Raw genomic sequence first — 284,763 nt, 5'->3', positions numbered from 1 at the left:
GTAAACTGTCATTTTATAGTGAAAAACAAACTCTTCTTTTGTGTGGCTGTACTATCTGATAAGGAAACCCTTAAAAATCTTATAATCTGTTTGAATCTTAACCACTCTTAACCAGGTAAAATGACATACGTTTTCTGAATTCCTTCTACAGCTTTGTAGTTCCATCCACATGGTCCTAAATATTTCTGCTTTTCATTCTGCAAAACCAGTTATTTTACTTTAAGACAAAATGCTGTCTTTTCTCTTAACAAAACACATGTTGCATACCTTATGTAAAGCTATCTGAAATATCTTTGACATTGAATTTTAATTGTATTGTTACTGAAATGGTTTAAGGTTTTCAGACATTGTTATGGAATGAACGTATTTTGTGTTTGGAATGAACATACTTTTGAGGTGATCAAAGTTAACATCCTTCAAAGCATAATTACTACTTCAGTACAAATATACATTGTTCATTATCTTAAATATCTAGTAGTTATAATGCTAGTTTACTTGATCATACTCCTGTATAAAAATACCAAAGTAGAATAAAATTATATGGTTTTTGCTTACATTCAAAAAAAAAAGAAATCACAAGGTGTATAAGCCAAGATTCTCTAGAGAAAGAACCAACAGGAGATATCTGTAAATAGAGGATTTATAAAAGGGTTTTTCACACAACTGTGGGAATGGAAGAGTCCCAGATCTGTAGGGCAAACGGCAAAGCTGGTGGGTCTCAACAAAAGCCACAAGAGGCTCACTGGCTGGAGAAGCAGTGAGCTACTCCAGTCTCCCTTAAAAGTCTTCAACTGATTGAACAAAAACCCCATAGACTGGATTATCTCTTTGCAAGAGGCATGCCTTTCATTGACTGTAGATGCGATCAGCCACAGCTGCAATCAACTGACGAATGATTTAGTAAACCAGCCTTCTGGCTTATCAACAAGCCACAAAATATCCTTGCACTAATGGTTAGACCAGTGCTTGCCTGACCAAACAACTGGGCACCATCACCTGGCCAAGTTGACACCAGAACCCAACCATCACACAAGGGAAACTAGTAAATATCTTCAGGCTAATGAAAATGAAAACCGAACATTCCAAAACTGACAGAATGCAGTGAAGGCAATGCTGGAGGGAAATCGATACCTCTAAATACTCACATTAAAAGTGAAGAAGAGAGACCTCAAATCAGAGACGTAACCTCAAAACTCAAAGAACTAGAAGAAGAACTAAATCTAAAGCAAACAGAAGGAAAGAAATAAAAATTAGGCCAGAGATAAATGAAATAGAGAAGTAAAAAGCAACTGAGAGGAGGGACAGGGGAAAAATTATGGAACTATTAAACCTTACCACCAGGGAAACCCCTGATACTGTGTCAAACATTAGGGACACCCAAATCAATAGGCCAAGCCCTTGATCTCGAGGCTTACTCTTGTGATGCTTATGTAGGTAGGGGAGAAGCTTAGCCTACCTATAGGCATGCCTAAGAGTTACTTCTGGAGGACCTCTTTTGTTGCTCGGATGTGGCCCATCTCTCACTAAGCCCAACTCTGCAAGTGAAACCATTGCCCTCCCCCTATGTGGGACATGACATCCAGGGGTGAGGGTCTCCCTGGCGGTGTGGGAGATGACTCCCAGGGATGAGCCTGGCCCTGGCACCATGGATCAATAATGCCATCCCAACAAAAAGGGGGGAAAGAAGTGCAACAAATAAGGTATCAGCAGGTGAGAGAGTTCAAATAGATTTGAGAGGCTATGCTGGAGGTCACTCTTATGCAAATTTCAGCTAGACATTGCTACCCATCATAGTTTGCCAAATCCCAACAAAAACCATTCCAACCAATCCTTTTAAAGAATACCTAGGGCATTATATAAGATTCTGCAAAGGTTCCATGCACCAGGGTAACTCTCCAAAACCTACAACCTCCAGATGGGTCCCTGGACCAGATCAGTTCTGAAAATGCAGAGGGACCAGCCTCTCCAGAACAACAGCTAGTTCCATGCCCCCATCCCATATTATCGAAAGCTTCTTCCAACATGAAAAAATTAGAATGGGCATAGCCCAAATATCTATAAAGAATGGGAGAAAGATCAAAACTAATAGTGAAGTTATATAAGAAAAGGTTAGGATAACAAATGAGTATGAATGCCAAATCATTATACTGACATTTCTTTCAGCCATCAGTACCTCAGAGCAGGTAGAAATAAAAACCCAAAATTGTGGAATTTTTTTGTAACCTGTATCAAACTCTGAAATCTGTTCTACAACTAATTGTTGTGGTGTACTTTGAAATTAATTGAGTTTATGTATATTTGTTATTTAAAGAGAAGGAGGAATACAACAGAGAAGACAGGATTTAATAAATGAGTATGACTGCTGAATCATTACACTGATATTTCTGTTGGTCTCCAGTGTCCTGGAGCAGCTAGAAGAAAAAACTAAAACTCATGTAACTGTAACCCATAACAAACTAAAACCTGTTCTATAACTACATGTTAAAAAGCCCATGGAAATTTATTGCCTTTTTGTATATATGTTATGTTTTACAATTTAAAAAATGCTAAAAAAAACTGAGAGAATCAACAAAACTGAAAGGTGGTTCTTTGAAAAGATCAATCAAATCAACAAAACTTTAGTTAGAGAGAAAAAAGAAAAAAGAGAGAAGGCACAAATAACTAAAATCAGAAACGAAAGGGGGGACACTGCTACTGAGCTCCCAGAAATAAAAAGGATTATAACAACTGTATACCAACAAATTAGGTAACACAGATCAAACGGACAAATTCCTAGAAACACACAAAAACCTACACTGACAAGAAGAAATAGAAGATTTCAACAAACCAATAACTAGTAGAGATTAAACCTGTTGTCGAAAACCCCCCAACAAAGAAAAGCACACGACCAAGTGGCTTCACTGGTGAATTCTAACCAACATTCCAAGAATTAAGACCAATTCTACTCAAACTCCTCAAAAAAATGAAGAGGAGAGAACACTCCTTAATTCATTCTATGAGGCCACATCACCCTAAAATCAGAGCCAGATAAAAACAGACCAAGAAAAGAAAAGAAAAAAACCCACAAAAAACAGTCTAATATCCCTCATGAATACAGATGCAAAAATACTCAACCAAATACTAGTGACCAAATCCAACAGCATCCGAAAAGGATTATACACTGTGATCAAGTGGGTTTCACCCCAGGTATACATGCGTGGCTCAACATAAAACAATCAACTAATGTAATACACCACAATAACAGGATGAAGGAGAAAAAAAACACATTAGTATCTCTGATGCAGAAATGCACTTGACAAAAAGCAGCACTGCTACTTGATAAAGACTCCTAGAAAGCAAGGAAACTCCCTCAACACGCCAAAAGGCAGATATGAAAACCCACCACTAACACACTCAGCGGGAGACACTGAGCTAAGATCAAGAACAAGATAAGGGCACCCACTGTCACCACTGTCACTTAAATTGTGCTGGAAGCTCCAGCCAGAGCAATTAAGCAAGTGAAAGAAATAAAAGGCATCCAAACTGGAAAGGAAGAAGTAAAACCTTCCCTATTTGTAAATAATATGATTCTTGTTTTGGTTTCCTAAAGCTGATGAAATGCAATATATCATAAAAGAGTTGGCTTTTACAATGGGGATTTATCAACTTAAAATGTACAGTTCTTAGGCTGTGAAAATGCCCCACCTGAAGGCATCCACAGTACAACACCTCAACTCTGAAGACAGGCGGCCTGAGCTGGGACCTGTCACATGGAAAGGTACATGGCTGGCACCTGCTGATCCTCCCGGGTTTCATTACTTTTGGCTTCTCTATTTTCCATGGGTCCTCTCCTAGCTTTTCCTGTGAATTCTTCTCAATTTCTTCTCTTTCAGCTTCTGCTTGTGTTTTATCCTCTCGGAAAGGACTCCAGTAAGTAGATTAAGACACACCTTGAAGGAGGTGGGTCACATCTCAATTGAAATAACCTAACCCAAAGGTCCTAACCACAAAAGGTCTACACCCACAAGAGTGGATTAAAAGAACACGGCCTTATCTGGGTCACGTAACAGCTTCAAACTACCACAATCCTACACAGGGTGAATCCTGAAAAATGTGCAACAAACTTATTAGAACTAATAAACAATGTAGCAAGGTGGCGGGGTTCAAGACCAACATACAGAAAACAATAGTGCTTTTATACACCAGTAATGAACAATTTGAAAAGGAATTTAAGGGAAATAACACACCTACAACAGCAATTAAATGAATCAAACATGTAGGAATAAATCTAAGCACGGATGTATAGGATGTATACACAGAAAACTGCAAAACATTGCTAAAAGAAATCAAAGAAGACTTAAATAAATGGAAGACAGTCTGTGTTCATGGACTAGAAGACTAAATATTGTTAAGATGTCAATTCTACCCTAAGCGATTTACAAATTCAACACAATCCAAATAAAATTCCAATAGCCTTCTCTGCAGAAATGGAAGCCAATCACCAAATTTATATGGAAGGATAAGAGCCCCTGAATAGCCAAAGCCATCTCGGTAAAGAAGAACAAAGTTGGAGGACTCACACTTCCCAATCTTAAAACTTATTACAAAGCCACAGTAATCAAAACAGCATGGTACTGGCACAAGGACAGATACATAAACCAAGGTAACCAAATGAAGAGTTCAGAAATCCACCCTCACGTTTATGACCAGCTGATCGCTGACAAGAATACAAAGTGTGCTCAGTGGGGACAGAACAGTCTCTTCAAAAAACGGTGCTGGGAGAACTGGAATTCCACACGCAGAGTGAAGGAGGACCCTTACCTCATACCATATCAGAAAATCAACTAAAATGGATCAAAGACCTAAATGTAAGAACAGAAGTATAAAACTCCTGGAAAACAACATAGGGAAGCATCTTCAGGACTCTGTAAGAGGCAATGGCTTCCTAGACTTTACACCCAAAGCACAAGAAACAAAAGGAAAAACAGATCAATGGGATCACATCAAAACAAAAACCTGTGACCATGAAAAGACGTTACCATGAAAGTAAAAAGGTAACTTACACAACAGTAGAAAATATTTGGAAAGTACGTATTTTATAAAGGTTTAATATCTAGAATACATAAAGAATTCTATAAATCAGTAACAAAAAGGCAAACAATCCAAATTTTAAAATGGGCAAAATCTCCAGTGTTCTGGAGCAGCTAGAAGGAAAAATCTGATATGATATTCGATAAAATCTGATGGCCACGCGAACTCTGGAATCTGCTCTGTAACTACTTGCTGAAATGTGCTCTGAAAATTGTCGCTTTTTTCTTTCTTTGTTTTGTATACGTTATATAACAAAAAACAATGTTTTTAAAAATTGGGCAAAAGAGCTGAATATCTTCTTCTAAGAATTATACAAATGACCACAAAACACATGAAAAGATGTACAACAACTTTAGCCATCAGGGGAATGGAAATTGAAACCACAATGAGCTACCATTTCACACCCATCAGACCAGCTAGTATTAAAAAACACAAACTGACCAGTGTTGGAGAGGACGTGGAGAAACTGAGCAGTCCCTCTCTGCTGGTGGGACTCAGACGCTGCAGCGGCCGTGGGGGCCAGTGTGGGCTCCCCAGGAAGTTAAGGGCAGCACTGCCACCGGCTCTCGAGCCCACGGCTCGGCTCATGCCCCAGTGAACTGGAAGCAGGGTGCGAGCAGAATCCTGCGTCCTGAGGTGCGTGGCGGTATTATTCACAACTGCCAAAAGATGGAAGCAACCCGTGTCCACCAACAATGGAAAAAGCATGGCAAACGCAAGCAACGGAGTATTATTTGGTATTAAAAAGGAACAAAGTTCTGAGTCATGTGACAACGTGAGACGAGCCTGACACAAAAGGACAGCTATTGTATGCGCTCACCCCTAGGAAATCATTAGAATAAGCGAACTCCGGGGTCAGCATCTGGAGCACAGGCCCCAGGGCTGCGCTGAGCCAGGGGAGTGGAGGTACTGCCACCTCTGGGTTTCTGTTGGGAGCGGCCCAGAGGTTTTGGTGCTGGTGGGTTGTGAGGGCGGCTCAACACGGGGATAGTAATTAACAGCACGGAATCACATATCTGAACGCAGTCAGGAGGGGACATTTTGAGGTTGTATATATGTTACTAGATACAAAGATTAAAAAGAAAGCCAGATGTCCTTACCTCCCCACTAGCTGACGGCGGCGTCCCGGCCCAGGCTGTCCCCCCCCCACCGGCTGTCACTGCTCTTTAAATGACTCACCGAAGAGCCCGCTGCAAAACGCCGTGCTACCCCAGGCTGCCGGGTCCGCCGACCTTGTGGGTGGCATCTCCAGCACCGAGTAAATCAGCGGGAATCACCAGGCAGGACCCACAGCCTCCACGACCCCCTCAGCGCTTGGCGACCAGCCTCAAGTCCCGCCTGCCCAACGCGGAAGTGCTCCGGGGCCAGCGGGAGAGCAGCTTGCGGGGGGCTCCAGCCAGGTCAGCCTGAGAGTCTCAGAGGCACAGATGAAAGGAAACCAGAATGCCCCGGACCCCCACGCTGTAATGACAGGCCCGGCTATGAATTCGGGATGCGCCCAAAAAGAAACCCCCATCCCGAAACGCACCGGGGTCTCGCTGCTCCGTCTCCCGAAGGGGCTCACCAGCGAAGCCGGGCTGTGTGGATGGGCCGCGTCGGCCAGAACTTCTCTATCCCTTCAAGGAGGCAGTGGGCACGCACGGAGGGCCTACTGGGTGGCCCGTGGGCAGAGGGTGTGGCCCTGGTACCATGGGGACACAGACAGCAGCGTGGCCTTACATGCGGCCACACGCTGCCAGGACTGGGGGGGGGGACAGCAATAGGGAGGAGCACAGGTGGGGCGCTCGGAGGAGCCAGATAAGGCCACCTCTAGCCACCTACCCTCTCCCCTCATTCTCTTTGTTCATCAGAGGAGACACCAAGGGAATCCCAACCCCCTAAGGAAAGCAGCGCGACCCGGCGCACCCACTGCCCACCTCTGGACTGTCAACGTCCACTGCCGCCCCACACCTGCAGCTCCGCAGCATGGGCTGAGCTGACTCTGGGGCACCGGCACCCCCAGAGCTGTGAGAAGGACCCAGGCCAAGGGGGGTCTCGATAGGCTCCGTGTTCCCCGGGATGGAGCACTCAGCAGACGGGACACAGGCGCCCCCCCCCCCCCATGAACACTGAGAGCAGGAAGCAGCTCGAGGAGAGCTGTGGCCACAGGGAGTGGACGGCAGGGTCCGCAGCCACCCCACCAGACTGAGAGTGCCCCCCGCTGCAGGTGTGACCGGAAATCAAACACCCAAGGCAGCCTCCACCAGGAGGGCCAGTCTGGGCTGACCAGGCCTCGGATGCCCCATGGACACGGGACCCTGCCATCCCCCACAGCAGAATGGATCCTGGGGTGAGAACCGCGCCGGGCCTGGCACACAGCACCCACAGTTTCTTACATAACTGGGAGACGCGGGAGAAGGGCCGCGGGGGCTGCTGACTTGGCCCAGGCAGGGACTACTCGGGCTTGACCAAGAGCAGACCCCCGCGAGAGGCGCTGGCTTGGGAGCCGTGCAGCACAGCTGCATGGGAGGCTTGTCTGCCCCTCCACGGACGGCGGACCGACGCCGCAGGCAGTGCGCCGCATCCTGGACCCAGCCAGGCCTCCGCGACCAGCGCCCGAGCAGTAGGAGTCCGATGACAGGACAGGCCAGGCGCCTGGAGAGAGTGTGACACAGTGGATTCCCCCACGGCCGCAGCGGGTGGGCCGGCGCCCCTGCCCCTCCTCCCTGGCCAGAAACGCTGATTTTCATCCTCCAGGCACCTGGAGGGGACACGCTCCTGGGCGGCCCAGGCGCAGGGCTCCGCGGTGGGGGAGGGGCCGGCACGCCGCGAGCCCCCCGCCCCGCACCCGTCCGCAGGCCGCAGCCCCCGGCCGGGAATGCTGTTTCTGTTTCTGCAAAACGGACCTCAGAAGGACGCCCGCATTCCAGGCCGCGGGCACACACCGCGTGTCCCCACCCAGCCCTCGCGGATCGGAAGTGCGGCCGCGGCTGGGCGGTGCGGAGAGGGCCGTGCGCGGGAACCCGGCCCTCCCGGCCGTTGCCAGGCGCGCTCCAGCATGGCGCTGCCGCCGCCGCAGACGCGTGACGGGCGGGGGCCAGGCCGGCGGCACAGCTGGGCAGCACAAGCAGGTGCCGTGCTTACCGTGGACGCGGCGGTCCGCGCACCCCCCACTCCCGCCCGCCGCCGGGCCCGGCAGAGGAACCTCCCCCCGCGGGGCCCCGAAGGCCAGGGGAGAAGAGGGGACGCCCGCGCGCGCCGGCCCCCGCCCGCGGCCACGCACCGTCTGCCCTGGGAGGATACATGTCCCGGCCTCCGCAGCCACATGCTCGGCCCGCGCCTCCGCCAGGGCTTATTTTTCTGAATACCCGTCACCCGTCACCCGCCAGAACGCCGTCCTCCGTCCGGGGCTGCAGCGCCCCGCGCGCCCCCGGCCCCCGCGGCCCCCGGCCCCGCAGCGCCTGCGTGGCCCCCCCGAGTGGCACGGCGGCCGGGGACGGGCGCAGCAGCCCCGAGGCACTGCCACGCTCCCCCCACCCGGTGCGACGGTGGCCACCACGGTCCGGATCCCGGGCGAGCCGCGCCACTCACCAGCAGTGCTCGCCGGCTCCCGAGCCCAAATCCTCTATGGGGGGGGAGGGGGGGCGCCGAGGGAGGCATCTTCCTCCCGGCCGCTGGCCCGCAGACCCCCGACAAAACGGCTAATGGCAGGCTGCGAGCCCCGCCGCTCACATCCCGGCCGCCTCGTGTCTCCAGGCAGGGGTGGTACCCGGCTCCCCGCGAGGCTGAAGCCAGCAGCTGAGGCACAAACTAAAACACGGCATGGACATCAAGGAGCTGACGTCACGGCTGACAACAGCGCTGCACCGCGCGGGACCAGCCGGGTAGGGCGGCTCGGCCTCCGGCAGCCGCGGGGTGCAAGACGGGATAGTAAAGGGGGCCCAGGCGCCTCCACATCGAGACCCCTCCCCAGGGTGGGGAGGCAGGGACCTGGGGACCCCAGACCCACATGGGCCAGAGGCTCAAAACGAAGGCTTGAGGGTGCCAAGTAGGACGTGCCATGGCCCAGGGTGGAAAAGTCCAGAAAAGAGAGGCCAGGTCAAAGAACCGGGTCGCCAGAGGACCAGGCGGCCTCCAGCGTCTGAGCTCTGTCCATCACTGGAGAACAGACCCCTCGGCCCTCGGCAGAAACGGGAATGCCAAGCATCCCAGGAGGAGATTCCCACACGCACAATGGAGAGCGGGCAGTGCCCAAGCCACCTGAACCCCAAGGCCCATGCCCATTCCCCACTCGCTGCCCCTTGCTGAGCAGGGCTGCGGTCAGGCAGGGTCCCCTGCTGACCAGAGCCACTGGACGGTTGGGCCCTCCGCCCCCACCCAGCACCCCAGCATCACCAGGTGAGTGCAGTCACACAGCTCCCTCAAGCTCTGAAACTGACCACAGGCCTCACTCGGATGGGCCGGTGGCTCTGCTCGGCTCCTGCACTGTCCCTGTACGGCCAGCCATGTGCTGGGGTGGATGGTCATTGGGCGTTGTGGCAGGAAGCGCCCTCCACCCAGGAGGTTGTTACTACCCTGAGAAGTAAACCTGCTGTGATCGCCACACTGTTGGGGGCAGGGGCAGGGGCAGGGGCAAAGGCCCCCTGCACGGACCCCATCCCAATCATCAGCTCCCGGACCAAGATCCATGGAGTTCACGACGCCAACTATGAGCAGAAACCCTGGGTTCAAATGCCAGTGCCTTTCCTCGTTCGCTGGGCATCATGAGGTCACTTTTCCAAGGGCGAGGCTTTCCCCAGGGCTCCTGACCAGCCACGTGAAGGGCAGTCCTAGACGGCAAACTCCAAGCAGTAGCCCCCGGAGGGTTTCCAAAGTCTTCTCTGCGAACCAGGGTGCTCGGGCCAAATCAGCCGGCCACCTGCATCTGCACGGCCACTCTCAGCTGGGTCTGGCTCTCCCTTTTGAGTGTCTCAGTAGGACCCAAAGAGTAACATCCATGACACGGGAGTCTCGTGAAGTCCCAGTTTCAACACTTGGACGTTCAGGGAACCTCATACCACCTGGGGCCGCGTCACGGCTGCCACGGCAGAGTGGCTGAGACAGACCGTGCGGTCTACAAAGCCTGAATTATTTACCACCTGGACCTTCTAAGAGAGTCTGTGGACCCCTGATGAAGCCAAAACCATCTGAAAACAGTTGCACTGCTGTACCTGCCGGGGCCTCGCTGGGCAAGCTTATCTGTGTCTGATTTACAAATCCACATGTAGGACTGGCAGATAGCAAAACCTTTGTCCTCTGGCAATTTCCCTGTCAATCCATCCCAAACATCCAGTTCTGCAGAATTCTAGAAAATCCGAGCTGACCTGGCAGACTGCTAATTTTATTGGAAATCTATTTCAGGCAAAAAAAAAAAAAAAAAAAAAAAAAACCCTAGTTTTTCCAGTTTGCTGCAAATAATTTGAGGCAAAGCCGAATGAAACCAGATTTTTAATAAAACAATAGAGCTATCTATGAATGCCAAAGAAATAGCACACATTCAGTCTTTTGAGAAGAGCCCATGGTAGCCGCCACCACACCGAGGGGACGCAAGCCTACTCTCAGCCTTCTTGACCTTATGCGGCCCGGACTCCAGGCTCTGGGCCGGGGGAGCTGGTGGGCTGGCAGGTGGACAGACTGGGGAACAGGTGGGCCAGGAGATCAGGCAGGCCAGTGTCAGGGATGCCAGGGGTCGGGGAGGCAGGGGAGGCTGGGGGTCTGGCAGGCCAGGAATTGGGGAGGCTGGGGGTTGGGGAAGCCAGGGGTCAGGGAGGCCAGGGGTCTGGCAGGCTGGGGGTCAGGCCGGCCGGGGTCAGGCCTGGCCATCTTGCTATTGCCCAGAGTGAGGACCTCTAGCCAGATGGCCCAGTGGTCCCTGAGCCCCTTTCCTCCCCAGCCCCTGCCCAGGACTTCCCCTCCCCTTGGCCCCATTTGGTCCCTGCAGGTGAAACCATACCCACCAGGCCCAGCCCAGTTCCTTTGCACTTCAGAGGTCAGAGAGGGGAAGAGGCAGGGGCGCCCCCACTGCCCCTGGCCTGCAGCCCATCCCTGCGTTGAGGCCGCCCAGCCCCCTCCACCTAAACCCCCTTCCCGGTTCCACACACAGAGCAGCTGCGTGGTCTAGGCTATGGCTAGCATCGAGGTGGGGTACAGCCACAGGCGAGGCAGACCCCCTACCCACAACATCCATCCATGGTGGGGAGGCTCTGGACAGGCAAGCCAGGAGGGGTCAGTGGAGACCCCCAGCCTATAGGGTGCGGAGGCCGAGGAGGGGTCCCACCACCCCCTTGTCACTCTGGCCAACCCGGGGCCCAGCTGCTCGGGGGCCTCAGCCGACCGCAATCCTGTCCCCAGCACCAGCCTGACCAACAAGGACGTCCAGCCCAGCTCCCTGGGTAGAACAAGTGGTGTTGTGCAGCACGGCACAGGCTGGGGGCCTCCGGTTCCAGAGCCTGGCCTGTCCACCCCCAGGGCAGGGACGCCACTGGTCACTGGAGTCAGTGCCAGGCCTGGACCAGTGATGCAAAGATGCCATGTGGCGAGTGCAGTGTTCCCAAGTGCTCAGGATGCCTCTGTCCACCCAACCCGGTTCTTTGTCCAGGAGTCTCAGGACTGGGCCTCTGTCAGAGCTGGTTCCAGCCGCCCAGCCAGGCCCGGTAGCTAGCGCTCCTTTGGGGCTGCTTGTGGGGTGCCCCGAGTCTCCACTGTAGACTTCAGGCCAGGAGGCCAAGGGGACCAAGAAGGCCGGAGCCCACCACTAGCTGCTGGAGACCACCCGTCTGGCTGCCCAGGTCCACTGAGGCCACTGAGGTTCTGGGGCATCCCGAGCCTGGAGAGAGAGCAAGTCAATCCGCCCCCAAAGCAAGAACCGGGGCTCCAGGGCTGCCGCGTCCACTGTACCCTCCGTGAGATAGGCCCTCCAGCAGCCACCTGGGCGGGGCGGGGGACCTGGGAGTCAGGACTCTCACCTCGGCTCTCACCCCACGATGCAGGGAGCTGGAACTCAGTCTTTCACCGCCTGCTGGGGGGCTGGCCCTGTGGGGCAGTCTTGAGCAGAAGAGATTTGCTCACAGATTGAGGTCTCCCTTCCTAAAAGTTGCACCCGCTTTTCTCTAAGAACTCTCTTATACACTTTCACAAAGTATTTTCATTAGCATCGTGTAACTCTCATTTCACAGAGAAGGAAAAGAAGTCTCAAGATGGGCAGGGCACTGGCTCGAGGCCACGGTGCTGGGGGCACAGGGCCCCCGATAGCTGGGCCCAGGGGCCGAGGTCTGGGTGCTCGGGAGAGGCGTGGCATGGAGCTCTGCTCACACCCACAGGAGGGTTCCAGGGCCGCCACAGGAGCTTGTCACATCGGGTCAGAATGTGGCTGGAACATTCCAGAGGACCAGGGGAGGGCAGCTGAGCGCCGACGGGGCCTGGCAAAGCTGGGCAGCACGTCCAGCATCCTCAGCGGGAGGGACCCTGACCTGCACCAGGGACCATGAGTGTCTGTCTTTGCCTCATCCCCACCTCTAAGGGGATGTCGAATGAACTGCACAGCCAAGGAACTCAGGCCACGTGGCCCAAAGCCCCCCGCTCCCCAGATGAGGGGGCAGAGCAGGAGACCTCGGGTGGCCACATTTGGGCAGGGAGAGATGACCTGCATGAACAAGCAGGGCTGGGTGAGGTCAGCCGGGAGCCCGGTCCAACAGATGGAGCAAGACCAAAACAGGAGAAGAAAATATCGTTATCCTCGCGGGCAGCCACGGAATACGCGTTAGCAGCCGTGAGCACATGACGAGCAGCCGTGACCACATGACGAGCAGCTTTGAGCGTTCCAGCAAAGCCTCCGCAGGACCCGCTGAAATCCAGTGGTTTGGGGGGCGTGGCCGCAGGCACAGCCGTGTGGGCAACAGGAGCCCAAGAGTGGACAGCCACGAAAGGACAAAACTGGAAGGCAAAGCCCAAGTGGCTGGCAGGACCTGAAGACCCAGTGGGCTCCACGAGCGCCATGCCCTGGCCCAGAGTCCCCAGTGCCACACCCCAGCCCCGCTGTCTGCCCCACCCTCGACCCTTTGGGCCCCCGGCTGAGGCCGCGGGCCAGGACTTCCCAAACTCCACCTGCACAAGAGCTGCTTCCCCAGGACCAAGGGCCTCACACGGCCTCTGGTGACCGTCCACTCCGATGAGGCCACAGCGTAGACACAACTAACGCCAATGCCGCAGGCGCTCAGGTGAGCAGCCAAAGCCACATCACCCCTTCAATACCTGGACAGCCTGGGACTGTCCATGACTAGTCACAAAACATAGAAACACACACGTCCACCAACGGACACGTGGACAAAGAAAACGCAGTGTGTCCTCACAGCAAAAGGCTGTCCCATCATGAAGAGGAGCAGGCTGTGACACCACACTACGATGAGCCCTCAAGAACCAGGCTAAGGGTCGGAGGCCAGGCACAGCTGGCACGAGTGACCATCCATTTACATGGAACCTCCGAAAGAGGCGGATCCAGGGAGACAGAGCAGGGCCGGGGCTGGGGGGCAGAGTGGACACTGTAGGGGGGTCTCCTTTAGGGGTCCTGAGACGGTTCCGGAACTGGACAGTGGTGATGGCGGCAGGACACCACGAGTGAACTCAATGCCACTGCACAGTACGCTTCAAGAAGCGGAGACGCTGAGGCGGGGCCAAGATGGCGGCTTAGTAAGGTATGTGCGTCTTAGTTCCTCCTCCAAAGCAACTACTAGGTGAACTGAAACAGTGAAGAATAGCTCCCGAGCCCACGGCAGGGAATGGACACACAGCGTACCCCAGTCTGGACTGGCTAGACTGACTGCGAGACTCGGCTGCGGTGAGATCCCCGAGCGGCGCGCAATTTCACGAGCAGCGGCAGCTGTGGTGGCTGGAGCTCCTCCCTCCCTCCTTCCCGGGCCGGCTGAGAGTCTCGGAGAGGCAAGTTTCCCAAGCCGAGGCGGCCGGCGCCCCTCTTTTACGGGCGGCTTCCTGGTCCGGCTACAAGTCTCGGATCAGAGGGCTACCCAAGCCGCGGTGGCCCTCCCCCGCAGGCGGCTTCCTGGTCCAGTGGCGAATTCCCCGGGCCCGCTGCGGCCGGCGACCAGCCACAGGGTCCCCTCAAGCCACGGCGGCTGACGCCCCCACCACGCGCGGCCCCCCGAACCAACAGAGAGAATTGGATCAGAAATCCCCAGGCTGCGGAGATCGGTGACCGGGGGGATCCCTTCCAAACACGTGAGACGAACGTGTGCCACGAGTGCCATCTACTGGGCAGGACAAGAAAAACAGAACCCAGAGATTTCACAGAAAAATCTTACAACCTTGTTGGGTCCGACACCCAGGGAAATCTGACTAAATGCCCAGACGCCAGCCGCAGAAGATAACGGTCCACGCTCAGAAGATTGAGAATATGGCCCAGTCAAAGGAACAAACCAATAGTTCAAATGAGATACAAGAGCTGAGACAACTAATGCTGAATATACGAACAGAAATGGAAAACCTCTTCAAAAATGAAATCGATAAATTGAGGGAGGACATGAAGAAGACATGGGCTGAACATAAAGAAGAAATAGAAAAACTGAAAAAACAAATCACAGAACTTATGGAAGTGAAGGATAAAGTCGAAAAGATGGAAAAAACAATGGATACCTACAATGATAGATTTAAAGAGACAGAAGATAGAATTAGTGATTTGGAGGATGGAACATCTGAATTCCAAAAAGAAACAGAAACTATCGGGAAAAGAATGGAAAAATTTGAACAGGGTATCAGGGAACTCAAGGACAATATGAACCGCACAAATATACATGTTGTGGGTGTCCCAGAAGGAGAAGAGAAGGGAAAAGGAGGAGAAAAACTAATGGAAGAAATTATCACTGAAAATTTACCAACTCTTATGAAAGACCTAAAATTACAGATCCAAGAAGTGCAGCGCACCCAAAAGAGATTAGACCCAAATAGGTGTTCTCCAAGACACTTACTAGTTAGAATGTCAGAGGTCAAAGAGAAAGAAAGGATCTTGAAAGCAGCAAGAGAAAAACAATCCATCACATACAAGGGAAACCCAATAAGACTATGCGTAGATTTCTCAGCAGAAACCATGGAAGCTAGAAGACAGTGGGATGATATATTTAAATTACTAAAAGAGAAAAACTGCCAACCAAGACTCCTATATCCACCAAAATTATCCTTCAAAAATGAGGGAGAAATTAAAACATTCTCAGACAAAAAGTCACTGAGAGAATTTGTGACCAAGAGACCAGCTCTGCAAGAAACACTAAAGGGAGCACTAGAGTCAGATACGAAAAGACAGAAGAGAGAGGTATGGAGAAGAGTGTAGAAAGAAGGAAAATCAGATATGATATATACAATACAAAAGGCAAAATGTTAGAAGAAAATATTATCCAAAAAGTAATAACACTAAATGTTAATGGACCGAATTCCCCAATCAAAAGACATAGATTGGCAGAATGGATTAAAAAACAGGATCCTTCCATATGCTGTCTACAGGAAACACATCTTAGACCCAAAGATAAACATAGGTTGAAAGTGAAAGGTTGGGAAAAGATATTTCATGCAAATAACAACCAGAAAAGAGCAGGAGTGGCTATACTAATATCCAACAAATTAGACTTCAAATGTAAAACAGTTAAAAGAGACAAAGAAGGACACTATATACTAATAAAAGGAACAATTAAACAAGAAGACATAACAATCATAAATATTTACGCACCAAACCAGAATGCCCCAAAATACGTGAGGAATACACTGCAAACACTGAAAAGGGAAATAGACTCATATACCATAATAGTTGGAGACTTCAATTCACCACTCTCATCAATGGACAGAACATCTAGACAGAGGATCAATAAAGAAATAGAGAATCTGAATATTACTATAAAGGAGCTAGACTTAACAGACATTTATAGGACATTACATCCCACAACAGCAGGATACACCTTTTTCTCAAGTGCTCATGGATCATTCTCAAAGATAGACCATATGCTGGGTCACAAAGCAAGTCTTAACAAATTTAAAAAGATTGAAATCATACACAACACTTTCTCGGATCATAAAGGAATGAAGTTGGAAATCAATAATAGGCGGAATGCCAGAAAATTCACAAATACCTGGAGGCTCAACAACACACTCCTAAACAACGAGTGGGTCAAAGAAGAAATTGCTAGAGAAATTAGCAAATACCTCGAGGCGAATGAAAATGAAAACACAACATTTCAAAACTTATGGGACGCAGCAAAGGCAGTGCCAAGAGGGAAATTTATTGCCCTAAATGCCTATATCAGAAAAGAAGAAAAGGCAAAAATGCAGGAATTAACCGTCCACTTGGAAGAATTGGAGAAAGAACAGCAAACTAATCCCAAAGCAAGCAAAAGGAAAGAAATAACAAAGATTAGAGCAGAAATAAATGAAATTGAAAACATGAAAACAATAGAGAAAATCAATAAGGCCAGAAGTTGGTTCTATGAGAAAATCAATAAGATTGATGGGCCCTTAGCAAGACTGACAAAAAGAAGAAGAGAAAGGATGCAAATAAATAAGATCAGAAATGGAAGAGGAGACATAACTACTGACCTCACAGAAATAAAGGAGGTAATAATAGGATACTATGAACAACTTTACGCTAATAAATACAACAATTTAGAGGAAATGGACGGGTTCCTGGAAAGACATGACCAACCAACTTTGACTCAAGAAGACATAGATGACCTCAACAAACCAATCACAACTAAAGAAATTGAATTAGTCATTCAAAAGCTTCCTAAAAAGAAAAGTCCAGGACCAGACGGCTTCACATGTGAATTCTATCAAACATTCCAGAAAGAATTAGTACCAACTCTCCTCAAACTCTTCAAAAAAATTGAAGCGGAGGGAAAACTACCTAATTCATTCTATGAAGCCAACATCACCCTCATACCAAAACCAGGCAAAGATATTACAAAAAAAGAAAACTACAGGCCAATCTCTCTAATGAATATAGATGCAAAAATCCTCAATAAAATTCTAGTAAATCGTATCCAACAACACATTAAAAGAATTATTCATCGTGACCAAGTAGGAGTCATCCCAGGTATGCAAGGATGGTTCAACATAAGAAAAGCAATTAATGTAATACACCATATCAACAAATCAAAGCAGAAAAATCACATGATCATCTCAATTGATGCAGAGAAGGCATTTGACAAGATTCAACATCCTTTCCTGTTGAAAACACTTCAAAGGATAGGAATACAAGGGAACTTCCTTAAAATGATAGAGGGAATATACGAAACACCCACAGCTAATATCATCCTCAATGGGGAAAAATTGAAAACTTTCCCCCTAAGATCAGGAACAAGACAAGGATGTCCACTATCACCACTATTATTCAACATTGTGTTGGAGGTTCTAGCCAGAGCAATTAGACAAGAAAAAAAAATACAAGGCATCAAAATTGGAAAGGAAGAAGTAAAACTATCACTGTTTGCAGACGATATGATACTATACGTCGAAAACCCGGAAAAATCCACAACAAAACTACTAGAGCTAATAAATGAGTACAGCAAAGTAGCAGGTTACAAGATCAACATTCAAAAATCTGTAGCATTTCTATACACTAGCAATGAACAAGCAGAGGGGGAAATCAAGAAACGAATCCCATTTACAATTGCAACTAAAAGAATAAAATACCTAGGAATAAATTTAACTAAAGAGACAAAAAACCTATATAAAGAAAACTACAAAAAAACTGCTAAAAGAAATCAAAGAAGACCTAAATAGATGGAAGGGCATACCGTGTTCATGGATTGGAAGACTAAATATAGTTAAGATGTCAATCCTACCTAAATTGATTTACAGATTCAATGCAATACCAATCAAAATCCCAACAACTTATTTTTCAGAAATAGAAAAACCAATAAGCAAATTTATCTGGAAGGGCAGGGTGCCCCGAATTGCTAAAAACATCTTGAGGAAAAAAAACGAAGCTGGAGGTCTTGCACTGCCTGACTTTAAGGCATATTATGAAGCCACAGTGGTCAAAACAGCATGGTATTGGCATAAAGATAGATATATCGACCAATGGAATCGAATAGAGTGCTCAGATATAGACCCTCTCATCTATGGACATTTGATCTTTGATAAGGCAGTCAAGCCAACTCACCTGGGACAGAACAGTCTCTTCAATAAATGGTGCCTAGAGAACTGGATATCCATATGCAAAAGAATGAAAGAAGACCCATATCTCACACCCTACACAAAAGTTAACTCAAAATGGATCAAAGATCTAAACATTAGGTTAAGACTATAAAACAGTTAGAGGAAAATGTAGGGAGATATCTTATGAATCTTACAATTGAAGGCAGTTTTATGGACCTTAAACCTAAAGCAAGAGCACTGAAGAAGGAAATAAATAAATGGGAACTCCTCAAAATTAAACACTTTTGTGCATCAAAGAACTTCATCAAGAAAGTAGAAAGACAGCCTACACAATGGGAAACAATATTTGGAAACGACATATCAGATAAAGGTCTAGTATCCAGAATTTATAAAGAGATTGTTCAGCTCAACAACAAAAAGACAGCCAACCCAATTACAAAATGGGAAAAAGACTTGAATAGACACCTCTCAGAGGAGGAAATACAAATGGCCAAAAGACACATGAAGAGATGCTCAATGTCCCTGGCCATTAGAGAAATGCAAATCAAAACCACAATGAGATATCATCTCACACCCACCAGAATGGCCATTATCAACAAAACAGAAAATGACAAGTGCTGGAGAGGATGCGGTGAAAGAGGCACACTTATCCACTGTTGGTGAGAATGTCAAATGGTGCAACCACTGTGGAAGGCAGTTTGGCGGTTCCTCAAAAAGCTGAATATAGAATTGCCATACGACCCAGCAATACCATTGCTGGGAATCTACTCAAAGGAATTAAGGGCAAAAACTCAAACGGACATTTGCACACCAATGTTCATAGCAGCGTTATTTACAATTGCAAAGAGATGGAAACAGCCAAAATGTCCATCAACAGACGAGTGGCTAAACAAACTGTGGTATATACATACGATGGAATATTATGCAGCTTTAAGGCAGGATAAACTTATGAAGCATGTAATAACATGGATGGACCTAGAGAACATTATGCTGAGTGAGTCTAGCCAAAAACTAAAAGACAAATACTGTATGGTCCCAATGATGTGAATCGACATTCGAGAATAAACTTGAATATGTCATTGGTAACAGAGTTCAGCAGGAGTTAGAAACAGGGTAAGATAATGGGTAATTGGAGCTGATGGGATACAGACTGTGCAACAGGACTAGATACAAAATCTCAAAAATGGACAGCACAATAATACCTAATTGTAAAGTAATCATGTTAAAACACTGAATGAAGCTGCATCCGAGCTATAGGTTTTTGTTTTGTTTTGTTTTGTTTTGTTCTTACTATTATTACTTTTATTTTTTTTCTCTATATTAACATTCTATATCTTTTTCGGTTGTGTTGCTAGTTCTTCTAAACCGATGCAAATGTACTAAGAAACGATGATCATGCATCTATGTGATGATGTTAAGAATTACTGATTGCATATGTAGAATGGTATGATTTCTAAATGTTGGGTTAATTTTTTTTCCGTTAATTAATAAAAAAAAAAAAAAAAGAAGCGGAGATGCTGAGGTCTATTTTATGTGAATTTCACCCCTATTTAAAAAAAAAGCACCATAAAACGATGACACGTTCAGGTTGGCCATGAGTAGTACGGTGCTGGAAGGGGTTTTGCTGAAAGTGAACAAAGCTTTGCCTGGCTGGGCTCCCCCTGCAGGAGGCCCGGCTGTCCACCCCGTCCAGCGGTTCTCACACATGGGTGAGAAGGCTTGAAGGCCCCATCGCGGCCATTTGTCTCCCACCAGGCTCCACCCCTCACTAGCCCTTGGCTCTGGACAGCACATGGTGGCCATGAAGAGGGCAAACCCAGTTGCCCGCGTCACACAGCAGCCCCCAGGACTGTCCTCATTGTCCAGGACTGGTGTGAAGGGCCGGCCAGATCGAGCCAGGAGACTCAGAGGGGTGAGCCCTGGGTGACCCCTGACTCAGCCAGAGGCGCCACATGGGTGCATGGGTGGAGATGCCCCCCCCAGTCCCTGCTCAGCCCGAATGTGACCTCTGACCTTCCTGGCCAAGGTGCCTGCAAGGCGCCGGTGGAACGTTCTCCAGTGGACTGAAGTGGCCCTGAGCCTCAGGGCCAGCCGGTGACCATCTCGAGTGCTTGCTCAGGTGCCCGGTCAGGCCTCCTGTGAGCCCACCCACATTCTCCACATTCCTGCCCAGAGACGGCTGTCACCGCGGGGCACCCCACCCCTACCCACTGCAGAGACCCGTCCCTGGTCTCCTGTGGCCTCGCTGAAGACGCTGAGCCAGTGGGGGAGAGTGACCGAGCCAGGGGCCGGTGTGGCCAGCAGCCACAGGAGGCTCAAGGGGTGCCGAGGGCCGGGGGGAGGGCCAGGGAGTGAGTTCAGGCAGAAAGGGGGCACACCCCAGTCCCTGGGGCCCCTCTGCTGGCCTGTGCTGAGCTCCAGGCCGAGGGGGTGGCCGCCCCGGGCTGCCCTGGCTGCTGGCAACTCCGTGCAGGATGAACGGGATGCCTGTGCCCCAGGGATCACAAAGCCGTCTGGGCTGACCAGCACAGCTCGAGGTGCCTCTCCCACCAGGACAATGTCGGGGTGGGGGGGCCGCAGAGGGAGGAGCCCCCATAGCAGCGTGTCTGCTGCCTCTGCTCCACAACCTGGGCAGCTCCCCCATGGGAATGTGCGTGGGGATGGAGGCAATGGGGGTGAAGGGCGCTGGACCCCACCGTGCCATCCCTGGCCTCCCAGGCCTCCTATGACCCAGCTTCTCCCTGGACGCTGGGGGGCTCCTGCTGGCTGGATACACACATCACAACGGGACCCCCACCCACCCCCACTTGCACATCCCACTCTGTGAACACGGCAGCTTCACCCGCCTGGCTGCACCCCTACCCTCCTCTCTGTCCCTCTGGGCAATTCTGGCCCCAGTGGACCACCTCCTCCGCCCCTGCCCAGATCCACTTTCCAGATGTCTCTGTGCCCTCACTGGCCGCCCCTTCACAGGGGGCCAGACCCATACACAGCCTGTCCCAGTGGGTGTGCAAAGACCGATGGCATCCATGGACCCCCCAGACTGAAGTGCCCACATCCCTCTCTGCAGCCCTACTGCACCCCTAAATCCAAGCCATATACCCACTCCCACTCCACACCTTCACCCATGGCCAAAGAGAGCTGGCCCGCCCCACCTGCTCCTGCCCAGGCGGCCCTCTCCGCCAGGCCGGGCTGACCCAGGCAGGATCCCCGGCAGCTGGAGTTAGGGTCCCCTGCAGGGAGTGGCCTGAGCCAATCCCCTGAACCGAGAAGCAGCCCCTTGGTCCAAGAGCTCTGCAGCAACCACAAAGGTGGCCAGCCGGGTCTGGATGTCCGTCTGGACTTCCACCAAACCCTGCACATGCGAGGCCTGGTGCTGCCCCCCTGGGCGCCTCCTCCAAGCCCCCCAGCACCTCTCAAGGACCCCCTGTGGACATGGAGGGAGCCGCCCCACCCACCCCCTGTGGCCCCTGGGGGACCGTCCACACCAAGTGTGGCGGCCGGGCCTGGGCATTGCGTGGACGTTACACTCTGCCCCTGGTGAAACAAACCAGTCCCTGGTAACTGCACAGGAAAAGAGAAGGCACGGCCCCAGCAGAGGCCCCTCACGGCAGCGCGTGGCGGAACGAATACTCACTGTGCTCTCCTGGGCAGGGCAGGCCTGGCTGCTCGGGGACACTGGGGAAGACTGGACACAAAGGGCAAGGGTCAGAGTCGGCCAGGTGCCACGCAGCCCCGAATCCCCACCCAGGCTCCGACCTCGGCTCAGACGGCCGGGCCAGGCGCACGGGAGTGGCGCACGCACAGGAGCCCATTTTCAGGATGTGCTCCTGAAGGCAGAATCTCAGAGCCCCAAAGGCGCCTGTGAGGGCCCAAGTCCCCGTTATCAGACTTCAAAATACGTCAGAGAACAGGGGAAAGCACTGGGGGATCTAGAAAACAATGCTGTCAAAAGAAAACTACTGACTTTTGTTAAAAATAAACTGGCATGAAAATCAGGTAAGAGTTGCAATCATTTTGAAAAATGATTTCTGAAAGAAAATTAGATTCAATTTCTTTATACTCAAGTTGGAGTTCAAACTTAAATACTTTAAAATATACCCTGGGCTTCCATAATAATTTATTAAAACAGAAGCTAAAAAAGTATTAAAAACAAGTTTTTCCTTAATCTAGGCAGTAAAGGGAATTTTTTAAACACCATGGCTAAAACAAATGTGCCTACCGCTGCTATAAAACGGACTCTGTTAGACTGTGAATTAAAAAGCACTTTTTAAAGTGCTGTGAGAATGAGCGTGTCTTAGTTAACCAGGCCTGGGTCAGCGGAATGGCTGGTTCAACAGAAAATGGTGTGTGCTGTCCACACACGGGCTGGGGTGCTCGCTCCTGCCTCCAACGGGGGCCCCCATGACCTGTCGCTGACTCCACTGGCAGGACAATTTTTATGTAGACAAATAAAGCATAAAAGAAAGAGTAAACCCAAGTGGTATCGTATTCAATGTGCTCAGATTTTCTGGCATGGCTAGGGCTATAACCGTGACACTCCGTGCTGCCCCCATCCCCTGGTGGTCTGGCAAAGACGACCAAGGAGGGACCTCTCAGAGCGCCTGATCTCCAGAGCTGCAGTGGCAGATGTGGAAGCCCCGCCCCCAGCCAGGCCCCGCCCCCGGACCCCGCCCCTGCCTGGCCGGACCCCGCCCCTGACCCCACCCCTACCCCGACTGGGCCCCACCCCACCCCTACCCTGACTGGACCCCAACCCCTGACCCCGCCCCTACCCTGACTGGGCCCCAACCCCTGACCCCGCCCCTACCTTGACTGGGCCCCGCCCCTCCACCTACCGTGAATGACGAACCCCTCCACCCTGCGCTGGCAGCACAGGCGCAAGGCCTCCTCCAGCTCCATCTGGGAGTACATGGTGCAGGGGTCTCCTAGGGGAAGCACAGCCACTGTGAGGACACGGCGAGGGGCGGCTGCATGCTCTGCTCATCGGACCTGCAGCCCGGAGCAGAGCTGGGTGGATCCGCTGCGGCCAGACCCCAATGCGGACGAGCTCACCCGCAGCCCCAGTACACGGCCAGCGACAGGACATGGCGTCCCCTTGGCAGCACCGGAACCCGGAGGCTTGCGGGGGGGGGGGGGGGGGGCTGGGGACAGCAAGCGCACAGCACAGGGCAGCGTGGCATGGGGAAGCCAGGAGAGTGTCAACGGTGACCTCTACAGCCATGTAAGCACGAACGTGTGTCTGTATTTATGCACACTCACGCTTATGGGAAAACAGAACACGTTACACATGGCTGGTCCCCAGATATGCAGAGAGGCTCTCAGGGCCCAGCAGTGAGGGTGCTGACCTCACCAACGCCATCCTTCCTCCTGGAAGGCAGTGACTGCTCCCCACGTGGGGACAGTCATGGCCACGTGGCCCTGTTGGCCCCACCATGTCCTCAGCAGCCAGCAGCCAGTTGCAGCCAGGCAGAGAAAAGGGTCCTTCCTGGACTGTCTCCCATGCCCAGTGTTCCAGGATTCACAGGCTGCCCACCCCACCCCCCACCCCTACCACAAGGGCCACCCCAGGACCCCAGGAATTCCAGGAAGACCTGGCAGAACACAGAGGTGGGCTGAGAGGACAGCAGATTCACCCACCCACCTGGGGAAGCTTCCCTTCTTTGAAGACGGGCGGGCCAGTTTTTATTCAATTAAAACCACATATCAAGATAGGTTTCAGAACGGAAAAAGGAAGTAAAGGAGAGGCTAGGATTTATGGGTCAAGGTGGAGGCGCCACACCTGAGCCTGGCTGGCTGGGGGCCAGTGACCAGTCCTGCCCACAAACATCTCGTCCAGCGTGGGGCAGGCGCTCACCAAGAGTGGGAGAGGGACAGAGAGCAAGACAGTGAGTGAGAGCGAGAGAGAGAGAGCAGGGGTGAGCGAGTGACACTGAGAGAGCAAGAGAGACAGTGAGAGGGAGGGTGCAAGTGAGAAAGAGAGCGAGTGAGAGACAACAAGTGAAAGAGACAGAGAGACAGAGAGAGAGAGAGAGAGCATGAGAGAGAGAGCATGAGAGAGAGAGAGAGAGAGAGCATGAGAGAGAGAGAGAGAGAGAGAGAGAGAGCACGCGCGAGCACAAGAGAAGGTCAGAAAGAATGGGAGTAAGACAGGAGCACACGAGCTTGGCTGGCTGGACTCACCCTCGTGACCCTCTCTTCTTCTAGACTCCCTCCCCGGGAGAGGCCCAGAGTGCAGGAAGGACCCGCCTGAGGGGGCCAGGAGAACCCGCAGCTGCACCCCAGGTCTCAGGGCACCCAGCAGTCAGCAGACAGGCTCGCCACATGGTACATCCTGCTCGCCACCCCACTGCCACCTTCCACCCCCAATGCTTGGCTTCAACATAAGCGCTCGCGACCAATCTATTCCCAGGAAACAATTTCTGGGGTTTGGCTGCGGGCAGCCACCCTTGGTCCCATGCTCCCCCCAGGACAGGCCGGGCCAGCGGTGCATGCAGGAGGCAGCCCCGGCCAGCCCGGCCTGGCCAGTGCGGAGCGCGGGTCACTTGCCTTCGTCATCCACCCACTTGAGGGTGAGCGGCTGCCCCGCGTGCAGGCTGCACATCTCTCTCACTTCCTCGCAGAGGGCATCGAAGGTGGCCGCTGAGTCCAAGCTGCTGATGAGAATGTCCCTGGGGAAAGAGGACATGCACGGATTTCACCCTGGGGCCAACTTAAAGCAACTGAATGTGGAGCGTTCATTCCTCGGATTACGGATTAAATAAACGAAGTGAAATCTTTCCCAGAAGCAGAGATTACAGACAGGGCACGCCACTGACCGAGGTGTCTAAGTGCCCACCCCCAGCTCCTCTGCACAGATCAATCTCCACCCGAGAAGGAAACCTCTAGTGGACACCCAGGCAGTGGTGCCTGCTCCAGGCAGAGGGTTCCGCTTCGCAGGGCAGGGGCTGGGGGCCATTCTGTGCTCCCCAAGCCTACCTGCCCTGAGGGGCTGGCGAGACTCGCCCTAAGCCTCCTGCACGCGGTGGCCGCCACGGTGGAAGCTCGGCCGTCCAAGAGGAGGAGACAGGAACTGGGGGAGAGATAGGGAAGTGCATAATTTCATAATTTCACAATCAAAGGGACTTTTTGAAGCTCAGTCCTTCAGTCCAGCTAGAACCTAATTCCAGGTACAGTCTTTTTGAAAACCTAAAGTTATAGGACGTCCCACCTTTTATCTTTTCATCCAAAACATGGAGTCCTGAGGCTGGAAAGCAGGAGCAAAGCAGAGATTCCCAGGCCCTGGCAGTTGTTGAGGACGTTAGACACCTGAGATCCCCCCATCGGCAGAGGGGAAAGGAGGGGGCAGACCCCCCAAAACCTAGCAGGTTGTCCCCCACCCTGGAGAGAAGTGACGGCGCTGACGCGAGGCTGACACGCTCACTGCAGCTCTGACCGGGAAACATCCCCACGACACACCTGCCTCACCTGGTGCTGACGGAGGAGTGTGCGGGGGTGACTCACTGATATGTGACACCCCCAGGTTTCGGGGCCTATGAAAAGCTCTGAAATACTCCAAACTGAAACACAAGCTCCGTGTGTTGCCCCATCGAGATTCTCTGGATTCCATCACATGAGTTTTTGTCCAGGAGACCAAGAATCCAGGAGAGCTGGGTGCAGCCTGCCGGGCCCCACCACAGCCCCTCAGCACCTGTCCACAGACGCCCCAGGCCCCTGGAAGTGGCTGCTGCCCACCAGTGGTGCTCCCTGCACTTGAACCCTCCCACCCCCAAGGGAAGCTGCCGTTTGCCCCCCAGGTCCAGGGCCTGGGGCAGGGCAGGCAGGCTGGACCAGACCCTGCTCCTCAGGCCCCTTCGCCAGGTCATCAGCCCCAGGACCTCCACACCCACCCTGTGCATGGCCACACAGGACACCAACCCTCCCCCTCTCCAAACCTCCTCCCCCACTGCCCTCACCTCTCAGCACATCCTTTCAGAACACACCAGGCTTCCTCCACTGTGCACCCAGCGAAGCTCACTCCCAAACCATTTAGCCCCCAACCAACGACCCCCCACAAAGCTCACCAATAAGCCAACGAACCCCTGTATAGATCACCCCAATTCATCTACCCCATGCCAGTTTTCAACTGTCGTGCACTCCAGAAAAGCCATGTTCTCTAATCCTCATTCAACATTGCTGGGTGGGATCTTTTCTATGGTTTCCACAGAGATGTGGGCGGTAACTTTTAATTATGCCATTTCCATGGAGATGTGTCTCCACCCATTCAAGGTGGGGTTGCTTACAGGAGCCCTAACCACTTTGGAAAAAGTCTGAGCCTACACGGCCTTGCAGCCAGAGACCTTTAGAGAAGCATAAAGAAAACGCCCCTGGGGAAGCCTTAGGAAATGAGGAGAGAAAGCTAGCAGATGTCACCACGTGCCCTCCCAGCTGAGAAAGAAACGCCAAACTTCATCGGCCCTTTCTTTGGAGTTAAGGTATCTTTCTATGGATGACTTAGTTCTGACATTCTTATGGCCTTAGAACTGTAAACTTTCAACTTAATAAATCCCCTGTTTCAAAGCCATTCCGTTTCTGTTACATTGCATTCCAGCAGCTTTAGCAAACCAAGACAACCCCCAGAAAGCTCACCTCTAAACCATCTACTCCCTGCAAAGCTCACCCCTAGGCCATCCACCCCTGGCAAAACTCACCCTTAAACCTCTACCCCTGCAAAGCTCACCCCTAGGTCACTCCCCCATGGTGCCTGGGCTATGCCACCCAGCTCTGAAGGGGACATGAGGTGCAACCCCCAACAGCACGGCTCCCACTCCAGGGACAGCAGCGAGACAGAAACTTCACTCTCCCAACCCACCTGCCTCGCCAACGGCCCTCAGGGCACGTGTGCACACAGCCGGAGAATCCGAAGCATTGAGGGGGTGGGCTCCCCAATATGGGGTGGGAAGGGGCCCCATATCCTCAGAGCAGGTGACCCCCCCCAAACAGCCCCCTGGGATGGCAAGAAGGGGGTGCACTTAGTGGGCTATGCAGGAGATGGATGCACGACACCGTCCAACACGTGGGCGAGGCTGGCCGCCCCCACAGGCCCATGCAGACATGGCCCCACCAACGGACCACCAGCCCCTCCTCACACACCTCCCCCCTGCAACCTGCTCCTCCCACCACCACCCCAAGGTCCAGGTCAAAGGGCACTTCCCTGCTCTTACCTGCAGCCTCTTCTCTGAGTGACCACCTGGACACCTCCGGAGGGCCAGCAATGGTCACCTCGGTCTCAGCCAACCCTGGGAAACGGCTCTGCCAGCACCTCTGATGGCGTGACCATGACTTCCAGCCCAGACAAGTCGGGGTGCCTCCAGCTCCACGGCCCCACAGCCTAACACTTCCACTCTGCAGGCCAATGGCCCCACCCCCTGGGGCATTCTGCCACTCTTACCCCTGCGGTCAGCAGTCAGAAGGCTCCCCACTCAGACCCCACACGGCACAGCAAACACCACCCCACGGGGCCCTTGTGCCTGCTGCCCCTTCCCTTTCTGCTCTACCGGTCCCTGGCCCCTGGGTGGCGGCACTGGGGTAGCTGCAGCTCTGCTGAGGCCTGCTGAGCAGACAGGGCCTCCGTCGAGGCCCGGGCGCCTGTAGGCCCCCTACTGCCACAGGTCACAGCACCCACCCTGGCTGCGGTGAGGTCTTCACGCAGAGGGGCCCTTGGGGAAAGTTCCAGAACAGAACTTTTCTGCACAGGGTGAGAGCCAGCCAGCGGCCATTCCTGGGATGCGGGGACGCTGAGGAGCTGGCCCCAAGGTGCTGGACAAAGCAGGCCCTCCCCTGGGCAGGTGGTGGACACCCTGCACCCCTTCCCACCCCCGTCAGCCTCTGTGGGAGCGGGTGCAAAGCCCATGAAACACAGCAGGGGCCCTCGCTCGTGGGGTGCTACAGAAACCTCATCTTTGCTTTTGTGTCTGAAAGGTCCAGTGACCATGCCTCCGGGCAGCAAGTGTCCTCTCAGGGGTGGGCTCTAAGCGCTGGGATTTCACCAGCCCCACCCCCACCCTGATTTCACCAAGCCCAAGTCTTGGGGGGCCCTTCAGGAATGGCAATGGTGGACTGGGTCTCCTGGGGGCCCAGTCCCAAGCTTCCAGGCACTCCCAGGGAGGGGCTGGGCTTAGAGAGGGTCCCTCGGTGGGCCAGAGGGGCTGGAGTGGCAGAAGGGAGGGAGTCGGAGGGGAAGGGAAGGGCGGGGTGGAGGCAGGAGGGGAGGGGAAGAGGAGTGGGGGCTGAGCAATGGCGGGAAGAGGGAGGAAGAGGAAAGGTGGAGGGAAGGAACGGGGGAGAGGCCTTATCAGGCATGAAACTGGAGGCAGCAGGTTGTGTTACATCGGTACTGCCAGTAACCAAAACGCTCCCTCGGGGACCAAGAGGTGGGGACTCCCCATCCCCCCCAGCACCCTCGAATCTGCCCCTCAGCCCCCCCTTCTGACCTCCAACTTCCGCCCGATCCCCACTGCTTGGCACTGGAGGCACCTGCTAGATTCCTCTTGGGGGTCAGCTGGAGGGTCCCCACACCCCAGGCAGGGGGTTTCAAATGCCACTTGTACAATTTGGAGGTGGCCCCTCCCAGCTGGGGCGCCAGCAACTAGCAGCAGTGGGGGCGCAGAAAGCCAAGATGTTCTGCACCCCTGAACCCCAGCCCACACCCCACACACCCCTCCTCCCTCGGGGTCCACCACCGACTCCCCCAACCACGGGTCTGCAGGGGACCCAGGAGCAGGCACCCAAGGCTGCAGATGCCGTGCTCATGGGGTGGAGACCGAACCCGCCTCCGGGAGGGAAGGGGTGGGGGGCGCTGCCCTGGAGGAGCCGCGGCCTCGCGAGGCGGCCGCCCCCCACACCACACCCCCACAGGTGCTGAACCAACGGGAAGCGCCAGGTCCCAGCCGGGGTTCCAGCCGTCCTAGGCGCTGTCTGCACCCGCGGGCGGCGAGGGCGGGAGTCCCGCGCTCTACCCGGGAGCCCCGTCATCTGGACACGAGCCCCCCTCCACCCACCCCGGGCTCGCGGCCCTGAGACCAGCGGCGGCAAGAGTCCAGGCTCCCGACCACTGCACCCCGGGAGGTGCCCACTCGCCCCATTCACAGACAGGGAGATGGACGCCCGGGCGCGCTTCTCCCTCAAGACTCCGGGACCGGCCCAGATCCCCGGGGCCCTCCCCCCCGACCCCCGCCGCAGCGGCCTGGCGCGGCTTCTCCCTCCCAGCAGCGCGCCCTGGCCGGGTGAGAGGGCGAAAGTTGAGAAACTCGCTTCTCCAGCTGCCAAAGTTTGCCCAGCTCCATGGAGCTGCGTCCCCCCGGTCCCGCGACCTCCCTCCCGGCCGCGCTGCCAGGACCTGCGTCACCGGCGACCCCGGCCCGCCCGCCCCGCCCCCGGTCCTGGCCCCGGCGCGGCCCGGCCCGGCCGCCTGCAGGCTCGCGCGGCCCCTCCCGGCGAGGGCGCGTCGGGCTCCCGGGGACGCGGAGGGCCGGCCGGGCGCGCTCACCCGCTGTAGTGCGCCTTCAGGCGGACGCGCCCGCCGCTCCCGTCCATCTTGGGGCCCGGCCTGCTTGGCGTGGCGCGCTCGGCCAGGCCGTCCTTCAGGGCGGCGTCCGGACGCGCGGGGCCACGGCGCGGACACCTGCCGGACACCTGCCGGACATCTGCCGGACACTTGGCGGGACACCTGACGGGGCCGGGGGGGGACGCGGCGGGGGGCGCGCCGGCGACCCGCACCGGCCAGGCCAACTCCGCGCGAACTTGGGTGGCGGGGCGGGGCCTGGGGAGCGTGCGGCCAATAGGCGGGGCGCGGCGCAGCCGGGCGGGAGGGGGCAAAACCTGCGGCCAATGAGGGCGCCGGCGGGGCAGCCACCTGGGCCAATCCCCGAGGGGACCCCGCCGGCGCGGCCCAATCGCCGCGGCGCGGGGCGGACTACCTGTCGGGCCGCCGCCGCCTCACCTGCGGCCAATGGGAGCGCGAGGCGCCGGGCTCTGCCTAGCAACGCGGGGGCGCGGGCGGGGTGTCGGGGTTCCCCGCACTCGCCCAGTGCGGGAAACGGGCTGGCGCGGCAGCGGCCCTCAAGGTGGAATGCGAGTTCCCGGGCTCCCCTGTCCGCTAGCCAGTCCCGAAGGCCCAGGGAACCGACCCCGACGGGGCTGGACCCCGGCGTCGAGCCGTTCATCGTCCACGGGCGGGACTCGGGCGCGCCGCGAAGCCCCAGGGCCCGACGACGGCCTGAGGCGGCGGGGACTGGATGGCTCGGCCAGATTCGGGCTGGGCGGGTCTCCCGGGCGCGGCCCCCCACGTCGACCCCCAGAATCACGGAGCCCGTTGCAGGGAAGGCTTATCTGCGCCCGCCGGGCAAGGTTGATCCCGAAACGCGGACTCCCAAAAGCCTTGGGGTCACCCTTAACTCCGCCACCCCTTACACCCCGTCCTCGGCGTCAGCCCCGCCGGCCCAGCTTGAAGAGATCCCGGGATCCAGCCCCTGCCGCCACCCGCTGACCCGCGCTTGAGCCAACCTGCAGCAGCCCCCAAGTGTGCTGCCCTCAGTGTGGGTCAGGGGGCCTCCAGGATGCCCGCGTCTCCAGAGGTGACGCCCCTGGCCCTACAGGCGCCCCGGCTCTTGTCTCTCCTCCGCAGCTTGCCCACCTTCTTGCTGCCCCCACCCCTGCTCCCTTGCCTCTGCTGTTCCCTCTGCCAGGAGCGTCTCCCCATCGGCTCCAGGAGGCTGCTGCCCACACTTCTGGGGGGTCTCTACCCCACCTTCCTGCCAGAGCATGGTGGCTGTCCTCTCAGGGCACCCACAGTTAGTGGGGTGGAGGGGAGCAGAGAGTTACCGAGTGAGGGGCAGTGTGCCAAGGGCACAGCAATGAACAGCGAGCAGCTGCGTGTGCTGGCCAGGGGTGCTGCCACTGCCAGGCAGGCCACCCAGCTTGCCCCTGACTGGGGTGGGGAGGAGCAGTGCCGCACTCGCTGGGGTGGGAGGTGGGCCGTGGGTTCCCGGTCACTGGCTTCAGCCTGCACTTCCCCACCTGCCAGGGGGGACCTCTGGCCTTGAAGCTGGTCCCCGGGCACCACCAGCCCCCATCACAGCAGGGGAGGGCTGGAGCAGGCCCCCCCATCCCCACTGCTAGCTGCTTTAGGGGGCTGCCCCCGGGCTGAGTTTAAAGGGGAGTCCACACCTGAGCACCACAGCAGAAGGTTGAGGGATCCCGAAGCCTCTCTTCCGTGCGGGGGTCAGGGCAGGGCAAGGCGACGAGACTCCTTCCTGGGCGGGAGGCTTCCCTTCCCTTCCCCATCCTGATACCTTCTGGCTTGAGGCCCCCTGTGGCCCCTGTGCCTCCCCTGGCCATGTCCGGCCCAGAGCCTGGGTGGGGTGGGACGCTGCGCCCCCCAGCTCTGGCAGGGGGGCTGGGTGGGTTGCGGGGGGTGGGGTGCACCTGGATGAGCTCCCTGCGGGCTGGGGGTGCCTCCCCACCCCACCCTCTGGCCCCCTCCTCCTGCTGCAACCGACAGGGCTTGGTAATGAAGCCCCCACCGCCTCCTCCAGAGGGTCCCAGGGTGAAGCCCAGGATGGATGGACCACAAGCTGGCTGCTGGGGGGCAGGCCGCTGTCATTGCCTCCCCTCCTCGGTGCCCACACCCCAAAATCGAGCCTCCTGCCCCGTTGGAGGGGGGTGCGAACCCTCCCACCTTGACTGTTGCCTGTCCCCTCCCTCCCCCTCGCCTCCCACCCTGCCCCAGAGCCTGTGAGATGGCCCACGCCCAGGCTGTGAGGTAATGGCCGGCCTCCCGGCCCTGGCCCAGGGTGACCCTTGGACCCGGGGAGGCGGGACAGGGGTGCGAGGGTGGGGCGCCAGGGGCGGGGGCTCTCTGCTCTCACGCCCTCAAGCCCTGTGCTCCTGTGTTTTCCAGGCTGTCCTTAAAGACCTCGTGCTTTCCAAGCCACAAACGCCCATTATTTTAAAACAGAAAAAAGGCATCCTTCTTTTTTAAGGGTTGTAAAAGTGGCATAAGCTGATCGTGCAGCTTCACCACCCGGGAGGCTTAGACAGGAAGCCCCCTGCCGCCCTCCCCTCCTGGCATGCCCGGCCACCGGGGGTCCTTTCCTGTCCCGCCCGGCCTGGCCCGGCTTCCTGGAGGTGCAGGGCTGGAGCGGAGGGGTGGGGGAAGGTGTGCCCTCACAGGGCTCACCTTCAGCTCTTCTCTGGCGGGACCCTCCAGGGACCCCGCGATCCTTCAGGTGAGAGGGTCACTGGGCTTCCCTGGGGGCTTCCAGTGTCCCTCCCTGTACGGGGTCCGCCCCCCGCCCCCTGGCCCGGTGCTTCGGGGTGCGGCTCTGCCAGAGGGCCCAGCGAGGACCCCGTGGGCCGCAGGCCCGGGCCAAGGCACAGGAAGAGTCCAGAACCGCCGCTGAGCAGTCTCTGGCCCGGGCGCAGGTGGGAGCAGATGTTTCCTCTCTGTCATGATCACGGGCTGGCGCGGGCAGCCCAAGTGACCGCTCACACTCGTCCCCTCGTCATCTCCGTGGGGGGACTGGTGGAAGAGTCACCCATCTTGGGGCCGGCCGAGAGCCAGCGCGTCCCAGGGAGACATAGAGCCACGGCTGGGCCACGTGTGGGGAGCCCCGGAGGGCACTGCGGCGGGGCTGGAGCCGGGCAGGCAGGGCAGAGAGGCTGTGCAGGCCCCGTGTCCCTCCTGGGGGTGGCCAAGGGACAGAGGAAGGCCCCACCCTCCTCGTGGCAGGGGTCCTACTTGGTGGGAGGCGGGAGAGGAAGGTCGGGGCCTCAGGGCGCTGGGGGTGTGTGTGTGTGCACATTTGTGTGTGTCTGTGTGTGCATCAGTGTGTGTCTGTGTGTATCCATATGTGTGCATGTTGGTGTGTGTGTGCATTTGTGTATCCCTGTGTGCACATCAGTGTGTCTGTGTGTTTCTGTGTGTGTGTAGATGTGTACCTACTGCACATCAGTGTGTACTGTGTGCTTGTCTGTGTGTACTTGTGTGTGCATCAGTGTGTGTGTGTCTGTGTGCATGTCTGTGTGTATGTATGTGTGTATCTGTGTGTATCTATATTTGTGTGTGTCAGTGCATACCTGTGTGCATGTCTGTGTCTGTATGTGTGTTGGTGTGTGTCTGTGCGCGTCTGTGTGTGTCTGCACGTCTGTGTGCATGTTTGTGTGTGTGCGCGTTGGTGTGTACCTGTGTGTGTGTGGCCAGAAGTGCCCAGGAGAAGATGCTTGAAGGACACTGCGGGACGAAGGACTCCCTTTGCCTTTCAGGGAGCAGCGGTGAGCTGGGGTGTGGGGTGTGGGGGTGTAGGCTTGGGGTGCAGGCACAGGGCATCTGGGGGCATTGTGCCTCAGCCATGCACCCAGGACGTGGCCCCCCCGGTGCCCCCTGGTGATGCCCTTGCTGCAGCCCTCCGTGCCTCTGGGCAGCCCACACCCAGCCGCGGTGCCTGGGTCCTGGGGTGCTCCTGCTTGCCCGGGGCCCCAGCACCAGCTCCACCCAGTCCCCAGCAGGCTCCCCATGGTCCCGTGCACTGGCCACTCCCCATCCATCCCTCCACGGCCCCCCCCAGCCTGATGCACCCTGAGGTCTTCCAGCCGGGCTCAGCTGGAGCTGGCAGCTTGGCGGATCCCAGTGGAAACGCCCCATTTCATCAGCCACAGGGTTTGGGGGTGTCCTGGCTGTGTGTCTGTCTCTTCTGCTGTGTCTGTGTGCTCGTGGGTCCGAGTGTGCGCCTGTTTGTGTGATGTGTCTGTATATCTGTGTCTTGGTTGGGCCTGTATCTGTCTCTGTATATCTGTCAGCTTATTATGTGTGTATCTGTGTGCATGTCTGTGTGTCTGTTGTGTATACTCTATGTGCTTCTCTGTTGTGTGCACACATGCGTGTTCTCTGTGTGTCTGTCATGTGTGTTCCATGTGCATGTTCTGTGTGTGTGCATGTTCTATGTGTGTGTCTGTAGCATTTATGTATTCTGTGTGTGTCTATGTGTGTGTTGTGTGCATGTTCTATGTGTGTGTGTGTGCCCGGAAGGAGGTGCTGGCAGAAGCCACATCCAGCAGAAGCAGGAGAGCAAGGAGGGTGTGGTTGCAGTGTCTGAAACTGGAGAGGGTGGGAGTCTGGCTGCTGCTGCCCCACGCTGTGCTCCGGAGCTGCTTTCATACTTGCTGGCTTAGTCTCACCAAAGACTGCTATAATTATCCATTTTCAAGGCAAGGAAAGTGAGGCCAGGCCACCTAGCTGGCACAAGGAAGAGTTAAGATCTGAGCCCAGGAGTTCTGACTCAAGTCCACACTCTTTCCTAAGGCACAAAGTGCCTTCCCTTAGCACACACCTGTGTCATGATGCCACTGAATGGATGAAGACGCTGAGGGTCAGGAGGGACCCCTGGCTTGTTCAGGGTCACACAGCTGGTAAAACAGGGCAGGACTAGACGTTACTAGGCTCCAGCTCAGGCCAAGGGTGGACAGCTGCTGTCTCTCTCTGGGCTGGGCCGTGGCCACAGAACAAAGCACCCCTCTGGGCCTATGTTTGGAGGGGACCTGAGGCTGAGAAGCTTCTCTGCACGGTGGACAAGGGGCACTTTGCAGCCTCCAGCGCTGCAGGGAGGACGGGCTGTCCCATTTTAGAATCCCTCGGGGGCTAGTATTACCCCAGCAGCCCCACGTGAGCTGACACACCCCAAGCCCATGTCACCATGGCAACGCGGGCTGCTCGGTGTTGGTGGATGGAGCACAGACTTTGGCACAGGGGCAAGCCCGGGCTCTGCTGCTGCAGGACACTCAGCGGGCATAGCCGGGGGTCTCCGCACCCGGGGCCTCTGTCAGGGAAGCTGAGCTCCCGCAGCCCGTCCACCTGCAGGTCTGGGCCACCATGCCCGGCCTCGGATGGGGCCTCCTGGCGGCCATCAAGAGAGCCCAAAGCGTCACCTGACAGCATGGGGGAGAGAAGCCACGGGGCCGCCTGCAAGAACAAGTCCACGCAGGCGTTCCGAGCCTGAAAGATGTCGTCTATTCCTTCTGCTGCTGGGGACCCGCCTCAAGGGAAGAGCCAGGAAAGCCAGCGCGTATACCCCCATGCTGCCTGCGTGTCGCCTGCAGCCTCAGAAGTGGGGCCCGACCACGGCCGGCAGCGGAGAGGCAGGTCCTGGGGGCCCGGCGTGAAGGCAGGGTCGGAGCACGCGGGGCGCTGGTCCCTGCCCGGGGCCCACCATCTCAGACACTCTACTCAGCCTGTGTAGGCTGCACCCTGCCCTCCCGCCCTCCTGCTGTCCCGCATTCAGTCTTGGGACAGCCTGCAGGCCTCGGCCCCCCCCAGCCAGCCTCAGGAGCCCCTTGGCCCACTCCTCTTTGGGCCTGGGGAGTTGATGGGGCCAGAGGGGCAGTTCAGCCCCAGTGAGCAGAGTCCCAATCCACTGCGGTGTGCACACATGCTCACACACACACACATGTGCGAGGCACATATACAGGCATGGACACATGCATGCATATTCACATGGGTATGCATGTGTGCACACACACGTACACACATGCTCACGTTCATGCACATTCACAGGCACTCGCACTTCCCCAGGCCAGAAGCAGGTGGCCCCTGTCCAGCTGGCACTGGCCTCTGCCACTAGAAGATGGACGAGCAGGGCCCTGCTTGGCAGGATGCCTGTGGGCTGCACAGCTCGCCGCTTGACCGCGTCCAGGCGCCTCCTTGGGAAGTCTCCCAGCTTCCCGCTGTGGGGAAGGCCCCCCTGCAGCCTTGTCACTGAGGGTCAGGAGCCACCCCATGAGGGACAGCAGCTGTACCCCAAGTGCCCTCAGCCTTTGCTGACCACCCCGCACACTTTCCTTGGTTCAGCAACCAGAGGTGACCAGCTGCTTCCAAAATGGGTCTTGACCTCCACGGCCACCAAGTGGGGTCATTTTTCCCCTCGTGTCATGGGAGGGCTCTGAGAGGGACTGTGGCCCTCCTGGGTCCTCACGGTCACCCAGGGCCATGCCTCGTGCCTGCTGTGCACCTGCGCAGAGCCTGAGAGCCTGCGGGAACCTGCCCACTCTCTCGCCTGCAGCTGCCCCACGCACCCACACATCCCAGGACGGCCCACAGTCCACAGCACCCAGAGAGCAGAGTCTCCAGGCAGTGGGGTCCAGCGCACCTGAATGCCTCTGGGGAGGGGCTGCCCTTGGGGGAGGGGAGGACAGTGGGGTGGCAAGCACAGGGTTAGATGACACTTTTTGGTCGTGGGGGACACGTGGGGACGCTCTGTAGGACAGTGGGTGCAGACCAGGCCAGCTGGATGTGGCCAAGAGCCAGTCCTTCCCCTCTCTGAACTGGGGTTCTTTTGGGACCAGGGCCCCTGCCGAGGTTCTGGTGGGTTACAGGGGCCAGGCGTGCTCACCAGGGTGCTCACACACTTTAAGCGCTAAACACTGGGGCGGGCCAGCTTGGTGGTCCTTCTCCCTGAGCATCGCTCGCCCACGGGCAGAGCCGATGGCTCTGGGTCCTGAGTCTGGCCCAGGGGCCCAGGCAGGCCTGGAGCTGTGGACTTTGCTCTAGCAGCCTGGAGAGGGGTCCCTGGAGGCCAGGCCAAGCACAGTGACTCCTGGCTGGGCAGTGCTCAGGCCTCTCCCATGAAGGTGTCTCGGGAGGCTAGGTCACCCAAAGACACACGGCTGCCGGGAGGGAAGGGAGCGTTAGCCTGGCCTTCTACGCAAGTCCCTGGCCACCAGCAGCAGGAAAAAAAGAACCGAAGTTTTCTTCTGGCCCAATAAACCAAGCAGGCTCCTCAAGTCATCTGCTGGCTCTTGAGAGGGCCACCAGCCCTTATTTCTGGACGCCCCCCAAGAGTGGTATCTGGGGGTGGCTGGGAGGGGGCTCACATGAACGCGAGGCAGAGGAGGGGAGGGGGCCTCAGTGCCCCGAATGTCCTCCAGACCTCACTGGGCCTGGCTGTGGAGCAGCCAGCCTGGGGCTTACAGGGTGAGTGAGGGCAGGCAGTTCCCAGGTGGACGTCCTCTTGTGCCTACAGCTGGCATGATGGCTAAGGAATTATCAAGGGCTGGGAGGGTCTGAGGACTTAAGCCCTGGCAGGCTAGGAGGTGAGCCTGCTTCGGGGTCACAGGCGCTGTCAGAAAACAGGCTCCTAAATCAGACAGTGCTCCATTACTCACAGCCCAGCTTGCACGTGCACACCTGTGCCAGTGTGTATATCAATGTGTGTGCATCGGTGTGCATGCATCAGCATGTGCATCAGTGCATGCATGGGTGTGTGCATCAGGGCATTGCATCACGTGCGGTGGTGTGTGCATTGGCATGTGCATTGGTGCACGTGCATTAGCATGTGTGCACTGGTGTGTGTGCATAGGTGTGTGTTTCCATGTGTGTGTTGGTATATGCACTGGCACATGTGCATTGATGTGTGTGCCCCAGTGCATGTGTTTCGATGTGTGTGCACCAGTGTGCACACAGGCGTGTGCATTCGTGTGTCATTGGTGCATGTGCATTGCTGTGTTGCATTAGCACCTGTGCATCTGAGCCCCACAGGAGTGAGGCAAGAGGCCCAGGGGCTGCTGCACGCCAAGGGGGCCCCACTGCAGGAGAAGACTATCAGTCTACTGCAATGGGCAGGAGTAATCGTTCCTTTGCTCTGGAGGGAGGTTATTGAAAGCTCCTCAACACACAAACAACCTTGAGAATAGTCTGGAATAAAAGGCAGCTAACGTCTTGCTCACAAGGTGTGCAGAAGCACGAGAGAACCATAGAGACCCATCTCCCACAGGAAGCCGTGGGCTCTTCTCTGGTGGACCAGCTCTCTGACAAGGGAGCGCTGGCCAGCAGGGTCTGCTGGATTCCAGGGCACATGATCACGGGAGCCCCCCCTCCTTCCTTGCCCCTCCCCGCCCCACTTTCTCCCGTTTCTGGACGAGGTGGGCTTCCCCCGTAGCCCACTCGGCTCTGTGCCACGGAGGAGCCGTGGCTCCTCTTATCTGCATCTCCTGGAATTGCCTTTGGTATTGTGAAATGGAGCTCAACGAATTTAGATGATTCCTGAGACACAGGCCTGTGGCAAGGGGCCGCTGTCTTGCTGCAAACCCTACTTTGCAAGGGCTAGGGCTGAACACTGATGTTTTCCTTCTTTGGCCTTTCTCCCCTGCCAAGCCCCAGCCCAGGTGTCTAAGGTCCCAGCAGCTCTGGGGACAGTCCCTGGGCACGGCAGAGTCCCATCTCAAATGCTGTTCCGCCTCCCGGGAACCTGCTCAGCCTAGGTCCAGGGCAGCCTCTGAGGAGGGTGACCTCCCGGTCCTCAACCGAGGCAAAGAGAACCCTGGGTCCTACAGGACACGTCTGAGGTGCATTCTCTGGGGATGGAGACACAGCTGTCCCCACAAAGTGCCAGCTCGGTGACACCATCTTCAGTGGCCTCTCCTCCATCCTGCCACTCCCCAGGTGCCCACTCCTGCCTCCTGGGATGGCTCCCCAAGTGACCCCTGGGCACGGAGGCCTGGCCCCAGGCCCCCTTGGGTCTCAGCTGAGGGTAAGGCACAGGGCGGTCGAGTGCAGTGAACGCTGGGGGATGAGGCTCAAGTATGGGGACGTCCTTTCGAGAACTATGACAAATATCTGGCACTGTCATGGCGGGGACAGGTACACCCGACGCCAACAGCAGACTACAGGTAACAGTGCCAGGCACTTCAGGGGTCTTTCCACCCACACGAACCTATTGAAGCAGAATTCTAGGGGTGCCTGTGGGGCTGCGGGGAGGACAGCATTGGCAGGGGGCTGCTGAGGGGTGTGCACTTTTCTCTTCCAGTAATGAAAATGTCCCAAAGTTGATTGCGGTGACGAATGCACAGCTCTGTGATTATTCTAAAACACCCAGATTGTGTACCTGGGATTGGACGGTATTGGAAGGCTTTATGAGCCGAAAGAAAGGCGGCTCCCGGCCAAGCTGTCCCGGCGCCCAGGGCGGGTGGCCTGCTAGGACGTGCCTGGCCGATTCCCCAGGCCCGCTGGGGCATGTGTCGTTCACTAAAGCCCAGCATGAGGGGTGGTCCGTGGTGGCCGGCCTGGCGGGGCAGGTGAGGGGAGGCCGAGCTCCCGGGTCCCGGGATCCGAGACGAGCGCAGGGTCAGGGGCCCACGGTGATGGGAAGCGGGTCGGCGGTGGCGGTGGCGGGGTGCTGTGCGAGCAGGGGGCAGTGTGCACCCGTGAGGGGAGGGCAGGGGTCTGAGTCTCGTCTCCCGGAAGCGGCCTGCATCCCCACATCTGCACCTACCCTAAATGCTCCCCCCAAGCCCCTCTCTCGCTGGCCAGGGTGGGCGCGTCCTGGGAAAAGGAGAGCACCCCCGCCAGTAGCTGCCTGGAACCCGGAGCGTTCACTTGGGGGCCTTCCTGCCCTGCGGGACCGGAATGGGCTGGGGTGGGGGGCCGGGTCCCGCCAACCCCTGTGGCCTTTCCTTAGGACTCTTCCTGTTGCCATGACAACTTCCGGTTGTCAGGGACCGACAGTGTGTGGTGCTGCCTCAGCCACCGCGGCTTCTCCAGGCCCAGGAAGGGCAGCCCCGGGGCCACCTCCACCCTTGGGCGCGAGAATGGTGGGAAAACGCCCTGGCTCCCCATTCCACCAGATGACGGTTGGGGGGTTCCCCAGCAGGGCGGGTCACTGAGCACGTTGGGGGCTTTTCCCCTCCCTCCTCCTGCTTCTGGGGATCTCTCCTTTCCCCCAAATAAACTCCTTGTGCCCAAGTCCATCTCAGGCTCTGCTTTCATGAGAATCCAAGTGGAGATGCCCCGGTGTGCCCCTCAGAGTGCGGCCCTGCCCACGTGTCCTTGCGGGGAGGACAGGGGCTGGGCATCAGGCATGTGGTCGCCCCAGCCTCAGGGAGGGGTCCATGTCCACTCCCACCCCACTCGGCCTCCACGGAGGCCACCCCTGCCAACCCTGGAGTAGCTGGAGGGAGCCCCCGGGGCCCCGTCTCCTCCGGGCCCTGCCTCCACCCGAAGTCTCCGCGCAGGACAGCCGACACCGACACCCTCTGGGCCCACCCGCGCACCCCCGTGGAGCCGCCTTGGGCCTGGGGTCCGCTCCCCTCTGCATCAGCCACCAGCAGCCTGCAGGCTGGAGGAGTGACTGGGGTAGGGGGACTGAGCCTGCGTGGGCACCCCAGGCAGCCACAAAGGCCAGCTTTAAATAGCACGCGTGGGCACGCGCCGCAGCCAGAGGGCAACTGCAAGCAGTGAGCAGAGGGGGCAGCGGGCGCCTGGCAGGGGCAGAGTTCTGGCACAGGGTGGGGGTTCTGCAGGCCTCTGCACCCAGGTGCGCCCAGGAGCACCATGACCACTGAACTCACTTACAGGTCCCGGAGGCTCCGGGAGCTGGAGCCAAGTCTGCCCCACCTTCCTCTGAGGGGGACCAGCCCTGGGGGAAGGGCCTGAGGAGGCCTGGGAGGGAGGGAGCTACAGTGGGACTCGGACCCCACCCCGGCACTCTCTGGGTTCCGGGGAGGAGAGTGATGAGCACACCTAGCTGCAGACAGCCCAGAGGGGGCCTGGGGGAGGGCACCTGGGGGAGGGGGCCCAGAGGGGGCCTGGGGGAGATGGCCTGGGGGAGGGGTGTAGGGGAGGGGACCTGCAGCCCTGAGGCTCTGGTCCAGGCCACCACCCTCCAGGCTGCCCCCAGGTGGCTGTGGGCCCAGCTGACCCGGTAGGCTGTGCCCTGCCCTTGCTGCCCAGGGGTCCCCTCCTGCCTCACTCCAGTCTGCCAGGGGCCAGGGGCAGCCTAGGTGCGAAGGGCGGAGGTGGGAGGCCCAGGCACCATCAGCTGGGGGCCTTGGTCCAGCCCTGAGCAGGGAGCCTAGCTTGGCCTCAGTCATCAATCTGCCACCGGAGTCTGGCCCATGACCCTCTAATATCCTGCCACCACGGCCGGGGCCACTGGGACCCGTGGGCAGGCTGGTCCCGGCCAAGGGGCAGACGGCCCAGCCCAGGGTACCTTCCCTGATTCACAATCATGACCAGACTCGCCTGGTGGGTGTCTGGGCAGGGGTCCTGCAGGAGAGGCCAGTGGGGCTCAGCCCAGGACGCAGATGGCAGGTGCATAGCTGTCCTCTAATTGCCCACTCCCGCCCCTTCTGAAGGCAGTGGCCCAGCGTGGAAAGCTCGGACCCCTTACTCAAGAGCAGTCTGTCAGATGCTCTGGCAGCTGCGGGCGGGGGGCTCTGGGGCTGCCTCAGCTTCCCCACACTGTTGTAAACTCCCAGCTCTGAGGACAGAATCTGAAATTGGGAGTTTTGGGGGTTTCCCGGCCAGCCCTGGTGTCTGATCTCCCCGTTCTCATGTGGTCTTCTCCCCTAGCAGTCTGTCTGTCTTGTTATAAAGTTGTCAGCCGTGTTTCTCAGGGCCCACCTGCCCCAGCACAGCCTCCTCCTAATTCCATGGGCAAGTGGGGCTTCGCTTGACCATGTCTTTTGAGGACACAGCCCAGCCCATCACAGAGCATCTGTGGGGACCTCGGGGTGACTGCAGGGTTTCAGGGAGGCCTCTCTTTGGGATGAGCCTGCCTCAGAGTCAAGTGCTAGCCCAACCCCCACGGTGTGTTTGGGGTGTCTGATCCCTGAGACGTAGGCCCCCCTGGGCAGGACACACGGATGACAAGGTGACGTGGGAGAGCTGGCCCCACTGGTTCCTCTCTATCCTGCCATCCTCCCCTCCCCCAGTTCTACGCGCCCTCTTGGGACATCGACTCCCTGCCCTCCCCTGGCAGCGTCTGTTCAACCCTAAGGCTTCTACGGGGCTGCCACACATGCCCACACGCGTGCTGCCAATGGGCTCGCAGGGAGCGGGCGGGCAGCCGTCCATGCGGCCAGGACCAGGTGGGGGGCCAGCAGCTGTCCATGTGGTCAGGACTGGGTGGGGGGGCCGGCAACTGTCCATGCGGCCGGGACCGGGTGGGGGGAAGGGCGGGCAGCAGTTCACACAGCTGGGACCAGACCGCGCCGCAGCTGCAGTGACCGGAGCCGGAGCCTCCCGCCGGCCAGAAGCTTTATTCCACGCAGGGACCACAGAGCCCTGCAAAAAGCTCTTCCCCGCCATTCCGCCAGAGAGAACAAGCACAATTAAAAGAAACAAAGGCCCTCCTGGCCTCCTTCTGCTCTCAGATCCTGACTCCAGAGAAGCCAAGTCCCGGAAACCAGAATCAGACTCTGAGTCTAAAACTTCCGCGTCCCTCATGGCCCTGCCCCACCACACTCAGCAGGGGCCTGGCAGGCTGGGCCACAGGGAGTGGGGTATGGGGAGTGGAGCGTGGGGTGCAGGCCATGGGGAACGGGAGGCGGGGCACGGGGCCAGGGGCGCATGCTGTCACGGGCTTTTCCGTCTGCACAGGAGCCCGTGGGAAAGGCCTGAGGTCTGCCACCGGGGCCGGGGTCGGGGCGGGGTGGGGTTGGGGGGCAGAATCTGGCGGCTCTTGGCCCATGGAGGCTGTATCCCCCCCCCGCTTTGCCATCCGCGGACCCTGCACATCCTTCCCAGGTCCTCTCCCGAGTAGCTCCCACCCCCTTGGAAGCGCCCTCGGGGGCGTGCCCTGCTTCGGCTCACAGGGTGTAGGCCGCCCAGTAGACGATGTTGACCGCCGCGAAGGCCACGGGGAACACGGCCCGGGCATACATGTCGATGGTGTCGGCGTCAATGGGCTTGAAGAACGCACGGAGGCCCCCTCGGCCCCCCAGGCGGGTCCCCGCTGGCGTCCGGGTCTCCACCTCCACTGACCTGTAGGAGCCCATGAGGTTGCCGGGGACGCGGCCGGGCCGCCTGGAGACGGCCAGTTGCTGGTGGACGCCGGCCGCGGAGAGCGAGAACAGCACGATGGCATTCTTCACGTCCACCTGCGGGTGGCGGGGCCTGAGTGTCCCGCCCGGGCTGCACCCTACCCGGGGCCCTGCCCCCCTCGGCGCCCCCGGCAAGGCCACCGGGAGCTCCCCGGGAAGGGCCCCGGGAAAGCCGGGCCTCACCTCGGCCGGGCGCTCGGCGCCCTTGACCTTGGCCTTGCGCTTCTTCCTGTAATCGGCGTTGAAGTGGGCGAAGGCGTACTCCACCAGCGCCGCGAACACGAAGACGTAGCAGATCCAGAAGTACACGTCCAGGGCCTTGATGGCCGACGCCCGCGGGAGGGACGAGCGGGCACTGACCATCAGCGTCGTCATGGTGAGCACCGTGGTGATCCCTGCGGGGTGGAGGGCGCCGTCGGGTGCGGCCCCCACGCCCCAGCCCCGGCGGCCGGCAGGCCCCTCCCCGCAGCCCTGGCGAGGCCCCAGGGGGGCAGGGCCTCAGAGGGGCGGGGCCTCAGGGGGCGGGGCCGGAGGTGGGTGGGGCTGCAGCTCCAGGGCCTCCCCCCTCCCGCCCAGCCCCCTGCCCTGCCGCGTACCCAGAGACACCCTGGCGGGCACTGCGGCCTGGCTGATCCAGAAGGAGAGCCAGGACATGGCCACCAGGAGCACGGACGGCATGTAGGACTGGATGATGTAGACGCCGCGGTTCCTCCGGAGGCGGAAGTGCAGGCTGAGCCGCGGGAACTGGCCGGCTGTGGGGGCGGAGGTGAGGCCCGGCCCTGCCCCCGCGCCCCCCCCCAGACCCCCGCATGCGGACCCACCCTCCCGCCATGGGGGGGCTCAAGGAGGGGGCACGCGGCCTCACGGGCAGGGGTCCCCTGGAAGGTTCCGGCACGGCTGCGGCCTCCAGTTCACTGAGCTGGCCCAGGGCGACTGACTCAGCCTCCTCCCTCCAGACCCCTCCTCCGTGCCCAGGAAGGAGCCAGGGCCAAGGGGTGGGCAGGAGAGGCTGGGGACGGGAACGGGGGTGGGGGGGCTGGACAACCAGCCCTGCCATTCTGGAGCTGAGGGGCTCCCCCCTTCAGAAGACCTGCAACCCCCGCGAGTTCCACACGCCCAGAGCATTGCCAGCCCCTAGGGAAAGGCCCGGGACCATGGGAAAAGCCGGGGAAACGGGTCACACCTCACCTCGGGGCCCTCCTCCAGCCTGAGCTGATGGGCAAGTCCCCGAGGGTGGCCCTGGAACCCACCCCCCACGAGCTCGGGAAGAGGCTGCGCTACCTGACTTGAAGTTCATCAGCTCGGTGCCGAAGTGGAAGCTGGTGAGGGTGAACTGAGCCAGCTGCAGCTTGTCCAGCCCATGGATCTGCTCCTGGTTTTCCGACCAGTAATAGACAACGTCCTCGGAGGAGTAGCCGTCTGCAGGAGAGCCCCCGTTGGGCCAGAGGGCTAAGCAGTAGCGCTGTGTGCCCCCCAGAGTCCCTCTCAGCCCCCAGCAGGGGCATCCTCTGGCTGGGAGCCCAAGGGCAAGGCTGACCCACTAGGGAGAGGCTGGAGCCCCTGCAGGACCAAGGCACCCCGTCTCGGGGACCACATCTGGAGGTCTGAAGTGCAGGTCACTGCTGCCAGCTGACCTCCACGGATTGCCACGACTGGAACAACTGACCGAGGCAGCTCCTGCCATGCCTGGGCCCGACCGCCCGCTGCCCCAGGCCTCCCAGCCACTTCCCTTCCTGCCCAAGAGGAAACCCTGTCCCAGCTTCCCACACTCCTGGAGCTGGGGCAGGCCAGGGGCAGACAGCGCAGGCTGAGTCCGCTGCCCTCCCTCACCAAGGTCACTGGGGAAGCTGGCGCTCCCCTCCCGGAGGGAGCTGCCCCCCCCCAGACCCCCCAGCCCCAGGGACTCACAGCTCTCCAGGTCCAGCATGCACTCCTGCTCATCCATGGGGTACTTGGCCAGGTCCATGTCACAGGCCACCGTGGAGGTGATTCTGCCCAGACAAGATGTTGCTCAGCTCCACAGAGATGCCCCTGCCCCAGGCCATAGGGGCTACCCACGGGCCGGAAAGGCCAGCACCTGGTGACCACTCAGGCCTTGTTCGCAGGTGTCGGGCATCTGCATAAGACCTGAGCACCGCGGCCAACCCTTTCTTCAGGACTGTCAAGAACTGGATTCCATTCATTTTTTTTCATCCCTGAAAATGCCTGACTATATGACTAAGTCAGTGGCCAATGAAGGGAGGTAGTGGCCCAAGACTCCCAGCACCTGACCCCAAGGAAGAAGGCCAGGTCACCCACTGATGGGGTCACCAGGAGTGAGGCTCAGTTTCTAGGTCTCCCGCTGACGGAGGTGATAAAAATATCTTGGAACTAGATGGAGATGGTGGTTGCACCGTGTCATTAAAGTACTAAATGCCACTAAGTCGTATGCTTTAAAATGGTTAATCTTATATTACTGAATTTCGCTGTTATTTTTTTAAGGCACATTGTAGACCGGAAAACCAGGCTATCGGCTTCCAGTTGGCAACCCCTGGCACTGATGCGTCACAAGCAGCTGCTGGCTGCCAGGAGGGTATAAATAGCCTCCTGCCTCCAGTGTGCCACCCAGCTCCTGCAGAAGCATGCTCGGTGGGCTCTCTCCTTGGAGAGCCTATGCCCGGCGGGGGCCTGGGCAGCTCTGCCCGCAACCCCAGCTCACCTGATGCTGTACAGAATCACGCCGTCAGGCTGCAGGCGGATGAGCTTGTTCTCCACTGTGACGTCATGGAACCAGGCCGACTTGGCGTTGACAATGAAGGTGTCCGGCAGCCAGAGCTTGTCCACAAAGCGGCTGTCCAGACCCAGGGTCTCGTTGGTGTGGTTGTAGGCCAACCTGCTGTCCCTCCAGCTCTGGTGCAGGAACACGGTCATGGTGTACTCCTGTGGGGGGCGAGGGGCGCGAGGCCGTCAGTGTCCGCACTGTCCCCGGGGAGGGGGCTGGGCAGGGGGCGCAGCACCTACCATGTTCACCTCCGAGATGTGGTCGATACTGGCCACCTCGATGGCAAGAGCCACATTCACAGGGGGGCCTGCGGGAGGGAGGGGCCGGAGGGGCTGGGCAGCGGCCGGGCCCCGGCACCCCACACCCCAGCCCGCGGTGGGAGCCGGGGGGACTGGCAGGGGCGCGACCCCTCCCTCGCTGGCAATCACTGCTGTCCCAGCAGTCACCCCTGGCCGACTCAGGCTGAGCCCTCGGAGGACTAGCAGGCCTGGTGGCCAGTGCCTCCCGCCTCACCTCCGATGCCTGGCCGGAAGTTCCGGGCGTAGCCCTCAACCAGGCCGTCCAGGTTTGGGAGCCAGGAGATCTCCAGGTTGGACCCGACATAGTCACCAACGTCTTTCATGGCTCTGGGGAGAAGCCACTGGGTCTCAGCAGGGAGCAGGACAGCGGCAGCCCCTTCCAGGGGCAGCGCACAGGCCAAGGCCATGCAGCGAGGCCATCGCGAGAGCCCGCCAGCTGGGACCCAGGGGGATGCAGGGCCCCGAGGCATCCCTGCTCAGGCCCGGGGCTGCCCCACTGGGCAGGGCCCCTCTGCCAAGGCTGTGCTCCCAGGCCCCCTGCTGCCTCCGTGGACCCTCTGCAACCACCCCGGAGGCAGTGAGACCCGGATGAGAGGGCACGGCCCTCCCAGCCCCGAGGCAGTGTTCTGCAGGAGGTGACCTGAGAAAAGCCAAGGGACCCAGGCCAGGCACAGGCGGGGCAGGACGCCTGTAGGGTAGGTGGGACACCGTGGGGACCCAGGGCCAGCCGAGGCCCCTGGAGGGCTGGGGCTAGGCTCCAGCCTCTGCCCTGCCTGGGCCTGGCCCCCTGTGACCCCCGGTTGCCGTACACTCCTGGGGCTGAGCCTGTGGAGCATCAGCGGCCACTCGCCACCTGCAGTTAGGTCCACTGGGGCAGGTGACCGCCAGGACACAGGCAGGACTGCGAGTGCTTCAGCGGGGCGAAACCAGGGCAGTGGTGCCCCATATACTGACCACCGCGCTCCCCTCACAGCAGCTCTGCCCACCCCTCCTGTCCATCTCTTGCCCTGCCCCCTCCCCCTGCTAACCCCCCCGCCCATCCCCTTCTGTCCATCGCCCCCACCCCTCACCGTCTTCCAACAAGGAAGCCCTGAGGATTCTGAAGGACGGGTGGTGTGATGAGTGTCACATGTAAAAGCTGCAATTCTGGCTGAAAGTGGCAGGGGGCGCTGTGGGGATTGGGAAGTTGGGCAGGAGTTGACTGGATGGAGAGGGATGGACACAGGGAGATGGGAGAGGCAGGGCTCCAGATGAGGCCCCAGGACGACCCCGGGCTCGGGCTCCGGCACTGGAGGCCACGTTTCTGGAGGCGGGGAGACCTGCAGCTGGAGTGGGGGATGGCGAGGAGCCCCACTGAGTCTGTGAGGCTGGGGACCCCGGGGACCCTGCTCCGTGCTCCCTCCGCTCCAGCGGGGCTGAAGCCGTCCAAGGCCACGTGGACGTGGGAGGCTGCATGGGGTCTCCGGACCCCACTGCCCCCTCCACCCGGCCAGAGCTGCTTTCCTTATGTCTGTTCTACCCACCAGCCTTTTGAAGAAGTGAATTTGAACCCTATGCTCCTTAGCTGATGGGATTTTGAAGACGGCTTTGGACAGGGCCTCTGGGTCTGCTGTCCTTTCCGGCTGGGCAGCCATTGCCCTCCGGTCTCACTGGGAAGTGGCCAGGGACAGGTCTGGGACAGGGTTGGTGCTTTGAAACAGAGCATTAAATGGAATCGAAATAAGGCCTGGCTTCAAACAGAGCATGATTAAAAAGGCCAAAGAAGGTCACCTCAAAGTCATGTGTGAAGGATTTGAATGAGGCGTTATCTTTGGAGGAGCCCAGCTGCCGTCACCCTGCCCGGGGTGAGGCCTCCAGAGGGACACAGCCTCTCCTGGGCCCACTGCACCTGCCCCAGGTGACAGCACCTGCAGGCACACCTTCCCCTTCACCCGGGCCCCAGGCCCCCTTGGGGCAAGGTCAGGCCAGGGCTGAGCTCCACCCCAAAGTCCACCCAAAGAGGCTGGATGCCACGGACCTTCCAGCCGCCCCCACCTCGGGAGGCACAGGGAGCACGGCAGGATGGGGAGAGGGTCCTGCCACCGTGTCCCTTCCACTGAGACAGTAGGCAGGTGTGAAGGGCCAGGCCCCAGGGGTCCTTCCACGGGGTTCAGGTGTGCAGGTCAGCAGAGGCAGTGGGGCAGGGGGTCTTGGGTGGCCGAGGCTGAGGGCTTTCCCTGGGCAGGTGGACAGAGATGCTCAGAGATATGTGCCAGGTTTAAAGCCTGCACTCAGGCCCGGGAAGCCCCACAGCGCACATCTGGCACCGTGAACACATCCCACACTGAGCTGCTCCCCTGTTACAAGGCCTCCCTCCCACTGTGGCCCCATTGAGAAACGAACCCACCCACCTACGTCACCACTTCCCTGTCCTGGGAGCGGGGGAGGAAGGCGGCTGCGGCTGTAGCAGGCAGCGGAACCCTCCCCCGTCCCGAGGCCCTTCCACAGCCCCCACACAAGCCCACGGAGCCCTGGTGGGTGCGTCTCAGAGGCAGTACGAGCTGCTCCGGCACCTCAGTTGCCAAGGCAAAGAGGAGCTCAGTGACAATCGTGCAGGGAGCTGACAAGGCGGGCACCGTGATGTGGCTCCCCCACGGAGCATGAGAAGCCAGCAGCCCAGGGAGAGCCACCCACTTGGGATTGCGGCTGCCAGTGTGGGGTTCGCTGTGAGCATGGGGCAGGCTCAGCTTTGAATGACCCATGGACGGCAGGGCACATCTCTTCTTATCCCACCACTGGAATCTGGTCTAAGGAGTGACTGCCAAAGGGGTGCCTCCTGTTTGTCCAAAGGGACCTTTCGATTGTCCCCTCTGCCCTCTCCATGACAAGGCACGAGGACCTGGAGACTAGAGGAAGGGAGGGCGCTGCCCATTGGCTGATGGGAGATGAGACCCTAGAGGCCAGCACGGGGTTGGGCCTGCAGGCTGCCTGCCAGGACTGCTTCCCCCACCATGCACGGCTCCAGCGAGATCTTCAATCTGTGCCACGCTGCGTGGCCTCTGAGCTAAAGGCAGGAGCGCGGGCCAGGAGCTAATGACCTCCACTGTCAGCATCATCTAAGAGGACAGACTTTAAGATGTAGCAAGATGGAAGCCGTGGTCAATTCAGGGGAGTGATGGGAATATCACAGAGTGATGGAGCATAGCATCGGTGGCCTCCTCAGGTGCCCCCCAGCCCCGCAGTCCAGGGTCGTGGCCTGGGCGTGGGCTCCAGCTCTCCTGCACAGGTGAGCAAGGATACAGCCCCTGCCCGGCACCCCTGGAGCCAGGCATGGGATGGAATTGAAAATCATGAGGATTTTAAAAGGACGATATATGTGTATACGAACTTGGGGTGGGGGTGGGGGTCAGGCTTGGAGCATTTCCCAGCAGGAAATGTATAAATAGTCCCCGTAACAAGGATAAATAAAGAAAATGTGCATCACATCAGTTTAGGACAGGTTTTGCCACTAAAGGTTTTGAGGTCAAACGAACACAAAAAACTCTGGGGTGGGTGAGTGGGCGGTTCAGTGGTAGAGTGCTCACGGGCCTGCGGGGGGCCCAGCTCCATTCCCAGCCCACGCACCCCAGGGGAAAAAAAAACCTTCAACACACGGTGCTGCGGTAACGGAACAGTCACATGGAAAAGAACTAGCCGGGCCTCCTGCACGGCAGCAGACGAAACAGAAAGCAGAACTTCGGGGTTTCAGTGCTGTTTGGATCTCAGGGTCACGGCCAAGGGACCAGGACCAAGCCAGCCGCTGACCCCGGCACTTCCGCCCCCACCCAGGTCCCTGGAGTAGGAAGGGCCCCTCTGGGGTGACGGAAGGGGAGAGCCCCTCCAAGGACAGGCTGCCAGGAGCTGACACCTGGGTCTCTGGCCAGCTGGGCCCTGGATGCTCGTCCCCTCCCCCGCCCCCCGCTGTGCAGTGACAATGCCTGCAGCCAGAGCCCTGACCGAGGGGCAACCATGCCAGGTTTCTAGCGGACTTAGATGCCCACCAGGTGGGTGACCCAGAGGTCCAGAATGCTGGGGGGGGGGGGGGCAGGGGGTGCTCTGCTTTTTCAGGCGCTCCCGCACTGAGACCTTCAAAGGTTCCTCAGGGGCCTCTCATGGACCCCGTGGAAGGTGGCCAGGCTCAGGGCTGGGGCGGGGGGTGACCATTCCCGCTCCCCAGAGAGGAGGGGTGAGCCGGGCCGTGCTGGTCACTGGGCCAGGAGAGGCAGGGCGCCTCCCTCCCGGGCACTGGCTGCCAGCCTACCTGCTTCCTTGGAGTTCAGCCTACGCCACTGGAACGGGCTCGGCAAGGAGACCCCGCCGTCCTGGGCGGCGGCGCGCTGGCTGCAGGGGAGGCGCCTCTGCGGCTCTGCTCCCACCCTCAGGCGCAGCCTCCCGGGGGTCTCAGGGTCTTTCCTTCCCAGCTCGTGCCAGGGAGGGCACTGGCTAAGTGCCCAGGAGAGCCGAGGCACAAAGAGCTCGCCACACCAAGCCGTGTCACCCCGGCGGGGAAGCGGCGGAATCCGGCGCCTGGTAAGGACCGCACAGCCGCTCCGATGTCCTTCGGCTCCCGGCGGCGCCGGTTCAGCACCGGGACGGCGGATAGCGACCTGGGGGCGGCCGAGTGTGGTCGCCGCGGCCAGCGCCCCCACTGCCCGACCGCCGCGAGTTCCGAGAGGCGGGCGCGCGGGGAGACCCCGGGTGTGGGTCCGGGTGCCCGAGGCTCGCGCCCGGGCTCCGGAGGCGCCCAGCAGCTCGGTCCCGGGCCGGAGCCGGGACCCCACGGGCGCTCCCGGGGTTGAACGCTCCCGCCCCTGCCACCCCCACTCACCTCCACCCACCCCGCAGCGCGGAGCCCGGCACCGCCGGGCGCTCGCTCACCGGGTGCCGGGGTGCTGCTGGGCGCAGAGCAGGAGGAGCGGGACCAGCAGCCAGGCCGGGGCGTCCATGGCCGCGGGCGCGGGACGGGGCGGGCGGGGCGGGGGGCCGCGGGCGCACAGAAAGTTGCTTCGCGGGCGGCGGCGAAGGCGGCACAGGCCGGAGCGCGGCGCGAGGGGGGGTGGGAGTGCGGAGCCCGCCCCGCCCCGAACCGGCCGTCCCGCCCCCTCCCCTCCCCGCCTTTCGCCCCGCCCCCAACAGGCTCCCCGAACTCAGAAGCGGGCTGCCCACCCCCAGCTTGCGTCCATGTCCCTGGGAAGCCCCTCTCCACGTCCTGCCTCCGGGGCGGGGTCTGCGCGCGGGTCCCTCCCGCTGTTCCTTCCGTTCTTGACCCCAGGCTCAAGACCCGCTTGGACACGTCCCCCAGCTGCCAGGCTCGAGGAGCTGGGGCCGAACCTCCCGCCAGGGTGTGGGGGGCGGGTCACAGGCCCTGGTTGGAACCGCGCCAGGAGCAGGGGCAAAGGAGAGGAGCGAGTCCCTGCTGCCTTCACCCTGTCCTGGGAAAGGGACCCAATGCTGGCAGCTCCCTTCCAAACCCTAGTATTCCTGGGGACCCAACACGACTTGCCAAACAGCTCCGCCTGCTCCGGAATCCTGAGGGTGAAAAGGAGGAGGTGGGTTCGACCACCTCCCCCCACCGCTGCCCAGCGCTGCCCAGCTCCCATCCCACCTCACGCCGCGGGGACCTCCGGGGCTGGCTTACCCGGTGCACCTGTCCCAAGGGCTCTGTGGGTGTCACAGTTTCCCCGACAATGAGGGGCCACCCTTTCAGCCCCCCGAAGAGCCCAGGGAGTAAGGGCCTCATGATTTTCTACTCCCATTCTTTTGAAATTGCAGTTCTGCAGCAGCTTAGCCCCAAGCTGATCACAGACCTAACACTTTACAGTCCCCATTCAGGCCTGGACTCCTGCAGTCAGCGGGACACAGGCTTGCCTTCTTGTCCCTGGGGCCCAACTCCCTCTGGGGCACCTGAGCAGGGAGGAGCAGAGGAAGGGGCTTAGCTGCAGGGAGATGCCAGTCCATGGAGGAATCGGCTGGTTCCCAGCTTGCTTCTTGAAGCCAGGGCTGGGTTCTGAGAGGCCCACAGGGGCAGCTTAGCTGTCCTTCTCCAGGGGTCCCCACAGCCCCCCAACAGCTAACGTCATCCATTGGGTCTCAAAGCACTAGCCCAGGCTGTGAGGGGTCATGCCCGGGTCTCTTTCCGGAGAAGGCACTCACTCTCTGGGCCTTGTCCCTTTGGGACCTGCCGGCAGGCTGGTGGCAGACCTAAAGGAGGGCTCGCGGGAACCTGCCCGGCCGGCCTGGCCCGAGTGTCAGAGTCGGGGGCTGGACTGTGCCCCCCAAAAAGAAATGCTCACGTCCCAACCCCTTCCCGTGAACGACGCCTCGTTTGGGAAAAAGGTCTTTGAGGGTGCGATCAGGTAAGAGGAGGCCAAACTGGAGCAGGGTGGGCTGGGCCCCACAGGGCAGGTGTGCTTAGAAGGAGAGGGAAATTTGGGAACAGACAGAAGGAAAGATGGCCTTAGGAAAGGCGGAGGTGGAGATTGGCACTGCCATGCCAAGGAACGTAAGGGTGGCTAGGCGCTCCAGAAGCCAAAAGACGCAGGAAGGACCCACCCCCCCACAGGAAGGACCCCCCCCATAGAAAGGACCCCCACAGGAAGGACCCCCCCACAGGAAGGACCCCCCCCATAGAAAGGACCCCCCACAGGAAGGACCCTCCCCCATAAAAAGGACACCCCCACAGAAAGGACCCTCCCCACAGGAATGACCCTTCCCCATAGAAAGGACCCCCCACAGGAAGACCCTCCCCCACAGGAAGACCCTCCCCCATAGAAAGGACCCCCCCACAGGAAGGACCCCCCACAGAAAGGACACCCCCACAGAAAGGACCCTCCCCACAGGAAGGACCCCCTCACAGTAAGGACCCTTCCCCATAGAAAGGAACCCCCACAGGAAGACCCTCCCCCACAGGAAGGACCCCCTACAGGAAGGACCCTCCCCCATAGAAAGGAACCCCCACAGGAAGACCCTCCCCCACAGGAAGGACCCCCCACAGGAAGACCCTCCCCCATAGAAAGAACCCCCCACAGGAAGACCCTCCCCTACAGGAAAGACCCCCCCCCACAGGACTCAGAGGGACCTGGCCCTCCTGATGCCCCTAGTTCCCGCTCCTGGCCCCCAGAGTGTATTGCTGGCAAGAAGCTGGAAAGAAGGGCTCGCATTACTTTGTTACAGCCCCAGGGCGCTGAGGAGGCCCCCAACTCAGGGCTGTGGTTTTCACGACTCCCCCTCTAGAGTGGGGTTCCGGGAGGGCAGGGCTGCTCAGGGTCCTGAACCCCCCCCACCCCCCACCTCTCTAGAGGCTCAGAGTGCCTGGAGCCCCCCGAGTCGGTTGGAGGGCGCCTTCCTCAGGGGCTGGCCTCCTTCCCTGGGCGCCCGGGCAGGGCAGGGGCGGCTCCCCCCACCCTGGGGGGACGGCCTCTGGGAGTGACAAACCCCTCGATGTGATGAGTCTGGAGTGACCGGGACCCCACTCCCATTTTCTTCAGTCTGTCCTCTGCCTTCTGAGGCATGAAACGAAAAGCAAATTTTCTGCCCAAACTGGACATTCAGTGGGCCCGCCTTGGGTGGGGGGTCGCGGCCACAGGCCTGGCCTGCCTGCGGCAAGGAGCCTCGAGCCCAGGGCCCGGGGTTTCTGGCAGGCACAGGTGTTTCCTCCCCAACATCTGTGAACCTTGCTCTGGCTCTGCTGTGTCTAACTGGCATTTCTGTTCGGGGCTCGAGGCTGGGATTTTTATTATTCATCCTTCAGGTTTTCCAGACCCTTGTTCATCCCGTTGCAGCACGTGGTCCCCACACTTAAGCATCCGCTCCCCAGGAGACGCTCCCACCTCCCGGAGGGCGGGAAGCCAGTTCCCTGGGGGCTGCGCGGGGACCCTGGCGCTGTGGGGCCCGCCATGGCCGGGGCGCGTGCTGGGGGAAGTGCCCCCGGGCTCCGGCTCGGCCCCTGCCCGGGCCTGGCTGTGACCTCAGGGAGCCCCTTTTCCTGGGCCCTGGCTTGTTCATTTACAAAGGCGAGGGCGACCCCGGGCTGCGGCTCTCCATGGCCCCAGGCCTCAGCCCCAGCGCGGCGGGCGCGGGAAGGTCTTCATCTCCCTGCTGACAATAACATGTCACCATGAAAGTGCACCTGGAGGCAGCCGGTGCAGGCCCTGCTGTCCCTGGGCCGCTCTGGGGCTGCCCCCGACACTGCTCTGCTCCCGCGGTTGGCTTTGGGGAGAACCAGTCCTCCAGGGAGACTCTGGAGAGACCTTCAGGGCCCATCCCAAGGGCTCTCTGTGGGGGGTCCCGCTGCGAGGCCCCGCTTCTGGGCCGGGGTGGCCAAGAGAAGCCGCCTCCAGGCCCTCCTGAGGGCACCCCGGGTCCGGCTTCTCCCGCCGTGGCCCCCCTTCCTGCTTCTCCAACCTGGGCGGCAGCTGGCCTGGGCCTTGGGGCCCTGGGCTCCTCCCTCCGCTTCTGCAGAGGGTCGAGGCCTCCTGCCGCCCCATCTAGCCCGGAGGGGCCCATGCCCTTGGGCCTGGCAGGTAGGAAGCCCTACCTCACTCCGCCCCGGGAGTCTCCGGCTCACGCTGCCCGACCGGCCTTGCTTGGTGCCCGGCCCCAGCCACCAGGCCTCCGCGGGGGCCTCAGGGCCTGATCTCTCTCGGATGGCCGCGGGGCTGATCGCAGCCCGTCCAGGGCTCAGCAGAGAGCTGGCCGGTGGCTGTGGCAGCAGGCCCGGCCCTGGGGGAGGTGAGGCACGGGGAGCAAGAGGAAGCCACTTCCGCTAAATTTAACCCCCCTGCCCGGATAGCTTTGGGAAGCTGTTGCTGCTTTTCCTGGGAAAATGTCTCAAAAAGAGAAAATGGCAGCGACCCAGAGATCTCGTTGAGCTTCGAGTAGGGTTGGTGTCCTGGGTTCTGGGGGGACGTGGCAGAAAGGACCAAACCCCAAATCCCTGCGGCACTGGAGGGCAGCCAGAAGCTGGGCTGGTCTTCTCGCTGCTTTAGCGTGGTTAATAAACAATCAAACTGGGCCACTTTAGAAAAATGTTTCTCTGTTCGAGTTCAACAGGCATCCGAGTACGATCACTCATGTTTAATGGGGAGAACTCTGAGTTCTATTCTCAAATTTTATGGGTCTTTTTTTGAGTGGTAATTTGAATTCTTTTATATGAGAGAAAACATTAAACACAAATTAACATTCCTGACAAAAGGGCTGTTGATCAAGTGAGAAAAACATTCTCCTTTAGCTACAAGCACAACCCAGCTGGCTGCACGAACCCCCTGGAAAGGTCTCCGGGGAGGCAGCCCTACCCCCACCCCAGAACCCTGACCCTGGGCTGGTTCCACAAGGGCAGCTCGGCCCTCGGCTTCTGTGCCGACCACGCAGTGACGTCCGTCTGTCTTTCCGGTCCTGGACACTGCTTGTCCGCCCTGGATGTTAGAGAAATAAGAGCAGCCTTGCTGATCCTTCCATGCCTGATATCTGGAGACACTAGGCAAACTCGGTTGAGAAAGGCCCTGCCCCAGTGGCTAGTCCTCTTCAGGGAACACCTGCTGTGCGCCGGGCCGCTGTCCAGCCGAAGGGGGACAGGGTGTGAGAGGGAGTCCGAAAGGTGCCTGTCCCATGGGACCTTCTAGAAGTAGGGGGGTAATAGACAATAAGTAAGTAAAGAGAAGACAGGGGGTGGAAGTTCAGATGTGATACATGCTATGAAGCAATTTAAGCAAGATAAAATAATACAGAGTAAACGTGATGGGGGGCGGGGGGCAACAGTAGGTAACATTTGAGCTGAGACTTGACTAATATCCTACCCACCAGGGAGCAGAGAAGAAAAGAAACAGCCCCATGCAGAGCCAGGTGAGAGCTCAGGAAAGGAAGAGAAAGTGCTAGAACAAATTGTCTTGTTCAAATGGAAATAAGGCCAGGGAGGCAATGAGGTGGAGGGAGGAGAGTGAGTGAAGAGAGAGGCAGGCAGGGGCAGGCCATGCACAGCCTGGAGTCTAGCTTTGATTTTAAATCGGCTTTATTGAGATACAGTTTGCTACAGTGAACACACTAGTTTGGAAAGTTTGGGGAAATATGTGGGGTTGTGGAAGCACCACGGTAATCGTGGCATTGCACATGCCAGCCACTGCACAAAGCACCCCACACCCTCCTGCTTTCTCTCACCAGGGTTTTGCCTGTTCTGAAATGTCACACCTATGAAAACATAACCGGAAGTTGGAATGGGCAGCCTTCTCAAATGGCTCCCAGGGGTCCTGCGTCCTGGGGTCTAGGCTGGGTTGGTTCTCTCCCCTGGCAAGTGGTCTGCGCCAGTGACCGGCTGCTAACAACAGAATACATCAAAAGCAGTGGGTGTCCCAAGCCCAAGCTGGCACACCTTCTGGCACTTGCTCACATTGACAAAGCCAATTGCCATGCTGGGAGCAGATGGGGCAAGAGGCTCATGGAGCTGAGGCGAGGGACTGGGGCCAGCCTCCAGCCAAAGAGGAACTAAGTCCTGCCAACAAGCACTGAGTGAGCACAGTTCTGCCCCAGCTGAATCCTGAGATGACTCCCCAATTGCATCCTACACTCCAAGGCCGTGACCTGCAAAAACTGTGAGGGCACACATTTTAAGCCCCTGAGCTTTGGGGTAATTTGTTATGCAGCAATGGATAACTGATACAGTGGTCTCGTGTCTGACTTCTTTCACTTCTGAGCATCATCCACAGTGTGCAGGCATCCGTCTTTTTTTCATTGCTGATGGTGTTTCATTGTATGAACATACCAGGACTGAACGATCCATCTGCTGATAGGCATGTGGGTTGTAACTGCCATTTGGCTATTGTGAATAAAGCTGTTTTGAACATTCAAGAACAAGTCTCTTTGTGGATACATGTTTTCATTTCTTTTCAGGAAACGTTCAGGCACGGGATTCCTGGGTTGTATGAGCAATGCACATGTGACTTTATAAGAAACCACTCATCTGTTTTCCAAAGTGGCTGTACCATTTTGTATTCCTACCGGCCCTGGATGAGATTTCACGCTGCTCTGCATCCTTGCCAACACCTGATATTGCAAGTCTTTTTAATTGTGGCCATTCTTGTGGGTATGTAGTGGTGCCTCAGTGTGGTTTCAATTTGCGTTTTCCTAAGGATTAATGACACTGATAATCTTTTTATGTGCTTATTATTTGTATATCTTCTTTGGTGAAGCGTTTGTTCAAATCTTTTGTCAATTTTTAAGAAATGAAGTTGTTGATCTTCCTATTGACATCTTTTTATATCTTAGATACACGTTCTTTGTTGGCTATATGTCTTGCAAATATTTTCTCCAAGTCTATGGCTTATCTATTAAGTTAGCTAACAGTAATTTTTGAGAAACCAAGGATTTTGGTCTTGATGAAATCTATTTTATTAATTTATCTTTATGGTTTGCGCATCCCCCTGCCCCCCCACAACTTTCCTGCCGTGGCCTGGGAGTTTTCCCATGTGGAGCTGAGGCGAGCACAGCAATCACCTCACCTGTTTGCAACCTCTCCGGACCACTGTCCTTGGTTGCCTGATGTCCAGTGTCTTGAAAACTCCATTCCCTTGTGAGCTTTTCAGGTGTTTCAGGTGAGAGGGTAAATTCAGTCCCTATTTCTCCACCTGAGCCAGATATAGAAGCTTGATCTTCATTTATTTATTTTCAGATTTTTAAACAACTTTGAGATATAATTTACATAGCATGATATTACCTTCACCTTTGAAAGTCCATCTCTCAGGGTAGAGAATTCTAGGTTGTCAGTGTGATTCTTCTCTTGTAGTATTTTAAAGTTGTTGCCCCATTGTCTCTGGCTCACATGGTTTTGCATAATAAGTCTGCTGTCATTCTGTTCTCTTTGTTGCACTATGGAGTATGCGTTTCTCTTCTGGTTGTTTTAAAGAGTTGCTCTTTCATCAATTTGATTATTATATGTGTTGGCGTGATTTTCTTTATATTTATTCTCTTTGAGCTGTGTTTGACTTCTTGTACCTGCAGTTCAAGTTTGGTAATTTCCAGCCTCTTTAGGCAATGGGTTTTCACCATCCTCTGGGACCTTATCAGGCTTTTGAGTCCTATATCTTGCGACAATGCCCCAAGTCAATAAACTCTTTCTTATCCAGTCCTGTTTTGAACCCCCTTCATCAGGCACCCTCGAAATTCATTCCCATGGATGTTGCATGCTGCTAATTTTTGCAGCTCCTTTGGGAAATCATGCCCCCTCTCTTAGCAGACCCAGCTTGACTTCAAGAAGCTGCCAGCTGCCCCTAGGTGCAGCGTGAAAGCTGGGCCAGGAGGTGGAGCAGATCTTGGAGGGGGACCCCATTCCCTTGTTGGGGAGACCTCTTCAGTGTCTCCCACATGAGAGGAGGGCTAGTGCTCCCGTGCGTAGGCTCTGAAGCTTCACAAGAGTCTGAGGAGACTCACCTGCAGAGACACCCACTCTGATGTTCCATCCCATGTGTCAAGTACCAGGTTTTCCCAACCAGAACCCCCACCTTGGTCCAGGGCCCTACCCTTCACATGGCATGTCAGCTTGACTGAGATTCACCATCTTTGAAGCTTGGCAACTTTACTCAGTTCTTTATAAACCGCCAAAGGCCCTGGGGTCTTCACACTTAGTTTTCAAGTGTTTGTTAATTACCTTCCTATACTAGTCAGGGTTCTCCAGGGAAACAGAACCCACAGGAGAGAGCTGTAAATATAAGATTTTATGAAAGTGTTTCACGCAACTGTTGGGGTGCGTGAGTCCAAAATCCACTGGGTGGGCTGCGAGCTGACAGCTCTGATGGTCTTTATGGATCCCCCAGGTGAGGCTGGCTGGCTGAAGCGGAGAGGATTCTATCTTCTGACTCCTCCTGTAAAGCCTTCAACTGATTAGGATTGCTTGTCACTAATTGTAGAAGACACTCCCCTCGGCCAACTGCAGATGTACCCAGCCATGGATGCCAGTAACATGCTGATGCTATAACAAATCAGGGCTCTCGTTTATTAACCAGTCACAAAATGTCCTTGCAGTAACGGTCAGGCCACTGCCTGCTTGTCCGATAACTGGGCACCATAACCTGGCCAAATTGACACATGCAGCTAACCATAACACTTCCACTTACCGCTTGCCCTCTGGAGGGCATCCATGCCCCATAACAGCAGCCAGATAGTTCTACTGCGCTTGTGTGCATGTCCCCAACCTTCCGAAAACACATGCTTCTCAAAGCCAGGACCACTGCCTGGCCACTGTCCTCCCAGTTCTTTCCTGGTGACAGTTTTATAAATGGACCCGCACCTTGGGCAGAGGGTTCAGGCACTGGGTGAGAGGAGAGTTTGTCACTGCCAGACTGGGGACTGTTTCTAGACCACGGCAGTCGGACAGAACTTCCTGCAGCAATGGACATTTTCAGTGTCTGCACTGCTAAAAGTGGGAGCCACTAGCTACATGGAGCTACTGAACATTTGCAATATGGCTTCAGTGACTAAGAAAGTGGAATTTTAAATTTTATTTAAATTTAATTAACTTAGATTTAAATAACCATAAGTGGCCAGCAGTTAACCTGGTTGGACCATGAATTTCTAGGCCTTTTCAGTGAACGGGGCTAAAACAAATTATTTTTATCAGAGAAGTTGTAGATCTCACAAAAAGATCTAAGAAATACATTGCTAAAAGTGATAATCAGTGGAATTTTTACTGGGTCTTCTGAAAGATACCAACAGAGGCTACAGAAGAAGCTGCTTGATGCCACCTGGTTCTCTCCAACAGCGTCCCCATAGCATTTCCCTCATAACGCAGAAGGGTCTCAGCTCTCCCCAGGGGCCTGCAGTATCAGGAAAGCAGAAGACAGTTCACTCCTTGGAACACTCTGGGGAAATTGCACACATATCCAAAGCAGAGCACGGGACTTCTGAATCCACGTATCGTCATCCACACCAACAATGATCAACTCAGGGCTGGTATCGTTTCAACTCGACCCTCACCCCACGCCCCAGTCTGGATTTTTTAAAGCAAATTCCCCACTTCATCCGCAAATCCCTCAGTATGTCTAAAAGATAAGGGACTCTTAAAACAAACCACAATACCATTATTATCCCTAACAACTATCTGTAATTTTGTACCACTTTCTTTTTCCAGTGTGCCATATAGACAGGCAAAGTGAAAGGAAAGCAAACAGCTTGCCCCCAAGGTCATCTCCGTATTTAAAACTCATCTGAGAATTGAGTCAATGGTTCCTCTGGGTGCTGTGGGCCCAGCTTGGGGGCCGTCGGAGAGGCCCTGGGGAAAGTGCGAGGAGAGGAGGCAGCTGTCCCGTGAGCCAAGTTACGCTCTGATATAGGGCGCTTCTCCACCCCGCCGCCCCCCCCCCCCCAGGACACTTCTCCACCCCGCCGCCCCCCCAGGACACTTCTCCACCCTGCAGTCCCCTCAGGACACTTCCCCACCCTTCCACCCCCCCACACACTTCCCCACCTGGCCGCCCCCAGGACACTTCTCCACCCTGCAGTCCCCCCAGGACACTTCCCCACCCTGCCACCCCCCCACACACTTCCCCACCTGGCCGCCCCCAGGACACTTCTCCACCCTGCAGCTCCCCCAGGACACTTCCCCACCCGGCTGCCCCCCCCAGGACATTTTTCCCCCCTGCCACACCCCCCCGAAACACACACATCAGAAACAGCCTGTATTTAAACAGCAAAGGGTAAACACAAATGCTAGTGGTTTCTGGGGCTGTTGAGAGCTCAGGTCCCCAGTTTGAGGGTAATTCTTGGGGTACACTTTGTAGAAAAGATATCTTTTGAAGAAAGAGAAGGTAATTCCTAATCCTTTCCTTTCCAAATTCACCTCGATTGAGAAGCCTGGTAAGGATGTGATGTCTGGAACGTGCCTCAAAATCTTAAGTGCAGGGGGTGCTGGATGGGGCAGAATGGGTCAGGATTGCCAGAGCTGGTGGTTCTCGGCTGTGAGTACCACTCACGGCATTTCAGGAGACTCTTCTATATACTTTTGGGATGCTTCAAAATTCTCCAGTATTAAAAAGTCAAAGGGAAAAAAAGAGAGACAATCATGATTAATTTTCTATCCAAACCCAGGATGATGGGATTTTTTACTTCTTATTTTGTATTTGTATTTGTATTTCTTCTTCAAAATATTGGCCCCTAATATTACCATAATTACTTATTTGCTTTAACCTACTTTATATTATCATTTCAGAATATCAATATCACTATTATTACGAAGGCCAGACTATTATAAACTGTGCTGGTTTGAAAGGAAGTATGCCCCCTAGAAAAGCCATGTTTTAATCAAAATGTCATTTTGTAAAGGTAGAATAATCTCTATTCAATACTGTATGTTTGAAACTATAATGAGATCATCTCCCTGGATGATGTGATTTAGCCAAGAGTGGTTGTTAAACTGGATTAGGGGACGACATGTCTCCACCCATTTGGGTAGGTCTTGACTGGTTTATTGGAGTCCTGTAAAAGAGGAAACATTTTGGAGAATGAGAGATTCGGAGAGTGCAGAGAATGCTGCAGCACCACAAAACAGAGTCCACAAGCCAGTGACCTTTGGAGATGAAGAAAGAAAACGCCTCCTGGGGAGCTTCATGAAACTGGAAGCCAGGAGAGAAAGTTAGCAGATGACGCCGTGTCCGCCATGTGCCCTTCCAGCTGAGAGAGAAGCCCTGACTGTGTTCGCCATGTGCCTTCTCACTTGAGAGAGAAACCCTGAACTTCATCAGCCTTCTTGAACCAAGGTATCTTTCCCTGGATGGATGCCTTTGATTGGACATTTCTATAGACCTGTTTTAATTGGGGCATTTTCTCGGCCTTAGAACTGTAAACCAGCAACTCATTAAATTCTCCCTTTTAAAAGCCATTCCGTTTCTGGTGTGTTGCATTCCGGCAGCTAGCAAACTAGAACATAAAAAATTTAAGATTTCTTTGCAGTTGTTTTTGTTCTTCAGATATAGTCCACTAGAGATATATATATAGCCAAATTACTGGGTTTTAAAGTCACTTGAAATTGTCTTTCTCTGTATGCTTAAGCCACCAACTTGACATATAGCTAGGCTCATTTGTTTCATTCTATATTTAATTTTAGGAAATTAGTTTTTCTATTTTGATGTGTTCTTGGTTTTATTATTACACACTGTTCCAAAGCCAAATGTGCGATGCACATTTAGAGAAGTCTAATTTCTACTCCTGTCTCCCTCCTGTGGTTAGCAACCATTTTTATGTTACTGTTTAATCTAAGGATGTATACAGGTATATTCATACTGTCCTCCACCCTTCTTACATAAACTACACACTGTTCTGCTTTTTAGCGTCCGCTTTTAACATGTCCTGGAAATCACTCCACAGCAATTTAGCAACAGAATTTATTACGCTTTACAGCTGTAAAGGTTTGTATAGCGGCACCACAGCTTCCTCAATCAGTTCCCTATTGATGGGTATTGGGCTGTGTGCTGGTTTGAAAGGATTTATGTGCCCTAGAAAAGCCATGTTTTAATCCTAATCAATCTTGTGGAGCAATGGTCTCTTCTAATCCCTACTTAGTACTACAGTTTGGAAACCTGATTAGGTTATCTCCATGGAGATGGGACCCAATCAATGGTGGGTATTAAACTTGATTAGATGGAGACGTGTCTCCACCCATTCTACATGGGTCTTGATTAGTTTACTGGAATCCTATGAAAGAGGAAACATTTTGGACAAAGCTGGAGATTCTGAGAGAGCAGAGAATGCCACAGAACCACCAAGCAGAGTCCACCAGCCAGTGGATTTTGGAGATGAAGGAAAATGCCTCCCGGGGAAATTCATGAAACAAGAAGCTGGAAGTGAAAGCAGAGGTCACCATGTGCCCTTCCAGCTGAGAGTGACCCTGAACTTCACCCACCTTCTTAAATCAACTTTCCATGGACACCTTAGATTGGACATTTCTATAGACTCACTTTAACTGGGACATTTTCATGGCCTTAGAACTGCAAACTTGCAACTTATTAAATTCCCCTTTTTAAAGCCGTTGCGTTTCTGGTATATTGCATTCCGGCAGCTAGCAGACTAGATCAGGCTGTTTTCAGTCTTTTGCTTTCCTTCCCTTCTCTAGTAGAAAGTGCATTAATTATGAACTTAAAAAGGTCCAGAGAAACAAGGCTGAGGAGAAAGGAACTCCATAACTTGGGTGGGATGGGGCATGGAGGGAGAAACAGAATTTTTAACAGAAAAATCAAAGCTGGGTGGGCTCGGGGACTCAGGTCTATTTCTCAAGTCTAGAACTCTGAGGAGGGGCGCTGGGTGCGGGAAGGGAAGGCAAGGCAGAGTGGATGATACTGCTCAGCCAGCTCCAACAGGCGTCCTCCTTGCCGCTGGACGCGGCCTTGGCTCTGACGGGCAGCACCCCCAGGACGCAACGAAGGGGCTTCCTGGGCCTCGGCGGCAGGAGCCACTGGTCAGACCCGGGCGCGGCCAGCAGGGCAGGTGCTGATAGGGTGGGCCCCGCCGGTGCAGACAGGTGTCCGTCGTCGTGTCTGCCCATACTCTGCCGCAGAGTGGCCGTAAAAGGGCAGACCTCTCCCCACCCCGACCCTCCGTTGCCCACACGAATGAGTCCCCATGGGGCCAGGTGGTCAGGTAAGGACAGGCAGGCATGTGCCTCAGAACAGCCAGCTGGCCGCTGGGCCTTGGGAGGGCAGGGGCACCGTGGAGAAATCAACGCGGGCAGCTCCGGGCAGCCGGGCCCGCTGGGCCAAATCTTGCCTTTTTTAAGGAAAAGCGTGGAATCCGGATAACTTGGTGGACTCTGGGCCGCCGCCCGTCCGCAGCAGGGCCTTGAGGCCGGCGGGCCCCAGTCCACGCAGGCCCCAGTCCCGGGCCGGTCGGGCCGCGCGGCACCGTCAGCGACGCCCACGCAGGTGGCGCGGCTCCGCGGGGACGAACCATCTGTCCGAGGGGGCAGCACGGCTCCCCCCGCCGCGGTGGAGCTTTCCGTTGCCATGGAGCGCCCGCAAACAGCCCGCGAGTCCCCCGGGAACGGCGCGGCCGCCGTGGGACTCCTCGGCCTGGGCAGCCGGCGCCCCCCGGACCCGAGCCGGCGAGAGGTGGGTGGGTTGCGCGTCGTCGGCCGGCGCGGCCAGGGCCTGAGTCCGCTGTCCCGGGTTGGAGCGGCCGGGGGGCTTCGGCCTGGGCTCAGCCACGGCCGGCGCGCGCCGCGACCGCCGAAGTTCTGCGGGAGTAGGAATGAGATGCCGTTGGCGCTCCCGGGGCCCACTCGGGGGTGGGGGCGGGGGGCTGGGCTGCAGCTTCACTTCAGGCTGCTTCTGCGCTTGGTTTCTGTTTTTTCAAGTTTTTAATTGTATAATGCAACGTATCTACAAAGCAAAGAAAGAAAAAAGCAGCAGTTCAAAGTAGTGGTTACAGGACACATCCCAGTGTGTGGTGGGCTACCCTTCCACCATCGCAGATTTTTCCTTCTCGCCGCTCCCGAACATTGGCGGCTAGAAGGAATAAATGTTTTTTTTATCATCGCAATCAACTTTTTTTCCTTTTTGTGAAAAAAAAACATATGCCCAAAAGAGCAATAAATTTCAAAGCATAGTGCAACAATTAGTTGTGGAACACATTTCAGAGTTTGCTATGGGTTACGATTCCACAATTTAGGATTTTACATGTAGTTGCTCTAAGGTACTGGAGACTAAAAGAGATATCAATGTAATGATTCAGCAGTCATACTCATTTGTTAAACCCGACCTTCTCTGTATAACTCCACCATCACCTTTGATCTTTCTCACACACACTTTAGGGGTGTTTGGGCTATGGCCATTCTAATTTTTTCATGTTGGAAGAGTGTGTCACTAATATGGGGTAGGGGGATGGATCTATCAGATGTTCTGGAGAGGCTGGGCTGGGTCTCAGGACTTATCTGGTCCAGGGACCCATCTGGAGGTTGTAGATTTCTGGAAGGTTACTCTTGTACCTGGAACCCTTGTGGAATCTTATGTTTCTCCCTAGGTGTTCTTTAGGGTTGATAGGAATGGTTTTGTTGGGGGTTGGCAGGTTATGGTAGGTGGCAATGTCTAACTGAAGCTTGTGTAAGAGCAACCTCCATAGTAGCCCCTCAGATCTATTTGAAGTCTCTCTGCCATTGATATCTTATTTGTTACACTTCTTTTCCCTCTTTTGGTCAAGATGGAATTGTTGAACCCACGGTGCCAGGTCTGGATTCATCCCTGGGAGTCATCTCTCACATCCCCAGGGAGACTTTCACCCCTGGATGTCATGTCCCACCTAGGGGGAAGGGCAATGATTTCACTTGCAGAGTTGGGCTTAGGGAGTGAGGCCACATCTGAGCAACAGCCGAGGTCCTCCAGAAGTTACTCTTAGGCAATCCTATAGGTAGTCTAAGTTTCTCTGCTACCTACATAAGCTTCACAAGCTGTTCCTAGTTTTGAAAAGTAAATGTTGCAATGTTGTTATAACACATTTATGAAACATTGGACAAAATTTAAGGGTAAACTTGGCTTGTGAAAATCTGGAACTCTTGAGTGTCTGAGTAGATGAGAGAGAGAGAATTATTTGTAATCACACAGTGGTTCTAATTTGACTTGAAAATGTAATTTTTTATGGAAGTGGATATGCCTCCACTATAATGTTTCTCATAAAATAGTACTCATTTTATCTGCATAAATATATTTATTTAGCAAGCATTTCTTGAAAATCTACTATGAGCCAGGAACTGAAGTGGACAGGTGCCCATACTTTAAAAGAATTTCCCAATATACATTTGCTTCACATAGATGGTGCATAAATTCATGCCTACTGTTTGGAGATTGGTTATCAGGAGAACAAACATCAGGTCACCACAAGTCAAGAAATAGAGCCTTACCAGCACTCCAGAATCCACCCTCCATTGGCCTTCACCTCCCTCTGATGATGGGCTGACTTTTGTGGTTCTGAATTTCCTTTAGTTTACCATTTGTGCATGAAACTGTAAATAATGTAGTTGTTTTAGCTGATTTTAAACTTTATATGAATGGCATAATGTTTTTTGTTTTTTTTTTTAATTTGGAACAATCCCAAACTTAAATAGAAGATGCTTGTGCTGTACAAACTTTTCTTTACTAAGTCACTTGAAAGTGGGTTGCCTACACACGCGTACACAGACACATCCCAAATACCTGAGAATGTGTTTCCTACAGAAAAGGAAATTCTCCAACATAACTGCAGCACAACCAGCAAAGGTAAGAGATCAGCATGGATACGTCACTGCCATCTGATGCTCAGACTCATTCGAGTGGTTCACCAGCTTCCCAGTCATGTCTTACGTAGCCTCAGGCCCAGTCCAGAATCAGAGATTGCACTGAGTGTCGGGTCTCTGTGTCTCCTTCAGTCTGGAACATTCCTCGTTATTTCCTTGGCTTTTGTGACTGCAGTGGTTTGGGCTGTTATGTATCCAAGAAAAGGCCATGTTCTTTTAATCCATCCCTGTGGGGGCAGACATTTTGTGGGTGGGACCTTTTGATTAGGTTGTTTCTGTTGAGCTGTGACCCAGATATTCGAGGTGGGTCTTAATCCTTTACTGGAGTCCTTTATGAGTGTATGAAAGAAAAGCCAAGAGAGCTTGGAGAGAACAGGAGCTGAAAGCAATGAAACCTGGGAGAGAAGGATCAGCAGACACCAGCCCTGTGCCTTCCTATTTGACAGACGAACCCCAGGTGCCATCGGCCTTTCTTCAGAGAAGATATCGTCCTGCTGATGCCTTAACTGGGACATTTTCACAGCCTTTCAACTGTAAATTTGTAAACTGATAAATCGCATTCCAGCAGCTTCAGCAAACCAAAATAGATTTTGGTACTGAGAAGTGGGATGCTACAATTGCAGAAACAAAAAAATGCTGGAACAGCTTTATAAACGGATCAGGGGAAGATTCTGGGAGAATTGTGAGGAGCTTGATAGAAAAAACCTAAATTGCTATGAATTGGTAGAAATATGGACCCTAAAGTTACTTCCAATGAGGCCCTAGACAGAAATGATGAATGTGTCATTGCTACCTGGAAGGAAGGGGATCCTTGTTTTAAAGTGGCAGAGAATTTGACAAAATTGAGTACCGGTGTTGAATGGAAGGGAGAATTTGAAAGTGATGAGTTTATATATCTAGCTGAGGAAATTTCCGAACTAAATATGGAAAATGAAGCCTGGTTTCTCCTTATAATAAAATAGTTCATAGTAAAATGTGAGAGGAAAGGGATAAGCTGAGAACTGCTAAGAACCAAACTCTTGGGTACAAAGAAATCAGAAATTGTGAGTTTGGAAATTCTGAGCTTTTGGAAAATTAGTCCCCTGAATATAGTGCCTTGTGTGAGGATTTGACCAAATATGGAATGAGTCAGCCATTTCGGGACAAGCCAAGATTGGAAATGGAGCTATCCAGAAAGGGTTTGTGGAAAGTCCTTTTGTCTGATGGTTGGGACCCATGTGTGCCGCATGCTAAGCCAACAAGTTTGTTGTGGGATCTATATACAAAGGAAACCACTCCCAGTCTGGACTAAAAGGGAAAGATGGAAGGTAAAATGTCTCCAAAGGCAGAACCATGGAAACTGAGGTCTGGAGCCAAGAAACTGCAGGCCAGGAAAGTGGACCCACACATGCATGTGGAAAGCGTGAGTTTGCCTTGGCATTTCCCTTGTTCAGGAAGAGGGTTACCACCCCAAGGCCCTCAGATGCCTGGGAATTGAGAGAAGCTTGGCCACCCCATTGTGTAGGGAGAGTCCTGCTGCCCCAGGCCTCGGAGAGGATGGAGTACATTCCCTGGGTACTGGGGAGAGCTTGGCCACCACCCCACTGTTCTAAGGAGGTTGAGAGTGTGCCCCTAAAGATGGCAGAGAATCCAGTGCTACCCAGATGCTGGAAGAAGGGGGGCCAAGAACATGGTGGTCTCCCCAGTGCTTGAGATGTCAGAACCCTCACCCCAGTGTTTTGAGAGAGCAGGGCTGCTGCATAAGCCCTTGGAGAAGCTGGGACCACTGGTTTTTCAAACCCTGAAGACACACCATCATTCTACAGCTTGCTCTCAGACCTTAAAATATAATGAAGTATACCCTGCAGATTTTTTGAGCTGTTTGGAACTCTTGGCACCTGTTTTCCTTCCAATTTCTCCTAATGGAAATGGAAACATTTATCCTATGACTGTCCCTCCTTTGTATATTGGAAGCAGATAACTTGTTCTGAGTTTCACAAGTCCACAGCCAGAGGAGAATTTTGCCTTCGGGCAGACCATGCCTGTAACTGATTTTTGATGAAACCTTGTACTTAATATTGTTACTGAAATGATTTAAGGCTTTTGTGATACTGTGATAGAATAAATGTATTTTGCATATGGAAAGAACATGTCTTTTGGGGGGTTAGAGGGTGGAGTTTGGTAGTTTGGAGCTGTTCTGTACCCCAGAAAAGGTGATTTTTAAAAATCCATTTCTGTGGGTGCACACCTATTAGAGTGGGACATTTTGGTTAGGTTGTTTCAATTGAGATGTGACTCAGCCCATTCAAGGTGGGGCTTAATCTTTAGTGGAGCCCTTGATGAGAATATAAAAGGTAGAAACACTGAGAGAGGAGAGAGATAAACGCCCTGGAGATGCTGAGAGAGGGCTCAGCCACTGCAATTGGAAACTGGAAGCAACAGAGCCTGGGAGTGAAGGACCAGCAGACGTCAAGCATGTGGCTTCCCATGTGACAAAAGAATCCCAGATGCCAGCTGCCTTTCCTCAGAAAAGGTATCTTCCTCTTGATGCCTTAATTTGGACATTTTCGTGGTCTTAGGACTGTAAAATTGTAAACTAATAAATGCCCATTGTAAAAGCCAATCCATTTCTGGCATATTGCATTCTGACAACTTTAGCAAACTGAAACAATGACATTGACAATTGTGAAGGCTATTAGGCATTTTGTAGACATTTCCTCCATTTGGGTTTGTCTTGTTTCTGTAGGATTCTCATTGTGCATGTTTGCCGGGAAAATCACAAAAGTAATGCTAGGTTCTGCTCATTCCATCCTGTCTGGTGGCTCCCAGTGGTCAACTTTTCACATTACAGATGATGTTTACTTGGATCGTATTAAGGTGGCTTCTGACCGTCATCCCTGGAGTTTGGACTCTGGCCCCCAGCACTGGACTGCCCTCCTGTGGGGATGCTGTCTTCCTGCTCTGCACACCAACCCCCGCAGCACCCTCCTCACCCTGTCAGGCTCTAACCTTGATGAGGTTATCTCCACGGAGATGTGACTCAGTCAGTTGTGGGTATTAAACTGGATTAGATGAGGACGTGTCTACACCCATTCTAACTGGGTCTTGATCGGTTTACTGGAACCCTATAAAAGAGGAGACATTTTGGAGAGCTCCTCTTTTGAAGATGAGGAGAGAGCCTGAGAACCATGACAGAAGGAAGAGAGGACCTCAGAATCCACCAGCCAGCGACCTTTGGAGATGAAGGAGAACGCTGCCAGGTAGCTTCAGGAAGCCGGAGGCCTGGGGAGGAAGCCGGCAGATGCCACCATGTAAACCACATGCCCTTCCAGCGGAGAGAGAAACCCTGGACTTCATCCGCCTTCTTGAACCAAGGTATCTTTCCCTGGATGCCTTAGATTGGACATTTCTATTGGTTTTGGACATCTCCATGGCCTTACAACTATAAGCTAGCAACTTATTAAATTCCCCTTTTTAAAGCTATCCCAGTTCCTGTGTATTGCATTCCAGCAGCTAGCAAACTAGAACACCATGTGACAGAAAAGCTAAGGAGCCCCAAGATTGCCAGCCAGCCAGAAGATACACAGCCTGGGAAGAAGCAAGCCTTCTAGCCTCGGAAACCATGAGCCAACAAATTCCTGTTAAGCCAACTCATTGTCTGGTATTTGTTTTAGCAACTGGGAAGCTGTAAGAGTTTTACCTTTCAGTGTGAGCATGTGTGCTGGTTTGAGATGATGTATGTACCCTAGAAAAGCCATGTTTTAATCCTAATCCCATTTTGTAAAGGCAGACATTTCTTCTGATCCCTATTCAGTATTGTATGTTTGAAACTGTAATCAGATCATCTCCCTGGAGATGTGATTTAATCAAGAATGGCTGTTAAACTGGATTAGGTGAAAATATATCTCCATCCATTTGGATGGGTCTTGATTAGTTTCTGAAGTCCTATAAAAGAGGAAACATTTTGGAGAATGAGAGATTCATTCAGAGAGAGCAGAGCAGAATGACATAGCCATGAGAAGCAGAGAGTCCACCAGCCAGCGACCTTTGGAGATGAAGAAGGAAAATGCCTCCCAGGGAGCTTCATGAAACCAGAAGCCAAGAGAAGAAGCTAGCAGATGACTCGTGTTCACCATGTACCCTTCCAGATGAGAGAGGAACCCTGAACTTCATTGGCTTTCTTGAACCAGGGTATCTTTACCTGGATGCCTTAGATTGGACATTTCTATAGACTTGTGTTTTTTTTGTTTGCATGGGCAGGCACAGGGAACCAAACCCAGGTCTCCAGCATGACAGGCTAGAACTCTGCCTGCTGAGCCACCATGGGTCCCCAAGGCTTGTTTTAATTTGGACATTTTCTCAGCCTTACAACTAGCAACTTATTAAATTCCCCTTTTTAAAAGCCGTTCTGTTTCTGGTATAGTGCATTCCAGCAGCCAGCAAACTAGAACAGTATGTATCCACGGGGAATTGATTTGGGGGTGATATTTTCAACACGCTGGTTGAGAGGTCTGTCCCCCATTGCTCAGCCCCCCATCCCCCCGCCTTTGCACTAAGCACTCTCTGCTCGTGGGGCTTCCAGCTCCTCCGTTGTGTTCCATTGCTCTGCTTGTCTGTCCCTGCCATGGCACCATACTGTCTTAGTTTTCTAACTTCAGAATAAAACTGGATATATGGTTGGGTCCCTCTTCCCCTTTGTTCTTCAAATTTTTCTTGGCTGTTCTTTTCCCTTTGCTCTTCCACAAACATTTTAGAATCCACCAGTTAAGTTTCCCCCTCTCCCTCCCCATTTCCCTCTGCTCTGTCTGTCACTCTGTCCCTCTGTCACACACACACAAGTTGGGATTTTGATAGGGCTTTTAGTGAACTGACAGATGAACTTGGAGAGACCTGGGCTCTTGGCAACACTGAGCTTCCAGTCCTTGAACCTGCAGCTCCTTTTACTTTTGTTTAGGTCCTTTAATTCCTCCTCATGGGGTTTATCATTTTCTCTTTAGACATCTCGCACATCTTTTGCCGGACTTATTCTTAGGTATTTTTATATTTTTTGATGTTATTATAAGTGGTAGGTTTTCAAAATCTTATTTTCTCATTCATATACATAGAACTATTATTGATTTTTAACTCCTAATTGTATATTAAACTGTCTCAATTATTTTAATAATTTTTCTGTATCTTCTTGTCTATATACACTGCCATATTGTCTGAAATTAATGACTGTGCTTTTTTCCCCTCAACTCCCTTTGCTTTTGATTTCTTTTAGGTTTGACTGGCATGGCTGCGGGATCTGGTGGATGGTGAGTGGAACTGGTTTTACTGGGAGTCTTTGCTCTGTTTCCAGTCTTAAAAGAAATGCTTTTCAGGTTTAATGGTTTAGTATGATATTTGCTGTAAACTATTTTATTGTGGTAAAATACACATAAAATCATTTTAATCATTTTAAGTGGACAGTTCTGTGGCATTAAGTACATTGTTGATTTTGTATAACTTTCAGCAGTATCTACTTCAGAATATTTTCATCCTCCTGAACAGAAAATGAATCCATTCTGTTCTAGTTTGCTGGCTGCCAGAAGGCAACACACCAGAAACGGATTGGCTTTTAATAAAAGGGGGTTTATGTCATTAGTTCTTCAGAGGAAAGGCAGCTAACTTGCATCTGAAGTTCTTTCTTATGTGGGAAGACTCGGGGTAATCTCTGCTGACCGTCTCTCCAGGCCTCTGGGTTCCACCAACTTTCCCCGGGGTGATTCCTTTCTGCATCTCCAAAGGCCTGGGCTGAGCTGTGAGTACTGAGATGAAGATGCCGAGCTGCTTGGGCTGTGCTGCGTTGTGCTCTCTCATTTAAGCACCAGCCAATTAAGGCAAACTTCATTCATTACAGCAGGCACATCTCCTAGCCGACTGCAGGTGGAATCAGCAACAGATGAGGTTCACATACCATTGGCTTATGTCCACAGCAACAGAACTAGGTACCCTCACCTGGCCAAGTTGACACCTGAATCTAACTACCAGAAGCAGTAATTCCACATTCCATCCTCCATTTATGCCTGGTAACCACTATTCTTTTTGTCTCTATGAATTTGCTTACTGTAAATATTTCATATAAGAGAAATCAACCAATATTTTTCCTTTTGTGTCTGGCTTATTTCATTCAAATGATTCCTTCAAGATTCATCCATGTTGTAGCATATATATACCAGCTCTTCATCTCCTTTTATGGCTGAATAATATTCTGTGGAATGGATATACCGCAGTTTGTTTAATCGTTCGTCTGTTGAGGGACACAGGTTGCTTCCACCTTTTGGCTGTTGTGAATAATGCTGTGTTGAGCATCAGTGTACAAATGTCTGAGTCCCTGCTTTCAGTTCTTTTGGGTCCATACCTGGGAGTGGAATGGCAGGGTCGTGTGTTAATCCTGCATAACTTTCAGGGGAGCGGCCGAACTGTTTTCTGCGTGGGTGCACCATTTCACACATTCCTGCAACAACGTGCAAGGGTTCCTGTTTTTCCCCAACAGTTCTTATTTTCCACTGTTTAAATAACAGGCATCGTAGTGGGTATGAGGAGGTATCTCGTGGTTCTGATTTGCATTTTTCTCTAAAGACTAACAATATTGAGCATCTTTTCATGTGCTCATTAGCCATTTGTATATCTTGTTTGGAGAAATGTCTATTCAAGTGCTTTGTCCATTTTTTCAATGGGTTGTTTGTCTTTTTCCTGTTGAGTTGTAGGAATGCTTATATATTCTGGATATTAAGGACTTATCAGTTGTATGATTTCCAAATATTTTCTCCCATTCTGTAGGCTGTCTTTTCACTTTCTTGCTAATGCCCTTACACCACAAAAAAATTTAAATTTTGATGAAGTCTAAGATTCATCTGTTTTTTTCACTTGCTGCTTGTGTTTTTGGTGAAAAATCTAAGAATATATTGCTTAATAAAAGGTCCTGAAGACAGTCTTAAGTTTTCTTCTAAGGTTTTGTAGTATAAACTCTTATATTTAGGTTGTTGAACTGTTTTGATTGAATTTTTGTATGTGGTGAGAGGTAGAGGCCCAAACCCATTTTTTCGCATGTGGATTTTCAGTTGCCTCAGCACCATTTGTTGAGGAAACTGTTCTTTCCCCCACTGAATGGACTTGGCGCTCTAATGGTGAAGTAACTGGCTGTGGCCGTGGTGGCCGATTTCTGGACTCAGCTCTATTCCACTCGTCTCTAGGTCTTTCCTTATGCCAACAGCAGACGCTTTCACTACTGAACACTTCTCAGTAAGTTTGGAAATCAGGAAGTATGAGTCCTCAAACTTTATTCTTCTCTTTCAATATTGTTTTGGCTATTCAAGGCCCTTTGAAATTTCATATGAATTTGAGGATTTTTTTTTCCATTTCTTCAAAAAAGATTTCTGGAATTTTGATAGGAATTGCATTCAATCTATAGATCATTTGAGGTAATACTGATGTCTTAACAACATTATGTCTTCCAATCCATAAACATGGGCTGTCTTTCCATTTATTTAGGTCTTTTTAAATTTCTTTCAGCAATATTTGGTAGTTTTCAGTGTAAATCATTCATTTCCTTGGTTAAATTAATTTCTAGGTATTTTATCATTTTAGTTGCTGTTATAAGTGAAATTGTTTTCTTCGTTGCCTTTTCAGATGGTTCATCACTGATGTTTTGATACACAGCTGATTTTTGCATGTTGATCTTGTGCCCTGCAACTTTGCTAAATTCATGTATTAGTTCTATCCTGCAGATTCTTTGTTATTTTCCATATATTGGATCATGTCATCTGTGAATAGAGATAATTTTACTTCTTCCTTTCCAATCTGGATGCTTTTCATTATTTTCTCTGGCCTGGGTTCTGTGGCTAGAACTTCCAGTACAATGTTGAATAACACTGGTGAGAGTGGGCATCCTTGTCTTGTTCTTGATCTTAAAGGGAAAGTTTTCAGTCTTTCACCATCGAGTATGATGTTAGCTGTAAGTTTTCATAAATGCCTCCTTATTATGTTGGAAAGTTCACTTCTATTCCTATTTTCTGAGTATTTTTATTATGAAAGTTGTTGCGTTTTGTCAAATGCCTTTTCTGCATTAATTCAGATGATCATGTGTTTTTTAAATCTTCATTCTATTAATGTGCTGTATTACATTGATTTCCTTATGTCGAACCATCATTGCATTCATGGAATAAATCCCACTTGTTCATGGTTTACGATCTTTTTAATATACAGTTGATTTGGTTTGTGTCTTGATCAGGCTTTGGTATCAGGGTAATCTAGGCCTCACAGAATGATTAGGAAGTATTCCCACCTCTTCTATTTTTTTAGAAGAGTTTGAGAAAGAGGGATGTGCATTTTTCTTTAAATATTCAGGAAAATTCAGCAGTGAAGCCATCCAGTGCTGGACTTTTCTTTGTTGCGAGGTTACTGATTATTCCATCTCTTTATGTGTTATATTTCTGTTGAGATTTTCTATTTCTTTCACAGTCGTTTTCTTAATTTGTATGCCTCTCACAATTTGTCCCTTGCACCTAGGTTATCTGATTTGCTGGCATACAATTGTCCATCGTCTTTCCTTACAGTCCTTTATTTCTGCAGGGTCAGTGAGTGTCTCCATTTTCATTCCTGTTTTTTGATATTTGTTTCATTTTTCTTTTTTTTACTTTGTCAATCTGGCTAAAAGTTTGCCAATTCTATTGATCATTTCAAAGTGTCAACCTTAGCTTTTGCTGATTGTTTTTCTATTCCTATTTCATTTATCTTCACGGTAATGCTTACTGTTTCCTTCCTTCCGCTTACTTTGGGTTTAGTTTGCTCTTCTTTTCTGGTTCCTGTAAGTTTGAAATTAAATTATTGGTTTGTGATCTTTCTTCTTTTATCATGTAGGCATTTAGAGATATACATTTCCTTCTGAGTACTGCCCTAACTCTGTGCCATAAGTTTTTGTATGTTATGTTTTCATTTTCATTCATCTCTAAATATTAATAATTTCCTTGGTGATTTCCTCTTTGAACCATTGGTTGTTTAAGAATGTGTTGTTTAATTCCCACATATTTCTAAATTTCCTGGTTTTTCTTCTGCTTTTGAATCCTAGCCACATTTCACTGTGGTCATAGAAGATACTTTGTATTATTTCTTTTAATACTTGTTAAGACTTAATTTTTTGTTCATTTTGTATGCTGTATGGTAGAGGTCACATTTCATTCTTCCCATGTGAGTATCCCATTATAAGTAGCACCATTTGTTGAAATTGAGGGGGTGGAGGAAGGGGCAGGGGCCGGGAATTGAACCCGGGTCTACTGCATGGCAGGCGAGAATTCTACCACTGAACTACACTTGCACCCCCAAAACTTGACTATTAGCCTAACATGCAGTCTATCCTAGGGAATGATAACTGTGCATGTGAGAATAATGTGTATTCTGCTGTTGTTGGGTTTTATATATGTCATATATGTTCTATAGATATCCATTAGGTGTGATTGACTAATAGTGGTGTTCAAGTCCTTTATTTCCTTATTGATCTTCTGTCTAGATGTTCTGTTGGTTATCGAAAGTGGCCTATTTAAGTCTCCAACTGTTATTGCAGAACTATCTATTTCTTCTTTCAGTTCTGTTAATTTTTGCTTCAAAAATTTGAGGGTTTTATTTTTAGGGTTGTTTATTTTTTAATTTTTATACCTTCTCACTGGATTGAATCATTTATAAATACAAAATGTCCTTCTTTGACTCTTGTACGTTTTTTGACTTAAAGTCTAATTTGTCTGATAATAACATAGCCACCCCAGCATTACTTACTAGTTGCATGGAAAGTCTTTTTTTTATTTTTAAATATTTAAAAAATATATAACAAACAAACACAGACATTCTTAACTTATGATGCATGGAATGTCTTTTTTCAACCCTTTTACTTTCAACCTATTTGTGTCTTTGTATCTCATGTGAGTCTTTTGTAGACAGGAAAATGGATCACTTAAAAAAATCAAATATATCAATCTCTGCCTTTTGATAGGAGAGTTTAATCCATTTACATTTAAGGTAATTACTGATAGGGAAGGATTAACTTCAGCTCCTAGCTTTTTGTTTTCTGTATGTATTTTAAGTTTTGTTGTCCTCAATCACTCCATTATTGCCTTTTTTGCATTTGTATACTTTTTTGTAGTGTACTGTTTTGATTCCTGTATTCTTCCCTTTTCTCTCTATATTTTTAGTTTCTTGGTGGTTACCTTTGTGATTACAATTAATATTTTAAAGTATAACAATTTAGTTTACGTATACTGTAGTATAAAATGTTCCATGCCTATACATCTTTGTCCCTCCACTCTTCATAGTGTTATTATTTCATGTCACGTCTTTATACATTGTGTGCCATTAACATAGATTTCAATCACTGTTTTACATGTTAACATTTTAAGTCATATAGGGGAAAATCTATTACGAACTCAAAGTACAACAGTACAGGATTTTATATTCACCTACATAATTACTCTTATCAGTGTTTCTTGCTTCTTCTTATGTCTTTTAGCCTCTGTCTAGTGTGCTTTTTTTAACCTGAAGGCCTTCCTTTAACATTTCTTTTAGGACGGGTCTTCTGGTAATGAATTCCTTTAGCTTTTGTTTTGTTTATCAGTAAATGACTTCATTTCTTCTTCACTCTTGAGGGATAATTTTGCCAGATATAAATTCTTGGTTGGCAGGTGTTTTTTTCTTTGCAGACTTTAAATATGTTATCCTACTGCCTTTCTGCCCGCGTGGTTTCTGATGAGATAGTACCTGTTGTTACGTTCGCTGAGGAGACCTGTACATGATGAGCTGCTTCTCTCCTCCTGCTTTCCAGATTTTCTTTGTCTTTGGATTTTGACAATTTCACTAAAATGTGTTTTGTTGTAGATTTCTTTGAGTTTAACCTGCTTGGAGTTCACTGAGCTCCTTGGAGTGTGGATTCATATGATGGGGATTGAATCGTGTCCCTCATAAAGACGTGTTCAGACCCTCACCCCCCATCTTGTGTAACTAGGGCCTTTGGTGAGGTTTTCGTTAGTGAATGTATACACTCATTCGTGAAGGTGCACACTCATTTGTGAAGGTGCATATCATTCGTGAAGGTGCACACTCATTCGTGAAGATGCACGTCATTCGTGAAAGTGCACGCTCATTCGTGAAGGTGAACGCTCATTCGTGAAGGTGCACGTCATTCGTGAAGTTGCACGTCATTCGTGAAGTTGCACGCTCATTCGTGAAGGTGCACACTCATTCGTGAAGGTGCACGTCATTCGTGAAATTGCACGCTCATTCGTGAAGGTGCACGCTCATTCGTGAAGGTGCACGCTCATTCGTGAAGGTGCACGTCATTCATGAAGGCGCACACTCATTCGTGAAGGTGCACATCATTCGTGAAGGTGCATGCTCATTCGTGAAGGTGCACGCTCATTCATGAAAGTGCACATCATTCGTGAAGGTGCACGCTCATTCGTGAAGGTGCACGCTCATTCATGAAGGTGCACATCATTCGTGAAGGTGGTCTTTGAAGATCTGTTCAGCTGAGGCTAAGTGGAAGCAGGCAGGCCTTAATCCAATTTGGCTTAAGTCCTTATAGAAAAAGGAACCCTGAACACAGTCAGTCAGTAAAAATCAGAGAAGCCAGAAGTAAGAAGATGCTTAATGAGGCTGGTCACCCTGTGATGGAGTCGGGGATGCAAGTCAGGGAACCCCAGGGTTGCAGCAGACCAGCCCCAGAATGGTACAGACCCTAGAAGAAAGCATGACAAAGTTGAAATGCCGCAGAGATCAAGGGAAGAGAGTGGAGTATAGAACTCCAGGACTCTTTCTTTCCACCAAAATAATGATTAAACAGGCAGGACCTGTCTGAAACAACTACGTGGAAACTCCAGAGGCCAGAGGAGCACTGCAGCACCCAGGGAAGAGCAGGAGGGAGAGGCTGCTGAACTGCGGTATGGAGCAGTAAACCTGGTGGCTGCCAGCACTCGTCCCCACGCTTGCGGTGGATCTGCATGGGGTCCAACCCCTGCCTGGCTGCTGGTGAAAGAAAGGGACATAAAAATCCTCTTCTCCAAGAATAGGGTTGGGCACAGCCCATCACTGGTTGTGGTTTTTTTTTTTTTTGCTTTTTTTTTTTTATTAATTAAAAACAATTTACTAACACAACATTAGAAATCAATCCATTCTACATATGCAATCAGTAATTCTTAATATCATCACATAGGTGTATGGTCATCATTTCTCAGTACATATGCATCGATTTAGAGAAAGAAATAGCACGACAACAGAAAAAGAAATAAAGTGATAACACAGAGAAAACACAAATAAAAATAAAAAGTACAAAAATATATAAGAGAAAGAAAAAAAAAACAAAAAAAAAACTATAGATCAGATGCAACTTCATTCAGCGTTCCAACATAATTACATTACAGTTAGGCAGTATTGTGCTGACCATTTTTTTTTTTTTTTTTTAGACTACATATGCAATCAGTAATTCTTAACATCATCACATAGATGCATGATCATCGTTTCTTAGTACATTTGCATCGGTTTAGAAGAACTAGCAGTATAACAGAAAAAAATATAGAATGTTAATATAGAGAAAAAAAATAAAAGTAATAATAATAAGAACAAAACAAACAAAACAAAACAAAACAAGAACCTATCGCTCAGATGCAGCTTCGTTCAGTATTTTAACATGATTACTTTACAATTAGGTATTATTGTGCTGTCCATTTTTGAGTTTTTGTATCTAGTCCTATTGCACAGTCTGTATTCCATCAGCTCCAATTACCCATTATCTTACCCTGTTTCTAACTCCTGCTGAACTCTGTTACCAAGGACATATTCCAAGTTTATTCTCGAGTGTCGATTCACATCATTGGGACCATACAGTATTTGTCTTTTAGTTTTTGGCTAGACTCACTCAGCATAATGTTCTCTAGGTCCATCCATGTTATTACATGCTTCATAAGTTTATCCTGCCTTAAAGCTGCATAATATTCCATCGTATGTATATACCACAGTTTGTTTAGCCACTCATCTGTTGATGGACATTTTGGCTGTTTCCATCTCTTTGCAATTGTAAATAACGCTGCTATAAACATTGGTGTGCAAATGTCTGTTTGAGTTTTTGCCCTTAATTCCTTTGAGTAGATTCCCAGCAATGGTATTGCTGGGTCGTATGGCAATTCTATATTCAGCTTTTTGAGGAACCGCCAAACTGCCTTCCACAGTGGTTGCACCATTTGGCATTCCCACCAACAGTGGATAAGTGTGCCTCTTTCACCGCATCCTCTCCAGCACTTGTCATTTTCTGTTTTGTTGATAATGGCCATTCTGGTGGGTGTGAGATGATATCTCATTGTGGTTTTGATTTGCATTTCTCTAATGGCCAGGGACATTGAGCATCTCTTCATGTGTCTTTTGGCCATTTGTATTTCCTCCTCTGAGAGGTGTCTATTCAAGTCTTTTTCCCATTTTGTAATTGGGTTGGCTATCTTTTTGTTGTTGAGTTGAACAATCTCATTATAAATTCTGGATACTAGACCTTTATCTGATATGTCGTTTCCAAATATTGATTCCCATTGTGTAGGCTGTCTTTCTACTTTCTTGATGAAGTTCTTTGATGCACAAAAGTGTTTAATTTTGAGGAGTTCCCATTTATTTATTTCCTTCTTCAGTGCTCTTGCTTTAGGTGTAAGGTCCATAAAACCGCCTCCAATTGTAAGATTCATAAGATATCTCCCTACATTTTCCTCTAACTGTTCTATGGTCTTAGACCTAATGTTTAGATCTTTGATCCATTTTGAGTTAACTTTTGTGTAGGGTGGGAGATATGGGTCTTCTTTCATTCTTTTGCATATGGATATCCAGTTCTCTAGGCACCATTTATTGAAGAGACTGTTCTGTCCCAGGTGAGTTGGCTTGACTGCCTTATCAAAGATCAAGTGTCCATAGATGAGAGGGTCTATACCTGAGCACTCTATTCGATTCCATTGGTGGATATATCTATCTTTATGCCAATACCATGCTGTTTTGACCACTGTGGCTTCATAATATGCCTTAAAGTCCGGCAGCGTGAGACCTCCAGCTTCGTTTTTTTTCCTCAAGATGTTTTTAGCAATTCGGGGCACCCTGCCCTTCCAGATAAATTTGCTTATTGGTTTTTCTATTTCTGAAAAATACGTTGTTGGGATTTTGATTGGTATTGCATTGAATCTGTAAATCAATTTAGGTAGGATTGACATCTTAACTATATTTAGTCTTCCAATCCATGAACACGGTATGCCCTTCCATCTGTTTAGGTCTTCTGTGATTTCTTTTAGCAGTTTTTTGTAGTTTTCTTTATATAGGTTTTTTGTCTCTTTAGTTAAATTTATTCCTAGGTATTTTATTCTTTTAGTTGCAATTGTAAATGGGATTCGTTTCTTGATTTCCCCCTCCGCTTGTTCATTGCTAGTGTATAGAAATGCTACAGATTTTTGAATGTTGATCTTGTAACCTGCTACTTTGCTGTACTCATTTATTAGCTCTAGTAGTTTTGTTGTGGATTTTTCCGGGTTTTCGACGTATATTATCATATCATCTGCAAACAGTGATAGTTTTACTTCTTCCTTTCCAATTTTGATGCCTTGTATTTCTTTTTCTTGTCTAATTGCTCTGGCTAGAACCTCCAACACAATGTTGAATAATAGTGGTGATAGTGGACATCCTTGTCTTGTTCCTGATCTTAGGGGGAACGTTTTCAATTTTTCCCCATTAAGGATGATATTAGCTGTGGGTTTTTCATATATTCCCTCTATCATTTTAAGGAAGTTCCCTTGTATTCCTATCCTTTGAAGTGTTTTCAACAGGAAAGGATGTTGAATCTTGTCAAATGCCTTCTCTGCATCAATTGAGATGATCATGTGATTTTTCTGCTTTGATTTGTTGATATGGTGTATTACATTAATTGATTTTCTTATGTTGAACCATCCTTGCATACCTGGGATGAATCCTACTTGGTCATGATGAATAATTCTTTTAATGTGTTGTTGGATACGATTTGCTAGAATTTTATTGAGGATTTTTGCATCTGTATTCATTAGAGAGATTGGCCTGTAGTTTTCTTTTCTTGTAATATCTTTGCCTGGTTTTGGTATGAGGGTAATGTTGGCGTCATAGAATGAATTAGGTAGTTTTCCCTCCGCTTCAATTTTTTTGAAGAGTTTGAGGAGAGTTGGTACTAATTCTTTCTGGAATGTTTGATAGAATTCACATGTGAAGCCGTCTGGTCCTGGACTTTTCTTTTTAGGAAGCTTTTGAATGACTGCTTCAATTTCTTTACTTGTGATTGGTTTGTTGAGGTCATCTATGTCTTCTTGAGTCAAAGTTGGTTGTTCATGTCTTTCCAGGAACCCGTCCATTTCCTCTAAATTGTTGTATTTATTAGCGTAAAGTTGTTCATAGTATCCTGTTATTACCTCCTTTATTTCTGTGAGGTCAGTAGTTATGTCTCCTCTTCCATTTCTGATCTTATTTATTTGCATCCTCTCTCTTCTTCTTTTTGTCAATCTTGCTAAGGGCCCATCAATCTTATTGATTTTCTCATAGAACCAACTTCTGGCCTTATTGATTTTCTCTATTGTTTTCATGTTTTCAATTTCATTTATTTCTGCTCTAATCTTTGTTATTTCTTTCCTTTTGCTTGCTTTGGGGTTAGCTTGCTGTTCTTTCTCCAGTTCTTCCAAATGGATAGTTAATTCCTGAATTTTTGCCTTTTCTTCTTTTCTGATATAGGCATTTAGAGCAATAAATTTCCCTCTTAGCACTGCCTTTGCTGCGTCCCATAAGTTTTGATATGTTGTGTTTTCATTTTCATTCGCCTCGAGGTATTTGCTAATTTCTCTTGCAATTTCTTCTTTGACCCAGTCGTTGTTTAGGAGTGTGTTGTTGAGCCTCCACGTATTTGTGAATTTTCTGGCACTCTGCCTATTATTGATTTCCAACATCATTCCTTTATGGTCCGAGAAAGTGTTGTGTAAGATTTCAATCTTTTTAAATTTGTTAAGACTTGCTTTGTGACCCAGCATATGGTCTATCTTTGAGAATGATCCATGAGCACTTGAGAAAAAGGTGTATCCTGCTGTTGTGGGATGTAATGTCCTATAAATGTCTATTAAGTCTAGTTCATTTATAGTAATATTCAGATTCTCTATTTCTTTGTTGATCCTCTGTCTAGATGTTCTGTCCATTGATGAGAGTGGTGAGTTGAAGTCTCCAACTATTATGGTATATGAGTCTATTTCCCTTTTCAGTGTTTGCAGTATATTCCTCACGTATTTTGGGGCATTCTGATTCGGTGCGTAAATATTTATGATTGTTATGTCTTCTTGTTTAATTGTTCCTTTTATTAGTATATAGTGTCCTTCTTTGTCTCTTTTAACTGTTTTACATTTGAAGTCTAATTTGTTGGATATTAGTATAGCCACTCCTGCTCTTTTCTGGTTGTTATTTGCATGAAATATCTTTTCCCAACCTTTCACTTTCAACCTATGTTTATCTTTGGGTCTAAGATGTGTTTCCTGTAGACAGCATATAGAAGGATCCTGTTTTTTAATCCATTCTGCCAATCTATGTCTTTTGATTGGGGAATTCAGTCCATTGACACTTAGTGTTATTACTGTTTGGATAATATTTTCCTCTAACATTTTGCCTTTTGTATTATATATATCATATCTGATTTTCCTTCTTTCTACACTCTTTTCCATATCTCTCTCTTCTGTCTTTTTGTATCTGACTCTAGTGCTCCCTTTAGTATTTCTTGCAGAGCTGGTCTCTTGGTCACAAATTCTTTCAGTGACTTTTTGTCTGAGAATGTTTTAATTTCTCCCTCATTTTTGAAGGATAATTTTGGTGGATATAGGAGTCTTGGTTGGCAGTTTTTCTCTTTTAGTATTTTAAATATATCATCCCACTGTCTTCTAGCTTCCATGGTTTCTGCTGAGAAATCTACACAAAGTCTTATTGGGTTTCCCTTGTATGTAATGGATTGTTTTTCTCTTGCTGCTTTCAAGATCTTCTCTTTCTCTTTGACCTCTGACATTCTAACTAGTAAGTGTCTTGGAGAACGCCTATTTGGGTCTAATCTCTTTGGGGTGCGCTGCACTTCTTGGATCTGTAATTTTAGGTCTTTCATAAGAGTTGGGAAATTTTCAGTGATAATTTCTTCCATTAGTTTTTCTCCTCCTTTTCCCTTCTCTTCTCCTTCTGGGACACCCACAACACGTATATTTGTGCGGTTCATATTGTCCTTGAGTTCCCTGATACCCTGTTCAAATTTTTCCATTCTTCTCCCTATAGTTTCTGTTTCTTTTTGGAATTCAGATGTTCCATCCTCCAAATCACTAATTCTATCTTCTGTCTCTTTAAATCTATCATTGTAGCTATCCATTATTTTTTCTATGTTTGCTACTTTATCCTTCACTTCCATAAGTTCTGCGATTTGTTTTTTCAGTTTTTCTATTTCTTCTTTATGTTCAGCCCATGTCCTCTTCATGTCCTCCCTCAATTTATCGATTTCATTTTTGAAGAGGTTTTCCATTTCTGTTCGTATATTCAGCATTAGTTGTCTCAGCTCTTGTGTCTCATTTGAGCTATTGGTTTGTTCCTTTGACTGAGCCATATTCTCAATCTTTTGAGCGTGGACAGTTATCTTCTGCTGCTGGCGTCTGGGCATTTATTCAGATTTCTCTTGGTGTTGGACCCAGCAAGGTTGTAAGATTTTTCTGTGAAATCTCTGGGATCTGTTTTTCTTATCTTGCCCAGTACGTGGCGCACGTGGCACACGTTTGTCTCAAGTGTTTGGAATGGGTCTCCCCCAGTCACCGATCTCCGTGTCCTGGGGATTTCGGATCCAATTCTCTCCGTTGGTTCAGGGGCCGCGCGTGGTGGGGGCGTCAGCTGCCGCGGCTTGAGGGGACCCTGTGGCTGGTTGCGGGCTGCAGCGGGCCTTGGGGATTCCCCACCGGACCAGGAAGCCTCCCGTGGGGGGGGGCTACCGCGGCTTGGATAGCCCTCCTATCCGAGACTCGTATCCGCAGACTCGAAGCAGAGACTCGAAGCTGCCCGCAAAAGAGGGGTGCTGCCTGCCTTGGCTTGGGAAACTTGCTTCTCCAATACTCTCAGCCGGCCCGGAAAGGAGGGAGGGAGTAGCTCGGACCATCGCAGCTGCCGCTGATCGGGAAATCACGCGCCGCTCGGGGGTCTCACCGCAGCCGAGTTTCGCAGTCAGTCTAGCCAGCCCAGACTTTGGATAGCCCTCTGATCTGAGATTCGTAGCCACGGACTCAAAGCCGAGACTCGAAGCCGCCCGCAAAAGAAGGGCGCCACCTGCCTCGGCTTGGGAAACTTGCTTCTCCGATACTCTCAGCTGGCCCGGGAAGGAGGGAGGGATTAGCTCGGACCGCCGCAGCTGCGGCTGCTCGGCAAATCACGCGCTGCTCGGGGGTCTCGCCGCAGCCAAGAGTCGCAGTCAGACTTGCCAGCCCAGACTTTGGATAGCCCTCTGATCCGAGACTCGTAGCTGCGGACTCGAAGCCGAGACTTGAAGCCGCCCGCAAAAGTGTGGCGCCGGCCGCCTTGGCTGGGAAGCTTGTCTCTCCGAGTCTCTCAGCCAGCCCGGGAAGGAGGGAGGGATTAGCTCGGACCGCCGCAGCTGTGGCCGCTCGGGGGTCTCGCCGCAGCCAAGTCTCGCAGTCAGACTTGCCAGCCCAGACTTTGGATAGCCCTCTGATCCGAGACTCGTAGTCGCGGACTCGAAGCTGAGACTCGAAGCCGCCCGCAAAAGTGTGGCGCCGGCCGCCTTGGCTGTGAAGCTTGTCTCTCCGCGTCCCTCAGCCAGCCCGGGAAGGAGGGAGGGATTAGCTCGGACCGCCGCAGCTGCGGCTGCTCGGGAAATTGCCCGCCGCTCAGGGATCTCACTCACTGCAGCCGAGTTTCGCAGTCAGACTAACCAGCCCAGACTGGGTTACACTGTGTGTCCATTCCCTGCTGTAGCCCCGGGAGCTGTTCTGTACTGTTTCTGTTCACCTATTAGTTGATTTGGAGTCGGAGGAACTAAGACGCATGTACCTTACTAAGACGCCATCTTGGATCCCCTATCTGGTCGTGGTTTTTGATTAGTGAATTCAGGTCCCTGGTTCCCAGAGCAAACTAAAGACAAAGCAAGTGCTAGGAAGAAAACAGCAAAGATTTGAGCAGAGATAAATAAAATAGGAAACAAACAAAAAACAATAGAGAGAATCAACAAAACCAAAAGTGGGTCCTTGGAAAAGATCAATAAAGTTGACAAATTATGAGCTAGACTGACCAAGAAAAAAAGAGAGAGAACACAAATAACAAAAATCAGAAATGAGAAGGGGGACATAACTACTGATCCTGCTGAAATAAAAAGGACTGTAAGTGTGTTTTGATTTGTTAAAGCTGCCAAAATGCAATATACCAGAAATGGGATGGGTTTTAAAAAGGGAATTTACTAAGTTACAAGTTTGCAGTTCTAAGGCCATTAAAATGTCCACACTAGGGCATCCAGAAAAAGATACCTTGATCCAAGAAAGGCTGACGGGTCTGGAACACCTACGTCAGCAGGGAAGGCATAAGGCAGCGTCTGCTAGCTTTCTTTTCAGGCTTCTAGTCTCAAAGGACTTCCCCAGGGATATCATCCTTCTACATCTCCAAAGGTCTCTGGCTGTGTGGGCCCTGGAATTTTTACAAAATTGTTCCCTCTTAAAGGATTCCAGTAAGCAATCCCACCTTGAATGGGTGGAGATGCATCTCCATGGAAACCACCTAATTAAAAAGCCCCACCCACAATTGGGTGAGTCATATCTCCATGCAAACAACTTAATCAAAAGATTCCACTCAGCAATACTGAATCAGGGTTAAAGAACATGGCTTTTCTGGGGGCACACAACAGTTTCATACCAGCATGAAGTGGATACTATGAGCAACTGTATGACTATAAACTAGATAACCTAGATGAAATAGGCCAATTCTTAGAAACACAGAGACTGTGTACACTGATTCAAGAAGAAATAGAAGATCTCAATAAACCAATTACTAATAGAGATTGAATCTGTCATCAGAAACCTCCCAACAAGGAAAGCTCAGGACCAGATGGCTTCACAAGGGAATTTTACCAAAGACTTCAAGAAGACTAAACTATTCTGCTTAAACTCTTCCAGAAAATTAAAAAGGAGGTGTGCCGGCCTGAAATGTTTATGTACCCTAGAAAAGCCATATTTTAATCCTAATCAATCTTGTGGGAGCAATAATTTCTTCTAATCCCTATTCAGTACTGTATGTTGTAAACTTTAATTAGCTTACAGTGTGGGTATTAAACTTGATAGGTGGAGATGTGTCTCCACCCATTCCAGGTGGGTCTTGATTGGTTTGCTGGAATCCTTTAAAAGAAGCAGCACTTTGGAAAAAGCTAGAGAACGACAAGAGAGAAAGCCATGAGAATCTCAGAGAACAGAAAATGCTGCAGCACCACAAAGCAGAAGGTCCACCAGTGAGCAACGTTTGGAGATGAAGAAGGAAAACGCCTCCTGGGCAGCTAAAGAGAAAGCTAACAGATGACACTGTGTTTACCAAGTGCCCTTCCAGCCGAGAGAGAAACCCTGAACTTCATCGGCCTTCTTGAACCGAGGTATCTTTCCCTGGATGCTTTAGATTGGCATTTCTATAGACTTGCTTTAACTGGGACATTTTCACTGCCTAAAAACTTTTTTTTTTAATTTTTTTTTTTTTACATGGGCAGGCACCAGGAATCGAACCCGGGTCCTCAAGCATGGCAGGCAAGCATTCTTGCCTGCTGAGCCACCGTGGCCCACCTACCTAAAAACTTTTAACTTGCAATTTATTAAATTTCCCTTTTTAAAAGCCTTCCATTTCTGGTATATTGCATTCTGGCAGCTAGCAATCTAGAACAGGAGGGAACACTCAATTCATTCTATGAGGCCAACATCACCCTCATAGAGAAGCAGATGAAAACACAAGAAAAGAAAATTATAGACCAATATATCTGATGAATATAGATGCAAAGATCCTCAACAAAATATTAGCAAACAAAATCCAATAGCACTTTAAAAAAAACCAATACATCATGATCTAGCAGAATTTATCCCTAGTTTGCAAGGGTGGTTCAAAATAAGAAAATCAATTAATGCAATACATCATGTTAATGAATGAACCACATGATCATCTCAAGCCATACAGAGAAAGCATTTGACAAAATCCAACCCTCCTTTCAGGATGAAAACACTCAGCACACTAGGAATAGAAGAAAATTTCCTCAACATGGTAAAAGGCATATTTGAAAAGCCCACAGCTAACAAGGTACTTAATGGTGAAAGACTGAAAGATTTCTCTCTAAGATCAGGAATAAGACAAGGAGACTGTTCTGGTTTGCTAGCTGCTGGAATGCAATATACCAGAGATAGAATGGCTTTTAAAAAGGAGAACTTAATAAATTGCTAGTTTACAGTTCTAAGACCAAGAAAATGTCCCAATTAAAACAAGTCTATAGAAATTTCCAATCTAAGGCATCCAGGGAAAGATATCTTGGTTCAAGAAGGATGATGAGGTTCAGGGTTTCTCTCTTACGTGAGAAAGCACATGGCAAACACAGTCAGGATTTCTCTCTCATCTGGAAAGGCACATGGCAAACACGGGGTCATCTGCTAGCTTCTCTCCATGCTTCATGTTTCATGAAGCTCCCTGGGAGGCATTTTCCTTCTTTGTCTCCAAAGGTCGATAGCTGGTAGACTCTGCTTCTCGTGGCTATGTCCTTCTTCTCTCTTAGAATTTCTCACTTTCTTTAAAATGTTTCCTCTTTTATAGGATTCCAGTAAACTAATCAAGACCCACCGGAATGGGTGGAGACACGTCTCCACCTAATCAGTTTGACAACCACTCTTGAGTGAGTCACATCTCCAGGGAGATGATCTAATTACAGTTTCATACATACAGTACTGAATAGGAATTAGAAGAAACATCTGCCTTTACAAAATGGGATTGGGATTAAAACATGGCTTTTCTAGGGTACATACATCCTTTCAAACCAGCACAGATGCCCACTGTCACCACTGTTATTCAACATTGTACTGGAAGTTCTTGCCAGAGCATTTAGGCAAGAAGAAGTAATAGGCATTAAATTGGAAAGGAAGAAATGAAACTTTCCCTATTTGCAGATGATAGGATTCTATGTACAGAAAAAATCCGCAACAAAGCTCCTAGAGCTAATATGTGAATTAAGCAAAGTGTCAGGTCAACACCCCAAAATCAGCAGTGTTTCTGTACACAAGCAGTGAATAATCAGAGGAAGATAGCAAGAAAAAATTCTATTTACAACAGCAACTAAAAGAGTCAAAATATTTAGGAATAAATCTAAAGAAGGATGTAAAGGACTTGTACACAGAAAACTAAAAACATTGCTTACATAAATGGAAGGGTGTTCCATGTTCATGGATTGGAAGACTAAATATTGTTAAGTTCCCAAGCATATCCAAAGTGATTTATAGATTCCACACAGCCCCAATCAAAATTCCAACAACATTCTTTGCAGAAATGGAAAAGCTTTGCAGAAATTCCAATAACATTATCTGCAGATATGCATATAAAGAGTAAGGGGCCCCAAATACCTTAAGGCATCTTGACAAAGAAGAATGAAATGAAAGAATCACACTTTATGATCGTGAAACTTATTGCAAAGCCACAGTAGTCAAAACAGCATGGAACTGATAAATATTGGAGGGAGGAGGGGCAAGATGGAGGCACAGTTTTGGAATTTAGTTTGTCCTCCAGAGCAGCTAGTAAATAGCCAGAAATTGTATGGAACAATGTTGGGGGGACATCAGTGACCAGACATTCCAGTCTGGAATGGGTGGAACAGCTGAAATCCCACACAGAACTGCAAGGCCCCATGCTGTGGAGGCCAGTGTCCCTCCCCCACAGGCACAGCAGGCTGGTTCCCTGAGGGAAAAAAGAAACGTGAGCGACTAGGGGCAAAGAAGGTAGCTCAACCAATCTCCAATTGCAGAATTAACAAATTTGGATGGCTGAAAACAGGCCCCAAGCACAGATAAACCTGGAGGAAACCTGGCAGGGAGGGGATGGGCCTGACAGAAAAAAATAAAATGAAATAAAATAAAACAGAGGCTTTTTGAGTTGGACAGCACAAAATACTGGAAAAAAGCTGACCCCAAGGAAAAGGGGCATATAGAGTCTAGGGACAATTAGAGCTGTATACCAATTCCATCTCTTGTTTGGCAAACCTGGTGAGCTGGGAGCTGGCTCTGAAATGGCTACCCTTTCTCTGACTTTACAGCTCATTAGATAGAACTGTGAGCATCTTTAGACTTCAGCACTGTCCCAGGCAAGGGTAGAATTAAGGCATGTCTGAGAGACAAGTAACTAGTCAGATGGATGGGGACAATCCCCTAATGGGTATCTTCCCCAAGAAAAGGGGGAGAGGGCCCTGCTCAAGTGGCTACCCTCCTTCAAGGAACTCAGTCTGCAGGGGCTGGAAAACCAAAGCAATCTAAGCCCACCTACTACTGCAGCCTCTGTCTCAACCAGGTCCCCAGCAGGGAGAGTCTGCTGAGCTAAAGGCACCACATCACTTTACTCTGGTGGGAACTGTGGGCAGACAAGCACCACGTGCTGGACAGGGCAGGAAAAACACAGAGTCTAGAGGCTTCACAGGAAAGTCTGTCAACCTGCTGGGTCTCACCCTCAGGGAAATTGATACAGGTGACTCTTTGTTCCTGATATGTGGGCCTGTCTGGTCTGGGAAAATCTGACTGGGGTCAATAATATCTGAGAAGACCCTCCTAAGGAAAAAAAAGGCTCCAATATAGGCAGGGCAAGATCCAGAAAAACAAGAGCTAAAGAATTCTGATCAGTTAGACAGAACCTGTGCTAGAGGTCTAGAATAAGTTGAACTGAATGTCAAAAAACAGATAGAGAACAAAGCCACCCAGCAAGAAAATCATAGGTAAAAGAGTGAAAACAACCACCAGAATAAACTAATTAAGGAAATCAAATGCCTAGATGCCAGGAAAAATAACGAGTCATAGTAGGAAAATCGAAGATATGGTCCAATCAAAGGAACAAACACTTCAAATGAGATACAGGAGTTGAAACAACTAATTCAGGATGCTGAAACAGACATGGAAAAATCTCATAAAAAATCAAATCAACAAGTTAAGGGATGATATAAAGAAGACATTTGGAGAACAAAAAGAAGAGCTTGAAAGTTTGAAAAAACAAATCACAGAACTTATGGGAATGAAAGGCAAAATAGAAGAGATGAAAAAGACAATGGAAACCTACAACAATAGATTTGAAGAGGCAGAAGAAAGGATTAGTGAACTAGAGGACTGATCATCTGAAATCTGACACACGAAAGAAACTATAGGGAAAAGAATGGAAAAATATGTGCAGGGTCTCAGGGAATTGAAGGACAGCATGAGGTGCATGAATATATGTGTTGATGTCCCAGAAGGAGAAATAAAGGGGAAAGGAGGAGAAAGATTACTGGGGGAATTATTACTGAAAATTTCCCTTCTTATGGAAGACATAAAATTACAGATCCAAGAAATGCAACATACCCCAAACAGAACAGATCCAAATAGACGTACTCCAAGACACTTACTCATCAAATTGTCAAATGTCAAAGACAAAGAGAGAATTTTGAAAGCAGCAAGAGGAAGCAATCCATCACATCCAAGGGAAGCCCTGTAGGACTACGTGTGGATTTCTCAGCAGAAACCATGGAGATGAGAAGGCAATGGTATGATACTTTTATGATTCTAAAAGAGAAAAACTGCCAACCAAGAATTCTATATCCAGCAAAACTGTCCTTCATAAATGTGGAGGAGATTAAAATATTTTCAGACAAAAAAATCCCTGAGAGAATTTGTGACTAAGAGACCAGCAGTGCAATAAATACTAAAGAGAGCACTACAGGTAAATAGGAAAAGGCAGGAAAGAGATGTCTGGAGAAGAGTGTAGAAATGAAGACTATCAATAAAGATAAAAAGAGGAAAAAATTAGATATTACATATAAAATCCAAAAACAAAACAGTAGAAGAAAGTACTGCCCTTACAGTAAAAAGAAGAAAGAGAAAAAGTTAAGGAATTACCTGTTCACCTGGAAGAGCTAGAGAAAGAACAGAAACCTGGCCCCAAAGCACACAAGAAAATAAATAATTAAGATTAGAACTGAAATAAATGAAATTGAGAAATGAAAACAACAGAGAAAATCAACAAAGCCAGAATTTGGTTCTTTGAGGAAATCAATAAAATTAATGGTCTCTTAGCTAGGCCGACCAAAAAAAAAAGAGAGAGGGTGCAAATAAATAAATAAAATCAGAAATGTGAGGGGGGACATAACTACTTACTCTGCAGAAATAAATGAGGTACTGAGAGGATACTATGAGCAACTATATGCTGATAAAGTAGTCAATGTGAATGAAATGGACAACTTCCTAGAAAAGCATAAACATCCAACACTGACTTGAGAAGAAATAGATGACTTTGACCAACCAATCACAAGTGAAGAGATTGAATCAGTCATCAAGAAGCTCCCCAAAAAAGAAGAGTCCAGGACCAGATGGCTTCATGTGAATTCCACCAAGCATTCAAGAAAGAATTAGTACCAATCCTGCTCAAACTCTTCAAAAAAATTGAAGAGGAGGGAAAGCTACCCAACTCATTCTATGAAACCAACATCACCCTAATACCAAAGCCAGACAAAGATATTACAAGAAAAGTACAGACCAATCTCTTAATGAGTATAGATGCAAAACTCCTCAACAGAAGAGTTGCGAATTGATTCTATCAGCACATTAAAAATTATGCAAAATTAGAGTCAAGATGGTGGCTTAGCAAGGTGTGGGATTTAGTTTGTCCTCCGGAGAAGCTAATAAATAACCAGAAACAGGATAGAACAACTGCTGGGGCCACGTCAGTGACCGGACACACAGTGTACCCCAGTCTGGACCAGGTGGACCGGTTGCGAGCCCCCCAGAACCATGAGTCCCCCAAACTGTAGTGGCCAGCACCCCTCCCCTATAGGCTGCTTCCCAGAGGGGAAAGAAAAGAGGCCTTAGCAACAGCAGGGGCTGAGCACAACCAAACACCAATTGTGGAAATAATTAACAAATTCTGACTACTAAAAATAGGCCCCAGCTCAGTTGAACCTTGAGCAAAAGCAGAGGTCGCTGGTTTTTGCCCTGGCACAGAGAGGGCAGGGCTGACAGAAAAAGGAAAAAGAAATAAAAACAGGTTTTTTTTGGATCTGAAAAGCTCTGGGCCCTGCAGGAAAGGAGGGGGCACAGAGGACCTGGAGATACACAGAGCAACATACCAACTTAAGCTCTTGATTGGCAAACCCAATCTGCTCTGAAAAGGATTTTTCTTTTTCTCTTTTGTGGCTGTGTTTCTATGGATTGGTTACCCTTTGGATACAGCGGCAGGGCTTCTTGGGCTCCACTGCCCCAGGCCTGGGAAGAATTAAGCTTGTTTGAGTGTTTGTCTGGAGCCTGTGCCTTCCCCAGGATAGGGGTGGGGCCCAGCTCAGGTGGAATCCCTCCCTCAAGGAATTCAGACCCCAGGGTCTGGAAAAGGGAAGCGAGTAAAGCCAGACTACAACCTCTCCTCTGTCTCCACCACGCCCCAGCAGGGAGAGTCTCTTGAAGTTAAAGGTACTGCATCACCTTATGCTGGTGGGACCTGCAGGCAGAAAAGCACCACTGGGTAGGGTAGGAAAAACGCCGAGTCCAAAGGCTACATAGGAAAACTTTTTAGTCTGCTGGGCCTCACCCTCAGGGAAAACTGACACAGGTGACTCTTTCCCCATGAAAGGAGACCAGTTTGGTCTGGGAAAATCTGACTGGGGTCTCTGTTACATGAGTAGACCCTCCTAAGGAGTGGGGGAAGGGTACCATACAGGCAGGGCAAGATACAAAAAAAAACAAGAACTGAAAAATTCTGATCTAGTAAACAAAACCTGAGCTAGAGGTCCAGAATAAGCTGAACTGAATGTCAAAAAACAGATAAATAACAAAAGTCAACAAGCAAGAAAATCCTAGGTAAAAAAAAAAAAAAGTGAAAACAATCTCCAGAATGAACTAATGAAGGTAATTAAATGCCCAGGCACCAGCAAAAAATAACAAATCACACTAGGAAAATTGAAGAAATGGCCCAGTCAAAGGAACACATCAGCAATTCAAATGAGATACAGAAGTTGAAACAATTAATTCAGAATGTTCAGACAGACATGGAAAACCTCATAAAAAATCAAATCAATGAATTGAGGGAGGATATAAAGAAGGCAAGGAATGAATAAAAAGAAGAAATCAAAGCTCTGAAAAAACAAATCACAGAACTTATGGGAATAAAAGGCACAGTAGAAGAGATGAAGAAAAAAATGGAAACCTACAATGTCCAATTTCAAGAGGCAGAAGATAAGATTAGTGAATTGGAGGATGGGACATCTGAAATCTAACAAGCAAAAGAAAATATAGGGAAAAGAATAGAAAAATAGGAGCAGGGACTCAGGGAATTGAATGACAACATGAAGTGCACGAATATACGTGTTGTGGGTGTCCCAGAAGGTGAAGATAAGGGAAAAGGAGGAGAAAAACTAATGGAGGAAATTATCACTGAAAATTTCCCAACTCTTATGAAAGACTAATAAAAAATTACAGATCCAAGAAGTGCAGGGAACCCCAAAGAGAATAGATCCAAATAGACATACTCCAAGGCACTTACTAATAAGAATGTCAGGGGTCAAAGAGAAAGAGTATCTTGAAAGCAGCAAGAGAAAAACAATCCATCACATATGAGGGAAACCCAATAAGACTATGCATAGATTTCTCAACAGAAACCATGGAGGCGAGAAGACAGTGGGATGATATATTTAAGATACTAAATGAGAAAAACTGCCAACCAAGAATTGTATATCCAGCAAAATTGTCCTTCAAAAATGAGAGGGAAATTAAATCATTTTCAGACAAAAAATCACTGAGAAAATGTGTGACCAAGAGACTGGCTCTGCAAGAAATACTAAAGGGAGCACTAGAAACAGATAAACAATAGGAGAGAGAGTTGTGGAGAAGAGTATAGATATGAAGACTATCAGTAAAGCTAAAAAGAAGAAAAATGAGATATGACATATAAAATCCAAAAGGCAAAATGGTAGGAGAAAGTATTGCCTGTATAGTAAAAACACTAAATGTCAATGGATTAAACTACCAATCAAAAGACATAGACTGGCAGAATAGATCGAAAAACAGGACCCATCTATATGCTGTCTATAGGAAACACATCTTAGACCCAAGAATAAACATAGGTTGAAAGTGAAGGGTTGGGAAAAGACATTCCATGCAAATAAAAATAAGAAAAGAGCAGGAGTAGCTATACTAATATCCAACAAATTAGACTTTAAATGTAAAACAGTTAAAAGAGACAAAGAAGGACACTATGTATTAATAAAAGGAACAATTCAAGAAGACATAACAACCATAAATATTTATGCACTGAGCCATAGGTGCACACTCATTCGTGAAGATGAATATCATTTGTGAAGGTGCATGCTCATTCGTGAAGGTGCACACTCATTTGTGAAGGTACACGTCATTCGTGAAGTTGCATACTCATTCGTGAAGGTGCACACTCATTCATGAAGTTGCACACTCATTCGTGAAGGTGCACGTCATTCGTGAGGTTGCACACTCATTCGTGAATGTGCGCACTGCCAATCCATGGGGTGAACTGGCAAAAGAGATAGTCAAAATATCACCATTCAATTCTGCTAACTACTCACTGACTGTTCCCTTTTGCTCCCTAAAGGTTTTTCACAACTTTATGGAGTTTTATGGAATTAGGAAATACAGAGATGTTGGCTGGTTGTTCTTAGATATACTGTATGCATTGATGAGGGAAGGGAATGAGCTGAAGGCTTCAAATGAGAAGTTATGTGCCTTATGACAAATGTAAAAGTTTCCCTGAGCGCCCTGAGGAAAATCTTATTCCCTGTAGCCACAGACTTGAGATCCCTGAACATCAGACTCAGAGTCTCATTGTTAGGGTAGCAAATTTACAACATAAACTGAAATTTCAGCCTTACATGTTGTCTGCCGTTAAAGTGAAGGCATTGATTGGAAAGGAGTGGGGCCCTGAAAAATGGGATGGGGACATATGGATGGATAAAGATGGCTGTGGAGATGTTGAAACCCTAGATTGGGTTGAGTCTTCTCTAGATAACCCTGTAATAGTATGCCCTGAGAACATAACCGCCCCACCTCCAGCCTGCCTGAGGAGTTGGCCACCCAACCTCCTCCTGAAGGGATTAACCCTGGAAATATTAATCCTGTCTCATCAGATGAAATTGCAAATGAATGCCCTGAAGCAAATGGCTTGGAAGATATTTCTAATTCTTTTTCATGACCCACCCATTCAGTGTGAGAGCTTGAGAGGTTAGAAAAGGCATTAACAGTTTGAATGGTTGGCTGAAACAAGGATCAAAAGGTGGCCGACACCTGAGGTTGAAATACCAGAACTGCCCTGGTATAAGGTAGATGAGGAGGATCCAGAGGCTTCAAGAAATTGGAGTGTTTATTTATCATGGGAGACCTGCCCACATACCCTAGGAATGTCTGGAGGATGCACCTTTTACCAGAACAGTGAGAAATAAATTTGTGAGACTAGCACCATCATCCCTGAAGAGCTCTGTAGTTGCACTTCTCTGTAGGTCAGATATTACTATAGGAACTGCTGTCACTGAGCTGGAATCCTTAAACACAATAGGGATGATGGGATCCCAAGTTGGCAGAAGCCAGGTGGCAGCACTTAATCACCAAAGACAGGGTAGACATGGCTATTATAATAGACAGCAGACTCAAAGCAGGAGTCAAAATTATATGACATGCAGAGATTTGTGGTGTTGGCTAGTAGTTCAAGGGGTACCTAGAAATACAATAGAAGGGCAGTCTACTAAATTCTTGTTTGAGCTGTATAAACAAAAGGGTTCTAGGTCAAGTGAACAGAAGTCTAACTAGGATTACAGAAACACAGAGTCATGGCTCCTTAATCAATTTCCAGACTTGAGACAGTTTACTGACCCAGAGCCCCTTGAATGAGGGGGAGACCAGGTCCCTTTGGGGGAGAACCCTGTTACACTGCCACAAATTTATACTATTAATCTTCCTCCAAGCCTTCCCCAAGGAGACCGATGGCCTTTACCAGGGTAACTGTGCACTGGGGAAAAGAAAATGATTAGATATTTCAGGGATTATTAGACACTGAGAAATGAGACAAAGTTTTAGTGGCTGAGAGATTTCAAACAGAAGTGAAACGTTTTCCTGGAGTGTATTCTTACGCATTATATAGATATCCCTTTTTAGTTTATGGTGTATTGGAGTGGCTGGAGGGAGTACCGTTGAACTGTGTTCCAATAGCCTTGACTCTTGAAGACGACTGTTAACTATAGAGATTTTATAGTGTGACCATGTGGTTGTGAAAAACCTTGTGGCTGATGCTTCCTTTATCCAGGGTATGGACAGATGAGTAAAAAATAAGGAAAAAATTAATTAAATTATTAGGGGGGTTAAGGGATAAAAAAAATGGATACATTGCAATATTTGAGGTCAATGAAAGGGAGGGCTAAAGGGTATGGGATGTATGAGTTTTTTTCTTTATTTCTTTTTCTGGAGTGATACGATGTTCTAAAGATGATCATGGTGAGGAATGCAGAGCCATGCGATGATAAAACCTGAGTGTGCTGATGGGCTATGTGATGGCACTGCGAGCCCTCTGTTGTACACTTTGGGTGGATTGTATACTGTGGGAATATATGTCAATAAAATTGAATTTAAAAAGCATTTAAAAAACCAGCATGGTACTGGCACAACAAGGACAGTCAGATAGGCCAATGAAATTTAATTGAGAGATCAAAAACCAACCCTCACATTCACAGGCAACTGATTTTTGACAAGAGGGCAGACCATTCAATTGGGGGAAGAATAGTTTCTTCAACAAATAGTGCTGGGAAAACTGGATTTGTAAAAAAAAAAAAAAAAAAAAAAAGCTTAGAGAGAGAGAACTCCTATCTAATAACTTATACAAAAATCAGCCCTAATGGATCAAAGACTCTTAAATATAAGAGTCCAAACTATCAAACTTCTAGAAGAAAATATACGGAAGCATCTTCAGGACTTTATGTTAAGCAATGGTTTCTTAGACTTTACACCCAATGCACAAACAACAAAAGAAAATGTAGATAAATAGGACCTCATCAAAATGTCAAATTTTTGTTCCTCAGAGGACTTTACATGAAAGTAAAAGGCAATCTATGCAATGGAAGAAAATATTTGGAAAACGTATTTTCAAAAAAGGATTAATATCCAGAATATATAAAGCAATTCTTCAATTTAACAGCAAAGACAAACAGCCCAATTTGAAAATGGGAAAAGAACAGACATCTCTGCAAAGAAGATATAGAAATGGTCAAAAGCACATGAAAAGATGCTCAACATCATTAGTCATCAAGGAAATGCCAATCAAACCATGATGAAGGTACCATTTCACACCTGCTAGAATGGCCACCAAAACAAATAGATGGAGAGGATGCAGAGAAATAGGAACACTCCTTCATTGCTGGTGGCAACGTAAAATGGTGCAGCCTCTATGGAAGTCAGTTGGTTGGTTCTTCAGGAAGCTAAATATAGAATTACCTTATGACCTGCAATCCCACTACTAGGTGTAGACCAAAAAAAAAAAAGATTGAAAGCAGGGCCTTGAACAGATATTTATACACCAATATTCATAATGGCATTATTCACAACTGCCAAAGGATGGAAGCAACCCAAGTGTCCATCTACCGATGAAAGGATAAATAAAATGTGGTCTATACATACAATGGAATATTTTCCAGCTGTAAAAAGGAACAAAGTTCGATTAATGCAACAACCTTGAAGACAGTATGTTGAACGAAATAAGCCATGAACAAAAGGATAAATAGTGTATTATTATTGAAATAAGCAAACTCAGAGTCAGAATCTAGAATACAGGTTACCGGGGTACCGGGTAGGAATAGGGAATAGGAAGTTAACGGCATAAAATGCGCATAGTTGGGGCGGGCCGCGGTGGCTTAGCGGGCAAAGTGCTTGCCTGCCATGCCGGAGGACCTCGGTTCGATTCCCGGCCCCAGCCCATGTAAAAAACAAACAAACAAACAAACAAACAAACAAAATACAATAAAAACAAGAAAATGTTTAAAAAAAAAAAAAAATGCGCATAGTTCCCATTTGGGATGATGGAAATGTTTTGGTGATGGATGGCAGTGATGGCAGCAAAACATTGTGAATGAAATTCACACACTGATTATATATCTGCATATGACTAAAAGGAGATATGTTAGATGTGTATACGGTAACAATAAACATTTTTTTAAATCCCTGTAACTACACTACACAGTGGAGTTTAAGTTAAACCCTGGACTTTAATCAGTAGTACAATTATAAAAATGTGCTGTCATCAAACGTAGCAAATGTTCCATGCCAGTGGAAGGAGTGGTTGTGGGGCGGTGTATGAGAATCTGCATTTTATGTGTGATTGTTCTGCAAACCCACAACTTCTCAAACGAAGGAGGGGAAAAGAAAGCATGGCCTGTCAAGGCTTGATTTTGGACTTCTCGTCTCCAAAACCATGAGACAATAAATTCATGGTCTTTTTTTTATTTCACACATTTATTTAACTTATTTACAGTTTATTGTCAATGCAAATCAGTTCCATAGAATGAGAAGCTATGAGGAGTCAAAGCATAATTATGTAAATTCAAAATTGATATTCAAGAACAAAAAAATGTAAGCATAAAAGTGGGTTTGTTAACTCACATGATAGCGGGAGATCCAACAGATCTTGTTTTGAAGGATGGCAAGCATATGCTTTTCTTCCTGAACACTGTGGCCACTTTGGATGCTAGTTTATCAGTGTGTGTTCATGTGAACCAAAATTTGTTCCTAAAAATATTTTTTCACGTTGAAATTGTTTTAAAAGTTACAGTTTCCAGAATCAAGCCTTCTCTTAGGCTTAGCAGCAGTTTCTAACCATCCAAAACCTGACTGACACAGAAAGTGACCCAATTGTAGCTGTTCTTATCCTTGAAGGTTTAAAAAAAAAAAAGGTATTTTCAAAACCAGTTTAAAGAGATTATTGCTAACTTCCTAATACTGGTGTGCTTTCAGTCCTAACATTCCAAATTCTTGATCTTCCATCTTGGGGTTCGTTATTGGGTTGCCTCTTAGTTTCAAGACTTCTAAATGTACCTCCCCAGTAGGTCACTTTATATTGTAAAATTATTTAACATGAGCAGATATTGGCAGCCTTGTTGGGACCTGTGAGGTTGTATCTGTGTCCATTCCGGAACCGGGTGTGAAGTGGATTTGGTGCCCTCTGAATGGGTGGGAGTGTCTGTGAGGCAAGGAACATCTGTATGTCACCTTGTCGGCGTGGACTGGGCCAGGCTCCGACTGCCTGGACGTTGGTGCCACGCCAGCCCCAGTGCTCCAGAGGAGAGAGTTCTGTTCCCCCAAACACGGTGAGACTGAGGATAAAACTCCAGTAGCATCTACGAGGACGGAGGTGAGGCCTGCCTCTCCGGACCCGGGACGGGAAGGGAGAGCGAGATGACCCCGAGGCCGCACCTCCTGTCCCTGGGTGGTGGCGGTCAGCGAGCCAACATAGGCTTCTGGGTGTGCGGCGGTCCTGAGACGCGTACTGCGTGCCGCAGGCGCACCTGCCTGAGTCCGAGGAGCTGCAGACGCCCGCCCGACCCGGCCACATCTCCCTGGGCAGCCCTTTCTCCTTCCCAGCCTGAAGTTCTGGCTGGTTGGGGAGGCAAAGTCAACCGGGCACCTCCTCGCACAGCCTGAGGGATATCTCTCGCCTCCAGTGGCGGCAGTTGAGGGTGTTCTGGGCCTCCTTGGCCCTTGGCACCAGTTTTGGGACAACAGGAGAGTTCCGCTCAGCATTCCGTTATGCTCTACAGTCAACACTTTGCAAACATTTCCCCCCATCTTGTCACTTTCCTATTAATTTGGTTTGCAATTTCTCCTTAGCCTAGAAACCGGATTTTTTACTGGATCGTATCTCCCCATTTGTGGGAAGCCTCCCCCATACCCACCCGCGCTGCTCACCGGGCTGTGGCCACGTGGCCGGGGCCTGCAGCCTCTGCCTTTGGGTGAGCGTCTTGGGTTCGGAATGGGCCGCCGTGGGCCTTGGATGCCTCTGCCCCGTCCTCGCTCACCGGCAGCTCCACCCGGGGTGTGGGGGTCTGGTGAGGGCGCCTGCTTCCGGAGCCAGGGCTCAGCACTCAGCCCACCAGGGCCGGCTCGGACCCACGCTCCTCTTCCGATGGCGGCCTCCCGTGTAGTGGCCGCTACTGCGGGGACAGGCCGACGACCTCTAACCTCTGACCTCCCTCCCGGCAATAAGGTGGCGGCTTCGTGGCCAGAAGCCCCGAATTACACAGTCCCCAGGCGCGTGGCGTCCATGTGGCTGCTGGCTCGGGCGCCGTCTGTAGCCCTCGTGCGACGGGGACCCAGGAGAGGCTCAGAGGGGGACCAGGGAGTCATTCGTGCGGTCCACAGGCCACGCCCCGCGGGATGCGTCACAGCGGCCCTCGCAGACTGAGACGCCAGGGGCCCTGTCAGCTTTGGGAAGTCCTCAGCAGGATTTCTGCAGGTACTTTCTCTCCCCTTTCCCCCTTTCGCCCCCTCCCGGGGCTCCTGCGCTGCGCGCACTGGCAGGCCTGGGGGCGCCCCTCAGGCCCCCTGGACTGCGTCCTTTAGTACTATTTTCTTTCTGCTCCTCACACTGAATGATTTCAGTTGTCTTATCTTTAGATGACCTGATTCTAGAGTTCTCTGACGGCTCCAACTTGCAGGTGAGCCCTTCTGGTTGGTTTTTCATTTCAGTGATCCCCCTTTGCAGGTCCAGGTTTTCTGTTTGGTTCCTTTTTGTAATATGTGTGCCTTCACTTAGTTCAGACAACAATCTCGTGATTTTCTTTAGCCCACCGAACACCGTCAAGGCCACCGACTTAGCAATGTAGTTGACTAACAGTTCCAGCCATGCACATTCCCTGGGACCGTTTCATCACACTGCTTGTTTCCTTGTGAATGGGCCATGCTTTCTCGTGTGTGTGTGTGTGTGTGTGTGTGTGTGTGTGTGTTTCTGCAAAGGCTTTATTATGCGCAGGCAGGGGCTCTGTCTTTCTTTCCTGACTGCAACAGCTCCTCTTCCCCTGGGGACCCGCCTGTTCTCAGGGTCCCCTGCGAACCTGGCCCCCTTTCGGCCCTCATTGAGGCCCCAGCCTCTGGGCGCCCGGGCCCCTGCAGAGGCAGCCACGTTGCACAGCGAGGCTCTCTGGGTGCTTCTGTGAGTTTTTCCTCGACATTCTGAGAACTGTTGTGCCTCTGGAAATGTAATTCTCCCACGGTCTGGGGTCGGGCCGGGGCTGTGTCTGCGACTTTCCCAAGCTATGTGCTCCCAGGGGTGCCAGGAAAAGGGGGCACCGGCGCCACGCCTGCTGGCGCCGGTGACACAAGGACCACCTTAGAGCTGGGCCCCAGTAGCCAGGCCCCAGGCCCTGGTTTGGGAGGCTGGAGGGCACAGGCGCCTGCCGGGTGGGGCGGGGGCGGCAGCCACGGCATGGCAAGGGGCACTCACTGACAGTTACCAGAATGGGCTGCTCTGCGCCCAGGTGTCCCTGGACACTGCCCGCGGTCCCCTGGGTGCCGGAGCCCCGAGCAGCTGCTGCAGCCATTGGTGGGCTGGTTCTGCTGGACAGACTGTTCCTGGAGCTTCCTGCCCGCTTCCCCCACAGTCCTCTCCGTGTCCTTGATCACAGCTGTGGGAAGGGGGGCGGGGCAGGTGGACACACCCCTGCTCTGTGGGACACGGTGGAGGACAGAGAGGGAATGTCCGGGACGGAGGTCCTGGGGCTGAGCAACTGAAGAGAGTCTTCAGGGTGTTTGGGTGAGGGGAGAGTCGGGGTGTCAGGCCGGGGGTCGCATTGGCCGGGGACCCCCCAGGGTGGGTGGGTGCTGACCGGGAGGGAGCTGTGCAAGGGCCAATAACCGGCCAGGGGGCTACGGGGGTGCCGCGGGGGGCTACGGGGAGCTGCGAGGGGCTGCGAGGGCTGCGGGGAGCTCCGAGGGGCCGCGGGGGCTGCGGGGAGCTCCGGGGGGGGCTGCGTGGGGCCGCGGCGGGCTGCGGGGAGCTGCGGGGAGCTGCGGGGCGGCTGCGGCAGGTCCCGCAGGCGGAGCCAGGGGAGCGGGCGCCTCGGCATCGCCACCTGCTGGAGCGACGCGCCAAGTGCAGGCCGGCAGACTCCCGAGCTCCCTGGGTTTTTCTTTTTCTTTTTTTCCTCAATATATCTCTTCTCTATATATTCCTTATCAGTAGTATCATTATTTTATTTTTAATTTATAATTCTTATATAGTTACATTTTGATTTTTTAATTTCTCATTTTTTATTATTCTATTGTCTTTTCCTGTATTTATTTACTTTTTCTTTAAGTTTTATTTTTTTTCCCTTCTGTAGGCACCAGTTTGAGTTCATCCTCAGTATATCTTGGGGTGTCTCCTTTTGTCTTTGGGGCCTGCTACTGGTAAGGTGTGCTTTTTTGCTGTTGGTATTTTTTTCATATTTTTATTAGTTAACATCTTTTGGGGGGGTGCGGTAGTCAGGACTCAGGCCCGGGTCTCCCATGTAGGGGGCGGGTGCTCCACCGTGGAGGGACCAGTGCCCCCCAGCCTAGCTGTTAACAGACCCTCAAGGAAATGCCGCCCCTAGATGAGATTGCGGCCTCGGTTTGGTGGGGAATTACTGATAAACCAAGTGCAAAAGGAAACCCTTTTATATAAAAGGGTTATGTGGATGCCCCTTTTAAGTTTGCGGTGGAGTGGAGAGGCTGGAGGGAAGTGCCTGCAGCCGTGGGGCTGTGTCCCAGTGGCCTCGATTCTTGAAGACGAGTGTGTAAAGATACAGCGAGACCGTGTGACTGTGAAAACCTTGTGTCTGATGCTCCTTCTGTCCAGAGGATGGACAGATGAGTAAAAAAATACGGATAAAAAATAAACAATAGGGGGGATAAGGGGTAAAACATTAGGTAGATTGAAACACTGGTGGTCGATGAGAGGGAGGGCACAGGATGTGGAATGCAAGAGTGACGTATGATGATGTTTGTCTTTTGCTTCTGAGATTTCATTCAACACGCAGCCTTACGTTTCGCTCGCTTTGTGTCATCCCTTCCAGCTTCATCCCAGTACTTTTGTTGTGGATTTTCGTGCGTGGAGTTTGGCATAATTCTAATTTCATTGTTGGGGTTTGGTATCAAGTACGTGTGTGCCATGCAATCAGCCAGCGCGTGGGTCTTCGCATGCTCTTCCCTGGGAGGTGTGTGTGGCCTGGACCATCTCGTACCTTGAGAGTGTGGTGGAAGGTGGTGAGGAAGCTTTCTAGGCCTGCAGTTTTCTCTGTGGGAATGTATTTGACTAGTGATTGAATTTCTTTCGTTCTTATAGGACTTCTCAAGTTTTCTATTTTTTCCCAAAATAGTTTTATTTAATAACATTTTTATAATAATTTGTTCACTTTCTAAATTTCCAAACCTATTGGTATAAAATTGTTCATAATGTATTTTATTATCTTTTAATGTCTGGAGTATCTGTAGTTTTAGATCCTTTTTCTGATATGAGTATTTTTCCTTCTCTTTTAATTGATCAGTTTCATTTGAGATTTGTCAATTTTATAAATCTTTTCAAAGTACAGACTTTCAGCTTTGAACATTTGTATCACTTTTTCTTGCATCGATTTCTGATCTTATCTTTTTTATTTTCATTTACTTTCTTTGGATTTATTTTGCTCTTCTTTTTTTTAGCTTTTTGAATCTGATGCTTAACACATTAATTTAAAAAAATTATATGCTAGTTTACTCTGTACAACTGGAAGGTGGTGAGGAAGCTTTCTAGGCCTGCAGTTTTCTCTGTGGGAATGTATTTGACTAGTGATTGAATTTCTTTCGTTCTTATAGGACTTCTCAAGTTTTCTATTTTTTCCCAAAAAAGTTTTATTTAATAACATTTTATAATAATTTGTTCACTTTCTGCTCTGTATAGCTTCAGCTCTTCTCAGTTTGACACCGGATATTTTTATTCAGTCCAAAATATTTTATAATTTCATTGTAATTTTTTTTCTTTGATCCATGGGCTTTTTAGAAATACGTTTCCTATTTTCCAGAACTATGGTGAATTCATAGTTCTCTATTTGTTATTGATTTTCATTAATCAATAAGCATTATATGATGTCAGGCCTATGAAATTTACCTGTTCAGGAACAGGAAATAGTTTTTGTAAATATTATGTGTGTGCTTTAAAGGAACTTTAAATATTCTACAGTTGTCATTTATCAGGTTCTGTATAGTTTAAGTTAAGTTTGTTACTCAGGATGTTCGAACCTTCTATGTCTCGTATTGAGCTTTTTATCTGATTATTTTGACATATTAAGGGGAGATATATTAAAATCTCCCACTAGAAATGTGCTTTTGACGATTTCTCCTTGCTCTGTCAATCTTCATTTTGTTTATTTTGTTGCTAAGTTACTGAATGCATGTGAATTTTAAATCGTTGTCTCTTCCTGGCAAATGGAATATTCACTTGCGAAGTGACTCTCTTTCTTGTCAATAATGCTTCGCCTATTAAGTATTTTGTCTGGTTTCTGTATTACTGCCCAGCTTTCTGTTTATAGTTTTGCACATTGTATCTTTTTTGGATGTTTAAGTGCTTTTTTTTTTTTCTATGCTTTATGGTGGGATCACATTTCATCATTTTTCCATGTGAGTGTACCGTTACTGCAGCACCATTTGTTGAATTTGTTTGTTTTGCTCGCTAGTTTGTTTTTTTTGGAAGTGCATGGACTGGGAATCGAACCTGGGTCTCCTGCATGGCAGGCGAGAATTCTACCGCTGAACCACCCTGGCAGCCCCTTGTTGAATGCTTTTAATAGCTTGTGTTTTGAAACGTCTCTTTAAAATTCACCAGCTTCGTCCTCACCTCTTCCCTGGGCGCTGCAAGCCCCCCAGGTTCCAGAGCCCAGATCGCTGGTTTTTGGAATGCTGATAACAGACTGATGACAGAGAGTTAGGTTTCTCGTTATGATGTTTTTTTAAATCCAATTTGGCAAGTTTTTCTATAGGTCATTTAGTCTATCCATACTCCTGCCTTAATTTAGACTTTGACCTGACAATTTTCTACTATCTTGTTCGGGCTTCAGGGCTTATAAAAAAGTTAAAATAAGGGCGGGCCACAGTGGCTCAGCAGGCAAGAATGCTTGCCTGACATGCCAGAGGACCCGGGTTCGATTCCCGGTGCCTGCCCATGTAAAAATAAAAATAAATAAATAAATAAAAAGTTAAAATGCAACTTCATTCGGCATCTTTGGTCATCTACAGTGTAGTGGCTGACATACTGACAAGTCACATCACCAGAAGCAGAGACCCTAAGTGCTTCCCAAATGCCCTTTAATACTGTTAAGGAAATGAAAATATGAGCCACAGACCTGGAGAAAATATTTGCAAAACACATATCTGATAAACGGACTTGTAGCCAAAACATACAAAGAAGTCTCAACAATAAGAAAACAAACTGCCCAGGTACAAAAGGAGCAAAAGGTCTGAACCGATCTCAGCAAGAAGCTATGCAGATGGAAAAGGAGCGTGATAAGATGCCCAGTGGGTTGTCAGTTAAAACACTGTTCTGGTTTGCTACCTGCTCGAATGCAATATACCAGAAACGGAATGGCTTTTTAAAAGGGGAATTTAATGAGTTGCTAGTTTACAGTTCTAAGGCCGAGAAAATGTCCAAATTAAAACAAGTCTAAAGAAATGTCCAATCAAAGGCATCTAGGGAAAGATACCTTGGTTCAAGAAGGCTGATGAAGTTCAGGGTTTCTCTCTCAAGTGAGAAGGCACATGGCGAACACAGTCAGGGCTACACTCTCAGCTGGAAGGGCACATGGCGAACACGGCGTCATCTGCTAGCTTTCTCTCCTGGCTTCCTGTTTCATGAAGCTCCCCGGGAGGTGTCTTCCTTCTTCATCTCCAAAGGTCGCTGGCTGGTGGACTCTCTGCTTTGTAGTGTTGCTCTCTCTGAATCTCTCTGAATCTCTCATTCTCCAAAATGTTTCCTCTTTTATAGGACTTCAGAAACTAATCAAGACCCACTCAAATGGGTGGAGACATGTCATCCCTTAATCCAGTTTAACAACCATTCTTAACTAAATCACATCAACCAGGGAGATGATCTCATTACAGTTTCAAATATACAGTATTGAATAGGGATTATTCTACCTTTAAGAAATGGGATTTATATTAAAACATGGCTTTTCTTAGGGGGCATACTTCCTTTCAAACCAGCACAAACACCAACAACCCCAAATGCTGGTGAGGGCCAGAGGGGCCTGCGTCCACTGCACCGGACACTGGAGGCAGCCTTGCCGCCTGGCACCAAGTGGGGCATCAGCCGGTGGGGAATTACTCAGTGATAAGTGAAAAGACCCGTCAGGCACGAGAGGACACAGAGAGACCCTAACGCGTGCCACTAAGCAAAGGAAGCCAGCCTGAAAAGGCCCTGTCGAAGCGAGTCCGACGCGGTGACACTCGGGACAAGGCCAAACAAGGGTCAGCAGCGCTCAATGGCTGAGCTCCCCAGGGGCTTGGGGTACATGGAGGGGGCGGCGGCATCTCCAGGGCGGAGGACTGTCCTGCTGGCACTGTGACCAGGCATCCCGACCACGACGCGGTTGCCGCAGCCCATGGCGTGCCTCGTAGCCATCGGTGTCGGCTGGTCTGACACGTGCGCACTCGTGCAGGATGCTGCCAGCGGGGGACTGCCCGTGTGCAGGTGTGCGTGTATGGGACTTCTCTGTACTCTCTGTACAATTTTTCCATAAACCTGAAGCTGCTCTAAAATATAGTCTAAAAAACTAAATTGCTGTAATAATTTATCCAGAAAATATTATTGGACATTGAAAATACTTTTCAATGAATTTTCTGAAGCAATTACTATAAATTAAGCAATGAAAACCAAACTCCTTCTCTAGATTTTAGGGTCTCAGACATAATGTCAACACCTCACCCAGCGCTACTCCTTCCTTGAGGGTAAAATGGTACCTGTTCCTCGAATACGGTGTTTCCATGCTGCGTCCACTGGCTCACGAGCTTCCATCACCAGCTCTTCTCTATATTAATCATGGTGCAAATATATTGTGGTTCATAGGTATTGTGACCATTCACGTACTTATGTACAGTAGAAAACAAATTGAAGCCAAGTGTTAAATTTAACTTCCTCAAGAAAAGTTTTGCTATTAAAGAGGGCCTGTGCTGAACATGGTCCCTTTAAGTGTAAACTTCCACCCAACACAGGACACGTTAGATTCCACACCAGGCATGCCTCAGCACTTCCAAAGTGATAGCCATGTTGGAATGAGTATTCCGAAATTCCTTAAAAATTGTTTTTGAAACTTGGCTGTGGCACGGCGGGGAGGGAATTGAGATAACATGAACGTAGAATCAGATGCACAGATATTATTTTCTTTTTAATTTTTTTAAACATAACAACATACAAACACGAATATTCTTACCATATGATCATTCCATTCTTGATATATAATCAAAAACTCACCATATCATCACCATGTTCATTTCTTAGAACATCTACATCAATTCACAAAAAGAAATAAAAAGAAAAAAGAAAAAACCTCATACATACCATACCCCTTACCCTCTCTCTCATTGACTGCTAGTATTTCCATCTACCCAATGTATTTTAGCCATTGTTTCCCCTATTTTTTCCTATACTCCTTACCACCCCCTTTCATTGATCATTAGCATTTCAATCTACTAAATTTATTTTAACATTTGACCCCCCTATTATTTATTTATTTTTAATCCCTATGTTTTTCTCATCTGTCCATACCGTAGAGATGTACAGATCTTAAATGTTCAGTTCTGAGGCTAGACAGCTACACACAGCTGCGTAGCCACCGTGTTTCTGATTTCCATCACCATCAGTTAGTTTTACCTGTATTTGTTTTTTATTTTGTTTTTTTTTTTTTCACGTGGGCAGGCACAGGGAAACGAACGCGGGTCTCTGGCATGGCAGGCGAGAACTCTCCCTGCTGAGCCACCGTGGCCACCCTTGCCTGTATTTGGATGCTGTTTATACTCTTTTGTGGCTGACTCACTTAACATGTGTTTTGAGATTTATCTGTGTTGTACGTGTCAGGACTTTGTCCTTTTTTATTGCTGAGTGTTATTTTATTGTATGGCTATACTGTGATTTGTTTATCCATTCTTATTTTGATGGACATTTGGCTAATATGAGTAAGGCTGCCAGCAGCATTCTCATGTATCTCTCTTTGTGAACATGTATTTGTTTCTCGTGGTTAAATATCTCGAAGTACGATTGTTGCATCGTATGGTATTTATTTATAAGAAACTGCCCAACAGTTCTCCACAGCACCTTTTACACTCCCCCAGCCATTTGAGGGAGGTGCTATCCCACATCCTTGCCAACACTTGGTAGTGTATGTCTTGCTAGCCTTAGGCATTTTAGCGGGTGTGCAGGGTCTCCCTGTGCTTAGGTTGCATTCCCCTAGTGCCTAACTATGAGGTGCAGCGTTAACAAGTGTGCTGGCTATTTGCACATCTTCTCTCTGGTCTGTTGTAAATCTTTGACCTTCTTAAATTGGGGTTTTTGTTTCATATTATTGATTTTTAAGAGCTCTTTATTCTAGATGCAAGACCTCTGTCAGACGTATGTGCTGCAAATATTTTTTTCCCGCAGGTTATCTATTCATTTTCCTAATGTCTTTTTATATGAGATGTTTTAAATTCTTATGTAATGCAATTTGTTGGCTTCAAAACCAAATCTGTTTAAGACAAGATAAACTTATGAGGCATGTAATAACATGGATGGACCTAGAGAATATTATGCTGAGTGAGTCCGGCTGAAAACTAAAGGACAAATACTGTATGGTCCCACTGATGTGAACGGACATTCGAGAATAAACTTGAAATATGTCATTGGTAACAGAGTCCAGCAGGAGTTAGAAACAGGGTAAGATAATGGGTAATTGGAGCGGAAGGGATACAGACTGTGCAACAGGACTAGATACAAAAACTCAAAAATGGACAGCACAATAATACCTAATTGTAAAGTAATCATGTTAAAACACTGAATGAAGCTGCATCTGAGCTATAGGGTTTTTTTGTTGTTGTTTTTTACTATCATTACTACTTTTATTTCTTTTCTCTATATTAACATTTTATATCTTTTTCTGTTGTGTTGCTAGTTCCTCTAAACCGATGCAAATGTACTAAGAAACGATGATCATGCATCTATGTGATGATGTTAAGAATTACTGAGTGCATATGTAGAAGGGTATGATTTCTAAATGTTGTGTTAATTTCTTTCTTTTTATTTTTTTTTCTTTTTTCTTTCTTTCCGTTAATAAAAAAAACAAAAAAAAAAACCAAATCTGTCACAGCAGCCCTGTTTACAATAGCCAAAAGGTGTAAATGACCCATGTGCCTGCTGACAGATGAGTGGGTAAACGAAATGTGGTACGCCCCTACTAGACGTGTTTTCAGCCATACAAAGGAAGTGCTGACACCCGATAGAACATGGATGAACCTTGAAGACGTTAGGTTAAGTGAAAGAAGCCAGGCATAGAACGACAAGTATTGCGTGAGTCTACTTATGTGACACATATGGAAGGAGCAAAGCTATAGAGACTGAAAGTAGATTACAGGTTACCGGGGACTGGGGAAGGGAGGAGAGTTATTGCTTAGTGGGTGCACAGTTTCTGTTTTGGGCACTGAGAAAGTTCTGGAAATGGACGGTGGTGAGGGCAAACCAACAGTGTAAATGTAATTAATGCCACTGAATTGTACGTTTAAAAATGGATAAGTGGCAAATTTTATGATATGTGTATATATGTATATATAGTTACCACAACCAGAAAATAAAAGTTAAAGCAAATCTGTAATCTTGATCTATATTTAGAAATTCAGCAGAAGTTATGTAGTGGAAAGTACGAAATAAATTTTTTGTTGTTTGTAGCTGATTTCTGCCTCCAGAATGGCCGAAGCCACTGGCCTGCTGCCTGAGGATGTGCTGCGGGGCCTCCCCGCCCTGGAAGGTGGTAAGAGGCTCCTTTCCCAAGTGAGCGTCAGCCCCAGGGGCAGCTGGCCTGCTTCACGATGCCCTTTAACTCCCCCTTTTCAGGGAGATGACATGTTATGACTTCATATATTTCTTTCTCACAGAAGGAGGTTATTTTCCTGTCTTTCTGTGAAGGAAGAATAAATTTGGCTGAAAACTCTGAAGCAGGAGGCTCTGTTTTTCTAGTTTCCTTCACCACTGCTGAGCAATCTGATGCCATTTTTATCCCCCTTGTTTGAGTGTGACCTATTTTTTTCTTTTTCTGGAATCTTTCAAACTTTTTGGTTTGTAATCTCTGGTGATCTGGAAACGTTCTAAGACGTGCCGTGATCGGGGCTCTGTTCTCAGTGCCCTTTCCCATGTGGGACCCCATTTCCCCGGCCCCCGCCCACGCCTGCCCCTTGGGCTGGTTCCTCAGCTCTGGTGGCAGGTGAGTTCCTACAGGTCCATAAGCTTTCCAAGTCTAAAACTTTGCTAAGTTTTCTCATCCACTGTGTTTGCTCTCCTGTTCTCTTGTCAGTGTGGATTTATGCCTTAAAATTCCTCTGCATGGAGTCCCCTAGGGAGAATGGTGACAAAGGGGGAAAATTCACCTTCCCCAAGTGGAGAATTTTTTTATATTCTCACAGGCAATGGGGACAACCAAAGCAATAGGCCAAGCCTCCAATCTTGGGGTTTGTTCATATGAAACTTAATCCTGCAATGGATAGGCTAAGCCTACTTAAAATTAGGCCTAAGAGTCACCCCCAAGAGAACCTCTACTGTTGCTCAGATGTGGCCTCTCTCTCTTGGCTAACACAACAAGCAAACTCACTGCCCTCCCCCTCTCTACGTGGGATATGACTCTCTGGCAACATGAAACGGAAATCCTAAAATGAGCTGGGACTCAGCACCAAGGGAGTGAGAAAACCTCAACCAAAAGGGGGAAGAGCGAAATGAGACAAAATAAAGTGTCAGTGGCTGAGAGATTTCAAACAGAGTTGAGAGGTTATCCTGGAGGTTATTCTTACACATTTAATAGATATCACCTTGTTAGTCAAGATGTAATGGAGAGGCTGGAAGGAACTGCCTGAAAATGTAGAGCTGTGTTCCAGTGACCAGGTTTCTTGAAGATGATTGTGTGATGATATGGCTGTCGCAGTGTGACATTGTGGTTGTGAGAGGCTTGTGTCTGATGCTGCTTTTGTCTACCTTATGAACGGACAAGTAAAACATATTAAAAATAAATAAATAATAGGGGGAACAAATGTTAAAATAAATTTAGTAGATTGAAATGCTGGTGATCGGTGAAGGGGAAGGGGAAGGGGTGTGGTACATGTCATGGTCAGGTTCATGTGTCAACTTGGCTAAGTGATGGTACCTGTTTGTCTGGTTGGACAAGGGCTGGCCTGTCTGTCGCAACAAGGACATTTAATAGAATTAAATCATGATCACGTCGGCTGCATCCACAGCTGACTCCATTTGTAATCAGCCAAGGGAAGTGTCTTCTGCAATGAGTGATGCTTAATCTAATCACTGGAAGCCTTTTAAGGAGGATTCAGAAGAGGCAGGCTCTCTTCCTGCTTTGGCCGGCGAGCCTCTCCTGTGGAGCTCGTCCAGACCCTCCATCAGAATCGTCGGCTTCACAGCCTGCCCTGCGGATTTTGGACTCTGTGTTCCCACGGTCATGTGAGACACTTGTATAAATTTTATATTTGCGAGTGTTCCCTGTTGATTGTGTTTCTCTAGAGAACCCTAGCTAATACAACTTGGTGCCAGGAGTGGCTATTAAGAAACAGAATCTTAAAAATGGGTTTTAATGAATAGTTTTCTACTCTGGCTGGACTCAAAGGCACTAAAGACTCTGATTCCCATAATCAGAATGACACTCCCAATCCATGGAGTGAGTTGGCAAAACAGATCATCAAAATATCACCATACAATTCTCCTAATGCTTCTCTTGTACGAAGCCAGGTTCTGGGGGATAATGTTTTTGACACTTTTACGGAGTTTTGTGGAAATAAGAGCTATAAAGATGTTGGCTGGTTGTTGTTAGATACACTGGATACATTAAGGAGTGAAAGGGATGGGCTTAAGGCTTCAAATGAGAAGCTTAAGCGCTGTCTGAGAGATGTAGACGTTTCTATGAGTATCCTGAAGGAAAATCTTATTTCCTGTAGTCGTAGACTTGAGATCTCTGAAAATCAATCAGAATCTTATTGTTAGAGTAGCAACTTGACAACGTAAACTGAAATCTCAGTGTTGCATGGTGTTTGCCGTTAAACTGAGGTCATTGATTGGAAAGGAGTGGGACCCTGAAAAATGGGATGGTGACATATGGATGGATAATGATGACTGTGGAGATGTTGAAACCCTAGGTCATGCTGAGTCTTCTCTAGATAACCCTGTAATAGTCTGCCCTGAGGACATAGCCACCCCACCTCCAGCCTGCCTTGAGGAATTGGCCACCCAACCTCCTCCTGAAGGGATTAGTGATTAATCCTGTTTCACCAGATGAAACTGCAAATGAAGGCCCTGAGGCAGACGGCTTGGAAGATATTTCTAATTCTTTTCATGACCCATCCCCACCACCCCTCATTTCTTCCAGACCTATAACTAGACTAAAGTCCCAACAGGCCCCTAAAGGTGAGGTGCAAAGTATCACACATGAGGAGCTACGTTATACTCCGAAAGAACTGTGCGAGTTTTCCAATTTATATAGACAGAAATCAGGGGAATATGTGTGGCAATGGATTTTAAGGGTGTGGGATAATGGTAGGAGGAATATAAGGCTCGATCAGGCTGAATTTATTGATATGGGCCCACTAAGCAGAGATTCTGCGTTCAATGTTACAGCTCAAGGGGTTAGAAAAGGCATTAGCAGTTTGATTGGATGGTTGATTCAAACAAGTATCAAAAGGTGGCCGACATTACCTGAGGTTGAAATGCCAGAACTGCCCTGGTATAATGTAGATGAGGGGATCCAGAGGCTTAGAGAGATTGAAATGTTAGAGTGGATTTATCATGCAAAGCCTGCTCTTACACCCCAGGGATGTCTGGAGGATGTACCTTTCACCAGAACAGTGAAAATTAATTTGTGAGACTAGCACCATGATCCCTGGAGAGCTCTGTAGTTGCACTTCTCTGTAGGTCATATATTACTGTGGGAACTGCTGTCACTGAGCTGGAATCCTTAAACACAGTGGGGATGATAGGATCCTGAGTTGGCAGAAGCCAGGTGGCCACACTTAATCGCCAAAGACAAGGTAGACGTGGCTATTATAATAGACAGCAAACTCAAAATAGACTCAAACTCAAATTTTGACTCAGGAGTCAAAATTATATGACACACAGAGATTTATGGTGTTGGCTAGTAGTTCAAGGGGTACCTAGAAGTACAATAGATGGGCAGCCCACTAAATTCTTGTTCAAGCTGTGTTAACCAAAGAATTCTAGGTCAAGTGAACAGATGTCTAACCTGAATTACAAAAACAGAGTCATGGCTCCTTAATCAATTTCCAGACATGAGACAGTTTACAAATCCAGAGCCCCTTGAATGAAGGGGAGGCCAGGTCCCTTTGGGGGAGAACCCTTTTACATTGCCACAAATTTATACTGTTAATCTTCCTCCAAGCCTTCCCCAAGGAGACTGATGGCCTTTTACCAGGGTAACTGTGCACTGGGGAAAAGGAAATGATATTTCGGGGATTATTAAGCACTGATTCAGAAGTGACATTAATTTCAGGGGACCCAAAACATCACTTTACTCCAACAGTCAGAGTGGGGGCTTATGGAGGCTAGGTGATCAAAGGAGTTTTAGCTCAGGTCCGTCTTACAGTGGGTCCAGTGGGCCCCCAGACCCATTCTGTAGTTATTTCCCCAGTTCCAGAATGCATAATTAGAATAGACACACTGAGCGACTGGCAGAATCCCCACATTGGCTCTCTAACTCATGCAGTGAGGGCTATTATGGTGGAAAAGGCCAAGTGGAAGCTATTAGAACTGCCCCTACCTGGCAAAATAGTAAATCAGAAGCAATACCGGATTCCTGGAGGGATTACAGAGATTACTGCCTCTCTTAGGAACTTGAAGGATGCGGGGGTGGTGATTCCCACTACATCCCCATTCAACTCTCCTATTTGGCCTGTGCAAAAAACAAATGGGTCTTGGAGGATGACAGTGGATTATCATGAGCTCAACCAGGTGGTAACTCCAATTGCAGCTGCTGTTCCAGATGTGGTATCATTGCTTGAGCAAATCAATACATCCCCTGGTACCTGGTGTGCAGCTATTGATCTGGCAAATGCTTTTTTCTCAATAGCTATTAGTAAGGACCACCAGAAACAGTCTGCTTTCAGCTGGCAAGGTCAGTAATATACTTTCACTGTCCTACCTCAGGGGTATATCAGCTCTCCAGCCCTTATCTGCAGGGACCTTGATCGTTTCTCCCTCCCAGGAGACATCACACTGGTCCATTATATTGATGATATCATGTTGATTGGACCTAGTGAGCAAGAAGTAGCAACTACTGTAGACTTACCGGTAAGGCATTTGCATGTCAGAGGATAGGAGATAAATCCAACAAAAATACAGGGGCCTTCCACCTCCGTGAAATCTCTAGGTGTCCAGTGGTGTGGGGCATGTCGAGATATCCCTTCTTAGGTGAAAGATAAGTTGCTGCATCTGGCCCCTCCTATGACCAAAAAAGAGGCACAACGCCTAGTTGGTCTCTGGATTTGGTGACAACATATTCCTCATTGGGGTGTGCTACTCCAGCGTATTTATTGAGTGACCAGAAAAGCTGCTAATTTTCAGTGGGGACTTGAACAGGAGGAGGCTCTACAACAGGTCCAGGATGCTGTACAAGCTGCTCTGCCACTTGGGCCATATGATCCAGCAGATCCAATGGTGCTGGAAGTGTCAGTGGCAAATAGAGATGCTGTCTGGAGCCTTTGTCAGGCCCCTACAGGAGAATCACAATGCAGACCCTTAGGATTTTGGAGCAAAGCCTTACCATCTGCTGCAGATAACTACTCTCCTTTTGAAAAACAGCTTTTGGCCTCCTACTGGGACTTAATAGAGACTAAACGCTTAACTATGGGCCACCAAGTCACCATGAGACCTGAGTTGCCTATCATGAGTTGGGTGTTGTCTGACCCACCAAGCCATAAAACTGGGCATGAACAGAAGCACTCTATTGTAAAATGGAAATGGTATATACAAGATAGAGCCCGAGCAGGTCCTGAAGGCACAAGTAAGTTACATGAAAAAGTGGCACGAATGCCCATAGTCTCCACTCCTGCCACATTACCTTCTCTTTCCCAGACCAGAGCTATGGCCTCTTGGGGAGTTCCTTACAGTGAATTGACTGAAGAATGGAAAACTCGGGCCTGGTTTCCAGATGGTTCAGCACGATATGCAGGTACCACCCGAAAGTGGACAGCTGCAGCACTACAACCCCTTTCTGAGGTGTCCTTGAAGGACAGTGGTGAGAAGAAGTCCTCCCATTGGGCAGAACTTTGAGCAGTGCACCTGGTTGTTCATTTTGCTTGGAAGGAGAACTGGCCAGAGGTGTGTATATGGACTCATAGGCTTATGCTAATGGTTTGGCTGGATGGTCAGGGACTTGGAAAGACCATAATTGGAAAATTGGTGACAAAGAGGTCTGGGGAAGAAGTATGTGGAGAGACCTTTCTTAGTGGGCTAAAAACATGAAGATACTTGTGTCCCATGTGAATGTGCACCAGAGGGTGACTTCAGCAGAGGAAAGTTTTAATAATCAAGTGGATAAGATGACCCGTTCTGTCTATACCAGTCAGCCTCTTTCCCCAGCAACTCCTGTCATTGCCCAATGGGCTCATGAACAAAGTGGTCATGGTGGTAGGGATGGAGATTATGCATGGGCTCAGCAACATGGACTTCCACTCACCAAGGCTAACTTTTCTACAGCCACTGCTGAGTGCCCAATCTGCCGGCAGCAGAGACCCACACTCAGCCCCTGATATGGCACCATTCCCTGAGGTGACCAGCCGGCTACGTGGTGGCAGGTTGATTACACTGGACCACTCCCTTCCTGGAAGGGCAGTAATTTGTTCTAACTGACTCTGGATATGGGTTTGCTTTCCCTGCACGCAATGCTTCTGCCCAAACTACCATCTGTGGGCTTACAGAATGCCTTATCCATCATCATGGTATTCTGCATAGCATTGCTTCTGATCAAGGAACACACTTCACAGCAAATGGAGTGCGGGAATGGGCACATGCTCATGGAATTCTCTGGTCTTACCATGTTCCCCATCACCCAGAAGCAGTTGGATTGATAGAATGGTGGAATGGCCTTTTGGAAACTCAATTACGATACCAACTAGGTGGCAATACCTTGAAAGGCTGGGATAATGTTCTCCAGGAAGCTGTATATGCTCTGAGTCAGCATCCGCTGTATGGTGCTGTTTCTCCCATAGCCAGGATCCATGGGTCCAGGAACCAAAGGGTGGAAATGGGTGTACTCACTAGTACCCCTAGTGATCCACTAGAAAAATTTTTGCTTCCTGTTCCTGTAACCCTGAGCTCTGCTGGTCTACAGGTTTTAGTTCCAAAATGGGGAGTGCTTCCACCAGGAGAAACAACAATGATTCCATTGAACTGGAATCTAAGACTGCCACCTGTTCACTTTGGGCTACTTATGCCCCTGGATCAACAAGCCAAGAAGCGGATTACATTATTGTCTGGTGTGACTGACCCTGACTATCATTGGGAAATAGGACTGCAACTACACAATGGAGGTAAAGAAGAGTTTTCTTGGAATATAGGAGATCCCCTAGGGCATCTTTTAGGACTACCATGCCTTGTGATTAAAATCAATGGAAAAGTACAACAACCCAATCCAGGCATGACTGCCAATGGCTCTGAAACTTCAGGAATGACGGTTTGGGTCATCCCACCAGGCAACGTACTACAGCCAGTTGAAGTGCTTGCTGAGGGTAAAGGGAACATGGAATGGGCAGTGAAAGGAGGTAGTGATAAATACAAACTACAACCACGCTACAGTTACAGAAACGAGGACTGTGATGCTGTTTTGTTCCTGTTATACTATTTAAGTTGTAAGATATCAAGTTTAAGAATGAATATAACGCAAGGACTTGCACCCTATCCTAGAGAGATTTAATGTGTTTCCTGTTATATGCAGGACAGTTGAGTATTGTTAGGTGAAAGAAAAAATGTGTGTTTCAATGTTTTTTATTTAAAAATTAAGTATGGTTTAAGGTGATCTGTACTGCCAAGTAGATAACAGCTGGATGTCATGGTCAGGTTCATGTGTCAACTTGGCCAGGTGGTGGTACCTGTTTGTCTGGTTGGGCAAGTGCCAGCCTGTCTGTTGCAATGAGGACATTTCATAGAATTAGATCATGATCATGTCAGCTGTATCCACAGCTGATCCCATTTGTAATCAGCCAAGGGGAGTGTCTGCTGCAATGAGTGATGCTTAATCTAATCACTGGAAGCCTTTTAAGGAGGATTTAGAGGAGACAGGCTCTTCCTGCTTCAGCCAGCAAGCCTCTTCTGTGGAGTTCGTCCAGACCCTCCATCGGAATCATCGGCTTCACAGCCTGCCCTGCGGATTTTGGACTCTGTGTTCCCACGGTCATGTGAGACACTTTTATAAATTTTATATTTGCGAGTGTTCCCTGTTGATTCTGTTTCTCTAGAGAACCCTAACTAATATAGTATGTACGAATTTTTTTCCGTCTTCTTTTTATTGCTTTTTCTGAAGTGGTGCAGATGTTCTAAGAAATGATGATGAGTATGCAACTCTGTGATGATAGTGTGAGTTATATAACAAGAATGGAGTGATCATATGATAAGAATGTGTTTGTATGTGGTTATGTATCATAAATAAAAAATAAATAAATTTAAAAAAAGAAAAGGAGGAGTAAGGGGTATGGTATGTTTGATTTTTTTCTGTTGTCTTTTTCTTTTTCTGAATTGATGCAAATGTTCTAAGAAATGATCATGATAATGCATATGCAACTATGTGATGATATTGTGAATTACTGATTATATATGTGGAACAGAATGATCATATGTTAAGAATGTTCATGTTTCTTTCTTGTCATTTAAAAAACAATTTTTAAATTAATTTAAGAAATTAAAAAAAGTTCCTCTGCTGGCATTTGTACTGAGGTTCATGAGGGCATGGGGAATGCCCAGTTTTCTGAAAGTCTGCAGTGGTCCTCAAACTGTTTTTTTTTTTTTTTTTTGCCTGAGAACCCCTTTCAATTCTTAAAAATTGTTTTGGACTCCAAGGAGGTTTTGCTTACGTGGGTTATATCTGCTGGGTTATATCTGTAGATATTTACTGTAATAGATATGAAAGCTGAAAATTTTTAAATATATTTATTCACTTAAAGTAACAGTGATTAACCCATTACATGTAACATAAACAATACATTGCTGAGAATCCATGGACACAGAATGTCCTTCCGTTCATTAAGGTCTTCTTTAGTTTCTTTTAGTAATGTTTTGTGGTTTTCTTTGCACAAGTCCTTTACATCCTTGGTTAAATGTATTCCTTGATATTTGATTCTTTTAGTTGCTATTGTAAACAGATTTTTTTAAAAACTTGTTCTTCCGATTGTTCACTGCTTGTGTATAAAAACGCTTTTGATTTTGGGGTGTTGCTCTTGTACCCCACCCCCTGTGGCTGAATTAATTTATTAGCTCTAAACTCTTTGTTGTGGGTTTCTCAGAACTTGCTGTATATAGGATCATACCATCTGTATATAGGGAAAATTTTATTTCTTCCTTTCTGATTTGGGTGCCTTGTATTTCTTTTTCTTGTGCAATTGCTCTGGCGAGAACTTCCAGTACAAGGGTGAATACCAGTGGTGACCATGGCTGTCCTTGTCTTCTTCCTGATCTCAGGGGTAAAAGTTTTCCGTCTTTCCCCACTAAGTAGCATGTTAGCTGTGGACTTCTCACACATGCCCTTTATCACGCTGAGGGTGTTTCCCTCTATTTCTCGTGTGCGAGGTGCTTTTATCAAGAAAGGTGCTGGGATTTGTCAAATGCCTTTTCTGTATCAACTGCGATCATCATTTGTTTTTTCTTTCATTCCGTTAATGTGGTGTATTCCATTAATCGCTTTTCTTCTATTGAACCACCCTTGCAAACTAGGGGTAAATTTCACTAGATCATGGTGCATAGTTCTTAATATGCTGTTGGATTTGGTTTTCTAGGATTTTGTTGAGGATTTTTGTATCTGTATTCATAAGAGCTTTTGGTCTGTACTTTTCTTTCTTGTGGTATCTTTATCTGGCTTTGAGATGAGGTGAAGTTGGCCTTTAGAAGTATTCCCTCCTCTTCAGTTTTTTTGAAGAGTTTGAGCAGAATTGGAATGAATCCTCCTGAAGTGTTCAGTAGACTCCCCTGTGAAGCTGTCTGGTCCTGGGCTGTCCTTGTTGGGAGGTTTTTGATGATCGATTCAATCTCTTTCCTAGTGACTGGTTTGTTGAGATCTTCTGTTTCCTCAGTGTGGGCAGTTTATGAGTTTCTAAGAATTTGTCCATTTCATTCAGGTTATCTAATTTGTTGCTGTATAGTTGTTCATAATATCCACTTATAGTCCTTTTTATTCAGTGGTGTCAACAGTAACTTATGATTTTTGTTATTTGTTATCCCCTCTCTTTTCTTTGTTGGTCTCGCTTAAGATATGTCTATTTTATTGATCTTTTCAAAGAACCAGCTTTTGCTTTTGTTGATCCTCTCTATTGTATTTTGTTTTCTATTTCATTTATCTCTGCTCTAATCTTTGTTATTTTCTTCCTTTTGCTTGTTTTGGGTTTACTTTGCTCTTCTTTTCTAGTTCTTCCAGTTTTGAGGTTAGGTCTCTAATTTGAAGCCTTTCTTTTTTAATGTAAGCGTTTAGAGCTATAAATTTCTCCCTCAGCATTGCCTTCCCTGCGTCCCATAAGTTTTTGTACATGGCATTTCCATTTTCATTCACCTCAAGATACTTCCTCATTTCACTTCTGGTTTCCTCTTTAACCCATTGGTTAAAAATATGTTTAACCATGTTTTAAAAGTTTAAAAAATGTTGTTTAATTTCAACAAATTTGCGAATTTTCCCTCTCTCTGTGTTATTTCTCACTTTATTCTGTGGTGGTTGGAGAATTCACACTGTACGACTCCGAGATTTTTTAATTTAGTGAAACTTGTTTTGTGACCCAAAGCCTGGGGCACGACCCTGTGCACCAGAGAAGCATGTCTATCCCGCTGTTGTTCGCTGATCCAGTTTAGTTAATTTTTATAAATAGTGGAAGGTGGGACTCCAAGTCCATTCTTATGCGTGTGGATTTCCAGCTGTCTCAGCAGCATATGTTGAAGATACTATTCTTTCCCCTCTGAATGGGGGAAGAATTAATGACCACAAATGTGTGGTTTTAGTTCTGGACTCTCAAATCTATCCCATCGGGTGCATGTCTGTGCTTTGCTAGCACCACCCCCTCTCACCGCTGTAGCCTTGCAGTAGGCTCTGAAATCTGGAAATGTGAGACCTCCAACTTCAGTCTTCTTTTTCAAGGTTGTTTTGGGCACTTGAGACCCCATGCAGTTCTGCGTGAATCTGAGGATTAATTTTTCAATTTCTGCAAAAAGAAGAAAAAAAGCTGCCAGAAGTTTGATGGGGATTGCATTGAATTTGTAGAGCCCTTTAGGCATTATTGGCATTTAGCAGATTGAATCTTTCAGTCCATGAGCATGGGATGTCTTTCCATTTAATTAGGTCTTTTTAAATTTCTTTCAGCAGTATTTTGTAGAGTTCAGTGTACAGATCTTTCACTTCCTTGATTAAATGTATTACTAGGTATTTTATTCTTTTAGAAGGTGTTTTAAATGGAATTTTCTTGATTTCCTTTTCAGATTGTTCATTACTGATGTACAGAAACCCAGCTAACTTCTGTATGTTGATCCTGTATCCCGCAACTTTGCTGAATTCATTTATTGAGTTCTAGTAGGTTTCTTATGGATTCTTTTGTATTTTCTATGTCATCTGTGAATTGGGATAATTTGACTTCTCCTCCATTTGGATGTCTTTTGTAAAAAATAAACCCTTGCCTGGTTGCTTTGGCTAGAACTTCCAGCACAATGTTGAATAACAGTGGTGACAGTGGGCATTGTTCCTGATCTTAGATCATGTCTTGTTCCTGATCTTAGAGGGGAAAGCTTTCAGTCTTTCTCCATCAAGTATGATGTTTCCTGTGGGTTTTTCATAAATGCCTTTTATCAATTTGAGAACGTTCCCTTCTATTCCTAGATTTCTGAGTGTTTTTATCCTAAAAGGAGGTTGGATTTTGTGAAATACCTTTTTTTTGGTCAGTTGAGATGGTATGTGGTTTTATCCCCTACATTCCATTAAGGATTACATCTATTTTCTTATGTTGAGCCATCCTTGCATTCCTGGAGTAAAATCCTAGTTGAGCATGGTGTATAATCTTTTAAACGTAGTGTGGTTACAAAGGATTTTTTGTGTTGAGGATTTTTGCATCTATATTTATAAGGGATGTTGAGCTGTAATTTTCTTTTCTTGTGCTGTCATGACCTGGCTTTGTTATCAGAGTAATGCTGGCCTCAGAAAATGAAGTAAGAATAATCCTTCCTCTTCTGTTTTCTTTTGGAAGAATTTAAGATGTGTGTAAAACCTTCTTTAAACATTTGGTAGAATTCAGGATCTGGTCCTGGACTCTTCTTTATTTAGGGTTTTGGAGCCCTGATTCAGTCTCTTTAGTTGGTATAGGTTGTTTTATCCATTTTAACTCCTGTTTTGATTTCTAGAAGCAGATGATTTAAAGAGTCCGGAGTTTGAGGTGGAAGGTCTGGCTCTGCCAGCTGAGGATGTCACTGCCTGCAGCTGCTGCTGGTAACTCATCTGCGAGGCTGAGCTTCCCTCTCCCCCCACCTGCAGGGGCTGGGGCTGGGCTGGTGTAGCAGGGAGTTCCTGCTGGGGGAGGGATGTTCCTGCTGGGGGAGGGGTGTTCCTGCTGGGGGAGGGGTGTTCCTACTGGGGGAGGAGTGTTCCTGCTGGGGGAGGGGCGTTCCTGCTGGGGGGGGCGTTCCTGCTGGGGGAGGGGCGTCCCTGCCGGGGGAGGGCTTTCCTGCCGGGGGAGGGGCCTCCCTGCTGGGGGTTGTCCCTGTTGGGGGTGTTCCTGCTGGGGGAGGGGCGTCCCTGCTGGGGGAGGGGCATCCCTGCTGGGGGTTGTCCCTGTTGGGGGGCGTTCCTGCTGGGTGAAGGGCGTTCCTGCTGGGGGGGCGGGCTGTGAGTAGCTGCCCATGGCCTTTCTGTGTGTTTTAAGTCCCAGAAAAGTAGCAGATGCTAACGCTCGCTCAAGTAAGAAGCAGTCTGCTGCCACAGACAGCCACCAGGTTCTTCACCTGCAAAGGGACTTAAACTACCTAGACAAGGTGCACGAAGAAAAAGACCTTTTTATCCAGAAAACGAGGTGAGCCTGGGGATGAGTGAGCCCGTGGCCTGCAGGTCCCCTGCTTCCTGGGCCCAAAAGGCGCTTAGGCCACAGGCCCTGCCACAGTGAAACACAGAAAAGCTGACAAAACACACAGCCGGCACCTGGATTGCACCCGGGGACCCGCGAAGGGTGACACTTGCCGTCAGTTCTTCCTCTGTGTGTGTATGCACACATCTTATATTTATAAATTTTTTGCTGAATTATTTTAAAGCAAACTGCAGATACTGCACTTTACTCCTAAGGACTTCTGTAGCTTCTTCTGCACAGCCTCGGCACCGCTCCTTCACTTAACACTCACCTCATTTCCCCAGCCGCAGTTTCCTTGGGGGTCCCCCAGTGCCCTTTAGAGCCTGCTCTGACCAGGAGTCTGTCCGGTCTGTGCAGGGGGTCTGGTGGCCGTGCCCCCATGAGCTGTGCACTCCAGGGGCTGAGAGGTACTGGGCGTGGCCGCAGGACCCCCCAGGCCACTCACTGGACACGTTCGCTCCCGTTTACCCCCCCACAACCCCCACTTGGGTGTCCTCTTGGCAGGGTTTTGGAAAACAGATGCTCCAGGATGCTGGTGGAGCCTTTCAGAGAGGCCCTGGAGGGGCGGAGCTGGAGGGAAATGCCAGGGGCTCGGACCACCTGGCCCCAGCCCGCCCCCGCCCGTAGCACTGTCCCAGGGGCTGCGGGGGAGGCACCGGGGCAGGAGGGGCTGGGACTGGAGTGGGGGAAGCCATTCCTGGTTGTCTCCTCGCCTTTCCAGAGGGGAGCTGTGCGCGTCTCGTCAGAGGATCCATCTCCTCACCAGGCAGCAAGAGAACGTGGCGGCCGAGGTAGCGGCTGAGAAGGAGGCCGGCAATGTGTAGGTGTCCAGACCGGTGCAAGGAGGGGGCTGGGCTCTCCCTAGTGCGGGGCAGACCACAAACACCTGGGCAGAGAGCGGAGCACACAAGTGCCTTGAAGAAATAAACGGGGTGACCATGGGATGGGCCAGAGGAGATGGCCAGGGGTGGCCCCGGGGCAGGGGTGTTGACACTGGTGCTGGGTGCAGAGATGAGCCTGCCCAGCTCTCACCTGCAACCAGGGCCAGTGCAGGGGCCCGGGGATCCCCAAAGCCAGGTGCAGTGTGCCGCTTGTGCAGGGGGGGCACCAGGGCCGGGTGAGGGTGTGCCGGGTAGGAGGGAGGTCCAGGCGAGGGGGCCAGGCGAGGGGGGCCTGGTGTGGGGGCCTGGCAAGGGATGGGCTGGGGAAGAGATGTCCGGGCAAGGGGCAGGCCGGGTGAGAGAGTCTGGGTGCGGGGGGGCTGGGCAAAGGGTGGCCGGGTGAAGGGGTGCCGGGCGTGGGGGCCTGGGTGTGGGGGTCAGCCTGGTGGATGGCTTCTAGGTGGGGGCGGGAGCCAGGAAAGGCCCCAGGATGGGCTTCTGACCTGCGCGCCAGGGTGGGTAGTGCCTGCAGGTTAGAGCTGGCAGGGCACGACCCAGGGTGCCCTGGACGACGCGGAGGGTGGTCAGCACCCAGCACCCCAATAGGGCGGCCACGTCTCAGGACGCCCGTGCAGGCCGCATCTCGGTCCTGAAGGGAGAGTGAGGTGCTGGATGTCCCCGGTCGCCGAGACGGGGTCGGGGCTGAGGGGCGGAGATGGGGTTGCTCGGCCTTGGCATCCGCCCGCCCCAGGGGAAGTGGGCACGGGAGAGTTCTTCATCCATTGCATGCTCCTGGCTTCCGCTTGGCGGGTTTGGGTGGACGGCTCTGCGGGGAGAGTCAGGGAGCGCAGGCACTGAGGGAGTGCAGCAGGCAGGCCTGGCGCCCACACTGGTCCCGCAGCTGACCCGGCCCCGTCTCTCCCCCGGCCACACTCACGCCAGCGCCGCTGTAGGCCGCCTCGGGGCCACCTTCAGCCGCCTGTGCTCGGAGCTGGATGGCGAGAGGCAGCTGGTGGGGAAAATCACCTCCGCACTGAAGGAGAGCCAGTGAGTCAGGAGAGGGCCCGGGAGGGGCCAGGTCGGTGCTTTCTCTTCGCGGACGGGGCAGCCGCGCCCTGAGTGGGGTTCCACGGCCACCCGGGCATGCGGCTTCGGGGAGACGCCCTCAGCCCCTCCCCCTGAGTTTTGCATTCGGGGTGTTTCTTGCCCGTGCCATCGTCCTCCCGCATGCATTGCCTGCTGTGTGTGGTAGCGAAGGCTGCCCCTCCCTAGTGTAGACCAAGGGACGTGTGTTCATTCCAGGGCCTTTACCCCCTCACCGGTCATCTCAGTGCTCAAATCATCCCAGCTTAGGCCAGGGGCAGCTCGAGCTGGCCTTGCCCTTTGCCGTCCGGCCATTCACTGACCCAACGAGCTGGCCCGGCCCGGCCCCTGGTGTGATCACAGCACAGCCAGGTCCTTGGAAACCCAGGCGGGTGCCAGGTGCCCACTGGGCCTGGGCTGTGGCTGCCCCAAGCCCCCTCTCCTACAGAGCTGGGACAGAGACCAACCCCGTCTGTGTGTCCTAAACAGCACGAGCCCACGTCTATACCTCAGTTCCCCTGTGCCCCTGGCCCTCTGCTCCCATGGAGACCTCCTTGTCCTCACCGGGGCTCCCCCTGGGTGGGCTGCTGGCTGCCCCTGTCAAGCGGCTGCATTTAGGTTAATTTACACGCAGTGAAATGTGCTCACAGGGTCCCCTGCATCTTCTCAGTCAGCACTGCTGCCCACTGGACCCCCGAATTGTGGCGGGAGCTGAGGGGCGCTGGGGCCTCCCCAAACTCTGTCCTCTCCTCTTGCCACTGACCAGCTGCAGCCTGGACCCTGAGCCCTGCAGGGCTGGCTGCTCCCCGTGCTCGGGAACCCCCCACCCAGGACCTTCCCGAGCCGTGGGTGTCTTTGCTCTCACTGAATGAACCAAGCAGCTGTCCCAGCCAGCAGCCCCCGCTGACACTTCCCAGGTGGGGTGGTGGGGCAAAGATGCCGCGCTTGAGGACGGGCCCCACCCGCTGTCCGGGTGCTGACCTCATCCCGAGCAGCTGTAGGTCCCAGACGCACGCTCAGCAGCGGCCGGGCCCCACTTCCAGCCCTTCCACCAACACAAGTCCTGAGCGGTCCCTCGTCTGCCAGGAATGACATGTGGCACATCGAGGTCGAGCAGGGGAGGCTTGAGGCTGTCCGGAAAGCTCTCCAGGAGGAGGTGGCAGCCATGGGGCAGCATCTCCAGGCACAGGCCGCCGAGCAGCTCTGCAAGGAGAAGGCGGCTGCCAGGAAGGTGGAGAGGGCCCAGCAGCTGAGGATCAGGTGCCTGGGGGGTCAGGGGAGGGGAGGGGCATGTGCAGGGGAAGGGACAGGGGAGGGGAGGGAGGGGCAGGGGAGGGGAGGGGCAGATGCACAGGGAGGAGGGGCAGGGGAGGGGAGGGGCATGCACGGGGGAAGGGGCAGGGAGGGGAGAGGAAGGGGGAGGGACAGGTACACGGGAGTGGGTAGGAGCATCGGGGACCTGGCCCGCTCGGGCCTCCAGGTCTGGCCTCGTGCTCCTCTGCTTTGTCACTTCTGCTCCCCTGTCCACACCCCGTCCCACTGGGCAGGTGCTCCTGACCCCTGCCTGGTGCCTTGGCCCAGGGGCTCTGTCGGTCCTGGTGCTTGCCAGCCTCGGTCTCCCTCCTCCCTGCACCGGCCTTGGAGCCCCCTGGGCAGCCCCTCACCCGGCTCCACTGCCTCAGTTTCTCCTGCTCGGCCCGCCCTTGCCCTCCCTGAGGACGTGGAGTGTCAAGCCTCGTCCAAGGCCACCCCTCCCTGCGCCCCGCCGGCCCACTGCCCCATCTTTCACTTCCTCCTGGGCTACAGGTGTGGCTGGGCACCCTCGCGAGGCGCCTCTCCGCCTAGCTCCGCAGGGGAACTCGCTTAGGGCTGTCCCGGGCCTCCTGCGCGTGACATCTTCCTGCCCCCACCACTGTACCCGCTCTGCTCCCCTGCCCGTGCCCCCCACCCCACCCCACGCTGCCCAGGACTAGGTCAGCGAGCACAGGGCCCCCACCCGCCGCCCTGCAGGGAGGGTGTGCGCACCCAGAGGGAGCACGGGCTCCGACACCAGAAGCTGGTAGAAGACGTCCAGAGGCATCACAGGATCGCCGTGAAGTTCCTCAAGGCCTCGCTGGGCAGGTGGGCCCCCAGCGTCTCCTCCCTCTGGGCTTCGCTGGACATGAGGGATCAGGGTCACTTGCTTTTGGTTTGAAAAGTCCCAAATGATATTATTTAAACCATCACCTTGTCTGCGAAAAGCACCCAGCTCGGAGCGGCTCACCTGTTCAGTTTCCGAGCTCAGCCAACAGGTTCAGCACACCTGAGATTGCAGAGCCCAGAGCAGCTCTTCCGGTCTTTCATTGACATGCACGATTGGGCCAGCGCTTCCTTCCTTTTCCTCTTCTGTTGCCGCATTTACCATTTCCCTGGTGGCCGTGACCCCCGGGCACCCCCAGCTCTGCAGGGTCATTCCATTGTGTCATGTGGCCCTGCTGACAGCGCCTCCTCCTCCAGAGTCCGCGAGCGGGAGAGGCAGGAGGAAATGGAGTCCCGCGAGCACCTGCAGAGGCGCATGGATGCTGTGCTGTCCCTGAAGAGACACATCAGGGCCAACCGGGTGGGTGCAGGCAGAGCCGAGGCTCACCCCCCACAGAGGACCCTGGGGTCATGGGGCAAGGGCACAAGGCTGGGGGCTCACCCCTACTGCAGACGGCTGCAACTCCCAACACCCCCGATACTCCCTGACACCCCCCGTCGCTCCCTGTTAGTCCAAGCGGTGGGGGGGTCAGGGGGGCAGAGCAGCAGCACAATCTCACAGGCAAAGGGGACCAGAGCCCCTGGTGGCCAGGGCAGCCAGGGGAGCTGGTGGAGCTGGGCCCCGGGGCCCACAGCAGACAGCCATATAGTTAGGCCCAGGCAGCTCCGGGGGTCTCTAACTAGGTGCTGGGCAGGGTCACTGCTGCGTCTTAAGTGGCGGAGAGCAGTGGACGGCAGGGTCAACGGGTCAAGGGTTATGGGACCCTGCAAATGCCAGGATTTAAGGACCTGTTCAAAAGAAAGGCTCATGGGTGTGTGCGATGTCTGTGTGCGCGTGTGTACATGAGTGTAAGTGGGGGATTGGGCGTGCACGTGTGCATGTGTGTTGTGTATGCATGAAGGCACGTGTGCTTTGGGAGTGAGCGTGTGTGTGCGCGCATGGCGTGGGACTGTGTGTGCAAGTGTGTTGGGTGCGTTTGTCCATGTATGTATGAGCATTGCAAGTTGCGTGGCATGTGTGTGTGTTTTTGTACACTGTGGGTGTGTGCACATGTGCACCTGCGTGTCTGTGTGCATACACAGCTGCAGCCACGAAGGCCATGATCTCCGTGTCCTTCATTTCCAAGGAAACACTCCAGAAATCTCAAGCGTGGGGCCAGGCCAGGGCCGCGCTGGCCGAGCAGAAGGCCCAGGCCGAGAGAGAGGCGGTTCTGGCCCAAGGCGGGGACGCCTTCAAACATCTTTCCCATCAGCGCCGGCGCCAGGAGCTGGAGGCCCAGAAACGGTGAGGGGCGCTGGGTGCCAGGAGCTGGCGAGGGGCGTCCAGTCCTGGCCGGGCTGCAAGGGCTCAGCGCACCCTGGCGGGGCTCAGCCCACTGCGGGGTCTCAGCTCACCCCTGCGGGCTCTTGGGTCACTGCGGTTTCCGTCCGCCACTGCAGGGGCTCCAACTCCAGGGCTGTGCTGCTTTGTCCCAGGCCCTGTGAGCTTGACCTTGGCCCCGGCACCCCTAGGTCTACACCCCTGCCAAGCATGGGAGGCCTCAGCCCCTTCTCACCTCTGGACGGTTCCCGCCACCCTGGGCCTGGGACCCTGAGGCTACTCACTTGCTCTCACCCAACCCAGCCCCTGCCCTGCCCTGCCCTCCCCTGCCCTGCCCTGCCCTCCCCTCCCCTCCCCAGCACAGCTGGACCCATCCACGTATGGCTTCGACAGGCCCCACCTCCAGCATCCTGCACATCACTTTGGGGTTCCTCACGATCCTGGGTGCCAGAAGCTGCCCCACCCAGCTGCCCACCTCGCCTCCTCAGCCTTGCCCGTGATGCCGGGTCATTCCTGCGTGAGATGTGCCGCTCTCCCGTTGTGCCTCTGCTAGGCACGGCCCCACCGGGATGCCTCCCCCCACCCCCCAGCGTTGCATGAGCGGCTGAGTTGCTGTGTGTCGGGTGTGGCTTCCAGCCCCCCTGGGCCCCCAAGGTGGGGCCTCCACTCTGGTGGCCGCCTGCCTGTCCACCCACCCTCCTGGGGCTCTGGGGCAGCCCCTGCCTCTGCCCACCCCGTGGTCATTAGGCAGGCACTGGGGAGGCACCCCAAGTTCAGCTTCTGCCCCGGGTGTGCTCCAGCTGGGAACCTCCCAACACACACAGGAAGCCAGGTGGGGGCCGCTGGTGAGGCGCCAAGGCTGGTTTGGGGGCTGTGGTGAGCAGGGCTGGGTGTGGGCTGGGCCCCAGCAGTGCCCAGAACCAGGTGGGCCAGGCCCGAGGCTGTGACCACCTGCAGGGCTGCCCTGGCCTCCCCTCAGCACCCCCTCCCCCCGCCCCCAGGGCCTTCGAGAAGGAGCAGAGTCTGCAGAAGCGGAGGATCGTCGCCCGCATCTTGAAGGAGGCGGCTGAGGAGGGCAGGAGGAAGACGCGGCTTTCGGCCGCCAAAGCCCGGGCCCGGCTGACCCTGAGGGACAAGACCTGGCGCTACATCTCCGACCTCTGCGAAGGGGCCCCCGCAGCGGCCGCCGGCCCCACCCTGGTGAGCGGGGAAGGATGCGGGCAGGTGGGCCCGCCCGACCCCTCAACCAGAACCACAGCTAAAGTGCACCCCCACCCCGACCCTTGGTGGCCGGCACCTGTCGCGTTTCTCCCTGAGAAGTGAAGCCCGGCAGCAGCGGTGCCCAGCCGCCTGCTCGCTTCCCAGCTCCCTCAGCCAGAGCTGCACCTGCCCCTCCAGCCCCCACCCTGCATGGGGCGGTGGGGTGCCCGTTCCCGGCTCTCCCCGCCACTTAAGGGGGCAGGCTGGCGAGTCCCCTAGCCGTCCCCCGCCCTCATGGAAGCAGGCCCTGGTGTCCCTGTGCTGCCCGGAGCCCTGCACAGGTATCCGCTTCCCTAAGAGGCTGAGGCCGCAGAGGCCGTGGGCGCCTGAAGGTGCAGAGGGGGAGCTGGGGCCCTGGCCCCCCTGAACCACAGACTTGGGCAGCAAAGCCCAGAGCAGCGTGGAAAGCGGGCCCCAGCTACCCCCCACCTGGGGGCTCTGGGGGTGCGGGCCACAAGGTCAGCTTGTTGCGAGGTCTGGGCCCCCCAGAGCTCCTGTGCACCCTGGCCCCTGGATTCGGGGAGCTGACCCCCCGCTGGGCACTGCGTCACCAGCCGCATGGAGGCTGTGTTCAGTTGGAACCCCACTCCTGGGTGTGAGCCCCTGGAAGTGGGGCCTCAGGGGGTCTGAACCGAAGCAGTGTGGGCCTGAGTCCACGGGAGCCTGATAAAGAGGGGACGTTCGGTGGTCACAGGGGCCAGCAGAGAGCAGTAGAAACCAGGCAGGGGAGAGTCCCCGTGTGATGGGCCGGCCCCCGGAGAAAGCATGGCCTTGCTGGCACCATAGGGTTGCACTCTGGTCTCCAGGCTGTGAGCCGCCAAGTTCCGCTGTTCAGGCCAACTGTGGTGACCTTGTCACGGCAGCCCTGGAAAACTGACACCGACCGCTTCTAAAACACTTGGCGCGTGATTTACAAACCGGTGGGATGGTTTGTTGGACAGCTTGTTCTACAGCTTCTATTTGAAGGGTGTTTCCGTTTGTGAAAGCCTCCCAAGTGCAATGTACCAGACATAAGCTGGCTTTTAACAATGCGGATTTATTAAGTTACAAGTTACAAACCTAGGCCATCAAGAGGGTACCTTCACTCAAGAAAGGCTGATCATCTCCGGGGTTCCTCTGTCTCGTGGGAGGGCACATGTGGCATCTGCTGTCCTTCCCTCCCAGGCTGCACTGCTTTTGGGTTCCATGTCTTCGCTTTCTTCTCCAGGGACACCTCTCTGAGCTCTCAGTGTCCTGTGGGTTTCGTCCATATCTCCAGCGCGTTTTTCTCTCTGTGTCCTTCACTTGGTTTCATCTCTCTGCTCTCTGTCTCTGAGCTTCCTCTCATAATGGGCTCCAGGAAAGGATAAAGACCCACTTTGAATTGGGTGGGTCACATCTGTGTGGAAACAACCTCATCAAAAGGTCTCTCCCACAATAGGTCTGGTTTGAAACTTTTATGCACCCCAGAAAAGCTGTGTTCTAATCCTGTCTTGAGGGTGCAGACGTATTGGTATATCCATGTCTCCATATACCCACTCCTCCAACCCTCCACCCATCCGTCTGTCCATACACATGTTCTCCGTCCTTCCCTCCCTTCCTCTTTACCTCCACGTCCTCCTGTCCGCAGAAGCCACTATCCATGCCACACCCCCACTGGGACCCCCACTGTGAGGAAGCCACGCCCATGGTGTCCCCTCGGGGAATCAGGTACATCCACTGGGCTGTTGTCACCCTTAGAGCATCACCTCACAAGATTAACGTGAGCCAACTTACCTGGCTCTGACGTAGCACACCTAGGCCACTGACCAGATTCCAGCTGTCCCATGTTGGGGTGGAGTGAACCCCCAGCCCCCCACATACATGTGGAATATTCATGCTGATGCTAAATGCTTTAATATCAACCCTGGAGACTGGCAGTGTTCCTTCCGTCCATTCACCCACCCATCATTCATCCATCTGTCCATCCATTGACCCATCTACTTATACCTGCCTCTCTCCTCTCCTCCCTCCATCCATATATGTGTCCCTCCTTCCCTCCCTCCTAACCTCCACCCACCCCCCCATCTATTTCTTTCTCCCTCCCTCCTCCTTCCTCCACCTGTCTCTTCACACGAGGACTTGCTCCATGCTGGTCCACATGGCAGCCCTCGGCAGGAGGCGGATCCATTTCGAGCTCTCCTTCCCCTGGGGCCGTGGGGTGAGGTCTCCCGTTAGCCCTCCTGGGTGGGCTTGGCCGTTTGCTTCTGCCCTGCTCTGGGGCCTGAAGGGCAGGGCTGCACCTTCCAAGTGCGTGGCGGGCAGAGCTGGTCTCAGGCTTCTTCAGCTCTGGGCGGCACCTTTCGGAAAGTGCCGGTTCCGTCTCCCACCCCTAGGCCTGGCCCCCACCGCGGGCTTCCCTCACTCTGAGCCTTTGCTCCTGCACCACCTCTCTCTGGCCACACACTCCCAGTTCCTGTTCGGCCATCCCCTGAGTAGCCTCCTGCCACCCCCAGTCCTCTCTTCGCCTGGGCCCCCACTGCCTCCTCCTCACCCCTCCTCAGGGAGGGCAGGACCGGCTGCCTGGCTGACCCGTGTCCCCATGTCTGCCGGTCCCACACGAATGGGTGAGGGAAAAAGCACTGCCGCCCCAGGTCAGCCGCCAGGAGGGCTCTGCAGGGCAGACAGAGACGAGGAAAGCTAGAAACGAGTGAGCAAGGGTCGGTGAGCCGATGCCAGCACCTGCACGAGCTGCGATACTTTCCCGCATGGGTCCCCCTGGGGCTCACTTTCTCGTATAGTCACATCTTCTGTAGCGAACACGCCCTGGTGAAGGCCTAAGAAAGCATTTTTCCTGACACGGAGGGCGAATCAGGGCTGCACAGCCCCTGGACCCTCCAGCCCCGTGGTCTGTCTCGCCCGGATACAGGAGACCGAGTACCCCGCTGCCCCCAAAGCCACTCATCTCGTGCAAGCCATCTCCAGCGAGTCCGTGCAGGGGGACCCTGGCGGTGCTGCCAGCCAGGAGGTGGACACGCTGGCCCAGCCGGAAATCTTGGGGCTTTGGAACGAGGACTGCGAGGCACGCCAGGTAACAGCCTCCGCCTTCCTGCCGTCGTCCTCCCTGCCCGCACCCGCCCCGCTGCGTGGCCGCTTCCCGCAGCTGCAGCCCCCGCCCCCCAAGGCTGGGCCGTGGTCGGCCGTGCAGGGACGGGGTGTGCAGCGGCAGCGCCGAGCCTCTGCTTATCATCAGGGAGGCAGGTCCCAGAACAAGGCGCGAGTTCAGACTTCCTTTGGCCGCCCTTTTTCAAAACGTGCCCCACGTCACTGCCCTCCGCGACCCTGCGAGGGGTGCTGCCCGCGGTCCGGAGCCCCTTTGGTCCTGCTGCTTCGGGAAAGGCCAAGTGTTGGGGGCCGCGAGGCGAGCGGGACGGGGACGCACCCCACCCGCCCCTGCCCTGCCCGACGGGGCGAGCACCCGGGCGGGGGGCCATGGGAGCGTGGGGCTGGGCGCGTGGGCCGCCGGCGGGAAGCGGAGGCCCCGGGGCGCCGACCCGGGAGTAAGGCCCGTCAACGAGGAGAAAGCGGGGGTTTGCGGTTACCCCGCGGCTGCCCCCCGAGGACGCAGCGCCTCCCGCAGAGCGGCCTCAGACCTCCCGTGGCCTGAAGTCGGCCCGGACCCTGGGCCTCTCCGTTTCCCTCCTTTTCACTCTTTCTTTTCTTCCCGAGAAAGGACCGCGGCCTCAGGGACGCCCCCGCCCCTCGGGCCGTGTCTCCAAACCCCCCGGTGCCCAGGGAAGACGCCGACCGCAGGCCCATGGGCGGCTCCGCGCTGGACGAGGCCCTCCCGGCGCGCACTGGGGCCCGGCTGCGTGGGGGGCGGGGCCGCAGGCGGGGGGCGGACGGCCGCGGGGGCCCAGGCCGCCCCTTCAACAGCAAGCCCGGCCTCATCCACTTCAAGGTGAGTGGCCCCGGCCGCGCCCTACGCCCTGAGCCCCACGACCCCACGACCCCATGCCTGTACCCCGCCCCCGCGCCCCACCCCCATACCCTGCATCCCGTCCCCTGCACCCCGTGTTCCATCTGCCACGTCCAGTCCCCCACAACCCGTCCTCCCATCTTGTGCCCCCTCCCCCGCGCCCTCTTCCTCCCCCACCCCCCGCGCCTCACTGAACGTGGCTGGGGCATGACCATCTCAATCTGGGGAGCCCTCCCCTGGGAACACCTGGCCTGGCCCTGCCGTGCTCTGGCCTCCTGATTTGAAACCTGCCCCCTGCCTTGGGCCCGCGGCCACCGTCCCGCGGGGGAGGGTCTCCTTACAGCAGGGCCGGATGCAGCCTGAGGGCCCTTGGCAGCCACCCCTGCTCTGGCCCCCCCAGGACTTTAACGTTGGCCGAGTGTACAAGAAGACGATCAAGCTGATAAATGCCACCTACTCCATCAACTTCTGCAAGCTGGTGGGCGTGGAGGCGCACCTGAGGGATTTCATACACGTCCAGTAAGGGGGCGGGGCGGGGTGGGGGGTGCCGAGCCGGGGGTCTGTGCCGGGGGCACCTGTGGTCCTGCTGCTCCATCCAGGGCTTCCTCCCTCAGACCTGCCCCTTCTGGCACTAGTAGCGGGGCGGGCATTTCAGTTTGGGCTCCTGGGCTGGGAGCTTTCCCTCTCTGCCCATCAGCTTCGCTTTGCTTTCCCTGTGACCCTACTGGTATTTCGGGACGTCCGCGGCTCTGTCCCACCAGGTCCCTTTCTGGCCTCCACTTGAACTGGTGGGTGTGATACTATCCGCCCCCACCCCTTTGCACACACGCTGTGGGGCCCCGTGGGGATGAGGATGAATGGAGTGTACTTTCCTTTTCTCCTCGCTCCCACGCCTCGGCTTAGTAGCTCAGACTATTTCTTTGGGTTGTTAAATATGCTTGTGACTCTGTTACAGCAGTCTTTGATTCCAGCTGCTGCAGGGCAGGGCGTCCGTATCCTCCATCTCCTGTCCCCTTTCCCTCTCTCCTCTTGGCTCTCATTGCTATACGACTTCCGTCCTGTTGCGCGCCCCACGTTCGTGTCACCGGCTTCATTGTCTTGGAAGCCCAGTGCCTGGCCAGCCCATGGGTCCTCAGGAGCCGAAGCCCGTCCTGGCAGGCCCCCCCCACGGAAGACCCACTCCACGGGTGTCCGTGTCCGTGTTGGCAGCTGTGCCATCACCAGAGCGGGCAGCGGTGTGTCTATGCACGGCCGGGGGTCCATGGAGAAGCTGCCCTCACCGAGACCAGCCCCAGCCCTCTGCGTTCAGATGGCTCGAGCGCTCCGCCTGGCTGCCCAGGTTCCCTTCTTTGTCACCGTGATGCGACGCTGCCCTTCCTGGGTCCTTTCCCCAGGCAGTTAGTGCCTCGGCACGTGACGTTCAAGCCATCATTCGTTCCCGGACCCTTTCCTTGAAGGGTGTGTTTACGTTTCCCTGCTGCTCCTGGGCCCCTGCGGGTGTCAGAGCTGCTCTGCTGGTCCTTGATGTCCGTCACCTTCTCCTTGTCCCCCTTTAAGGCTCGCCGCTTTGCTACTTTGTTTCCCGTGGTGGTTACTGTGTTTTCTGCAGCCTCTTTCTTTTCTTCTGCTTAGAGGTTTGCCTTTACCCCAGAGAGAGTTTTCTTTTGCTCTTGCACTCCCTCCCTGGTTTCTGTCCCCTCACATCTGGGATCTCCCGTGGTTTTGCAGTCTCTTCCAAAGATCTTATAGTTCTGCTTTTTTTTTTTTTTTTTTTTTTTAGAAAGGGAGGAAGGGAAGGAAAGACAGAGAGAAGGAAGGAAGGAAGGAAGGGAGGTAGAAAGGGAAACATCTTTAAACATTTTCTTGTTTTTATTATATTTTGTTTGTTTGTTTGTTTTTTACATGGGCTGGGGCTGGGAATCGAACCGGGGTCCTCCGGCATAGCAGGCAAGCACTCTTGCCCGCTGAGCCACCGCGGCCCGCCCCTATAGTTCTGCTTTGAGTTTTTGATTCATAAAAGTGTTCACTACATTTTTAAAGCCCCCCATCTTCTTTTTTTTTTTTTTTTTTAAGAGAGAGGGAGGAAGGGAAGGAAAGACAGAGAGAAGGAAGGAAAGGAAACATCTTTAAACATTTTCTTGTTTTATTGTATTTTGTTTGTTTGTTTGTTTTTTACATGGGCTGGGGCCGGGAATCGAACCGAGGTCCTCCGGCATGGCAGGCAAGCACTTTGCCCGCTGAGCCACCGCGGCCCGCCCCCCCCCATCTTCTAATACATTTAACTTAACTGAAGAATTGAATCTGATTACATTTATTGTGCTTACTCATATAATTGGATTTCCTTTTACCCTCTTATTTTGTATTTTTGGTTATTTATCTGTTGCCACAGTTCTTTTTTCTCTTGTTTGTTGCAAAAACATAATTTCTGTTTCTTTCATTTAATAGTGACTCAAATTTTAACATGTCATTTTCTGTCACATACAGATACTGTTTTTACTCTGAGCCTTTTGAGAGTAAATTCTGGATACGTGACCTTGATTCCAAGCATTTTTAACATCTCAGTGTATCCCTGGAGCTGAAGCAGCACGAATCCCTCTCCTCGGGCCTGGAGTGGGCATTCCGTCAGAGCGCAGGCCTCAGGCTCCAGCTGCCCTTCCCGCGCTGAAATGCGTCGGGTGTCTCGTAGGGGCGAGGGCGTTCTCATACAGATGACAGTAGTGACCAAAATCAGAAAACTTACTACCGACGACAACTCATCCCCATTTCACCACTTTCCCAGGGATGAGACGCTGGGCTTCCCTCGGGTCTAGCCCGGGCCGGCCACTGCGCTGCATCGTCGTGTGTCTCGCTGTCCTGGCATCCGAAGGGGTGCCCCCACTGCCCTCTTTCATGGCCTTGGCAGCTTTTAGGAGAATTGGCCGTCTGCTTTGTAGGATGACATTTGTAGGATGAGTTCTGTTCATCTGACATTCCCATCCGTGGTTTGGGTTATGCGTTTTGGTAGGAGTGCTCTGGAAAGTATCCTGTGTCCTTCTCGGTGCGTCCTGTCAGAGGGCCCCGTGGTGGTGATGTTACCTCGGGTCACTTAGCTGGTAATTGCTAGGTTCTCCACCGAGCAGTTGCTTACTGTCTCCCCTTGTGCATAATAAGCGTTTTGTGAAGAGCTGATGCTGCCCCACACCGGACTGTCCCCACCAGTCTTAGCATTTGTTCATGACGTGCCTGAACCAGCCATTGCTTTGGTGGCTGCCAGATATTTATTTTCTCACTCCATCATTCCTTCTACATTGACATTTCACCTCCTTTCCCTCAATTTACGGTCCCTTGGCTCCTTAGTTGACTCAGTGAGTTGTCGTATGGACCAATCACAGTTCCCTTGGTGCCCACTGCCCAGCGTGCGTCCACTGGACATCTGCCCTGCCCTGTCTCCTACAGGCTGTGTCTCTTGGGGCCCTTTGCAGATGCTCCGGACTCACCTGCCCCCTCCCTGCCCAGCCCTGGAACCCTGGCTCTGTTCTGGGGACGGGAAGCTGAGACTTAGCTGAAGGGTTGGCTTGTGGCTACTGTGGTCAGTACCTCCAGCTCCTGCAGTGGTCAGGGCTGGGGATGCATCCCTGCGTCCACCTGTCAGTGGAGTCAAGTGCTGATCCTGTCCAGGGGAGGGGGCGGCAGGACCCCTACCTCGCTCCATAGGTGCCCCCAGCCCCTCCATCCCCCACCTGCCCTGTGGTCTGCTCTGACTCATGGGCCCCCAGCTTTTCTGTGCTTTGCACGTTCTGTTCTGTTTCGGGTCAGCCTTAGAACGTTTGTTCCGTTCTCTTCCCTGCAGACCCTCCCAGCTCTCTCCAGAGGCATCTGCTGGAATCGGCGTCTCTCTCTCTCCTTGTACCTAACTTGAAGCCTGGGGCTTCCCCCCACCAGCCGGTCGTGCTGATGGCTGGACTTGGGGAACTGACTTTTGCTGGGGCTTGAGCTGGGGGCTGTCTGGGGGCTGCACGAGGGCTTCCGATTTGGGTGGCTGCCATCCCCCCATGCCCGCCCCCAAGCCTGGAAGCCCAAGGCTCTGAGGATGTTTATCCTTTTGGTGCTAATGGGAGCTCAGCTTTGGGTCTGGGGGGGTTACCCAGCTCTCTTCGGCTGCTTCTGAATTTCTGTTCTCAGGCTCGTGCGCGGCCCAGTAGCGTTCCGTGAGGACGGAGTTTTTTCATCCTGAGTCCGAGGGTCCAGGCCTGGACAGGCGTGGGGACTCCCCAGCCTGACCCCTGACCTCCTCACACATCCCCCCGTCTCGCCCCCTCCCCTTGTGCTGGTCCCCTTGGAACCTCCCCCCCCCCCCCGACTGCGTCCAGCTGTTCATCACCCGTCGCCCAGGAAGCCACCTCTCTCTCAGCTCGTGTCTGGTCGGCCGGTGGAGTGACTCAGTTTTTGTTTCTGTTTCTCTGCTTGTCAGTTCTAAAAGTTGTGTTACGTCCTTTCTGGATGGCGTCCTGTTCCTCTCTCATGTCTATGTTTCTGGATCTTTGCCTCTAACCGTGCTCACCGTGTGTCCTGTACAGTCTCATCTGCTCACTGTGGCATCCGTTCTGGGGCTTTGGCCCGTGTCTGGCCCTGACATTTGGCCATGTCTGTTTGTAATTGTCAATCCTCCTCATCCCGCTAAGGGGGCTCTGTCCTTGGGGCTCCTTTGTCATCTGGGACCCAAGTGTTCCCCCCCAAATGGAGAGGTTTGGGGTTTGCTGCCATGGGCACTGAGGTGCGGCCAGTCTCAATATTCAGTTTCCAGCTTGCGTATTTCTAAACCCAGCACGTTAGGCAAAATCCAACCTTGTGGAAACAGGCCTCGTGGGGACCTCTCAGAGGAGACGCTTTCTCACCCAGCCTCGGAGCTGAGTGTCCCCAGTGCAGGGTGTCCCAGGGGTCCTGCACGAGGCTCACCTGCCCGCCCATCTCCAGGCACTGGGGAAGCTGCAGGGAACACCCTGGACCCCTCTGCTCCTCCGGCTTGGCACAGGCGGCTGAGCAGGGAGCATGACGTCTGGGACAGGGCAGGACGAGGAACCCGGGAGCGCCTGCTCCGGGCAGTGGCTGCCCCACAGAGCCCTTCCACCCCCACCGTGCCATCACCTCGTGCAGCGGGAGCTCACGTCTGCACACATGGCGTCACACGGCGCCACGGCTCATTGTCCCCACAGCTTCGACCCGCCGGGCCTACTCTCAGCCGGGATGTCCTGTGACGTGCTCGTCACCTTCAAGCCCATGGTGAGTCTGGACACCAGAGCCAAATGGTGCGAGGGGGGGCCGCTCTCCCGCCTTATGACCAGCTGAAGGGAGGGAGGGAGAGACGGAGGGAGGGCGAGGGCCTGTCAGCTGTGCTGTGTCTCCAAAAACTATTCAATGTGTTCTTGAAGTACTCAGAAAAATCCCACCTGCTTATCTAGCGCAGAAGGTGACAGGTGTGATGCAGGTACACAAGGTGGCAGGTGTGACACAGGTGCACAAAGTGACAGGTATGACATGGTGCATGAGGTGACAGGTGTGACACAAGTGCACCATGTGGCAGGTGTGATATGCATGAGGTGACAGGTGTTACACAGGTGCACCATGTGGCAGGTGTGATGTGGTGCCCAAGGTGACAGGTGTGACACAGGTGCACCATGTGGCAGGTGTGATGTGGTGCCCAAGGTGACAGGTGTGACACAGGTGCACCATGTGGCAGGTGTGACGTGCATGAGGTGACAGATGTGATAGGTATACCATGTGACAGGTGTGATGTGGTGCGCGAGGTGACAGGTGTGACACAGGTGCACCATGTGACAGGTGTGATGTGGTGCCCAAGGTGACAGGTGTGATGCAGTGCCTCCCCATTCAAAGGCCCAGGCCTGCCTGGTGGCACTAGGTGCCCTGCCAGGGCAGGCGCCCCTGCGGGCACGGGTTGGGGCGCAGGCACAGCATGTTAACTGCAAAGTTATAAACGTGGGCGGTGCTTGGAGTTGTTTTATTTTTTTTAGGTAAATAAAGATCTAGAAGGAAATGTCTCATTTCTGGCTCAGACAGGCGAATTTTCTGTTCCACTGAAATACTCAACAAAGAAATGCAGTGTGAGTTCGCAGTGCCTGGGCTGGGGCTCAGGCGGGAGCTCGCGAGGGGCACAGATGGACGGCAGAGGGGCTTGGGCTGCCTCCGGGGCGGGGTTGGGCCTGGTGCCCCGGGGGCCAGGGGATTCTGGAAGATGGGCATTCAGGCCAACAGGCGGTCCAGGAATGCACCTGCCTCAGCCCGTGGAGCAGGGGGCTTTGTCTGGGGAGTTGCCACCCCACCATAGCTCTTGGCTGTGCCCCTTAACTCCTTTCCTCTTTTAATGAAGAAAAATTTCACACAATGAAGAACAGAATAGCCACGTCCCCACTGCCCAGTTGGAGTGACTGCCAGCCTCTGCCATGTTTGCATCACCTCCCCCCGCATCACTTCACATGACACCTCACCCTTAAAAACCTCCAGCTGTATCTCCAGAAAGAAAGAAAGAAAAGACGCTGCCCTACAGGCGCCACCAGGGCACTGTCTGTCCTAACCGTGTTAGTCAGCTCTTGCACAGTGATGCTGCGTGACAGGCGGCCCTGACACAGCAGCTTTGAGAGCGGGGCTGGGACTGGGCTCTGGCTGATTGGGCTGTGGGCAGCCGCGGAGGCTTCTGGGCTGGGCCTCTGGTGGTCCAGGGCCAGCATCATCTGGGCACGTGCTGCCCAGGGAACCACAGCCAGCAGCCCGAGCACTTGCCAGGCGTTTCCCCATTTCACCAGCCAATAGTTCCTTGGCTTGAGCAAGTCACATGGACACACCCTACAGCAGCGGGGCAGGGGGCCCAGTGCCCCCACTCGGGTGTGGTGCCAGGAGAGGAAGGGGCCGGGAACCCCCATCCGACATTCTGCACTAATGAAGTAATGAAGTGATGAAGTAATGAGTGTGCCCCGTCCCTGTTCACCTAGCCCAGCGGTCCCGGAACTGTCTTTCCTAATTGTTACTTTGTTGCTGGGACCCAGCCAAGGGTGCTATGTTTGCCTCTTCTGTGCCTCGAACCTCGCCATCCAGGTTATCCGCCCGCGTGCGTACTTTTTAGGCTGGTCCTTGTGTTGCAGCCCCATGTCCCGAGGGTGAGAGCTGCTTCCTCAGGGTTTCCCTGCGTGTCTCTCCACCACGTGTTGCTTCAGCCTGGATGGTGGGAGCCCTGTTCTGGCGGGACTACCCAGCGCCGTCCAAGGGGGCTGCACCGCCTGCACCGGGCACTGCACGGAGACCCCATCTCCCTTGGTCTCTCCCCTCAAGGTTTCCGCAGCGCTGGCGGTTCCTGCTGAGCCAGCTGAGGGGCGCGTGCAGGCCTCTGCCATCCCAGTGGCCCCTCTGACCGTGGGACCCCAGGCTGGGCGCATCTCTCTCCGCTCCTGCTCCACCAGCGTCCAGGGCGCAGGGCGGCCACACCCCTGGGTGCAAGTTCGATCCTTTTCTCCTATCTCAGTCTCACTGTGGGTCCATGGGTGTACGTACCTGTGTTGAGTGGGTCTCGATCATCTGAGCCTTTGCTCTTCTTGGTACTCGGTTGTGCAGGCACGGCCCCGGTAGCCCTCAGCCCTTGACGGCTGCCCACATGGCCCCGTCCACACTGCTGAGTGGCCGTCGCGTCTCCTGCAGGCCACGCAGTGGCCAAGTCTCCCAGGTCCCTGAGTGTGTCCCTCACCAGGGGGGTACCTCCTCCTCAGCAGCCAGCGGCTCGGGCAGTGCTGCTCCCCACGGGCGGCACGGCACCCCCAAGGGCACATGGCTGTGAACCAAGGCCCCAACTGGGAGCCGGGCCCACCCCAGGAAGTGTTGCCCCAAGGGTGGCAAGGAGAGGCCCTCTTGGCTGGTCCCTGGGTTCGTGCCTCAGAGCACGCTCCAGCTGAGCGTGGGTACACGCCCGGGGGCCTGGTCCAGCCCCACCCTAGCGCAGCGCCCCTGCCCGCCAGCTGTGGGATCAGCAGGTGCAGGTGAAGGTGCCAGGCACCAGGGCAGCCGCCTGACCAAGACGGTGCTTGTCTCTCTCAGAGGTGGCGCCCAGGGTGGGGGCTGCCCTGACCCCCTCGACCAAGGGCTTCCAGGCCACATCACTCCCCAGCTGAGGTAGGGGTGAAGACCCAGGTCACCCAAAACCTGGCCACCTGGGGACACTGCAGATGGGAAAGAGCATCTGTCATGCACCCCCACTGACTGTCCCCTGCAGGGCACCAAGGCTTCCCCAAGCAGGCACTGCCTCCAGCCTGGACCCAGGGCCCTCTCTGTCCATGCCAACCCTGCTTCTTGAAGGCTGGTGACCCATAACAAAGAGGCAGGTAATCCACACGCATGTGTGCTCATACACTTATATGCACATATGCACCTGTGCAAGCAGCTGTGCTCCTGCACACGGTACATTCACAGGCAGACATGTATTCACGCTTGCATGTGCACACGCATGCACACAAATGTGCCCGCTCACATTTGCCCATGTATGCATACACGTGCAGACATGCTCACTCTCACAGTACACATGCACAGATGCCCAAAGGCTTGAGCATGCACACGCATGCAGACGTGCCCATGCACATGTGATGGAGGGCAGGGGAGGGTCTCACAGTGAAGCCCCCGTGGAGGGGGGAGGGAACCCGTTCAGTGATGGGAAGCAGGTCTCTGGTTCGACTCTGGTCTGCTCCCTGGGGAAAGTCCACTGTCCTCTCCGGCCCTGGCCGCGCCGCCAATGCAGGAGCATGGGAAGGGGCGTGGAGCTCTGGTCATCCACACTCAGTGCTGGAAAAGCCCATGGAGGGTGGGCGTACAGGGGCGCGGTGTGGCCTGAGGTCCTGGGGGTTGGCCGCCCTTGCAGACAGGGAACCCTGCAGAGCCCTGCACGGTGGACTTTGCCTGCTGCACCACGACACCCCTGTGCTGGGGGCCGTGAGCCTTGCCAGCTCCCAAGCCCTCGGGCGGCTCCTCGGTCCCATAGGGCCAGGCTAGGCTTTCACTGGGGCTCGGGTGCCACGGACCCCACCTCCCATGGTCCCTAGCATGCACGCCCATGGCCCATCGGTGGTCTGTCTGTGGCCCGTTTGTGGCCCTTCCGTGGCCTGTCTGCGGTCACTTCATTTCAGTCAGGTATGGCTTTTAATGGACTTTATTTTTTTAGAGCAGCTTTAGATTTGCAGAAAAATTGAACAGAAAGCCTATAGACTTCCTGGTACTCCTCCGTCCCATGCACATTCCCCGTTGGCAATGTCCTGCGCGCATGAGCGCATGAGTCATGGCGACGAGCCGACACCGATGTGCTATGAGGCTCAGTGTGGGCTGGGGCAACCGCGTTGTGGCCAGGATGCCTGGTCACAGTGCCAACAGGACTGTCCACTGCCCTGGAAATGCCGCCCCCTCCACACACCCCGAGCCCCTGGGGAGCTCAGCCGCTGAGCGTTGCTGACCCTCGTTTGGTCTTGTCCCAAGTGTCACCAAGCTGGATTTGCTCCTACAGGGCCTTTTCAGGCTGCCTTCCATTGCTTAGTGGCACACGTTAGGGTCTCTCCATGTCCTCTCGTGCCTGATGGGTCATTTTGTTTATTTCTGAGTAACTTGCCACCAGCCGATGCCCCATTTGTTTGCCCATCCCTGGTGTAGGGCGGCCGGGCTGCCTCTGGCATCGGGCGCAGTGGATGGAGCTGCTGTGGATGTGCAGCCATCTGTCCTCGGGCGAGGTGCACTGCGTCCGGGCACGCCTGCTTTCTGCCACTTGCCACAAACATGTCATGATCATGCGTTACCTGCTGTCCGGGGTGGGCCCTGCCCAGCTGTGCAGTGCCCAGCCCACGTGGCTGCCCAGGGCAGGGGCCCGGGGGGCCAGGCTCCCTCGGGCTCTATCGGGGTGCATGACGGCACCCACCACCCTGGCCGCCCCCCCCGCCCCCTGCCGCCCCGGCCTGGTGCACTAACCAGCCCCTGCCCGTGTCCTCCACAGCTGTCCCTCGACAAGCAGCTCGTTGACTTCGGTAGCCTTGTGGTGGGGGAGACGGCGTCCCGGACCATCACGCTGACCAACATCGGGGGCCTGGGCACCAAATTTAAGTTCCTCCCCACCTGTGAGCCGGACACCTCCACCTCCATGCTGAAAATGGTGAGGGGGGGCGCGGGGTGGGCAGGCGCGCTGCCACGTGGCATTGGGGGGGGATGGACCGGGGCTCCCTGGGCCCTGCCGCCTCCCGCCCCCCACCGCCCAGCCTTGTCACCCCTCTGCACACCAATCGCGCGGCAGGGGTCCCCGGGTGGCTGCTGGACAGGCGAAAGCATCAGCCTCCCGCCCTTCCACAGAGCATGCCAGGGCCCTCTTTCCCCCAGGAGCCGGCAGCTCTGCAGCGGGGGTGGGTGGCGGCACCGGGGAGAGCGGCTCAGCCTTGCTCCGTGCGCTTCTCAGTTCTTTGATGATTTCCTGAATGAGGAGTCCCCTCCTGCCCTGGCAGTTGTGTGATCCACGAAGGACTTTGCACACTTCCCGTGGAGCAAAGGCCTCAGAATCTTCCACCATAGGAGGGGCCGGATGGGGCGGGGACGCAGCGTGGGTGGGCAGGGCTCGGGCTGCCGGGCTGGAAGGGGGGAGCCGATGGCTGGACCTCAGGAGAAGAGCTGCTCCTGGAGGGGGAAGGGCAGATGGGGGGAAGCCGAGTGGGTGGGCAGGGGGAGGTGCGGTCTTAAGTAGACAGGGGCACTGTGGGGTGGGGAGGGGGGTCCAGGGAGGACTCAGGCCGGGCTCAGGGGAGCGGGAGCTGGTCCGGGAGACGAGGTGGCCTGGGCCAGCCTGGAAGGACCGAGCGGCCTGGCCTACAGTGGGGAAGGGTCCTTGTGGGTGGAGAAAAAGGGACAACTGGAGGCTCCCCAGGCTGGGGCCGCAGAGGGCCCCTGGGCGAGCTAAGGGCTGGGGGGAAGGTGGGGGGCACGGGGGGGCCGGCCCGTGGGTAGTGAGGGCAGGACGCTGGCTGGGCAGGTCGCGAGCAAAGCCTTCGTGCCCTTCCCCAGAGCAGCTTCCTGCTGTCTGACGATAAGAGCTTGTACGAGAGAGTCCTCCCAAGCCTCTCCGAGCAGCAGCTGGACGGCGACAGGTCCTCCCAGGCCGACGTCCAGAGCCAGAAGGGGTCTGCAAAGCCGGGCAGCAGAGAGCTGGGGGAGGGTCTGCCTGTGGGTGAGTGCCCCCGCCCCGGCACCCCCCACCCCCCACCTACCCTCCCCACCCCCCCAACCACCCACCCCCACACGCCCCCTTACATACCTCCACCCCCCAACCCCGCACCCTGCCTCCTGCCCCCCCCCCGCGCACCCTCCACACTCCCCCACACCCCCACACCCCCACCCCATTCCCCGAGGTGCAATCGGTGCCCGGGACAGTGCTCAGGAGCAGGGGAGGCCGCTCCCCGGGGACCAGTGTCCAGCCAGGATGGTGGCCCCAGCCCCGGCGGTGTGGGGAGGTGCCAGGCGTGCGCTGTCCCAAGATTTTCGAGTGGTGGTCGGTGAGGAAGTCCGCTTGCGGGCAGCCAGCGGGCCACAGGGGGTCATCCTCTGCCAGGCGGCCGCACTTCCAAGCACCCCCCAGCGTGGGTCCCTACCTTGGGGTGGGTCCGTGAGCCCCGGGCCTCAGCGTGGCCTCGGGCTGTGCGCTGGGCAGGCTCTGCATGGGCGCCTCCTGGAGAAATGTGGCCACACTTCCTTGCACGCGTGTGTGTGCCCCATGGGCCTTCCCTGTGCACGCAGCATCTGTCTCGGACACGGGCGTTTGACCCCTTCGCTAGCCACGGATGCTGCAGACCCTGCCTCCAAGTCCTGGCTGGTCTGGTTCCTGTCTTTGTGACATCTTGTGCTTAGACTTTTAATTTTGATATTTGCAAATGTATGAGTCTTACATTTGAGGTTTAGGGTCCTTGTGCTGTTTTAGCACATTTTTTTCCTATCCCAAAGGGTCATGAAGACATTTTCCTGTTTCCTTCTTTCAGCGTTACTGCTTTGGCTTCCATGGTCAGGCATGTGACCCACGGTGGCCTCGTGTTGTGTCTGGTGTGGGGTACGGGTTGAGGCTCCTTGTTCCCCACACGGACACCCTGTTGTCCCTGCAACAAGAGCCGAAAAGATGTTCCTCTGTCCCAGGTGGGCTGGCTGGGGGGGCCTGTTTCCGGTCTCTGCTTTCACCAATTTGTCATTCTCTTTCCTCCTGCGGCTTCTCCTGTGGCCAGGTGTGCAGGCAACCTTCTCTTGGTCAGTTCTGCCTGGGACGTTTGAGGCCCTTTGTATTCTCACATTAATTTTAGAATCAGTTTTCAGTCTGGCCTGAGCTCGGTTGGCATTGGGGTTGGTTTACCCCGAGAGGACCCAGGAAATCCTGTCTGTGGCCCTCGCCCGGCCCCATGCGTGGGGACCGTCCTAAGCAGGGCCTTTGGATGCGGCCACTCAGCATGGCATGGCCGTCTTGGCCAGGCGGGTCTGGATCCTGTGACTGGAGTCCTTATGGCACCCGGGGCGAAGGTCAGACAGGAGAGCCACGGACGGGGCAGCCAGAAGCAGACATCAGCAGACACCCAGGCAGGAGGATCACTGAGGGCACGGCTGGGGCAGCAGGCCCTGGGCCCGGGTGGCTGGCACAGCCTCAAAGCCGCGAGCGGGCGCACCCCCGTGCTGAAGCAGCCGGGTGCGTGGGAGCCTGAGCAGCGGCGTGTTGCACAAGGGGCCAGCATGGGAGAACCGATGTCTTAGCACCGTTGTCTTTCACTCCATGCGCATGATATGTCCTCCCGTCTGGTTGGTCTCCTTTCATGTTTTCAGCTGTGTTTTATAGTTTACAATTCTGGTTTCCTAGCTGCCAGAATGCAGCACACCAGAGACGGATTGGCTTTTAATAAAAGGAGATTTATTTCGTTAGTTCTTCAGAGGAAAGGCAGCTAACTTTTAACTGAGGTTCTTTCTTACGTGGAAAGGCACAGGATGGTCTCTGCTGGCCTTCTCTCCAGGTCTCTGGGTTCCAACAACTTTCCCCGGGGTGATTCCTTTCTGCATCTCCAAAGGCCTGGGCTCTGAACTGCGAGTGCTGAGATGAGGTAGGCTGAGCTGCTTGGGCTGTGCTACGTTGCGCTCGCTCATTTACGCACCAGCCAGTTAAGTCAAACATCATTCCTTGCAGCAGGCACGCCTCCTAGCTGACTGCAGATGTAATCAGCAACAGATGAGGTTCACGTACCATTGGCTCATGTCCACAGCAACAGAACTAGGCACCTTCACCTGGCCAAGTAGACACCTGAATCTAACTGCCACAACTGTTTACCATGTAGAGGTCTTATACGTTTTTGGTTTTGTTTTTCTTATACATTTTTGATAAGATTTCTCCTAAGTATTTTATGCCTTATGTTACTATTGGAAATGAAGTTGATTTTTCATGTCATTTTCTGCATTTTGATACTTGAATATAAAACATACAGTTGAGTTTTTGTATTTTAACCTTTTATCCTGTAACTTAACGAAATATTCTGGTCAATTCTTACAATTTTCTACAATCATCGTTTGTGGAGAGTAACAGTTTTACTTCTTCCTTTCCAATCTTGATGCCTTTTAAATTCTTTTTCTTGCCTTGTTGCACTGGCTGTGACCGTCAACATGATGTTAAATGGAACTTGTGAGAATTGCCCCTCTTACCTTGACTAATATTACATTAAGTATGATGCTAGCTGTAGGTTTTTTATTTTTGTATATACCATTTATCAGATTGAGGACATTCCCTTCTATTCTTAATTTGATGAGAGTTTTTTTTTATTAATTAAAAAAAGAATTAACAAAACAATTAGAAATCATTCCAATCTACATGTACAATCAGTAATTCTTAATAACATCACATGGTTGCATATTCATCATTTCTTAGTACATTTGCATCGATTTAGAAAAAGAAATAAAAAGACAACAGAATAAGAATTAAAACAATAATAGAAAGAAAAAAAACAAAAAACCTATACCTCACATGCAGCTTCATTCAGTGTTTTAACATAATTGCATTACAATTGGGTAGTATTGTGCTGTCCATTTCTGAGTTTTTATATACAGTCCCGTTGTACAGTCTGTATCCCTTCAGCTCCAATTACCCGTTCTCTTTTTTTTTTTTTTTTAGTTAATGGAAAATAAGAAATTAACCCAACATTTAGAGATCATACCATTCTACATATGCAATCAGTAATTCTTAACATCATCACATAGATGCATGATCATCATTTCTTAGTACATTTGCATTGGTTTAGAAGAACTAGCAACATAACCGAAAAAGATATAGAATGTTAATATAGAGAAAAAAAATAAAAGTAATAATAGTAAAATCAAAACAAAACAAAACAAAACAAAACAAAAACCTATAGCTCAGATGCAGCTTCATTCAGTGTTTTAACATGATTACTTTACAATTAGGTATTATTGTGCTGTCCATTTTTGAGTTTTTGTATCTAGTCCTGTTATACCGTCTGTATCCCTTCAACTCCAATAGGCCATTATCTTACCCTGTTTCTACCTCCTGCTGGACTCTGATATCAAGGACATATTCCAAATTTATTCTCGAATGTCTGTTCACATCAGTGGGACCATACAGTATTTGTCCTTTAGTTTTTGGCTAGACTCACTCCGCATAATGTTCTCTAGGTCCATCCATGTTATTACATGCTTCATAAGTTTATCCTGTCTTAAAGCTGCATAGTATTCCATCGTATGTATATACCACAGTTTGTTTAGCCACTCTTCTGTTGATGGAGATTTCGGCTGTTTCCATCTCTTTGCAATTGTAAATAATGCTGCTATAAACATTGGTGTGCAAATGTCCGTTTGTGTCTTTGCCCGTAAGTCCTTTGAGTATATTCCCAGCAATGGTATTGCTGGGTCGTATGGCAATTCTATATTCAGCTTTTTGAGGAACCGCCAAACTGCCTTCCACAGTGGTTGCACCATTTGACATTCCCACCAACAGTGGATAAGTGTGCCTCTTTCTCCGCATCCTCTCCAGCACTTGTCATTTTCTGTTTTGTTGATAATGGCCATTCTGGTGGGTGTGAGATGATATCTCATTGTGGTTTTGATTTGCATTTCTCTAATGGCCAGGAACATTGAGCATCTCTTCATGTGCCTTTTGGCCATTTGTATTTCCTCTTCTGATAGGTGTCTGTTCAAGTCTTTTTCCCATTTTGTAATTGGGTTGGCTGTCTTTTTGTTGTTGAGATGAACAATCTCTTTATAAATTCTGGATACTAGACCTTTATCTGATATATCATTTCTAAATATTGTCTCCCATTGTGTAGGCTGTCTTTCTACTTTCTTGATGAAGTTCTTTGATGCACAGAAGTGTTTAATTTTGAGGAGCTCCCATTTATTTATTTCCTTCTTCAGTGTTCTTGCTTTAGGTTTCAGGTCCATAAAACCGCCTCCAGTTGTAAGATCCATAAGATATCTCCCAACATTTTCCTCTATCTGTTTTATGGTCTTAGACCTAATGTTTAGATCTTTGATCCATTTTGAGTTAACTTTTGTATAGGGTGTGAGAGATGGGTCTTCTTTCATTCTTTTGCGTATGGATATCCAGTTCTCTAGGCACCATTTATTGAAGAGACTGCTCTGTCCCAGGTGAGTTGGCTTGACTGCCTTATCAAAGATCAAATGTCCATAGATGAGAGGGTCTATATCTGAGCACTCTATTCGATTCCATTGGTCGATATATCTATCTTTATGCCAATACCATGCTGTTTTGACCACTGTGGCTTCATAATATGCCTTAAAGTCAGGCAGCGCGAGACCTCCAGCTTCGTTTTTTTTCCTCAAGATGTTTTTAGCAATTCGGGGCACCCTGCCCTTCTAGATAAATTTGCTTATTGGTTTTTCTATTTCTGAAAAATAAGTTGTTGGGATTTCGATTGGTATTGCATTGAATCTGTAAATCAATTTAGGTAGGATTGACATCTTAACTATATTTAGTCTTCCAATCCATGAACACGGTATGCCCTTCCATCTATTTAGGTCTTCTGTGATTTCTTTTAGCAGTTTTTTTGTAGTTTTCTTTATATAGGTTTTTTGTCTCTTTAGTTAAATTTATTCCTAGGTATTTTATTCTTTTAGTTGCAATTGTAAATGGGATTCGTTTCTTGATTTCCCCCTCCGCTTGTTCATTGCTAGTGTATAGAAATGCTACAGATTTTTGAATGTTGATCTTGTAACCTGCTACTTTGCTGTACTCATTTATTAGCTCTAGTAGTTTTGTTGTGGATTTTTCCGGGTTTTCGACGTATAGTATCATATCGTCTGCAAACAGTGATAGTTTTACTTCTTCCTTTCCAATTTTGATGCCTTGTATTTCTTTTTCTTGTCTAATTGCTCTGGCTAGAACCTCCAACACAATGTTGAATAATAGTGGTGATAGTGGACATCCTTGTCTTGTTCCTGATCTTAGGGGGAAAGTTTTCAATTTTTCCCCATTGAGGATGATATTAGCTGTGGGTGTTTCATATATTCCCTCTATCATTTTAAGGAAGTTCCCTTGTATTCCTATCCTTTGAAGTGTTTTCAACAGGAAAGGATGTTGAATCTTGTCAAATGCCTTCTCTGCATCAATTGAGATGATCATGTGATTTTTCTGCTTTGATTTGTTGATATGGTGTATTACATTAATTGATTTTCTTATGTTGAACCATCCTTGCATAGTAGGGATGAATCCTACTTGGTCATGATGTATAATTCTTTTAATGTGTTGTTGGATATGATTTGCTAGAATTTTATTGAGGATTTTTGCATCTATATTCATTAGAGAGATTGGTCTGTAGTTTTCTTTTTTTGCAATATCTTTGCCTGGTTTTGGTATGAGGGTGATGTTGGCTTCATAGAATGAATTAGGCAGTTTTCCCTCCACTTCGATTTTTTTGAAGAGTTTGAGCAGAATTGGTACTAATTCTTTCTGGAACGTTTGGTAGAATTCACATGTGAAGCCATCTGGTCCTGGACTTTTCTTTTTAGGAAGCTTTTGAATGACTAATTCAAAAATTAGTCTAATTCTTTACTTGTGATTGGTTTGTTGAGGTCATCTATTTCTTCTTGAGTCAAAGTTGGTTGTTCATGTCTTTCCAGGAACCCGTCCATTTCATCTAAATTGTTGTATTTATTAGCGTAAAGTTGTTCATAGTATCCTGTTATTACCTGCTTTATTTCTGTGAGGTCAGTAGTTATGTCTCCTCTTCCATTTCTGATCTTATTTATTTGCATCCTCTCTCTTCTTCTTTTTGTCAATATTGCTAAGGGCCCATCAATCTTATTGATTTTCTCATAGAACCAACTTCTGGTCTTATTGATTTTCTCTACTGTTTTCATATTTTCAATTTCATTTATTTCTGCTCTGATCTTTGTTATTTCTTTCCTTTTGCTTGCTTTGGGATTAGTTTGCTGTTCTTTCTCCAGTTCTTCCAAGTGAACAGTTAATTCCTGCATTTTTGCCTTTTCTTCTTTTCTGATATAGGCATTTAGGGCAATAAATTTCCCTCTTAGCACTGCCTTTGCTGCATCCCATAAGTTTTGATATGTTGTGTTTTCATTTTCATTTGCCTCGAGGTATTTACTAATTTCTCTTGCAATTTCTTCTTTGACCCACTCGTTGTTTAAGAGTGTGTTGTTGAGCCTCCAAGTATTTGTGAATTTTCTGGCATTCCGCCTATTATTGATTTCCAACTTCATTCCTTTATGATCCGAGAAAGTGTTGTGTATGATTTCAATCTTTTTAAATTTGTTAAGACTTGCTTTGTGACCCAGCATATGGTCTATCTTTGAGAATGATCCATGAGCACTTGAGAAAAAGGTGTATCCTGCTGTTGTGGGATGTAATGTCCTATAAATGTCTGTTAAGTCTAGGTCCTTTATAGTAATATTCAGATTCTCTATTTCTTTATTGATCCTCTGTCTAGATGTTCTGTCCATTGATGAGAGTGGGGAATTGAAGTCTCCAACTATTATGGTGTTTGTGTCTATTTCCCTTTTCAGTGTTTGCAGTGTATTCCTCATGTATTTTGGGGCATTCTGGTTCGGTGCGTAAATATTTATGATTGTTATGTCTTCTTGTTTAATTGTTCCTTTTATTAGTATATAGTGTCCTTCTTTGTCTCTTTTAACAGTTTTACACTTGAAGTCTAACTTGTTGGATATTAGTATAGGCACTCCTGCTATTTTCTGGTTGTTATTTGCATGAAATATCTTTTCCCAACCTTTCACTTTCAACCTATGTTTATCTTTGGGTCTAAGATGTGTTTCCTGTAGACAGCATATAGAAGGATCCTGTTTTTTAATCCATTCTGCCATTCTATGTCTTTTGATTGGGGAATTCAGTCCATTAACATTTAGTGTTATTACTGTTTGGATAATATTTTCCTCTAACATTTTGCCTTTTGTATTATATATATCATATCTGACTTTCCTTATTTCTACACTCTTCTCCATACCTCTCTCTTCTGTCTTTTCGGTTCTGACTCTAGTGCTCCCTTTAGTATTTCTTGCAGAGCTGGTCTCTTGGTCACAAATTCTCTCAGTGACTTTTTGTCTGAGAATGTTTTAATTTCTCCCTCATTTTTGAAGGACAATTTTGCTGGATATAGGAGTCTTGGTTGGCAGTTTTTCTCTTTTAGTAATTTAAATATATCATCCCACTGTCTTCTAGCTTCCATGGTTTCTGCTGAGAAATCTACACATAGTCTTATTGCGTTTCCCTTGTATGTGATGGATTGTTTTTCTCTTGCTGCTTTCAAGATCCTCTCTTTCCCTTTGACCTCTGACATTCTAACTAGTAAGTGTCTTGGAGAACACCTATTTGGGTCTAATCTCTTTGGGGTGCACTGCACTTCTTGGATCTGTAATTTTAGGTCTTTCATAAGAGTTGGGAAATTTTCAGTGAAAATTTCTTCCATTAGTTTTTCTCCTCCTTTTCCCTTCTCTTCTCCTTCTGGGACACCCACAACACGTATATTTGTGCGCTTCATATTGTCCTTGAGTTCCCTGATACCCTGTTCAAATTTTTCCATTCTTTTCCCGATAGTTTCTGTTTGTTTTTGGAATTCAGATGTTCCATCCTCCAAATCACTAATTCTATCTTCTGTCTCTTTGAATCTATCATTGTAGGTATCCATTGTTTTTTCTATCTTTTCTACTTTGTCCTTCACTTCCATAAGTTCTGTGATTTGTTTTTTCAGTTTTTCTATTTCTTCTTTATGTTCAGCCCATGTCTTCTTCATGTCCTCCCTCAGTTTATCGATTTTGTTTTTGAAGAGGTTTTCCATTTCTGTTCGTATATTCAGCATTAGTTGTCTCAGCTCCTGTATCTCATTTGAACTATTGGTTTGTTCCTTTGACTGGGCCATATTTTCAGTTATTTGAGCATGATCCGTTATCTTCTGTTGGCGTCTGCGCATTTAGACAGATTTCCCTGGGTATTGGATCCAAAAGTTTGGAAGATTTTTCTGTGAAATCTCTGGGTTCTGTTTTTCTTATCCTGCCCAGTAGGTGGCGCTCGTGGCACACATTTGTCTGCGGGTCCCACCAGTAAAAGGTGCTGTGGGACCTTTAACTTTGGAAAACTCTCGCCGTCCGGGAGGTTCGCTAGCCGAAGCGGCTTGAGCCGGCCCGGGGTCCGAACGCAGGGAGGGTTGCTGGCCGCCGCAGCCCGGGAAAAAGCCCGTCCGAATTTCCTAGTCGGCCCGGGGCGACAAGCGTGGAGGGAGGGTGCCAGCGGCAGCGGCCCGGCCGGGAGAGTGCACGTTCCCGGGGAGTCACGGGTTTGGAAGGGGCCTCCCCCACCCGTCACCGTTCTCCGCGGCCTGGGGATTTCCGATCCAATTCTCTCAGTTGGTCCGGGGGGCCGCGCGTGGTGTGGGCGCCAGCCGCCGCGGTTTCATGGGACCGCCTCTCCAATTCTCCCAGCTGGCCCGGGAAGTGGGAAGGGAGTGACTCCGGCCGCTTGCTGCCCCGCCCGGTGAAGCCCGCGCGCCTTGGCGATCTCACCCGAGCAGCTTCTCTCAGCCAGCCAGCCGTTCCAGGATGGGGTACGCTGTCTTTTTTATCTCTGTTGTGGCTTTGGGCGCTTTCTGTATCATTTCTACTCCCCTAGTAGCTGTCCTGGGGAAGAAACTAAGATCTGTGCATCTTACTAAGCCGCCATCTTCTCCGGAAGTCCCTGGAGAGTTTTTTTAATCATGAATATGTTGGATTTTGTCAATTCTTTTTAAACCACTATTGAAATGATCATATGTTTTTTTTTTTTAATCTGTCAATGTGATGAATCTCATTGAATGGTTTGCAAATGTCAACGCAACCACACTTTCCTGGAATAAACCCAACTTAGTCCTAATGTACCAACCATTCAACATATTTCTGAATTTGACTTGCTAATATTCTGTTAAATATTTTTGTCTCTATACTCATGAGGATTATGGGGCTGTCATTTCTTTCTTGATAATGAGGCTTTGGTATCAGAGTTATGTTGGACTCAAAAAGCAAATTGTAAAGTGTTTCCTCGGCACCTCCTTCCCACATTTTCTAAAAAAGTTTGTGTCAAATTAATGTTATTTCTTTCTTAAAAGTTTGACAGCATTCACCAGTGAAACCATCTGGAGTTGGATTTTTTTGGTCTGTGTGTGGGGAAAGGTTTTGATAAATAAATTCAACTTCTTTAAAAGATGTAGGACAATTCAGAGGCGCAAGGGTAGTGCAGTGGTAGAATTCTTACCTGCCATGCCGGAGACCCGGGTTCAGTTCCTGGGCTGTGCAATTCACACACACTCCCCCCACCCAAGAAAGAAAAATTCCAACAAATGGTGCTGCAATAAAGTGATGGGCACAGGGGAAAAGAAGGAAATGTGACCCCCACCATACAACACAAAAGATAGGACAAAAAAGATAGGACAATTCAGATTTTTCTATTTATCTAAATTGTTAAATTTCCTGGCCAAAAGCTCATAAAATTCCTTTATTGCCCTCTTAAAACCTGTAGGTTTTGTATGAAATTCCCTTTTCATTTCTCAATTGGCCATTGTGTTCTCTTTTCTTTTCTTGATCCATGTAGCTGTGGACTTTCCAGTTTCATCATCTTTTCAAAGAAACAACTATTGGCTTTGTTGATTTTTTTATTGTTTTTCTGTTTCTTTGAATTTTGCTACCCCTCTTATTTCCTTCCTTTTACTTACTTTGGAGTTGCTTTGCTCTTAAGGTTAAAAAGCTGGAAAATTGGGTAACTTTCTAAAATTAGGTCACTGTCTTATTTTAAAAGACAAGCACTTTAAAGCTATAGATTTTCCTTAAGCCCTGTTTAGGCTGAATCTCACAAATTTTAAGTTATTTTTCATTATCATTCACTTTGAAATATTTTTAATTACCCTTGTGGTTTCTTAATTGAATCATGGGTTATTTAGAAATGTGTTGTTTAATTTCCAAATATTGGAAATTTGCCCAGTGCCTTATTGTTACTGGTTTCTTATTCAACATCATTGTGGTCAGAAGGCATACGCTATATAATTTCATCCTTTTTCAATGTATTGAGACTTGTTTTTATGGCCTAGGCTTATTGTAGTCCACACGTCCTGGGCGCCTAAAGGCAATGTGCCTTCTGCAGTGCCAGGCAGAGTTAGAGATAAGTTGTGGTTGAGGAAGTTATTCGCAGCTTCTGTGTCTTCATGATTTTTTTCCTGTCTAGTTGTTTTATCTGCCTCAAAGAGATGGACATAAAATATCTGAACTGCGATTGTGGATTTGTCTATTTTTCCCTTTTATTCTGTCCCTTTTAAAGTTGTTACTAAGCATATATAATTTCTAATTATTATATTTTCCTGATTAATTGCCCCTTTTATCATTATTAAATGCCCCTCATTACCTCTTTTAATACTCTTTGTCTTAGTATCTAGTTTATCTGATGTTAATCTAACCACGCCAAAGTTCTTATGCTTACTATTTTCTTGGCATATCTTTTACCATCCAATTATTTTTAACTTCTGTGTATATTTCTTTTTAAAATGCCTCTCTGATTTTGAATTGTATCCTGGACAATGTGAGTGATATATTACAGACATTCTGGATTATATTCCCTAAAGATTATTTTTGTTCCAGCAGGCCATTCATGTGGCTGAATTCAAACTCCAAATTCTGTCTTCCTTGCGGCAGGAGCAGCTGTAATTTCTGTTCGGTTCTTTCAGCTTGAGCGAGGCCGCTTGGAGTGCGGCTGGTGGGTGCAGAACTCGGCAGCCAGGCCAGGCGTGTGAGCACGTTTTAGAACTCACTCTGTGGCTCTCTCCTTGCCAGGACTTGCCCCTTACTCTCCAGCTAGCTCAGTTACCATCTGAACTCTGTCTCAGTCCTTCAAGCCGGCAAGACCGTGGGCTTTCTTCTTAAGTGGCATTGAGTGTGACCTTCCATCAGGCTAAAATCCTTAAAAATGGGAGATTGGCTGTTTAAATTAACTGGCGGTTAAAACAAACACCATGCAACAGGTTGGCTTAACAACAGGAATGTACTGGCTCATGGTTTCAGAGGCGAGAAGGCTTGTTTCCTCCTGGGCTCAGTGTCTTCGGGATGGCCATCCTTCTTTGGGGCTCCTTGACTTCTCCGTCACATGGCCATGCACGTGGCGGCACCTTCTCCCTTTTCCTCCTGATTCCATTGACTTCCAGTTTCTGGCTCTGCCTGGGTCTTCTCTCTGTGTCCAATTCCCTTTGTTTACGTAGACTTCAGTCACATTGGATCAAGGCCCACTGTGCTGGTTGGAAAGGATTATGCACCCTAGAAAAGCCATGCTTTAATCCTAATCCCTTCTTGCGGAGGCAGTCTTTCATTTAATCCCTATGCAGCACTGAAGGCTGGAGACGTGATTAAATTATCTCCAGGGAGATGTGACTCGCCCAATTGTGGGTATTAACCTTGGATTAGAGGGAGATGTGACTCCACCATTCCAGGTGGGTCTTGATTAGTTTACTAGAATCCATTAAAAGAGGAAGCATTTTGGAGAAAGCTGGAGAATGACGGGAGAGCAGCACAGCAGAGCCACGAGAACCATGAGAGCCCACACAGCCAGAGACCTTTGGGAATGAAGAAGGAAAATGCCCCCAGGGGAGATTCATGAAATTATAAGCCTGGAGAGGAAGCTAGCAGACGCCCTGTTCGCCATGTGCCTGCCTTTGCAGTTGAGAGAGAAGCCCTGAACTTTATTGGCCTTTCTTTAGTGAAGGTAGCCTTTTGTTGGTGACTTCATTTGGACATTTTATAGACTTGCTTTATTTGAGACATTTTCATGACCTTAGAACTATAAATTTGCAACTTAATAGATTCCCCTTTTTAAAAGCTGTTCCATTTCTGGTACATCACATTTCAGCAGCTAGCAAACTAGAACACCCACCCTCATTCGTTCTGGGCACCTTAACTAATGACATCTTCAAAGGTCCTATTTACAAATGGGTTCACACCCACAGGACCAGGGGTGTGGACGCAAACATATCTTTTGTGGAGGATGTGAGTCAATCCCCTACACTCTCTTTTTCCGAGTGTAGACCCTCCTCTGGGTTTGCTTTTGACTTCTCTCATGCCATCGAGAAGCCCCCACTCACAGTGTTTTAGGGAGTCTTGAGTGTCCCAGGCTGCTGTGACAGATGCCATCAATGTGTTGGCTTGAACTAGAGGAATGTATTACTTGTGGTTTTTGGGGCTGGAAGGATGGGCCTCCTGGGTCAGCAGTGTTCTAGCTGGCCAGCAATCCTTGGGTCCCTTGGCTTTCCCATTACATGGCAGTAAGTCCTCTCCTTTCTCTTCTGGCTTCTGTTGATTTCTGGCTTCAGGCTTCTCCCTGTGGCTTTGGGTTAGAGTCTGAACATGCCTCTTGTGGAGGTCATAATTCAGTCCCCAACTGTTGTCATCTGTGTGGGCTGTTTTGATTGAAGCTTCTTTTTAATTATAGGAAACTATATGTCCCAAGGAATAAATTAGATGGGGCAACAGGAGACAAGTTTGAATTGCTTTATGAGATTTACCCGAGAATCCTGATTTTTCAAAGATGCTGCACCAGGCATCTTTGCTCATGAATGACTATGTGACACATTGTGTGGATGTTGCATCTATACTTGAAAAGAATATGTATTTTTCAGTTGTCGAGCACAGTGTTCTAAATATGTCCATTAGTTCAGGCTTTTTAATTACTAATCTTCTAAATCCTTTTGTCTCCTTTATATATCAATGACTGAGGGACATTCATTAAAATTTGCTAAAATGTGGGTTGTCAGTTTCTCCTTATTGTTGTGTCAGTTTTGCTGCCTGTATTTTGAAGCTATGATGTTTGTTGTGCATCAATTGTTTTGGCATCCCGGTGACTTTATCTTTTGTAATTCTTTTTGCCTTAATATCCGACATTAATGTTCCAGCTTTCTGGTAAATCTTTGCCTTGTATATATATTTTTCATCATTTTCTTTTAGATCTTTCTGTGTCATATTTTAGATGTGTCCCTTTTAAAGAGCCTGCAGTTAGATTTTGTCTAATTAGTCTGACAATATTTGACTTTTTTGGAGCATTTATTTGTGTAGATTTATATTGATTATTGATATAGTTAGATCCGTTCTTACTACCTTATTTTGTGCTTTATATTGGTCCTGCTTTTTTTTGTTTCCTTTTAAAATTTTATTTTCTGGTATTTTATCCTCTCTCCTTCTTTTCTTCTCTACCAGTTAGAAAATCCCCTGATCTCTGGGCGTGGCATTAAGCAGGGAACTGTGCCCTGCTATCACCGTGCCCCAGCATCCTTACCAGAGACAGAGTCCCCCAGGCTGGCGAGACGATGAGTCAGCTGCAAACTTCCAGAGTGAACCTGGAATGCAGGGATACATGGAGCCAGCTGGAATGCAGGGATACATGGAGCCGGCTGCCTCTGTGTTTCCCTCCTATTCCAGGAAAACGTCTCTCAAAAATGAAATATCATTTTTGCAGTTATAACAGAGAAAGTGAAGAGAGCAGACACCAGTAAGCAAGATAAATCATGTTGTTGTGTGTGAGGCAGGAGAGAATGGACGGTCTCTGTCTCCTGCACCCAGCCGGGTGGTCAGTGGCCTTGCTCATCGACTCGGCGCTGCCCCAGCGCTCACGGAGGTTCCCCCACCTGGCCCCATTCCTGAGTTTAGTCTTGGGGCATCCCCTCCCCACCCCCTGGAGGGTCGTAGGATATGCCTCCGCAGCAGCCCAGCTTGCCACACGTCCTGAGGCCTCTCAGCTGCAGCATGGGGCATGTTGGAGACAAGTGACACCCGGGGCTCTGCCCGAGGGCATCTTGTAGGAGATCGTGGTATGCGTGGGGCCATGAAGGGCCACAAAACGGAGACAGTGGGGGAGCAGCGGGCATGTGTTCCTTCCCCCTTGGCTGGGGGGCGTGGGGCAGGGATCTCTGCCATGAGAGTTTAAAACCATGAGCTGGTCCTCGTGGTTTTGTAGCCTGAATTCTTGCTACCCATGTAATCCGAAAACTCAAGCAGAGAATTTAATTGAAAGTAATCCCAGGTTGGAAATGTTTCTGGTAACTGACCAAAGCAAACGCATACCTGCTCCAAGGAAATGTAGCTTCAACTCAGAACTCAAAGAACCAAGAAACGCGCACTCGCAGTCAACAATCAGCATCTTTGTAAAAATACCAGCAGTTGAATCCAGCACCACACCAAGAGCAGAACACATCAGCAAGTGGGGGAGGTCCCCGGGATGCATGCCTGGTTCAGCCTTCAGAAATCACTCCAGGAGAGCAGTGTCACCACGATGGCAAGTGAGACACTCTAGGGCTCTGTTCCCCCACAGAATCCTTACACAGTCTGCAAACACTGTCTCTCCCCAAGCCCCAAAAACAGTTAAAGGGCTGCTGTAGCAGGAAGCGCGACATCAAGAGATGGTAGAAGGTCTTGAGGCTCCAGCTCTGGCCCCTCTCCCCTGCCCTCTGGGCTGGCGTGGCGCCTGCAGTGTGGGTTCGGGTCTCTGGCCCCTTTCTGGAGGGTGCATAGTAACTCTAGGCCACACTGGGGTGCATGTACGTCTGTCCATTCTGCCTGGCAGCAGCCTGAAGGCCTGAACCAGGACATTTGTCTCTGGGTCACCCTCCCAGAACTCAGCCTTGATGCAGAAGCAGATTGCAGGCAACTAAATCAGTATAATAAACAATGAAATTGCACTGGTCCTCTGTAAGACGGAGCGGAGCTCCCAGGACAAGGAGGAAAGACTGTTTCTTTGGCAGAAAGGGGACATTCAAGGTCCGGGAAACGGGATTCCTAAGGTTGTGGGCACATGCCTAGGACAGATGTGTGCTCAGAAAAGACTGGAGCGAACCCTATGCTTTCGCCTTGGGGCATTCCTCAGGTTCATTGTCAGGATGACATGATGGTTAAGTTCATTTGTCTATGTGCCATGCTCTGGAGTCATTTGGTCAAGGAAGCACTGGACTGTTTGTTACTGTGAGGACATTTTGTGGACTTAAATCATCAGTAAATTGACTGCATCTGTCGCTGATTGCATGTACAGTCTGCATCTATAATCTGATTAGATTCAAAGGCACTAATGACTCAATTTCCTATAATAAAGATACCACTGATAGGCCACAGCATGAGCTGGCAGTTGGGACAAGCCAACATTGTGGGATATGATTACACAATGCTCTAAGAGGCAAGGCTCAGGGTAAGAGTGCTTTTGATACCTTAACAGAGTTTTGTGGAGTTAAAAGATATAATGATGTTGGCTAATTATTCCTAAATCTGCTGGACACAGTTGTAAAATAAAGGGGTAAGCTGAAGGCTTCACACTCTCATGAAAGAAGTGAAAGTTTCCATGTGTTCCCTGAAAGAAAATCTTATCTCCTGTAGCCGCAGACTTGAGATTTCCAAAAACCACAGCCAGAGTCGCGTTGTGTAAGCAACTGAGTGACAGTTAAACTCAATTTCCAGCCTTGAGGGTGTCTGCTGTTAAAGGGAGGGCACACACTGGAAAGGAGTGGGATCCTGAAAATTGGAATGGGACCTATGGGATGGTAATGATGGCAGTGGGGACACGGGAATCCTAGATTCTGCTGTCTCTGCCAGACAGACCTGATGTCTGTCCTGATGGAGCTGCTGCCCGACCGCCAGTCTTCCACGGGAGTCTGCCGCCCAGCTTGCACCAGAAGAGATGCTGTGCCTCATAGACCTGTAACCACTCCCCTGGGAAAACAGCTCTCACTCCTCTGTCTGGAGCCACTACAGCCCTTTCCTGGAAAATCCTTGAAGGATAGTGGTGAGGGGAAGTCTTCCAGTGGGAAGAACTTTCAGCAATACACTCAAAGTTCATTTTGCTTGGAAGGAGAAATGGCCAGAGGTGTGTATGTATACTGATCGATGGACTGTCACCAATGGTTTGGCTGGATGGTCAGGGGCTTGAAAGAAACCTGACTGGAAAATTGGTCACAAAGAGCTCTAGAGGAGAGATATGTGGATAGACCTTTCTGAGTAGCCAAAAAAACATGAAGATGTTTGTGTCCCATGTGAATGCTCATCAGAGGTGTCTTCAGCAGAGGAAAGGTTTAATAATCAATTGGATAATATGACCCGTTCTGTGGGTACCAGCATCTCCTACCATTGCCCAATGGGCTCATGAACAAGGCAGGCATGGTGGTAGGAATGGAGGTTATGCATGGGCTTAGCAACATGGACTTCCAGTTACCCAGGCTGACCTGGCTGCAGCCACTGCTGTGTGCCCAATCTGCCAGCAGCTGAGACCCACACTCAGTCCCCAATATGGTACCATTCCCTGAGGTGATTAACCTGCTACCTGGTGGCAGGTTGATTACATTGGACCACTTCCATCATGGAAGGGGCAGCAATTTGTTCTGACTGGAATAGAAACATACTCCGGTATGGGTTTGCCTTCCCTGCATGTAATTCTTCTGCCAAAACTGCCACCCATGGATTTACAGAATACCTTATCCACCATCATGGTATTCCACACAACTTTGGCTCTGATCGAGAACCCTCTCCACAGCAAATGAAGTGCAGGAATGGGCACATGCTCATGGAATTCTCTGGTCTTACCGTGTTCCCCACCATCCTGAGCAGCTGGATTGATAGAACAGTGGAATAACCTTTTGAAGACTCAATTATGGTGCAAACTGGGTGGCAATACCTTGCAGGTCTGGGGCAGTGTTCTCCAAGAACCCCTACATGCTTTAAATCAGCACCCGTTCTATGCAGATGTGATTCAATCAAAAGTGGTTGTTAAATTGGATTAGGTGGGTGGGTCTTGATTAGTTTACTGGAATCCTATAAAAGAGATCAACAAGAGAGAAAGCCAGGAGATTCTGAGAGAGCAGAGAATGACATAGCCACGAGAAGCAGAGAGTCTACCAGCCAGCAACTTTGGAGATGACGAAGGAAAATGCCTCCCGGGGAGCTTCATGAAGCAGGAAGCCAGGAGAGAAAGCTAGCAGATGATGCTGTGTTTGCCACATGCCTTTCCACTTGAGAGAGAAACCCTGAACTTTATCAGCCTTCTTGAACCAAGGTATATTTCCCTGGATGCCTTAGATTGGACATATCTATAGACTTGCTTTAATTGGGACATTTCCACAGTCTATAAACTATTAACTTGCAACTTATTAAACTCAGCTTTTAAAAATGGTATAGGGCGGGCCACGGTGGCTCAGCAGGCAAAAATGCTCGCCTGCCATGCCAGAGGACCCAGGTTTGATTCTCGGTGCCTGCCCATGTTAAAAAAAAAAAAGGGTTAAAAAGGGTATATTGTTTCTGGTATATTGCATTCTGGCAGCTAGCAAACTAGAACAGATCTCAAGTTTAAGAGTGAATATTATCCAAGGAGTTGCACCCTATTTTGAGGAAAGATAGTGCATTTCTGGTTGCACACAGGACAGCTGAGTATTGTTAGCCAAAAAATATGTTATTGTTTTATTTAGAGATTAAGTATGATTTAAGGAGATGTGCTTGGGTTCCAAATTGACAAGATGGGCTGTGATGGTTAAGTCCATGTTTCATCTTGGCCAGTTTTTAATGTCTAGTTGTTTGGCCAAGCAAGCATTGGCCGGATTGTTACTGTAAGGATATTTTGTGGACTTAAATCATCAGTAATTTCATTGCTTCTGTGACTGATGATGTCCACAATCAACAGGAAAGTGTCTTCAGCAGTAAGACAGCTCTCATCCAGTGCAGTGAAGACCTTGAAAAGAGAAGTGATGATTTCAGCAGTCAGAAGGGAGAATTTCCATCTCTATGTAAACCAGTTAATTTCTCCTGGAAATTCACCAAAAACCTTAATTGAAGTTCCAGCTAGCAGCCTGCCTATGGAATTTGGGCTTACCCATCCACACAGTCACATGAGCCAATTCCTATAATAAATCTCATATTTAAATTTTATATATCCTTGGTTCTGTTTGCCTAGAGAACCCTGACTAATACAGATACCAATAATCTAGCTTAGATCAGAAAGAGAGCATCAGCCAACACAGAGCCAATCTGCAAAGACTGTGAAGGGTCGTTGGTTGGTTGGTTGGTTGTTGTTTTGTTCTTGGCATTCAAGGAAATCTCAGAATTACATCATCTGGATACAAACTTAAGGAACAGACACCTCAGGGACTAAGTAAACATATTAAAATATTAAAACATTCAGAGTACAACAAAAGATTACAAAGCATTTAAAGAAACAGGAAATGACACTTCATCCAAAGTAGCAAGACAAAACACCAGAAGTCATCTATGAAGAATACCAGGCCTGGGACGTATCAGACAAAGACTTTTAAAATGTTCATAAGTATGGCGATTCTCATCTAGCTAAAGCAAAATATGGGCAAAGAACTAAAGGAAATTGTAAAAATTATAAACAGACTGAGAATTTCAATAAAGAGGTAGAAATTATAAAAATAAACCAAACAGAAATACTGCTTGGAATTATTATTCCTTCGTAGAAAGAAATGAAAAAGGATGACTCCACACAGAGAAACAACAGAGATCATGGCAATCTTGCATCTCTCAGATACTGATATTACCATATATAAAAAAATAAAATGTTTAATACATTAAAAAATAAGAGGGGCTCAAAATGATTATGAAGAAACAAGATCAAGTAGACTTGAAAATGAACTAAATAAAACTTTGGAAGTAAAAATACCATGACTTAACGAAATTTCAATCAGTGGGTTAACTGCAGATTAGACATTGTTGAAGAGAGAATTAGTAAGTAGAAGATAGACTCAGAGAAATTATTTGAATGCAGACGGACAGGATTGGAAACATGAAAGAAATGATAAGAGCTATTAAGAAGAGGATGAGAAGATCTAATATTGTCTCTTGGAATCAGGAAAAGGCAATATTTGAAGAGATACTTATTAATAATTTTCTAATATGTTAAAACTCACCTAAATTCAGATCTAGGAAGTGAGCACATATCTAAACTATGATTGATGATGCAGCCCAAGAATGCAGTGTAACACATGGGGCAGAAAAAATTGGACACATAATTAAAGAAAACTTTCCTACTTATTAAAAAGCCTGATTTATCATGTGTGAGTTTACCTCTACAAAGCCAGCAAGGGACACTTTCTCTGACAAGGGCATTACCTGAGTACTTCAGACCCACTAAAGATAAACTGCTTGTTTATTAACTCAAATCAGTAGATTTGAGACTTTATCTCTGCAAGAATCCCTTTGTCATAAGCACAGTTCCCTTCCACATTCAAGAGGAAATTCTACACACAATATGGACATCAAGCGGGAATCGTAAGTGGCATCTTAGAATTCTGCCACCACTGAAGCTGAGTCAACAGCAATTCCAAGTGGACTGAAGGAGTGGTACAAGGAAGAACACAAAGGTCAAGGGTCACTCCAAGGTTTTTGCCTAATCAGGAGAAAGAGTGCTGATGCCATTTATTGAGATGGGATGTCTAAAGGGGGAAGCTGGAGGAGAGGAGAAATTAAATGTTCTGTTTTGGACTGGTTAAATTTACAATGCCAGTTAGACATCCAATGGGGATACTGAACAGACTCATCACCATCAACTCAGAAGAGTTAAGTGTGAGAGAGGTAAATTTGAGTGTCTTCCTGTGTACACCACATCTAAAACTAAGTGACTAGAATTAATGAGAGCTTACCATGTTCCCAGCAAATGGACACACACAGCTCGGACACGGAGAGAGCACCCCATCCACGCAGAGTGGACCAGGGTGGATCCCAGGGTCTTCCAGGGCTCACAGTATCCAGGGGGCCAGGAGGCTGGGCCCCAGTGGTCACTATGGCAATTCTGAGAAGCAAAGGCTGCAAACCAACCCCACTCCTGCCCTGCCCAGGTGGAGTGGCTAGTACAAGTTGGAGAAGCCCAGAACTGGGGCCTGCAGCCTTTTACAGCCCAGACCCCAAGAAATAATGCCTGCTCCCCTGTCAGGTGATAATTCTGCCATTGCAGAGCCATGCCATCCAGGCATGGTGTCCAGGGCTCTGTGTTGGGGTAGACTCCAGCAAGCCCAGGGTGGCCTGGCCTGATCCACAGAGGAGCCACAGTCTAGCCAGCTGTGGACGACCCACCAGTCCAGACCCAGGAGAAGCTAGAGGGGGATGGGGAAAGGACAGGGACCTGTTCACAGGCGGAGTCAACAGAAAGACCTTCTGAGACATGCAAGGAGATGGAACCTGTTTCCCCGAGCGCCCCCCATAAACTGCCTGATGGGGTTCTCCAGGGCGAGAGCCCACAGAGGGGAAGATGACCAAGTCATGCCAGTGGCAAGATGGAGACAAGCCAAGTAACTGTGATAAAGTAGCTCATTGGGGAAGGAGTCCTTGGAAGTTGGTGGTGTCTTAAATTTTTCAGGACTCACCTGTCTTCCCTCCCTGCCCCCAGGTGATAGTTCACTGGGAAACGGGGCCATGGTGTTGGGCTTCCCCGCTCTGCACCCCAGGCATGGGATCTCTGTTCTGGAAGCCGAGGTGGTCCCTGGCTGCGTCCCAAGCTGTCCCTCTGTCTCCTGTACCCCCTCTGCTCTCCCTGACCTTCTCGTCTGCACACGCTGCCGGTGTCTGGCCACTGCCCCGCAGGCCTGGCTGCCGCCTCGCCGGCCTCATGGTCATCAGTCGGGGCCTCGGTTCCTCAGGCGCCACGCGCTGCATCAGGGTCATGGCCCCTCGCAGAGCTCTCCTGGCGCACGCCCCTACCCCGGCCTCCGGGATGCAGCCCCCACCCATCCCCAGACCTCAGGGTCCTGCGGCTCCTGCTGCCCCCCCTCCCCGCCTCACCCGCTTGTCCCAGTGCTGGGGGCCTTGCCCCACTCCCCACCCTGGCCCCTCCAAGCCTCGCCCAGCACCCCCCCTCGCACCCCAGGTCTCTGGGGCGCCTGAGCAGCCTGGGGCTGGGCTGGGTGCCGGCCACAGAGCAGGGGGTCCTGGGCTGCTCTTCTGCACGGCACTGGGGCGGGACAGACGAGGGGTCACCACCCCCAAGGCCCTGAGCGCTGATGGGGGGCCACGCCGCCTGGACCAGCCACTGGGCTCAGGCCAAGCCTGGTCACTCCTCACCACAGCTCGGCCGCCATGTTTCCAGAGGAGGAGAGGGTTGCAGGGAACTTGAGGGGCTTCCCTGAGCTGCCCCTAGGAGGAACCCGGCTCCATTTCTTCTCCTGGAAGCGCTTCAAAATAACAGGGAGGGGGGAGGAGGGGACAGGATGGGGGTGGGAGGGCAGGGCTTTTCCAGAGCCCTCTCTGGGAATGCTGTCTGCCGAGGGTGTGCTCCCTAGCAGGGGTCCCCTGAGCCCCCCACGGGTCCCTCTGCTCACTCTGTTCAGGAAGGACAGTTTCCTGGGAACTGGGCGGGGGGGCAGTCCTCCATGGAGCCCAGGCTGACCATCTGGACGCCCCCGTCTTTTCCAGAGCCAGAGAGAACGACCCTGACCCCCATCACGGAGATGCCCCCCAGCGAGGAGCAGACGGAGATCAGGCTGGGGGAGGTCAGCGTGCAGTGCCCTCCCCCTGCAGCAGGGGTCCCCGAGCCCCACCCCAGGACCTGCTGCAGGAAGGGGGGTAGGGGGGGCAGGGTTGGGGAGCAAACGTGCACAGCTGGGGTTGGGGAGAGCATGCAACCGTGGGGGAGCGCACATACGTGGGGGAGGGCCGAGTCCCAGGCTGTGGGCCACGTGGCCGCCACCTCCCGGGCAGGGCTGCTGCTCAGTGTCCTCTCACGGTGATCGGTCCAGTGGCGGCCAGGGAGGCATCAATAAGAGCTGAGAAGCTTGCCCGACTTCAGGGGCGTCTCTTCCTGGGCAGGTCACAGAGGGTGACATTGGCCCCTTCAGCTCGGTCAAGGTGCCCATCATCTTCATGCCGGTCACCCCTGGGGAGGCCCAGGCCAACTTCAAAGTCATGTTTAAGAATCAGCAGTGCCCGGCGGTGAGTGTCCCCAGCGCTGTGGCCAGTGTCCCCCTGTCCCCAGCAGGGCGCTCCCACGGCCCGATGACCCTCTGGTCTGGGGCTCGGGGGCCGTGGCCGTCTCTTCCCCTCGTGAAGGTGCCTTTCCTGGGAACAGACCAGCCCTGTCCGTCCGCTCGGGCCCCCCTTAGGTCCGGCTGGCGGGAAGAGTCCTGTGGCACTGCTGTCCTCTGCTGGCATGGCCTCGGGCTCAGTCCTCCAAAAGTACAGCGAAGAACGGCGTGTCTCTGAAGCAGCCAGGTGTCATGTGTCGGTCCTAACTGCTGCTGTCTGGCTCCAGTGGGAGAACTGGCACCACACACATAATAACTGATACACTTCAGTCCTTCCATCCCGGCTGTTTGTTGGTTTTGTCACACCAGTTGTTTCTTGTTTCTGTGACACACTGCACTTGTTTTCATTGGTTGAATCAAGTTTGCTATTTCTTCCATTTCCTCCTTTGTTATTCGGAAGTTCAGCTTTTCCACTGCGCCTACGGGTCTCTCCCCTCTCCCAGTCCCCAGAATCAGACACAACTTCCCATTCCCAACGGGTAAGAGGAAAATCCTCCAAGATGCTGGGCTTCCCAGAAAGACTCTTGCCACCAACACGGCCTTTCCAAAATAAATGAGATGTCTGCACGTGTCGTGCCCCCCTTGGCCCCCGGCTCCGGGAGTCACTCATCCGCGCGTGCCAGGGTGCCCTGCGGCACCCCAGTCTGCCCTGGGCCCCTCCTGGGTTCCGAGTGGATGGTGCAGGGGTGGCAGGGGGCAGGTGAAGCCACCACTCCCCAGCTGCGGGGGTCAGCAGGGCTCAGCCTGGACCTGGGCCCGGCAGATGGGTCACCGGGAAGGGGCCGTGCTGCCGCCTTGGGACTTCGCTGTCTCACCACCTCACCTCCTCTGCCCTGCACCCCTCCTGCGCTGCCCCCGCTGGCACTGCCCCTGATCTGCCCTCCGGGTCTCAGGGTCTTCCTGATCCTCGCCTCCCCTTCCTCGGCTCACTCTTCTGCTCACAGGCTCAGGTCTCGGCCTGTCCCCCGCCTTTCTGCCATCGGCAGGGAACCCGAGGCCCTTTACAGCCCCCCAGCTGGGGTGAACCGTCGCAGCTCTCCTCTCTCTTCTGCGCTCCTTTCCCACCTGGTCACCTGAACGCTTCCCGCGCCACCACCTTTTTCCTTTTTTTTTCAATTTGTTAATTCGTTGTTATTACCTTGCTAACTCTGCTAATCCTACGTGAGAAAGGAGAACAGGCCCAGGTCAGAATATTAGGCAGTCCAAACAACTGTGCTGGGTATCTTCTCACCACCGCACAGATAACTCCCCCCCCCGCCCCCCGCACTCTCCACCCAGGAGGCAGGCAGTGTGGGCTGAACAATCTCAGGTTCCTGCCTTAACGTTTTTTGTTGGGTGTCATCGACAGGGTGATGGCAAAAGATTGGGGGGTGGTGAAGTGAGGGGCGGCTCTTCGTTTTCCTGGCTCCTTCGCCGCTGCATCACTCGGTTACTTCCTTTCATCAGGGGCAGTGACTCCTGCCCATTTGGGGTTCACGTCACTTGCTTTCCCTGGTCCCGGGAGGGGCTGCATTCCGGGCAGTCCTGTAGTCCTGGGTCTGGTGGTGGGCGTTTGGGTGTGGGAAGACCCTGGGGGGTGGAACGGAGCAGTTCCATCCTGCCTGTGTGGGCCTGCAGGGTCCTAGGCTGAGGGTGCTCGGCCAGCCATGCTCCAGCCACTGCCCCAGCATCCGGACTTCCCTGGGTGCTTGCCCAGCCGGAGGGGTGTGGGGTGCAGGTCTCCCTACGGGGTGCTGCAACCCCCTAATTCGGCGCACCCCCACCCAGCTCACCAAGGCCCCAGGAGGCAGCCTGTCAAGTGGGGAGGGGCTGAGAGCGGGGAGGGGGCTTCGGGGCTGACAAGGGGGGACTTCTGTCGCCCGGCCCTTGGGTGCTTGGAGGCCGTGACGTCTTCCCCACGTTGTCGGCTCTGGAAAGCCTTGCACCGCACGTTTCTGCGCGGGGCTCTGGCCCTGATGAGGCACCTTGCCCAGCCCCGCAAGGAGGCGCTGAGAGGCGGGGGCTCACACGGCTCTGTTTTTGTTGTTGTTTGAGAACTTTGATAGTAAAATGTCCAGCACAAAGTGCTTTTTCAGGTCATCCACGAAAGTGCCCAGAACGCGTGGACGCGGCTCGCTGGGTTGCGCACTCCCGCCCTGCACAGGGCCCAGAGGCGCGCGTCCGCGTGTGGACTCGGCTGAGCCTCCCCCGCGCGCAGCTCTATTTCAGGGCCCGCGGCGCCGCTGTGGACGCGCCCGTCTGGGTGCCGACGCCGCATGTGGACCTGAAGATCTGCACGTACGGCCGGCTGTACCAGGACTCCGTCCTCGTCCAATCGCGGTGAGTCCCGCGTCCTCGTCCCCCGGCTGAGGCGCACGAGGGGCTCGTGGTGCGATGGGCTCGTGACGAGGGCGCTTGGGGCGCGAGGCTCTCCTGGGCTGTGGGGCAGCCCTCAGCGGAGGGGAAGGTCGCGGCAGCGAATGGGGGGCGCACACGGTGGCCGGCCGGGAAGCTGACCTTCGAGCCCGGACGGCCGGCCCTGCCCGCACTCTGGCTTTCCCTGCGGGTCCCATTTTGGACCTGTGGCCTCCAGGACGGCAGAGAGCAGCATGCGCTGTCCCAGCTCTCCCGGGTGTGGTAAGGTGCCACGGGAGCCGGAAGCTCGCCCACCCACACGCCAGCTCACGGGCCAGGGGGCCTCAGACCCGGGCAGCGCAGGTGGAGGGGCTGCGGGGGCAGCGGTTCCCGGGGGGCCTGCAGGCCGGACGGGGGGTGCAGAGTGGGCAGCGCGGCCGTGACCACACGCAGCAAGCGCTTGCACCTGCGGGCTTGGCCAGGGTGCCGGGGCTCACAGCCGCAGTTTCTGAAGAGACGGATATACCGACACCTGGAGGAAAGGAGGCAAATCACGAGGCCCCAGCTGAGTGCGTGCTCGTGAACTGGGGACGCCGAGTGGCCAAGAGCAGATGCCATGCCGGCCCCTAGACCCACCTCCATGGGCACCCTGCCCTGCCCGCTGGCACAGAGGTCGGTGTGGGCAGTTTGGCTGCAGTGGAAGTGGAGTCCCGAGGGGTGCCCTGCCCGGCCGCCCTGACGCCCGTGGCACCCTCCCATGCGCCCCCGTGCACGGCGTTGTGCTGCATGCGCTCTCAGCGGGGGCTTGAAGAAGAAACGAGAGGGCTGCAGGGTTGCAGGTGTGTGCAGGGGAAAAGCCGCGTCTTCCTGTGGTGAGCGCACGTGGAAGGGTCTTTCCCCACCTCGGGCTCGGGTGACACAGCTGGCGCCAAGGCTGTTGACGGGCGCAGGGGGGCATTTGTGCTTCTTCAGCCCTCCCTGAGGCGCATCTACTGGGGGAGCGAGGGCGCGGTGAGGCTGGGCAGCGGTCAGCTGCTCCCTTCATTCGGACGCCCTTTCTTCCTGGGAGCAGCTGAGGGTGTCACCGCACCAACGCCTCGCTGTGTTTGTGCAGGGGAGGGACGTCGGCCAGCGTCGGGGACAGAGAGCGGTACTGGCTGCTGGGGGGTCTCGGGTGGGTGGGGAGGGAAGGGGGCGCATGCTGAGGGCCTGCATGGGGCTGGGTGGTGCTGGTGACAGGGTCAGGGCTGCTTTCGCCGTCCTCCACCCGGGTCACAGCTTGGGGAGTCACCTCGGGGGGCCCAGAGGTCTCGGGCCAGGCAGCTCTCCCTAAGGGGCAAGGGTCTGGTCCCCGGTGAGGACCACTGGCAGGAGGGCATTGCCTCCCGTCTGTAGCTGTTTGGGGGGGTGCCCAGCGCGCTGACAGGCTGGACAAGCAGGCGGGGAGCACTGGGGGATGGGGGGTGGGGGGAGCGGGTAGCGCGGGAATGCGGGGAGGGGGGTGCAGAAAGGGCGGGGGGTGCGGGTTGCGCATGGAGGCTGCTGGAGCTTCGGCCCTGTGGTTTCGACCCCGGGGCAGCATCCGGCTCCCGGCTGCCGCCCCCTCTGCCGCCGTGGCCCTCGTACTGGGGCGTTTCCTGGTCCGGTGGGCGCCCGAGGGGCCGCCGTGGCACGCACTGGCCGTGGCTTCGGGGCTCTGGGCACAGCACGCCGACGGTCACCGACCTCACTGGGCCTCGCGGAGCCACTGTCCCCGGCCCTGGCTGGCCGACGCCCCCCCTTTACCTGGGTGTTTTGGACCCAAAGACTCCCGAGGGGCCGTGGGACGTGGCCTCGGGCTGCGCGCTGGGACCTTTGGGGGAGGCGGGACCTCTTCTGTTTGGGGGCCTCGATTATTTGTTAGACTGTTTTCTTCTTTCTTTCTTTCCTTTTTTCCTTTTTTCTTTCTCTTTTCTTCCTGAACTGTCAGGCTGATGAGTGGGAGTACCAGATTTTCAGAGTGACTGCAGCTTAGTAATCAGAATGCTCAACCCTTAACAAAAAGTTACAACCCTATTAGGAAACAGGAAAGTATGGGCCAGTCACGGAGAAAAAAAAATCAATTTCACAAAAAGTATTCCAGAGGAAGCTCATTTTCTGGACTCGCTAATCAAAGACCTTAGATCAGCAAATCTGAACTAGGATCAATTAACTAAAGGAAAACGTGGATTAAAAACTAAAGGAGATTCCAAAAACAGTATATGAGCAAAATAATGGCTATACTAATGAGATAGAAAATATAAAGAGGAGCCAAATGGAAATTCTGGAGCTGTGACGTACGATAATCGAGAGGAAAGATTCGGTGGAGGTGTTCAGCCCCAGATTGGAGCAGGCAGAGGAAAGAGTCAGCAAACTGGAAGTTAGGACAATTTAAACTGTCCAGTCTGAAGAGCAAAAAGGAAAAAAAAATGAACAGAGCCTGGGGACGCAATGGGATACCATCAGATGTAGCAACATAAACATCATAGGAGACCCAGGAGGAGAAAGGGGGTAGAAAAAATATACAAATAAACAATTGCCAAAAATTTTCCAAAGCTGATGAAAAATGCAAATGTAGAAATCCAAGTTCAGTGAATTCCAAGCACGATAAATTCAGAAATTCCCATACTGAGACACGTTATAGTAGAATTTTCAAAGCCTAAAGACAAGGAGAATTTGAAAACAAAAAGAGAGGTGAGGGTCACGTGCAAAAGGTCCGTAGTAGGGTCAGTGTCTGATTTTTCACTGGAAATCCCGGAGGCTAGGCAGCGGGAAGACATAGTTAAAGTGTTGAAAAAAAAAAACAAAAAAGAAGAATATATTCAGCAAACCTGTCCTTCAAACACGAGGGAGATGGACACGTATAGAGTATTTGTTTTGAAAAGCTAAAAATAGGAGGGAGAAATTAAGACATTTTGGGGTAAATAAAAGCTGAGAGAGTTCATTACCGCGAGACCTGCCCTACGAGAAATCTTTAAAGCATTCCTTCATGGCAAAAGAAAAAGACACTAAACAGTAATGGAAATTGTGTGAAGAAATAGATTTCGAATATGGTTAACCATATGGGTTAACATGCCAGTATTGCATGTTTCATTTTCAGCATCACCTATTTCTTACATGGCTTAAAACTCATATACACAGAAAAAGTCATAAACCTTTCTTATAGGGCACAAAACCTATAAAACTAGTTTGTGGCAAAAACCACATGAAGCCCTAGAGACACAGGATGGGTATAGGCTATTGAAGTTGAATTGGCGTCCGTACAAACTAAAGTGTAGAATAGATTCAGGATGTTGTTGAGGGCTGTGATGGGCTGAATGTTTCCCCCAATGCAAGACGTATTCTGCATCTTAACCTGCTTCCCTGAGTGTGAAACCATTTGTAAATAGGACCCTTTGAAGATGTGGCCGACAGAACTGGGGTGGGTCTGTGAGATTCAGACGCGGTCACAGAGGAAGCCACAAAGGAAAAAGCCAGGAGCCAGCGGAAACTGAAGCACAGCCGCAGGGGAAGCGCAGTTGCCATGTGGCGGACGGAGACCCTTACCAAGGATTTGCAGCCCGACGTACAACACTGTAGACTTGGGGGCCTGATTGATGCCGGGATTTGGATGCCTAGTCTTCTAATTCTTATTGTCTGATCCAGTCATTTGTGTGGTATTTGGCATGGCACCCTGGCAAGTTAAGACCTTTTTTGAAAGTCGAAAGCGGTGTGCTACTTTTACAAATACTTTAGAATGTGGAAGTGGGTTTAGAACTGGGTAATTCGCAGGGGCCCAAGGAATCCCGAGGCTTTTGGTAGAAAAAGCCTAGATTGCTTTGAAGCCACTATAGTAGAAATGTAAATATGAAAGACGTTTCTGGGGAGGACCCAGAAGTAAGCGAGAGCCACAAAGAAAGTCTCCGTCGTCTTAGAAAATGCAAAAAAAAAAAAAAAAAAACCCAGCATGATTCTAGCAAACAGATAGGCGTGTTGACCAATGGAATCAAGTTGAGAGTTCAGAAATAGACCCTCTCATTTATGGTCAACTGATCTTCGACAAGGCTGCCAAGCCCATTCGACTGGGACAGAGCATTCTCTTCAACAAATGGTGCAGGGAGAACTGGATGTCCATATCCAAAACAATGAAAGAGGACCCCTGTCTCACACCTTGTACAAAAATTCACTCAAAATGGATCAAATCCCTAAATATAAGAGCCAGTACCATAAAACTTCTAGAAGTGTGTTCAATTCCCAGTGCCTGCCCATGCAAAAAAAAAAAAAAAGTATTGGCAAAGTTCCTTGAGAGATGGTAGTATAAATGCTGACTCATTATATTGATATTTCTTTCAGTCTCCAGTGTCTTGGAGCAGCTAGAAAAACCTCAAATGTAGAACAGCAACCCATACCACATTCTAAAATCTGTTCTATAACTATTTGTTACAATGTAATTTGAAATTTTTTGGGTTTTTTGTCTATATGTTATATTTCAAAATAAAAACTTAAAAAAAAAAAAACTTCTAGAAGCATCTTCCAGATCTAGTGAGAGGCAGTGGTTTCTTAGACCTCACACCCAGAGCACAAGCAACTAAAGAAAAAAAAAGGCATCTCCTCAAAATCAAATACTTCAGTGCTTAAATGAACTTTGTCAGAAGGATGAAAAGGCAGCCTACTCAATGGGAGAAAATACCTTGAAACCATATATGGGATAAGGTTTGATATCCAGAAAATATAAAGAAGTCCTCCAGGGCAGTGCACAGGGGCTCAGCAGGCAGACTTCTTGCCTGTCATGCCGGAGACCTGGGTTGAGTCCCGGTTCCTGCCCATGCGAAAATAAGCCAGTCCTCCAATAAACAATAACAGATAAATAACCCAATTAAAAAAATGGATTAAAGACATAAAAAGACATTTTTCCAAAGAGGAAATACAAATGCCTAAAAATCACATGAAAATTTGCACTTTTACTGTTAGGGAGATGGAAATCGAAGCCACGATGAGATACCCTTTCACACCTACTAGAAAGGCCACTATCAAACAAAGAGGAAACTAGGAGTGTTGGAGAGGATGTGGAGAAATGGGATGCTTATGCACTGCTGGTGGGGAGGTAAAATGCTACGGCCACTATGGAAGACAGTTTGGCTGGTCCTCAGAAAGCGAAGTATGGAGTCGTCCTACACCCGCCAGTCCTGCGCCTCAGGATACACCCAGAAGATCTGAAAACCGGGGCAGAACGGATATTTGCACCCCTGTGTTCATAGCAGCATTAGTAACAATGCTAAAAGGAGGAAGCAACCCGGTGTCCAGCAACTGATGAGTAGATTAACAACATTTGGGGTGTGTATATGATGACTCTTATTCGCAGTGTGAAGGAAGGACGTCCTGAAGCATATGACAGCATGGATGACCCTTGCGGACATTGAGTGAAATAAGTCAGACACGAAAGGACAAGCATTGTATGGTCTCACTAATACAAACCAATTGTGAGCAAACTCATGGAGTCACAATCTAGAGTACAGGCGTTCTGGTCTGCCAAAGCTGCCAGTGTGCAACACACCAGAGATGGGTCGGCTTTTAATAAAAGGGGATTTATTTCGTTAAAAACATACAGTTCTTCAGAGGAAAGACAGCTGACTGTCATCTGAGGGTCTCCATTACACGGGAAGGCACAGGGCAGTGTCTGCGTACTTGCTTTTGGCTTCCAGGTCCCCACGGCTTTCCGTGGGGCAGTCCCTCTCTGCACCTCCAAACGTCGGGGCTGAGCTGCGAGGGCTGAGATGAAGTGTGCTGAGCTGCTTGGGTTGAACTGCTCTGAGCTCTCTTTTAAGCCTCCAGCTAATTAAATTAGACATCACTCACCACGGAAGGCGCGCCCCTTCTCACAGATGAGTCTCCATGCTGATGACTCAGCCACAGCACGAGGCACCTCACCTGACCAGGCTGACACCTGAACCTGACCATCACTGTAGGTTATCAGAAAATGGAATGACGGTGGAGAATGGGGAGCTTGCGCTTAATTTGTGCGGAGTATTTAATAAGGTTGATTGATGGGAGCACATTTTTGCAAGTGTAATTCACGGCACTGAATGGAGAGTGCGGCTGTGGTTGAGAAGGAGCGCGGGACCGTGCGTCGCTGGAAGGAGAGCGAGAGGATGGAAAAGGTGGCACAGTGAACCCTGCTGCAGACATGACTGTGGTCAAGTGTGCAAGTACAGGAAAGCTTTCCTTGAACTAGAGCCAATGCCTGTCACTATTACGAGGGGCTAATAATGGGGTGGAATGTGGGGGGAACATACCCAGTGAGAACAGTGGGCTGCAGTTCCCAGTAATATGACAATGTCCCCCGTCAATCTGACAGACTTATACTGAGTGTACGTAACAGTGAGGTGAACAGGGAGGGCATGGGGCTTTTCTTTTTGGAGCAGTGAAAATGTTCTAAAATAGATTGTGGTGATGAAGGCACAGCTCTGTGATTGTGCCGAGAGCCACTGGATGGACAGATCATATGGAGTGTGACTAAAACTGCTTTAAAAATTTTGAGATGTTTCCAGTGAGGCCCTAGAAGGAATTGCTGAATATTATTTGAAAACTGGACAAAAGTTGATCTGTGTTATAAAATAGCAGAGAACTTGGTGGAGTTGTGCTCTGATGTAGGATGAAAAGAACTCATACGTGATAATCTTGGATATTTAGCTGAGATTTCCAAGCGAAATGTGAAAGGTGCAGCCTTGTTTCTCCTTGGTGCTTGTAGTAAAGTGTGAGTGGAACGGGGTGAACTGAGTGCTGAGCTGTCGAACACCAAGGAACCAACACTTGGTGATTTGGAAAAGGTGAGAGCTCAGAGGGAAACGTAAAGGTGTGAACACCTGTGCAAGAAAAGCAGCACGCTCTCCAGTCAATGATCTAACTTCAGACCTCGAGGAGCTGGAAAAGGAAGAGCCAAGTAAGGCCAAAATTAGCTGCAGGGTTGCTGGCCAGGCATGGGTGGCCGGGCTGGGCTGGTCGGGGGCTCTGCGGGGCTGATTATGAGGGCCCGTTTGGTCACTGCTGAGGTCGTGGCCCCCAGGCAGAAGCCTCCGCCCCGGGTAGCCCGGCCCTGGCCTGCATGTGACCTGAAGCGCTGTGCGGGTGTGGGTGCGGGAGTGGTTTATGATGTGAGCAAAAGCGAGGGGCCCCCAGCGAAGGTCTGCTCTGTGTGCCCAGCTCCCGGGAGTGGCCACTCCCCTGAGGACAATGGGGACCCATAGGCAGGGGGCCAGTTGTCACCCACCTGGCGACAGCAGAGGCAGTGCCCGAAGGCAGTGGCTGTCACAGACACACAGGCAACATGTGGGCGCGGGGGCTGGATGGGGAGCAGGGGACAGCGCGGGGCCGGGGACAGGGGTCTGGGTGTGGGGCCAGCATGGGGGGCTGGGCGGTGGCCGGGAAGGGCTCTCGCTTCTGAGGCTTCCTTCCAGCCCTGGGCTTTACTCCATCATGAAAGCTGCGGGGTACCTGCCTCTGTCCTCACTGAGTCCCCCACCTGGGAAGTGGGGCCCGAGAGTCTCTGTGCTCCTGCTCGGCCTTGAGTCTGGACTCCCCCAAGGCCAAGGCCCAGGAGACGGAGGGTGGGCCGTGGGCACGGGGAGGGGGCGGGCTGTGGGGGGAGGGGGGCAGGCCCGTCCCTGCGGCCTTTCTCCGGCCTGCTCTGCAGGGTGGGCACTCACTGACCCCAGGAACTGGCCCAAGCCTCGGCCGGGCAGGAGATGGACAGAGGGGGCTTCCCAGGGCGCTGACGGGTCCCTGGGCCTCGCGCAGGTCCAAGGCCGCCCTGCGCCTCAAGTTCGAGGTGTGCCGGGAGCTGCGGGCCCACATGGAGCTCCTTCCGCAGATGGGCTACGTGCAGGCCATGTCCTCCTGCTCTGTGCAGCTCAAGTTCAAGCCCCGGTGAGCGCCCCCAAGGCCTGGGGGAGGGGGCTGCCTAAGCAGGGTGGGGCGGTTTTGCTCGCTCTGCTCTCCAGCGCGGGAGGCTGGAACTCCTGGAACAAACTCCCCCGCCTGGTCCCGGGGTCCCTAAGCACAGGCCTGCGGTGCGAGGGGTGGGGGCCTCTGTGGGTGGGGCCTGGGTGGGCTGCCACGACCACAAAGGAAGGCTCCTTCCCTCACTGTCTCCTCCCTTCCCTTCCCAACCCCGAACAAACGGGGAGTGCCGGGGACCCCTCCGCTTGCCACTCCCCTTATCTCGGGGGCCTCACCCCTTCTCACAGGCCCAGCAGGGCAGGGCAGGGGTCTGGGGCGGGGTCTGCTGCTTCCTGCCCTCCGCTCAGCCACCCCAGGGCGCGCCCAGAAGAGAGAAGCAGCGTCCTCACGGGCCGCCATGTCTGGCGCTGGACCCGCATGGACAGCCCCATGGGCCCTGGCCGAGGGCCGGGTCTCCTCTCATGTGGGAGAAAGTCAGCCTGGACGCGCTGTGACGGACCCTGCGGCCAGCGGCATCCCCACCGCATCTGCTCTTGCAGGGGAGGGCCTTACGGACAGTGACTTCTTAGAAAAACACATTTTCAGTAACATAGAACTCACGTGATTATTCCTTGGGTGGAGCTGGTGGGTTACAGCTGGGCCCAGAGACCCCAGGCCCCCTCCCCGGGCCCCCTCCCCGTCTGGCTGAGAGGCACTGGTGGGACCCAGGCGCCTTCCCCACCACGCAGCCAACAGTGGGTGGGGGGACGCACCCCTCCCCTTTGCTCCAGGATGCCAAGGCTGCTGTGTGTGTGTGTGTCCCCTCTGTGTGCCTGCCCACATGTGCTTGCGTGTGCACACATGTGCCTGCATGTGCGTTTGTACGCCTAGGTATATACGTATGCACACGTGTGTCTTCATTTCCATGTGTGCACATGTGTGTGTCCTGGGTTGCTGTGTTGCTCTAACAGTGCCACACAATGGGCGGGGCTTCTCAGCCCACGGCCTGAGGCTGGGACCCTGGCAGATGCCACAGCTTCCCCTGGGCCCGTGTCCCTCCGGCCGTGGGCTCTTCCGGTTTCCACTGGCCTCGGGCTTCGCCTGGGGCCTTCCCTACCCTCCATGTCCAGCGTCTTCTCTCCGCAAGGCCTCCTGTGACCGTGTTTGGTCCACCTCATCCCGTTGGGCCACACCTCGGCCGAGAGGGACCCCTTCAGGAGACCCTGGTTACCAGGCAGCTCACACCCACCTGAGTGCAGTGAAGACACATGTATGCTGAGACACGCACTCCAACCCAAGGCTTGTGTGTGTGCGCACCTGCCATGTGAAATTGTGTGTGTTGCTTATGCATATGTGTGCATTTGTGTATTGTGTGCACATGTGTGTGTGCATACGTGTGTGTGCCTGTGCGTGTACATTTGTCTATGTGCGTGTGCACATCATGTGTTTGCTTATGTGCACGTGTGCACCCGCGTGTGTGTTTTTGTCTCTGTGCATGCATGTGTGTTTGTATGTGTGCACCCACATATATGCATTTGTCTCTGTGCATGTGTGTGTTCATGTGGATGTGTGAGTGTCTCCTTTAGGAAAAGCCATATCTGTCTGGGTTTTCCCACCAGGTGTTGCTCCCTGGATGCAGGGCTTGGCCTGAGAGGGGCATCTGTCCAGCATGCAAATGGACAAAGCCAGCCAGGCCCTTCCTAGATGCGGACAGGGAGCAGAGAGGTCGTGAGGCCACGCATGTGGCCAGGACATCCCGCATAGAGGACACGTCCTCACGGCCCATTCACTACTGGCCGGTGGTCACCTTGTGTGACCTCACCAGGCGCCCCGAGGAGGGTGGCCCAGGGGTGAGCTGGCCAGATGCGCAGGGGCAGGGGTGCCTGGGGCCCTGGCTCCATTTACGTGGACCCTCCGGCCTTTTCTGGGTCTCAGTGAGCATGCCCTGCTTTCGCAGCAGGCCTCTCAAGGTGCCTGGCCATGCGGCAGGGCCCCCGTCTCCGACCACAGGGTGGGTGCCCTCTGCACGCGGGGCCAAGAGGCGCCCGGAGCTGCTCTAGCTCCTGCCACACGTCACACCCACTGGCCGGGGCAGGATCCTGCCAAAGACTGGACAGTGCATGGTGCAGGGAGCAGCCACACGGACAGGGAGGGACTGCGGCCCCATGGGCAGGAAGGGTGCTGGGGCGGTGCCTTAGGATCTCGGCTGCTTCCAGACGTGGCCAACTGGGTAACGCTGACTTCTGTCCTTTTCTGAAATTTCCTAAATGCCACTGATTTCCTCTTAGACTCAGAAAGCAAGCTATCTTTAAAGGCACGTACACTTGTAAAGGGTCTTCTCAAGCTGCAGAATCCTCACGCGCTGGAGAGCTGACTAGCTTTGCGTGCAGTTCTTCGATTCCACGTGGGAAGCCCGTGGCTGCCGTGGCTGGGACTGCGCTCGCGGCGTGTCTCCCCTCCGCACGGTGCTCCCTGCCCGGGCCCTGCAGACGCTCCTCTGGGCAGGAGCGGTCATGTGCATGCATCTCTTGCAGGCACTCCCTCCCGGACGACGCAGGGAAATATTTTGACAAAGAAAGGAGAGTCCTGGAGGCCCCCATGACCATATGGGTGGCTGACCAGGTCTGTGGGCCTGTCGGGCTGCATCTCCCCCAGCAGCCCCCGGGGCACGGAGCCCCTCCTGCTTGCCCCACTGTGGGTGGGGGGGGTCTCCGTGGTTAAACAGCTCCTGCATGGCAGGGAGAAGGGGCATCTGTGGCCAGAGAGGGTGCCCCACACGAAGTAAGGAGCCTCCAAGTCCTGGAGGCAGGTCTCCCAGGCCCCAGACTGCACATGCACACACAATATACCCACACACACTGAGACACAGGTGTGCACACACACAGTACATTGCACACACATGCACACCCAGTATACCACGTGTGGGCACACTCACGCACACACACTATACTGCAGCACAGACACAATCACACACAACATACCGTACACACGTGCATATGCAGCATACTGCACACCCAGGCATACCCACACACATGCAGTATACCACACAAGGACACACTCATGCATATGCACACACTGCAGACCCAGATATGGGTGCACAATTGACACATGCAACACAGGGGCACTGACACATTCATGCACATACACATGCCACACACCCAGGCACATGCACTGCACACATGAGCACACAGTTTCACATGTAATATGCTGCACACAGGGCACAAGTGCACTCGCCACACGCACAGGTGGGCCCCTCGGCCGAAGCACACTGCCCCCTGTGCCCCCGCCTTGGGCTGCGCCCCAAAAGCCACTGTGTCCCGCTCCCCAAGGCAGGGTGTGGCCACATATGCTCTTGCCGGCCGCGTGTCTTAACGATGGCCTTACTGTTGGGAGAGACCTGTAGCTCAGCTGCCTGCAGGCGGTGGGGATGTGACCATCCTCTGTGCCCCAGGTGAAGCCGGTGGGGTTCACCGTCCACGCCGTGGTCACCACCTCGGACCTGGAGCTCAGCCCCTCGGAGGTGGACTTCGGCCACTGCACCATCTATGAGGCCATCAGGACCCAGGTCACCCTCTGCAACCACTCCCTCCTGCCCCAGGAGTTTGGGTTCATCGGCCTCCCCAAGGTACCACCTCGTGGGCTGGGCCAGGACAGGCCAAGGCCAGTGTCTGCTGGGGCTCCGGGGCCCCCAGGCCAGGCCCCAGCTAACCCTGCCCGGGAGGCCTCTCGGCCCCTCTGCCCTTCCCTCCCTGTTGCCGCTGGCCAGGCCCAGCCTCTGCCTCGCGCTGCCTTTCCATCTCTCCTTCCCTCAGACCGCTGACCCCTGGGGCTCCGGTCCCCTCCCCACCTGCCTGAACCCAGGGCACACAAGATGGGCTCCAGCCTCCACCGCCTCTCCTCCCAGACTGCCCACAAAAGGCCCCACCACACATGCACGTGCTCACACTCACACTCACCCCTTCACCTGTACACACACACACTCACATGCACACACTCATGCCTATTCCCATTTTCTTACACAGAATGCACACACATACTTGCTTACACACACGTGCAGCATGCTCACACTCATACATGCACACACACATGCAGTCACGCTTATGCTCATATGCTCATACTCACACATGTTCACACATGCACATATGCCCATGTTCACTTATTTGCACTCACACACTCATTTGTGCACACACACGCCCATACTTTCACACACTCATACACTCACTTTCTCATACTCACGCGCTTACACGGCCACAGGCACTCAGGCCCCTGCCACACACGTGTGCACACAGTTCCCACTGTGATGGTGAACTCTGATCTCTCCTGTTTCACATTGGCGTCGATGCTTTTTCACGTGCCAGTTCGTGGACATTCAGCCCAATGACGGGTTTGGGACGATCCAGCCGCTGGAAAGTCTGCTGCTCGATGTGGTCTTCCAGCCGTCCAAGGCCCGGGAGTACAGCTTCGAGCTGGTCTGCAAGTCAGAGATCAACCGGTGAGCCGTGGGGTGAGGGTGCGGTCGGGCCGGGCCCCCAGCACCAGGCAGCCCCTTGCACTGGACAACCTGGCCCAGCCAGCGGGAACCGCGGGTGGGCAGAGACAGGCCTGGGACCTGGGCCAGCTCACCTGTGTGTGTGTGAGTGTCTGAGCGTGCATGCACATGTGAGTGTGCCTGCGCAGTGTGAGTGCTCCTGGTGTGGGCACACATGTCTCTATAAGTGTGCATGTGTGTACGTGTGCAGGTATGTGTGTACATGAATGTATGTACATGCGTGTGTAGAATGTCCCTCTGGTGGCAGCTGGATGGCGCACAGCCCCCCTCCGTCCTCAGGGGCACTTGGCCCTACTCGGAGCCTCCACGTCCACATCTGAGAAATGGGCCCGGGGGTCACCGAAGAGGTTGAGTGTCTGTGAGGACGACTCATGGGTGGCACCTCCAGCGCTGAGGCCGGGAAGGTGGTGTGACAGGTGGCGGGGGCCGGGGGGCCAGGGGGCAGCGGCAGCATCAGAGTCAAGCCCTCCAGAGACTACAGGGGGCTGCCAAGGCCCTGCCCACCTTGGGCCTGCTCCGCTGCCCCTCCTCTCTCCCCTCCTCGCCCTGGACCCCCTGGACGTGGGGCAGGCGCCCCGTGGTGGGGCCTCACACTCCCGTGGGGCCGACCCAGGGCCTCGAGGGGGCCGGACGTGCCCACTGCTGCCTCCGCAGGGCGGCCCATGCACCCCCACGTCCCCTCCCCAGAGCGGGTCATGCGCTGTTTGTTTCTGTCTCCTGCGGCCCTCAAAAGATCTCTGTTTCATTCCCGAGGTCACCCCAGGGCCCTGAATAGGAGGTCCTGAGACGACTGCTGAGTGAGGGGCATGTGGATTCTAAGAGAACCATGGACACACGCAAAGCTTTGCTCGCGAGCACAGCGTCTACACGCAATGCTGGACAAGCAGAAATCCGCGGGTAGAAGAGGGCAGGGCACCCCCAAACCACATACCCACATTAACTCATGTGGACCGGTACCCTACATGCAAGAGCTGAAACCATGAAACAGGGAGCTCCTCAAGACTATGAGCTGTAACACATCCTTACACATGGCACCACAAGCACAGGCCACAAAGGAAAATAGGTGAATTGACCATCACGATTTACAGTGTTGCACATCAAAGGACATTATCCAGGAAGGAAAAAGACAACCTATAGAATGCGAGAAAATATTTGGAGTCCATATATCTGATACGGTTTATAATATTCAGAATATATAAAGAAATCCTACAACTCAACAACAAAAAGAAAAACAACTTGATTTAAAAATGGGCAAAGGCCTTGAAGAGACGCGTCTCCCGAGAAGATGCAGGAACGGCCCGTAAGTATGTGAGAGGGCACTCAGTCTCGTTAGCCGCTAGGGAAGTGCAAACCAAACCACAGTGACACACCACTTCACACTCAATCGGGTGTTATCACTTAAAGAAAAAAAAAAAGGAAAGAGAATGTCAGGTGATGGAGGGATGTGGGGAAACTGGCCCCCCGTGCATCGCTGGTGGGGTGTGAAGCGGTGCAGCCGCCGTGGGGAGCAGCTTCGTGGCTCCTCAGGATGTCACACCCGGAGCTGCCATGTGACCCAGGAATCAACAATAAGAGGCCCACCGGCAGCTGTGACATTAGGCACAGAGCGGCACTGCTCGCAGCAGCCGAGAGGTGGAATCCACCCAGGAGTCACCAGCAATGAGTGGATGGACAGAGTGTGGTCTGTCCTTTCGAGGGAATGTTGCTCGGCCGTAAAAAGGGGATGAAGTTCTGACATGGCCACAGCATGCATGAGCTTGAAACTATGCGAAGTGAGAGAAGCTGGGCACAGAAGGACACGTAGTATATGGTTCCACGCCTGTGAAATGTCCAGACTAAGTGAATTCACAGAGACAGCACACAGATTGGTGGTGTGGGGAGGGGGCGCGGGGAGTCACTGCTTAATTAGGGTACAGAGTTTCTGTTTGGGGTGATGAGAAAATTCCAGAATAAACCCTGCTGATGGGAATGAAGGCCACTGAATCGTACACCTGAAAACGGTCAAGATGCCAAATTGCATGCTGTGTATTTTACCACGGTAACATGTACAAAAAGCCACCACCACAAGGCGAAACCCTGTTCGTGTGCCCTCCTGGTTGTGCCATCACCTGGCGTGGCTCCTCTGTCACAGCTGGCACCCAGACGCTGGCACCTGCGTCCCCATCCCTGCTTGGCGCTCGCTCCGTGGTGTGTCCCCGAAGAGGAGCTGGTGGACTGGGTGCCCGAGGCCGCCCCCGCCACTGACCGCAGCCGTAGTTTTATTCTTCAAAGTCTGTTTAGCTGAGTATAAAACCTTCATCTCATGTTCTCCTGCCCCGCATCTCTTAGATTTATTAACCTGCTGCCTTCTGGCATAAAGCCTGTCTGCCGATGTCCGATGCCCATCAGAACCTCTTTCTGTTTGGATACTTAAGGGACTTTTTCTTTTTCATTTAGGATACAGTCATTTTACAAAAATGCAGCTTGGTATATTGGTTTTTTTTCTCAACAAAGTTTCCTTGAATTTTTCATAGTTGTTCTTTTGCTTCAGCTTCCTTCTTTGGAGCCTCCTGTTACCACTGCGGTGACTCTTACCTGCCTTTCTTCTATGTTCCTGCTCTCTCTTGACTCCTTTTCATCACTTTACTTCTTGTTTCTTTTTAAAATGACCTTTTATCTCTCTTAAGGAAATGTCTACTGCGCTCCTTCATTTGTGAGTCTCTTCTAGTTGGGTCGTCTTTTTTGAAATTTCTTTTCTTTCCTTCTTAGCTCCTTCCTGAGTTCTAAGTCATGAGTTCTTGTGATTCTGGCATGCGTGACGGCTTCCTGGCTTGTCTTGTGTTCTCAGGTCTTTGGGCCCGTTTTGAGCGACTGCATGCTGGCGGTGGGGTCTCGTTCGCACGCTTGTCTTTCGGGCAGGCTTCCTTGTCTGCAAGAATGCTTTTCCGCTCCTCATCCCTTCCGCCCTGTAGCAACTTTACCAGTGATTTAACCTCGATCTCTTCCTGTCGCCCACTTTTATGAGCAATTGCTCTTTGGAACTTTTAGAAGGCCCAGGTCAAGTAGCTTTCCTCAGTCCATGGCTCTGAGCACCCTCCTCGATTTTCCTCTGTGAGGTTTTAGATCTCCGGGCCTCCGGCTTTCTCAGCTCTGCCCCCCGCCCGGTCACTGGCCCTGCTGCCTGCCTTGTCTCCTGTGCTCGCCCTGCTCTACTGTCTGCCAGGAGGCCCCTCTGCATGCCGACCGTGGCTCTGGCGGGTGTCCCTGTGCTCAGGCCGCTGACCCCACACTGGCTGTGGTCTGGTCGGGGCTGTCACCATCTCGGCCGGGAGTGACCGCGAGTTTCACCCGCCTGGTGCAGCCCTCCTGAGTGGCCTCCGTGCATGGAGGTCCCTCCCTCCCTCTCCCCTCCCCGTCCCCCTCCCCTCCCCCTCCCCCTGCCCTTCCCCTCCCTCCCTCTCCCCTCCCTCCTTCTCCCCTCCCTCCTTCTCCCCGCCCCTCCCCTCCCCTTCCTCTCCCTTCCCCCTCCCCTTCCCCTCTCTCCCTCTCCCCTCCCTCCCTCTCCCCTCCCTCCTTCTCCCCGCCCCTCCCCTCCCCTCCCCTTCCTCTCCCTTCCCCCTCCCCTTCCCCTCCCTCCCTCTCCCCTCCCTCTCCCCTCCCTCCCTCTCCTTCTCCCCCGCACCCCTGTGCTTTTCAGTGCTAACCAGGAGGAAAGAGGGAAAGACGGCCTTTCTCCTCCCTGCTCTTATCCTGGGCTCTGTCGTGTCCTTCGGCGCGAAGCCAGCCTGGGCCTCCCCCTCCTGTGGCCATAGACAGAACTTGCGAGATGAACCACTGCCGGCGAAGCCAGGCAACCTGGAGGGACTCCCAGGAACAGGAGCCGGAGGCCGCCCTGCCCTACCCGCCTCGCGGTGCCACGGACGGGGCCTGGCCAAGCCTGGTGGAACTGGAGGATGCTGTGCAGCCCCAGCGCCCCAGCCGAGGGCCGCCCCATGTGCAAATCAGCCCCTGGCCTGGCACCAGCGGACCCCCTGCAGCCCCTGCTGTGGTGAGGACCCCACCGCCTGCCCAGGCTGGCCCTGAAGAGCCAACCGGCAACCCAAGCCAAGCCCGCGTCTGCCTCCCGCGCCCCCACCAGAGCCCTGGGGAAGGGGGCGAGGTTCAGCTTACAGAGAGGACCCCAGCCCCTTCTCTCCACCCCTGGTCAGGACTGGCCCTTGGGCCGGAGGGAGACGTGGAGGCCATTTAAGAGGCTCCTTTCCAGGCTTGTGATGGACCAGGGAGGTCCTGGCAAAGGAAGACACATGGCAGCTGCAGGTTCCTTGGGGATGGAGCCCATGGTACTTTCTGCTGGGGTGAAGTCCAGTGAAGGAGAGGCAGGGAGACCCCTCCCAGGGTGGTCCGAGCCCCAGAGACAGCATTTCTTGGATGGGGAAGGCCAGAGGAGGGAGCCGAGGGAGTGCCTCTCTGCAGACAATCAAGCACCCGCAAAAACAAGTCCCCCATCCTCCAGAGCAACAAACGTCACGTTGTTGTCGTATCTGCCACCTGATTTCTCTTTGCTAAAGATATCAGAATTACACTCATAGGAGGGATTCCCTTTGTTCCCTTACTGCTTCCCCAGAAGCAACCACTCCCATAGCCTTCCAAACTCCAGGTGTTTGAATCTATAAATAGTATGCATACACAGAGAGTAGATATGTAGGTGTAGAGAGATGAGTGGATGTGGATGAACAGATGGGTGATTGGATGAATAGATGGGTGAGTGGATGGATGGTTGGGTGGGTGGTGGATGGATGGATGGATGGTTAGATGAGTGGATGGATGGATGAACAGATGGGTGATCAGATGAATAGATGGGTGAGTGGATGGATGGACAGGTGGGTGGTGGATGGATGGGTAGATGGTGAATGGTGGATGGATGGGCGGGTGGGTAGATGGTGGATGGGTAGATGGGTGGGTGGGTGGATGGATGGATGGGTGGGTGGTGGATGGATGGGTGGATGGGTAGATGGTGGATGGGTAGATGGGTGGGCGGGTGGATGGATGGGTGGGTGGGTGGTGGATGGATGGGTGGATGGGTAGATGGTAGATGGGTAGATGGGTGGGCGGGTGGATGGATGGGTGGATGGGTGGTGGATGGATGGGTGGATGGGTAGATGGTAGATGGGTAGATGGGTGGGCGGGTGGATGGATGGGTGGATGGGTAGATGGGTGGATGGATGGATGGGTGGATGGATGGATGGATGGGTGGGTGGTGGATGGATGGGTGGATGGGTAGATGGGTAGATGGGTAGATGGGTGGATGGATGGATGGATGGTTGGGAAGATGGTGGATGGGTAGATGGGTGGGCGGGTGGATGGATGGATGGGTGGGTGGTGGATGGATGGGTGGATGGGTAGATGGTAGATGGGTAGATGGGTGGATGGATGGATGGATGGGTGGGCAGATGGTGGATGGGTAGATGGGTGGGTGGGTGGATGGATGGATGGGTGGGTGGTGGATGGATGGGTGGATGGGTAGATGGTAGATGGGTAGATGGGTGGGCGGGTGGATGGATGGGTGGATGGGTAGATGGTAGATGGGTGGATGGGTAGATGGTAGATGGGTAGATGGGTGGGCGGGTGGATGGATGGATGGATGGATGGTTAGATGAGTGGATGGGTGGATGAACAGATGGGTGATCAGATGAATAGATGGGTGAGTGGATGGATGGTTAGATGAGTGGATGGGTGGATGAACAGATGGGTGATCAGATGAATAGATGGGTGAGTGGATGGATGGACAGGTGGGTGGTGGATGGATGGATGGATGGGTAGATGGTAGATGGGTAGATGGGTGGGTGGGTGGATGGATGGATGGGTGGGTGGTGGATGGATGGGTGGATGGGTAGATGGTAGATGGGTAGATGGGTAGATGGGTGGATGGATGGATGGATGGGTGGGCAGATGGTGGATGGGTAGATAGGTGGATGGGTGGGTGGGTGGATGGATGGATGGGTAGATAGATAAGTGAAGGGGTGAGTGGGTGAACATATGGGTGGGTGGATAGGTGGATGTACGTGCATATAGGCTATATCTGGTGTGCTTCTAAACTTACAGAACTAGAGGGTGGCTGACCATGCCAGGCTGCCTGGGCCTGAGGAGTTTCTCAGGACATGGTTTTTAGTGCTAACATCAGGACAGTCCCGGGCACACCAGGGCAATGTTCTGCCAACATAGATGGCATCACACTCTATGTACTGCTCTACATTTCACTTTTTCCCATATGTATTTTTGTAATAAATTCATATTGACACACCCAAAGCTTCCATTTTGGACACGTCAAGGTTGCATCCCATCCACAGCAGTGCTCAGTGCACATATTAGAAAAGAAGAAAGCTGGAAAAGCAATCAAGAACCAAAGCTTCCATTTCAAGAGGCAAATTAAACTCATGAAAGTAAAGGAGAAACAGCAGAGGTAAGAGTGGAAATCAAATATTTAATCAGGAAAAGCAATCCTAAAAGGTTCTTTTATAAAAGTTAATATAAGACACATTGAGAAAAGAAGAGAAAAACCTTAACTACCAGAAGGTGGAAAGGACCGTCACTCGGATCCCACAAACAGCAGGAAGGTCAGAAGAGAATGTGGCAAACTTGACACCAGCAAATGTGACAATTCGGGTGAAAAAGATAAATCCCTTAAAAAACACAAGTTACCAAAACTGACACAGAGAAAGAAAGAAAAAATCTGAATAGTTTTACAGCTATTAAGGAAATCGAATCCAAAATTTAAAAGCTTCCCACCATGAAAACTCCAGACAGGAGCCTCCTGCCAGCCATCTGGTGTGGGCAGACATGCCCCGGGCAGCACACCGGTTACCCCAGTCCTGTCTGGGTGTTTTGGGTTAAGCCCGCGGCCTGCAAATCATGATGACAGCTCCCTGCAGTCCCCGAGACCTCTGTGACAGCCCCACCGAAGAGGCCCGATGAGAGGCACCATTGTTGGTCAAGGCATCTCAGTGTGCTGCCGCCACGGAACAAAGCACCACTGACCGTCAGCGTCCACCACAGGAATTCCTCGGCTCACGGCTCTGCAGGCCGAAGTCAGCGATGGAGGCTTGTGCAGGGCTGCGCTTCCTCTTAAAAGGGAGACTCCGATCATGCCTCTCTCTCTCCTGGCTTCAGGTGGCCATTGGCCATCCAGGGCAGCCTTTCTCAACCTCTGTCTGTGTCCCTTGGGTGTCCCCCGTCTGTCTCTTCTCATCTGTTTCTCCCCAGCCATATGGGAGGAAGGTTCACCCTGCTCCACTGGGTGTCAGCGTAACGTATCGCGTCTTCCCAGAGCCTGTCAATGGTGGAGTTCACAGTCATGGGGCAGGGCGTGAGCACGTGAGCACACCTTTCCTGGTGGTCTAGTCTGCTGCCTGCCGGAATGCAATATACCAGAAACGGAACGGTTTTTAAAAGGGGAATTTAATAAGTTGCTAGGTCACAGTTCTAAGGCTGAGAAAATGTCCCCCTATTATTTATTTTTATTCCATATATTCTACTCATCTGTTGACAAGGTAGATAAAAGGAGCATCAGACACAAGGTTTTCACAATCACACAGTCACATTGTGAAAGCTCTATCATTGTACAATCATCATCAAGAAACATGGCTACTGGAACACAGCTCTACATTTTCAGGCTGTTCCTTCCAGCCTCTCCATTACATCTTGAATAACAAGATGATATCTATTTGATGCATAAGAATAACCTCCAGGATAACCTCTCGACTCTGTTTGGAATCTCTCAGCCATTGACACTTTGTCTCATTTCCCTCTTCCCCCTTTTGGTCGAGAAGGTTTTCTCAATCCCTTGATGCTAAGTCTCAGCTCATTCTAGGGTTTTTCTTATTCCCTTGATGCTGAGTCTCCACTCATTCCAAGATCACTGTTCCACATTGCCAGGAAGGTCCACACCTCTGGGAGTCATGTCCCACGCAGAGAGGGGGAGGGTGGTGAGACTGCTCGTTGTGTTGGCTGGAGAGAGGGGCCACATCTGAGCAACAAAAGAGGGTCTCTTGGGGGTGACTCTTAGGCCTAAATTTTAAGTAGACTTGACCTATCCTTTGCAGGGTTAAGTTTCATATGAACAAACCCCAAGACTGGGGGCTCTGCCTATAGCTTTGGTTGTCTACACTGTTTGTGAGATTATCAAGAATTCAACTTGGGGAAGTTGAATTTCTCCCTGTTCTCACCACTCCCCGAAGGGGGCTTTGCAGATACTTTTCCACTCACTGATCGAATCACTCTGGGATTCATCGGGGCATCACTCTGGACAACCCAACAAAATCTCATGTCCTACCTGAGATTCCAAGTACTTATGGCATTTAATCAAACTATCTACATAAGTTATATTAGGAAATGCACTAGTCAAAATATTAATTTTGTAACAGATAAACATTTTTTGCTTTAGTCCCACACAGAAGGTGACATTTTAAAATATTAATTACCATCTACTTTCAGTACCCTGCAATAATGACATTCCTTTGCTCTTCCTCATGCAAAAACATTTTTAAAATTTTACCTTATACATTTCACTGTTATTATACACTCTAGGCATTCCTAGATTATACCATCTCAATCTTTAACATCTATCTTTCTGATTTCAATATGTCCTCAGCCCTCCTCCCTTTATCATTCTCACATGCAGCTTCATTCAGTGTTTTAACATAATTATATTATAGTTAGGTAATATTGTGCTGTCCATTTCTGAGTTTTTATATCCAGTCCTGTTACACAGTCTGTATCCCTTCAGCTCCAATTACCCAATATCTTACCCTATTTCTATCTCCTGATGGTCTCTGTTATGAACAAAATATTCCAAGTTTATTCACTAATGTCAGTTCATATCAATGAGACCATACAGTATTTGTCCTTTAGTTTTTGGCTAGTCTCACTCAGTATAATGTTCTCAAGATCCATCCATGTTGTTACATACTTCATAACTTTATTCTGTCTTAAAGCTGCATAATATTCCATCATATGTATATACCACAGTTTGTTTAGCCACTCGTCTGTTGATGGACATTTTGGCTGTTTCCGTCTCCTTGCAATTGTAAATAATGCTGCTATAAACATTGGTGTGCAAATGTCCGTTTGTGTCTTTGCCCGTAAGTCCTCTGAGTAGATACCTAGCAATGGTATTGCTGGGTCATATGGCAATTCTATATTCAGCTTTTTGAGGAACCGCCAAACTGCCTTCCACAGTGGTTGCACCATTTGACATTCCCACCAACAGTGAATAAGTGTGCCTATTTCTCCGCATCCTCTCCAGCACTTGTCATTTTCTGTTGATAATGGCCATTCTGGTTGGTGTGAGATGATATCTCATTGTGGTTTTGATTTGCATTTCTCTAATGGCCAGGGACGTTGAGCATCTCTTCATGTGCCTTTTGGCCATTTGTATTTCCTCTTCTGAGAAGTGTCTGTTCAAGTCTTTTTCCAACTTTGTAATTGGGTTGGCTGTCTTTTTGTTGTTGAGTTGAACAATCTCTTTATAAATTGTGGACATATCTGATATGTCGTTTCCAAATATTGTCTCCCATTGTGTAGGCTGTCTTTTTATTTTCTTGATGAAGTTCTTTGCTGCACAAAAGTGTTTAATTTTGAGGAGTTCCCATTTATTTATTTATTCAGTGCTCTTGCTTTAGGTGTAAGGTCTATAAAACCGCCTCTTATCTCTTATAAGATTTATAAGATATCTCCCTACATTTTCCTCTAACTGTTTTATGGTCTTAGACCTGATGTTTAGATCTTTGATCCATTTTGAGTTAACTTTTGTATAGGGTGTGAGATACGGGTCCTCTTTCATTCTTTTGCATATGGATATCCAGTTCTCTAGGCACCATTTATTGAAGAGACTGTTCTGTCCCAGGTGAAAATGTCCCAATTACAGGTCTATAGAAATGTCCAATTTAAGGCATCCAGGGAAATGCTTGGATTTTCTTGGTTCAAGAAGGCTGATAACGTTCAATGTTTCTCTCTCAGCTGGAAAGGCACATGGCAAACATGGCGGCATCTGCTGGCTTTCTCGTGGCTCTACGAAAAGGGACTCTCTCCAAAATGTTTCCTCTTAAAGGATTCCAGCAAGCAACTCCACCTTCAGTGGGTGGAGACACACCTCTATGGAAATCATCTAATCAAAAGTTACCACCCACAATTGGGTGGGTCACATCTTCATAGAAACAATCAAAATGCTCCCACCCAGCAATACTGAATGAGGATTAAAGGACATGGCTTTTCTGGGGTCCACCAGATTCAGACCAGCACACGTGGGGAACAGGGTTCAATCCCTAACATGTTACTAAGTGGGTTTGGGGCAGAAACATCAAGAACAGTTCCATGTCTTGAGTGGTGTTGGGGAGCAGAGCTCTTCCATCCCCTGCACCCCCGTCTGCCAACACAGAAAGCCTCCCTGCTCTTACCATGCATCGTAGTCGCCCTGGGCACGCAAGCTAAGTGGGAAACAGCAGCATAGGTACTTGAACTGAGTAGGAAACAGCAGCATGGGTACTTGAACTGAGTGGGAAACAGCAGCATGGGTACTGGAACTGAGTGGGAAACAGCAGCATGGGTACTGGAACTGAGTGGGAAACAGCACCATGGGTACTGGAACTGAGTGGGAAACAGCACCATGGGTACTGGAACTGAGTGGGAAACAGCAGTTCTGTCCGTCTTACTGAAAAGCAATTTCAAATACGTTTTTGCTTTTATAAGTGTAACAGCTGCCTGCCAGGTTTGGGCACATCTGTCTTTGCTGTTTCAACTGAGTGCTAATACTAGCTGTGGTGACATCTAACCCAGAAGCAATTTTTTTTTAATACTTTGAGATTTTTGATCACACAACTTAAAATTTTTGCTTGAAATATGTCAACGGATAAACCCTATAATAGGGTTATCAGCTCCATCGCTTAGAGCATAGAAACACCTGTGGGCAGGATACACTCCCACAGCGACAGTACAGCAGGAAGGAATTTAAGAACACGGTTTAAACTTTGCAGCTGTGAAAATGGAGATTCCCCAACATCCGTTCTTTGTCCTAACAGGAGACCTGATGCCTGAGCTGACGTTTAAGGAGCCACGTGTCGGTTTTATTTTCTAAGCATCAACAAATAGCTAACAAAATAAGCCAGAAAATACTTCCTTTCCCCTGCTTAACCTTGAGGTTAAAACCTCTGCAATGCATTTAGACCGCGGGGCGCCGAGGGGTCCGGCCTGGCCCCCTGCGGACGGCCGGGCCAGCAGGGACCCTCCGGCTCTGACCCCCACTGAGACCCTACCCCTTCGCTGCAGGCAGTTCCGGGTGTCCTGCCGCGCCGTGGGGGTCCACCCGCCGCTGGAGCTGTCCCACCACCAGATCAAGTTCCGGGCCACCGCCCTGTACGACACATCCGTGGCCACCCTGTACGTGGTCAACTCCCACCTGAGCACCAAGTCCCTGACCCATGAGGTGCCGTGCGTCCGCTCGCAGGGCGCCAGCCTCATGGGGCCCACCTCCTTCGAGTTCCTGCCGCCCCCTGGCGCGCCCCTCACCATCTCCCCCGCCGTGGGCACTGTGCTGCCGGGAAAGGTGGGTGCCCGCCCCACCCTGGGGGACTCGGACCCCACACGAGGATGGGCACAAAGGGCCTGGAGCCCCATTTTCTGTTTTCAAATAGCCCGTCTTGAGCAGCGCCAATGGGTCACCGGGCCCTCCCCGCACCCCACCCCCACCCCCAGCCCTGGGCACGTGGCTCAACCTCTCTGAGCTCAATCCTTGTCTTCAGCACTCAGGGGCGGAGGACAGCTGCTCAGTGGGGAAGCGTCCCTGAGGGGGCTGGGGGGAGGGGGCCGGCCCACTGGGCCTCTGAAAGGCTGTGTCATTAATTTAGCCAATTCCTTAAGTGAAGGTTCCTGGCACCACAGAGGCTACCAGGGCTCTCCCTCCCCCTCCCCCCAACCTCTCTCCCACCCCTCCCCCACCTCTCCCTTTCCCTCCCCCCAGCCCCTCTGTTCCTCTGCCCCCTCCCTCCCCCACCTCTCTTCCACCCTTCCTCTCTCTGCCTTCTCTCTCCCCCTCCCGTTCTCCTCTCCTTCTCTCCCGGTCTGGGCCCCCAAATATGAGCACTTGCACTGCTCTGAGAGTTAGGGGGCTGTGGGGAGTGGACCCTCTACAGCCCCATTGTGCAGGGACATCCCGTAAGGGACAGAAAATGAACCAGCAGACATCACACAAGGCCGTGTGGGTGGTGCAGGCTGGGGAGCAGGGAACCCCCAAATCTGGGTCGCCACCAAAAATCCCCCTCTCACAGGCGCCCTGCAGCCTCCTAGCGTGTCTCAGCTGAGTCTCAGAGGGGTGGGGCGCCCCGGCTGAGGGAGGCGGGAAGGGTGCATGAGGGCGCGGCCCGGGCCCCGGGGTGGAGGGCTGGACGGCCAGCGGCTCCCCCCGTGCCACTCCGCAGAGGTGCCTGGTCCAGGTGGCCTTCCGGCCCGTGCTGCCCGATGAGGAGATCTGCAGGGAGGCCCTGGAGGCGCTGAGTAGAGAAGCTGAGAGCAAGGTGGGTGGGGGCGCAGGGCTTGGGGGGGCGTGCAGGGCGGGAGCGTGACTCGGGGCGGCCCTGGGGCCCGTGGGAATGTGGGGGGAGCTGGGCAGCGGTGGGCAGTGGCCTGGGCCAAGGTGGGGCCCCAGGGCAGGAGGGCACAGCCCGGCCGCCCTGCCTGCCTGCCTCACAGCTCCGTAAGGACACGGCCACCCAGAGGAGGGACGTGAGGCAGCAGTCCCTCGCCCCGATGCGGCTACACAACCAAGAGCGGCTGTTCCGGAACTCCATGCCCCAGAACCCAGAGCTGCAGAAGCAGGAGCTCGAGGCCAGGTGGGCCCCGGGGTGGCTACCCCCACCCCTCTCCCTAGGCGCCCTGATCGACCCGATTGTAGCCCAGTGGAGGACACCCCACCCCAACACACAGACATCAGATGTGGTGACTCAATGAAAGCAGCTCAGTTTGCCTGGAGCAAGCTGACTGGACCATAGGGCTCGCAAGTCAAGTGCTGGACTGGCTTCAGGCACAGCTGGATCTGGGCATTGCCTCAAGGCCTTGGAGGCCATGTTCCCTGCCCCCCCCGCCATGTCCCATTTTCCCAGCTCGGCAACCCCAGCCTCCCCAGTGTGCCCAGTAAAGCCCAGGGAAACTGGACAGGCTGGTCCCAGGCTCCTCCCTGTGGCCCCAGGATCGTGGCTTGTGGCCCTGTGACAAGGGCACCCACTCCTCTGGGCTGGCTCGGCCGGGGCCCTGGGGTGGGAGAAGAGGTCCCCACAGGAACTGAGGGAGGGGGGGACCCCCTGGGGGCTGGGCTGCAGGCTGCTGCGTGTGGCCGCTTGTCCTTCCCCAGAGGAGTCCCCCAGATCTCAGGGCCTTTGGGGACAGGGCCGCCAGGGACTGGGCCGGTTTCCTTCCAGCTGTGATGACCTCCAAGCTGCCCAGGCTGCCCTGGCCAGGGCATTTGAAGGGAAGTTCAACAAGTTTGTGGTTCCATGTGTCGTTGCCGCTGGCGACGTCAAAGACAACAAGAGCGGGGAGTCCCTAAGCTTCAGGTGTGCCAGGAGGCTGGGGGGTGGCAGCCAGGCCGGGTCACTTCCCCTCGGTACAGAGCCTGCATGGCCTGGGTGGCCACCGGGGCGGGCAGGAGGGACCTGCGGCACCCGAGGGGCTGCCCCCTGGCTCCACGTGGTGCTCACTGATCCCTACCCCGGCCCCTCCCCGGCCCAGCCCCCACAACACCCTGTACCTGGAGCTGTGGTGCCCGGCCGTGGCGCCACCCCTAGTGGTGGTGTCCGACAAAGGCAAGACCACTTTCAACTTCGGGGACGTGGCCGTAGGTGAGACCTGGTGGGCCTGGGGGGGGGGGCGGTGACCTGGACGCAGAGGGGGTCGGTGACCTGGGCAGCTGTCCCCCCCTTTAGGTCACCGCAGCATCAAGAAGGTCTTAATCCAGAACTTCTGCTGCGAGGATCTCGCCGTATCCTTCGTGCGGGGCAGGGGATGGAGGGTCCTGCAGGGACACACCCCGCCCCTCCCGGGAGGCCTCCCTGCACCCCAGCCCCCCCCCCCCCCCCGCGGCCCTCGTGCTCCTTGACTCACCCCCAGGTGGAGTTCTCTGTTCTGAACCCGCACGGCCCCTTTGTCCTGCTGAACCCTTTCAGCAGGCTGCGGGCTGGGGAGGGCCAGGTTCTGGCGCTGTGCTTCTCCCCCCAGGACAGCGTCCAGGTGAGGCTCCCCCGCGGGGCCCCCTAGCCTTGGCTACCGCCAGCCCAGGAGCTGGGGCGCCCTGTCCCCATGCCCCCACGCCACTGCCAGAGCCCCGGTCTCCCCAGGCCCGAGAGACGCTGGACGTGGTCAGCAGGCGGGGCACGCTGCCGCTCACGCTGGTGGGGACCGGGCTGGCGTCTGTGCTGTCCTGCTCCATCCGAGGGGGCATCCTGGACATGGGCTACGTCCTCGCCAGGGTGTCCGTCTCCTCCAGCTTCAAGGTGCGGGGCCTGGGGGTCTCTGGGGGGGCCGGGAGGCGCAGGCCGGGCTGCGGGGGGCCATCCTACCCCGAAGTAGGGGTCACGCAGGGCGGCGGTGCCCAGGGGGGCCTGGGATTGCCCGGTTCCCTCCACGGGCAGCCAGCCGCGCGCTCCTCCTGCCCCTGCTGGGCGCTCTGCCTTCCTGATTTGTCACATTCGCGCTCAGGAGCTCAGGGGGCACCACCGGGGTCCTCGCCAGGGAGGCCACACCGACCTGTCGGTCCCCAGCCCCCCCTGAGGCCCGGATTGGCTCCAGCCGCCGAGGGAGCCTGCCCCCCAACCCCCGAGCTTCCAGGAGAGGGGCTGAGGGCAGGGAGGAGCCCGGTGAGGCCCCCCAGCTCAGGAACTGTGGTTGGTGGCAGCGGGGTCGCCGGAGAGGAGAACGTCCAGAAGCAGATGGAGAATGGGGGTGCAGGGGCAGTGCACCCGCCAGAGACGGCGGCCCCGGGGACGGGGAGAACGGCTGCTCCACCCTGCTGAGACCTCTCCAACAGTCGGAGTGGGGGCTGTTCTTGGGGTGGGAGCCAACCCTGGGGGTGGGCTGGCGGCTGGGGGAGAGTTGGCCTTGGGGGGATATGGAGGTGGGTCTGGCTGAGGGGGTCCAGCTCGAGGGGGAGGGGGCAGCGGAGGCGGGTCTGACTGACCCGGGCGCCCTGCTCGTTCCAGCTGCAGAACGACTGCTCGCTGCCCATAAAGTTCTCCATGAGGCTGGACAGCCTGGGCCCCGCGAGAAGCCACGACCGGGAACTGCCGCAGTTCCTCGCCTCGTGTTCCCACAGGACCGACGTGGTCGGTGGGTTCCCGGGCGGGGGCGGGGCGGGGCCCTGGGCGCGGCGGGGCGCAGCAGAGGCGCGGGGCGGGGCGGGGCGGGGCGGGGACGAGGGCGGGGACCGACGGGGTCGCCGGCCGCACCCCGCCCGCAGGCACGCAGAACTACAGCGGCCAGAGCGTCTTCAGCGTCGTCCCCGTGGAGGGCGTCATCGAGCCCGGCAGAACGCAGGACTTCACCGTGACCTTCAGCCCCGACCACGAGAGCCTCTACTTCTCCGACCGGCTCCAGGTGGTGCTCTTCGACAAGGTGCGGCTCGCCCATCGGGGCCACGCGGGCTGCCTACGGTCCCGCCCCCACGGCCACGGCCCCGCCCTTGCGTCCGCGGCCCTCCCGGCCCCTCCCCTCCTGGGCACCGCGCGCGCCTGGCCTGGGGACCTTCGGGGTGGAGAGCCCGGGGCCACGGGGTACCCTCCTGCCCCTGCCCTCCCCGTGTCAGCCCTGCCGGGACAGGGCCTGCACCCACTCCCCGTTCCCAGAAAGTGTCCCACCAGATTCTCCTGAAGGGCTCAGCCCGCGAGCACATGATGTTCGTGGAGGGCGGAGACCCCCTGGACGTGCCAGTGGAGTCTCTGACCGTGACCCCCACCTTTGACTGGGAGCACAGAGAGGGTGAGCTGCGGGAGGGGACAGCTCGGTCAGCGGGGCTAGTGCGGGGCATGCAAGAGGAGGCCCACCTCTCTACCCTGAGCCTCCTAGGAGGTCCCGGGCCCATCCCACCCCAGGGCCAGGCAGAGTGGCCGCCTCCAGGCAGAGCTCTGCAGAGAAGGCAGCACCCCCATCCGCACCCCTCCCGCCACCAGCCCCCAGCCCCGCCCTCCCTCCGCAGAGGTCGAGGAGCCGAGGCCCATCCTGGTGACCCTGGACTATGTTCAGCTCGACACGGACATGCCAGCCCCCCCAGCCATCCGGGAACTCCACGTGGGCTGCATTCGTTCCACCCAGCTGTCCCCAAAGAAGGTGAGCACCTCACCGCCCCAGGGGCGGCCCTGGAGGAGATCTCATGGTGGCCCAGGAGGGGTGAGCAGCCCCTGGCTGTGGCCCATGGGCGGGCGGAGCAGGCAGCCCCTCCCCATCGCTGCCTCGCGGGCGCTGCGCCCGGCCCACAGACGGTCGAGTTTAGCGTGGAGGGCACCGCGGCCCTGCAGCACAAGGGCTTCTCCATGGAGCCCTCCCGCGGTGCTGTTGAGCGCGGCCAGGCCAAGACCATCACCATCTCCTGGACGCCCGCTGCCGACTTTGACGTGGGTGCCCTGGGGGTACCCCTGCCCACCCCAGGAGCGGGCAGCTGGAGGAGGGCGCTGGGCGGGTGGGAGGCACACCTGCCCTGTGAGCCCCTCGGCTGAACGTCCCCTCCCCGTTCCAGCCGGACCACCCGCTCACAGCATCAGCCCTGCTGCAGCTCAGGGGGGACGTGAAGGAAACCTACAAAGTTATCTTTGTGGCCCAGGTCGTGAGTGGCTCCTGAGGCCACACGAGCCTCTGCACAGAGCCCCTTGCAGACCCTCCTGCCTGCCTTCGAAGCCCCACGGGCCAAGAGAAGCACGCAGTGTTCCGGGAACCCCGACCCACGACCCTTGTCTCAGCTTCCCGTACCCTGGGCCCGAGCACCCTACCCGGGCTGCACGGTCAGAAACATCGCCAAGGCCCTCCTGGCCTGCAGACCCTCCTGCCCGGTCCGGATCTGGCAATAAAGTCTCTCCACCCACCACGTGCAGGCCCCTGGGGGGCTACAGGCAGCGTTCCTGGGCAGCCCAGTCCGCCTCACACACAGACCAGTCCACAGAATGACAAACTAAGGAAGGGGTTCCTGGAGGCTGGGGATCCTGCTGGACACCAAGGGGAGTCCCAAGCCTGGAACATTGGGGGACCAGCAGGTGGGGGTGGGGGCAGGGTGCTGGGACCACAGGGCCAGAGCCAAGGTGGCCCAAACCCAAAAGCCCAGGATGGAGGGAGTAAGCGGGGGGCTCTACAGCCCACAGCAGACCGTTTAGGCCCCTGCTGAGCCCAGGTCAGGTCACCCTCTTGCTCAACTCACCTGGGTTCAGGTAAGGCCAGCACCTGTGTCTGTTCCTGCTTTAGCTGAGCTGGGTCTGGGCTTCCCGGGCCCTGTGCGGGAAAAGACCCCCAGCCCCACCCAGCCTGCAAGAGGCTCCTTGGAGCCCCAATGGTTCCTTCCCTGCCCACCCCGATCCACGCCACCCTGGCCTCCCTGCTCTCCGCAGATTGGCTTGTTGGGTGCTGTCCACTCCTCTGGCCTCCTTGCAGAGGCCCAACACCCACACCCACTCCCACCCCAGCCCATGACAGCACTGGCAGCCTCTCCTGTAGAGTGTGGAGAGGTCAGCTGGCCTGCTCCGGGGCACGGCCTTGGGGAACCCCGCTCTGAGCACCCTGCCCTCTGAACCCATGCCTCACTGGCCGTGCTGCCTGAGCCTTTCCTTCCCTGACCCTGAGCCCGTGGGGGCCTGTGGTGGCTTTTGGCAGGCCTTGTCTGGGGGCCTAAGCTGGGGCTTTGGAGGTGGCAAGCCCAGGTCTCCTCCTGCGCCCCGCCGTGGCTGACCCATGCTGTCCAGATTCTTCCTTGGCAGGTGGGTGGCACAACCCACTCTCATCCTCAGCCTGGTCCTTCTACTCCCTGGCGAGGGCCCCGCTCGGGTCCTGTGCCGGGACACAGCTGCCCGCTCCCACACCCTGCCCTGTCCTCCTGCCTCCTCCTCCCCCATCTGTGCCGGGCCCCAAAGGCTGCAGTCAGTCCAGGCCGCCGGGGAGGGGCAGGTGGCAGCTGCAGCCTGGGAGGCAGGCACGGCAGCAGTCCGTACACAGGCCGTCTGGCCTGTCTTTAAGCCCGAGGCGCACATGCCCCCTGGGAGCCCCGACACGGCAGAGCCCCTGCGTTCACGCGGGCTGGCTCCCTGGTGGCCAAGGTGCTGGCAGGGTGGTGCTGGGGGAAAAGGCCCCAAGCCCAGCCCGGGAGCGCCGTTGGGGCAGAGGCAGAGCTGGGCGGGGCCTCCGGCGAAGGGCTCTCGGCAGTGGTCTGTGTCCAGAGGCACTGCAAGGCCCTGAGGGCAGGCCTCAGACCTGTGCCTCCTGTATCGCAACCCTGGTCTGGGCACCGCTTGCAGAGTCCTGGGCCCCTGTGGGCGGGGCGGGGAAGGGGGCCTGCGGAGGGCGGGGAGGGGTGGGGCTGTGAGGGTGGGGCAAGGACTCCATCCCTCCTCCAGGGCCCTGGGAGGCCATGGGGGTGGGGATGGGGGGTGGAGCCAAGCCCCGCCTCGCCGAGCCCCGGGGGAGCAGCCCATGCCCACACAGGGAGATCGGAGATCGCTGCAGGGAGTGTGCAGGGATCAGGCCTCGGTCCTCGCCTGCCCTCCCACCCAACTCCGCAAGCCCCGGGCAAGTGACGCTGCACCCCCAGTGCCAGGCAGGCCCACCCCACCGCTGTCCCCAGCATAGAGATGGCTACAGAACGTGCAATCCTCCCTGGGCTCCGGCTTCCCCCTCAGCAGGCCTGCACCCCTCTCCTTCCTGGCCCCTGTGGGGTTCCCTGATTGTGAGCCCTGCCCCACACAGCGTGTCCTAAGAGGGAGTCCCATGGTGACCTGGACAGACAGGCCTGGCTCTGGCCAGGGAGTCTCTGGCCTGGATGCTTCTAGCCCATCCTTCATCTCAACTGTCCCCTGGAGCTGGGGCCTGACAGTTGTAGTCAGCCCAGTGGTCAGGACTTGTTCCTTGCCCAGGCCTTTGCTAACTGTCCTCCCCCCGCCACTGCCCTGGGCCCTGGTCAGCTGCATTGGCCCTACCCCTCCCGCTCCACCACCGCAGCCCCGGAGACCCCACGCACTCGTGACCCATGAGTGTCTGCAGGGGTGGTGGCCAAGCTCCCTGCAGCCGACAGCTCTGAGCAGTAGTCCCTGGGCCTGCAGCTGCCCCTGTCCTGCTGGGAGCTGACCTTTCCTGCCCACGGCCAGGGCACCCTGGAGCGGCACCCTTCTGTGATTTGGCTGCCAAGATTGCCAAACCCAAGCAGCAGTTTCCCAGCCCCTCCCCAGGGCCCGGGCCCAGAGTCCATCGCTCTGCCCCAGGAGCTGGCCCCCCATGCCCCTCAGCCCCCGCTGCAGCCCAGTGCCCCTTGCTGAGTCTCTGAAGTCAGGCTCAGAGGAGGTGGGCATCTGGGCCTGGGGCGTGGATCCCCTGCCTGCCCACCACCCTGCCCCTGGGGGTTGCTCCCCCAGCACACTGCTGCAACCCCCACCTTGTCGCTGAGTAATGGTCAGCCCCCAGCCCGGCTCCAGCAGGTCCTCGGCCCAAAGGAGGCCCTGTGGGCCAGAGCCCTGGCTCTCACAGCAGCTGTGATGTCTGCAGCTTTTTGGAAAGAGAATAAAGTTTGTTTCTAGGTGTCCTCCGCTTATATGAAAAGGGTTTCAGGATACTGTGGGCATTGTGCCCACCCCTAGTCCGTGCCCAATGTTATCTGTGGGGTACATCCTGGGGGGCTGCAGCTGCCCAGGTGGCCAGTTTGGATGAGGGGTGCCATGTCCGGTGCCACAGCAGCCACAGTGCAGCCATGTGCAGGTAATGGGCCCAGAAAACCCCACCCTCTCTGGGCCCCCTTTTTGTCCACCACCCCCGACCCCCCAGTCCTGAGGACAATGAGGCTCAGAGTCAGGCCCCACTGTTTATTGGATGTGGGTGGTGGGGAGGCGGGCAGGGACCACTTGGGGAGCTCCCGAAGGCCACAGCAGCTGTTGTACTGGACTGGCTTGAAGGACTCTCCGGTCATCATAGCCACGAACTCTGGGGACAGAGGAACAGGTCAGCCACGCCCTGGTCCTGGCCCCCCACCCCCAGCACCCCGTGTTCACCCTCGTAATTGATGGTGCCGTCCCCGTCCCTGTTGGCCTCCCTCAGCATCTGTTCAGCCTCCACCTCGCTGAGGGGCTCCCCTGCGTTCATGAGCATGTACCTGCCGGGGCGGCGCTGAGCCCCGCAGTCGCCCCCGCCCCGCCCGGACACCGTGCTCCGCCCCCACCCCTCCCACCGCGCCACACGACCCGGCCCCGGCCCCGCCCCGCCCTCGCGGCCCTACTTGAGCGTGTCCTAGTCGCCGTAGCCCTTGTCCTCCCGATCGAAGACGCGGAAGCCGGCCCGCAGCTGCCCCTCCTGGTGCTGGGCCTTCTCCTGGTGGACCCTCATGAGGGCCAGAAGCCCGCGCAGCTGAAGAAGCCTCTGTCTGCTGGGACCAGAGGGGGTGGGCGCCCGGCCAGGCCTGTGCCCACCCCATCCCCGCCCCGCGTGCGGGGCCGCCCGCTCACTGTCGCGGTCCACATCCCGGGCCATGGAGGCCAGCTCGCCCTTGGTGGGGTTGATGCCCAGCAGGCTCATGAGCCGCTCCAACTCGCCTGTCTTCACCTGCCCGCTGCCCTCCTCGTCGAACATCTCGAAGACGCCCTTGTACTCCTCGACCTGCCGGCCGTCAGGCGCTCCACCTGTGGGGACACAGCGCCCGCCCCGCCAGGACCCGTCCAGCCGCCCGGCAGCCCCTGAGACCCGCAGCATGGGGAGGCGGGGGCGCGGGGGGCTGGGGCTGCGAGGCAGCAGCAGGTGGGGGCCCTAGGGCGAGGCTTCCTGCGTGCACGAAGCCAGGCTTGGGGGTCTTGGCTGCTGCGTGGGTGGGCCCCTGCCCCGGGAAGAGGGTCTGAGTGTCGGGGAGCTCGGCGCCCGCCTGCCTCCCAAGCCCCTGGGCCGGCTCTACCATGAAGCGGCTGGGGCTCTGCGGCCGGCTGGCATCAGGCGGCGACGCGTGGCGGTTGCAGCGGCGTTTTAGAGGGGCCCGGCTCCCTGGAGTCCCCGGGGTCCAAATTCCACGGCCTTTTATGGCAGGGGTGATCCTGCCACCCTATTTTGGGAGAGGCCAGTCCTTCCCCACAGCCCCACCTGTCCCGAGGGACCCGGGGGACCCTCGCAGTGGCGCCAGGCGGGCAGGGAGATGCCGAGCGGCACCACGGTTCCCTCCAGGGGTGACGCCCTCATCTCGTCTGCCCCCCACCCCGAGGCCGCCCTGCCCGCCTTCTGCCACGGCTCTCATGGCGGCCTGTGCTGGCTGTGGGGACCGATCGGAGCCGGGTGGCCTGGGGCAGCCTTCAGGGGCTGGTGGGTTGAACAGCACAGGGAGGCCCAGCTGGGGGTCAAGCCTGCTTGCTCGTGGGGTCGGGGGTCCCAGGGGCTCTGTACCCAGGCAGTCACTCCTGAGGTCACGTGGACCCTCGGCACTCACCCACACGTGCATGCACTCCTGCACACTCGCATGCACACACATATACGTGCCAACACCCCCCTGCTTTCTGAGCCTAACTAACCAGTCAGAGCCCAGGCTGCGCCGCCACCCTCTCAGGCCCCTCTGACCAGCGCCAGGTTGTTTGCCAGGTAGGTTGGGGTCCCTGGGGGCTCCTCATCGCCCTCCTGCTCCCCACCCAGGGCTGTCACAGCCCAGAGTCCCCAGCTCACCACCCCCCCCGCCCCGTAGCATTGTCCCTGGAGCACTCCATGGGCTCACAGCCCTGGGCCCCTGATGCGTGTGAGCAGGTGATGGCGGCCTCAGTGCCACCCACCAGGACCTGGCCAGCCTTGGGCCAGCTGCTGAGGCCGCGGGATTTGTGCTGACCAGCACAGAAGGTTCCAGGTGGCGCTGGCCAGGGGGTGTAGGGCAGGGGCTGGAGAGGGGTGCTCTCAGGGTCCTCGCTGCAGCCAGGCCCCTCCCTGGCCTTGGCTACCCCCTGGGCAGAGGTCATGTCCCCCACGGGGCTCAGGGCAGGTCTTGGGGTCACCAAGAAGCCAGGCCGTTGGGGCTGCAGTGGCCTGGGTCTGGGGACACAGGTGCTGAACCTACCTTGGCTCCATAGGGGAGGGGGCTGCGACCCTCATCTTGTTCAGAGAGCGCAGGCCACAGTGTAGACCCCACCCCCCACCCCAGGACCCCGGCCACCCAAAGAGGGAACGGCACAGAGCTTGGCCACAACAGCCTTGGTGGAAAAGGATCCCCCGCTCCCTTCTCTCCAAATTCCCGAAACGACAAGGGAAGGAGTTGGCAGTAAGTCACCGTTTCGATGACACCAGGTCACGTCTCCAACCCGATGCCACCTAGGATGGCAAAGGACAGAGACTGACCGGCCTGCTGGGGTGGGGCCCGGGCACCTGGGCAGTCGGTGACCAGAGGCTGTGACTGTACCCCAGGGCCCCTCCCCACGGGCCCCATGAGGCATGGTCTCTGGGCACCAGGGGGACAGCAGCACAGGTACCACCCCCAGACACAGCCCCTGGACCCGGCTCCACACTCAGGCCAGGCCTCCCCCAAGCAGGGAACCTCGAGTTGCTTCCAGGAGAACAGAACGTGCAGAGAGGAGCCCACAACCCTGCCACTGCCACCAGAGCCACTGAAAGGACAGCGACAGGCCTGCCTTGCCTGGGGCTGCACCCCTCCCGGGCACCCGGGGCCCTGAAGGCTGCGAGTGGCCCCAGGCAAGATGCTCCGATGGGCAGCTCTCACCTGCAGCGCTGCCGTGCTGGGCCGAGGCTGGCCGGCTCTGCTGCTCTGCTGAATTCCCCCTGGCCCAGTGCTGCCTCCGCCCCATTCACCCTGCATCCACACTGTGTCTTGGGGTGGCACCTGTGCGGTTCCATGTGCGGCAGAGAGGGCAGGTGAAAGTTGGGTCCCTCACTAGGGCACACACCCCAGGCAGCTTACCTGTTGCACTCTGGCTGGTGGCGAAGCAGGAGACAGAAGGGAACACATGAAGGAATCAGATGGCCCGTGCAAGCACCGCTGATGACGCTCTCCAGAAAGCTGGCAGACAGTGGAGAGGGGGTAACAGGTGCTTGAGCACCAGGTGTGAGCAACAGGTGAGAGACCAGGTGTGAGACCAGTTATGTGCCTCAAGCATGAGCACCAGGTGTGAGCTTGCTCTGGTCTCATGCAGCTTCCTTGCTTTCCACTCCTGCAGCGGTGTAAGCCAGGACTTGATGGCCACAGTGGCTGCAGTTCATCAGTGTTGAAAGCTGGCCAAAGTCATGGCCCTGGTGCGGAAAGCCTGGGACCCTGCCACATGTGGGGACATCTGGGTGGAGGTCTGGAGGTTTGGCCTCCTCAGCCTCCTGTGAGCCCTGCACCTGCAGGTTTCGTTCCCTTCTCCCAGTGAAGAGTGGGACCTGCCCCTGAGGTGGGGAACGATCAAAGAGGCCTTGCCCCACCCACCCTGGCATATTTGTCCCCAAGGTCCCCTCCGGACCCCCACCTCCAGGCCGAGAGCTGGGGCTCCAGTGCAGCATGACCCAGCTGGTGAGGACAGGGGAGGAAAGGGACCGCCCCCCCTCCGGGCTGCAGGGGCAGGAGGCCGGCGGCCCGAGTCTGCTGGCTGGGAGGGGCGACTCCTCGGGGAGCTGTGCTGTGACATGGCCTCCCCAGGTCCCTAGGGGCACTGAGCTCCCGTGTCCACAGCGTGGCCGGCTCAGGAACACCCTGAACTGCCTCTTCCCTGGCTCATTTCCTGCTCCTCCACCGGGGCTTCCAGCCCGAATAAAGGTCTCCAGGTCGGCTTCGGGGGAGCCCAGGGTGGACAAAGTTTATAAAAACAAAGAGAAACCAAAGTCCTGGCCCACCACACCCTGGGCGATGCGATGAGCCTACCAGGTCTGCAGCCTGAGATCCCAGCAGGGTGAGGGAGATGCTGGGATATTGATTACAACCGAAAATGTGATGCGAATGCTTTCAGGTAACCGGTGAAACAAGAAATAGATGCAGAGCTTCCAGGTCTGTGGGAGAAAGGAAAAAATGAAGAAAATGCCATACAGCATGAAATTAACATCACTGAGTGGTGTCTGTGAAAGTGGTCAGGATGGGTAATTTGATGTTGGGTGTCGTGCCGGTGTGAGGCTTTCTGTACCCCAGAAAAGACCATGTTCTTTTAACCCATTCCTGGGAGGGCAGACCTGCTGCCGGTGGGAGCTTTTGGTTAGGATGGTTTCTATCAAGCTGTGATCCAGCCCATTCAAGGTGGGTCTTAATCGTCTTTACGGGAGCCCTTTATGAGAAAATAAACACAGAAAAAGCTGAGAGAAGCACACGAGAAGTTTGGAGAGAGCTTAGCAAAGAAGCCCCTGCAGAGAGCTGAGAAAGGAAAGCACCACAGAAGCTCAGAGAGGCCCCTAGAACCAGGAGCTGAAAGCAACGAACCCTGAGCAAAGGACAGCAGATGCCAGCCATGTGCCCTGCCATCTGACAGAGGAACCCCGAATGCCAGTAGCCTTTCTTCAGAGAAGGTATCTTCCTCTTGATGCCTGAATTTGGACATTTTCATGGCTGTAGAAGTGTAAATTTGTAAACTAATAAATCCCTATTGAAAAAAGTCAACCCATTACTGGTATATTGCATTCCAGCAGCTTTAGCAACTTGAAACAGGTGTTACCACAATAAAATTTATTTGAAATGTGATAAACCCAACTGAACATGGGAACGGAGAAAGGAGCATAAGGAAAGCAGGAAAATAGAAAGAGAGAAATGCAATGAAGCACTCCAACCACCCCACACGCTCCCAGGGGCCAAAGCTGGAACAATTTAAGAAAGAAAATACAGTAGTACTGGATGATAACCTGAAGCAGACAACAATATGGCGGGGTCCATCTGATACAAATAAATGGCCAGGTAAACGGAGGGGAGGGAAGGGAAGCGCTGACAACATGCAGCTCCATGGCCTCTGGGCGCTGAAGGGGCCTCCCCACCTTCAGGACAGGTGGCACCTGGTGACTTCCTTTCCAGGTGCACAGGAGAGGTGCCTGCCCTGCATGTGATGATGCGACCACCCCTCGCACTTGGGGGTTGGCTTCCCCCACCCCAGCGGGGGAACCTGCCACAACCCTAGGACACCAGGGGCTTGGCCCCCGGGGCCTTGCACAGCGGCGCCGGTCACACCGAGCTCGTGTACACACGTGGGACTCACGCTCTCTTCACCGTGGGAGGATTTTTACATGAAGACATTTGTTTTATAAATTAAAGAAACTGAACGATGTAATTATACATGGCTTGAAAATAAGAAATCCTCACACTGGCAACTAATTGCAGACCAGTCTGTGTCTCTGCAGTCCTCGAAGGCTGGGGCGAGGGGTTCCCTCTGCGGGGAGGGCACCGAGGTCAGTGGGTGAGGGGGTGAGGGGCGCCTCTACTAAAGCTCCCTGCAACACCTGTGCTGCCGCCACGGGCACAACAGGAGGCCTCTCCGTAAGGCAAAGGTTTGGAAGCTGTTTTGGGAGGACGCGTTAACCTTGGCTTTCCATATTATGCCTGGTCTCCCCACCCCTACCAGGTCTGAAGACTCCCCGCATCACCTCAGCCAGCCAATGGCTGCCCCCCAGCCCCAAGCGCTTTCCTTGGGTAAATCCCTGTTCCAGGACACGCTGCCGTAGAACTGCCAGTCGAGGACAGGAAAGTGCCTCCGTGCCAACCACCTGAGCCGCAGGCCAGCCCCAGGGCACATGGGGGATACGCGGCCACGACACGGGGGCCACCCCGACCTGCCCAGCAAGTCACTGACCAGTGCGTCTGATCGCAGCCGGAGGCCCCTGTGCCCTCGGGCAGACGTGAGAAAGGACCCAACGTAAGACACACGACCTCTGTGTCCAACAGGCACCTTTAATGGACACATCTCCACGCAACAGCCATGGTGCACAGAGAGCCAGGCCACGTGGACGCAGGGACAGATGAGGGGAGAGATGAGAGCCAGGCAAGCGGTGTCCATGGGCTCCACTTCACCATGCCATGTCCTCGGCGCTTTCAGCAAGCACTGAGCAAGGTGGCCATCAACATCCAGCTGGGACATCCTGCGGGTGGGGACAGCTGGTCACCCACTCGCTGGGGAGAGACACGCCCTCGCCCTTCCCTCTGGACACTGACCCCAACTGTCCCCGCAGAGAGAGCTGACTGCTGCCCCCTCCCACGAGTGTCCCTCACCCGCCCTCGTGCCCTGCTGTAGGGCCAATGCTGATGTAGGTGGAAGTCGGGGTGAAGCCGACACCCCAACCAGCTGCAGCTGAGAAAGGGGTCTGGGGACCACAGGCAAACAGCTCAACCCCCAGGCTATACGGACTTCCTGGGCCACCCCAGCCGAACGTCCAATCAAGCTGCTGCTTTAGTGTCCTTGTAGGTTCCTTGCAGTGGGCTGGGAAACATGGGGCACTTGCTAGGGATGAGACTTCTACCCCAGACCACCTGCATGGGATGGGGGGGTGAAACCAGCCCTCCGGGGCCCCGGGAACCCCGCTTCCTGGCAGATCTGCCAGTCCCACCAGCCTCGAGCAACAGCTGCAGGCAAAGACCACAGCAGAAGCAGAGACCACAAGCGCAGGCACTGTGGGACGCAGGGGGCTGAGGCCGGGCAGGTCCCCACCGCCCCGCGCACCCTGGCGGCCATCGGGGTCCAGGCTCTGGTGAGGCCGGCAACAGCTTTCCCACCCCTGGCAGATGCTGCTCTGAGTGCAAATTCCCAAGGCCACCAGACATCCTCAGAACCAGTGTCCTGGCACATCCCCAGGCCAGCAGAGGGGTCACTGCCCAGTCGTTGTGGTGGCAGCCCTGGCAGGAAGCCCCTGGGAAGCGTCCCGCCATCCTCCCTGCTCCGGCCTGCTCTGCTCCCTGCCTTAGTGCTCAGCCAGTGGGTGAGTCCTGAACTCGGGGCAGCGGCCGAGTTCCCCACATTGTAGTGGCTTCGGGACTGAGTCTCGATCAGCACCCAGGCCTCCTCCCACCCAGAAGGGGACGGAGCACAGGTTCCGTCTCCCCTAGAAGGAAGCCCACAGCCTGTCCCGCCTGCCCCCCCCCCCCCCGCCGGCTGCTGGAGAGGAGCTGGGCGGCCCGTTAGGTGACCAAGGGGCGGTGGGACCTGAGCTTGGTCTGTCTGCTCCAGCGTTCCCAGCTGCGGGCAAGCCCCTGGGGTTCAGCGCTGCACCCGTCCCCTTGTCGGAAAGCCCCAAGAACAGGCCAAAGTGAGCCGTTCTCCGGGGTGGCTGCCAGATGCCATCACAGCCACTAACAGGGACACCTCCCAATTCCTCTAGCCCAAGGTTCCTGCCGTGCCCCACCCTGCACCAGCGCAGAAGTGGGCGTCCCTGATGGCATGGGGCACGCCTTCTCCCCGGCCACCTCTGCACCCCAGGGGCTGGTGCCCGACCGAGGTGTTCGCGGCGCCAGGCTGAGCTGGACCTGCCCTGAGTGTCGCCGATGGCCCAGCTCGAGGGCCTCAGCCAGAACTCGAGCTGCCCAAGCAACTGCTCCACAGGTCGAGGCCAGGCTGGCCTTCCTGTCTCAGGAGTCTTTTCAGCCTACCTGGAAACGCAAGTGACCCAAAGACAGGAAGTCCCCAGGGAACAGGAGACAGGCAGCGCGGGCCTCTGCGGGGCGCCCCCGCAAAGCCCAGCTCCGCCCTGGGCGCCCTCACATCCCCTAGACTGCCCGTGGGACAAGGCTGCGTGCTGGGCAGGACGCCAGACGTGGGGGCCTGTGGGGCCCTGTGGGCATCGTTGGGCACTGCCTCCCTGCGCCCAGGACGGGCGGCTGCGTCAGGTAAAATTTAAATCAGGAGGATCACAGCCGCGCACCCTCGTGCACGAAGCATGGTGTCGCTGGCACAGCGCAGGCCGAGGACCCTCAGGGGCACGTGGCCTTCCCACCCCTGACCTCGGGGCTTGGCGCTGGGAGAGCCGGGCAGTGTGGGGGAGCCCTGCACCCGACTTCAGAACCCGAGTCTCACAGCTGGAAAAGGCGCCGTCTGAGCACCTCCCTGGAGGACTCGGACCGTGTGTCCTGACGGCAGCCGGGTCTGCTCCCGGAGCCCTCGGCGCCCCGAGGAACCTGCCCCACCCGAGGAACCTAACCCGCGTGCCCAGGGACAGCCGCGCCGAGCTGCTAAGGGCCTCTCGCAGCCTGCGGGTCACTCGCTGGGGCTCGGGCTCCTGGCACGCGGGATGGGCAGGCCCACAGCCCCATGCTGCACAGCAGGCGTCTAGCTCCTTGGCAGAATCAGGGTCCATCCCCAGGACTCAGAAGACAACGCCTGAATGTCTCCATTGGGTCCACCAAGGACAAGACGACTCGGTACCAGCGACAGGGACTTTTCTCTTAAGACTCGACAACCTGAGCCCTGGGAGCCCAGCACACCTGGGGCCATTGGGGCCGCCTCTGCTGGGGGGCGTGGGGCCAGGGCAGTCTAGGCCCCCGCAGCCCTGGGGAGGGCAGGTAGCTGGCAGCCAGGCCATGGGCCACCGGAAGGCGGGCAGCAGTATGAGCCCTGCCCTTCGGCCCATTCTATCCCTAAAACGTTACCTCAAGGGGTCACAACTGGGCAGCGCTGAGCGGGTGGGGGGCCTTGGCCTGTGGACGATAGGGCTGTGGCTTCCACAGGGTTGAGTCACCCAGGGAGCCTGGTGGGGACACTCACGTGGACCCGAAGGGGGCCTGGCACATGGGACAGCTCTCCAAGGCCGGCGGCTCCTCCCCCGACGGCAGCTCCTCGGCACTGGGGTCTGCGGGCGGCTCAGGCGTGGGGTGAAGGCGGAGCGACAAAGCCGAAGACACCGACAGGGACCCCGGGTGCCGGCCCGCCGCGCAACACAGTGAGGAGGAGCGGGCCAGGCCCCCTGCGGCCCCTGGAGCCGGGGGCAGGGGCGTCCAGAGAAACGCCCGGGGACCCACCGTGAAGACTTCCGGGGGTGCCTCGCAGTCCGGGCCGGGCCGGGGATCCTGCGAAACGGCTAGGTCGTCGGGGCCCGCCCCCCACCGCGGCCTGCCCGCCCCGCCGCCTCGGGCTCGCGCCCCCGCCCCGGAGGCCCCACGTGGCCCCACCTGGCCTGGCGCGGCGGGCAGCGGCGGCAGCGGGTCCCCCGCCGGGCTCGGTTCGGCGCCCGCGGCGCGCAGCAGCGCGGTCCACAGCTGGTCCCGCTCGCTCGCGGCGTCGCCGAGGAACCACGACGGGTCCCGAGGGCGCCTGGGGGGTGGAGGGCAGGGGGCTCAGCGGGGGCGCCCACGAGGGAGGGGCGCGGGCGGCGCGGAGGCACCTGAGTGGGGGGCGTGGGGCGAGCACCCAGCCCGCGCCCCCGGCCCGTCTCCCCCGTCCCCCGCGGGCGGCCACCGGCGGCTCAGCCTGGACCGCGGCCTGCGCACCGCCCCCGGCGCCTCCATCGGCCGCTCCCGCCCCCGCCCCGCGCGCACGCGTCCGGTGGAAGTGGAGGGAGGTCCACCCCGGCCCGCCCCGGCCCGCCCCGGCCCGCCCCCGCACGGTCTCCAGCCGCCAGCGGAGACGCCGACCCTGGGGGACGCCTACCCCAGCCTGGCCCCTCGCCGCCCTGCGCCCCAGGCGCGGGTGGCCGTCGGAGCGGAAGGCCCCCGAAGCCCACTCTTTGGGGAAACTGAGGCTGGGCGGCTTCCGTCGCCGCCGCGGAGGCGGGGCAAGGGCGCGGAGGCCATTTTCCAGAGGGGCGGGGGCGGCTGCCCTCCCAGAATAGCGGTCGGGGTCTCCCACCCCCAGGGGCCCCTTCCCTCCTCCCGAGCCCTGCCGTAGGCCTCGGAGGAGGAGGAGGAGCAGAAAGTGGGGGTGCTGGAGGTTCGGGGGCCCCACTTTCCGACCCGCGGCGTCCGGCCCTGGCGGAGTCCCTAAGGAAAAGAGGCAACCCGAGCGTGAGGGAGGGAGTGGGCGCCATGGGGGAGCCCAGGGACGCCCGGGCGGGCCAGCCCCCCCCACTCTGGGACGTGGAGGCTCACCACGCGGTGGCAGCAGACTCTCAGGCACACCCACGCCCCTCCCGGGCCTGCAGCCCTGGGCATAGCTGCCCCTGCAGGGGCCTCCGGGGCCACTCCCAACCTTCCGGGGCCTGGGTCTTTGGGAGGGGGGGTGCCACAGGCAGATGTCACTCCCCTGTGGGGTCTGCTCGGACAGGTCCCCCCACCCAGGCCTACCACCTCGGCCTCTCTGGGCACCCCTCATTCAGGGCTCTGGGAAGGGGGCCCGGGAGCTGGAAACGCAGGGTGGCCTGGGGTCCCCTGGAGGTGTGGGGCCCCCAGGCCCTCCTGAGCTGGGCTCAGGTCTGTGTCCTCCTGCACACTTGAGCCCTGGAGTCTTGGGCCAGCGAGGGGCGCCCCAGTTTGCTTTGGCCTGTCCGGATGCTCATTCACCCCCAGGCCCAAGGGGACAGGGCCTGGCCCCGGGGCCAGTCTGGCACCAGCTGACCGGACTGAGAGCACCGGGCAGCCGTCTGGACAGAAAAAGAAGAGGCTATGGAAGCTCATCTGATTCCAGATATGATGATGGAAGAGGGCCACCAGGAAACCCTCCCCGAAGAGCGGGTCGAATCAATCATCTGCGTGGACCGAGTCCTCCTCCAATGGCTGGTGGATGAGGAAGGTCAATGTCTGCTCTAAAAAGCAGACAGTTGAACATGCACACTCACAGCGGAAGGAAACCATTAAGAACAGGAGGGCAGACCATGCTGGACAAATAGAGGAATGTGTGTGTCTAAACAGGAATTGCTCTGTGTCCTCACACAGATGAGTGAGGGCGTGCTGGGAATTCCCTCTGCAGGGATCTGGCAGGACTGACATGCGGTTCTAGAAGTGCACATGTTTTGTCTCATTTTTTTGTATAGTTTATTAAAGTATTAATATAGTTTTAATGAGTAAATATTTTTAGTTTGCAAAGCCAACTCTTCATGTTTATATAATTAAAACACATAAACTTTGAATCTGAAGAAAATAAATAAAAGACTGTATTCGGGAGGGGAAAAAAAAAAAAGGCCTGGGGCTGGGCCTCCTGGTCTCCTGGCTGCTCTGGCCAGTCCCCCTCTGGTCAGCACACGGCCCCAGGAAAGGCGGGGGACTGGAGGCCTCGGGTGCAGAGGAGAGCCGCGGTGACCCCGCACTGGGGAGCAGGCACGGCAGGTGCCAGCATGTGTCGGGAAGCCCCACCCCTCCCCTAATCCCGCCCGCCCGACCCTGTCCCCGAGGCCCAGACAGAAAGTCTCCTGCGGCCTTTAGGAGATGCGCTAGGGGCACCCCCACCTCAGACTCCCCCAGGTGCTGTGGAAAACGGCCCGACGGGCGGCCAGAGCCACTGGAGAGTTGAACTTGGTTAGAGTCTTCTCCAGAGCCTTCTAGAAAGTTTAGCGTTAATTGGGAAGTTATTTCTCTTTGGGAGGACTCTTGCTCTGCAGAAACCATTTTTTTAGGACCCTCAAATCAAGTAGTCATGTTTATAAAAGAATATTCCAGTGCTTTGGAGTGGACACCTCTGGGTGATTGTGGTCGCTGTGGGGGGGTCCTCGGCTCAGCTGAGAAGTGCAGAGGGGGTCAGGGGTCAGTCTCCGAGGCCGTGTCATTCTTTGTTCCCTTGGGCCCATTGGAAAATGATGCTTTTGTGGACAGCAAAGCGGACCGCTCCTCAGCTCCAAAGAGCCTCCTCCAGAGCCTGGTGCTGTCTGCTGGGCACTGGCACCTTCCCCTCCAGGGCCCCTGGCATCCCTGGAGTGGCTGTGCCTGGCCTCCCCGAGGTGGAGGTGGTGATAACACTCCCCCGGCCTCTGGGCCTTTCTGGAACATTCCCATCCGATTTCTCGCAGGCGGCCTCTGCCCCGCGGCCGCCCTGCTTGCTGGGTTTCCATGCAGCACCCCTGGGTGCACGCGCACTCTTGGGCCACAAGGGGCAGCCCAGCACCCCTACAGGCAAGAGTGGCCTCAGGGGGGTGGGACTCCATTTCCAACCCCCCACCCCGGGTGGTTAGTACAGGCAACAGGGCTGCCCCCGGGGCAGGGTCCTCAGGTCCTACCCGCCTCTGGGTCTTTGGGAAGCTGAGACCCTGCAGCAGCCTTCAGCCTGGGTCACGGCAAACTCCCCGAACCACATGTTGTCAGGTACCAGCTTCTCAGGTCCGGCTCTTGGACCTCGGGGCTCAGAGGTGGGCACTGCCCCCAGCCACGCCGTCCTGCCACCGCCTGGCCACCTGCCTCAGGCCACAGGGGAAGTGGCAGCTGCCTTGTGCTCTGTCACCCAGCCTCAGGCCCACATCTCACAGTGGGGCTCAGACGTGGCCGGCAGCAGACAGGTGCCCCATGGTTCTCCACGGTCTCCCCAAGTCTTCTCTGACCGCTGCCCCCTCCCCACCCCTCCAACTCTACAATCTACAGGTGACAGGGCCTGGCTGCCAGCAGGAGGGGCTGGTTGGGGTCAGCAGCTGGGGCCACGGTCCCTGTGACAACCTCCAGGCCCACATGAAGCAGTGGGGGGGCTGGGGAAGGAGGAGGTACAGGAAGGTGAGAGACCCCCAGCGACAAGGGAGGTGAAGAGGCAACGGGAGGGGCCAAGGGGCAGGGGTCAGGGACAAGGAGGAAGGGCCTGGGGTGCCCTCAGGGTACAGCCACCTGCCCAGGCCACTGCAGCCAAAGCTGGGAAAGGCCCCCCAACCCATCTCACCATCTACAGCCCCTCCCTGTGTGGCTGAACTCCCCCTGATTCACCTCCCCAGTCGGTGTCTGGGGAGCACCCAAAGCTAGGGTTTCTGCGGGGCACCCCACCGCCGTCCTCACTCAGGCCAGCCTGGTGCTGACCTGTCCACGCCTTCCAGCTGGAAGGTCTCCAATCCCCCACTGGGTTCAGCCACCCAAGCTGCGGAGGGGCCCAGCTGGCCCCGGCCCACCCTGGTTCCTGCACCCAGCGTCCCTCCCCCTCCCCCACAAGCTGACCCCCAGCGACATCCCAGGGTCCACACATGTACCCCGCAGTTGGCAAGGGCAGCCGGGCCTGGACACGGTGCCCGTGAGTGGATGGCGCTGCTGCCGTGCGGGGCCTGCTGGGCCGTGAGTGGGGTGAGCCGTGGCCTGGAGTCCGGGCCTGGCACATCCTGAATGGACTCGCACGAAGAAAGGCTGCCCTTGACTCTCAGACACCTCCTCTGAGGAATCCGTCCGTGCCGGACAGGCCCCAGGACAGCCAGTTCCCTCCAAGGGCAACATCTGGGGTCTGCGGAATAGCCGTGTCTGGGGGGGATGGGCAAGGGGGCGGCCGGGCCCGCAGCCTCCTGCCACCTGTGGGATCCGCCATCTCAGTCTGCATGCCCAGGAGTGAGGGGTGTAGGGAAGAGAGCGGGGGTGGCTGCCCTGGGCCCGCTGCCCCTGGCCCCTCAGGAGTGGTGGGTGACAGGCCTGTGCTAAGCTGGTTAACGGGCCATGGGGGCGGCGAGCCCCCGATTGTGGATTTTAAGATACAGTTCCATGTTCCCAGATACTAGTGCTTCCTTTGTTTCTCACCTGAGACCTCAAAAGCAAGTGTGGTGAGAAAAAGGGGGAAGAGAAATGAGATAAAGTTTCAGTGGCTGAGAGATTTCCAACAAAGTGGGGAGGTTATCCAGGTTATTCTTATACATTATATAGATATCCCTTTTTAGTTTATGGTGTTTTGGAGTGGCTGGAGGGAAATATCTGAAACTAGTGAGCTGTGTTCCAGTAGCCATGTTTCTTGATGATGATTGAACAATGATATAGCTTTCACAATGTGACTCTGTGACTGTGAAAACCTTGTGTCTGATGCTCCTTTTAGCTACTATAGCAACAGAAGAGTAGAACATATGGAATAAAAATAAATAATAGGGGGAACAAATGTTAAATTTAGTTTGAAATGCTAGTGGTAAATGAAAGCGAGGGGTAAGGGGTATGGTATGTATAATCTTTTTTTCTCTATTATCGTTTTATTTCTTTTTCTATTGTCTTTTTATTTCTTTTTCTAAATCAATGCAAATGTTCTAAGAAATGATGAATATGCAACTATGTGATGATATTAAGAATTACTGATTGTATATGTAGAATGGAATGATATTTTAATGTTTTGTTTGTTAATTTTTACTTAATAAAAAAAGTTTTTTTAAAAAAAGTCATCATGTCCATTTCAGTACATATAAAAATATTTGCTTAATGCTTTGTGCAATACTGATTTTTGGCCAAACAAAATTATATCAAAAAAGCCAATAAATTCACATCAACAATCCTCAATTTTAAAAATAAATGGATTAAGGCAACTTTGAATAATGAGATTTCCATAATAAGATCTGAGACAAGATTAAACAACAAAAAATTTCTAGCACAAAATTAAAATTTCAAGTTCAAGATTTATTTTATGCCAAAAAAGTATAGAAACAAAATAGCATTTACACATTTTATAATAAACAATGAAAAAAACAAGGTAGGTGATAATCATAACAAGGAGAATATAGAAATAGCATATAATTATTAAACTGAGAACTAGATAGATCTAACAAGTCCTGTGCATGGGCCAGTCTTAATCAGGCTTCTTCTATCAGAAAATTTTAGTGCCCCATGTACCTAACTCACTCACTTCACACATACACAGCATAAACTCAGCATAGAAATCATTCATTTCAACACCCTCTAATAAATACAAAACTCCTGAAATATAACTACAACCTCAAAGAATTCCATAAATGCATATCAATGCACATGAATGGTGCAAACAAAGAGATTTTACACAAAGTCATTCATGTTTGGCCTCTATTCTTGTGTACAGCCAGACCATGTAAAATCAGTGAGTAATTTTCTGGATCATATAATATTCTTGCTGAAGAATCAACCATCAGTCCGGCTATTTTTTTTTTTGGAAGGGGTGAGGCATAAAGAAAGAGCGAGGAGGAAAATCTCAAAATTAAAGATGTCTGGCAGATCTCACTTCGGATAACTCCAGCACATAGTATAATCCCTTATCTGAATGCAGGGAACCAGCTCTTGTTAATAAAACTATTGGGTATAAAACCATTGTGACTATTTCCCACATCTGAGAGCAGTCTTTATCTTACAAGCAGAAGATGAAGTTCCAGAAGAGAAAACATATCTTTCCCATTTGACTCCACTGTAAATGCTGCTGGAGACTGGTTAAATAGAAATCCTCCTGAGCCTGAAGGCTGGGCTGGGGCTACAGGTGTGTGGCAGATTTGCACCAAATGTGAACACTCCTGATGGATTATTGTTTGTGAAGTTGAAATTTGTAGTGCTGATGCCAAGTTGGAAAACCAAATTGGAATTAGGAGTTGTTCCAGAGCCAAATGCAGACTGACTAGGCTGTTATGCAAACACAGGAGGCTCGTACTGCTTCATACTGTGCCAAAAGTAGGTGGTGGTTCAGGCTGAGAACCAGTTGGAAATAATGCTACTGAAGATGATACAGATCTAAAGCCTGGGGGATTAGGCCGGTTGGCACTTTGACTTTATGCAAATGTTGGAGACTTCTTAGCACCCAATGCTGGACTGGCAGATGTTGAAGGTCCAGTGCCAAATACAAAGGAGGATCCTGCAGAGCTAGATGTGGTTGTAATTCAAAGTTGAAACCAGAGATTGAAGTTTATTGGCTGTCTTCCCAGACCAAAGACAAATGGGGTGACAGCTCTACCAATGCTAGATGAGGCTGCTGGTTTCTTATCTCGAGAAAATAGCAAAAATTGATATTTGCTGGATTCAGTAGAGTTACCAAAGACAGAGCTGCACACAGGATTGCTGACCTGTCCTAACACAAAGGTGGCCACAGGTGGATTGGAGGAAGAGATGGTGCTACCAAAATGCTAACAGTGATATGAAACTGCAAATTTAAAATCTCCTATGTGTTTAGAAAATTTAATCCTCCACTTATAGAATTCATGGACACAGAATCTGATGACACACCAAATTTGAAGCCTCCTTTAAAAGTTTCCAGTGTTTGTTAAAGTCTGAGAAGGCCCAGAAGGGGATGATGAGATCACAAATTTGAAGGTTGAGGATGCTGGATTTGAAAATGAACAAAGCCTTTAAGCTCATATTTTCTCCCCAGCTTTGCACTTTCACATGCTACACATTTGAAAGATTGCTTTATTCTATCCTAGGCATACTTCACAGTCCCAGCTTCCCTCTGGTTTCTTAAACTTGTCCAATTCTAGCTGCCTTCCAGATGACAGCCAGCCAGCTAGAGTGCTGCTACTTGAAGCAGGTACTAAACTCTCTGGTTTTGCAGACATACAGGACACATCCTGATTTTCTTTTGCATTATTAGAAACGCAGCCTAGTGGACGCTCCTAAGATTTTGTGGGTCTTTTGAGCTCATCTCCAAATCCAAAAGTACCAGTGGTCACAGGGCAGCTAGAAGATGAAGCAGTCATATTTACAGGCTTTCTGAAGCCACTGGCCATGTAAGAAACCACTTAACACCAATTCCAGGTTTGGCTGTTTCACAAGCAACACATCTTACTGCTTCAGGTTTGTTGTGCACTAAACAGGTATCACAATCCCATATTCCTACTGCTGGCTTACATTTGTGTCCAAAGCGTGACCCTGATGCAGAGACAGTTGGTTTGCCATTTATATTTGATGTCACAAATCCAGTCTGTTTAGCAGCTTTGCAGCTTCACAGACCAGGCACTTCTGTTCAGCAGCACCTCTTGATGGCAACTTTGCAGCTCCACAGACCAGGCACTTCTCCGGAACTTTACATGTTTTACGCCGCAGTGAGGATTGACCTTTTAAATTTTCCCCAAGTCCAATTACACTAGGAGTAAAGCTACTTATTGCTGGTTTTGTATCAACTACCTGGCTTGTCTGGAGTAGACATGCTTTACGCCGCCGTGATGACTGACCTTTTAAACTTTCCCCAAGTCCAATTACACTAGGAGTAAAGCTACGTCTTGCTCGTTTTGTAGGAACTACCTCGCTTGTCCGGAGTAGACATGCTTTACGCCGCCGTGATGACTGACCTTTTAAACTTTCCCCAAGTCCAATTACACTAGGAGTAAAGCTACTTGTTGCTGGTTTTGTATCAACTACCTGGCTTGTCGTAGTATGCTGAGCAGCAAAAGGATCTACCTTCGGTGATATGATACCAGGGTTTCCCACAAAATCTAGGACATTTCCTTCTTTCACAGATTTTACTTGGCTAAAAAGGCCTTCACAAACGTCATCCGGTTTCTTCTTACAGCTTGTATTACTCACAGAAGTGATATTTTGACCTGAAGTATTTATCACTGGGTCTGAAGTACTAGCGGTGTCAGAGATTTCTGCTTTTGTAGCAGGCACACTAGATGGTGGAGACTGTATATCTGCCTCAGTGACATTTACAACTGGAGATGAAACTCTGAACTCAGGAATGCTTGAGTTTACAGGCCATGTAAGTAACCACTGAACACCAATTCCAGGTTTGGCTGTATCACAAGCAACACATCTTCCTGCTTCAGGTTTGTTGTGCACTAAACAGGTATCACAATCCCATGTTCCTACTGCTGGATTACATTTGTGTCCAAAGCGTGACCCTGATGCAGAGACAGTTGGTTTGCCATTTATATTTGATGTCCCACTTCCAGTCTGTTTAGCAGCACCTCTTGATGGCAACTTTGCAGCTTCACAGACCAGGCACTTTTCCGGAACTTTGTTCCGGAGCAGACATGTTTTACGCCGCCGTGATGATTGACCTTTTAAACTTTCCTCAAGTCCAATTACACTAGGAGTAAAGCTACTTATTGCTGGTTTTGCATCAACTACCTGGCTTGTCGTAGTATGCTGAGCAGCAAAAGGATCTACCTTCGGTGATATGATACCAGGGTTTCCGACAAAATCTAGGACATTTCCTTCTTTCACAGATTTTACTTGGCCAAAAAGGCCTTCACAAACTTCATCTGGTTTCTTCTTACAGCTTGTATTACTCACAGAAGTGATATTTTGACCTGAAGTATTTATCACTGGGTCTGCAGTACTAGTGGTGTCAGAGATTTCTGCTTTTGCAGCAGGCACACTAGATGGTGGAGATTGTATATCTGCCTCAGGGACTTTTACAACTGGAAATGAACCTCTAAACTCAGGACTGCCGGTCCTGCTTGGAGAGGTCATTTGTCCCTTATTTGTGTGCCGTGATGATTGACCTTTTAAACTTTCCCCAAGTCCAATTACACTAGGAGTAAAGCTAAGTCTTGCTCGTTTTGTAGGAACTACCTCGCTTGTCCAGAGTAGACATGCTTTACGCCGCCGTGATGACTGACCTTTTAAACTTTCCCCAAGTCCAATTACACTAGGAGTAAAGCTACTTATTGCTGGTTTTGCATCAACTACCTGGCTTGTCGTAGTATGCTGAGCAGCAAAAGGATCTACCTTCGGTGATATGAAGCCAGGGTTTCCCACAAAATCTAGGACATTTCCTTCTTTCACAGATTTTACTTGGCCAAAAAGGCCTTCACAAACTTCATCTGGTTTCTTCTTACAGCTTGTATTATTCACAGAAGTGATATTTTGACCTGAAGTATTTATCACTGGGTCTGAAGTACTAGTGGTGTCAGAGATTTCTGCTTTTGTAGCAGGCACAGTAGATGGTGGAGATTGTATATCTGCCTCAGTGACTTTTACAACTGGAGATGAAACCCTAAACTCAGGACTGCCGGTCCTGCTTGGAGAGGTCACTTGTCCCTTATTTGTTAATGGTTGTGAAGGACTGATGGGTGATGGAGAGGACGGTGTGGCTCCAGAGGAACTTGAACTGCAGACAGTCAGTGAAGAACTGGTGATTGGTGGAGAGATTTTTGATAATACCGGTACTTCCATTCCCTTTTCCTTTGGCAATTTAGTTGCAGCAAAGTGTGTTCTGTCTTGCCTTGTTTTGCTGCCTCCATTCCCTATTCCAGAAGATAACCCGTTGGCTGCAGGTAGATTGAAATTTGGGCATGGAAATCCACTTTCTTGTTGTCTATTTTGTCCTGGTGTCACACTTTTTTCATACTGAGTATTGTGCTTGTACTTGTCAGCTATTCTTTGATAAGTCTTTCTCAATTTATGAGTAAGGATCACAGATGGTTTAAAATGAACAGCGTGATTTGTTGCTATGGAAACTGGCTTTGGGATCAAAGGTCCCTTAACAGGGGGATACTGAGAGTCCAGCTTAATCTTTTTATCCTGAAAATCTGTGGAATATATATCACTTCTATCAAGATAATTCACAGCTGACGAAACAGCAAAAGGTATTTTTTTTGCATCCTGTAGAGGGCTGGACATCTTCTCTAAGGATTGTAATATTCGCCGAGCTGCTAAACTAGTCACACCCAGAGATTGTGCATTGAGTTGCTTAGCTTTCATCTGTCTTCTAACTGGTGCCTGGTAAGGAGTACTCCGTAGTTGAGACCATCCTGCAGGAGCTGAGGCAGCACCATATGTTGCTTTTCCAGGATAAAAAGGAGAATCCCCAAACTGATTTGTTTGAAGGATCGAAGAATTCCCAAGTGAAGAGGGATATGTTTCAAAGGCAGACAGGTTGAATGCTGGGTTTTTTGAGCTGGTGGCAATGTGCTGTGGGGCAGCTGGAGAAGCCTCAGGCTCTATGGAGCACAGAGGTGGGACTGAAGGATACTTTGCAGCAGCTATATCTTTATCAGAAGCTCTTGAAGAAAAATCACTGGTAGTTGAGCTGTTATCATCATGCTGATTTTTCTTTAGAAAGGAAAATCCAGAACCGCCAATTGGCAATGCCAATGATACAGTCGACCGGTGGTATAAGGCAGGGGATTCCAACACGGAGAACCGCAGATGGCTCTGATGAAGAGAAGGCCTTGTTGACACATCTGCATGACTTGAAGCAGAGCTAGTTGTTGAAGGTTCTTCTGTATTATTGACTGTTGGTGCAGGAGTGATCCTCCCATCACTAGTACTGGAGCTCTCCTCAGTGGCCTGCGTGAGACGCTCATCTTCTCTATTTTCCTGCCCACGTGGTACCTCCCCTGTGTCTGCTGAGCACCCGAGTACATCTTCATTCATGTTGAAGTATCTCTGCAGCCATCCTGGCACAATATTCCTTATGGATTCTGTAAGCCTTCTAAGCATGCCCCCATGCCTCGGTCGCCCCTGCATATAAGGCTTAATCAGCCCTTTGTGGATAGTTCGTGTCCGGATCTTGCCGCCGCCCCTCCCCAGTCCTCCGGCTCCGGAGGCCATGGCGAGGCTCTGCGGCTCCTGGTCCGGCCGGGACCGGCGGGTGACGGGGCAGGTGAGAGGGGCGGGAGAGCGGGGAGTGGGACCTTGGGGCAATCCCCCACCCGGGCTTGGCCCAGATGGCCGCCCGGATGGGGACACAGCACCCCGGGGACCGCGAGGTTGAGAATACGAGCAGAGCAACAGTGCTCACTGGCAGAGGGGGGGCTTGGCAGTGGAGAGACCGCGAAGCTGGCTCCTCTCCGGTAGTCCCCCGCAGGAGCCCCCGTCTGTGACATCACGGTCTCCATGGAGATGCCCCGCAGAGAAAGACTGGGAGGCTCCTCGCGCTGCTGAGTTCCAGCTGGACCCACGGCCTGTTCTTTTCCGTTGCTCAGGTGGTTGCTGCTGCACCTGAGGCCCCCCGGTGCCGCCCGCCTTCCCTACCCCTTTGTGCACAGCTCTGCCTATTCCATTGTTTTTAATGAAGATATGTCCACATTTATTTCAAACATAATTCTATTGAGCACTTAATATACTATAGCACATTGTGAACATAACTTTTATATGCATTGGGAAACCAAAAGCAACGTGGAATTCACTTTATTGCAATGTTTGCTGAATTGCAGCAGTCTGGAACCAAACCTTCAATATCTGGGACCCCCTGGATAAAGATTACAGGCTGCCTAGGGGTTAGTTTAGGGGGCTAAATAGTTCTAAAATTCTTTATTAAGAAAACAACACCACTATATGCTTCACCCCATGTCCTTCTCCCACAGGAAACCATTTTGATTGTTTTACACTTTTTCCTGGGTGTGCCATCTCCATTTCATCCCTAAGAGCTAGCTTGCCTTCTTATGCCTAAGCCCTGCGATGTCAGAAAGATAGATGTTAAAGATTGATATAGTATAATCTAGGAATGCCTAGAGTGTATAATAATACTGAAATGTACAATGTACAAATTTTAAAAATGCTTTTGCATGAGGAAGAACAAAGGAATGTCATTATTGAAGGGTGCTGAAAATAGATGGTAATTAATATTTTAAAATTTCACCTTATGTGTGAGACTAAAGCAAAAAATGTCTGTTACAAAATTTATATTTTGACTAGTGCATTTCCTAATATAACTTATGTAGATAGTTTGATTGAATGCCATAAGTACTTGGAATCTCAGGTAGGACATGAGAGTTTGTTGGTTTGTCCAGAGTGATGCCCCGATGAATCCCAGAGTGATTCGATCAGTGAGTGGAAAAGTATCTGCAAAGCCCCCTTCGGGGAGTGGTGAGAACAGGGAGAAATTCAACTTCCCCAAGTTGAATTCTTGATATTCTCACAAGCAGTGTGAACAACCAAAGTTATAGGCTGAGCCCCCAGTCTTGTGGTTTGTTCATATGTAACCTAACCCCACAAAGGATAGGTCAAGTTTACTTAAAATTTAGGCCTAAGAGTCACCCCCAAGAGAGCCTCTTTTGTTGCTCAGATGTGGCCTTTCTCTCTCCAACCAACACAACAAGCAAACTTACCACCCTCCCCCTGTCTACGTGGGACATGACTCCCAGGGGTGTGGACCTTCCTGGCAACGTGGGACAGAGATCCTGGAATGAGCTAAGACTCAGCATCAAGGGATTGAGAAAAACCCTAGAATGAGCTGAGAATTAACATCAAGGGATTGAGAGAACCTTCTAGACCAAAAGGGGGAAGAGTGAAATGAGACTATGTGTCAATGGCTGAGAGATTCCAAACAGAGTCGAGAGGTTATCCTGGAGGTTTTTCTTATACATTAAAGTAGATATCACCTTGTTGTTCAAGATGTAGTGGAGAGGCTGGAGGGAACGGCCTGAAAATGTAGAGCTGTGTTGCAGTAGCCATGTTTCTTGATGATGATTGAACAATGATATAGCTTTCACAATGTGACTCTGTGATTGTGAAAACCTTGTGTCCGATGCTCCTTTTCTGTACCATATCAACAGACGAGTAGAACGTATGGAATAAAAATAAATAATAGGGGGAACAAATGTTAAAATAAATTTAGTTTGAAATGCTAGTGATAAATGAAAGCAAGGGGTAAGGGGTATGGTATGTATAATCTTTTTTTCCCTATCATTTTATTTCTTTTTCTGTTGTCCTTTTATTTTTTTCTAAATCAATGCAAATATTCTAAGAAATGATGAATATGCAACTATGTGATGATATTGTGAATTACTGATTATATATGTAGAATGGAATGATATGTTAATATTTTTGTTTGTTAATTTTTTAAAATTAATAAATGAAAAAAAAAAAAGCAATTCTGAAATAGGTTACCAGGGGCTGAGAAGAGGAAGTTATTGCTTAATGGGTACAGATTTTTTGAGGTGATAAAAAAGTTGGGGTAATGAATACTGGTGATGGAAGCAAATTACTGTGCAAGTAATACTACTATACAGTTGATAGTGGTTAAAATAGGATATTTGAAGTTGTACATTGTTAGTACAATTTTAAAAATGTTTGGAAAAAAGTAATTCTGGAGACTTTGTTTCTTTTCATAGTCTGATACAAGTATCAGTTGCCACACTACCAAATTTCTGCAGCAATTTTTATCTAGAGAAGCAAGCTGGCTCACCATTTATATCTGTTCATGTGCTGGAGATAATGATAGCTGCCAACTTTAAGTGAAGGCACACTGTGTGTCACACACCATTGGGCTCTTTATACATCAAATCTTCTCAGAAAATCCATGGGGTAGGTAGGTCCTATCATTATGCATATCTTACAGTTGAGAACACTGAGCCTCCCAAGAAGTGAAGCTGCCCAAGGGAAAAAAGATAATTGTAACACTGACCAAGAATACTGGTAACTCAGGAACCATGTTATTTCCAAAAGAGCAAAAACTTCTGAAAACAAGAGTATTTTATTTTTACTTTAGCCAGCAGTGTTGGTAAAAAAAACTCTCAACTTTCAAAGCCAACTGTGTTCTGTCCCCAGACTTCTTCTTGGATCATGAATTCATATCCAGCTGACAAGTGCTCCAAAGAAAAGAAACCCAAATTGTGAGAAAAACATGCCTATTTCCCATCAGAAGAAAGCTAAGAAAGCTCCCAGCATTTTTCCTGAACTAGCCTTGGAGCAAGTGGCTTCATCTGGAATGGCTGAGGAAAGGCCAACTCTCTCCTTCCCAATCACCCCCACCAAAGAACACCAGTTGCTCACAGCAGTCGCAGAATCTATACTGGATGCCCTCGAAGAGGAAGAGACTTCAAAGTCAGACCTATAAGGTCTGGCCTCTGAAGAAAAAAAATCTTGATTTGAGCTAACCAAATCAGTGCTTCAGGACCACTTATTCCAAATTCACATTTTGCCAGACATTCCAAAAGAAAGGCAAAGTATCTGCCTCACTTCAAGGCTATGGCCACCCCCAACATGCTACACTGTTGTCTTCAGGTGGAACTGCTTTCCATGGTGAACTTTTTCTCCTGGGTTAGGCCCAATGGTGCTGAGGGGATCTGGTCACTAACAGTCATCGTTTCTTTAAGAATTCCAAACCACATACTTGTCTGGTTTAACTCTTCCTTTTTTTATCTTTTCCCCAAAACCTGTTTTACATCTTCTAGCCTAGTTTCAAAACTACAAACACACTGAAACTAAAACAGGAAACACAAAAATAACACAGGAGCCAAATACCATGGTATGAGATAGTCAATACTGTAGCTTATACTCAAATCGTTCCACCTCAGCCTTCTCAGAGGCTGGAAAAAATTTAGCATGCTCAGGAACTCACAGGCAGCCACTGCAAGGTCCCTCCAAGACTACATGGTCACGTGGGTCCAAGAGCCCAGTTTGAGATGGCAACAAAACCAACATCAAGCTGTGTTTTTCTCGCCATAGGAAGCCCGTGTGTTTTCTGGACTAGAGTTTCTGCCCCAGCTCCAGGGCTGGAGATGTCAGCTCCAAGTAGCAGTGAGGTCTGGAAATTAATACTGAAAGCTACGTTTTGTCTGGATATCATCAAGAATCTGTTGCAGCTCCTCATCTTCAAATCGCCCCTCCAGGCTACAAGAAAATCAAAAGAAAGGGATAATTAGTGATTAAAGGGTCTCCCCACACTCTTCTTTAATGCACGCTTATCTATGAGCTTGCCACACATTCTGTTGTTATTTTCTATTTTTTTTCAAAGAGACAAAGAGATTATTACTAGGCATATAGTAGGAGAGCAGATAGCCTACCAGCCCAAGATCTGTCTCCCAGAACTCAGTAATTCTGGTAAGTTTTATTAAAGAAAAAGATGGGCAGGTTTAGGGTAATGAGAACAGTGGCCCCAGATGATGTAATTAAAGGTGACCTAATTATTGAGCATGTGCAGATTGGTTACATGCTTAGTCACAGAACATATGTTAATAAAATGGAAGAATGGGGTACAGGTGACTTGTAGGTTGAAGTCTAAGCTACTGCACATGTCAGGCAGGTCCATTTTGGTTAGATTCAGTCTTGGTTATCAAGATAACTTTGGAGTTGGGGTGAAACCCACTGTATATTTATGCATAAGCACTTCTTACTATATATTTTTTCTATCTGTTTCTTTTCCTTTTATTTCAAGCATATAAAAGGTAATATAAAATAAGTTAACCTTAACAGTTAGCCCTATTTGACTTAGATTTCTTTACTAAAACCTGACAGAAACTGATGGGCCTTGTGTATGTTGTCCCATCCTAGTACCTTCCCTTTTTCCCCCAGAAGTAACCACTATCCTATACTTGGCATTTATCATTGTTATACAAACCTTTATACTTATTATACATAAGTATCCATAAACAATATATAGCATTATTTTTCAACTTTATAAGGAATGGCATCATAACCATGGTTTCTTTCTGCAACTTTTTTTCTCTCAAAATTAATTGTAACACACATTCTATGCTGTTTTAACTCATTAATTTTTAGGTGCATGGTCCAGCAATCAAACCCAGATCTTCTGCATGGAAGGTGAACATTCTACTGCTGAACTACTCTAGCTCATTAATATTTTTACTGCTGTAAAATCCACATTGTATGAAGATATAATAAGCTATTTATCAATTTTCTTATTGACTGACATTTGGCAAATTTCTGTAACTACTAACCAAGCTGCAATGAACACTGTAATGTATGTCTTCTTGTAAACCTGCTTGAGAGCATATACCTAGAAATGGATTTTTGGATCACATGGCATTAACTTTACTAGATGTAGCCAAATTCTCTCAAAAGTTACTGCAACAATTTACACTCTTGCCATTCTTCCTAACATTTGGTGTAGTACGCCAGCCGTATATACCTAAATTTTAACCTTAATTTAAAATTTAGAATTTCTTACCTCCCAGTACTAACCTTGGTATGAGGGCCTTGGACTCCTCAGCAGTCTCTGGGCAAAGATTGGCCAAACAGGCCAACTCAAACTTATGAAGCTTTTTCTGGAGCAACAAGCTGATCATAGGAAGAGAATCCAAAAGAAAAGATCAGAGACTGCTCCACAGGAAAAGGGGGCATCAAATATAGCTAGCAAGGAAAAAGTAGAGCACTCAAAATCCTTCTACTATGGCTAAGTATGGCTGCAAAATCCTACTTTCAAATCATCTCCTATACCTAATCCTGGAGAAGAGGGAAGTTCCAGTAAATCAGCCAGAGGCCAAAAAGGGCAGAGGACTATAAGTTTTGAAAAGCCTCAATATTCTATATGTACAACTCAGGAACTTAAACTTTTGCCCAGAATTTTGTCCTCTGCTCCCTGCTTTTCTTCAGTTTCCTTTGATTTTAATTTTATGTCCACCAAAAAATGCAAACATTCTTAACTTATGATCATTCCGTTCTACATATATGATCAGTAATTCACAATATCATCACATAGTTGCATATTCATCATGATGATCATTTCTTAGAACATTTGCATCAATTCAGAAAAAGAAATAAAGACAACAGAAAAAAATTCATACATACCATATCCCTTACCCCTGCCTTTCACTGATCACTAGCATTTAAATCTAAATTTATTTTAACATTTGTTCCCCCTATTATTGACTTTTATTCCCTACGTTTTTCTTGTCTGTTGATAAGGTAGGTAAAAGGAGCATAAGACAGAAGGTTTTCACAATCACACAGTCACACTGTGAAAGCTATATCATTATACAATCACCTTTAAGAAACATGGCTACTGGAACACAGCTCTACATTTTCAAGCAGTTCCCTCCAGCCTCTCCATTACATCTTGAATAACAAGGTGATATCTACTTAATGTTTAAGAATAACCTCCAGGATAACCTATTGACTCTTTGGAATCTCTCAGACACTGACATTATTTTGTCTCATTTTGCTCTTCCCCCTTTTGGTCAAGAAAGTTTTCTCAATCTCTTGATGATGAGTCCCAGCTCATTCTTGGATTTCTGTCCCACGTTGCCAGGAAGGTCCACATCCTTGGAAATCATGTCCCACGTAAATGGGGGAAGGTGGTAAGTTTGCTTGTTGCATTGGCTGAAGAAAGAGGCCACATCTGAGCAACAAAAGAGGTTCTTTCGGGGTTGGCTCTAAGGCCTAATTTTAAGTAGGCTTGACCTATCCTTTGCAGGGTTAAGTTTCATATAAACAACCCCCAAAATTGGGGGCTCAGCCTATTGCTTTGGTTGTCTCCACTGCTTGTGAGAATATCAAGAATCCTCCACTTGTGGAAGTTGAATTTTCCCCCTTTCTCACCATTCCCCGAAGGGGACTTGCAATACTTTTTTACTCACTGCTCAAATCACTCTGGGATTTATTGGGGCATCACTCTGGACAAACCTACAAACTCTTATGCCCTATTCAAGGTTCCATGTACTTATGGTGTTCAATTAAGCTGTCCACACAAGTTATATGAGGAACTGCACTAGTCAAAATATAAATTTTGTACCAAATAAACATTTTTTGCTTCATTCTCACACATAAATTAAAATTTTTAAATATTAATTACCATCTATTTCAATACCCAGCACTAATGACATTCCTTTGCTCTTCCTCATGCAAAAACATTTTAAAATTTGTACATTTAGTCACTATCATTATAGGCATCCCTAGACTATACCATCTCAGTCTTTATTGTCTATCTTTCCTTCTGATTTCATTTGTGCCCCCAGCCCTTCTCCCTCTGTCATTCTCACATTCAGCTTCATTCAGTGTTTTAACATAATTGTATTACAGTTAGGTAGTATTGTGCTATCCATTAATGAGTTTTTACAATCAGTCCTGTTGTACAATCTGTACCCCTTCAGCTCCACTTACCCAATATCTTACCCTATTTCTATCTCCTGATGGTCTCTGTTACCAATGAAATTCTCCACGTTTACTCACTAATGTCAGTTCATATCTGTGGTAGTTAGATTCAGTTGTCAACTTGGCCAGGTGAAGGCACCTAGTTTTGTTGCTGCAGACATGAGCCAACGGTATAAACTTCATCTGTTGCTAATTACATCTGCAGTCAGCTAGGAGGCGTGCCTGCTGCAATGAATGACGTCTGAATTAATTGACTGGTGCTTAAATGAGAGATCGCAATGTAACACAGCCCAAGCAGCTCGGCATACCTCGTATCTCAGCTCTCGCAGCTCAGCCCAGGCCTTTGGAGGTGCAGAAAGGAATCACCCTGGGGAAAGTTGCTGGAACCCAGAGATCTGGAGAGAAGGCCAGCAGAGATTACCCTGAGCCTTCCCATGTAAGAAAGAACCTCAGATGAAAGTTAGCTGCCTATCCTCTGAAGACCTACCAAAAACAAATCCCCTTTTATTAAAAGCCACTCCATCTCTGGTGTGTTGTGTTCCAGCAGCTAGCAAACTAGAACAATATCAGAGACCATACAGTATTTGTCCTTTAGTTTTGGGCTAATCTCAGTCAGCATAATGTCCTTAAGGTCCATCCATGTTGTTACATACTTCATAACTTGATTCTGTCTTACAGCTGAAAAATATTCCATCATATGTATATACCACAGCTAGTTAAGCCACTCATCTGTTGATGGACATTTTGGCTGCTTCCACAGAGTACCATAAATTTATCAGATATTTTGACTTGAAGGAAATACTCTTTCTGTAAGAATCAAACTAAGCTTAGCTCTCACGAGGATGACACAAGCAAGGAAAAGGGAGGGCCTCTGATGTAAGCTTAGAATTGGCACCAAATCCTTAATGGCCAGGGTCATTACAAATGTAAAACATAATCGAAGGGGGAAACTTCGAGGGGGAAGCTCAAATTAGTTAGATTTCCAGGATAGGCTGTAACCCCTAGAGTATCCAATCAATGGAGAAACAGGGGAGGGTCTGCAGGTCAGGCACAGGTATACCTTCTTGGCATTCTACTATTTGACTCGCCAGCCAGTCACCATTTTGTGTTAGGCTAGGTGCCCCTTCTCACAAGATGAGGAGTAAATTTTTCCTCCACAATTGGATGAGCGTTTGTTCTCCTTCAGTTACAGTGTTCTAACATCTTTAACATTTATTTAACGATTAATAAATACAGGCATGCCTGCCTTTGTGCAAATATGTGTTGACTGCATCATCCTTTAAATGTACTAGAAATGTTCAAACTACATAAAGGAATGTTAATATAAGATGGATTTTCTCAATCCATCCCTTAAAACAGAGCTTATTTATAGTAAATTTAGTTTCAGAGAGGATCATCAATAATCCCTATTAATCTCAGTGGATCTTCTCCATTAAGAAACAAAAAACATTTACTATGCTAATCATTCTACTACAAGAATGTAAGTCAATGCTCAAAATTTAAAAAAAGAGAAAGGCAAAAAAGTAAAAGCTACTCATATCATGACCTAACTAACATTCTCATTTTGGTATACTATTTCAAACATCTTTCTGTTTTTGAACATAAATCCACACATTTCTGGGGTTTTTTTTGGCATGGGCAGGCATCAGGAATCCAACCTGGGTCTCCAGCATGGCAGGCAAGAACTTTGCCTGCTGAGCCACCATGGCCCAATTTCTGTTTTTTTAATTGCCACTTAATAAAGTGACTTTATTAACATAAACACAATGTTATAGTCTTAGCTACATGAGAAGGAGTTCAAAATGTCGTGTGTATGTGTGCGGAAGCTTGTTGTGAAATGAACATGCACTCAGGAACAATATAAATACCAAAAGCCAAAAATCACATGAAATTATAATAATCAAGGTTAAAGTTTTCATGAAGATTCTCCCTCCCTTCGTGTATAATTACATGTATTATATAATTATGATTATCCGTACCCACAACTTTTTTAACAAAAGGAATCATAACAAATGCTATTCTCTAACTGGCTTCTTTCTCACTTGATAATACGGTAGTGCACAACTCTATCTTGAATGCAGCATTCTATTGAAAGGCTGTGCCCTGATTTTTACATGAAATTTCCTATTCTTTTAGCAGTTTCCTATTATTCACTATTTTAAAACACACCTTTTTAATATAATTGTAAATATACTTCCTTGTGTGCTTGTTTATTGTGTTTCTTGAAGATAAATTCCTGAAAGTAGATTTATTCAGACAAAGGATATGCCCATTTTGAAGGGTTTTGAGATGCAGTAACAGATTGAGCCTTGAAATGGCTCAATGAAATCAGAAACGAAGGAAATGCCTGCTTACTTGTTAAACTGGGTGTTTTTCGCTAGCTGCCAGGATGCAATAACAAAAACGGAATGACTTTTAAAAAGGGGAATTTAGTAAGTTGCTAGTTTACAGTTCTTAGGCTGAGAAAATATCCCAGTTAAAGCCAATATATAGAAATGTCCAGTCTAAGGCATCCAGGGAATAATACATTGATTCACAAAGGTGACAAAGTTCAGGGTTTCTCTCTCAAGTGGAGAGGCACATGGTGAACACAGCATCATCTGCTAGCTTTCTCTCCTGGCTTCCTCTTTTATGAAGCTCCCCAGGAGGTGTTTTCCTTCTTCATCTCTAAAGGTTACTGGCTGGTGGACTCTGCGTCTTGTGGCTATGTCATTCTCTGGCTCTCTCAGAATCTCTCACATTCTCCAAAAGTTTCCTCTTTTACAGGATTCAGTAAACTAATCAAGACACACCCAAATGGGTAGAGACACGTCTCCACCTAATCCAGTTTAACAACCACTCTTGATTGAGTCACATCTCCAGGGAGATGATCTAATTGCAGTTTCAAATATACAGTACTGAATAGGGATTAGAAAGAAACGGCTGCCTTTATATAATGGGATTAGGATTAAAACATGGCTTTTCTAGGGTACATATATCCTTTCAAACTAGCACATTGGGTTCCCATTCTTTTCAACCTATTTAAATCTACTCGGATATATTACCATTTCTTTGATTTATTTGATGAACATTGTTTCATGTGAACAAATGAGCCATCTGAAGTTCTAACAGACTAAGTGCATTTTATAAAATTGAATGTCATCTCTTTCTTCTTTTTTAATGGTTGAAACATTTGAATCATTGAGAGGAGATGAAGAGTCTGAAGAATTTTGCCATCCTCAGCTTCACATGTAATGGTATGAGGTCAGAATAGGCAAAGACTAAAATAAATCCGCACATTACAAATGTTGCATAAACTGAACTTTAGACCTGGGAGTAGAATGTGGGAAGCACAAAAGAATACTGGAGGTGTCAAAGCCAAGTGGAAAATTTCTGGGTGGCAGAAGGAATAGGATGGACACCAAAGCCACATGCTATTGGGAAGATCTAAGGATTCCCATCTCTTCCTTAATTATTCGTTGAGCTCTTAATATGAAGGCTATCAACACTTTCCCAATTTATACTTAAATTTTGTAGATGGCATTTTATTTGATATAGAAAGTTTAAAGATGTTTGTGCAAATTCATTTTTAATTATTCAGCAAATATTTATTTAGTGCCTACAATGACCTAGAATCGCCAGTAGTGAACTTGACAAAGTCCATGCCCTCATGAGGCTTATATTCAACTATAACCTGTCAGCTTTCTCCACACTTAGAAGTCCTGCTGGCCAAAGCCAAGACAACAAATACAATCCTTCATGTTATCACCTAGCACTTTTACCAATCAGTTTACATTTAAATCTTTAATTCCCTGGGCATTTTTTTTTTTTTGGCGCAAATCATAAGGTAGAGTAAAAAGTCTGTTTCAAAAAAATTCCCAACTAACAGTACGATCTTTACTAGGTAATGGACTCATTTAAAATGGCAGTAGAATCATATTTCGTCTGTTCCTGAATTTGCTATTCTTTTCTAACGATTCTGAGGCCTAAGTGAGATTATTTTAATTATTCTCATTTATTAATGTATTTTAATATCTTGTAGGGCAAATTCCCCTTCATTATTCTTTTAAAAACTGTACTGACAATTCTTATATGTAAAGATAATTTTATTAAATCCCTCTCCCCCTTTTATTAAGTTAGATCTTCAAAATGCCTCAGGAAACTAGAATGGCATTAAATGTATACATTAACTTGGAGAGAAATGACATTTTTACAATATTAAGATCTCTTATTCACAAACACATATGTCCACCTTTATTTATATAGGTCATGGGGTCCAACAGATTGTGGTTTGTATGGAAGCTCTGCATATTTCCTTCCAATCTTTTTAAAGCAGATTATACTTCATATAGTGTTTTACTTCCTTCATTTCTCCCACTTAACAGATGTGAATACCTTTCAAGTTCACGTATTACCAGAATATTTAATGATGATAGAGTAGTGCACCAAATGGATTTACCACAACTTATTCAATCACTGTTGCAGGTTTAGGTTTTTAAATTTGGCTTATTATTATAAACAGCTCTCCAAAGAATATCTGCATATCTACATTTTTTTGTCCATCTGCCTTTTTCCTATGACAGCATTTCTCAAACTCTTTCAACAAAGTAGATCAAAGGAGGATCCCCACAGGATCTGGAGGCACAGACTGAAATGGCTTTCTGCAACTGCAAATTTTTAAGTCTCATGATTTAATTTTATATACTATTTTTTTTTTTACACCATGATATACTGATATTTATTTGCTTTCACGTAAAACTGGTACCTCAGGAAGATATGCATTCCTGTAGCCTCCAATCCATTTGAACATCATTGTGTTTCCCAAGCACACCCAACCCAACCTGAGAAGCAATACTTTAGGAACAAGACTAGAAGTCAGTCACCTTTGGAAAAGTAAAACAGAAATCCAGAGAGAGAATGTTCCCGTAGAGATCTGAATTCACTAACACACAGTGAAGTAAGCTCCTCTTATTAAAAAGCAAACAAACCACCACAAAACAGTGCTACATCTGCTTAGAGGTGTTTATGTGAATACAGGAAAAGACCTGGAGGGCTACTCTCACCAAACTAAAAGCAGTGACTTTGCAGGGAGGTAACTGTAGGAGAAAGCAGTCAAAGGGGGAATTTGGCCTTACAAGCAGTTTTTACATTTTTGACAGAGACATTATATTTTATTTACATTAAATTCAAGAGGAAGGGGAAGAAAACTGTGTTCTACATACAGAAGCTCAAGAGTTTGGATGAATAAAAACCTCCTTTTGGCACTCACCTACGGACACTGGCAATGGTCTCTCTGTTTTTGAACCTGCTGAAACGGGCTGTGTAATTTAAGGTTTTCATGAAGACCTCTGAGAGTTCCTGTTCATCTTCTGCACTCTCATTCTGCTGTTTTCGGTGCTCTAGGAGCATATGAACTTCTGAATTGAGAAGTGTCTCAGCAGTTTCAAACTCTGTGAAAAGAATTGATGTCAACTGAAAATATCCATTCAAAAGTCTGCTTCTAAGTATTTCACGCCAGAGACAAGTCTCTACCTCTGCTGAAACTTTAGAGTCTTTATACTCCATTTAAAAGTCAAAAGTTTAAATTCCATTAAAAAGTCTGCTTCTAAATATTCTGCACCAGAGACTGGCAGCAAATCTCTGCCTCTGCTGAACTGTAGTGGTTTTATATGCCGTATCTTTACTTTCATCCACACGAGTGAACACTGGATTGGACTGTGTTCACTGGACTGTGAACACAGTACACTGGACTCTATGTGATGCTACAATTTAGATAATATGGGAGGAGCAAGGTAAATTTCTGACATCAAAGAAGCCAATGTAGACATACGATTAACAAATGATGATACATTATTATCCTAATTCGTCCAGTTACTGACTGAAAACTGCACCACAACCAAGGATTATTTTCCTCTGCTTTGCATGTGCTTATATTCTTTATATTTCTATAATGCTAGTATTATATTCAATTTTAAGAACTATCACATTTAGATAAGGCCAAGGTCTCTGATTACACATATTAACAATGTACTTCAAACTCTGTTTTGTATCTGTACTAATCTACTATTTGCTCACTTAACTTGGTTACTGCCTACTTTGTCCTAGGCAGTGGACCAGGAGCTAGAAGTCTCCATCTTTCTGATCTGATAGTCTCATATAGCCCACCAACTCAACCCACTTCAAATATTCCCTATTACCCACATCTCTTGCTCATCATCTTCATTTAAAATAATTCTCTTCAATAACCAAATTTATCTGGAAGTGCAGGGTGCCCCAAATAGCTAAAAGTATCCTGAGAAAAAAATACGAAGTTGGAGGCCTCATGCTACCTGACTTTAAGGTGTATTATGCAGCTACAGGGGACAAAACAGCATGTTACTGGAGTAAAGATGGATATATTGACCAATGGAATCGAATAGAGTGTGTTCAGATATAGACCCTCTCATCTATGGACATTTGATCTTTGATAAGGCAGTCAAGCCAACTCACCAGGGACAGAACAGTCTCTTCAATAAATGGCGCCTAGAGAACTGGATATCCACATGCAAAAGAATGAAAGAGGATCCATATTTCATACCCTATACAAAAATTAACTCAAAATGGATAAAAGACCTAAACATTAGATCTAAGATCATAAAACTTTTAGAAGAAAATGTAGGGAAGTATCTTACAAATCTTATAATAGGAGGCGGTTTCCTAGACCTTATACCCAAAGCAAGAGCACTGAAGAAAGAGAGAAAGAAATGGGAACTCCTCAAAATTAAACACTTTTTGTCTTTTTATTTCTTTTTCTGAATTGACGCAAATATTCTACGAAATGATCATGATGATGAATATGCAACTATGTGATGATATCGTGAATTAGTGATTATATATGTAGAACGGAATGAGCATATGTTAAGAATGTTTGTGTTTCTTTGTTTTATTTTTTTAAAACTTAAACATTAATAAAATAAATTAAAGAAAAAACAAGCTAGTCAAGATGGGATTAATGTAAATCAGAATACAGGAAAAAAGATGATAGTGTATGTACCCTAGACCTTCACCTACTTATGCGACCAAAGCAGAGAGGTTTATTATTTGTAGAACCTAAATTTTCTGTAACACACAATCTTAATCAACCTGTCTGGACAGCTCATTTAAACAACCCAAACTCTTGGGAGTTCAGAATGGGAATGGGGCCTTGCAATTTTGTGTAGCTTCCTGTAATGACAGGACACATCTCAGACTATGGTGGGCTAATAATTAAAAATGGGTCGAGTCCCTTGAGGGTCTGAAGAAGAAGGAAATATAATATGGAACTATCTCATATGGAAACTCTGTAGCCTCTCAACCACTGTGGACTATCAAGAAAATAGGTGAAACCCCTGATTTTGAGGTTTGCCCTCATGAAACTTATTTCTCTAGTGGAAAAGCCAAGACAAGCCATAATGAAGCCTAAGAGTCGCTTCCAGGAAACCTTTTGTGCCTTAGCTGTGCTCTCACTCTAAGCTCAACTCTGCAAGGAAAATCATTAACCTCCCCCCTAGTAGGACATGACATCCAGGGGTGAAAATCCCCCTGTCAACATGGGGTATGACTTCCAGGGATGGGTCTGGCCCTGGGACCGTGGGATAGACAATGCCCTCCTTACCAAAAGGCAGAAAGGAAGTGTAATAAAACAAGGCATCAGGGGGAGGAAGATGGCGGCTGAGTAAGACGCGTGGGTCTTAGTTTCTCCTCCAGAACAGCAACTAAAGAAACAGAAACAATACGAAACAGCTCCCGGAGCCACGAAAGAGACCAAAAAGACAGCGTACCCCATTCTGGAACGGCTGAACAGGCAGGGAGAATCCGCTGCGGTGAGATACCCGAGGGGCGCGCGTTTTCCTGGCCGGGGTGGCTGGCGACTGGGGTCCCCTCCACGCACGTGGCTCCCCGGTCTGACTGGGAACGTTGGATAGCGGGGCCCTCCCGCCACGCTTGGCGTCTTGGGCCAGCTGGACAATTTGGACTGGCACTCCCCCAAGCCGTGGCGGCCAGCGACCCCTCCTTCACGCGCGGTTTCCCAGGCCGACTGCGAGATTCGGATTGGCAAGTTAAAGGAGCCACAGCATCTTTTACTGGTGGGGCCTGCAGACAGACGAGCGCCACGAGCGCCACCTACTGGGCAGGAAAAGAAAAACAGAGCCCAGAGATTTCACAGAAAAACCTTGCAACCAGCCAGGTCCCACATCCAGGGAAATCTGATCAGATACCCAGACACCAGCAGAAAATAATGGATGACGCTCGGAAAATTGAAGATATGGCCCAGTCAAAGGAACAAACCAATAGTTCAAATGAGATACAGGAGCTGAGACAACTAATGCTGAATATACGAACAGAAATGGAAAAACTCTTCAAAAACCAAATCAATAAATTGAGGGAGGACATGAAGAAGACATGGGCTGAACAAAAAGAAGAAATAGAAAATCTGAAAAAACAAATCACAGAACTTATGGGAGTGAAGGACAAAGAAGAAAAAATGGAAAAAACAATGGATACCTACAATGGTAGATCTAAAGAGACAGAAGCTACAATTAGTGAACTGGAGGATGGAACATCTGATTTCCAAAAAGAAACAGAAACTATAGGGAAAAGAATGGAAAAACTTGAGCAGGGGATCAGGGAACTGAATGACAATATGAAGCGCACAAACATACGTGCTGTGGGTATCCCAGAAGGAGAAGAGAAGGGAAAAGGAGGAGAAAAACTAATGGAAGAAATTATCACTGAAAATTTCCCAACTCTTATGAAAGACCTAAATTTACAGATCCAAGAAGTGCAGCGCACCCCAAAGAGAATAGACCCAAATAGGCGTTCTCCAAGACACTTACTAGTTAGAATGTCAGAGGTCAAAGAGAAAGAGAGGATCTTGAAAGCAGCAAGAGAAAAACAATCTGTCACATACAAGGGAAACCCAATAAGACTATGTGTAGATTTCTCAGCAGAAACCATGGAAGCTAGAAGACAGTGGGATGATATATTTAAAATACTAAAAGAGAAAAACTGCCAACCAAGACTTCTATATCCAGCAAAATTGTCCTTCAAAAATGAAGGAGAAATTAAAACATTTATAGACAAAAAGTCACTGAGAGAATCTGTGACCAAGAGACCAGCTCTGCAAGAAAACTTAAGGGAGCACTAGAGTCAGATACGAAAAGACAGAAGAGAGAGGTATGGAGTAAAGTGTAGAAAGAAGGAAAATCAGATATGATATATATAATACAAAAGCCGAAATGGTAGAGGAAAGTATTATCCAAACAGTAATATCACTAAAAGTTAATGGACTGAATTTCCCAGACAGGAGACATAGACTGGCAGAATGGATTACGACCCAGCAATACCACTGCTAGGTATCTACTCAAAGGACTTAAGGGCAAGGACACAGACGGACATTTGCACACCAGTGTTTGTGGCAGCATTGTCTACAATTGCAAAGAGATGGAAACAGCCAAAATGTCCATCAACAGACGAGTGGCTAAACAAACTGTGGCGTATACCTACGATGGAATATTATGCAGCTTTAAGAAAGACTAAACTTATGAAGCATGTAATAACACGGATGGACCTAGAGAACATTATGCTGAGTGAGTCTAGCCAAAAACTAAAGGACAAATACTGTATGGTCCCACTGATGTGAACCGACATTCGAGAATCAGCTTGGAATATATCATTGGTAACAGAGACCAGCAGGAGTTAGAAACAGGGTAAGATAATGGGTAATTGGAGCTGGAGGGATGCAGACTGTGCAACAGGACTAGATACAAAAACTCAAAAATGGACAGCACAATGATACCTAAGTATAATGTAACTATGTTGGAACACTGAATGAAGCTGCACTTGAAATATAGTTTTTTGTTTGTTTGTTTGTTTGTATCTTTTGTTTTTGTTTTTTTCTTTTCCTGTGTTTATATATATAGATATATTTTTTATTAGTATTATTATTTTAATTCTCTTCTCTATATTAACATTCTATATCTTTTTCTGCTGTTTTGCTAGTTCTTTTCCTGAATCGATGCAAATGTACTAAGAAATGATGGTCATACATCTATGTGATGATACTAAGAATTACTGAGTGCATGTGTAGAATGGAATGATTTCTAAATGTTGTTAATTTCTTTTCTTTTCTCTTGATTAATAAAAGAAATAAAAAAAAAAACAAAACAACGCATCAGTAGCCAAGAGAGATCAAACGGAGACAAGAGGCTATTCTGGAGGCTACTCTTATGCAAGCTTCAGTCAGATAGTGCTAACTGCCATGGTTTGCTAAACCTCAACCAACATCACTCCTGTTCACTCGTGAAAACCAGCAGGGCTTGAGATGACACTCTATAGGGGTCTCATTCACTAAATTTGCTTTCCCAAAGCCTACAATTTCCAGAGGATTCCTAGATCAGATAAATCCTGGAACTCAGAGGTACCAGCCTCAATATTATCAATTAATTACATCCCCCTATCCTTTACTGCTGACAGCCCTTCTTAACATGAAAAAGTCAGAACAGACATTGCCTAAGGAGCCTTATAGACTGGGAGAAGGAGCAAAGGAGACGGAGAAGATATAACAGAGAAAATAGGATTTGACAGACCAATGTTACTGCTGAATCACTATACTGAAATTCCTTCTGGACTCCAGTATTTTGGAGCAGCTAGAATGAAGGATTTGAAATAGAAATATGGAAACCTATAACAAACTCTGAAATCTGTTCTGTAACTATTTGTTGAAGTGTACTTTGAAAAGTATCGTTCTTTCTTTCTTTGCTTTTATATATGCTATATTTCACAATAAAAAATGTTAAAAAAAATTAAACACTTTTGTGCATCAAAGAACTTCGTCAAGAAAGTAAAAAGACAGCCTACACAATGGGAGACAATATTTGGAAACAATTTATCAGATAAAGGTCTAGTATTCAGAATATATAAAGAGATTGTTCAACTCAACAACAAAAAGATAGACAACCCAATTACAAAATGGGCAAAAGACTTGAACAGACACTTCTCAGAAGAGGAAATACAAATGGCCAAAAGGCACATGAAAAGATGCTCAACCTCCCTGGCTATTAGGGAAATGCAAATCAAAACCACAGTGAGATATTATCTCACACCTACCAGAATGGCCATTATCACTAAAACAGAAAATGACAAGTGCTGGAGAGGATGTGGAGAAAGAGGCACACTTATCCACTGTTGGTGGGAATGTCAAATGGTACAACCACTGTGGAAGGCAGTTTGATGGTTCCTCAGAAAGCTAAATATAGAATTGCCATATGACCAGGTAATACCATTCTTAGGTATCTACTCAAAGGACATGAGGGTAATGACATAAATGGACATTTGCACACCAATGTTTATAGTAGCATATTCACAATTGCGAAGAGATGGAAACAGCCAAAACGTCCATCATCAGACGAGTGGCTATACAAACTGTGGTATATACAGATAATGGAATATTATGCAGTTGTAAGACAGAATAAAGTTAGGAAGTATGTAATAAGATGGATGGACCTTAAGGACATTATGCTGAGTGAGATTAGTCAGAAACAAAAGGACAAATATGGCATGGACTCACTGCTATGAACTGACATTAGTGAATAAACTTGGAATATTTCGTTGGTAACAGAGACCATCAGGAGACAGAAATAGGGTAAGATATTGGGTAATTGGAAGCTGAAGGGATACAGATTGTGCAACAGGACTGATTGTAGAAACTCAGAAATGGATAGCACAATACTACCTAACTCTAATACAATTATGCTAAAACACTGAATGAAGCTGAATGTGAGAATGATAGAGGGAGGAGGGCTGGGGGCACAAATGAAATCAGAAAGAAAGACGATAAAGACTGAGATGGTATAATCTAGGAATGCCATGAGTCTACAATGATAGTGACTAAATGCACAAATTAAAAAAATGTTTTTGCATGAAGAAGAACAAAGGAATGTGATTACTGCAGGGTGTGGGAAATAGATGGTAATTAATATTTTAAAATTTCAACTTATGTGTGACACTAAAGCAAAAAAGTTTATTTGGGACAAAATTTACATTTGTATAGTGCATTTCCTAATATAACTTCTGTAGACAGCTTAAGTGAACACTGTAAGTACACGGAACCTTGAGCAGGGCATGAGATTTTGCTGGTTTGTACAGAGTGATTTGAACAGTGAATAAAAAAGTATTTGTAACATCCCCTTCAGGGAATGGTGAGAAAGGGGGGAAATTCAACTTCCCCAAGTTGAATTCTTGGTATTCTCACAAGCAGTGTGGACAACCAAAGCTATAAGCTTGAGCCCTCAATCTTGGGGTTTGTTCATATGAAACAGCCCCACAAAGGATATGTCAAGCCTACTTAAAATCAGGCCTAAGAGTCACCCCTAAGAGAATCTCTTTTGTTGCTCAGATGTGGCCTCTCTCTCCAGCCAACACAACAGTCAAACTCACTCCCCGCCCCCTGTCTGCGTGGGACATGACTCCCAGGCATGTGGACCTTCCTGGCAACATGGGACAGAAATCCTAGAATGAGCTGAGATTCAGCATCAAGGGATTGAGAAAACCTTCTTGACCAAAAGGGGGAAGAGCGAAATGAGACAAAATAAAGTGTCCATGGCTGACAGATTCCAAACAGAGTCGAGAGGTTATTTTGGAGGTTATTCTTATGCATTAAATAGCTATCACCTTGTTAGTTAAGATGTAATGGAGAGGCTGGAGGGAACTGCCTGAAAATGTAGAGCTGTGTTTCAGTAGCCACGTTTTTTGAAGAGGATTATATAATGATATAGCTTTCCCAATGTAACTGTGTGATTGTGAAAACCTTGTGTCTGATGCTCCTTTTGTGTATCTTATCAAGAGATGAGTAAAACATATGGAACAAAAATAAGTAATAGGGGGAACAAATGTTAAAATAAATTTAGATTGAAACGCCAGTGATCAATGAAAGAGAGAGGTAAGGGGTATGGTGTATATGAATTTTTTTCTGTTGTCTTTTTATTTCTTTTTTCTGAATTGATGCAAATGTTCTAAGAAATGATCATGATGATGAATATGCAACTATGTGATGTTATTGTGAATTACTGATTATATATGTAGAATAGAATGATCATAAGTTAAGAATGTTTGTGTTTGTTATATTTTTTAAAAATTTAAAAATTAATTTAAAAAACTGATTAAAAAGATAATTCTCTTGACCAATGGTTCTATAAGTAATCTTTAAAAATTAGGTTTCAAAGAAAAAAACCAATAGCATCTTTCCATAATACATAGCAACATTTACCTAAATTTTCAGATAAATAGTGAAAAACAGTAACATCCCCTTAAGAAAACCATTCTTTGCCCACATTCCCATAAGAGCTTATGTTCCTAATATTTACCACAAAGTGTTAAGAGCTTGTTTGTTTCTGTCTTTCCCATTTATCAGTGAGTTTCTCCAGAGCAGGGGTCATGTTTCCTTCATGCTTAAAATCCCTCAAGTGATGAAAAGGGTAGTACTTGTTTGCCAGAGCTACTGTGACAAATGCCACAGACCAGATGGCGTAATCAAGCAACCAGTATTTATTCTATTTGGAGGATAAAGTTCAAAATAAAGTGTCACCAGGATAAAGTTTTCTCTGAAATCTGTAGATTCTGGTGGTGGCTTGCTGGCATAACTTAATCTCTACAACCATAACATGTAGCAATCTGTCTCCTGATTCTATATCTAAACTTTCCTGTTTATAAGGACTCCAGTCATAATCGATCAAGACCCATCTTGATTGAATTTCACCTCACCTTAACTAAAAGGATCTTTGAAAATCCTATTTACAAAAGGGTTTACACCCAAAGGACCAAAGATTAGGACCTGAGCATGTCTTTGTGGGGGACAGAGTTTAATAATCCTACAGGTGGCTATTTCAGTAGGTAAGCAATTATATTTTCCCTCAATTACAGAACAGTTTAATGGATTTGTTTAGTTAGGAAGGGGGTGACGGGTGTGATGGAATTTATGTAATCCTTTTTTGGAAAAATTGGCCTATCTTCAATAGATATGCTGTTAATTACATCAAAAAGATGGACAAATTTTATTTGTGAACAAATACGGTTGTGAATACTACCACTAAAAACTCTCAGAGGGGCCAAGATGGCAGTTTACTGATGTCTGGGATTTAATTCGTTCTCCAGAGCAGCTAGTTAATAGCCAGGAACAGTACGGAACAACTGCTGGGGCCCCATCAGTGACCGAACACACAGTGCACCCCAGTCTGGACGAGCTGTGACCCCACCCAGAACGGTGAGTTCCCCGAACTGTGGTGGCCAGTGCCCCTCCCCCACAGGCTGCATCCCAGAGGGGAAAGGAAAGAGAATTTAGCAGCTGCAGGGGCTGACCACAACCCAGCTCCAATTGTGGAATTAATTAAAAAATTGTGACACTAAAAGTAGGCCCCAGCTCAGCTGAACCTCCAGTCAAAGTGGAGGTTGCTGGTTTTTGCCCCAGTGCAGAGGGCCAGGGCTGATGGAAAAAGAAAAAAAAGAAACAGAGGTTTTTTTGATCTGTAGCATGTAATACTTGAAAGGGTCTGGGCCCTGAAGAAAGGAGGGGGCACACAGGACCTGAAGATACACAAAGCAACATACCAACTTAAACTCTTGTTTGGCAAACCCAAGGAATAGGAGCCGGCTCTGGAAAGGATTTTTCTTTTTCTTTTTTGTGGCTGTTTCTGTGGCTTGACTACTCTTTGGATACAGTTCCAAGACTTCTCAGGCTCCAACTGCCCCAGGCATAGGCAGAATTAAGCTTGTCTGAGTGTTTGTCTGGACACTGTGGCTTAGCTGGAGTGGGGGGGACCCAGCTCAGGTGGATTCCCTCCCTCAAGGAATTCACACCCCAGGGTTTGGAAAACTGGAGCCTTTAAAGCCAGCCTACAACCTCTCCTCTGTCTCAACCACACCCCTAGCAAGGAGAGTCTGCTGAAGTTAAAGGTACTGCATCACCCTATGCTGGCACGACCCGCAGGCCGAAAAGCGCCACATACTGGCAGGACAGGGAAAACGCAGAGTTCAGAGGCTTCAGAGGAAAGCCTTTCAATCTGCTGGATCTCACCCACATGGAAAACTGACCCAGGTGACTCTTTCCTCCTAAGAAGAGGCATTCTGATCTGGGAAAATCTGACTGGGGTCTATAATACGTAAAACAGGGGAGGGGGAAAGCACCATACAGGAAAGGCAAGAAACAAGTAAACAAGAAGTGAAAAATTCTGATATGTTAAAACCTAAGCTAGAGATCCAGAATAAGTTGAACTAAATGTCAAAGAACAGAGAGACAACAAAGTCATTCAGCAAGAAAATCCTAGGTAAAAAAAGTGAAAAGAATCTCCAGAATAAATTAATTAAGGTAATTAAATGCCTAGACGCCAGCAAAAAATAATGAATCATACTAGGATAATTGAAGATATGGCCCAGTCAGAGGAACAAACCAACAATTAAATGAGATACAGGAGTTGAAACAATTAATTCAGAATGTTGGAAAAGACATGGAAACCTCATCAAAAATCAAATCAATGAACTGAGGGAGGATATAAAGAAGGCAAGGAATGAACAAAAAGAAGAAATTAAAGTCTGAAAATACAAATTATGGAACTGATGGCATTGAAAGGCACAGTAAAAGATGAAAAAAAAAAAAAGAACCGAAACCAACAATGTCAGATTTCATGAGGCAGAAGATAGGATTAGTGAACTGGAGGACAGAACATCTGAAATCCGACAAACAAGAGAAAATACAGGGAAAAGAATGGAAAAATATGAGCAGGGACTCAGGGAACTGAATAACATGAAGCACACAAACATACATCTTGTGGATGTTTCAGAAGAAGAGAAGGAAAAAGGAGGAGGAAAACTAATGGAGGAAATTATCACTGAAAATTTCCAACTCTTATGAAAGACTTAAAATTACAGATCCAAGAAGTGCAGTGTACCCCAAAGAGAACAGATCCAAATAGACGTACTCCAAGATGCTTATTAATGAGAATGTCAGATGTCAAAGAGGAAGAGAGAATCTTGAAAGTAGCAAGAGAAAAGCAATCCATCACATACAAGGGAAGCCCAACAAGACTGCAAAGATTTCTCAGCAGAAACCATGGAGGCGAGAAGACAGTGGAATGATATATTTAAGTTACTAAAAGAGAAAAATTGCCAATCAAGAATTCTAATTCCAGCAAAACTGTCCTTCAAAAATGAGAGGGGGAATTAAAATATTTTCAGAGAAAAAAATCACTGAAAGAATTTGTGACAAGAGACCAGGTCTGCAAGAAATACTAAAAGGAACACTAGAGACAGATAGGAAAAGACAGGAGAGAGTGGTGTAGAGAAGAGTGTAGAAATGAAGACTATTGGTAAAGGTAAAAAGAAGAAAAATTAGATATAACATATAAAATCCAAAAGGCAAAATGGTATGAGAAAATACTACCCATGCAGTAATAACACTAAATATTAGTGGATTAAGCTCCCCAATCAAAAGACATACACTGGGAGAATGGATTAAAAAACAGGACTCAGGTTTTTCTCTACCTCTTGAAACACTGTCTAGGTGTTCTGTTTTTTTTTTTTTTTTACAGAGAGAAGGAAGGAAGGATAGAAGGAAGGAAGGAAGGAAGAAAGGGAAACATCTTTTAAACATTTTCTTGTTTTATTGTATTCTGTTTCTCCGTATTTGTTACATGGGCTGGGGCCGGGAATCGAACCGAGGTCCTCCGGCATAGCAGGCAAGCACTTTGCCCGCTGAGCCACCGCGGCCCGCCCCTCTGTTTTTATCTGAAATAAAAGTTTGCCTGAAAAAGAAACAGAACCCATCTATATGCTGTCTACAGGAAACACATCTTAGACTCAAGGATAAACACAGATTGAAACTGAAAGGTTGGGAAAAGATATTTCATGCAAATAACAATCAGAAAAGAGCAGGAGAAGCTATACTAATACCCAACATATTAGACTTCAAATGTAAAGCAGTTAAAAGAGACAAGGACACTGAGTATTAATAAAAGGAACAACTGAACAAGAAGACATAACAATCATAAATATTTATGCACCGAGCCAGAATGCTCCAAAATACATGAGGCAAACACTGAAAAGAGAAATAGACACGTCTACCATAATAGTTGGAGACAATTCCACAGTCTCATCAATGGACAGAATATCTAGACAGAAGATCAATAAAGAAACAGAATTTGAATAATACAATAAATGAGCTAGACTTAACAGACATTTATAGAACACCGCACCCCACAACATCAGGATACACCTTTTTCTCAAGTGCTCATGGATCATTCTCAAAGATAGACCATATGCTGGGTCACAAAGCAAGTCTCAATAAATGTAAAAAGACTGAAATCATATGACACACTTTCTCAGATCATAAAGAAATGAAGCTGGAAATCAATAACAGGCAGAGTGCCAAAAAATTCACAAATATATGGAGGCTCAACAACACACTCTTAAACAATTGTGGGTCAAGGAAGAAATTACAAGAGAAATCAGTAAATATCTCGAGGCAAATGAAAATGAAAACACAACATATCAAAATTTAAAGGATGCAGCAAAGGCAGTGCTAAGTGGGAAATTTATTGCCCTAAATGCCTATATCAAAAAAGAAGAAAGGGCAAAAATGGAGGAATTAACTGTCCATTTGGAAGAACTAGAGAAAGAACTGCAAAGTAACCCCAGAGTAAGCAAAAAGAAAGAAATAATGAAGATGAGAGCAGAAATAAATGAAACTGAGGACATGAAAACAATCGAGAAAATAAAAAAAACAAGAAGTTGGTTCTATGAGAAAATCAATAAGATTGATGGACCCTTAGTGAGGGTGAAAAAAGAAGAGAGAGGATGCAAATAAATAAAATCAGAAATGGAAGAGGAGACATAACCACTGACCCTGCAGAAATAAAGGAAGTAATGAGAGGACACTATGAACAACTTTATGCTAATAAATTCAACAATGCAGAAGAAATGGACAACTTCCTAGAAAGGTATGAACAACCAACATCGACTCGAGAAGAAACAGATGACCTCAACAAACAATCATTAGTAAAGAAACTGAATTAGTTATTAAGAAGTTCCCCAAAAAGAAAAGTCCAGGACAAGATGGCTTCACATGTGAATTCTACCAAACATTCAAGGAAAAATTAGTACCAATCCTAGTCAAACTCTTCAAAAAAAATTGAACAGGAGGGAAAGCTACCTAACTCTTTCTATGAAGCCAACATCACCCTCATACCAAAGTCAGACAAAGATATTACAAAAAAAGAAAATTATAGACCAATCTCTCTAATGAATACAGATGCAAAATCCTCAACAAAATACTTACAAATTGAATCCAGCAGCACATTAAAAAAATTATACACCATGATCAATTAGTATTCATCCCAGTGTATGCAAGGATGGTTCAATATAAAAAATTCCATTAATGTAATACACCATGTCAACAAAACAGAAAAACCACATGATCATCTCGATTGATACAGAAAAGGCATTTGACAAAATTCAACATCCTTTCCTGTTGATAACACTTCGAAAGATAGGAATAGAAGGGAACTTCCTCAACGTGATAAAGGGAATATATGAAAAAACCACAGCTAACATCATCCTCAAAGGGGAAAATCCAAAAACTTTCCGCTTAAGACCCGGAACAAAACAAGGATGTCCACTATCACCACTGTTATTTAACACTGTGTCGGATGTTTTAGCAAGAGCAATTAGACAAGAAAAAGAAGTACAAGGCATCAAAATTGGAAAGCAAGAAGTAAAACTCTCAATCTTTGCAGATGATATGACACTATATGTTGAAAACTCCGAAAAATGCACCGCAAAACTACTAGACCTAATAAATGAGTATAGCAAAGTGGCAAGTTATAAGGTCAACACTCAAAAATCTGTAGTGTTTCTATACACTAATAATGAACAATCTGAGGGGGAAATCAAGAAAAGAATTCCATTTACAACTGCAACCAAAAGAATAAAATATTTAGGAATAAATTTAACTAAAGAGACAAAAGACCTATAAAAAGTACACTCAAGAAATTGTTAAAAGAAATCACAGAAGACCTAAATAAATGGAAGGGCATACTTGTTCATGGATTGGAAGATTAAATATAGTTCAGATGTCAATTCTACCTAAATTAATTTACAGATTCAATGCAATATCAATTAAAATCCCCAAAACTTACTTTTCAGAAATAGAAAAATCAATAATCAAATTCCTCTGGAAGGGCAGTGTTCTAGTTTGCTAGCTGCCAGAATGCAATACCAGAAACAGAATGGCTTTTAAAAAGGAGAATTTAATAAGTTGCTAGTTTACAGTTCTAAGGATGAGAAAATGTCCCAATTAAAACAAGTCTATTGAAATGTCCAATCTAAGGCATCCAGGGAAAGATACCCTGGTTCAAGAAGGTCGATGAAGTTCAAGGTTTCTCTCTCAAGTGGAAGGGCACATGGCAAACACAGTCAGAGTTTCTCTCTCATCTGGAAATCTCATCTCATCATGGTGAACATGGCCTTATCTGCTAGCTTCTTCTCCTGGCTTCTTGTTTCATGAAGCTCCCTGGGAGGCATTTTCCTTCTGCACCTCCAAAGGTCGCTGGCTGGTGGACTCTGCTTTTCGTGGCTATGTCATTCTGCTCTGCTATCTCTGAATCTCTTTCATTCTCTAAAATGTTTCCTCTTTCAAAGGACTCCAAAAACTTGTCAAGACCGACCCAAATGGGTGCAGACATGTCATCACCTAATTCAGCTAAACAACCACTCTTGATTAAAACACATCTCCAGGGAGATGATCTGATTACAACTGCAAACATACAGTATTGAATAGGGATTATTCTGCCTTTATGAAATGGGATTTAGATTAAAACATGGCTTTTCTAGGGGACATACATCCTTTCAAACCGGCACTGGCAGGGTGCCCTGAATAGCTAAAAGTATCCTGAGGAAAAAAAAAGGAGTCAGAGGTCTCACGTTACCTGTCTTTAAGGCATATTATGAAGCTACAGCAGTCAAAACAGCATGGTACTGGCATAAAGATAGATATATTGAGCAATGGAATCAAACAGAGTGTTCAAATATAGACCCTCTCATCTATGGACAATTGATCTTTGATAAGGTAGTTAAGCAAACTCACCAGGGACAGAACAGTCTCTTCAATAAACAGTGCCTGGAGAACTGGATAATCACACACAAAAGAGTGAAAGAGGATCCATATCTCACACCCTATACAAAAGTTAACTCAAAATTGATCAAAGACCTAAACATTAGATCTAAGACCATAAAACTGTTATAAGAAAATGTAGGGAAATATCTTATAAATCTTATACTAGGAGGCGGTTTCCTAGACCTTACACCCAAAGCAAGAGCACTGAAGAAAGAAAGAAAGAAATGGGAACTCCTCAAAATTAAACACTTTTGCACATCAAAGAACTTAGTCAAGAAGGTAAAAAGACAGCCTACACAAAGGGAGACAATATTTGGAAACAATATATCAGATAAAGGTCTAGCATCCAGAATATATAAAGAGACTGTTCAGCTCAACAACAAAAAGACAGACAACCCAATTAGAAAATGGACAAAAGACATGAACTGACACTTCTCAGAAGAGGAAATACAAATGGCCAAAAGGCACATGAAAAGATGCTCAACTTCCCTGGCTATTAGGGAAATGCAAATCAAAACCATAATGCGATATTATCTCACACCCACCAGAATGGCCAGTATCAATAAAACAGAAACGACAAGTGCTGGAGAGCATATGGAGAAAGAGGCACACTTATTCACTGTTGGTGGGAACATAAAATGGAACAAACGCTGTGGAAGGAAGTTTGGTGTTCCTCAGGAAGCTAAGCATAGAACTGCCACAAGACCCAGCAATACCATTGCTACGTATCCACTCAGAGGACATGAGGGCAAGGACACAAACGGACATTTGCACACCAATGTTTATAGCAGCATATTTACAACTGCCAAGAGATAGAAACAGCCAAAATGTCCATCAACAGACGAGTGGCTAAACAAGCTGTGGTATATACATATGACGGAACATTTGGCAGCTGTAAAAGAGAATAAAGTTATAAAGTATATAACAACACGGATGGACCTTAAGGACATTATGCTGAGTGAGATTAGCCAGAAACAAAAGGACAAATATGGTATGGTCTCACTGATAAGAACTGACATTAGTGAATGAACTTGGAAAACTTCAGTTTGTAATAGAGACCATCAGTAGTTAGAAATAGGGTAGACATTGGGTATTTGGAGCTGAAAGGATACAGATTGTGCAACAAGACTGATTGTAAAATTCAGAAATGGATAGCACAATACTACCTAACTGCAATACAACTATGTTAAAAGACTGAATGAAGCTGAATGTGAGAATGATAGAGGGAGGAGGGCTGGGGGCTCAAATGAAATAAAAAAGAAAGATGATAAAGACTGAGATGGTATAATCTAGGAATGCCTAGAGTGTATAATGATAGTGACTAAATGTACACATTTAAAAATGTTTTTGCATAAGGAAGAACAAAGGAATGTCAATACTGCAGGGTTTTGAAAATAGATGGTAATTAATATTTTAAAACTTGAACTTATGTGTGAGACTAAAGCAAAAAATTTGGTACCTAATTTACATTTTGACTAGTGCATTTCCTAATATGTTATGTGGACAGCTTAATTGAACACCACGGTACATAGAACCTTAAGTAGGGAATGAGATTTTGTAGGTTTGTCCAGTGTGATGCACCGATAAATCCCAGTGATTTGAACAGTGAATAAAAAATTATTTGCAAAGTCCCCTTGGGGGAATGGTGAGAAAGGGGGAAAATTCAACCTCCCCAAGTTGAATTCTTAATATTCTCACAAGCAGCGGGGATAACCAAAGCAATAGGCTGAGCCCCCAATCTTGGGGGTTGTTCATATTAAACTTAACTCCGCAAAGGATAGGCTAATTCCACTTAAAATCAGTTCTAAGAGTTACCCCCAAGAGAACCTCTCTTGTTGCTCAGATGTGGCCTCTCTCTCTCCAGCCAACACAACAAGCAAACACACCACCCTCCCCCAGTCTACGTGGGACATAACTCCCCGGGGTGTGGACCTTCCTGGCAATGTGGGACAGAAATCCTACATGAGCTGGGACTCAGCACATTCACAAGGGATTGAGAAAACCTTCTCCACCAAAAGGGGGAAAGAGTGAAATGAGACAAAATAAAGTGTCAATGGCTGAGAGATTCCAAACAGAGTTGAGAGGTTATCCTGGAGGCTATTCTTACGCATAATATAGATGATACACCTTTTTAGTTAAGGTGTAATGGAGAGGCTGGACGGAACTGGCTGTAAATATAGAGCTATGTTCCAGTAGCCATGTTTCTTGAAGATGATTGTATAATGATATAGCTTTCCCAATGTGACTGTGTGACCGTGAAAACCTTGGGTCTGACTCCTTTTATCTACCTTATTGACAGATGAGTAAAACATATGGATTAAAAATAAATAAATAGGAACAAATGTTAAAATAAATTTAGTAGATTGAAATGCTAGTGATCAATGAAAGGGAGGGGTAAGGGGTACTGTATGTATGAATTTTTTTATGTTTTCTTTTTATTTCTTTTTGTGAATTGATGCAAATGTTCTAAGAAACAATCATGATGATGAATATACAACTACTGTGATGATATTGTGAGTTACTGATTATATATGTAGAATGGAATGATCATATGGTAAGAATGTGAGTGTGTGTTGGTATGTTTAATAAATAAAAGAAAAAAACTCTCAGAAACTTTCAATAGTCCTATATATTCTTTTAATCCTACAATGAAATATTACACATTTACTTACTTTACATCCCCCAGCAAAGGCATACTTTACCTTTTCAGTGCTTACTGCTTATCTATATATCTAAATGCATTCTAAAATACATAATATAAATTGTATATGGTTATACCAGTTCAGAAGTTAATTTAGAGATACTGCGAACTCTGATACCATAAACTGATAGGATCTACGTTCTAATTACACTCCATTCAATAAAACTTCATGTGTACCAGATGTTATACTTAAGTTTATCAAAATAAATTGCGTTAAAGAAAAAACTAAAAAGTACCTAGACAAAATCCAAGTGCAAAAAATTGGGTTAACATAATGAAATTAAGAAAACTACCTCCTTTTTACTTATTATACCTTTAGCCCTTAAAAAAGAAACTAACGTTTATTTCCATTATGTCTATAAATTTCCATGAAGCTGTCCTATGGCAATAACAGCACAAACATTAGACCATCACTTCTGTATTCTGTTAAGTAAACTGGAAGTAATCCTTACATACATTAACAAATAATACCAGTACTGTAGAGGAACCATTAAGTAAGATACAGCCCACTGAAAGAATAGGACATTTCTTCACAAAGTCTCGCTGAATTAAAAGGCTGTAGAATTTCTATAGCATAACTCCTTATTGGAAAGAAAAAAGTGTATGGGTGTATATGCCTAATTGCTAAATAAGCCTAAGATTAGTTCTGAAAGATAAGCACTAAATCGCAGTACTCTGGATAAAAAGGGTGCGAAATTTCACTTTTTATTTTGGGTATAATAATTTTTAAAACGGGAGAGGATTGTTAGAGCGCCTGCGTTTTTCAGTACCTTTAATAAGATAAAGCATTTTAAATTCTTACGCTTTCTGCCAGTTTTGGGTTTCTAAATTACAAATCACGTACCTCCCCGGTACCACCATGCCGTTATTTATTACGCATAATAAACTTCTAAACCAAGTGACACGAGGCCGCCGAGGAGACACCGTGGGGATAGCTGGGTTTGGAGCCCTCCTACAGTGGGGCCCGAAACTCCTCACCCAGGCCGTGGGCCCGCCCGGGCGCAAGCGAGCGTCGAACCCGACCTCCGGGAGTTACCCAATTACTACGGCCTCCCCCAACAACGTGCGTCCCCGCGAAAACCAACCCGGCCCTACTATCCGCGCCGAGGACGCCATGGCTGGGGGCGTGAGAGCCAGTTGGCCCCATCCCTCCCAAGGCGCCGCGCATGCGACGCCAAGGGCATGAGGATCCTTGCCCGGGCCCATCCCGCGTCGGCAACCCTTCCTTGGCTCTCGGAAGAAGTGGGCAGCCAGGTAACCGCTCGCCTCCTCCAGCTTGCCTCACCTTTGGGAAAGATGAGCTGCGAAGCGTCCTCCTCCACGTCGCCAGTCCGCGGATCGCTGCCGCCCGCCGCCATGGCCCCTAAGTGCAGCGCGCAGGTCCTGACGCCGCCGGAAGCGCCCCGGGGCGTGGTCTGGGGAGGGCGGGGCCAAAAGGCGAGTGGGTGGGGCGTCGTGCGGATGGGTGGGGCGTCGTACGGGTGGTTGGGGCATCGTGCCGCGCGGGAAGCGGTCTGGGGCAACCGCGCCGCCCTCCTCTTTCTCGGAAAGTCCCGGTGGCGCGTCCAGGGCCGGATCCTAACTCCTGAGCCTTGGCCTCCTCTTGGGGAGTGCAGGTGACTCTTGGGCCCGGGCCACGGTTAGATGAGACGCTGGGAAGCGCTCAAGGATGGAGCACTGAGCAGGAGACTCCAAAACCATACGGTGGGATTTCTGCAAATGCCTTAAACGTTTAAGACCTGCTGTGGGTTTGTAGCGGGTAGTTGGATACTTCTGAGCGGGTGAACAGTAATACTTTTAAATTTTAAAGAGAGACTTAACTTTTTTAAAGAGAGACTTTTAACACATCTGTTGGAACATGTGGGTGGTACATAGAAATTTAAGCAAATGGAAAAGGATGCTTTTATTTTAACTCTAGAGAAAATGAAAAGGTCGTACAACCAAGTAATCATAATGCAGGACTGGGCTCAGCAGTGAAAAATAGTTAGGACATCACAATGTAAACTCTACTGATTTAACCAAAAATGAGTCGAAATATACCATACAAGAATACATGCCTGTTCCTTTGGTTTATGAATGTGATAATTTTTCAAAAGATTGATTTGCTCTGCGTCCGTATTTCCAGAAGATATACATTGGGTCACATCATAGAGGGTTATGGAGCAACTACTACTAGATATAGGACTATCTGCTGGTCCAGGGATTAGCCTGATAGCCAACACTTGGTACCCTTTGCACATGGACAGCAGGAGGTCAACATATGAAGAGAGAAGAAAGGAGAATAATAAATAACACATGTAGGGATGCGTCACAGGGCAGTTTATTCATAATGCTTTTTCATTCATGAAATCTTTATAAACAAGAATGTGCAAGGCTCTGGAGTTAGAAAGATAAATCAGTCACAGATCTTAAACCACAACAAACTCACAAAGAGTAGTCTATGTAAGATCTGGGCATAATTAAACATAATAAAGGACAGAAAGCGGCAAATCCTAGGAGGTAAAGTCAAAGAAAGTGCTATGGAGGGATATGGAGAAAAGGAGTTCACTTCTGGTTGGGGTTAGGTAGGTGGGTCACAGGAGGATGTGGGATAAGAACTGGCATTGGAATTGTTCCCTAACATTTAGTCAAACAGAAATGGGGAGAGGAGTAATGTGAAAGAAATTTTCAAGTACATAAGAGGGATAGTCACTCTTTTTTTTTTTAATTTTTATTTTGAAAAGATTTCAAACTTACAGGACAGTTGCAGCAATAACACAAACCCCATACAGAGAATTCCACCATAAATGCCCCAGACCCAAATCTACCGATTTTAACATGTTCCTACCTTCATCGGTCTTTCCTTTCATCCTTCTGTCCTTCCTTCCCTTTCTTTCATCCTTCCCATCCTTCCATCCTTCCATTCTGTCTGTATTTGTCTGTTTTCTGAACATTTGAGAGCAGATTGCACACTTGATAATCCTTGAACAAACAATACTTCCATGTATGTTTCCTATGAACAAGGTTATTTATATAATCATCTTAAGTTCAGTTATCAAGTGCAAGAAATTTTACATTAATATATAGCTTGCATTCTGTATTTTATTATGTCCTAATAATGTTCTTTTTGAGCCTTGTCTTCATTCTTAGAGCCCATCCAGATATTCACTCTTTAAGGTAAATTCAAATTTCAGTTTCCTTAAATGTCATTTTCAAGGTATCATTCTTGGGAAATGAAGGAAAAATAATTATAAAGACCTTATACAAACATGGAAAACTGTTATAATAAAATTTTCATTAATGTCACTCTATGTTTTCAATCAAAAGAATAATAAAAAGAAATTATAGTCACCTTTCACAACCTATTACAGTACTTTTCAAAGGAAGGACCCCAAGTGAGCTGAGTTGCCCATATTTTCTGCCTGGATCCAGGTGTTCTGCCCCTAACATAGAATGATAACATGTTTCCCAGTTCTCCGAATACTTGAAGTTATTGTACAGAACCTCCCAATTTCAGGTCATTTCCAATACGTGTTTGAGAAACTGGTTGTCTACTTCTACCTGAGAAGCCCTCCCACCCTGAAGTCCAGCCAGGCTTACTTCAAGGAGTCTTTCCTAATCTTCCAGATCATAAGGACAGTCTAGCTTGAGGGGCTTTGCCACTTCCTTTCAAGTGCCTGGAGAAACTTGAGATTCCCCAGGACTTGATACTTGTCCATGTGTCCCCATACACTCCCAGCCCTGGGTGATAGTCCACACACCCAGTGGTACATATGGCCGTGGTACCACTGGGTACTCCTTCCTTACTGGGGCTGGGCAGAACGTTTCCAGCAGCTTCACGTAGACTCACAGTTCTGACAAAAAGCAGATCAGACTCAGAGAAGTAAGGAGTTGCCTGGTTTCTAAGTAGCAGTACCAAGATTTCAGCCTCAGGCCTTCAGAGTCCAAGACTGTGCAGATTGCAGTTTTCAGTACCCTGGGTCATTTCTTTGGTTGTAAGCCAAGGTCAGATCAAAGAGTGGGGATGCTGGGGGCGGGAGGTGTCTGATGGCAGCAGAAATTTGTTGAGTAACAAACGGTCAGCTGGCAATCCCTCCTGCTCCTTTTCCCCATCAGTGTAGTGTTGCGGTTTTGAAACTGGAGGGTCATTTGCTTTTCAATTGGCTGTGGCACACAGGAGTTGTACACATAGAAATAGAGCAAGTAAGGCTACAGAAAGAGACCCTAGAATCCTAGTCTGACAGCCTCATTTTACGATGAGAAGAGGCAGGACTGGCAGGAAATTACCCAAAGCATTACTTCCTCAGGACTCTACTATGGTCCTTTGTGCAGTATTGATTCAGAAAATCAAGTTTCCTCCACCAGCCCATTGAATACTGTTTACAAAACCAGATAGTCAAGCCAAGAACAGAACCTAGACTGAGCCGGAAGCAGCTTTACAGTGCCTCCACCACCCCTACTCTCACCTCTACTGATCTCCGATCAGATAGCTGATTTTTCACATTTCAGAAGAATGTGAGATCTTTTAAAGCTGCCCTTTAGTCTTTTTTTTTTTTGTATGCTGTATCGTGGGGTTACATTTATTTTTCCATGTGAGTATCCCATTATTGCAGCATCATTTGTTGATTTTTTTTTTCTTTTTTTGGAAGTGCATGGACCGGAAATCAAACCCAGGGTCTCCTGCATGGCAGGCAAGAATTCCACCATTGAACTACCCTTGCACCCCTTGCCCTTTGGTCTTTAAAAGAAAAAAAGGCAAAAGGGAGTCCCATGCTGTTTGACTACAGGTGTCAACTGTAATCTCTTGAACTTCCATTTCTTTTGAAGAAACAGGGTTCCTCTTTGCACACACCAGGGTTTAGCCAACAACCTGCACTGTTTCCAAAATTATCGCCTGAGCCTGATAGCATGGGTATCTGTGGCCAGGTGTTTCAGAGTTCCACTGGGTGTAAGGGCCTCAGGTGTAATTAAAAAAAATAAAGTTCATCCTCCTTGCAAATGAGAATGTAAGCCAAAGACTGAGAATCCTCAGTAGTTTATGAATGCTGTTATGCTAAGAGAAATTACTGTTTGCCAGTTTTTCCCAAATTGACACTTCATCCTTTTTGAGGTATCCAGCAGCAACAATTTTTTCCCCCTTAGGCCGGACCATTCCTATATGACAGGAGTTACCTAATGATCTGTTAAATTTGAGCGGCTTTTTCCTCTTCAGTTTTAACTTTTTGAAAAAGGTCAGTTTGATTTTAAAACCCAATGAAAGCTATGATCCCTCTTTCTAGAAAAATCCACATACCCACACATAACTGCAGAGGGTTCAGGAACACTGGTTTAGGAAAGTTGACTCTAATAGAACCAGTGGTATTGCCACCAAACACAGAAAAATATACAAAGTATCTAGTTATACGGGTATCATGAACCCCACACAAAATATGCTGTCTGAATACTGTATTGTTGACCATCTTAAAAAAATAAGATCTGTATTATTCCACATAATTCAAGTCACATTTTTTTTTAAAAAGGCAGGACAAAGAACAATTTTTTACCCATTTTGATTTATTCTCTACAATACTTCATTAAAGAGTTCAATGATTTGCACTCTGAAGTTATATAGCCAAGAGGCAACCAAGTGTAATACAAAGAATTGGTCTGAAGTCTTTGTACTGAAGGCCATACAGTCTCTTGCTTCAGGGAAATAAGAGTGAAAACAAAAAGAACATAGAGCTTTCTAGGTTCCAGAATTCCGAAAGAAAATAACATCGTTAGTGAAACTGTAGATGTTAACACATCATGGAAAACAGACCTTGTGCAAATATTAACACCCAGGACTTCTTTTGTATAGATGATTTTTATTATAAACAATAAAATATATGTAATGTCTCAACTACAATCCCTTCATATTGAAAGGTTCCCTAACATGAGTTGCTTTAATATTATGAAGCGAAAGTTTTAAGAACCTCACAGTGGAAACAATCCAACACCGACAAACTCTAGTGATCAAAGACATTCTCTTTTAATGTAAAACAAGGACAATTCATAATTAGAGAGAGAGAATGTCCTGGCTGTGGGTACTGTGAGACAAACCAACTTTCCAGACCAAAAGGCACTCACAGCTAGGGATGACACCAACTCCAAACCAGGCCAGTCAAGTTGAGCTGGTTCCTGGAAAACAGTGGTTCCCTACTGTTCAGCTTGAGCAGCCCAAGGACAAAGGAAACACTAAGCAAAACACATTCCCTCTTCCTAAACCTACTAATCACCCCACAGATATCTGGCCACCCTCCTCACTGCTTTGGTCAAGCACATGGAAGGCAGTTTCAGTTCCAGTTAGGAGCTGTCATCTCCCTATGCAAAGCTGCCCCGAGGGTGACCCCGACTTGGCGTTTTTCCTGAGAGCCCCCTACCCCACGTTCCCACAAGGTGACTGTGACCATGCACCTGCAGGCTGCTTCCTGACGAGGCCCCACTGGACCAGTACTCTCACGCCCATTCCTCGCAGGACAGATCGTTTTCCCTTGGTCAACTTCCATAACCCCTGGACAAGGCCAAGAGGACCTGGAGAATTTTGTTGGTGGACTTATGTGGGAACATGAGGGAATGTGCAGGGAGTAAGGCTTCTTCACTCCAAAAACCACTGAGCCCATTTCAGTGTGATGCTGGGCTTAAATCAGCCCGATTCTTGTGCACTAATTTTTATTTCCCCATTTCATGGGTTTCTAAAACTTCTGTTCATTTTCTTAAATGACAGGTATCCTACCCCACCCTCAATAAAATAAAACAAAATAAAAAACATACTCTACATTGGGGAAGACAAATAGGGCAACAATTCTACCAGAAAAAATAGGCTTGAAGAGCATGGCACTGTAGATGCTTGCATGACTAGTCTCACTGAGCGTGCTCAGGGGTGAAAGTTTAGCACCAATTTTTTTGCTTTTTTTAATCTTTAGAAATTAAACACAACTCTTAACATAGAACACTTGAACAATAATGAGTGTAGCCCTATGTGTCGATACTGTTGTACACATTGGAGGTGGGTGGCTGAGTCCAGAGCTGACCGACCACCCTGACATCAATCCATGGCACCTAAGAGGAACTGTTGTCACATTGGTTTGTAACAAGACTGATTTACGATTCTCAGCAGCAGGAAATCACAAAACAATCCCTTCATCTTCCAAAACTTGTTCTCATTAACACTGCAAGGGAAAAGTGGCAGGATGTGAGTACCCAGCTTGACAGCAAGCCTGGGGTGACATGATACAGTGTCCTGGTGACGTCAGCCCCTGCCCTTGCCCTTTCCACATTCTTGTGAACGGCAGAAGATGATGTCAGCTAATCTACTCACTCTTTCTCACGTCTTCCAAGAAATAAGACAGCCAGGCCTAGAATGGCAAGCATGTCGTTTCTTAGATGGTGCCCCCACTACCCCCCCCCACCCCTTTCTTGGCAGAAAACTCGAAAGATCTCTCAACTTGGATATTTGCCCATTTTGGAAAACTACACCATCATCACATAAACTAGAAAAATTATATTAAAACACCGTATTTACTGGGTTGGAACCCAATCCACTCTGAGAGTTCTCTAATCATGCTGTTGAAAACCAGTGTATCATCCTTAGGATCCTTTCTTCCAACTGGCCACCTCTTTCTATGAATCATTGTAGCAGTGCCTTTGTGACAATCATTTCAAAGCATCTTCCAAGTCCCCTGGTTCTAAGAACTTTGCCAACAAATGAATGGAGAATAGGCAAGAGGGAGGAGAAACTTGCTGACAGATACTTGGAATTCAGCAACAGTGGGAAAGGGAAATATGTCCCATGAAAAAGTTTGAATGATCTAGAATAAAATGAGCTATTTGGAAATTTGCCCGGTGGGGTGAAAGTTCCCAGCATGTGAGGCAAGATAAAGATTTACCTTGTTTAATCACACAGCTTTGTTCTAAAGTCCTGTAAAGGACTAATACATCAACAGTTTTCCCATTTCCACAGGCAAGCTAGGAAAAGTAACTCCCCTACTTAAAGGTCCCTCGGGTTGTTTGCCTGAAAAGAATCTTGGAGACCCTGGATTCTCTCCTAGGCCATGTGTCTCATAAAGCCCAAATCCACTGCTTGTCTGAACCTCTATGCCTTCCAAGAACCTAGATCCGGATACAGGCACTGCTACCAGTGGAGGAGTGAGGTGGCCTGGTGGTCAGGCAGAGACTGCTCCTTTGGTGCCTGTGTGCAGTGATGCCATCAGGCCCTCCTGGGGGAACCTCCACTCCATTCCTCAGCAGGCGACACAACAGAGCTGACAATACCAAGAGACTCGATGCAGGAGGAGTGTCAGAAACGCCAGCTGACAGCTGAGAGCGAGATGAGTGAAAACCTTCGCGGCATACTGAGCCGTGATGGGAACTGCCACGCCATCCGCAGGGCTTCCGATCTTGATGTGGGTCTCTGTCCAGGAGCCACAAAGGACTAGTGGTGCCCACAGTCAACCCTAACATGGCGTCCACTTATGAAACATGGAGGTTGTGATCAACTCTTGGTACGCAATAAACTGGAAGTTTAAAAAAAGGAATTTAAAACAACCTAAAAATGTTTCTTGTTGGTCTCCGTTGCCCAGACTGCCAGAAGAATATACCTCCTTACTCTGGGGAGGCAGTAGGGGTGTGTGAGTGGGGGTCAGCCTTCAGAGATCATCAATTCCACCTTCCACTGTGTGGCTACCATGCATGCAGTGAATCACCAGTGGCACCTACATGCCAAGGGTCTTCTAAACCCACATAGCAATTCTTACCAATTGTGGAGGAGCCCCAATCCAACTGAACCCCATATTGAGGAAAGGCTGAGATAAGGCTTGGGCCCCTCAAGTTCTCTTTCATTCAATGTAACCCCATTCCCCTCAGTCAGCTGGAGGCAGACTTGGCAACGGAAGCTAGCATCATAAAATGGTGCAGTAATAGAAGTAACTGGACCAGGAAGAGGAGGCATCTGCTCCAATGATGTCATAGCCATTGGTGGCCACGGGGGGGTGGGACTGGTCATGCAGCCGTGTGTCAGGAGTAATGATTGTAGAGGGGCGGGGCATGGAGAGTGCCATTCTGGAAACAGTGCTGACGAGAAGCAATATACTCTGCATAACTGATTGTCACCTTCTCACTTCGGTATCTGTAGGAACAAACAGGAAAAGGGTATCAAGAACCCCAACAATTCATTTGGTAGAGTCACAGAGCAGAGAAAGCCAAAAGCTTATTCCACATTTTGAAAGGATAAAAATGGAAGACCAAGAGCAATCTTATTACAAAAAATGAAAGACAGCACAAGAAAACAATGTTGTTATTACGAATGAACAAGATGAAAAAGCACAATCACAATTCACACCCGAGACTGTACTTTCAGAACATCCCACCTTTAAAATCTACATAAGCTTATCATCAGGCTGCTCTTAAGCAATCTGCTGCTGGGATCTGGATGAAGAATTTCAGTGTCAAATTACACAGGTGGAATATTGGAAGATGGTTACACCAAAGCCCAGTTTAAACTGCACATCTACTTTCAGGTTAAAATGTGATAAATTTGACAGCAATGCAACAGTATGTACCTCGATTTGCAGAAGAGCAACAAGCAAGTTACTTACAACTGAAAGGGGCACAGATACCTAATTCTGGGTCAAATTCTGATGCAGCAGGTTAAAGGATCCTGGGGCTACACAGGACGGGTCTCAATTCCCGGATGAATATGTCATATAACAGGGTCACCAGAACAGAATTCAGAGCACTTTGGCTTTGCTCTTGGAAAGAGCCATGAGTCGGATGCGAAGCATGGGGTGTTACAAACCTATGGAGCCTACTACAGACCACAGGAGCTGGGTGTGACAATCCTTACCCAGAGCCATCTCTTTCCCACTGAAATCACTCCTCCACTGCAAGGTGATTATTCCTGAATTTTGACAGGGAAATGGCTGTTCAAATAAATTATAATAATAATAATAATAATAATGCTTTGTATTTGAAGAGTGTTCTTTCTTTTCCTCTCTCTTTCTCTCTCTCTTTTTTTTTTTTTTTTGGAATCCAAAGCATTTCAAAAATACTGGGTTATCTTCCAAGCAGACCTGAGAGGTTAGTACATGATTATCAGCATCTTATAGGTGAGGGTGCCACAGAGGCTGAGCCTCTCAGTGTTTCCTATTTCAACAAAGGGAAGAGCACTGAGGGCTACTGCTCACCTACAATGGTGCCTGGCCCTGGCCTAGAAATTCTACATCCATCACCTGATCTCATCCTGAAACCACCCGAAGACATTCTTGCTCACAGTTACAGAGGAGGAAACAGGGTCAGAACAGCTGAAGAAATGCCCGGGTCCTACAGCTGGTAAGTGGCAGAGCTGGGACGTAGAACTACTGCCTCAGGAGGTCTTCTAATGGAGGTACTCGTCCCACAGCAGTCCACATGCTTCCTTCTCCCTTTCTGTGAAAAGCACTTATGGACTATTCTGTCAGCATGCTGCCTGCACCCGTTGCTACCTGATTGCAGGTGCTGCGAGACAGCACCTCATAGACTCCATACTTCTACACTTATGGCCTTCTCTCCTCATGCCACTCCTCGCCCTCAGCCCCCAACCCAGCGGGTCTGGCAAAGTCATTTGCCTCCTGCTCCGACTCTGGCATCAGTTCAGCTGTAGGGACGCACAGGGTGCTGAGGAACAGTCTTTGCCTCTGCTGCTACTGCTTCCTCAGAGCTCAAACCTCACCCGATTCTTTAGTTTAGGGACCTTAGTGGAGAGGTTTTTTCCCTTTCCCTTTCCATCAAAATTATCTCCCATCAAACCCGATTAAATTAAAATGACCAGGAAAACGAAGACGGTGCCTTACCTGGTAAGTTTGATCGTTTTTCTGAATTCACTGGTAATTGGAGCCTTAAAGCCACCTTTCCTGAGCAAGGAGTCTATTGTCTGGATCTGATCCCAATCTGGGGAGAGGAAAGGCCACACTGAGGTCAGCAAACAGTCCCACAGGAGACCTTTTTGCATTATCAGGGTGAGGGAGAAATGGGACTCCAGAAGCAGCCAAGGCTCCATGGGGCTGAGGGAACCCCAGCAGGGCTCATAGGCACCTGGAGCCCCTGTTGCCTGTGACAGTGCAAGAGGACTCTCTGAAATGTGAGCTGGCAGCCCAACGTGTGCCACAATGGCTGCCCCCAGCTCCCCACTCCTGTCAGATGTTACCCAAGTACAAGTGTCTATAAGCAAACATGGTCCCAACTTAGACCAGTCTCTGCCCTAGTGCTGGCCCCAGGGCCACCTTGTGGGAAGAAAAGCATTCACAGTCCACAGCTTTTACTCTTTTGTGTGGCCTTGTTGGATGACTTCTAAGAATCCTGTTTTTTATTAGAAAGAGTTGGATGGAAGGAAGCAGTTCTTTAGGAAGGAGAGGAAAAGTTATACATCTACATATATTGTGTTTTTAATGGATAAAACCAAACACATAAAATTGAAAAGCAAAGAACAGCCCCTAAATTACTGCACTAGATATCCAAAATCTTTTTCTCAACCAACATTCAAATGGCAAAATTTGTCATTTACCCAATTTCATCTCATCTCACTACTTAAAAATACTTACAATGTGTTTCCCTATACAGAATGTGTAAGAATATGACTTCAAAGAGGTGGCCAAAAGGCTTTCTTTTTTGGTGCCAAATCCACCCTGTTGTTGAAGAAATTTAAACAAAACCACAAGGGAAACAAGGCAATCCTTTCCATATAATTAGTTCAATGATATTCCAAACCGAATGTTTTCTCTATTTTAGCTTCACACCCAACAAATACAGTGTTTCACATATTATTTTCAGAAACAGACTAATTCCAAGAGAGAAAGAAAACTGGGTTCTGTAACAGAATGCATACTTAAAGGTATTCTTCTAGATATTCTTTTAAAGAGAAACTTGCCCAACCTGCTTCCTATCTTTTTAATGTCCCATTATAAGAACTTATTAACTACTGAGTTATTTAGAAAGCAGTAGAGATTATTCTTTGCCCTTTTCCAAGCATAACACTGTTTAATGTTGCACTGACATAGGCAACCTCCCTTTCCAATGAATTCTATAATATGGTAAAAGTTCATTGCTGGAGGGTGCAACAATTACCACTGTAGTTTAAGGAGCCAAGAAATAAAACTATTCAGTCAAAGTAAATAAAAACAGTAGGCAAATAAGTGAAGTATTTTCCCCCTTCCTATTCCCAGCCCTTACATTTTTTTGAGTTCACCATTGGCTCTACAGGCATTCAACATGTGTTAGGAAGGAAAAAGTGTCCGTTCTTGGTTGCCATCGGGCCAAAAGATGATATACTTCATCTTCTTGCCCCATAACTGGCAAACAGGGAACGACATTGTTATAAAATCATAGCTTCCCAGCTCACCTTGTTCTTTAGCAACCTCAGGCAAATAAGTGGCTGTACGCTTGACACCTTTTTCATTGATGAATTCAATCCGGATTCCATGGACCCCTACCTACAGAAAATACAATCAAGTAAATGACACTTACTGATTCTAATGGGACCTCAGGCATTCACATACATATTGACATTGTCCCCTCAACCAGCTTGATCTCAGGTCTGGGGAAAAGGAGAATCATGCTTTTCACAACTAACTCTCTCAGGAAGAGGCACCAAAGATTAGCTTTAGGGACAATGAGAGAGTATATTTAGCCACCTCTCTGACAGTATGAAGGTTAAAGATAAATTCTTTAAACAGCTCATCTAGTCAATTAAAGTATTTTACCTTTGGCCTGTTACATTAAATGAACATGCCATAAAGTTTTAATTTGGGGGTTCTTCACATCTGAGTCCTAATAAAAACTGCTACTCAAGGGCTTTTGCAAGGGAGATCTGAAATATTTTCCTTTATCTCCATAACTATTTATTAGGCAATGGTAAAAGGATATAGGAAAGAGTGGATTGGAAGGTAGGAATACAGGAAAGCTTTCACGTTTTTCCTGGCCCTAACATGGCAGTACTTTTCCCATCACCTTTGCTCCCCTCAACTGGCTGCAATCTCAGGTTCCCATCCTCATACCCTCTCTCTCAATGAAGGAGATACATTACCATGTACTAACCCGAACCCAAATGCAACGAGAGATGCAGAGTTCCAAATGCAGCTGTTCTCACCTCCCAGTCCAGGTAATCACTGGCATCCTCAAAGTTAGTGAGGAGGGAGACAGAGCAGAAAAGTTTAGGCAGCTCCTCTCGGGTCAGGGGGGGAAATCGGCTGTCCTTAAGTGCACTGGAGGGGGACAGAAAACACAAGTGAGGCTGCTCTGGAGTTGGGAGCTAATATCATGTGCAGAGCCTCAATATTTGTGACTCTTGAAATGTGCGGAAAACATCTATTATCTGTCAACTCTAATAATTAGACTATGAACAAATGGGTGCTAGTAAATGTCTAAACTGTTACGTGACTCACCAGATTGAAACCCCCTACATTTTGTGATTACCAGAGAGAACAGTCAAAATTGATCACGCAGAAGAAATACAGTCAGGGAGTTGTTCCGAATCTAGCAAAGTGATCTACAATTCCTCATTTCTAGCATCATTACCTGGTTAACGTGTATTCCCTGAGTCCTGAGTGAAGATTCATGGCTGAGAAGGTCCCAATGCAGCCACGAAGCCGCTTGTCCCGCCCTGTCTTCCAAGTCACAAAGAGTGGACTAAAAGAAGCAAAAACACAAAACATTCTCCAACCCCAAATTAATCACATATAATAACAAAAACCTTTGGCTTTGTCCCTGTTCATCTCTGTTATTCCCCCAAGCACTGTTTTCAGAGTTGACAGCTAGCTGAAGGACTGTGCCTTTCTAGTTGGAAATGGAGAGGAAAATTTTGCAAGGTTCTTTGTGCTGTCTTTCTTATGTTCCACGCAAATAACTTTCATTCAGTTTGACCACATTTATGTGCTATTTTCTTCTGCTGCTACATGCCTTTCTCCTCTCCATTTTTTTCTTTTTTTTAACAATCATTCAGGTTCTCTAGCTCCAGCCTTCATTAGGACACACCTGGCCTGGCCAGCAAGCTTCGTTTGTACCATCACATTGTACCCATAATTACAACTACAAATACATCCCACGATGTGAATTTCTAGCAAAAACAAAAACAAACAAACAACAACAAAAAAAACAAAGTCTCCTCAAGAAAGGTTTTAATTAGCAGTTGTCATTTTCTGTATCTAGACCAAAGTCACACTTGACTAGGTTACATCAGGTTGATGGTGACAGATTTTTTAGAAAAAGGTTACAGGGTTGTCACCTTCTGAAATTCCTACCCTATCCCATACTCCTATGCCCTTCTAGATTGAGTTAATCATTTCTAAAAAGCTACTTTAAGTTTCAAAAGTTATCTACATTTTTGGTCACTGTTACAAAGGCTCTCAGCTTATACCCCAATTCCCCATCTCTTCCCTCCAATAAAACACCTGAACAGTAACAACTGGAGTTGCTGGTCCAAAATTTCCTCAAAAACCCCTCAAGACTTCCATCACTTGCAGGATGGTAACACATCAGACACAATAGGCTAAAGCCTCCCTGCTGGGACCATCATCTACTCTTCCAAACTTGTGTCCCTCATTTGCATGAATGACCTCATCAGTCCCAACCAGGCTCAGAACCACCACCTGCTCAGGCGGCAAGCCTTTCCGAAAAACCTGTAACATTTTCTTCCACATTTTCTCTACTGACACAATCCCATGCAAGTCACTTTCCCTGAATTACTATTTAGCTTTGTGTGCATGTTATCTGCTATCTCAGAGAGATGGGACTTTTTCATATGCCCTCTGTTCCCTGCCCAATTGAACCATGCACAGCCTCAGTGTAGCTGTAAGAGGGGAGGAAGGCTTTTAGGTCAGTGGATACTTCAAAAGCACCTCCTGAAAGCAAAAATAAAAAGTTCCAGTGTTCTTTACATGTAACACATAATGGTCCTCTTCCATTACCCAATCCAGTGGATGCTCTAAATTTTGTCTGGACATTTCTTGTCATTCTATTCCCATTGCCCCTTGCCCAAATGACATTAAAATGTTTTAAAGCAGCAGGCCCTCTCAAGAGAATGACCCCAGCAGATGCCATCCTGCCTTCCTGACTGTCCCCGTAACTGAGCTACTCACTAGGGGTCATTGGTGAATCTAGGAAGTCGTGGCTGTGGGAAGCCATATAGGTGACAGTAGAGGACGTCAAAGCAGTAGCAGCACATCTCCGCAGTCACCACCAGATTCTTGGTGGTGTTGGCAGTTCCATTGGGCCTAGGAAGTGGGCTCAGAGCTCCCGATGCGGGATTCATTCGGGTAATAGGAGAGTTTCCAGGCCCCAGAGTTAAGTCTGACACGTTCTCCCGTCCACTGCTGCCATCCACATGCTGGTGGTTTTGAAGAGGTCCTGAACTAGAGCTGGGCACAGTGGTAGACTGGTTCCCGTGACTGTGCGTTCCACTTCCAGATAATTTGGGTTTCTTGACCCCACAACAGCCTGCTGCCAACTTGGGCTCGAGTGGAGGAACACAACGTCTTTTTCCCATCCTGATACAGTGCTTGAGGTCTGGAATGCTGCAGAACCTTAACCAAAAAAAGAATAGTTAAGCATTAATTTGAATGGTTAGTTAACAGGAAAAAGGGCCTGCACAGAGAGGGTAAGAGTCATCAAGCTCTCTTTCCCACTGAAGCTCTGGCCACCTGGTCACTAGAAGAAGGGCTAGAAGACAGCGAGTGCCAAGCTGGGGACTCCTAGCCTCTTGCTAAAAGGGGACAGCTTTTTATTTTCCATAAAGCTTATGATCATGCAATGACAGCAGGCCACCAGCAGCTCCCTCACTCTAGAACTCACTGGGACAGCAGCTGGCTGGAAGCTGTATGAGGAAATACCCAGACAGTCTCCTCCTGGGGCTGGTCTCTTTACCTGGAGGCCCCAGTCGAAACATCTCCATTTTAAAGAACTCCAGAATGTCCATATTCATACCCTTCCTTGTTAGCCACTTCCTTTCTACATTTATTCTATGTTCACCTACATCTCTGCATAATTTCAGCCCAGAACCTAAGTGAAGACAAACACAGTTAGCTGCCATTCTGAAAAGCACCCACCTGAGAACACAAGGCTTACCTTTTCTGTCTTCACAGTCCTCCAACACCTTACTTAATTACTTGTTGGCTCTCCTCTGAATTCACTCTAATTTCTATACATGTCTCTAACCCTGCAAGACCCCATACACAAAAACTGCAACTAATAGCAACCTTTATTCACCCACTGACCCATGCTCGCCAGTTCTTTTATGAGGTAACCATGTCTGCCCTGTTGCTGCACAGTGGACAGATACAACACGACCAGTAATTGGAGGGCAAGGGGCCAGCACATCCCATCTGATGATAGGAGGGGAGATGGGACATTCTTCTACTCAATTTTTTTCCTTAAAAAGCCCAAGATAAAATGAATAGCTTTTGCCAGGCCAGAGACCCAGGTTCAACTCCCGGTGCATGCCATGCAAAAAAAAAAAAAAAAAAAAAAAAAAGATAATACTAATAGCTTTCGTGGGCATCAGAAAAATGTAAATTCTACACAGAATCAGGAAAATGGATCCTAGATACTTCAAAGTAAGATCTCACAAGAGGGGTTTCCTTTTAAGAAAAGCCTTATACAGAAGGAGCATAAGGTCCTGGTTAAAAATGCCTCTAAAACAAGATGGGCTGGGCTCAAATCCTCGTTTCCCTAGAATGGGCTCTCTCTGACTCAGCTTCCTCAACACAGGGATAACAGTGGTACCCGGCCTATGGGACTGTTAAGAGTTAAATGAGTTTGTATTTTCTTACTCATTTTTTTAGAACAGATGGAGGTTTACAGAAAAATCGTGCAGCATGTACAGAGTTCCCACCCCTCTTCTCCCAGAGGTTAAATAAATTTAAAGTCTGCAAAGTGATTAAAACTGGGCCTGGATGCTCTGTTTCTTTATCCCCTCCCAGACAGAAGCTCCCTCCAGGGCCAGGCCTTGGCTGTGGGCTCAGCTCAGAGTAGACCCTTGTGGAGCAGGTGTCCTTCCAACATGACTGCAGTGAATCCCCCAAACCCTCAAAGGACAGCCAACGTCAGCACCATTTTATAAGCGAGGAAGCTCAGGCACGTACAAGCAAGACGACGTGCCCAATGCCACATCGCCTCCATCATATGTCCACCATATTCATCATATGGAAGAAGCAGACCTGCTGATAGTACCCACTAGATTAAGGGTGTGATTAAAAAAATAAAATAAAATAAACATACTAGAGTATACTAAAAACTAATCCAATAATTTGTAGGAGCTTGTCAACAAAAATGGAATCCCGAAGCCAAAACTGTAGGTGCCACCTGAACATCCTCAGTCCCCACCACTGCCTAGGGTCTACACAGTGGACACTGGCCTGAGTTCTCAATTGACTTTTCACCTCTTACAGTGCTGTGGGTAGGGTCAGATGAAGCAGCAGGACTTATGTCCAGAGAGATGGAGTTTTAACAGGGCCAGCTGGAGTGCGATCCATCAGGGATGACACACATAAAGGTTAAAAACAAAATCTTCCTTCATGCTCACTATCCCTGTGCCCAACTCTTCCCTCAGGAAAAGCCCATGCCACTCACTGGTGGCACTGACTTGGGTGTTCCTTAGCAGTTGACACCAGCGACTTGATGGGCCAGATACCCAAAACGGAGTGACAAGAGGGGATTTCAAATTGTGCCAAGGCAGAGGAACTCAGGGCTAGAAGACTGTCCATGCAACACACATAACCACTGAGCTGCAGTGGGACCTGATCACAACTGATCTATCAAGTGATGAATGACACTTAAAATCACCCACACCCATCCAAACCATGATTGGAAATGAAAAAAAATCAACCCAAACCCAGTGGCTATGAAGCATCTTTCTGGAGGCCACCAGGAAAACAATTCAATCAATATCCTCAATTAGTGACCAAGGCAGAGTTAGAAACTCTGCATCAAAAATACAGAGAAAAGGGCGGGCCGCGGTGGCTCAGCGGGCAAGAGTGCTTGCCTGCCATGCCGAAGGACCCCGGTTCGATTCCCGGCCCCAGCCCATGTGAGAAACGAACAAACAAACAAAATATAATAAAAATAAAGATGTTTCCCTTTCTTCCTCCCTTCCTTCCTTCCATCCTTCCTTCCTTCTCTGTCTTTCTTTAAAAAAAAAAAAAAAAAAAATACAGAGAAGGCCTTTCTTGAAAAACGTATCCCATTAAGTTTAGCTCTACAGAAAATTTCAAACATAAACAAAATAGAAATTAACCCAGAGGACCCAATACCTTGAAGAGACAAACTTCAACATATACAGTCTTATTTCATCTGCACCCCACCAATTCAACTCTGTCTCCCCTCTTCCTACTGAATTACTTTGAAGACATATTTTAAGGGGGTCAATATTTCACTTAACTTTCAGTATAAAGCAAATATTAAATGAACTACAGGTAAAGAATATGAATCGGGGTGCTGGGAGTAAATAAAGGTTTCTTAGACAACATGAACCACTAACTACCACGGTTTCATTAAAAGTTTCCTGCTTAGGTTTGAGACTTTTCTAACCAGGCTCCAACAAACAAGTAGTCTGAGACTCAGTTCCCAGGACTGCCCTAAAACGATCACTTGTTAGAGAGGCTCGGCCTCTAAGAGGGTAAGATAACCTCCAATAAAGAAGCATTTTAATACAATAAACAACCATCTGTCTGACCAGCTAAAAATAATTACCTTACCCAATGACCTAATCCGTCTCTTGTAAAAACTTTATGAATTTGTTCTTACCCTTCCACAGAAGCTCACAAAAAATACCAACAATTTACAATCTTTTGGTCACAGTACAAGTAACTTAATAATTACTGTTAAGTCAACTTTTCATCTGAAATAACTAAACAGAATCAAGGATAAAAATCCTGACTTTATAAAAGGCACAGCATCTATATCACCAAGACCCTCCCTCACTGTGACTCAACTCCAGAGCTATATAAAAAGAGCCAGCAGTGGTGAGCTCATGACAATTCACTTCAGAACAATCAACGGAATGAACTCATTACAGGCGGATTTCCACCAGATGGAGCCAGTAGCCACACTTTGTTGAAAGGCTGGAGGAAATAACAAAAGTCGCTGCTACCTTTTCCCTGGAACCACACCAGTCTCCTAAACTAGCATGAGTCAAATAAAGACAAGGGTTTCCACTGCACTGAAAACACCACCACATCCTCTTCAGTAATGCTGCTGCATCAGTCTTCCTGGTCCTTGCAAGATTCACTCCCCTTCACCTGACATCAACACATCGAGGGGGTACTGAATTCATTAGGGTCCACAGCAGGGGCCAAAGAAGCGGGACTCTCCCTCCACATGGGGACAGCGAGCAGGCTTTGCAGTTTTGGGTCGGGTGGCTTACAGTAGCACTTAGAAATCCCAGCCAGCACTGAACTGGCCTCACCTTCAGTTTGGAGGCTGACTGCTCTCCCGTTCTCTCTCCTAGCACCTCACACGGTGCCTTGCACACAGTAGGCATGCAAAAGAAAAGAAAAAATGCTGACTGACAAATGGTTTCCACCAAGAAATTCTCTGCATTATCTCCCAGTCATTCCGTTGGAGTTTGTCTTTTTTGTAAGCAGAACACTTGTGGCACAGTCTGATCTTTAATTCCTTGGGTATGAGGTGCTGATCATAGAGGGTCTTCTTAACTGAGGGTGATAGAATTGCAAGGACCTACCTTATCAGTGGTTCCAACTCTACTCAGTCCAAAGGAGTGGGTGCCTGAACATTCACAGCAAAGCGGACAGTCCATGTGGATAATTCATTGTAAAAATCAGGCTGATTACCACCCAAATTCATGCCTAGGTCCAATTTACACTGCTGAAGTTTATCAATAAATGGTCAGGTCAAGACTTGACCTCCAGTGCAATAACTGGGGGACAATTTTTGCTCTCATTTAAGTCAAGGTAGCCCAAGTCTTTCCTGTCAGGCTTTGTGATCTAAACTATACCTGAGAATAATTTTTTTCCCTTTTTGAATGAGGGGGTGTTTTAAAGGCTACCTACTGGGGCATTTATTTGCATGGGTGGCAAGTTATGATTTCACAGATTAATACAAACTTTTCTCATAAACTTGTTTATACAACAAGGTATAGTATTGAGAGGAGGATGTAAGGGTACCCTGACTGAGGTGACCAGCCAGGTAGGGGCCTACCTCCCTCATTGTGGGTCCCTTCTAAGGCTACAATGTCCACTGAAAATGAGCTGATCTCTTCCCAGAGTAGCTTCCATCTTCCACTAGACAGAATGCAGGCTTTGGGGAGAGACAGTTTAGGATCAAATGCCAACTTTGAGGCATGGGCCATGTGAGAAATCTCAGGCAGTTATCACATCTCTGAGGGGCCCGGGGCTTCTGCTACCAGAGGGTTCCTTAGGAGTACTCAATGAGTAAAACATGAAGCAGTTTCTTGGTATATAGCTGCTTTTTATTGAGAGTGCTCTTACTGATATACCACCACTACCTCTACTGATAAAAGTAGGATTACTTCCAAAAATAACCTGTTCTGAGGTCTTATAATTTCTACAGAAATAAACGCCCTCAATAGAATTCTTACATCATATTATTAACATGGATTATTACTCTGATGACCTTGCTGTTTTTCTTCTTTGGAGACCAACGACTACTAACAAATCACCTGCTGTTCTTTTCATTGAGATGTCAGAAAATTTAAAGAAAGAATCTTGGGCTGTGTGTGAGTTGTACTGAGTTCTATTCTATTGGGATCCTCATTTAAGTTTATAGACTAACACTAAAAAGAGATTAAACCTGTCTCGATACACATTTAGTATTAATGAAACAACTGTATCAGATACAATAGGTAGGAGTTGATTTCTAATATTAACCTGATTAAAATATCTAGAAAAGCCTAGAGATTGAAAAAAAGAATTTAGATTTACCTTTTGAAAACAAGTCTCAAAACAACTTATTGGAGGACATGACCTCATAATAAAGAAAACGGATTTGGGAGGTGGGAAAAAGGCAAAAAAGGGATTCTCTGCGTTTTCTTCAGTTATCATTTAATGTCTAGATGTTTGCTCAAATTACACTTCCCACAGAAGGGAACAGACTGTTGTTTCCTTTGTGACACAGAGAGATGAACTGAAATTCAATTTCATCATGATACTATGGGTATTGAAATGGCACCTGAGCTATAATTCTGGCCTACTTATGGAACTATTCCAAGAAATACTCAGATGAAAAACCCACAAACATTCTGGCAACCATCTCAAACCATCATTTCTCTCTTTTTGAAACTCATCACACATATATACATACCCTACACTCTTGGTATGTGAAAACTTGCCCCACAAAATACTTATCTACCTATACAACTGCTTTCTAAATTAACAGATTTATAAAAATGTGCACAACTATGCATTTTCATGTCAATTCCTTGTAAGAAAAACATGAATGCAAGTCAAAAGTCCTGTTATGGGCCTCCTATGAGGTGCCAGATCCTTCTGGGCCTTGGTTCCTTCATTTGTGAGATGAAAATATTTGTTCCCTGCCTCTCTCACAGGGGGGCTGACAGTCCACGGAGATGTGAGGCACCTGAAGAACTCATCTTACAAATGTTACCATAAATATCATTGATAAACTGGAGCAGATACAGTAGTCATGAACTTTTTTCCAGGACTCTGTTTAAGTTTACATATAGAATTCTAATTAATTCCAAACCTGTGATGGGGTTTCCAGTAGAATACTGGCGTTAGGCATAATGGTCAAGAAACCTCTAAAGACTATAACGATATGAAAGAGACCCAATAGCTGATCTTGATCAAGAACTGCATTAACCTTTAGGCTAAGCTCTTTGGTTGTCTTTCAAAAAACTGGAAGTTGGGAATGAGCCTTTTGGTACTAGAATGCAAAGGAAGCACAAAACTTCATCGCTTGATGATGAATGTATAATGATATAGTTTTCAAAGTGTGACTGTATGATTGTGAAAACCTTGTGTGTGATGCTCCTTTTATCTACCTTGTCAACATATGAGTAGAATATATGGAATAAAAATAAATAATAGGGGGAACAAATGTTAAAATAAATTTAGTTTGAAATGCTAAAAAAAAAAAAGACATCACATTGGTCCATTATATTGATGATGGCATGTTGAATGGACCTAGTGAGCATGAAGTAGCAACTACTCTAGAAAAAAAAAAAAAACAAACTTCATCGCTGTCTAGGTCACTCTGGGGATTATGGAAAATAAACTGTCTTTGGCAACTTAAGTCATTTTAAAAGAGAGCAAGTAAAAGGAACTTAGTCAACATTAGGACTCCCTCGTAGGTGTAAAAAAAATTCAAGTGAATTAAGTGCACCTACATTCTAAAGTCCTTGCACAGGTCTAAACCAAAACAGTGATAAAATTCTATTTTAAATATATCCAAGGTAATACTCACTGAAAGCAGAAACTCTGTACTGTCAGGAGAACAGCTATCACAGATGAGAGCAGTTATTTTGTCTCTGGAATGAACTCTCTTCCTTTTGGTTCCATTCCTTCTTCCTGTACCTAAGGTGGCAATGCAAGTGCAGTGAATGGACAAAATCAAGGTGCGAGGGTAAAACAGCTTTTAAAATTCAGAACCCAACAGAGTAATTTCTGGAAACAAATAGCTGAAGAACAGGCCTTCCTACTTCCAAGCATTTCAGGATCCTAATATAAGTGTGATGGTTAGTCCCATCTATTGAGTCACCTCATCCTTGGCATCATCACCAAAGGGAAGGACACTGAGGATCAAAGGTTTTATTGAACTTGGAACATGAGACACACAGTAAAACTTCCCCCACCACCAATTTAGATCGAAACTTGCTCTTAAGTCAGCATATACCATTTCAAGGGTATCCACTGGTTTCAAAAGGCAAACATATTCCCAAATCCTCTACAAAAAGGATGAAGAATTACTGGACATCACTTCCGGGTCAGAGCCCAGAGGGCAGGCCACTATGTTACCCAGGTGGAGGTAATCCTGGGTGGTAAGAACTATCCATCCTTATGTTCCGTCTTGGATAAATCCCTAGACAACTGCTCTCCACCTGCTTTCCTCAGGCCCGGTTTCCCCCTAGTACTGGATAACTGAGCTATTTCCAAAGATGTAAACAGAAGACTCCAGGCCCCACCCACTCCATCCTAGGATAGGGCAGTGAAAGAGGATAGGCCCAGAGGGATGAGACTGAGGGAGCGGGCAAAGAGAGGAGTTCAGATCAGGACAGGGGAGGAGGAGGACAAGGAATGAAGGGCAAAACCCAGTCTGGCAGGAGAGAGGCATAAAACCCTGAGTGTAGGGTGGAGGGCTGGTGGAAAGGAGGGCTACGGTGGGTAAGGAAAGAAAGACTGAGGTGGGGTTGGGGGGAAGAAAAAGGAGGAAGTGCGTGTGCGAGGAGAGAGTTAGGCAAGAGGAGGAGATCAAGAGGGGAAAGAGGCCGGAGCAGGGAGGGGCAAGGGAGGCAGAGGAAAAAGGCTAAAGGTAAGGAAAAGGGGTGGAGGAGTGCTGGGAGCTGGGTGAAGTTGAAGAGAAGAAGAAGCGACCGGTAAAGCCACAAGGGCCGAGCCGCGGGGGTGGAATCCAGACGTGGGGCGGGGGAGGGGGCGGCGGGACGGGGGCCGCCAGGCGGCGCCGGAGACCCCCAAACTTTCCACCGACCCAAGACTGTTTCCAGGAGGGAGTCCAGGCGAGAGCCTCGCCTCGCGGCCCGGATCGGGAATTGCTGCCCCCATCCCCGGCGCCCCCCGCGGTTCCCCACGACCCTTGTTGTCGGTGAGGACCCGCCCGGACCCCTCCCCCACGCCGCCTGGCCCTCCGCGGGGAGCCGGCGCCCAGTCCCCAGGGCCGGCGGGTCGCGGCGCTCCGACAGCCCCCAGTTCGCCTGGGAGAAGAGGCCGGCGCAGAGAAAGGGGCAGCCCGGCGCGGCGCAGTCCGAGTTTCCCACCTTTTCTTCTGGCCCAGACGCAGCCGGGGCGGACGGGACCTCTCGCGCTCTTCCTCCTCCTGCTGCTTCATGGAGCCATGTGCCTGGGTGGGGGCTCCCGAGAGAAGCGGGCCCACTGACGGGCGGGCGGGGCGGGACGAAAAGGCCGGCAGCGGGCGGAGGCGGCGGCGGCGGCGGCCGGGAGTCGCGGCTGGAGGTATTCCCCGAGCGGCTGGAGGACTGAGCGAGCCGGGACCCGAGTCTTCCGCTATCCCAGCAGCCCCGGGAGGCAGTGAGGTAATGGAGGAAGAGGCAGTCCTCCAATGGACCACACACCCTCTAGCGAGCCGCGAAAACCATAGAGATCAGAGAGCCGCCACAGCACAGCCCCGCCACTATCACGTGGCCTTGGCCTTCTCGCTTTCATTGGCTGGCGCAGATTCTACGGGGTTGATTTAGGAGGCCGCTTTCGGTTCACCGTGTTGGTCCCCGGCAGTCGGAATGAAGGGGGAAGTACTTGCTGAGGGCTCACACGCGGAAGGATGAGAAGGGTGTTAGCGGCCCTCCTGCAGCAGAACTCCCAGCTGTCAGGCCGCCCGCGCAGTGCACGCTGGGCCGCCCGGCTCACGAGCGCGTGGGGCGCCGGGAGTTGTGGTGTGCGTGCGGTGGTTGGCATCGTGCGCGCCGGCTCCCCGACCCAGCTCGGAACGTCGGCCTGCCAGCGCAGACCTCCCAGCCTTCCCCTCGGTTCCTTGGGCCCTCACGCTCGGCACTCTAGGCCTTCCTCGCGGGTCCTCCGGCCCTGCCAGCCGCTCCATACTCCGCTTGGGAGCTCCCGCCCCGGACGCTAGGCCCTCTTCATCTTCAGCAACCCAACGCTGAGCAGTCAGCTGCTTTCCTCCTGAAGTGCCCACGCTCCCGTCGCCTCGCGTGACCCAGCCGCGGTCCTAGAAAGCAACCTGAAAGGACCGCTGAGACCAACTTTAAATCAAGCCGAGCCTATAAAGCTCTTGATGGGAGAGGGAAGGCCAAACTGCACCCTGCTTGAGATGTGTGGAAGCGGCGCCTACCCACGTTAGAAATTAATCTGTTTTTATCGTCTTCACCCACTGAATCTCCATGGCAGAGCTTACTGTAGTGGAATTACCCGGTGTACAGGATTTTCCGATAGGCCATTCTTCCGTACTAGCAGGGCAAGGGCCTCAAAAACAGTTTTTTCCCCTTTTAATTAGGAGTGAGCTATTTTAATTTAAAATATTTGTCATTTTGATAAAGCTTGATTTTATGGCTGTGCATTTTTGTTTATACTTATAGATGTCTTATTTCTGCTCTGCTCCCCAAACATAAACCCTCTAGGTCCTGCAGGAGAGGCATGCCCTGTTTTAAAGTAGTGGCCTGCCTCAAGCCCACAAATAGACTGTTTTGTGTTTTGCCTTTCTGTTACTGCCCAAAGGAATTCTTACCATATTTGTCGTCAAGGGCCAAAGAAAAATTGCAAATCAAATCTAATGATGCAGCTTTCCAGTTCTGGAATGTATAGTGTATACAAGTATAATCAGATCTGCAAGGCAACTGAGTGCTGGGTGCCTCATGGACCCCGAGGCCGCAGAACCTGCCAGGAACCGGGAAGGAAGAGATAGCTATACTTTGTGGAACGGAAGGTAACTTAAGAAAATAAAAATATTTAAAATATATATATATATAACTTTCTAGAGTAGCTTTCAGTATTCCTGTCATAGACTTTGCTTATGTGCTCCTGGGGCTACATTTGTCAGTTTTTAACCTTCTCTGTCTGAAAAAGTACAAATTAGATGAGCATATGGCTAAAAGCCAGAAGTGCAGGAGGCAGCAAGCTGAATGTCTTTTTTTTTTTTTCTTGCCTCTGAGTAAGAAGGCCAAATCCTGATTTAAAATAGTCCAAATGAATTTACCGAAGTGAAGGTCTCTCCAGCTGAAAGTCTTAAGATGTGGCATCTGGAAAAGGGCCTTGGTCTATTGCTCCCAGGGTGGTGCTAGGTAGTCATTAAATAGCCTTCAGATGGAGTTATTGCTCCCTGAATATAAAGCTGCCAGGAGATAAATGATGAAACTCAGTTGGACTTGTAACACTCCCAGATTAAAACAAAAACAAACCTTGCTTTGAGCTATGGAAAAGGCATTTTACTGCAAAGTAGGGTCCAGATGCCTCTGTGGTTTTTAATTAATGCTGAAAGGCAACAGGACTTAGAAGTCACTCTGAGGTCACCAAACCAGTTTGAACTGAACCAAAGATAAACAATGAAATTATGCACAGGACAAAAAACTGAAAGCTGTATCTTACTTTTAAAATTTCCTACATACAACCCAGAAACCTGGTACATAATAGGCATATAATAATTATTTGTAGCCTGACAGTAAATGAAGGAGCAAACCAGTAAGCAGTAGGAGAAGGAAACTGCTGTGCTTTAGTGTGTTGTGTTTTTTATTGAGATTTAACATACCTACAGTAAAATGCACAAATCTTAAGTGTACAGCATGATGATGCCTTACATTAGTGTATTCCCATTAACCACAACCCAAATCAAGATGTAGAATATTCCTAGTAGCCTGAAGCCCTCCTTGCCCATCCTCTCAAAAGGTAACCATTATTCTGATTCCTATCACCATGGTTTAATTTTGCCTGTCATTGAATTGTCATACAAATAGGCCCATACAGTCTGTAGTCTTGTTCACCATTCTAATGAAGAAATTTATCCCTTTGGTTGTGTGCAGTTATTGTTCAATCTTTTCCTTTACTGCATAGTATTCCAAAGAATGAATGTACCACAATTTGTTTATCCAGTGTTCTGGTTTGAAAGAATGTATGTCCCCTAGAAAAGCCATGTTTTAATCTAAATTCCAGTTCATAAAGGCAGAATAATCCCTATTCAATACTGTATGTTTGAAACTGAGATCATCTCCCTGGAGATGTGATTTAATCAAGAGTGGTTGTTAAGCTGGATTAGGTGACGATATGTCTCTACCCATTTGTGTGTGTCTTGATAAGTTTCTGAAGTCCTGTAAAAGAGGAAACATTTTGGAGAATGAAGGAGATTCGAGAGTGCAGAGAATGCTGCAGCACCATGAAACAGAGAATCCATGAGCTAGCAACCTTTGGAGATGAAGAAGGAACATGCCTCCCGGGGAGCTTCATGAAACCGGAAGCCAGGAGAGAAAGCTAGCAGATGATAATGTGCTCACCATGTGTCCTTCCAGCTGAGGGGGAAACAGTGACTGTGTTCACCATGTGCCTTCTCAGATGAGAGCGAGACCCTGAACTTCATTGGCCTTCTTGAACCAAGGTATCTTTCCCTGGATGCCTTTGATGGGACAGTTCTATAGACTTGCTTTAATTGGGACATTTTCTCAGCCTTAGAACTGTAAACTAGCAACTCATTAAATTCCTCTTTTTAAAAGCCATTCCGTTTCTGGTATATTGCATTCTGGCAGCTAGCAAACTGGAACATCCAGCATTGTTTGAAAACATTCTGGCCCCCTTCTCTGAGTCTGGAGATTTAAGAGTCATTTCAATGTTTCATGATTTTTGCACCCTCAGTGAATGGGATGGGAGGGAGGGTAGGACAGATAGGATTCATTTATACATATTAAACATGGTTACCCCTTAAATCACCATGGTTCACTTGTTGGATCAGGCAGGACCAAGTTGGGAAGCAGGTCTTTCAGAGACAGAAGTATCCTTCCACTTGTCTAGCCTCAGGTTGGCATCCCCTATCTTGCTCTCTGCCATATGGGCTGCAGAGGACTTAACCATCAATATTCCAAAGAACATCACATTGATCCATGACATTAGTAGCCTGATGAGCTGGACTAACTAGTACCTTAGATGCTTTTAAAAACCCCAGGTGTTCCAGAAGGTGGGAGATGAACCCTAATTCTGGTGCCAGTTAGAGCCCAGGTCATTGCAACCACGCTAGGCCTATGGTCAAAGAGGTCTAAGCTGGGGAGACCCCAGGCTGCCTGCAGCTACAGAGGAGAGCCCTCCTTGCTGAAAACGGCAGGAAAAGATTCCTGTCTCTTCCTGGCTTTCAGTCTTCCACCAGCGCCTTCCATTAGCAGAATGTAAAGGAAATTGCTGTGGGGACAGGTAGGCAAGGGAGCCTGGAAAATGTCTGCAGATCCCCAAGCCTGGCATTACAGGAAAAGAGAGAAGTGTTAACGTGACCTGAGAAGCAATAGGAAAGTAACCAGCAGAGCCATAACCTCAAAGTTCAGCCTGAGTAAGAAGATTGTTGTTTTTTTCTGGGAATATGTCGATAGCAACTCCTACTGATCTCTGTTGAAAGTATAGAGGTCCTGGGCCTTTTTCAAGTGCTGAAGGATGTCACCAGGCCTGAACTGTTTGGCACTTGGGGACTGCCCTGCTTCGGACTTTCCGGCTCCTCCAGCAGCAGCTGTTGGATGAACCAGGGGAAGGGATGGGTGGGAGGTGATATGCACTTCCCTCCTTGCCCTGGCTGAAGTCAGGGGGACACAGCCCAAGAGTTATTACGCTCCAAAAATTACCTTTTCAGAAATATTTTTTCGGGGACCCTTGATGTACCTCGATATGGTGAGGCAACAATTGGATTGACTGAACAGTCAACTTTTGACCATAAGGGGAATGTCAGATGCCAGTATGTACTGAGGAAGATTACGGCTAATGCTAAGGTCTGCTTGGGAACAACAGAAAGTAACCATGTTGAAGGGGAAGCCCTAAACAGATACATGAAAATACTGGGGGAGACACCAAGGCAGAGGAAAAGACAGCCTGGAAGTAGCAGTAAGCCTTGCTCCTTGACTGCATTGCCTCTCCCTGCCTTCAGGGCTTTCCAGCTGAAGCTGCACAGCTGGTGTGTTGTACGTGTCAAAATGTAAAGCCCCACATATCTACAGCACTGGGAACAAATCCTTTTGTTTAAAAGGAAGAACAAATAAATGATTTTGAGTTAAACATACTGTGAATACTTTCTTCCTTATCAGGGCTGCAATCTTAAATTAGGGAGAAACTGAGTTCCTAAGCCTTAAAGCGCTGGGACACCCCTACCCCGCCCCACACACTTTGTCTCCAGAGATATGGAGAATCTAGACATCCCACCCTGGTGCTCAGCTTCCTTTAAACTGCACCAAAGAGCAGGAAGAAAGTCCCACTAATGGGATGGGGCAGAGCCTTCTTCACTCACGGTGAGGCAGGAGGAGATGGGCATATGCACAGGGAACACACTCTACAGCCTGTGGATCCCTGTTTGCCTGGAAATGAATGTGGTTTTTCTAACTTTTGAGCACAGAGGTATTTTTGGCTCTGCACCATGACAGGACAACAATAGCTCAGCTTCTGCTAGCTGCCCAATTTAGATGTGAGACCTCCCCTACATATTTTTCTTTCTTGCCTACTCTGAGCTAGGAATTAACTTAGAATGCCCACAAGTCAGAACTGAATTTTTGCCTCTTCATTTTCTTTAATTATGCACTTGGATTAAAAACAAATGAGGTTGTTGGATCTCAAGGATCATGTAGTACCTTGTGCTTGGGAATAAAAGATGGTCCAGTCAGGTACCAGGAATTTCCCTGAGTCACTGCGCCACCTCCCATCTCCATCTCCCACCACCCCTTGCCCAGCCCATGGGGAGGAGAGGGCAGAGAGATACTGCCTCTTTGAGCAGTCAGTGCCTGAATCCAGTACGTGTACTCACCTCCTTGTGGGTTTGTCCTTGTACTGTTATTATTTACTTCCTTGTCTGTTTCTCACTCTGGAACGAGAGCTGCCTCAAAGTGGAACTGTGGATCCTTAGCCTCCATCTCCATGGCTCTCAGCATAAGAACGTGCCCATAGGGACAGGTTCAATTTATGTTTAACATAACATGGGAGGGACTGCTGAAAATGGTGTAAGAGAGAGAGAAGGAGAAAAAGTAAAATAGGAATTTAAAAAATTATCTTTTAAAAGTTAAGTATGGGGTGGGCCACAGTGACTCAGCAGGCAAAGTTCTTGCCTGCCATGCCAGAGACTTGGCCAGCCAGGTTCGATTCCCGATGCCTGCCTGTGCTAAAAAAAGAAAAAAAAAGAAAAAAAGAGTTAAGTATGATAGAGGACCCTATACAAACATTTACTCAAAGTGAATCAAACATCTGAATATAAGAAACTAGTACCATAAAGCTTCTAGAAGAAAATGTAGAGAAACATCTTCAAGACCTAGTAATAGGAGGTAGCTTCCTAAACTTTACACCCAAAGCACAAGCAACAACAGAAAGATAGATAAATGGGAACTCCTCAAAATCAAGTGCTTCTGCACCTCGAAAGACTTTTTCAAAAAGGTGAAGAGGCAGCCAACTCAATGGGAGAAAATACGTGGAAATCACACATCGGACAAAGGTTTGATATACTATATACATAAAGAAATCGTACAACTCAACAACAAAAGAACAAACAACCCAATTATAAAATGTTCTAAAGATATGAGTAGGCATTTTTCTGAAGAGCAAATACAGATAGCTCAAAAGCACATGAAGAGATGCTCATTTTCATTAGTTATAGGGGAAATGCAGATCAAGACTACAATGAGATACCACCTCACATCAATAAGAATGGCTGCTATTAAAAAAACAGGAAACTACAAATGTTGTAGAGAATGTGGAGAAATTGTGACACTTATCCACTGCTGGTGGGAATGTATAATGGTACAGCCACTATGGAAGACAGTTTGGTGGTTCCTTAGGAAACTAAATATCAAGTTGCCCTATGTCCTGGCAATAACACTACTTGGTATGTACTCAGAAGAGCTGAAAACAGTAACACAAACAGACATTTGCACACTGATGTTCATAGCAGCATTATTTTTTTATTCACAATTGCCAAAAGATGGAAACAATCCAAGTGCCCGTCAACAAACAAGTGGGTTAACAAAATGTGATATATACATACGATGGAATATTGTGCAGCAGTAAGACAAAATGACGTCCTGAAGCACATGACAAGATGGATGAGCCTTGAGGACATAATGCTGAGTGAAATAAGCCAGACATGAAAGGACAGATACTATGTGGTTCCACTTTTATGATCATGGTAAAGGTAAAATCAGAGGCTTATTATACTAAATATAGAGGATTTATTATTACTTTTTTTTTTCTTTTTACATGGGCAGGCACTGGGAATCGAACCCAGGTCCTCTGGTATGGCAGGCAAGCATTCTTGCCTGCTGAGCCACCATGGCCCACCCTAAATATAGAGGATTTAGAGACACAGAAGCTAGAAATGGGCGAAGGGCTAGCTAATGAGGTTGAACTCAAATGTAAGGGAATAAACAGACGTGAAGGCAGTTCACTAGAGGGTCTTTAAGAAATATTACCATATTGAAGGTGAACAAGATTGAAAGGGGTTGTATAGACCTATATGTCCCACTGATTACCACTACAAATATAAATAAGTTCTTGCATGAACTACTTCAAGGTGTTATTCTTGTACAAAGAGTGTTTAAGCTCAGGGTATAAGGGGGAAACTGCTATTACATGCTATGGACTATGTTTCACAGGAAAACATCAGTAGTACCACAGCAACACCAGGGGTAAATTATTGGGGGAGGGACTAGAGTTAAGGGGAGATTTAGATTCCTATTTGGTAAGGGTGTGTTTATTAGTCACCTTTCTCTTGGGAACAATGAAATTATCTAAAATTGAGAATGTTGATGGACTGTGGACTTTGGACATTATACATGATGGCTAATGAATGGAGGTGGCTGAAGGATGCACTAACTGAGAAGAAGATTGGCAAGTGATGGTGTGGACATATGATCAGATATTGTGCTGCTACAAAAAGTAACAAAGTTGTGAGGCTTGCAGCATTGTAAATGAATCTGCGGACATGTGGTGAGGCAAAATAAGCCGGAAACGAAAGGGCAATTATTGTATGGTCTCATTTAGAAAATGCTTATAAGAAAACAGGGGCCTAGATTGTAAACTCTTGTAGCAGTCACATTTTGTCCAGCGTGGTAATTATTA

At 50.0% G+C, this 284,763-nt stretch overlaps 5 protein-coding genes, 1 long non-coding RNA gene and 3 pseudogenes across 23 annotated transcripts in view; 2 read left to right on the top strand and 7 right to left on the bottom strand.

Annotated features, from left to right (window-relative positions):
• LOC143676750 (uncharacterized) overlaps nt 1-8,109 on the bottom strand; it is a 14,639-nt gene extending 6,530 nt beyond the window's left edge. Inside the window, exons 1-4 of the mRNA XM_077152110.1 lie at nt 7,995-8,109; nt 7,811-7,942; nt 7,446-7,704; nt 5,512-6,751 (exon numbers count right to left, since the gene is read on the bottom strand). Of these exons, the coding sequence (XP_077008225.1) occupies nt 6,631-6,751; nt 7,446-7,704; nt 7,811-7,942; nt 7,995-8,109 (627 nt within the window). The 3' untranslated portion in view covers nt 5,512-6,630. The remainder of the gene's footprint in view (nt 1-5,511; nt 6,752-7,445; nt 7,705-7,810; nt 7,943-7,994) is intronic.
• Nucleotides 8,110-42,291: 34,182 nt separating this feature from the next.
• Nucleotides 42,292-51,113, bottom strand: LOC143677471 (gamma-aminobutyric acid receptor subunit delta). The gene is made up of 9 exons (XM_077153459.1): nt 51,046-51,113; nt 46,364-46,476; nt 46,090-46,157; nt 45,788-46,008; nt 44,998-45,080; nt 44,371-44,508; nt 43,686-43,841; nt 43,273-43,484; nt 42,292-43,146 (listed from the first exon to the last, which is right to left on the bottom strand). Exons 1-9 carry the CDS (start codon nt 51,111-51,113, stop codon nt 42,856-42,858), a joined length of 1,350 nt encoding a protein of 449 aa, XP_077009574.1. The 3' UTR covers nt 42,292-42,855.
• A 12,982-nt stretch (nt 51,114-64,095) lies between these two features.
• Nucleotides 64,096-200,851, top strand: LOC143677470 (cilia- and flagella-associated protein 74-like). 11 transcript variants are annotated; one of them, XM_077153449.1, is made up of 39 exons: nt 64,096-64,247; nt 71,646-71,679; nt 110,615-110,696; nt 122,525-122,609; nt 123,043-123,189; nt 123,962-124,060; nt 125,064-125,168; nt 126,291-126,464; nt 127,215-127,325; nt 127,701-127,803; nt 128,570-128,727; nt 129,765-129,963; nt 132,911-133,072; nt 133,715-133,942; nt 134,361-134,479; nt 139,153-139,219; nt 139,969-140,058; nt 143,967-144,122; nt 145,019-145,181; nt 166,919-166,995; nt 167,312-167,434; nt 169,724-169,845; nt 177,652-177,780; nt 180,327-180,414; nt 181,244-181,417; nt 182,151-182,284; nt 193,640-193,916; nt 194,788-194,883; nt 195,059-195,198; nt 195,784-195,918; nt 196,094-196,203; nt 196,288-196,343; nt 196,472-196,591; nt 196,699-196,854; nt 197,256-197,686; nt 197,817-197,971; nt 198,552-198,682; nt 198,832-198,966; nt 199,089-200,851. In XM_077153449.1, the coding sequence occupies exons 2-39, from the start codon at nt 71,677-71,679 to the stop codon at nt 199,188-199,190; spliced, it is 5,142 nt and encodes a 1,713-aa protein (XP_077009564.1). In that variant the 5' UTR covers nt 64,096-64,247; nt 71,646-71,676; the 3' UTR covers nt 199,191-200,851. The 11 variants fall into 11 exon arrangements, 10 of the variants coding, with proteins under 10 accessions (XP_077009564.1, XP_077009565.1, XP_077009569.1 ...); XM_077153454.1 differs by lacking the exons at nt 64,096-64,247; nt 71,646-71,679 and adding exons at nt 101,246-101,372; nt 198,202-198,334 and having other exon boundaries at nt 197,560-197,686; XM_077153450.1 differs by lacking the exons at nt 64,096-64,247; nt 71,646-71,679 and adding an exon at nt 100,917-101,170.
• A 16,726-nt stretch (nt 200,852-217,577) lies between these two features.
• On the bottom strand, nt 217,578-218,368 carry LOC143675696 (nuclear pore complex protein Nup153 pseudogene; annotated as a pseudogene).
• A 3-nt stretch (nt 218,369-218,371) lies between these two features.
• On the bottom strand, nt 218,372-218,971 carry LOC143677468 (nuclear pore complex protein Nup153 pseudogene; annotated as a pseudogene).
• A 181-nt stretch (nt 218,972-219,152) lies between these two features.
• LOC143677467 (nuclear pore complex protein Nup153 pseudogene) lies at nt 219,153-226,590 on the bottom strand (annotated as a pseudogene). Of its 2 annotated transcripts, XR_013172614.1 has the most exons (4): nt 226,477-226,590; nt 225,322-225,505; nt 224,516-224,672; nt 219,153-222,653 (listed from the first exon to the last, which is right to left on the bottom strand). The product of XR_013172614.1 is annotated as a nuclear pore complex protein Nup153 pseudogene, transcript variant X2 (transcript). The 2 variants fall into 2 exon arrangements; XR_013172613.1 differs by lacking the exons at nt 224,516-224,672; nt 225,322-225,505; nt 226,477-226,590 and having other exon boundaries at nt 219,153-223,597.
• Nucleotides 225,591-254,241, bottom strand: POLR2D (RNA polymerase II subunit D). Its single transcript, XM_077153446.1, has 4 exons — nt 254,112-254,241; nt 235,216-235,396; nt 228,060-228,155; nt 225,591-226,748 (listed from the first exon to the last, which is right to left on the bottom strand). The coding sequence occupies exons 1-4, from the start codon at nt 254,182-254,184 to the stop codon at nt 226,670-226,672; spliced, it is 429 nt and encodes a 142-aa protein (XP_077009561.1). The 5' UTR covers nt 254,185-254,241; the 3' UTR covers nt 225,591-226,669.
• Nucleotides 254,242-258,631: 4,390 nt separating this feature from the next.
• On the bottom strand, nt 258,632-277,357 carry AMMECR1L (AMMECR1 like). 6 transcript variants are annotated; one of them, XM_077153444.1, is made up of 9 exons: nt 276,777-277,357; nt 275,249-275,358; nt 267,931-268,374; nt 266,372-266,482; nt 265,944-266,058; nt 265,197-265,287; nt 263,894-264,019; nt 263,653-263,749; nt 258,632-261,950 (listed from the first exon to the last, which is right to left on the bottom strand). In XM_077153444.1, exons 3-9 carry the CDS (start codon nt 268,335-268,337, stop codon nt 261,839-261,841), a joined length of 1,059 nt encoding a protein of 352 aa, XP_077009559.1. In that variant the 5' UTR covers nt 268,338-268,374; nt 275,249-275,358; nt 276,777-277,357; the 3' UTR covers nt 258,632-261,838. The 6 variants fall into 6 exon arrangements, with proteins under 6 accessions (XP_077009559.1, XP_077009558.1, XP_077009554.1 ...); XM_077153443.1 differs by lacking the exon at nt 263,894-264,019 and adding an exon at nt 272,253-272,309 and having other exon boundaries at nt 276,777-276,924; XM_077153439.1 differs by lacking the exon at nt 263,894-264,019 and having other exon boundaries at nt 276,777-276,922.
• LOC143677466 (uncharacterized) lies at nt 276,929-280,193 on the top strand. Its single transcript, XR_013172612.1, has 2 exons — nt 276,929-278,416; nt 279,781-280,193. It is a non-coding gene; the product is annotated as an uncharacterized LOC143677466 (long non-coding RNA).
• The last annotated feature ends 4,570 nt before the right edge of the window (nt 280,194-284,763 follow it).

Source organism: Tamandua tetradactyla, chromosome 3 (genome assembly GCF_023851605.1).
Source record: "Tamandua tetradactyla isolate mTamTet1 chromosome 3, mTamTet1.pri, whole genome shotgun sequence".
Classification (NCBI taxonomy): Eukaryota; Metazoa; Chordata; class Mammalia; order Pilosa; family Myrmecophagidae; genus Tamandua; species Tamandua tetradactyla.
Note: the sequence above shows the minus strand (reverse complement) of the source record. Positions and strands in the feature narration are given on the sequence as shown.

Coding starts and splice junctions, on each gene's coding strand:
- LOC143677471 (XM_077153459.1), bottom strand. CDS start 51,113: ATGGACGCCCCGGCCTGGCTGCTGGTCCCGCTCCTCCTGCTCTGCGCC. Junction 43,842..44,370: donor GCTGATGAACTTCAAGTCAG/GTAGCGCAGCCT, acceptor CCGCCCCCACAG/CCGGCCAGTTCCCGCGGCTC. Junction 43,485..43,685: donor GCCCGCCAGGGTGTCTCTGG/GTACGCGGCAGG, acceptor TCCACCCCGCAG/GGATCACCACGGTGCTCACC.
- LOC143677470 (XM_077153447.1), top strand. CDS start 101,307: ATGATTTCAGTTGTCTTATCTTTAGATGACCTGATTCTAGAGTTCTCT. Junction 122,610..123,042: donor ACTGCCTGCAGCTGCTGCTG/GTAACTCATCTG, acceptor GTGTGTTTTAAG/TCCCAGAAAAGTAGCAGATG. Junction 133,943..134,360: donor CCGGCCTCATCCACTTCAAG/GTGAGTGGCCCC, acceptor TGGCCCCCCCAG/GACTTTAACGTTGGCCGAGT.
- POLR2D (XM_077153446.1), bottom strand. CDS start 254,184: ATGGCGGCGGGCGGCAGCGATCCGCGGACTGGCGACGTGGAGGAGGAC. Junction 235,397..254,111: donor GCAGCTCATCTTTCCCAAAG/GTGAGGCAAGCT, acceptor TTCTTTTCACAG/AGTTTGAAACTGCTGAGACA. Junction 228,156..235,215: donor ACCATTGCCAGTGTCCGTAG/GTGAGTGCCAAA, acceptor TCCTATGATCAG/CTTGTTGCTCCAGAAAAAGC.
- AMMECR1L (XM_077153444.1), bottom strand. CDS start 268,337: ATGGGAAAAAGACGTTGTGTTCCTCCACTCGAGCCCAAGTTGGCAGCA. Junction 266,483..267,930: donor AGATTCACCAATGACCCCTA/GTGAGTAGCTCA, acceptor TGCTTCTTTTAG/TCCACTCTTTGTGACTTGGA. Junction 264,020..265,196: donor TGAGGTTGCTAAAGAACAAG/GTGAGCTGGGAA, acceptor GTTTGCTTATAG/ACACTTGTACTTGGGTAACA.